Genomic DNA, 223,154 nt, shown 5'->3' on the forward strand with positions numbered 1-223,154 from the left:
GGGGGGAGTAGAGAGAGAGCTACAAGGGCAGGTAGTGGTTGAGCTATCTGCTCTACTGCTCACCTGCCGTAGGTGATAGGGACGGTAAGGGAAGTGATTAGAGGCATGAATAGTATGATAGAATGGATGCATATCCTCAGCTCTTACGAAGCGAGTGTAGCAACAACCCGATATCATCCAGTCCATGCATCAAGGGCGATGTGAAGATGATCATGACGACTCGCCATACCTCTAACAAGAAGAGACAGTTGTGGACGAGGAGAGGAAAGGCAGTCAACCATCTTACCCAACTTACCTGTAAGACGATGGAGCAAAGACTTGCATGCCTGGTTTCGTTCATCGTAAAGCAAAAAAGTTTTGACTTTTTCCATGTCAAGACTCAAGAGAGAAAAGCAGGTCTGCCAAGTAGTCCAATGCCAACGCGTGGAGGAGCCTTCATCTCGTCGCTCAGTCGCACCTTCTTCTTTTAGACAAAGCAAAGCCCTAAGTTAGCGTGTAGCTTGCAACTTCCTCGCATCAGCCCTCTCAGAGAAGCTCTGGTCTGTTGACCTAGCTCAATGGCATGTCACTCATGCAGTAATAGGGCGAGCGAGCGATGAGAAGAGGGCCCTGCTTTGCCCTGTTTGATAAACGGTGGAAGTTGGCTTGCGGAGGCAGAGCAGAAGAGAGAATGAACCACACGCGACACTGCAGAAGCGAACGAAGGTGAAGATTTTCAAAAGGGCCAACAAGGCGGTGAGGAAGGGACTCTGCTCAAGAAGCCGGTATCTTCCGTGGCTGCTTGACTTCTGTCCATTCGCTCTCTGGCGCGGAAGGTGCTCCGAGAACGACTTGCTAGAAAATGCATTGTTTTGCATGTAAACAAATACATAAATACACCATTTCTTGGGCCATCGAACCCTGCCGAGGCATCTGCATTGATATCCAGGGCAGAGTGGTGGTTGGTATTAAGTTAGGTCTCAGCGGTCACTGTTAAAGCGCTGTAGACACGTTACCTTTCCAAGATCTCGATGCTGGTGCACCTTCCACATACGACACTGACATTCTCCTTACTCGTCCACGCTCGAACCCTGTTATATCCGTCAAGAGTCAGAACGATGTCGGCATGCCAGTACATAGTTCACGTCGCAAAGTCTAAGTTATCGGTCAGTCCGAACAACTCTAAATATGTGCTGGTGTGAACCTTCTTCTTGTATTGATATTGCTATCACCACCGGTCATATCTCGCCCTTCTCAGACCTGGTGTCTCGAGACGAGCAGAGCGATCAAATGGACTAGGTAGGTAGAGAATAAGATCTACATATGAAGATCCGAACACGCAAGCGACAAAAACTCAAAATCTCGGCTTTTGAACATCCTGACTTGGGTCGCTCAACGAATATGCCGGCCGTACAGAAAAGGGAAGCTGAACAGAGATCGTCATATCGTTACGCCCAAAAACACGAAACGGCTTTACAGCATGAGGAAAGAGATGGACATTCAAAGCGACAACCGTGATCTTCGTAGTAGTGAACAATGCGTTTTAACCGGCAAGCCAATCAAGACAAGCTGAAGCAAATAAGAAAACTCCCGACCCATTCCCAGCCTCCTTTGGGATGTTTACCTTTCTCCTCGGGCTATGCATTCGCTTTGAAGAAAGAAATGACAAAATCATTAACGAGAAATGCGTGTATGTCATAAGCGTGCCTGGTCGTCTAAATAATATATTTTATGCTGATGCGAGAGCTGGTGCCTGGTGTTGGAGCAGTGGATGGCCCTGCATTGCCCGGCGCAGGGGTCATGAGCGGTGTAGGCGCTCGGGGTGATTGGAAGTATGGCGCGGATGGCGCTTGTTGTTGAGGCTGAGCATACTGTGGTGGCATGTGCTGTGCTGCATACTGCGATGGTGGTGGTGGTGGTGGTGGTGGTGGTGGTGGTGGTGGTGGTGGAGGATGTTGTTGTTGCGTCTGCTGCTGCGGCTGTTGCTGCTGCTGTGAGAGAGCCTGTGACTGTGGAGGCGGTGGGCCTTGTTGCTGCATACTGCGATGCTGCTCTTGTTCGAGTTGAGACAGAATATCCATCACGCGGTTCCATCCATTCCATTCCGGCTCTTCTCCTATAGATTGATCATATGCGCTGGTTGCTCCTTCTGCAGCAGTGGCAGTGTGATCCAATGTTCTTTGCAACACCTCGCCTCCAGTCCAAGCCCAAGCAGTCTCGTGTGAGCCTTGCATATCAGCGCTGGCGTAGGCTAGCATCTCTTCATCTACTTCCAACATCTCAAGACTGCCTTTGCCATTTTGAACGCGCTCCACCAGACAATCCAAGAAGAAAGAGATATAGCGTCCACAGGCCGAGTTGACTATGGCACGCGTGCCAATCGCGCTCAATGGCATTACGCAAACTATGGCAGTCGCATAATCTCCGCAGAGAGCAGCCACCAGAGTGCAACGCCAAAAGTGGAAGACGAGGAAGAAAGGTGAACTGTTGGCCATCCGTGCGTTCCACTCAGGACTTGGGCTTAAAGGTTGAGCTGAGTAGCGAGGTGGGCCCGGCGAGGTTTGGATCGAGCGTTGTAGGTAGACAGCTGTATCTTTGGCAACGGAAAGGCATCGGTAGAGGGCGTCCTTGCGCTCCTGGGGACGACAGGCAGGAGCCAAGTTGTGGCGGTAAAGGTGGAAGCGGGCGATTTGCAGTAGGAACACAGCACTGAAGTATACAGGATCGAGCGGGGCGTTCGAGTGGATCGGGTACGGATCGGGCCAAGAACCCATGATAGAGCGGAAGTGTTCGTCGTAGGCGTTCAAGGTCGAGGGCGTTATGGTTCGAGACTTCAATGTCTTCTTTAGTGGGTATATGATGCGTACAACAGGCACAAAGACTATTAGTGAGCTTGGACGAGCACCGGAATTGCCGAGTCCAGGTCCTATGCTTGAGTCGTCAATAGGTGTAGGTTCGCTGACATCAACATCAGAATCGTCGATGATGGGTACTTGGCCGAGTTCGAGAGAGAGGATTCTATCCCAATTGTAGACAGACCACCAAAGACGGGTTTGCATCTCGGCCTCGAATTGTGGTAGCTGACCGTGCTCTCGATGTAGGCCCAGTAACTGCGCAAATCTCACACCCGAGCCGAGCCAGAACCAACTTGCTGCTTTACGGTTCATGTTCGAGAAGCAAATACTTAGAAGCAGGGACGTGCGCACATGATCGGGCGAGATATCATCATCCACCGACTTCGTGCAGTACTTGGCCACCTCGGCGAACTTGATGCATTCAGACTCGGGATGCGTAGATCCTCTCGCATCTTGTATGCTACAGCCACACGCAAGAACTGCGAAGAAAAGAGCTTTCCAGATCTGGCGCAGCCCTTGGAAAGTTCCTCTTCTGTACAGCTGTTCGCATTCGTCGATGAAGGTGGGCCAATGGAGGAAGGGGCAGAGCGGCTGCAGTACCGTGTGGTAGTTCTGCAAGAGATTGTCTACCATCTGCTTGGGAGGCAGCGGCGTCGTCGAATCGGCGCACTGGACCTGTACGGTAGGCTTGCTGTAAGGATGCGGCGGTTTGAAGATACCCTGGCTGAACTTGCGAAGGTTTGCTCTAACCCCATCAAAACTGTTCATGGCAATTGGGCGTCCATTTCTTTGCTTGCTAGGAGTGAACTCGGGTGGACCCGAAACACTGGTCGATGGAGGCGCTGCAGATGCACCTGCAGCTGCGCCGCCTTGATCGCTGAGCATGTTGCGTAATTGTCGATTCTCCTGTCTGGTTTCCTCGAGCTGGCGTTCGAGATCTTGAGCATGCCTAGTGCTTGTTAGCTTCAGCTCAAATTGCCGAGAGCAATCATCTCACTTCATCGAGGACATGCGTCTGTTGGTTTCCTTGGTAAATTGACACTTGACGCTCCTGCTTGAGCATTCGGTGCAGCTGGAAGTGTCGGTAGCATCACACTGCGGTGGTGTTAGTGCTAGGTCCCCCGTGCCACGTGCTCCAGCTCTCGAGACCTACTTTAACTTTGCGTTCACGACACGCGTCGCAGCTGGGGTCTTTACGGCGCTGGCGATATGCTCTTTTGTGCGCGGAGAGCATAGCAGCCGAATGATGCCTGGGTGACATGCCAGGCGCACCCATGTTAGGATCATGCAACATCATGGCCTCAGGCATGCCGCCAGTCACGGGTGCGTTGGGAGCTGGGGGCATGGGGTAAGCAGAAGGATAGGGCGCTGGCGGAAGGGATGTCTGCATGGACATCTGCGGAGGTGGTCCAGAGGTTACAGCGGGGTGAAAAGGTCCAGGATTAGGGCCGGGACCAGAATGGGGAGGACCAGGCATGGCATAATTCATGGGAGATGGTTGCATGGGGCCATTGTGGTGGGCTACCGTCGGAGAGGCTCCATTGCCAACATACTGAGGTTGAGGTGGGTAATGCTCGGGTTGCTGGCTTACCGGCCTCCGCCCATCATTAGACATGGCAGCCTCGGGAGCCAGATGCTTCTGGTCGTTCATCGGGTTCGGCGACCAGTAGCAACGAGGTCAAGTGGGTTCCAAAAGTGCGTAAGAGGTCAAGGACAGGCCAATGTCATGCTCGACTCAAAGGTGGCCAAAAAGTGACGTGTGGCAGGAAGCCCGAATCTTGAGACGACGCAACACAGAAGGAGCGAACACGTCCAAATAGCACTATAATACACACCGCTACTCGCCGGACGAGACAATGAAAGGCGAGAGCAGGGCGGATTGCACGACGCGATGGGTTGCCGCGTTCGCGATTGACAAGGCGGGTGGAAGCTTTGATGAGGAAGGTGTCGGGGAAGGTGGAGGAGGGAAGTGCGCAAACACGCGGAACGCTGTAGGTAAAAAGAGAAGGAGGGTTCGCTCAAAAGAGATCCCACCAAGCCGTCGAACTGAAAAAGCCACACAGCGACAGACTCAAGACGTCAGCGCGACATCCGAACAAGGCATAAATGGAAGAATTGGGTTGCTCGACAAACCTCAAAAGATTATTATTATTATTCAGAGGCAGGTTCAGCACAGGCCCTCCCGCCGCGCTCCCTTTCGCATGGCCATGCGGCCGCCGTCAACGTGCACGGCGGCGGCTAATCTCGCCTTGCTGTAGTTCGCTCTGCATGCATAGTTCGGCTGCTTCAGCACTTGTGCACCTCGGTGGCCCAGCGTGAATTCTCTGCTCTTCTTACTTTGCTGCGCCCATGCCAGCGCACTCTCCCGACGCGATCTGACCGTCTCCAGGGCCGCGCATCACTGCTGTTGGTCTTCATCTGCTCTATGCGTGTCAGAGACTGTCTCTTGGGCTTACCGGCACAGTGGCACTGCTTCTACCACTAGAATCACTCAAAAGTCTAAACCCTAGATTTCGTACCGTTTGCTCAATGACAACTGCCGCTACCATGCTTCCCGCCTCGTAGTGTACACTTGGCGTGGGTGATGACATCCAACAAGAATCGACCATCGCGATGGAGCGAGGCTACGAGTACGCAGCTTCTCACAGTCCGGTGCGCCCTTGCAGCAGCTGCGAGTCTTGTGTGCATTGCAGATTATTGTTCAGCCCCCTTTTCGCTGACCTGACGGCGTCGAGTCAGCATCGACAAATCCTCCTGGCATGGCGCTATAAGATTGCTTGCGCTCCCCAAAACTCGACGGCATGGCGATACCTAGGTAGCGGCCACTTTTGGAACTTGCCTAGCGTTGCCGGATGGCACCTTGGCCGTCTCGTGGCCTATCCGACCATGTCGGGCCTTCATAGAAACCCTGCCTACCTATTTGCATAGCTGACCAATACAAGACCGAGCGCAGCAACAGCCATTTACCACGTTGCCGTGGACTTGACATGGCAGTGCCGACCGGTTCTGTGAGTTTTCAGGAGAATAATCCATTGTTTCACCAAGCAACGGCCTACTTTGCACGAGCGACTGATCGTCGCAAATTCGCTTTCTCAGTAAGCTTACTCTTCGCCTTTACGTTTTCGCTTCCTTCCGAAATCCTCTCGTTCCTTGCAGCCTTGTGTGTATTCGTCACTTGTTGCTTCGTCACCACTGGTCCGGTTCGCGCAGACTGCCGATTTGCTCTGTGACTGCAGTGGCTTTTTGCGAAGCCAAGTTTTTCAGCCGCCAATAGGTATATCCCAGCGCTTTGGCTCTGTCCCGTCTTGCGAGTCACTGCGAAGCCCTACCCACCGTGGAGATGACCGCGTGCGGCACCTTGCATCGGTACACACAGCCGTTCTTTGGGAGACTATGGATCTATCCGTTGTGATCGTCGTCATAGCCTGGGATCGGAACGCAACCTTTGTGTCCCGCTACCTCTGCACCTCATCTAAAAAGCGCAGTCCACCTCTCAACAGGAGGTCTCATCGTAATGGTCGGTAGTTCCAACCGAGCGTCACTGCCACATCTACTCGCTTGTGGATTTGGCCAGTCGGTTCACTCTGTTCTGTCTGAGCCGAAAGTGTGTGACAGCGCCTTCCATCCGTGAACCTAGCGGCCACCACACTAACCAAACCATCATTTCTCGCACACCGTGTCACCATCGGTCGGTTGTCCGAGCGAGAAAGTGTGGAGCGACAACCAGATTCCAGTTGTTTGACCTGAGAGTGAAGGCTGGGGCCCCCCGCAGCCGGACGTTTTCCACGGCACTTGTAGAAGCTTTCTTGCCGAATTGCGAAGCAACAACAGTGCTTCACGAAACACATGGCTGCCATCACTCTTGCTGGTCCCATGGTTCCATGCATAGTTCCAGAACACTACGCGTCTCGAGAGCTAGTCCATACCCCAAATCAATCACTGGCGAGTCTTGGGTTCTCGCGCCTGTATTGTGTTCTTGCATCAGATGCATGCTGCTGAGCAATCGCAGATTCGATGTTTGCACTTGTGCTCATCAAGCAAACCTTTCTATATGTGATAGCGCTATGGCCGGCTGTGAAGCTTCTGGCGCGGTCCAGAACTTTTGATCTTTGTTTCGCATTTGCGCTTTGATTATTCATCAAAGGAGGTGTGCGCATCCGTTCTTGTAAGCTTCGAATGTGGAATCATGGAACCATGACTTGAGCATTATTTTATTTGCATTGTCCTAGTCAAGTTGGCTGCACGATCCTTTCAGCTCAAACTCTGGTTCGCGCCGGGTACCGTTGCAGGTAAGGGTACTTTTGGCTTTGACAACCCTAGGAACTGCGACAAATGTAGCTGCTGGCGACAACTCGCTTGACAAACGATGGAGAGATCACCTCGGACTTGACAGCATCGAGTGCATGCATGGTAGAAGGATGCGGTCAATCACGGCTGACTGAGCCGAGCGAATCGGGCCTTCCGGAACCCTGGCAGTCTTTCCGAAGACCTCGCTTGTCGCTTGCATCGAGCGACATCGTGTCATCCACCCGCCGGCCCGTCGGACAGTAGGATTCGGGTATGGCCTCTCTCCGAAACATGCAAGTCTTGTCCGAAACGCTACAGATGAGCTGGTGAAATTCGTCCCACGATGATTCTGAGACGTTCGTGAAAATGCATATACGTGTGCATATACGTCGCTTTGTAAGCCGACAACTGTGTCTGAAGGACAAGCATATCTTTTCCGGTAGGCTCTCGCGTCCTCGCTTGCTGGAGTAGGAAGTTCAAGCCTCCAAGCCTTCTTATTTCGGGGACCCTGGTGGCATCATCGCACAGCTCCAGCCATTCGAGCTCACCGCTGACTTGCGACACCCTGAGCTGCCGTCAAACGGCTCGTAGAGTTCGTTCCGTCGTAGACCGACAACTGCTTAGAAGTTAGACGGTGCACTAGTCAGACCGCTCAAATCCACACTCTGTCCTCTGCCGTTTCGACAGCCAACAGTCTGACCTCACGTGTTCAATTCCGCAGTGCACCGCATAACCCAGGGCTCAGAGTGTCTCTCGGCACTTGAATGCCAGGCATATATACCAGCTTCCTACCAGCTCATAGTGTCTTGCTAGGAATGGTTTTGACAGATTGTTTGATGACTGACCGTGCTGCCCTCACAACAAACGCTGTCGGAGCCGGCCGAAACGTTCAAGCTCCAGGCCCTCTTGCTCGGCCGTGCTTCGCAACTGGTGAGAAAAAATCAGTAAAGATTTCTTCTAGTTACAAGCAAACATAGATACCGATTTCTGACAATAATAAAAGCCCATCTTTCTCGAATAGAGAAGCTTTCAAAACTTTTTACACACTTCTGATCTTTGTCTTTGTATCCTGGGTTTGCGGATCATAATACCATTCGACCATAATCACGACTTTCATACATCGACAGCAACATGTGCAAATCCACTTTCCACTCATTCCTTCAGGAGCTCCCCAAATGCGAGCATCACATGCACCTGGAAGGCTCCCTCTCTCCTGAGGTTCTGTTCACATTGGCTAAGCGTAACAACATCACTCTGCCCCAAGATGACGATGCTTTCAAGTCCCCGGAGACCCTCCTGGCACGTTATGACCGCTTTACCTCTCTTGACGATTTCTTGCACTACTACTACATCGGTATGTCCGTTTTGATCTCGGACTCGGACTTTGAGGATCTCGCTATGGACTACTTCCGCCACGCTGCAGCAGATGGTGTCGCTCACGCCGAAGTTTTCTTCGATCCCCAGGCACACCTTGAACGTGGCATCTCTTACAACACTGTTCTCAAGGGCTTTAGCGCGGCTCGTGCTCGTGCTCAGAAGGAGTTTGGCATTACCAGCGAGCTGATCTGCTGCTTCCTGCGTCACTTGCCTGTGCCTAACTGTGTCTCTATGTTCAAGGATGCCGATGTCCAGGCCAGCTTCAAGAACGGTTCCGTCACTGGTATTGGCCTTGATTCTAGCGAGAAACCTTTCCCACCTGCTCTGTTTGAGGAAATCTACGCTGGTGCCAAGGAGCTCGGTCTTCGTCGCACTGCCCACGCTGGTGAGGAAGGCCCATCCACCTTCATCTCTGACGCTCTGGACATTCTCAAGGTTGAGCGCATCGACCACGGTATCCGCCTGATCGAGGACGAGGCTTTGCTCCAGAGGATCGCCAAGGATGGCACTATGCTTTCCGTATGTCCACTCAGCAACGTGCTGCTACGCTGCGTCAAGGAGGTCAAGGAAGTCCCCATTCGCAAGTTCCTGGACGCTGGTGTCAAGTTCAGCATCAACAGTGATGACCCGGCTTACTTTGGCGGCTATATCCTGGACAACCACTGCGCTGTGCACGAGGCTTTCAACCTGTCGGTGGCCGAGTGGACAAGCATTTGCCGCGCTGGTATCGAGGGCAGCTGGTGCTCTCAGGCCAGAAAAGATGAGATGTTGGCTCGTCTTGATGAGGTCGTTCGTCTTTGGGCACCCAAGCTCTCTGCTTAAGTATCGACTTTCAACCTCGTCGGAACCTGGACCAAATTTTGGGGGTGACCCTGTCCTGAGGGCTATCTTGGTGTCTCAAACGACCATTGCCAGAGCGATTCGATACTAGCATGACCACAATCACATGCGACCTGTGTCGAGGGTCCAGGCCATTAGGACGGAACACTGCTGCCTACTCATCTGCAGTGTTACATTCGTCCTGCAGTCTTTCTGCAGACGCACCTCGCAAATCCGAGATTCCTTGCATGAACGCGCTCCTTTTGATCCAACCCACCGGACACGCAATCAGGCACGAAAATGGAAGCAATAGACGAGGCAATCAATCGTGCGACTGATGACCAAAAGTAGAAGGAGCACCTGACGGGGATTTTATCGCAAGAGGCTGTCGGCATCGTACCCGACTTGCTACTTTCCTACTACCATTTGACTCTTTTGGATGCATTGCTTGGATGTATGGGTGTTTTGTTACGTTTATATATACCCCGATAGAACCTGTTAATACAATACATTGGACAATTGATCTCACGACAGATCTACCCCCGTGCCTGTTGTCAAAAAATTTACGCTCTTGTGCAATAGGATTTTGCTGCTGTTTACTGCGCCCAATGATGCTTGGAGATTGCAACCTCACCATGTCATAGGCAACTTCATTTTGGCACAGTCTATACATCCAAGATGTGCTGTTCATCAGAACCAATGCCTTGAAATCTGATTCACTGTAGAAAGAATGTGGTTGACGTCGAACATGGTCAAGCGCTGAACTGCCAGGGTGGCCAGGCCAACGACCATTATTTTTTTTTTCGACTTTTGACCTCTTTCGTACACCACCACCATTCAATACTACTCTTCTTGTTGAAGCGACAACGTGTATATCGTCATAGATTGACGAAAAAATTTGACGACTCAGACTTGCCTGGTCAATTCTCCTTCGCTTGAATGTCTTCCTCGTCTAAGCAGCCAGCCCTAACAATATGTCAACAATGATATAAATGCTGCTATGTATAAAACAAAACAATGTAGCTATAAATACCAGCAGCTCGCTTGTTCGTCACTTTTCGAGGTCCCCTAAGTTCATCGTTCCTCGCCTCCTTGCTTCGATAGCTCGAGGTCTTATTTTTGTTTTCTTGCTTTGATTATTGACGTTATGGGAACCCGCTGAGCTGACGGTGCGCGCCGAACGCTGCCGCAACTTCCGGAAGGATTGAGAAATATCAAGCGCCGGCAATAACAACGATTGGCTTTTCTCTGATGTAAAAGGGCCTATACATGTACGCGCGTACAATCTCTTGACGTTGTCGATGATCTTGATTGTGGAAGGTGATTAGCGACGAGATGTTGGTTTTTCAGGAGATGTGATGCTTTGTCGGCGAGTGTCTCCTTTCGGATGTGGTCCCGCCTCGTCCGGCCCGGCGGACGTGGGCTCCACGGAAGGCGAGGTCGATGAGAAGTCGATGACCATGACTGGCATGACATGACTTAGAAATAAAAGGAAAAAAAAAAAAAATCAAGACAAAGGGTCGAAAGGTTGACGACGAGTCAATCCATAAAGCGGCTGTCTGGAAAGAGTCAAGTGTGGGATATTGCAGTAGTTGATAACTTCTGGTTTGTTTCAGTGTAGTATACGTGAAGAGAAGCTCTACAAGAAGCAGACAGAAACGAGAACGGCGAACGAAGGAGGGAGTCAAAATCCCTGTTCAAGATGAACCGAGGAAGCGAAGAAGAAAAGCGATGTATACATACACCGTACATTCGTTTGCCATCCCTTTCATGCCCAAAGTTGTAAACGCGATATGCGCAATGCATCAAAAACTCCTTTTTGGGATAACCGATGTATGCAATGTTCAGAAAAGAGGTATATGCTTCGTACAAGGAGTCGAGGAAAAACAAAATTCGTAACGATAGTGGGAAAATCGAGCGGTTGTGAGTTTTCTTGCGTAAAATGGGAAGGTTCGAATGTCGGTTGCTTTTTGTGCTCAGTGGACTGTCGATATCGAAAAAATGGAGGGTATCATGCGCGCTCATAGGTGCAACGGAAAGATCAAAGTCGAAGTGGGAAAAAGAAGACCGAGAAAGGTTGCCTGGGCTCAGACAATGCTCGCGTAGCGAAAACAGAACGAAAGGAAGAGGGCGTTTTGCTCGAAGGCTGGTGCAAGGCTCATTGGCTATAGCTCCGGGAGTCTGGTGTATGCCGAGTAGAAGGAGTCCTGGATCGCGCAGCGTATTTTAGTCTTGTTCTAATCCTTGGGATGTGTTGGTCATGCCCAGATGGTCGGGGGAACTACGAACCCGCCTCGGAAACCTCCATGAGGTGCTTCTAGTTGCTCAAATTCATATGAATCATATCCATGCTCGTGCCCGCCTCCCGTGTAATGGTTCGGATTGAAGGCAGGCGAATGTGCGGTACCCCAGCTACTGGTGCCATCGGTATAGCCACTATCGTAGGACGGTGTACGTGTGGGTACTCCAAGGTAGGGCGAGCCCGCTAGTGAGCTCGAAGACATGCGATTCTCCTCACGAACATGGTCGACTGACGAGGGGACAAAACCAGGGCTGAGATTCCCAAAACTCATGAAGGGGGTATTAACACCGTCCAGGTTGAAAACAGGGGTATACGGAGACTGCTGAGGTGTGTGTTGAAGTTGTATCTGTTCCAAGTGTTGTTTTGACCATGCCAGACGAGCGCGGTAGGTAGATGCTGCTTGCTGTGGGAAGTGCATGAGGGAGCTGATCTCCAGTGCGTGCTGACCAAATTGACCATCAGTTTGCATAGGAGCAGTCATTTGGATGATCCTTTCGAGCGGAGGTAAGCTGATCGCGGCGCAAAACGATGCGCCAAGAGATGGGAATAAAGGCTCTAATGCAAGGGCCGTGGCATAAAGATGGGCTACCACAAGTGTTGAGGGGCCATCAACCATCGGTTTATCCAGGAGCAGACTAGGAACAAAGAGAACCCACTTGCGAAGGCTATAAAGTTGCTCAAATTGCTCAGCAGCTGTTTGCGCGGGCGAAGTGTTCAGGAGATATGATATATAACCTAGTAGCTGCTCGATCCAGTAGGCTTCGGGACTGTGGGTGATCAAAACGGGCTGCAGGCGCTGGAGAGAGGCCAGGACATTCGAAAGGATACCGTGTCGTTCTTGCATGCTGGGAAGTGAGCGCGGGTCCTCTGAAGGCTTGTAGGGGCTCAAGTTGATCAGATCTGCGAAAATCGACTCATGGTTCCAACCAGCCATAGCACTGACAACGGTTCGGATGCCAGTCTCGAGAGAAGACCATGTGCGCCAGTCGTTTGCTTGGGTCATAAGAAGGAGGGAAGTTGCCAGGATAGCGTCTGCGTTGGACTTTGAAAATGAGTTAAGGGCATCATGAAGACCATGTAGTGCAACACCGCCATGCTGAATCTGAATCTTGCGCGTATCTGGAGAGGGAGACATCCATGCCAGATGGCTGGCAGAGAACGCCAAGAATGCCTGCATGACGTATGAATACGAGGTCGCTACACTGAGATACCTAAACGGGGTTAATTAGGGGTGGGTGATCACAATGAAGAGGGGTAACACGCACTTTGGGACCTTTGAAGCCCATACTGTCATGTCGCTGGTGCTGTTCAAGAGTAATGACCTCGAAATGGATGAGAGATGTTGGATCAGACGCAGCTCAACCCTAGAATGGCTTTGTGGTCTAGGCGAAGGGAAGACTTGGAGCTCTGGATAAGGAAAGTTGCCAGTCTGAAGCCAAATGTCGAGCATGTGCTCAACACCAGGTGACGAGGGCAACGGGAATTGATCTCGCGGTGCCTGTATATCTGCTTCAGGACGTTGCTGGTCCATGTAATCACAGCGAACCTGGTGCTTTGTGCAATTACGACTAACGAGAGCATTAGCAATCGACGCGGCGCGAGGTGACACGGGCGTGTCTGCTCACCATTGAGGGAACGTCTCATCACATCTGATATGTCTACGCTTGCATGTCTTGCATCCTGTTCTGCTCTTGGTGTGACTGCGCCTCGAGGGTCCAGCGCCTTGACCAGCCATAGTGTCTCGAACCGATTGACCGAGTGTGCAACAATTTCTGTATAGAAAGAGCCTTGCTCCTTGATAATAATTGAAATCCCAGATCGGTGGGAGATTTGGTTGATGATAAAGGAGAAGAAAGGAAAGAAAGTCTAGAAGGGCCAGCAGACGCGTGAGGTTCGCAAAAAGGCAAAATGCGGGAAATGGGAAAGTGGTAGGTAGGAAAGAACTAGGCAGCGAGCGTGCTTGATGATGTGCAGGGAAGCGAGTGAATGGGCCCGGTAATAAGTGGACCCCGAATGCTTTTCTCCTATGGTTCAGGACGAACTGGTCAAGAACGCAAAGGCGGTATACATAGTGTTCGACGGGAACCCGTCGAAGGTACTATTTTTACCGAAGGGACCTGCCAACTGGCAACGGGTCGAACCCGTCGCATGACATAGCTCTTCTGGGGACGAAGGAGAGTCTGCCCGAGCTGCTACCCAAACCGGAGGATGAGCTTGTTCAGGGCATGGCAACCACCAAAGCAGTTTAGGCCCCGGCAAAAACTCTCACAGATCTTTTTATTCTCATGACTCCCAGCACAGTCCAGTCTGATGTTCGGAGCCCTTGGCCCTCTGACAGGCGCACCCTTCCGCCCGGACTCACGGAGGTGGTCGTCCATACCATCACCTCGCTGTACGACGTTGACTGTGAGCCCACCTTGGGCATTGAGCCAGGTCGCCGCCTGAACCCTTTTTCTCCAGCTGATTCTGGAAGAGCCATCAAACTATGACTTGCTGATCACACGTGCTGAGGTTCCATCCGAGTGAGTAAAAGAATGGTAGCTATCGTCGGCTTGTGGCTATTTTTAGTAGCGACCAAAGTCACTCTCCACCAATCGTTCGAGGTTGCCACTTTAGAGTCTTTAGGCGTTGACTAGATTCAGTCTTGACCTCCTGCCAGAAACACTGCAATTCGCGCAAACAATAGAATTCTTATTTTGCGTTTGGTTCAATCGGAAGCCTGCGCTGCCGTTGCGCCCTACGGAATTAGTGCCATCGCCCACCGGTATTTCCTGTGCTCCAACCTCTCTTTAAGATAGTGAAGGAATTCACGTGGCGGGGAGCTACGATTTTCCGCCATCCGACATCCGACATTTCTTGTTTGTCATGAAATGAATGATGGTAGCTTTTTGGCCCTGCGATTTCTATGGCACGCACCGGCTACGCTAGCGATGCAGTAACATCGCTGCGATCAGGCTCTGCAGTTATACCAGGCTAGAAGAATGTGACGCTATCAGTGACCCTTCAATCTTTGAGGCATCATACAGGTGCCCTCTGCTTAGTCGAATGCTGCTTATCGCACAATCAATGCGTATGGCACTGTAGCGTTGCCTCTTCTAGGGTTGCTCTAATCTGCATCATGGTCCTCTGCCAACAAAATCCTCCAATGTCATGAACGGACCGAGTTGCCGCAGGATCTACAGTCGCATCCATCCCACCGGCGGTACTACTAAGCGTCGACCTCTCTTGCGCAAATCAGCCGGCAAGCCAATAATGTCAGACTGCGAGACAGGCTGACACTCTCAGTCACGAGCTTGCGGCTCTGACTATTCATGGAAGCATGTCTCTAACCTTGAGGCTGGCAGTTCCCTCCAGCCAGTCTGCAGACGAGGTTGGCAGCTCGACAGGGCGTCGGCGGTCCGCGCGCAGCGATTGAAGTCTATGCTTTTCAAGCAAGTAAACGGTCTCCAAGTTCAACGTGCACCATGCAGAATCGTCTGTATCAATGGCACCATTTGCCATGACCAGTCATCTGTGCTTCGATCCGTGCCCTGTCCTAAGGCATTGTAGATCACCAACCACTCAACAGCGCTGCATCCAGAAACCCTTGGCCCCTTCTCGAGATCAGTTAATCCTGCCGAAATATCTTGTACGTAGTATAGGATGCCGAAGGAGACCACGGGTCTGGCACGGGTCTGACTAGTCTTCCTGGGATTATCAACGCCTGCGAGACCAATTACTATTGCAATCTCGGCAGCTTGCGGTTTACCGGCTTGGGATTCATCATGGGAACTGGTCAGAATGGGAAGCGAGATTCCCAAGCCGATACAAAAATCGAGCCAAGGACCAATGTGAGTCGCTCCGGTCGACAGACCGGTTTGCTACGGCCAGTCTGCCCCTCGATCTCGTTCTTGATTGCAGAAAAAGAGGAAGCCGGACAGTGATGAGCGCATAATTAGGTAGCAGCTAAAAGAAGGTGCATCTATTCTGATTCTCTTAGCCTCGGCGCTGGCCATGTGTTCTCCCTTGGCGAGAGCTCGGAAGCGTGGGCGCATTCAAAGTTCAGACCAAACATATCCACATGAATTTTGGCTTCGCAACCTGCTCCCAATTGAACAACCTGCCCCTCGAAGGAAGCTGAACTTATGTTCGGTGTATATGCGCCTACACCTCGGTCCAATTTCTGAATCCTTTGCAAATCGCAGCAGGACCGGGGGCTTGCAAGTTGCAGCTTTATAACATGCACCTGCGCATCGGTTGCTCTTCCTCGCGTAACCCCGCAAGATTTCGGCGTGGACGGCATGATGTCTGTGATCGAACAAGGCAGGTCGAAAGAGACCTTCTTTTTCTTTTGCTTCCTTCGCTCTGGCTCCTCGCAGACCACACATCATTTAGTCATCGCTTCGAGTCGCATGAGTCGCTTGAGATCTCAGATTCACTTTTCACTTATTCTAGCAGGTCCAACCGGCGCCCCTGCTGCAAGTTGCTGCTCGCAGCTCTCTCCTCGCTCGATTCCGGTGGGGGCGTACTTTCGTGCCTCAAATGTCCAGGCTGTTTTGCTCCAGACTTTTTTGCTCGGCTGAATTGTCTGCTAAAGGTGTGTATTTCAGGCCGAGTCCTTTCGCAATTTTCCATTTCCCCCACGCATCTGTCACTTCCAATGGCCTTTTTCTGTTTTGTAGACATATGAAGATCAAACATCAAAAACGCCATCCGGCTGTTGGCGCTGAGGGGTTGCGTGGAAAGACCAGAAACTACACCACTGGTCGAAGCCAAAGTCGAACGTTGTCATGGCTCTGACTGAAGTCAAAATCACAAGTCTATTCATCCTCACACGCCTGCCTGCCCCTCTGAAGATCTATTTTTGGGAACGCCATTGGGATCGGTACAACAACGTTCTCATCGTCGTCCCTTTCGCGGCATGTCTCCCATTCTGGATGATGATCATCTACCACTCTTGAGTCTCTTGATCAGCCATACTTTGTGAATGCATCGACCGACATCAAAAACCCAAAAAAACACTGCGAGTCTGCGACATACTTCTGAGTCTATCGGGCTTTGAAGGGGTAAAAAGAAGTCGGCGTCATGGGACATTATGTTGTCGGCCCGCGATGGTAACCGTCACTTGACGATCTCATTTGGTCAATGCAACATAACGTGCACCGCACTCAAACACATCTAGGTTCGTTATTTCCATACATACCTAGAAAAACACGATTCACAACGCCGCTGGTCGGGCTTTGAAGGACCAGGAGAAGAGTTTCGGAGAGTCGTCCCTGCCTCCTGGAGGGGAAAACGCAACAATCAACCTTAAAAGCTACAGACCAGACCTGCCGAAACATGCCAATACGAATTGAAAAAACGTTCAGACATTGCCGTGAGGTCAAAGCATTCCTGGTGTCTTTCACGTGGCTCCAAGCAAACACGAGGTCTGTCCACACTAGGAAATCCGCAGCTGCTAAGTGGTTCAGGCTCTGCTAAGCTCCTTGTTCGCTCCTTCCTAAGGAACTTTACTTGTAGATGGCACGATGGCTTCCTCGATGCATGATATCTCCTTGACCCTGAGCGGCTTCTCAGACCACGATGAGCCGCGTCTCGAACCACGGGCAACTCTCACGGAAAACTAATTCATGCGTTTGCCGTGTGCCAAAGCGCAAAATCCACAATCTGGTGATCTCGTACTTCTTCTATATCAGGAAGATCTAGAATGGATACACGATGTCATTCAATATCGACGAACCTTGCTTGCCCTAAGTTGTGCTTTTGATGAACCCCTAAACCATGAACCAATGATGATTCGATTAAGAATATCATCCTAGTCGGCAGTTCTAAGATTTGAGTCCATCACCTCGTATTCGATTCTCGAACATGTCTCCAGTCTCGTCCAAGATCTTTCGCGTGGTCAATGACCACTGATTTCGTACCTTGACAGCAGGAAGACATGTCTTTCGGCAGCTGCAAGGTTCGCAAAGAAACGACCATCTCGCTACTTGATCCTCGAATGTCTTAATAGCTCAACCCAGTTTTCGCTCAATGAACCATCCCTCTCGTACTTCAACAGCAGGGAGATCTGGGCTTAGGAACGTAACACGATATCGTTCTACATTGATGAATATCGGCTTGCCCTAAGATCTTTGAGCCCTTGATGAGATCAATGACCATCATCAATTCATGGCCACGATGCCAATCCTCTCGGCAGATGCAAAATCTGTAGAGACATTGCCATTTCTCTTCTCGATCGCCGAACGTCTCCTAGCTCAAACCTATCTTTCTCTTGGTCAATGAAACAACGACTTGATAGCCCTTCCATGTACAACCATCTGCCGAACCATCGCCGCAAAGCCTTCTACTCCACAACTCTAGAACAACAATAGAAACAGTACGACAAGATCGCTATTTTATGCTCAGTACGTTGCGCATTGCCCTAAGTACGACACTTCTCCATCATAACGTTGTTCAAATCGACACCTTGCCCTAAAGCCCAGTCTATCCAATCAAAAGCCAAGAATGACCGACTACATCCAGAAAAAGGTCCACAAAAAGCAAAAGCATACATGCAAACAAGCTTAAAGCACGTTAGGGCAGAGAACTTCTCGATCTTTTGTCTTCTGTCGCTGTCAACGCCAATTATGACAAAGTCAACATTTGCCGAGAGGGGACCTGACGTAGAGAGACAAGCACTTTTAGGCCCCCCCAGCTTGTTGTGGAGAAAGGACATGGAACACGTCAAGAGAGCCGAACTGTTGATGAAACACGCTACATGTCGGATGCGAGAAGAGCCTCAAGTAGAAAGCATAGTTGGACTTCAGGTCATGGCTACTCGCAAGCGGAAGAAAGAGCGGTTGACATGCTGACCTTATTCGTCAGACCGCCGTGCGCCTTCTCACAGGACACTGCAAAAGTCAATGAAGAAGACACTCAGCTGAATCTGGATACGAGACCAGCATGATGAGCTACAGATCAAACGTCCGTCTTCGTGATCTCCTGCTATCTACCTTTCTCTTGAAATTCCTCATCTGGTATGCTCGCTCCGAATGCCTGTAAATGGACACATGCTACCATCTCCGGACGTCTCCGATATAGCTAGGTAACTATCGGTGTCAATGATGTTTGTACTTCTGTTTTCGTAAACCACGTTAGCATTTAGTACACACAATTCCGTTGTGGCGCGAAGACAATGTTGTGGGCAAGAAAGGAGGCTCAAGACAAACTTACATCTTCCGACTTCTTGATGTGGTCACGGTCGACTTGATTGCCAACACCTTTGAACGTCTGACCGACTGCCCGGCTGACTCCAATGACAGGTTGGAGCAAGATGGTTGGCGCATGTCGAGCCACCGCTTGAACAGCCCCTGCGGCAGTACCACTGGCTATGAAGTCTGCCTGAACAGCAATGATAGCATCCCGTGCAGTTGTCAGATCTCGCTCGAGATAGCGACGGGCAGAATGCAACCCTTGGAGCACACCCAAAGGTTGATCTGCATAGTTGCTGAACTGACGCGGTTCGAGCTGCTCGTATTCTTCCTCAACACTTGACAGCCCTTGGTTAGTGTGGGGGCGCTGACCCGGGGAGAGCATATCTTCGACCTCTTGCAATCTAGTCCCCGTACCGATTGCAACCTTGGCAATGAGGCGTGCAAACCCGGATGAAGTCGTGCTCAGTGCTTTGACGGCCCCTTTCTGCACGCTGCGAACCTTGAAACCGTCTTTCCTAATCTCAGCGACAGGGACTGCAACAATGTCACGAATACCCATGCCAAGTTCAACCAGGGGTCTCGTCATCCCAATACCAGCAAGCACTCCACGGAGCTGATTGTGTATCACATCGGGTGTCCAGATGTCGCTCAAAGTGTCATGCAGCGTGTCAAACCCTCTCAGACCGTAGATGATCGCATGCTTCAGCTTGATATCAGCCTTTTCGAGAGTCACGAAATTCTTGAACTCAGACATGCGACCACCTCGCAGACCGACATAATCGACTTTCTTCGGCTTGTAGTCGAGGCACAGATTGACAGTATTGACCTCCAGCCGCTGTATGAATGGTGGCTCGGCAGGAGCATCGGCAGGCCTTTGCGAGTCGTCTTTGAAATCGAAGAAGCGGGTCATAAACTCCAGTGCGTCTTGGTCGACATGCAGGCGTAGCGGTAGAACAGAAGCCTAAATTACTGTCAGCTTTAAGAACGGTCAATAGACGCACCGCTACTTACACGAATAGTCATCTCGGTGGCTACTAATTCTGGCACAGGTCGAACATTCAAGAGTTCCAGATGTATCATAGGCTTCATCATCTCGCGCATGTTTTTCTTATCGTTGTGGAGCGTTAAGAACTTCTTCCAGGTCGAGGTCGGTACATGATCAAAGATTTCGAAGTTTGTCACCCTGACATCAACAGAGCTTTGCGCTTCGCCGCTATCAGGTGGATGTATCAAGAAATCAAGGGAGACCCCTTTGAGCTCAAATCCGAGTTTGTGGGATGCACCACGTTGAAGACGAAGTCGCTTTTTTCGAAGCTTTTTCTGGCGGCTGATGTCGGCTTGGCTGGGCCTGGAAATGCCAGTAGTGGCATAACTCTCCGTCTCACTAGCAGCCTCATTTCCTTGATTTATCAGGTTGCTGATCGAATGGCGAAGGTCGGCTGGTTCGCGAGCCGACGGAACACCTATGTAGATTGAATTGAACAAGCAATCACCAATGACCGTCTCGGTGTCCTCCTCGAAGGTGTTGGATCTTCGTCTGTTCGACTTACGTTCTTCGAGCTTCATTTCCACAACTTCGACCGCCTGAGTGATCGTTTCGCGGGTACGTTGCCAATCGTAGCCATCGTACAGATTCCAGATGATGTTGACCTCTCGAACCCGGACTTGCACTGGGAACTGTTTCTGCTGCTCGTGGGCTTCACCAAGTGCTCTCGATCCACCGTAGATCTTGTCGAGCTGTCGATCGTCCTGGTAGAATGGCGTTAAAACCGCAGGAGTTGTTACGGTTGCCAGGTCCGAACTACCAAGCTCTTTTCGCAGATTACGCAACAAGGCGTCGTCGCCGAATTGCGGTGAGCTCGTAATTTCGAAAGGATCCTGCTCGAGAAGACTTTCGACAGTGTCTGATTGAAGGTTGCCTCCGCTGTAGAAGTCTGCATCTTCGAAATCCATGCCTTCATCCATCGAATCCAATGCCGTATCCGTGCCAACCATCAGACTGTCTTCGTCAGATAGTGGCAGGTCTATATCAGCATCAAACAACGCAGAGGGAGTAGGGCCAGGTTTGACGAACGCTTCACCCGAGAATGAATTTACCATATCGTCCAACGTCATGAGCCCAGTGTCAGGCTGAGGACGAAACTTGGGATTATTATTGGCGACTGCAGGGGGCGATAGACCATTAAGGACAGCAATCAAAGTCTGTGTAGAATCTGCGCACGTCTCCAACAAGAAGAATTCGTCGCGCAATTCGACATCTATGAATCTGTCGCGACTGGGCCCTTCTTCAAGAACGCACACAATGGCTTGAGCGGATCTGATTGAACTGACGGCAACATAGCCCTTATTGAGAAGATAAGTTTGGAGATGTAACGAGTGATTGGGCTGAGGAGATGAAGTAGGAGAGGCTGGTCCCTTGGCAGATGGCACGACTTCGTGGTCAACGACGTAAAGGGTTGCTTGTCGAATGTTGAGGACAGCCTCAAAGGACTCGTCCGGTGGAACCGAAGTGCCGAATTTTGTGTCATTCAGTAAGAGAAGGCCTTTTGACTCCAATTCTCTAGGTTGTAAACCAAAACCGCAACCATGTAGTAAGACGTCAATGGCGAGCTTTTTCTTAGTACTCTCGGATGGTCTTTTGGCTACGGGTGCAGACTGTGATGTCTTCTTAAGCTCTAGAGTGGATATGTCAAGAGCAGACGCGGCAAGATCTTGTACTTTCTGCTCTACCTCTGAAGCGGTCTCGGTGTTGGTGAGAGATAGGAGCGTGGGAACGTCGTACTCTATGCAGATGTTGAAAAGCTTTAACTTCACCACGGGTTCTACCTCGTCACCGACCATGCGCATCATAAGCATAGGATAATCCTCTGAGCAAGCTCCGGGAAGCATGTCATGGACAATCTCTTTGCCCCCTGCAGAAATCAAGCTGATGTTCCCCACAGAGAGGGCAGAGAGGGCGGGTAGACCGACATGAGCAATCTGTATGTTTATCAAAGAAACATGCAAAAGTCCGAATCTCTCATGGACAGGTACTGTGAGTTTTGTGTTGGCGAGCTTAACTAGGAACAGGATTCCAGGAGCGTCGTCCTCAGGCAAGTATTTCGTGACCGCCGATAGTTTAATGAGCTCTTCGCCGAGTGACTGGAGATGTGGTACAAAGTCCCACTGGTGAATACACGTCTGGAAAGACGATGCTTGTACGTTCAAAACTGACCCTTTCCTCCTCTGCCTGAGAAGCGTATCGATCAAGATATCATCATCGTTCTCGTACTTGTTCTTTGACGGAGTAACAAGAGATATAAGGCGACTCAGATCTTGTTGTGATGGCAAGAAGGTATAGACCATTTTAACCTGTCTCATAGCGATGTCGAGGTCGGAAGGAACAGCCGAAGTGTCTAATGCGGGTAAAGCGAGAGACAATTTGTCAATGCCAACAATGACACCACTTTGTCGATGTACAACTTTTGTCGAGGATGCTTGCAATTCCACAGCACATGACTTCGAGATCAACATTACATCGATCCTGGCCAGTCGTGCATTAAACTTTGTCTCAGGCGCAGTGCTCTCGTTGGTCATTGATTCTTGGAAACGGACCCCTCTGCGTGGCGGTGTGGAGGCTTCTTGCTTGTTGGAAAAGTATCCACTTGAGAACAAGGAGGAGCTCATCTCAACGATGCCAATCATACCACCTAGTGTGTTGAAGTCTTCGTCAAATTTCACCAGGTTCAAATTGATACGGAGTGGAAGTAGTTCGGCTTCTATCCTCCTCACGTTTTCCCCTGTGAGCGTTGTATTTGTGGTAGATGTAGCGGTGATCGCGTGTTGAGAACTCCTTGATTCTGATTGGGGCTTTGTAAGATCGAATGAGACAATGTCATTGGTACCAGCCGTGAACGTGAAATTGCCAATACTGAGCTTGACCTCTGCAGGAGGAGGATGATTGTCCATTTCGAGGTCAAATCGTTGTAGCTGAAGTTGCAGCAGCGCTCTCTTCTCATGTTCGGGATATGGTCTAGGTCGCCACGCAGACAGGTCGATGAACTCTGCCAATGACTCCGGGAGATTTTCGAATAAGGACACGCAGAACGATTCCAGGTGCAATGCAAGACCCGGTAAGTCCTGATCAACAGCCGCATCATTCTGGTCAGGACTGTCCCCCGTTGCTGAAGTTTGACCTGGGCCTTTCGCTATCTCTGCTACCGTGATCAAAGAACGGATAGTACCAGCATCCAACTGCAACGTAATCGGAGTCACGTCAATCTCGATCGTTGTGTCTATCGCCTCACCTTCGTCAGGCACCATGGCTACGTCAGGTGCAAGGGGCGGGTTGAACCGCACAGATGGACGGCCAGATCCAGCATAGATCGAGAATGCACCCGGGGCTTGCTGAAAGGCAGAAGTTGTCATCAAACTCTGCGAAATCGAGTCTTCTACCTGGTGCACCTGTTTGTTCTTGCGTGGAAATTGACAGATGCCAATTTTCAGCCCGCGCATAATTAGAATCTCTTTTGAGACATACGTGAGAGATGTCTCCTTTGAGTCCTGTCCTTCGATAGCAGACTGGCGCCCCAATTCAGGTGACTGGTTTCTCAAGGTTGGTGTAGGAGCTCTGTCTTCAAACTCATAGCCGGGTTGTTCATTTAAGTGCTGCGACAAGAATGGAGGATCCAAGTCTTCGTCTTCTATGACAGAGTTCCAGCCTCCTGGCAACGCTTTGATATCTGGAGATCCTGGCTCTTGGCCCACGGCACTCATGTACATGCTCTCCGCTTCAGCATGACTGTAGACCACAGATTCTGTCAAATCAGGTCCATCTTCTGGTTCGAGAGGAGACAAAAGCGGAGTAGTATCAGCGTCAAAGCTCTCGTTTTCGGTCTCGCGATTGGGGCCAAAGTCCGCATCGTGGTTTATGAGCCTCGAACTCGAAGCGGTCTGTGGCGCCTGTGCACTTGTGAATGACTGTCCAATGGTCGATTGTGACATGACGCTAGAAGATTCTCGAGCATCAATTGTACTCATGAAAACCGAAGACGACAAATCCTGGAGTAGTTCAGAGGCAGATCGATCATCTTCGGGGGCGAACGAAGACCATATTTGATCGTGATCGGAAGACCCTCGGCTACGTCTAGATGCCCAAGAAATGTTGTCTTCACCAGGACGAATGTCAAAAGATGCAGTGCTTTGCGTCATCTCATCTGGTAAGCTTTCGTGGTCCGAGTCGGATAGATATGCATGAGCTGGGAAATCGATTTGTGGCAAGACACCAGATTCTGCCAGAGCCGGCTCTTGTTCTGAGAAATCGTTACTCTTTCGTCTCTCATTTTTGCTTGTGCTACTCGAGGTATAAGATGCAAACAAATCAGCTACGGATGTATGCGTGTGAGCGTATCGTTCCTCGCGCACGAGGTGAATGCTGAGCCCATCCAGAGCGATCTGCCTTCGCTTTCCAGCAGGCAGTTGGTGACCCTTATCGTTTTCAGCACTAGATGGAACAGCAGCATTGACATGAATGTCTGCCAGATGAGCAATGAAGGTCATTGGCGATGCTTCAGGAGTCGAATCGTGGAGAGACAGCCTGATGCTGACGTCCTTGATTCTGACTTGTATACGATCCACAATTCCTTGCAGAAAAGTGGCAATGATACCTGGAAGACCCAGACTTGTGCCAGTGCCTAGATCATCGCTTGAATCGCTCATAGATGACTTGGCCATATAGCGAGCCTCCAACTCTTGTTTCTCTTCGGCCGGTTCTTCGAGCAAGATAGACTGAGCGAGTTTCTGGGCGGAAGGTAGACCGCCACTGTCATGGTAAGGAGGGCTTGGAGAGTGTATTCGTCGGTTCGTCTTGCGATGGTCTGGGACCTTTGCGTCGGCGACATTGTCGTCGGGACTAGCAGGCACGTCTGCCATAACTTGGATCTCGATACCATCTACTTCGGCGACGATGCTCTGTTGGAAGAAGTTGGCAGGGACAGTTAGGCGTAGCGACAAGACACGGGCGATCTGAAGGCGAAGGTTGGGTGGAAGTTGCAGCAGGGCAGAGAGTTCCTAAGGCGTGTTAGACAGTCTTGCAACGGAAGGCACGGTGAAAGGCGTGTATACCTGGACACGGAGACCGACATTCTTGAGCTCGACAGTGCTGGACCTGCCGATCTTCACGCCCAAGGAGTCGAGATCCAACGAGTCTACATCCAGCAAAGCGATACGCGATAGAGCAGTCCGGAGCAGACGCTTCTGGAAGTAGGCTGGCATCCACGAAGCCATGATGCCTGAGTGTGAAGAAGCAAAAGTCGCGCTCAGCCCAGCATGCTCGTTGTTCGTATATTCATGTTACGGTACACCAACGACAACTCGCGGGGTACATGAGGGAGAGCGTTGGGAGGAAAGGATTATGTGTCGCCTGGATACTGTTTCGTCTTTGGTCTGGCGCTGCTTCTCACACGGCTCACAGACGATGCTAGTGTCTTTGTCACCGCTTTATTTGCAGGGTAGCGTGCACCTGACTGTCAAAGACATCCACGTTAGAGTTGGGTCACTCTCCGCAACGTCACCCCCGTTATCACCGAGAGGCCTCCCTCATCAGACCCGTCGATCGTTACCTGTCTTGGCCTTCATTGTCTGTGCACACGGCCTCTGGCCAATCGCGCGTGGGCGGTCCCTTCTGTATTTCTCTCTCGATTGCTCGCGAAGCAACAGACGATACAGTGCAACATATCCACCTTATACCGTTCTCAAGAACGAAGATCCTTGAGTAATTCCATCTCATTCTTCATAGCGGCTTCTGCGTTGTTGTGGAAAGATTTAATTGTGCGGTAGTGGTTGAGAATATGGATCAACTCAGCATTCAAGACGATGCTGATGCTCAATGGCTTGCCGAGAGAGGTGTTCCGTCATTTGAAGAGCCTTTTCTCCAGAAATACCTCCAAGGCAGAGATGCTCTGATCAACCAAGAGAAGAAGCAACGCAGTGGTTCGTTACGCTTGTCAAAAATGAGTAAATGCACATCTAACTCTCCCAAGACCATGCTTTCCGGGAGACCCTGTCCCCAATGGCACGCGAGGCATGTGCCATTGTGTCCGCCATTAGGTTCGAGGAGCAGCAAACACTCTGGACCAAGGACTATGAGGACAGTCTAGCTTCAGACTCTAGAGACATATATCCTGGAATGATGTTTACTCTAGCTCGCCCCAAGATTGAACAGTCGAAGCTTTGGAAGATTGTCAAAAAGATGCCCAAGGGTGCCCTCTTGCACTGCCACCTGGAAGCCATGGTCAACATGGACTGGCTCATTGAGGAGGCGTTCAATGTAAAGGGCATGCATATCCAGGCTGGTCAACCTCTTGACTCTGAGGATGCTCAGTCCACAGTACCTTTCGTCTTCAAATGGCTCAAGAACCGCTCTGCCGAATCATCCTCGATATGGGACAAGTCTTACGCCGTTGGCCAATGGATTCCAATTGACACTGCAGCCGACGCCTTCCCGCATGGTGGACGCAAAGGCTTCGAAAAGTGGCTCAAGGAGCGCATCACCATTACCTTGGACGAATCTGTACAGCACATGCACGGTCCCAACGACATCTGGCGCAAGTTCCAGTCATGTTTCGGTATCATCTCCAGCTTACTTCACTATGAGCCAACATTCCGTACTTTCCTCCGCCGCATGTTTGAAGACCTGGTCGAGGACGGTGTCCAATACGTCGACATCCGCAGCACATTCCTCGACCCCTTCTACAAGGAAGGATCAGAAGAGCCCGAGCCAAACAACGAACTCATGATCGATATCCTAGACGAGGAAGTCGAGAATTTCAAAGCTTTGGGCAAGGGCTTCTGGGGCGCAAGACTGATCTACACCACTCTCCGTAGCTTTGACTCGCGCAAAATCATCGAGAGCATGCAAGAGTGTATCGATATGAAAATCCTCTACCCAGAGCTAATCTGCGGTTTCGACCTTGTAGGCCAAGAAGACTTGGGCCGCTCTCTAGCGGATCTAACACCCGAACTCTTCTGGTTCAAAAAAGCGTGCGCCCAAAACAAAGTCGACATACCCTTCTACTTCCACGCCGGCGAAACCCTGGGTGATGGCGACGAAACAGATGAAAACCTTTTCGATGCAATTCTTCTAGGTACCCGCCGTATCGGTCATGCCTTTTCACTCTACAAACACCCTTTACTTGTCGACATGGTCAAGGAGAAGAAGATACTCATCGAGAGTTGTCCGATTAGTAACGAGGTGCTTCGCCTCACTGGCAGCATCATGTCGCATCCTCTGCCAGCTCTGCTCGCTCGCGGCGTACCCGTCTCCCTCTGCAACGACGACCCTGCAATCCTTGGTCATGGACATAGCGGCATGACACACGACTTCTGGCAAGCACTGCAAGGATGGGAGAACTTAGGTTTGGAAGGGCTTGCCTCATTGGCAGAGAACAGTGTCAGATGGGCATCATTTGAAGATCTGAATACACAGCAATGGCAACAGGAACTCAAAGATGGTGCTTATGGTAAGGGCGAGAGGGCAAAGAGGATGCAGCAGTGGGCCAAGGACTTTGAAAAGTTCTGTCAGTGGGTCGTTATTGAGTTTGGCGAAGACCAGGACTTGAATCCTGAAGAATAGACTTGAAAGAGTAGATAATTGATCAAATCTTTGAACAAAGAAGATTCATTAATACCCAGTTGAAGTTATCAAACACCAGTCACAGCTCACAAGGCATACAGGAGGCCATCAAGATATTCGAAATCAAAGTCTTTCATTACACATCTAACAAAACTACTCAATAAATCTCATACAAACGATGATGAGATGTTAGGGGGTTCTCTTAGACATAGACCCACGGGATCGAGGCCAAATCTCTTCGTTCCCCTCCAGAAGAAAAAGATAAAAGCGACGTAAGGCACTCCTCTCTTTCTCAACCAGTGGTTCAATCTACCAACGCTCCGTTCCGAGCTTCTTGCGCTGAATAGCAAGTAGCTCGGGCAACTCCTACGAGCTGCATCGCTGGGGTGTGTATACACATTGAATACACAAGGTCACTAGTCAAGGGAATGGATGGGTGATAAAAAGAAGAGGGAGCAAGAGAAAAGGAAGACTGCAGAGTTAGGAGGAAGTCATGAATAATTGTCGTGAGAAAAAAGTAGACTTGCGAAAAAAAGTTCTTTTTGATTCTTTGGCCGGCGTAGGCTCTCTGCGAGCAAAAGAGGATTATTCTTTCCACGGTCAAAAAGCCCTCCATCCGTTTTCCACGCCAATTCCCAACCAGCAGTACGCAGCAACATACGGAAGCGACACGCTTAGAAGAAAGTGGCAGGGCGGTGGGCAGCGAAGACCTTCTTGCCAGCGGTCTTGGGGACACGGTGGGGAAGGGGGAACTTGAGGTTCTTGGTGAGGAGCTGCTTGATGTAAGGGCGGCGGATGTCATCGGCCTTCTCGACCTCGACGACCTTGATGATCTGCAGTGCTTGTTAGCAAGGGGCGGGCGACACGAGGCCAGCATTGAGATGGACGTACGTGGATCGATCGGAAGCGGGCACGGTGGCGGGCGGCCATGTCCTGGTAGAGGGCCTGGACAGCCTCGCAGCGGGACATCTCACGGTACTCCTTGTACATGTTGTGGGTACCAGAGCGAGAGTCGTAGCGGATCCAGATACCGAAGTTCTTGACCTTCTGGGGGCGCTTCTCATGAATCTGCAGGCGCGTGTTAATCGCGTCACTTAACGCCAATCGCTGCAGCCCATTTCCGGGAGATAGCATTGTAGAGGTTTGAGAATGGTCGTACCTGGTTGAGGGTGACGATCTCGCCGTTTGCCTTCTTGACCTTTCTCAGCTGAGACAAGAAGTACCAGAATCTGCTCTTGGCGACGACCTCGTTGGGAGCGAAGACGCGCATGCGGTAGAGCTTGGGGGTAGGGTTGGCATCGGTGGGCAACAGACGGCCAACGACCTGGTATTCTTGAAGGCGACCTGTACGGCAGTATGGTATTAGCCCAATGATCCTTGCTCTTTGATGCTGACAGTCGACGAAGCCAGCCGATTCGATCCTTCACATCCCTCCTCTTTCTTGCGCGTTTTTCGTTTCCTCCGTGACCCGAGTCAAACTCTTCGATAGTGTCGGAACATTTGCAAGCGGAACAGTCGTAGCCAAATTGGACCATATTCAGAATTGCAGACGATGCGATCGAAGATGCGGTTGCGCGCAGGGCGGATGGAGGAGGAAAATTGGCGGTGGATCGAACTCGGCGGTAGGAAGACGTGTTTGGAAGATAATTTGCTTACCCATCTTGGATGATTGTCAGTATTGAGATTGGAGACGGACAGATGGGATAGACTCACTGTTGCGTTTGCTGGAAGGTTAGTACAACGTAAATTGTCAAGTCGCTTGGGAGAGAGAAATTCCTGCGCGCTCGGTGGAGTTCAGACGCCAGACTCCTCGTTTAGCGGAACAAGCCGTCACTCGAGTGCGCCTTCTGCTTGGCAACAGAGTTGAGCTCGGATCGGCTTTACTTTTCGCCGTCACTTGGCCTCGAGTCGAGCTCAGACCATCTATCATCGACCATCATCGTCACATGCCAGAGTTGTTGTCGCTGGCTCCCTGTGTAGGTCTTTGCGTGAGACTCTCATTCTAAATCATCGATTACACTGTTCTGCGGCTGCGCAGACTTCGTCAGCAAGATGAACAACATAATGATTGACTTTGGGCGTGCCATGATGGCAAGGGATGGCTACGGGCTTGCAAGCACACTGTCGCCAGTTGCTCCCAAACATGATAGTGGACGCTTGTATGCTCTGCACAGAGAATCCAATGCTTTCAGCGTCCAGTCAGACTTCCGTCATGCTCTCTCACATAACCCTGCTTGCAAGTTGGAAAGAGAGGAAATCAATCCCTGGACCGACGTCTTTGTCGCGTACTGGAAGGCTGTTGGCGAGATTCTAATTGCTGAAGAATCACTTAACCTAGGGAAGAATGCCTCGAAACCTCAAAGCAAGGTCGCCAACTGGGACAAAGTCTACAATGCCTGGAAGGATCTCCTCAATGTACTCTTGAGAGGTTACCAGATCGAAGTTTTCGACGCCTGGACGATTCCTTGTCTTTATCTGGTGGGCAAGTTTCTGCGTGTTTTTGCTATCAAAGCCGACGATGCTGCTTTTCAAAAGGGTCAAACTTCCTTCAACGCTTTCGAGGAGGATGTCGGCGACGCAGCGGGAGGAAACGAGAAGCTTGAGGATGCTGCGCGTCAGATCAACAGAGTCTTCAGTCTTTGTATCGGTGACAGATCTCCTATCGAGACTTCTCGCAAATGGGGTGCTTACTATATTGCAAACCTGCAGTTCAAGACATACTTCAAGGTGATAATATGTTTCCTTCCACCAAACAACCCATACTAACACGACTTGACAGCTAAATTCGATTGCTCTTTCGCAAAATGTCATCAGATCACTCTCGGCGACGAATACCGACTTGCCTCCACTCGATCGCTTCCCTCGCTCGCAGCAAGTCACCTACAACTACTACCTTGGTGTTCTCAAATTCTTGCACGAGGATTACGCAAAGGCTGAGGAGCACCTAACCATTGCTTACAATAAAGCATTGGCGGGTTCTACTCGCAACATCAGACTGATCATGACGTATCTTATCCCGACCAGACTCATCACAGCGCACGTTCTACCAACCCAGGCAATGTTGGCACCATACCCTAGTCTGCAGCGTCTTTTTGCTCCGCTTTGTGCCTGCATCAAGAAGGGTGACCTGGCAGGTTTTGATGCTGCTCTCCAAGCCGGAGAAGATGAGTTTGTCAAGCGCAGAGTTTATCTCACCCTCGAACGTGGCCGAGATATCTGCCTTCGCAATCTTGTTCGAAAGGTCTATCTTGCTGGCGAATTCGAAGCACCAAAAGAGGGTCAAGATGGTGCAGAGGCAGTGCGGAGAAGCCGTATCCCTCTGAAAGAATTTGCGGCTGCCTTGAGACTCGGTGGGGAGACCGAGCTTGAGGGTGATGAGGTCGAGTGCCTGCTTGCCAACCTGATATACAAGGGCATGATGAAAGGATACATTTCAAGAGCCCACGGAATGGTCGTGCTCAACAAGAAGGGCGCGTTTCCTGGCACCGGTGTCTGAGTTTCGAGGCCATCGTACGATTCAAGGTCCAAGACTCGTCTTCCTATATCGACCATGGTTCACAAGCCGCGATGGCGACATCAGAGCAACATGCAGGCCGACGCATTTGCATGGTTCGAACCAGCCAGCTTATGTGTCAAGCATGGCATATATAAAGCATTTTTGTACGTGCACCTTCAAAGCACGGAGGAGCACGCACAACCAACACTCGTGGATGCAGCAAGCCAAATTCCAGTTGATGATGCGATAACGATGCATAAACACTGCATGGGCTTAGCTCAGGACATTTTACCGCAGATAAGCATAGCCATAGCTACGTACATGTGACTAGCAAGGCGTTCAACATGCTCGAGGTAGAAACCTCAAACAAACAATATAACCCCCGAACAATATTATCTTTACACCAAGCCTTGCCAGAAAAATACATGATGTATCTCGATAAACATTTATCTATACATAGTCCTCGGAGCTTATGTAGACTTGGCGTTGCGTCAGAGCATCATGATTTTCCTGAAATAGATGAGCTACCCTGCGGCTGCTCCCTTGACCATCATGCAACACCTCACACCATCATGTCAACTGTAGTCAACATCACCCCTCAGCCTAACAGTCAAAAGCGCAAGGGTGGCCGCGCACCATTACCAGAGGTAGAAGAGAATTTCACGCGATTGCCGCCAGGACCCGGCGACAGGACCGAACGCGCAGTATGCAAGCATTGCCAAAAAGAACGTAGCTGGCACACGACCGAGCTGGTCAAGCACCTCGACAAATGCGTTCAATACACGCCCTCCAAACGCGCAAAGTTCACGAGACCATGGCGCATTGAAAGGCCCGGTGACACCCGCTCTCCAAACCAGCCACAATCTCAGCAACCGTCACCACAACAATTGCAGAATGCAACCATCGATCTCTCCAACCCGAATGTGCGGGTCGGCTCAAATGCCATGTTCCAATGGGACGGCGGAGTGGTCGCTGGACGACTGCTGACTACCAGCAACGCCGATTCTAGGCCGGGAGAAGAGCAGCCTGATGGTTTACAAGACAGCGGCCGGCAACCAGGACCCGAGCCACGGCCACAACAACAACAACAACAACCCAACCATCACATCCTGCACACTCCCTCCCAATCTCTCGGCGGAAACACAGACTACACGAATACACCGAATTTTGCCCCAACAACCAACGGCCAACCACAACTCTCAACGAACAGGCCATCTGCACTCCCTCCACCAGTCAATGACCCGGACCAACGACTGCACAGCTTCATAGAGTACGAAAGAGGTGCCACGGCATGGCAAACTCGACCCGAAGACCTAGAGGCCATTGAGGCATGGTTACAACACCATCGGGTTGATATTGAAGACATCAAAGAAATCACCGACACTAGATGGGTAGACTCATGGCAGTTGAAGCTGGGTGACTTATACAGGATCAAGAGGGATGTGCAGACCTTCAAGGTCTTTTCTACACGCTAGAAGCCACCTCCCCATGTACTAAAGAGGAAAGCGTACAGCTATAGAAATGCATAATGGTAATGGGGGACAAGATGGTATCCACTGAGAGCCATTCAGTTGTCGACTCTCGGTGGACATGCCTCTGCTTCCGGAAAAAATTGTGCCTTTTGATAGTCGACATTTCGCTCTTAGCTGTAGATGGAGTACGGTGGAAGTCACGAACAGTCATCAACCTTCTCTCGAACAAGATAGTGATCTTTCCGTGCCCAAAGACCTGAAATTGGCAAGGCGGTTTGGGATTAGAAAGGCTGCTCTTGCCCGAAAGCTTCAAGCATTTTCTAAACCACCAAAGCTAGGAAAGCACCAACATCACCCCTCATCAACTATATCACCAAACAAACTTCTAGCACTTTCAATCCCAGCAGCTTTGGTCCAGTGGTCAAGACGCTACGCAGATAACACTTGCAAACACAAGCAAAGTAAGGCGCTTCGGACGAAGCGGATCGATCACGAGGACTGGAACAATATTTGGGTATCTATCTGATCTACTCGACAAATTTCTGTTTTGCCAAATCACATCCTATCTAGACTGTGCTCTTGGGAAGTATAGGTGCCTCATCATGAGAGACAGTATACTCAGTATGCCTAACGATAACCAGATCATCATGGCCACCATCACTGCTTATACTCCCCTCTTCACCCCAATATCTCTGTTCCCCTGCTTGCACAGTCGTCCTACTCTCCAATCCCTGACACGAAGGTCTCAATTGCATAGGTCCATCAATGTCATCTTCAAAACTAGGTGTCTTGACATGAAATCTGTGTCCACTGAGTTGTGTTCCGTGGTTTGTTCCTTTCATGGTAGACTTGTTGCTTTTGTAGCCAGCTCCGCCTCGATGTGTTCGTGGGTTGCTGGAAGATCCTACGGCGGAGAGATTGTAGGATTCTGCGGCACCGGGGATGTGGCCCATGCCAAAGCCTGTGCTGAAGCCATCGGTGAAGTTTTTTGAGGTTGTGAGGGTGCAGGATATCAAAGCGTAGGTGAGTTCGACGGCCATGAGGATGACTACTAGGGTGCTAGCAAGGGAGGTATCGGTAACAGACGAAGAGGCGAGCTTTGAAGTGTAGACTTGACGGATGACCGAGAGTGCTATCGTACTGCGTAAAGTTGTTTAGCTGGAGGATCGTGAAAACCTCGCGGACAGGAAGGTATGACTTACGGAGCTCGCGTCCAGAAGGTTACGACGACCATGATTTTGCGACTCCGAGGCATCTGTAATGACCATACGAGGTTGATTGGTAGTGCTAAAAGGATGATCTCAGAGACGATATCCAGAGCTGTCATGGCCTGCCATCTGCGATCTTCGCTAGGGCACGAGTCTTTGTTTCCCTCGAAGTTCCAGTAGTAGCCTGATTTTGATGGACACCCCGCTGTGACTGTGATTGCGCTTGCGACACCCAAGATGGTATATAAGAGGACGAGTATCGGATAAAAGAAGGTAGTGCGCGTCTTCGACTGAATACGCATGAGGAAGACCAAGGCAGCAATCTTTGCAACATAGAGAGCAAGGACAAAGGTCACAGCACTTGCGATCGTTCTCTGTTAAGCTGCTATCAGTTGGTGTTGAATCATGCTTCACGAGCTCGCCCAACTCACAGAACTCAGTCGGTCGATGTGCTCCTTGATCATCTCGTATGGCTTGCCCAGACCAGCTGTAAGACAAGCATACGAAGCTGCAAAATGCGCCATCGCAGCAAGAGTAGCGACGATCACGACAGCATCATCTGCACCGAAACTGCTTCGCCGAAGATGTATGCGGACGCATGTGAAGATCAATGTGTATGTTAAGCAGATGCTGATGGCGACATTCAAAGATTCTGCATATCCAAGATGATGGACCAACCCTGAATTGTCAGTGGCCATTGTTATGTTCTTTACTTCCGAAGCACTTGACAAGGATCCATAGGGCTGATGATGGGACAGAGAGCAGAAAGAAAGTACATGAATCAGGTCGGTAGTGCTGCAATATAGAAACAGTATGGCTCGAAAACGACCAGCGCTCAGGTAAGAAAAGTCCAAAGGAAGGAAGGATAGACTCGAAGCTATCGTTTTCCACTTTGTGTCTTTAGCAAATATGTGGCGACCTTCCAGCGATAGTGGGATTACAGTAACATGCACTCGGGTCCATAATCTTTCCGTCGACTGCCGGAGCCGAAGCAAGAAGAGGCAGGGTTCAACGCAGCAGAAAGACAAGCTGGTGTGAAGGCGACAAACTGATGAGACATAGCGTCTCCGCCTTGCCAGGGCGTGTGATTGCTGTCATTCTCTGCCGCAGAGGGCCAGAATCGTCAGATTGCTGTCCGGATAATATCTTGTCTAGGGCGATATTATAGGACGCTCGGACATCAAGGTGGATTCTGTAGAGTAAGCTGAGACCCGTTCCCTGAGGTTTCTATAGCTTGCATCTCGTGATTTTTTAAACGCCCTACAAGTGAATGATGCCGAGCTGTTTCTCGTACGAGGGACAGCTCGTTCATAGGCGGCATATTTTGGCTGATACTAGTAGGATGCCGAAACTTGCACGAGTTCTGTTGACCTGTGTGTGATCCACATGGCGAACAGCCGGCCGTGTGTGCGTTTCACCCATGTTGCTGGGCTGCAGGCTATCGACCTTCCAGCTTCAGTCATACAAATTGATCGACGGAGGCAGCTAGCGTGGACTTTGCTTTCGATCGAGCAGCTCTCGTGTAATGTTTCCAGAGTTGGGCTATCATGTGAAGCCTTGCACTTTCCTGGTTTTGAATCCATGTCGCACGGCCTCAGTAGTGTTAGAACGAAGAGGACAAGGAAGTAACGCTCATGGTCAAGCACTGTTGGGAAAGACAAGAAGACGCTTCGGACCTGGCCGGTCGGCACGAGCTTGGCGAACCCATCTCGCGACATTTGCTTGTTTTTGATAGCTTCATCTATTAAATCTCGCTTGCTAGAGGCTCAGTCGGACTACTAGGGCGCATTGTTCAGGTCGTCGAACGCTTCACTGGTCCTTAGCTTTCGGCACGGCGCTCGGAAGGATGCTTGTTTGAACCATGCAATCTGTCGTTTGGCGGCTCTCAGACTCCACCACGACTTCTCGTATAACCAAAAAAACTCAATTGTTCCTTCGAGCAATAATATCACCAGGTCGACCGTGTGTCGAGGGTTGGACACTGACCTTTGGTCCTTGCATTCGACCTTCTGTCGAGTCGCCACATTGCTGTCGCTGCCATATCGCGCAAAGTCAACACGCGGCCGAGACTCAATATGCGACAACAAGCCGATGGGAAAATCACTTTCGTAATCTGACGATCAACTCGACAGCTTATGACCGGGCCCCAGGTGACATGGAGTGGAAGGGTCTGCTCCGCTTGGTTGAGTAGCTAGTCTTGTGCGACAAGCCACAGGGTTAACGCAATGTCAAGACGACCCGATACTACCGAGAATTTGTTCGGTAATAGGTTCGAAGGTATCACTCCACCACTGTTCCAGATTGCCTTACTTTCTCTGGACCCCACAATTGTAATTGGAGGCACACCATCGCGCAAGATGTAGCGAACCGCTTACTTTGGCTGGTCGGTCTAGGACGCACGCCGGCTCAACATCGCGTTGCTCATTTGACGATAGCCCCGGGTGGAAAAAGTTCTCCAAAATGATCGTCTCTGATATCGTGGACCTGGATGGTTCGCAGCCGAGCACGTTGTCGTCGTCCATGCTTTATACTACCGAAAGAACCACTGCTCTGGAAACAGGCAGATTTCGAGACTAAAAGTCGTGGTCAAGCCACAACAGTCTCGTTTGCTTTCCTACTCTCTTGAAACTTCTTTGTTCTATACACCGCAAACTCAGAAGTCATGTCCGTGACTGGTAAGCCTGCTCACAGGCTCTCCTTTGAGGAGGTGCCTTCGGAGAATGGCTCTTTACCCGAAGTCAAGAAGGGCACCGATGCCGACGCTGCCGATATGTCAAGAATGGGCAAGAAGCAAGTCTTAAGAGTATGCAAACTTGAGTTGTTTGGATCTCCCGAGACAAGCTGCTAACAGGACACAACAGAGAGAATTTCGCTTCATCTCAGTTGTCGGATTCATTTGCATTCTTCAGTCGACTTGGGAAGGTGCCCTCCTGTCTAACAGCCAATCGTTGCATAATGGTGGTCTAGCGGGCACAGTATGGACTTTTATCATCACATGGCTCTTCACGCTATGTATGATCGCGTCAATGGCTGAGCTTGCTTCCATGGCACCGACTGCAGGCGGTCAGGTATGTCCTATGATCTCCTACGGTACTGAATTTCACGCTGACTTGATGACAGTACCACTGGGTCAGTGAGTTTGCTCCACCATCATTGGAGAAGCCTCTTTCATACATTGTCGGCTGGAGTTCATGGCTGGGTTGGGTGTCTGGTATCCCCTCTTGCGCACAATTCCTCGCCTATCAAGTCGAAGGTCTTGTTCTCGTCAACAACCCAAACGCGGATCTTGGAAGCCTGTGGCAGGTCGGCCTTTTGCTCTATGCCTTCCTCTTCATCACTTTTGGCTTCAACATCTTTCTCTCGCACAAATTGCCTCTTGCCGAAGGCATGATTCTTGTGCTTCACGTTCTGGCTTTCTTCGCCTACCTCATCGTCTTTTGGGTCATGGCTGACGTTGGCTCGGCCAAGACTGTTTTTACCGAGTTCACTAATGGTGGCGGTTGGAGCAGCCAAGGTGTTTCCTGTCTTGTCGGTCTTGTCACTCCTATCTGGTGTTTCATTGGTCCTGATGCAGGCGCACACATGAGCGAGGAGTTGCGCGATGCTTCTCGCGTGCTCCCCAAAGCCATGATGTGGGCGACTGTCATCAACGGTGCACTCGGTTGTGTCATGATTATCAGTTTCTGCTTTGCTGCTGGCGACAACCTGGACAACATCATGAACAGCAGCATTGGAATTCCTGTCGTGCAGCTGCTCTACAACGTCACAGGCTCCAAGGCTGGAACCTCTGTCATGACCGTCATCCTCTTGATTCTCCAATACTTCTCCGCCATCACCACTATCGCATCTTCATCTCGTCAAACTTGGGCTTTCGCAAGAGATCGAGGCTTCCCCTTCAGCGAATGGCTTAGCCGCGTGGACCCTCGCTGGGACGTCCCCGTCAATTCTCTGCTGCTCTGTCTCGCCGTCTCGCTCATCCTCGGCGCCATCAACTATGGCTCTGAAACTGCTCTCGACGCCATCATGTCAGTCTCCAACTCTGCACTGCTTTTCAGCTATATCGTTTGCATTGGCTGTGTGCGTCTGAAGCGTTGGCGTGGCCAACCTCTCCTGCCCCGTCGATTTGACCTGGGTAGATGGGGTGCCCCTCTCAATGATGCAGCATTAGCATTTTTGATTGTCGCTTTCATCTTTTCTTTCTTCCCTGAAGATGTCAATCCCGATGCACCGGATATGAATTGGGCGATTGTTATTTGGGGTGCTATGTGGGTGCTCGCGGGTGGATATTACTACTTTGGTGGTTCGAAGAAGTATGTTAGTCCTGGTAGTTTGGTTAAGGATCTGTAGATACAAGAAGTAGTTCTTATTTAAAAGGACACAAGTTAGATGATTAAAAGCACTATATCTTGTTATAAGATAACTTTATCCACCTGTGCTTCCGCGACACGTCCGTTGAGGTTCTGTGAGCAGACATTTGACATCATGACTTGAATCTTCGTACACATGCACTAGCCGTTCTCAGGCAAGGAACAGACACGCATCCTTCACCACCAAAGCCTTGGGTCATTTCTGGCTTTCTCTTCGAGCACAGCTTTAGCATTAAACATACCTCTGGGAGCTCGCTGAAAGCAAAGAAGCAACAAATCGAGTAGCTTTGAAGAAGGAAGTTGGTCAAAAGACAGAAAAACACATATCACCTACCACACCATAAAGTCTCTCAAAAGAGAGGAGAAGCAACCACATGAGCATGGAACCATGTGGTGTGCTCAGGGTGAGATATGACCTCTGATGACCGCCTCCCTCTTCTTAGATACCAGAAAGTGAAAAACACAAGCTTTTATCATTTACTAGAGCTTTTTTGTCAACTCTTTCTTCTGCCTCGATCACAAGTTCTGATCGCCACTTTAGATTTCCCCCTCGAAGTCCGCTCAAGCGAAGGAAGCAACAGAACCAGTCGGCCTGTCGCCAAGTAGTTTGTCAAATGACACAATTGAATGCATATTAATTGGGCGCACCATCAAATCAGGTTTGAAGAAGAGTATATACCGTATACTAAAAGAAATAAACCAAGTACCCTTAGGGGTAAGGTCTATTCTGGTGACTCTTTCCTCTCAGATACTACAAATTAGAAGACAGATATACGTCCTTCAGCACCAGAGTCTAGTCAAATTCCATCTTCTGCCTCGGCCACAGCTATGCATTTGAAACCTCATTACAGAAAAGTTGCGCGAACGACAGGAAAAATAGAGAGATGAAGTATATGATCGAATTTTTAGAAAAAAAAAAGACGTTCCGTGTGGGAAGAGACTTATTTCTTGAATGCCTCTCTCTCTTCGAAAAAAAAGTGAGGAATAGAGACACAAGTCTCGCATCCTCACCGTTTTTCGCTCAAAATCATTTTCTAAACCCCTCCTCCTTCGATCACGGCTGTGTGCCAGTTCTGTGCCAAACGTACTCTCAAAGGTCCATGAATGCAGAGAAACACCAAGACAGTCCTGCCACGCGATAGTGTTATTCACAAAATGGCAATCATACGAAAACATTGTATGCAGAGAAACGGAGTCATGCCCGAGGAAATATATATATGGACTAATTTCTTACCTTCTCTGACACCAAACATACTTTTGTCGTTTCTACAGGTTGGGAAAAATGCTCGTTATAGCGATAAGACAGTGATTCACTGTTTTCAACATACCCTTGGGCACATGCAAAGGCATCATCGATAGTGTTATCTTCACCTATATGCTCACGAGACCACCATCAAGGTCATTTAATATCAAGTCATAACAGAAAGATAAACCATAGACCAGAAAGAGTGCATTCTATTCCTCGATCTCTGTGTAACTTTTTGAGAGTATGCTTAGATGGTCGTCGACGTGAAGTATGTTTCTTTCGGGCAATGAGACTGCTGGTAGAGATGATGGAAGGACAGAAAAAAGAAAGCACAAACGCTGCAGATTCCAAATAAAAAATGCCAGGGTCTACTTTGGCTGCTCAAGGTGGTCCGCCGGAATGTGTGTGGTGTGGTTGTTTTTTTCATTGATGGAAGAAAGCAAAAACCCATTCCTTCTCCCCAGTGTCATTAAGTCAATATCAGCCATGGACGCGCAAAGATGCGGTCCGCCCTCGTGTTTCCGCCGCGAGTCAATTTCCTCCGCAAGTGCATTTTGATGACGGAAGAGCGTGCCGCTGGGTATCTAGAAGATGTGGAATTCGACTATTGAATGAGCGAATCCCGATTCCATGATGGCGAAATCGCTTAGAGGTCGGCATCGTCCTCGTCGGGGAGGGGCATGTTGGAGGCAGCCTCCATCTCCTGCTGGTACTGCTTGAGAACAGCCTCATCGACCTGGACCTCTGGGGGAGCAAGAGCGGGGGCAGCGACGAAGTCCTGGGACCGATGTTAGCAACACGCGACAGTCGTGAAGACTGCAGAAAAAGACGTACAAGAGTCTGGTTGCCGACAAGCTTTCTTGCGAGCCACAGGAAGGGCTTCTCGAAGTTGTAGTTGGACTTGGCGGAGATGTCGTAGTACTGGAGGTTCTTCTTGCGGTGGAAGGTGATGGTCTTGGCCTTGACCTTGCGCTCCTTGACATCGACCTTGTTACCGCAGAGAACGATGGGGATGTTCTCGCAGACACGGACGAGGTCACCTGTGGGTGGGGCATGTTAGCGGGGCTGGAAATCCTAGGCCCTTGAAAAGGCGGGGCTGGGAGGAGATTGGAGCTTACGGTGCCAGTTGGGGACGTTCTTGTAGGTGATACGCGAGGTAACATCGAACATGATGATACCGCACTGTCCGTTGATGTAGTAACCGTCACGGAGACCACCGAACTTCTCCTGACCTGCGGTGTCCCAGACATCGAACTGAATCTGGCCGAGGTTCTGTTGTCACAGGGGTTAGTGGTTGGCGCATTTTATCGAGCCAAGGAGGGAAATCGTACGGTGGTGAAGCCGAGAGGGTGAACTTCGACACCGAGAGTGGCGATGTACTTCTTCTCGAACTCTCCAGTCAAGTGACGCTTGACGAAAGTGGTCTGTTTTGCGGATATCCAGTCAGTTTTGGGTGACTCTTTCACTGTGAACGGATGGAAACGATGCGCAAGTCGTCGGACAAAGCGAGATCGAGACGGGGAGATAAACGTGCCTTGCCGGTACCGCCGTCGCCAACGAGGACGAGCTTGAAGGTGGGAACTTCAGCCATTGTTGTGATGTCGGTTTAGTGTGAAGTAAAGCGACAAAGCTGTGGACAAAGTCAGAGATGGATGCTACGCTAGCTTATAAAGGCTGGCAAGGGAACTGACGGGAGAGATGGGTATGGGTGAGTGGTGGATGAACAAGAGCAAGAGGTGTTGACGGTCGATGGCAATCATGTTTTTCGAGCCCATTTTGATGGTCCGAGCGTCTGCCCTTTCCCTTTCTCTCCTCTCACTCGCAAGGCCTTGGCGTCTGCGTTGGCCGCCGCTTCCCAGTCAACAACAAACACATCCGTTGCTTACCACACAATCTGTCTCTCTGTCCACCCTTTCAGCCAGCATCTTCTCACTTGGCCTTGTCTGCCTGTCTCAACGTCTTCTGTCTTAGTAATTCAGTCTGCAAACTGCTGGTCCGATCTCTATTGCTGCCTCACCGTTCGATCTCAGCAGACAAAAGCTGCATCGTGATGTCAGTGTTATGATCGTTCAATCCTGGCTTCTCATTGGGAAAAACTGTGCAAATTTGATTTCTAAGCATTAGGCTGTAATGCTGCAATTATGCCAACCCTATACCATTTCCCCAGAAATCAAACTCCATGGAATGCTGTCATGTGCTCTGCCTTGTCTTGTCCTGTCTTGGTATACAGCTTAGCTTGTTCTCATCGGCATCTGCTGTTTCGCTGACTGATGCCGTGCTGCTGCCTATCTCTCAGCTGAGGTATTGCTGTCTCATGCTATCTTGAGACGAAGGTTGGGTAGTATTGCCGCAGTTTCGTAGCGACCTGCGTCTTTCTTTCTGTTGAATCTCGGCCTGCTGTTGCCTAGCCTATCCTCACAGAGGCAACAGATGACAGCCCAACATGCCCCTGCCTCCCCAGTTGTGTCGTGGTGTAAGCTGCATTTCCAATCTCTGCTCGCCAGCACCTGCTGCTGCAGGCCTGATGACCTTGACGGTGATGGCAACACCCTCACTCTGCTGCACTGTCTGCGCTACCTTGCTCAACTTGTCGTGATTCATCCAATCCACATTTCCAAATCTTGTAATCTTGTCGCCAGGCTTGAGACCTGCTGTTGCGGCTGGTGATGATGCGACTACGCTGTTTACTTTGGCAAAAGGTGCTTCTAGTGCGATGCGCGAGCCTGGTGTTGCTTCGGCACTTTGAGATGAAAGTTGTGTTGCTGCCACTGGCGGAGGTGCTGCTGCGGCGTTCTCCCAGTGCGCATGCATGGCCTTCTCAATACGAGCCATCAGGTCTTTGTAGTCGTTTTTCAAGGGGATGATGCGGGCGCGTGTCGTGCGAATCTGGGCAATGTCGAGGTCAGGGCGAGGATAGCCGTCGAATGTGGTCAGTGGGGTGTTCATGTTGACTCCATGCTGCGCACAAACTCGTTAGCTCAGGCATACCACTTCTCCAGCGAGGCGAGACATACGCTGTCTAGGACGGAGCCCAGTGCAGTCAGCTCGCTCCAGACGCGATCCTTCTCTGCGATGAGCTCTGGCAGCGACAACTTCTCTCTTTCTGCTCCATTCGCTTGTGTGCTACTGGGCCCCGACGCCACAGTCGGCGCATGTATATCATCCATCCTAAGACCCATCGAATTTGCTTGCGATGAAATTGAATCGCGGTAGAAGATTGTTTGTTCGATGGTGGGGCAAACGTGAGAGTGTGGAGAAGAGTTGCCCTTTGCCCCTCACTTGCTTCAACTGCTCAAGAGCTTGGGCCAGTCACTCCATTGAGGGTTTCCTGTCGCATGCTCGACTTTTATACGCAGCATGAATTCTATATAGTAGACATTCTGTATGCTAAACAACCATATCCAAACGAGTCGAGCTTCTGCTTCACCAGGGCTCGACTTCTGCTCCCGCTTCACCAGTCCCGGCTTTTGCGTCCAGCATCTCGCCTTCTCTGCCCATGAGAACTGGTGCTGGTGCGACCGACGTTCGATAGCCGGGTCGATGTCGATACGGCTTTCTGTAGTGACGCTTGTGGTGTCAGTCAGGCGATAGAAGCTACGGATGGAAAGCACGAGCATTGTCTTCGAGAAAGAGTAAGGAGATTTGATACAATGCCACGGAACGTACGCTGGATTGACCGGGCAGATGTCGAGGCAGTTCTCGGTGACACGCTTGCCTTGTTGATAAGGGATCAAGTTGTATGGATTGTAACCACAGTAAAACCACTCAAATCTTGGAAGAGCTTCGGCCAGTCACTCCATTGAAGCTTGCATATCTACCAGAGCCCCTAACTCATGCCAAATGCCATGCCTAGGCCTCTCATGAACCTCACTTCGTCAGCCTGACTCTGTAACGCTCGTCCTAGCGTCTCTCGGTATTGCTTCTCAGCATCTCTTCTGACCCTCTCCTCAGTAGTCTCCACTATAACTTCCTCTTCTTCTCCAGCATATAGTGTCTTGTGGCCGTATCCGAGCACTCCTATCCGACCGTCGCCTGTCTTGAGTATCAGGTCTGATTGGTTGATATCTGGCCTCTTGCTGGACCACGAGCTTGTCGAAATCTGTAGAGGCATGATCTTTTGTACAATGTCTCCTTGGGATGGCTCGTCGTCTGGTCCTTGAGCTGCACTCTGTGCTTGGTTGAAAGAAGGCGTGTCATTGGCCTCATTTATGTTGTATGTTCGAATAGTCGTCATGCCATCTCGCTCGATCCATTTCAGGTTGCCGTCGCCATCACTGAATACTGTAGAACTTCCATGTGCTGTTACCGATAGTAGTCGAGTAGAAGCTGCTGTTTGCCGATTTCGATAGCTCTCTGTAACAATTGATCCTGAGCTTGACAGTGCCAATCCGTAGAATTCAAGACTGCCTTTGCCTTTGTATTCGCCCGCAGCCAAGATGGTTGAACCAGGAGCTGTTTTTGCAGCATGTACATCCAAGATTGATATTGTAGGATCTTGAAGTAAGTCCAAGGCGCGTGGGACATACGGTCGTGCCGTCTCTGTGATACATGATATGCGTCCTCCAGAGTGTACTGTGCCGCGTACTTTCGGAAAGAATCGACGGTCATAATTCAGCAAGTGGGTAAATCTGCCAGCGACCCAGATGGATTCGTCTTGTACTCGATCTAAAATCGAAAGAGGTCCAGGCTGTGAAAGAAGAGCATGGTTTGATGCAGGTCCGCCTATGATCTCGCACTGCAAAGAAGGATTCACAGCTGATCTTGATTTGTTGCGAGGGTCGTGAATGTGGATGGTCCAGTTGGTGCCTACAACGAGACTTGAATCGCGAGATTGCGACAGAGCAGCAACAGGGAAAGGGAACGTTTCCTCTGAGATAACTTGAAGTGTGGCAAGATCAACCTCGACGAGAGTACTATTCTGAGCGAAGTAGCCTCTTCCTTTATTGTTGTCGATGCTCACAGACTCAACCGCGCCTGTTTCTGTCATGATTGCTTTGACCTCCTCACGAGACTGACGCATATGAGAGCCACCTAGAAGCAATCCCGGAGAGCTCTTGCCTACAATGCGCCCCTGTGAATGATCCGAGTCTGTATATCTTGGTCGGACATCCCATATGCAAACACTGCCATCATCCAAAGATGCCGCAAGGTGTTGGGGGTTGTCGTCGGAATCTTGGATCAGACCAAGTCCAGTGGTTTCCAGAGGCTCGTCACCCGGCATGGACATCCAGCCAACATTGATGGGAGCATGGCGGTGAATGTACTCATCATAGAAGTTGACAGTTTCATTCCCATAAGAAGGATCCCAATTCGCGAAAGCACGTTGAGTCTGTGCAGCGGGCGATAGCTCAGGCGTAGCTTCTTGATCGGGGGCTTGCGATGGCTGTCCAGAGAATTCATTGAAAGCAGATCTTAAAGTATGAAGTTGGGTGTTTGTAGGATCAACTCTCTGGCGTCTGCGTCTTGACTCTGCTCGTGACGCATCAAAGCATTCTAGTTTCCAAAGATTGTCATCTCGACATAGGTCTAGCAAGCGACGAGATAGATACTGGCATCTGACAAGGTCTTTGACTTCCAAGACTAGAAGACGTTAGTATCTGAATTGCATGCTACGAAGCTTGTGCATTTACAGGAAAGTACTTGGAGTACTATCTCATCTGGAAGCTTGTCCATTGTTTCAGTGTGCTAGAACCGGTTCGAATACCTTGATCGACGCTATGTTCATTAGAAATGAGGAGAAATATAAGAATGGATGGGATAATTGTAAATAGTTACCTAGGTAGTTCATGTTGATGGCGGGGTGAAACGAATGGCGGGCGGGATGATGTCGATCGGCACAACGGGCCCGAGTCATCGACAGGAGCACAAGAAAGTTGAGATGCACCAGCATTTTACAACGACAGAACACAACATCCACAAGCACAATGTCAGACCAGAAGACTCCTCTCGAGCCGCCGCCGGCCTACGATGCCGACTCGGAACACACTCCTCTCGTCGCTGGCGCACCCGCTCCTGTCCGCCAACAAATTGCCCGCGCTCCTCTACCCCTCGAGCTTCCCGCCCTACGGGCTCTTCGTGGCAAGAGAGTCATTCTGGCATCCGCCTCGCCACGACGAAAGCAGCTTCTCAACCAAATTGGCCTGCGAGACCTGGAGATCATCCCCTGCACAGCTCCGGAAGACTTCAGCAAGACGCTTGCTCCTTTCGAATACGTCCTACAAACAGCAGAGCAAAAATGCACTTTGATCTACCGTCAAGAGATTGATTCTGAAAAAGGCGAACCCGCCCTGGTCATTGCTGCCGACACGGTTGTTGTGAGCCCCATGGGCGACATTCTGGAGAAGCCAAGAAGCGAGAGAGAGCACATTTCAGTCCTCAAGGCTTTGAGGAACAGCGGCTGGCACAAGGTTTACACAGCTGTCGTCTGTATGGCTCCCTTAGAAAGTGCCATGGACCCAGGCTATGCTTTGAAGAGACACGTCGAAGAGACCAACGTCAAGTTTGACTCTGCAGGTATATTCACCCCCGTCTCACTGTGCCATTCTCCTACACTTTACTGATCATGACCACAGTATCCGACGAACTCATTCTCGCGTACGTCAAGACTCGCGAAGGTGCCGACAAGGCAGGTGGCTATGGTATCCAGGGCATGGGCGCCATCCTTGTCGAGAAGATTGACGGTTCATACGACAACGTTGTCGGTCTACCACTTAATGCTACCATGAAGCTTATTGGTCAGGTCCTGAACCCAGACCTGCAAGCTGAGGAAGATGAAGAGGATGAGTGATTTATACCCCGTATCAAAGAGATATTTTTGGATGATATATTTGCTCATCCGCCGCCCCCACAACCTGCCACGCGAGAATGAACTCTCTCATGCTCCGCCTCGATATGTTCCTTGCAAGAAACACTCTCATGCTCCGCCTCGGTGTGACTGTTGCCTGAACTCTCAAGCTTAGGGCTCTTGCGCTCGGTCGCCTCGAGTATAAATACTTCGCGCACATGAACAACTTTTCACTTTCACCATCCATCCTCAACTTACCTGTTCCCGAAAAGTCAAGGTCAACTTCAAACAACTTCAACTTCAACTCCAAAGTTAACTTCAATTCCGAAAACAACATTACAAGATGCGTTTCACCACTGTTATCTTGTCCTGCTTCGCAAGCCAAATGGCTGTGCAGGCCACAAGCTTCGTAACTATCGTCAAGACTGTTGCAGCTGTGTCCAGTGTTGACGTTTCTACTCCAGCACTTGACCACACGCCCTTCCCCCAGCTGGCATCGATCAGCCGACGTGAAGAAGTCAACTTGACCGAGACCACTTCCATGACACGCATTTACCTCACATCGCCATACACTACTTACGTTGAAATCCCTTTGACACCACTCTCAGCTGGGAAGTCAATATCTGATGCCTCTGGTCACGTTGAGCCTACCGAGAGTACCAAGGTCAAGTCCACCAAAGTCAAGTCCACCAAAGTCAAGTCCACCAAGATCAAGTCCACAACCTCAACCGCCTCCATGACACGCATTCACCTTACATACCCATACACTACTGTTGTGGACATTCCCTTGACAGCACTACCATCTGGTTACGTTGAGCCTACCCACAAGTCAATCAAGTCGACAAACTCAACTGTTTCCATGACACGCTACCACTTCACATCACCATACACTACTGATGTTGACATCCCTGTGACAGCAGTACGAACTGAGAAGTCCGTCAAACCTGTCGGATTCACCACATCCACGACATCCACAACATCTACATCTACGAGCTCTACCAGCTCTAGCACAACTTCAACTCCACCCAGTGCTTGCGATATCTATCCTTATCCTGCAGAATATTGCGACGACTCGAGTTCAACTACCTCGAGTGCAACTGCCTCGAGTGCAACCGCCTCTAGTTCTACCAAGACACGTTGGTGAAGATGATCTTGATCATGACTGAGGCTGACGATTTGAGCGTATGGAAATTTAGACCATGCTTTCTGCTCCAATACAAAACCTGCTAGAGTGTTGTGCACTATCACACCCTGAAACAGGGGTAGAAAGGACAACACGAGTTTGATGGCAGAGAAAACGGGAATTAACAGTCATAACTTGTCATCTTTAAAGATGCTTGTGTTTCACGGTCTTCTTCGTAACTCTTTTCCCACTGGATGTTCGTCCTATTTTCCCAGTGGGTTTTTAATGAGGCAGGAAGAACCCTTCGGTCGAAGGTTTACGAATCTGGGGCATTTCGCGAAGGATAGAATAGGGTAGTAAGAGGGACTCAAGGAGAAAGTCCGAGCTTCGTCAAGAACAACAGAATTTAAGGAAGATTCCGGCAACGATTTGATTATGCTTTCCCATGTGTGTTTGTCTATGTATATGTTTATTGACCATCAACCTTTGGCTTTGCGAGCTTGTCAACCGAATCCTTGTTCTCGTTCCAATCCGGACGAGGGACCTCAAAGCCCTCTGTGATACGTGAGTAAGTGATACCACCAAGTCTGGCAATGGGCTTGAGTACGGCAGGATCAATCAAGTTCTGGTCGTCGTTGATTGCGTCCTCGCGAGCCCAGAATCTGACACCCTCGACAATAGCAAGCACACCAGTCTTCTTGCCAGGAGTGGCTCTGCTCTCAAATTCTTGCGTGTTCATCAACTTGCACTCTGCAGCGAAGATGGCCTCTTTGACACGACTGGCCTTGACTTGAGTGCAAGGTGCGGGGGTCAAGCCACTCAATGCCCATTCAGAGACACCATAGGGAGCATTGATAGAAGTGCTGTTGGCGGCCTCGATGAAGTGCTCAGAGATGATGTTGAGAACACACTCGCCAGTCTCTGTCAAGTTCTTCAACGAGTCCTTTGCTTGACTCATGCCACCCGCATATCCAATGACGAAAACAGGCGGGTCGTGGTTGACCAGTTGTGTGTATGAGAAAGGCGCCAAATTGGTACTGCTTCCATCTTTGCTTCTTGTCGACACGAAACCCACAGGTCTTGGGATGATGGCCGAGATCAAGAGCTTGTAGTTGAATACGGCGGGACGACCCTCGGCGTAAGGATCAATTTCGACGTGTTCCTTCATTAGACATTCACCGCCGTCGTTTGCGCCGTCGCCGAGCTTCCAGTCTGGGTTGCGAATCTTGGTATAGTGCCATTTGTTCTCTTCTGGCCAGTCTGGACGCGAGGCTTCGACTTTCTTGAAGTCGGGGTGGGGGTTGCGTTTGACTTCCTTCTCGGCATCGTATTTGGTGTGCTCCATCTCTTGCGCCGTGGGGTTGTTTTGGTGCTGCTCCTTGTCTGAACTCATCTTGGCGGTATGTGTGAATGACTTGAAGGACAAGAGGGCTCCACCGGTGGTTGTGAGTAGAACAATTGAGCTTCCAGACTGCAGGTAATTGTATTGATTAGAAATGTCAACTAAGTTCCGTCATCGTTGTCCAACGCGGCTGGGGAAGCGGCAGTGGGGACCTCGAGCATGGAATTGTTCCGCGTTTGCTTCGACCACACCTCTTCCACCTCGCACTCCCACTCCGTGCACAACAGCGACCATTGTTGGTCAAGAATAATTCCAGCTATATCTACGATCAGATGAGTGACCGAGCTTGCCCGACGATGGGGCTTACTTCTTTCGTTCCCAAGCCAAGCTTCTCGGGCAAAAGTGTTCGTTTGCGAATATGATTGCAGCATGAGCGAATTGTGACGCGCGACCTTTCAAGAGCTTTTTGGCTTTGTGTAACCACGAGAACGAGAGATAGGTAGGTAGGAGCGAACGTGACTTCCTTATCATTGAAACATCACACGACACCGTAGCACCTCATCGTACCCAGGTTCATCGCAAAGGACAATCTCCAAACTTCTCCATCAACCATCACCATGCCACCGTACGTGCGCTTCTCGCGATTCCTTCGTCCACTTGCCAGAGCTTCACAACTTCATCAACATGTGTTTCGTCAAAGAGAAACTTACCGTCGTGTCAGTACTTTACCGTGCTTCACTCTCGAAAACAAAGTCTGCGTCGTGACCGGGTAAATCATCTCCATCCAAGTAGTAGGTATAACAACGATCGATTGACACCAACTTCAGCGCGTCACAAGGTCTCGGCCAACAAATCTTAGCAGCCTTCTGCCTATCTGGCGGCCATGGCGCAGTCGTCGACCTTTCCCTCGACAGCGCAGCCAAGTCAATCCAAACAATCAATGCCGAAGTAAAAGAAAAAGGCCTCCCAGAAGCAAATCTGCGCCCCTATGAATGCAACACCGCCGACGAAGCTGCCGTCAAGAAAACCTGGGCTCAGATCGAAAAGGACTTCGGCAAAATTCATGTTATGTGCCTGAATGCTGGAATTACTGGTGGTGTTGCAGCTGAAGATTATGACTTTAACGATTGGAAGAGTATGCTGGATGTCAATGTTAATGGCACGTTTTTGTTTGCTAGAGAGGCTGGTCATCATATGATCAAGAATGGCATTAAGGGATCGATCATTATGGTCTCGAGTATGTCGGGTGTTATTGTCAATCGCCCTCAGAAGCAATCTGCCTATAACACTGTGAGTCCTTGATCTCCATTCTTGGCTGACATCTCTAACCTTCTTTATCAGTCAAAAGCAGCAGTGGTACAGATGATGAAGTCTTTCGCCAGCGAATGGGGCGAGCACGGCATCCGCGTCAATGCAATCTCACCAGGTTACATCCAGACCGCTGCCAACGAAGGCGAGGAGATGGAGAAACTCAGCAAAGGATGGATCAAAGACATTCCTCTGTACAGAATTGCCAAGCCGGAAGAGTTCAGAGGCACTGCTGTGTATATTGCTAGTGATGCCAGCAGCTATTTGACAGGTAGTCAGATTGTTGTAGATGGTGGATACACTGTTTGGTAGAGGGATTGCCTCGATGCATGGAGTGCTAGAAGATGCAACGGGCATCTGAATCGGCAGTCTCTAAGTTGTAAGCTATAGATCATGGTCATGTACCAAAAGTATCGATGTCGGGCTCGCATCTCCTCGTTGCTCCTTTCTCCCAGGGGTGCTATAAAAACACACAATGATGTTTGCCATTCCAGAGTCTCCCATAGAGAGTAGGAAAATTCTTGTACTCTCATTCGAGATAGTCCTAAGTCTGAAGATATCTGTGTATTTTTACAGTTCATGCATTGTCTGCGTATAGCAAAAGAGATGGTACCCAATATGGAAAGTGCACGGACTCTCCCTTTCAACCTCCTCTTCCAACGTCAGCTCCTGCTTTCTTGATCTCTTGACTTTTCCTCGGCAGCAGCCAACATGAATATCTTCACAAAGGTATCATAGCTGTATAGTTTCTTTGTCTGCTATCCTCGATATCATTCAGATCCTGGTATCCGGACCCAAGGCTCGATGTCGACCAACAGATTTCTCAGAGACCTTCAATGTTGGCGATATGACCCACCCGGATCCTTTTTCTCCCAGGAAGATGGCCAATCGAAGCCTGAATATTGATAGACTTCTGGACTGTGTCTATGTGTCGGTCATGAATAGTCTCAGGACTTGGACATCTTTAGCACGGCTTATGAGCACGGCACCTTGTCCAGGGGGAACACTCTCCTGGAAACAGCTCAGTGGAAGCAACGGCTGTATGGCAGCTGAACCTCAAGCTATTCGGTGACAAAGTAGGCTTCATATTGGAGACAAGATATGCCTTACATAACGCACCAATCAGAGGTCGCCGCTTCGATAGCTACACCTTGGTGTAGCGGTCAAGTGCACGAACGATTGATTGGAGCAATTTTTTTTGTCGTCTGAAGGTCCTCAGTTCGATCCAGGCTCTGTCGACCGTTACTCTTTTCGATCCCGTTTTCTTCCGCTGATGATTAGCATATGTTCTGAGCAGCGTCTAGCAATCATCAGAAGGCTGGACCAAAATCACACCAAGATCTTGGGACTCTGTATGGGAAAGTAAGCCCTATGTTCAAGCCAGATTGCCCCTTTCTCAACGGACTAGTCATGTCTCGCCGCTTCGGTAGCCACGCTTTGGTGTGGTGGTCAAGTGCACGAGTAATTGGCGGTCCTATCTTTTTTCTTCCTCACAAGGTCTCGAGTTCGATCCTCTTGACTCTCATGTTTCAATTTTTGTCCACTGCAGTGCAGGGCTAACAAGAAGAAGACTTCACCGATGGTATGCTAATGCCATGGATCTGACGTAAAATACACTAGGAGTATTGTAGAATATCTGTATCTTCGAGTATGCTGCACGTGGTATCTCAAAAACTATCAGTGGGTTCGTTTACACATCAATTGCTAACTAGGGTTGCATACACTGAACCATGATATGGTATCCGTAGGTGTCATTGGTCTTCCATACATGTTGGCTGACACAATCAGATGCCCTCACAATGCAGAAAGTATTGCTATTGCTTCAAGTAATTTCCATATCGAGAGTACAGCTTTGCAACTCTCAATCAACAGCTCGAGGTTTCTGCGAGAACTGGTTTCTACAGTCAGTCAATGAGCGAGATCGCCAACGGAAAATCTATCTGGTCAATCTCCCTATCGACGGAAGTGACATTTCAGCATAGACGACTCGATCAATTTTCCGCCTTCTTGTCTCTCACTCGCCGATTCACACCACCACGCTTGATTTAACCTTCCTGCGACAGATCCTTCTCCCTTCTGCAACAACAACAACTCCGCCCGCGCAAGCAGTGGTCAGAGATCTTCTGATCCAGGCCGCCACCACTAACACCACCACCAACAACAACAACAACAACCAGGTCGCTATCATCAAGATGTCTGGTGCTCGCCCTCCTCGTCGCCCTACTATGCATGCCGACCTTCCCCTGAAGTGGCTCAAGTGCGACAACCACTCCAAAGTCACTCAGTGGTACATGAGCTTGGCTAACCGTCGTCGTTACTCCCTGTTCTACTCCTCCTTTGTCAACACTGCCGCCAAAGCCTGGCAGAAGTCAACCGACCCCAAGGCCAAGCAGCTCAACCCCATGGAGGCCAGCATCGTTGACTGCCTGTTGATGGACCCCATTCCTGCTGAAGATCTCATCGAAGTGCTCAAGAACTACAACAAGCTCATCGGAGGATTGAAGGGTGACTTGAAGTCGACCGGTCTCATCAAGTGGGACGAGGAGCACCCCAGTAAGTTAACGGTTGACCCTGAACCCCTATTCTGTGCCTATACTGACCCTGTTGCCTCACAGAGGATGCTGAAATCGAGAAGGGAGTCGATGACCTGTACACTCTCATTGCCGCAACCAGACACTTGTGCTCTCGCGCCGACGCCAACGAAGCTGCTGAAGACGACGAAGATGAAGACATGGAGGACGTCGGCATGGAGGATGAAGAGCAGACCATGCTGTCGCTCAACGACATGGGTACTGAGCTCTCTGCTGCCGACAACGCCCCTGCCGCTGTCAAGGACAAGGGAAAGGGCAAGGAGCCTGTCAAGTTCGGTGACCTCCCCTACGTTGGAAGCAAGAAGGATGATGACGATGACGAGGAGTGGAAGGACTTCTTCCTCACCAAGAAGTAAATCCTGAACACTTACTGAAGTTGGTTGGTCATCGACGACAGGGACAAGAACAAGAACATGGAGCTGTATTATGACGATGATGAGGAAACAGAGTGCGCCAGGCACTGCAAGTCGCCACGAGGGCTCGCTTCTTCTGCTTTGCTTCTCTACCATGGCTGGTTGAGATGGTAGTCGCTCTCTTTTTCTCTTTTGCGGTAGCACTATACCCCTGATTTCTGCTTTTCAGCACTATACCAATTGCTTTGCTTTCCCAATACCTTTGTCTCCTTGATAACCTTTCTGCTCTGATCACGATTACACTCAAACCTTCGTTGTACTCGCCATCACCCTGCAACGAAATCGAGAGTGTTATAATAGTTGCAGATCCCCTCTCTCTCTCAAAGGGGCCAACCAAAGTCGCCGCTTTCGATAGCTACACCTTGGTGTAGTGGTCAAGCGCCCGACCACCAATCGGTCCCTTTTTTGTTTTCTCAAGGCTTGTGTTCGACTCAGGGGCTAATTGACTATTCTTTTGCGCCCCGTTCGTTTGTCTCAAGGTCATACATATATCCCTGAAGCAGCCATGTCATCTCATGAGGTATCATCAGTGGAAGCTCTGCAAGTGAAGTAAGAACAGACCTGGGTCATGCCATAGGTACCCGTCTTCATTCTTCCCTTCCATTGAAACACATCATGACACACTCTGTCTGCAGCATTGTCCGGATGTATGAGGTTGCTGCTGGCGTTACGCAAGCCGCAGCTGACGTGGCTGCTGTAAGCTACCTCCCTGTCCAGAAGCAGTCATGTGTGATGTTGAACCATATCTCGGCTTTAGGCAGTGGCACTTAGCGGTTGGAGTGGAAGCGTGGATGGCTGCTGCGTTCTCAACCTTGCATAACGCTTCCAACCGACCCCAAAGAGAGCCGAAGAGGAGTCCACATGCGCCACATGGGCACTGTCTAGCAGTATGCTGCTCTTCGTGTTTCAGAAGTTCTTTGGTATGATCGATCTCCTGACCATATCTGGGGGCATCACAGAGCTTTCTGAGAGCTTCTAGTCTCCTGTTATTCTTGCACTTAGTCCGTGAGTACCTGTTACCTGTATATCTACACAAATGCACGATGTTTTGTAGATGTGGAGTATAACCCATGATGAGATGTTATTATTGAGGCTCTTCTTGAGTCAGCCTCTGGTCTGGAAGAGATTGTGCATCTTCATAGCCTACATAGGTGCTCGCTATTGCTATGAGGGGAACAAGTCCCTGTGGATATGTTTAGAAACCACAACTTTTTGTAGAAGAAGTCCAAGCAGATATCATTGTAGGTTGTCGAAGAGCGTTAGGCAAGGAGCGGGCTGCACTGGCAACCTGAAGCATTTCCATCAAGGGTTCCACATATGACATTGGCTATACGCAGTGTATATTGTAGGAAAGTAGCCGCCCCCTCAGCAAACCAACCATTGTCGCCGTTTTCGATAGCTACACTTTAGTGTAGTGGTCAAGCGCACGCCAACTGGTTGATTGCATTTTCCGTTTTTGGCCGGAGGTTCTGGGTTCGATTCAGGGGCTTATGATACTTGTTTACATCTTCTGCACATCGATTGTGGCTTCATCTGCTGTACTCCGGAATGGATTATGCTGGAGCGGCGAAGTAAACTTCTTTTTGGAAGCCTTGTTGGCGTATACCATGAGCTATACGATATCAATGCCTTCAATGTGAGATTCTTCTTGGAACAAACATCCTAACAAGCATTAGTGAGAGCCTTGTCGGAATCTCGAGTTGTGAAGGACTCATACAACACTCTCGAAAAAAAAGATCACGGTTGACAGACGCAGGGATTTGTTTTCACTCTCAATAGCTAAGTTTCACTCTTTGGCTCCGTCCTTGGATAGTTTGTTTCCGCTCGACTGCCACCCACTTGACCTTCTTCCATTCAAACCACAACAACAGCAGCAGCAGCAGCAGCAGCAGCAGCAGCAGCAGCAGCAGCAGCAGCAGCAGCAGCAGCAGCAGCATGTCTTCTACTACGCTACAGTACAACTGGTTGTGGTGTGATGACAACCAGAAAGTCACCGAGTGGTTCTTGAGCGAGCCCGACATTCACGAATATGCACTCTTCTACTCTTCATTCATCAACCACGCCAACCGCACCTGGAGCATCTTCGCCGACAAGGCTCCCAGAGTCAAGAAACTGCAACGCCTCGAGCTCTTTATCATCGAGTGTCTCTGCAAGAATCCAATTCCCGCCGATATGCTCATCGAAGCATTCAAGAAATACAACAAGTACATTGGTGGAACCAGAGGAAATTTGAAGGGTAAAGGACTGATCAAATTCGGAGATGACACACCCGGTATGTTTTTTTGTCAGCTCTGATTCTTGGACGATGCTTACAGTTCTGGTATACAGAGATGCGCGCTATAAAGGATGGAAAGAAAGAGCTTCACCACCAGATCGCAACGTACCACAAGAAGCACGGCGACACTCGATTCGAAGATACGGAGAACGAAAACACGGAGGATGGAGAAATGAAGGATGTCGAGGCGCAACCTACTGAGATCGTTGATGAGAACGGTGAGAGACCAATCACATTCGAACTTGCTATCGTTGGAGGCAAGAAGAACGACGAGGATCAGGACATGGCTTAAGCAATGGTGGTGCGCACACTATTCGCTTCTCCGTTAGAAACATACCAGGTTATCCAGAATACAATCGTGGTCAGACATGGTTAAAGTGGACCAAAATGAAGATGTTGCATGACAGCAAGAGGAATGCTTGAACGAGAAAGGAAGTTGCGGGGAAAAGAGGTGGATGCGGGAAAGGGCGCGGAGGACGGGAGATGCCGCGGACCATGATGACCAGAAAAAGTGCAGTTGATTGAGCCGCCACGCCAAGCAGACATTCGTTTGGTAGGCCACTCTTGACACGATGAGGGTATACGGTGTTGCCAGAGCGCAGAGCAGCGCATTGCGATCGCTCGAGGTTGCTTCACGCAACGCTTGCCGCAGAAACTTTTCTGTTTCGCGCTGGGCCTCACCCGCTCTGTTGCGCTCCCAGACTGCTGCCAACACCGAGAGAACACCTGCATGGCAGCCCAGGAGACTGCAGAGCGGTACTGCCGCTGCTGTGTATGTATCATACAAGTGTCCTGCGAACCAGTGCTAACACCAATGGAGCCTCGAACATGCCATGCAGGACCCCAGCTCGCTCTCGCAGACCGACATTGTCAACAACCTGAACCCCAAGGAGGCCGCCCGTCTGGACAAGCTGAGAAACATTGGTATCGCTGCCCACATTGACAGTGGAAAGACGACCGCCACCGAGCGTGTCCTGTACTACACTGGTCGTATTAAGTCCATCCACGAAGTCCGTGGTAAGGACTCTGTTGGTGCAAAGATGGACAGTATGGACCTGGAGCGTGAAAAGGGTATCACCATCCAGTCGGCTGCCACCTTCTGTGACTGGATGAAGGTCGATCGCGAGAACGGCACCGAGGAGAAATACCACATCAACTTGATTGATACCCCTGGCCATATTGATTTCACCATTGAGGTCGAGCGTGCCCTGCGCGTTCTTGACGGTGCTGTCATGATTCTGTGTGCCGTCAGTGGTGTCCAATCCCAGACTCAGACTGTCGATCGTCAAATGCGTCGCTACAACGTCCCTCGTATCTCTTTCATCAACAAGATGGACCGCATGGGCGCCAACCCCTTCCGCGTCTGCGACATGATCAACAAGAAGCTTCGTATTCCCGCCGCCATGATCCAGGTCCCCATTGGTGCTGAGGACGACTTCAAGGGTGTTGTCGATATTATTCGCATGAAGGCCATCTACAACCAGGGCGACAAGGGAGAGGTCATCGTCGAGTCGGATGAGATCCCCACCGAGGTGAAGCAGGTCGCCGAGGAGAGACGCGCAATGCTCATCGAGACTCTTGCCGATGTCGACGATGAGATTGCTGAAATGTTCCTTGACGAGCAGGAGCCCTCTGTTGCTCAGATCAAGGCTGCCATCAGACGTGCCACCATCTCTCTCAAGTTCTCTCCCGTCATGATGGGCTCCGCTCTTGCCGACAAGTCTGTTCAGCCCATGCTTGATGCTGTCTGCGACTACCTTCCTAACCCCTCTGAGGTCGAGAACATTGCCCTCGACAAGAAGCGCAAGGAAGCTCCCGTTAAGATGGTCTCTTATCAAGAGCTGCCCTTCGTCGGTCTCGCCTTCAAGCTTGAAGAGAGCAACTTCGGCCAACTTACCTACATCCGTGTCTACCAAGGAACTATCAGAAAGGGCCAGGTCGTCTACAACGCCCGTACTGACAAGAAGGTCAAGATTCCCAGAATTGTGCGTATGCACTCCAACGAGATGGAGGAAGTCAACGAGATTCACGCTGGTGAAATCTGTGCTGTGTTCGGTGTCGACTGCGCTTCTGGTGATACCTTCACTGACGGCACTCTCGGCTACACCATGACTTCTATGTTCGTTCCCGATGCCGTCATTTCGCTCTCTATCAAGCCCAAGCAGACCAAGGATACTCCCAACTTCAGCAAGGCCATGTCGCGTTTCCAGCGTGAGGACCCTACTTTCCGTGTCCACGTTGATACCGAGTCACAGGAGACCATCATCTCCGGTATGGGTGAATTGCATCTCGACATTTACGTCGAGCGCATGCGCCGTGAGTACAACGTCGACTGCATCGTTGGTCAACCTCAAGTTGCCTACCGTGAGACTATCCAGTCAAAGGTTCCCTTCGACCATATTCTCAAGAAGCAGACTGGTGGTGCTGGTGATTACGCTCGTGTCGTTGGATGGATGGAACCCACTGGCCAAATTTCCGACAACCACTTCGAGCAGCAAATCACTGGTGGAACCATCAGTGAAAAGTACTTGCTTGCTTGCGAAAAGGGATTCTACGCCTCTTGCGAGAAGGGTCCTCTGCTCGGCCACCGCGTATTGGGTGCTAGCATGGTCATCAACGATGGTGCAACCCACATGACCGATTCCTCCGAAATGTCTTTCCGCAACGCTACCCAACAAGCCTTCCGCAAAGCCTTCCTTGCCGCCCAACCCCAAGTCCTTGAGCCTCTCATGAAGACTACCATCACCGCACCCAACGAGTTCCAAGGTAACATTGTTGGTCTGCTCAACAAGCGCAATGCAGTCATCTCTGATACCGAAATCGGCCCTGAAGACTTTACCCTCTATGCTGATTGCAGTCTGAACTCCATGTTTGGCTTCTCGACTCAGTTGAGAGCTGCTACACAGGGTAAGGGTGAATTCTCGATGGAGTTTAGCCATTACTCGCCTGCGCCCATGCAGTTGCAGAAGGAGCTTATTGCCAAGCATGAAAAGGCTCAGGCTGAGAGAAACAAGAAATAGAGAGCAAAATAATGAGACGGGAAAAGGCGAAATCTTTGTACGATAAGTGTTGTTTGATGGCTGGGCCAAACAAAAAGTCTTTAAATTTTTGTGTATCCCCGTTCTTCAGATCGTGGCATTTGGGTTGGCGTAGGAGTGGAAAAGGGGCATGTTTGGTTTGTATATATATTTGGTACTTATACGTGGGAGTTGTGTCTCGATAGACAGAGGAATAGAAACACTCTCGGCTTTTGTATAATATACCTCGTACCAATGCGTCCCAAGGGTCTTTGAACATTAGTGGTTCTCCAAGTGGAATTTGAGCAGAGGGCATCATGAGTGGAAGCGTCACGGGTCCTAGGTCTTGGGGTGAAGGACGAATTCATCGAAGCTGTTGCTTGAAGTCGTTAACAGGGAACCAAGTCGCCATCAGCGATAAAAAGCAGATGTTCGAACAACGCAACGTCAAAGCAGAGACACTCAAAATGCTGAGCAAAGAATGTACTTGATTGACGCCCTCATTGCATTTATTATGATTGTGAGCATACAAGGCCAGGGTGTTACGCGCGGCTCACGGACTTGGGGGTCATTTTTGAGACTTTGTTCTGTTTCTCATCTAAACGCTTTTGGGTATCTTGTAAAAGAGTAAGGCAATGCTCTGTTTTGTCATCGTCCGATCGCCTCTTTTATCGAACTGTTTCCCTAGTCCAGACCAGCGAAGGAGCCCATTCTATTTGCGCCTCCAGACTTGTCCTTGCCCTTTGCACGCTTTCTCTTCTTTCTGCGTTTACGACCAGTCTCCTCATCACTGCTGTCATCGCTATCCATGTCACTGTCATCATCACTGCCTGCATCGCTGTCCTCGACCTCTCTCTTGAGATCTCCGTCCACGTAGGCATGCTGGTCCTCTTCAACCATCTCATGCCAGACCTTGATGGTACTGCCACCAGCTGTGATCAGTCTGCCTGCAACGTCGAAGTCCAAGCTCACGACACCTTCCACCTCGTCGTGTGTGATCTCTGAGATGACCTTGTTGGGGCCGAGCTTGACGAAGCGGACCTTTCCATCGCCCATACCAACTGCGAGGACCTTGCCGCCAGGACCGACATCTTGAGGCAGTAGGCGTATAACATCCAAGCTCTCACCACCGCCAGGACTACGGTCAACGGTGATGCGCTCGTCTTGATCGTCCCAGACTCCACGCTCCCAGAGAGTAATCACACCATCTCCACCACCAACAACAAGTTTTTCTCCCTTTGATGAACTGCTCTTACGGGCGGGCAGGCCAGAAACGAAGCAGGATGAAAGTAGGATCTCTTCTTGGTCTTCACTGCGGACCAGAACGCCGCGACGCAAGTCAGTCACACTGAGGGTAGTGCCACCAGTTGTGACCCATTGTTTACTGTAGCCAGAGGTGCTGGTCTCGGACGCGGGAAGGGGTGTCAAGGAGGAGATGTAGTCTTCGTGGGGATGATGTGTTTGCGAAGGACGAGTGGAGGAGAAGGTAGAGAAGTTGGCTTCGCGAGTATCGTAGAGGTGGAGAGCAGAGCTGTCAGTTGCGAGGAGGAAGGTCTGGGGACTGAGAACGTGCAGGATTGAAGGCTCGTCGACGTCGTCGGTCGCGCTGAGGATCTTGTCAGTCGACGAAGGCTTGATTGTGATGCATTGAGTACTCACGGATCAAGAGGGACAGCGATCTTGGTAACAACCTTACCAGTCACACTGTCGGCGCCCTTGACGATGCCATCGGTACCAGCGCTGAAGAGAGTGGATCCGTCCAAACTGTAGCCGAGACTTCTGCAGCTGCCCTTGTGTCTGCGTGTACGCCATGCAGCCTCAATCTGGCCGCGTCCAGTTGCTGCAGCCTCAGCTTGAGCCTCATCCTCATCGTCGCCCTCGACTGCCGGCAGTCTCAGTGTTGCAACATGTCCGGAGCTAAGTCCCACAGCCACCAAAGGTGCGGTAGGGTGAAGTGCCTGGGAGAACAGCTCCGACGACAGCGGGAGCGTGCATATTGTGTCGAACATGGCGATCGGTCGTTCTTGCCAATGCTGGCAAGGTCAATTCGTTGTCGCGAACGCGCTTTTTGGGAAACTGCTATTTTTTCTCATCTCCTTCTGGTTAGTGTCGGATTTAGGATGGACTTACCCCAGGCTATGACATCGTCTCGGTCGTTCCTTCCCCTCAGCTCGACATCGGGGCACCTCTGGAAAGGCAGACCCTTCCTTGTCGAGATCCACTCTTGTGGTGAACTAGCTTCCTTTTAGACCCTCCGGTATGATGTCGACATATTCCTAGTCCTGCTCTTGTAACATCAGTCTTCCCTAGGTATCGTCTTTCTTTTTTCTCAACCATCAATGTCATTTCCCTAGATCCCATCTGTTTTCTCCTTGTTCCTAGAGTATACCCCTAGATCATTACTAGAACAACGCTCACTCATGAAGAAGAAACAGAACCAGATCACCTTTGGTTTCTGCGACGTCAACACTGGACAACGAGTCTATCCAGCCCTGACCGACTTGCCCGACAAGCTTCCTCCTGCTCAACAACTTTACGCCTCCGCCGACGACGAAATGTATGCCGCTATTACTTGCTCACCGCCAATTGGGCAGCCCACAACTGTCGCCAGAGACCAGAATGCTGTAAAGTTCTCTTCAATCAATATACAATCCTCTTATACTGAGTCTTCTCTAGGTCGCCTTCTCTGTCTTGTTAGAAGCATCTGCTTCGTCATTAGGTACATCTCTCCAATACTTTGTCTCTGAAGACGGGTACTGACTTAAACATTCCAGTGAATGATCAGCAAGCTAAAGTCTCTATCTGGCACAACCACAAAGGTCAGCATGATTGGTCAGAACTTCCGCTCAAACCATCTGTTGATCACGATGATGTTGTGAGTCGTTGAACAGAATGCTTGTGCGATATAAGCTTACGTTCCAGTTACTCGTTAATGCTAAAGCACAGATTGCTCGTAGATGGTATAGTGGTGAGCTCCCTGGCAGACCCGACGATGTTCGACCGGTATCTTTCACCGTGAAATTTCAGATCGGTGATGATTCAGGGTGGAAGTGGATCAAAGATCAAAGTGGATTAGATGATGGTCAACTTCATTATCAACAGTCACATGAAGAGCTAGGGTTTCCTGAGTACTTCCACGGCACAAGCTCCGATCTCAACATTCGTAAGATGACTGCCGACACTCCCGACACCAAGTTATACTCTATCACAGCCTCAACTAAGCCTGCCAAAGGCAAGGATTCTGGTTACAGCAAATACGTACTGGGCACACCAAAGGATTTTACTCGGTGGTTCTCGTTAGTGCGACTCTGGAGTCCCTGGCTTGCTCCACGTCAGGGCAAGGACAAGTTCCATCTGGACAAGGACGCCATTCTTGCGTCTTTCCTGCGACATGATGGAGCTCATGTCGTTTGTCTTGCGATTAGCGGTGTTGAGGATGTTCTTACTGTGTTCCAACATGACGACAGTGGTAATGTCATTATACAAGGTCGCAACGATCGCGAGAAAGAAGGAACGAGCCATGTACTTGTTGCTGTGGCCGATTCTTTCGAAGTAGCGAATGCTGCAGTCATGTATCATGCTAGAAAAATTGTCGGAGGTTACGAGTCAGCGACTGGTCAGATGGAAGCCGAGACCAAAACATTGATGGATAAGAATGTCAAGGCCGAATGGCTCGAGGAGTGGTATGATGGTTTCACCTACTGCACTTGGAACGGTCTGGGCCAAAAGCTCACCGTTGACAAAATCAATGAGGCCCTGGAGTCACTCAAGAAAGAGAACATCATAATCGAGAATCTCATCATCGACGACAACTGGCAGTCTTTGACAGAAGGTCGGACACAGATGGATCGTGCCTGGACCGACTTCGAGGCGAACAAGGAAGGCTTTCCACAGGGCCTCAAGCAAGCTGTTACAGACATCCGCAAGAACCACCCCAACATCAATCACATTGCAGTATGGCACGCGATTCTCGGTTACTGGGGCGGTGTAGCTAAGAACGGCAACATTGCAAAGAATTATAAGACAACGACCATCCAGAAAGAGCCAGGAGTGGCAGAAGGCGAAATGTCAGTTGTAGATGCTTCCGATGCACAACGCATGTACAACGACTTCTACTCTTTCCTGAGCGACTGCGGCATTACCGGAGTCAAGACAGACGCTCAATTCTTTTTGGATATGATTGTCGATGCACCCGATCGAAGAAGCTTGATAACCGAGTATCAAGATGCTTGGACAATTGCTCATCTTCGCCACTTTGGCTCACGAGCCATCTCTTGCATGTCTCAAGCACCGCAAATGCTCTTCCACTCGCAGTTACCAACTAACAAGCCTCGACTTCTTGTTCGTAACTCTGACGATTTCTTCCCAGAAGTACCTGCTTCTCATCCCTGGCATATCTTCTGCAATGCCCACAATTCTTTGCTCACACAGCATCTAAACGTGTTGCCTGACTGGGACATGTTCCAGACGTCACACGAATGGGCTTCCTTCCATGGCGCGGCTCGCTGTGTTTCTGGTGGACCAATTTACTTCACGGATTATCCTGGCAAGCATGACATCAAGTTGATCAATCAGATGACAGCCAGAACCACACGAGGAAAGACCGTCATTTTGCGTCCATACAATATTGGAAAGAGCACAAGTGCTTACATTGGCTACGAAGACAACGCTCTTTTGAAGGTGCATACTTACCACGGATATGCACGTACTGGTACTGCATATCTGGGAATTTTCAACTGTACTCACCGCCCATTATCTGAGCTCATCCCCCTCTCAACCTTCTCGGGTGCTGAAGAAGGCAAATACGTGATTCGTGCCTTCACAACTGGTGCAGTGAGCAAGCCCATGTCCTGTGGCGAAAAGAAAGCTCTGGCTGGCGTCGAGATTGATAATGGCGGCTGGGAAATTCTATCTGCTCATCCTGTCCATGAGCACAAGCTCCGTCGTAGCGGTCCTATTGAAGTGTCTTGCCTCGGCTTGATCGGCAAAATGACAGGCGCAGCTGCCATAATCAGCAGCGACAACTACACCGACAGTCAAGGAAAGCTGAGATACTCCGTCCTCATAAAAGCCCTGGGTGTCCTTGGTTTCTGGATCGGCGATCTCAGCAAGAGTTGGGATGTAGAGGAGAATATGCTGGTCTTGATCTTCGGCAAGCAGATTCCCAAACATTGTGTTAGTGTCAATAGGGATGTTTTGGAAATTGATGTGGATAGGGCTTGGAAGGAGACTGGACAACAGGCTGGGTGGTCGAACGAGATTGAGGTTGAATTGTTTGTGTCTTAGACGAGGTTCCTGTTGTGTTGATCTAGTCATGGCTATATTGAATCATGCTTTGCTCTCCTACGTCTTCAATCGAATATGATGTCTTCAGCAAGGCGACGAACGCGGTGAATATGGAGATGATACTTCTAGAGTGTTTATTGGGGGCACATGGGAACCGAGGCTATATTGATCAGTAGGTAAAGAAAGTGTTTCGGTCTGATTGTGGTTGTAATAAGTCGTTCTATCCTTCTGCATAAAACTTTCCCTTGAAAAACCGCGAATCTTTGATACATGACCCTACTCGACACTATCCACATCATCTTCCTTGACAACCTTTCTGCCTCCAACGAAGAGCAGGCCATCAGACTTGGCTGGAACCGACAAAGTTGAGGCCAGTGAGGGTGCCGTAAAGGCAGGCAGGGGTTGCTGATCAGCCATGGTGGCTCTTTCGGAAGCCTGGGGGTGGGCGACGCGAAGTTGTTTCTCAGTCTTGCGAAGGTATGCCGTAACCTTTTGTTGCAGCTTGGACTTGCCGTAGGTCAAGTCGTGGACATCTAAAATATGTAAGCAATAGACCTTAATTTTGTAGTGATGTTCTACTTACTGAGTCCAGGGTGAACTTTGACAAGACCTTTCTTCTCGTTCTGGCGCCTCTTCTTCCAAGGATCGACCGCGTATTCCTCCAGCGCAACCAGCATCTCATTGGCAGGGATTTGCTCCTTCTCGAGAAGCCCCACAACGAACTCTGCCAGCGCGTCCAATGGTGCACGGTCAGCGCGGTGTGAAGTCTCCCAGGCCGTGTTGGCGAAGTTGATGAATGAGACGTAAAACTCCTCGTATGTTGAGAGCGACTTGGTAAGGAACCACTGAGTAATCTTTGAATTGTCGTCGCACCACAACCATTCATAATCCTCTGGAGCCAATGGAGCGGCAGGGGTGGTCGAGCGTGGGATAGCGCGAGGACGAGGGCGGCGGCGAGAGCGAGACGAAGTGGGAGCGGAAGACATGATGTTGATGTTGTTATTGGTCAAAAAGTCGCGCGAGAAAAGAAGGAAGTTGTTGTTGCACAATGAAAAAGAACTGAAGGAAGCTGTTTTCAAATGCCGACCAACTCACTTACAGTGAGCTCTCTCGATAAGAAGTGTTACAACCATTCAAAAGTGAATCATCTCTTTCACTTGATGAGGGGATTTTCGGGAGTAATAGTGATACTTCCATTTCCGTCTGCCAAACGCTGCTAATCCCAGCTATAAAAATGCACAATATTTTACCAAAGCAAGTCATGGCTAGTGAGAGATAGTATCTCAGGACATCTCTGTGGCCATACTTCGAATCTCGAAAATCATTGTGCACTTTGATAGCTTATAATATCACCATGAGCTATTGTGAGAGAAAGATTAACGGCAAACCGGTAGCAATCTACCCGTACACAAAGCGAAATGCACAAAGGAGATTGTGGTATAAGTCATGTTCATGTTGCTAAAAGAAGAGAAGATGGAAACTGTACGAGCTGACGTTGAGAGCGCGGAAAGAGAGGCCCATGCTCAGCAGTCATGCAACCTCCCTTGGTCCATCGTCTTTTTACCTAATCCCTTCCTTCATACGAGCCGGTGTGCCCTGTTTGATGCATGCAATGTTGCAATCGCTTCCTGTTCGCTGCGTCCATCCATAGTGGCCCATGAAAAGGCACAAAGTTGTTCTAGATTGCTGCTCGTCCAAAGAAACATTTTGGGGGCTTAGTCCTCCTCCTCCTACCAATTGCCATCACTCCACCTGATTGTCATTCTCTGCCTTACGCTGGCCTCCTTCCTCCTTGCTGACCTTGAGATCGAGCATGAGGCGTGCAACATACTTGTTCGAGTTCTCTCCGTGAGGACCCATAGCGAAAATAGCAGGGTCGATGTCAGCATCAGTTATGCCAGCAGCTTTCATCTCGGCTTCCTGCGCATCACGCTTTGCCCAGCGTCTCTGGCTTTTCTCGCGGCTCTTCTGCTTCTTGGACAGAGGCTCGACTTCGTTCGAGTTGAGAAGGCCCTTCTCGCCACGCCAAACCCAGTGTTGGTGGCGGGTGTCGAAGTCGAAGACTTGCTTGTAGAGCAGGTCTCTGGCTTGTGCCAGGATCTGAGGGTCGCGGTCTGTCACACTGGTGTATCAGCAAGACATGTTTTGTATTGTCATGGGCATAATCTAGGAACGGGAGAGCTCCTGAGAGTAAGTACGTATGGACGGAGTGATGAAACATACTGTAGGTGAAGACATTGATCAATCCACCCTGGTGAGGGCCGATGGCCTCCAAGTCCTCCCCTTGCAGAACGTACGCTTTGTACCAGATAAACTCGTCGATAACATTGATGTAGGTCATAGGGTATTGTTGGAGGAACATGAGCATGCGCTGGTCACGCTCTTTTGAGTTTCCGACGCGCTTTCTATGAATGACTGGGTTGGCATCGTTGATGTAAGTGGCGTAGATATCAGGAAAGTCCTGAGCATTGGTGGATAGCCAGCTCTGAATGTGCTCGTTTCCTTCGTGACACCAGAAGTACTGCTCGCTCTGGAAGATCTCTTGCTGGGGCTCAATGGTGGCCATGGTGATGTCTGATATGTTTCTTGTTTTGGTGGTGCGTGATTGGAGACTGTGCCGAAGTCGACGATGTTGATAGATTTTGTGTGGGAGAAAGGAAGTTGGTGCGACGCGTCTTGTTGAAGATAACTAGGTCTTTCGGTGGACAGTGTTGAAAGAGTTCGCTTTCACTTATTTCACGACTGTTTGACTTCACAGATGCTTGTAATTGACCAAAAGTCTTTTGTATTATCTGTCTCTGGTTACCGGGTGGTAATGCGTAGCCTCAATACGAGAAGGAATCAGAAAGTGGAGTTCAAGTGTTCGTTTTATTCGATCCAGAAGAGTCGCAAGTGAAAGCATCTTGAGAAAGAGCAAAAGAAACGGAGTTTCAGCAGCAATTCGAACCCTCAATCTCCGCTTATACGCAATACAGTGTATTGAGACTTACATAAACCTCCGTACAGGATAGAGTAGCAATACACTCGTTCCTTCGCTGATGGCTGTTATACGAAGACAGTCTTACTACTAACATGGCTGGCAGGAAAAGAAAAACCAAAAAAAAAGAACCATTGGGTAGACAGCAGGGCTTATCCGCGACAGGGCACGCTCTGCCGGTCAGACCCTGCCCAATCTGATTATGTTGTAACTTACGGTGCCACCCTTGGGCCACAACCCCAATTTCTGGTTATAATATGAGGTCAACCAAAGCTCAATATAAACCCAGATCCACAAGAGCGGACCCACAGAGTTTCTGCCTCAATACTGTCATGGTGATCAAGGATGAGTTTCTTATCTACATAGACCACTCCCTCGGCCCTCTATTCTATCACGCAAACAATGTGCTGATGAATGTCATGATCACAGTCACTGCCGCCTCAAACCCCTGTCATTTCTCTGCTTCGGGAATCACGGCACCCACCATGGTGACACAACTGGATCAATTCTCGAAAAGTTCATTAGCCTGTACGAAGCCATCCAGGGCGCTGCTCCAGACTTCGACACCGTTATGCCGCGCGCTGAAGAGATGACCAACCTCTTTTCGAAACTGATATCATGGCTGCTGGTCTCCGCTGATGAGGATGCTCTGGAGGAGATCCAGAACTTGTCGCTTTGCGCCAGGAGACTCATCATCATATCTTTGTTTGGCCGCAAGATCACAACCGACAAGGAAGGCGAGATGCTCATCTTACGATCTCATCTCTCGTTCTGACTCAGTTCAGCCCACCTTGCACACTCTACCACTTCAGCCAAGCATCATCTCCCAACATCTCCTTTCGTTGTTCCTTACACATCAACTCATCATGCCCAAGGGAAAGATCGTAATTGATCCTGACAGCGAGGATGACCGAACCGCTGCTCTTACAGTACCACATCTCCCAACCCCCAATGCGGCCATCCAGCCAAGCTCAAACCCCCTTTCCTCCGTATCTATTTTGTTACGATCCGCACAATCAAGCTTAGCGCAAAACTTCCGTGGAAAGAAAGGCATTCCGTTTGCCCAAGACATCTGGAGCATCATTGAGCGAGATCCTGCCAGCTTCCATATCCCAGACAAAGCTCCAGCTCTTTCCGGTATCTGACCGCAACAAGCCTCTGCCGCCTCAGCCGAAGTCCAATGTCAATCCAGCCTTCTATGCAGGCAAGGGAACGACACAAGGATATGGAATCAAAGGTCGGGCCACAGACCATTTCCACGCCGACACCGACACCGACATGAAAGTCCACTGCCTCATCAGGGAGAACGACCTTGATGTGATCACACTCGTGCCTTAGAGGGGCACCGAGGAGATGTCACATGCAATGTACCACCTCGTTGAACTTTTCTGGAGTGTCGGTTTCGGTCTCTTCACCCCTGCCACCACATCGAAAAGGAGCCTCCGCAAGACGTTCATGGCGATGCCTAGTTATGGCATCCAGGATGTTCAGCAGTCGTACGAAGTCGCCAATGTGCAATGCTCAGTCAACGACGTGAACGTGATGGAATCGTACGACACTTACAAATTCCAGAGTTCGCGAGATTAACTACGCTCATACTCACGATGGCGAAAGTCGAGCACAAGAGGCGGAAGAACTGTACCAAGCTCGCAAAGTTGCTTTGGAAAAGCTGGTTGATGACACAAAATGCCCTGGTGATGGTTGCGAGACTATACCCACACCCGAAAACCGCATTTCAACAAGGGGTTGAAGCAGTTCCTTTGTGCCCCCTGCCTACCTACACAAAGACGGCAAGGATACAGCAAGGAAAGCCGCCCTCGAAAGCGCCACGGAGTCTGAGAAGTGTCCAGTCGAGCATTGCGACGCTCTCATCCATGTCAGGAACAGGACATGGAACAAGCGCTTGGAGCAGTGGATCTGCCTGGTCTGCAACGGCAGGGACGATTATTCTATCAAAGATCTTCAGAAAGGCGTCGACCTGCGTGTATCTCAGAAGGGAAAGGGTGCAGTGCCCGACACTTGCAGCGTTAGCTGGTGCACAATCAAGTACAAGGAAAGGACCCGGAGTGAGAACGACATTGCCTTGATACACCTTCTACTCTACACGGAAACAAAGAAAGCAGGTCTTCAAACCCACATAACCCAGTGCTCATCCCTCATACCTTCACGCCCCCATCCTCCTCATCCTGCACCTCGTTAGGAACCCCCTCCTTCTGACCACCAAGAAGCAAGAGAGTGCCATGCTCAAGAGCCTGCTGCCTGAAAGCAGGAGCAGGGCCAGGGGCAGACAGAGCGGGTAACGAAGCCTCCAGAGAAGCGACGGCGAGAGGCTGCTTGCGGATCGGCAGGGTGTTGAGGAGGGGGCTGTCCGGGAGAGACAGTTGACCCTGAAGGCCGGGCTGCTGAACCGAGCTGGGAGCGGGAAGGGTGGCCGAGGCGGGCGAGCTTGCAGAAGTACCATTGACGACAGCGAGGGTGTCGCCATAGTTGGCAGGGGGGTGGGTAGGAGTGGAGGAGGAGGTGAGTGCACGGCGAGGGAACACCTTGTTGTGGAGGTGGTTGTGAGCGGCATGAATGTGCTCCGGCTTTTTCACTATGATAGCATTCGTTAGTATCTGATATGATTATCGTATTGGGGAGCCGTGAGAAAAAGGGCCGTTCGTTATGAGAAAGACTTGAGTGTAGAAGCTATCTCAGGTTACATGAGTAGTCGGTGTATAGCTATCAAGAGGCACAAAAATATCGGCAACTGGACACATGTCCAATGAGAGCGTGAAAGACCACTTCTCTCACTGGACAATCATACCAAACCCAAATCTTTTGTGCCTTTTGATAGGCCCTTGAAAAAGCCCTATCGGTGATGGGATGGAATGATTTAAAGGCCCCAGGAACCAAACTTACAAAGTGCCTCAAGCGGAATGGCTCCTGACTTGACAGTACCAGTGTAGAAGAAGCGGTTGTGGTAGTACTTCATCTCGTAAAGGACAGCAGCACCAGTCAGTGGCTTTGTCGTGAGCGTCTTGCGGAGGTGAAACAGGTAATCCTTGAGCAGCCGGCTGTTGGTGCGCCTCAGTTTGTCCATCGTGCGCGCACAGTAGTTGATGAAAGAGCCACAAAACTCCAGGCCTAAGTCATTTCTGGCCAACCAAGCGGCGATCTCGGCGTGGTCCTCGCACCAGAGGAACTCGCTTGGAGGAGGGATGGCGGGAGTCATGGTATTGACGTGCTAGTGCTTGTATCCGATGAGGGCTTGTAGAAGAAGGTGCGCAGAGAGCTCAAGATGAAGTTCCAGTTTGGTCGTGAAGTGAAATGTTTACAAGTGCGCGCGTCATCCGCGGAATATTGACGCTGGTGGTTCGATTGAAGCAAAAGCGCAAGGCCGGTGGCAGGATCGAACCAAGCACCTTGTAATATACACAGACTCATTGAATTACGATCCAATCGGTACAAAAGATGATCATTCACAGTGGCAAGGTGAGCATCAGAGGATCGGTGAAATGGAAAGAGAGCAAAAAAAGGAGCTTCCGTCTCGACCGACGATTAATCCCAGACAACACCGATGGTTATAGTGCACAAGACGGGCGCCTACTTTCAGTCGAGTTCAGGGGGGAATCATTCCGCTACACCAAGTAACACGGAACTCCTCCTGCTCTCCCCGTCTGATAGGCCAGCGGAGATTTCTGAACATATACCCTCACCACGTCCACTGAGCCTTGGCAGTCACATGCAAAAACATTCCGTTGGCACCATCTCTTTCTTGATTCTGACCTTTACTGTGCAACGATATGAGATTGAACTACTTACATGACGCAGCTATCGTGTGCACACATATGTTCACTTTTTGCGCATATTTTGTCTACCTTTTGGAACAGCCTTTTGAGCCGGCACCTGCTTCTGCACAACAGGAGCAGATGATCGAGCTGGGCGCACCACACTTGCAGGCGACTGCAGCCGAGCTGAAGGAACTGCGCTCACAGGTGGTGGCAGGTTCTTCCCCGACATGTTGGCCACAGTGTTCCTAGTAATGGCCTCGAGGACCAGTGGCCAGACTTCGGGAGCACGGCTATTCTTCCAGCGAGAGGGGACTGGACGAGCGTAAAAACGCTGTAGCGACCACCTTGCCCACTTGGGAATCTTGGAGGTTTTGTCGATGGCATGGACCTGCTCGAGATTGGCCAAGCGACCCCAACCTTCGGGACGAACTCTCAATTCTCCAACGCGCAATGTCTTTGTCCTGGGCACAGAGAGAAGACCCAGCGTCTGGATCTCCAAAGCGGTGTCTAGAGGCACACGCTTGGCGAACGAAACCAGTGCTTCCTTGGATCGACGGGCTGAGGCAGGAGCGTCAATAAAGATGTTGGCTACGGAAGGCCTCGTCAAGACGTGAAAGAGAGGGACAAGAGTTGCGGATACGGCAATGACTGAGTGACTAGTCAGTAAGAGCATTGAGCGAGATTGAGGTATGTTACCTGCAGGGGCCATCCAAACAGGACTGGACTCGTCGAAGTAGACATTGGGAGCAATGACGAGACAAGCCATAGCGAAGGCGCCCAGGCCTGTGAGTTTAATGGTACCAATAGTGGCGAGCTCCAGAGTCGGTGCCCGGTATATCAACAACCGCCGAGGGTAAGCTGGTAGGGTCAGTACAGATCCAGGGACCAGAGATGTCGGTCAAGTCGTCGTACCGGTTTGCGAAGGAGCAGCATTGGAAGCAGATCTCAGGTATAGCCCGAGCCGAGTCTTTGGCAAAGCATGGCGAACATGTTGAGCAAGACGTGCAGAGGTTTGAGGTCTCACAGCACCGAACTGATAGAGGAGCCTTGACGGCTGGCGGCAGAAGAAGGTCATGTCATCGTGGTTAGCAACCGAAGAAAAGTGGCAGGCACGAGACGTCGTCGTCGGGAAGCAGCCAAAAGCGGGCCGTTCCTGTCTCCATCTGGGGAAAGCGCCGAGCCTCAACAGCAACGCGACACAAACGACTGGTGCTGCATCGTAGGCCACCTGTCATGCAGTCTTCTGTCGCAATGCGCCTTGATCAGAGTCGGTTGAGTGCGTTAACATGATTATCTCACGAGCAGCTGGCCTGCTTGGCCTGCTCTCTGGAGCCTTCGCATACAAGGCCCTCTCGGATGAAGGCCTTCGCAACATTGCCGACCCTGGCAACGACTTTGACATCAAACAAGGGGCCTTGCTGGCTCCTATTCTGCAGCCGCGTGTACCTGGCACGCCTGGCTCAACTGCTGTCCTCAATCACTTTGTCGACTTCTTTCGGAAGGAGCTACCCGCATGGGAGCTGAGCTTTCAGAACTCTTCATCAAAGACTCCCATCTCTGGCGACCAAGAAACTCCCTTTGTCAACCTGATCGCTACCAGAGATCCTCCATGGGCAGAACAGGGTCATGTCGGAAGACTCGCCTTGGTCGCCCACTATGACAGCAAGATCGATCCACCAGGCTTCATCGGAGCCATTGACAGCGCCGCTCCATGCGCTATGCTGATGCACGCTGCCAGGAGTCTGGACGACGCTTTGACCAAGAAGTGGGCTGCTATGGAGGCTGAAGGCGATAATGAGCTGGATGAAGCAAGCGGCATACAGATCCTATTGCTTGACGGAGAAGAAGCCTTCAAGGTTTGGACCCACGACGACTCAATTTACGGCGCAAGGTACCATCGCAAACAACTTTTCGCTTGACCGTCCTAACTGAATTCATCAGATCTTTGGCCGAAGAATGGGAGCAAACGATGCATCCTGCCACTTCCATCTACCGTACTCCGCTCGACGCCATCGACCTTTTCGTCCTACTCGATCTGCTGGGTTCTGCAAATCCTAGAGTTCCCTCTTTCTTCAGAACCACCCACTGGGCATATTTGAATATGGCAAATGCCGAGACTAGACTGCGGTCTCTGAAGCAGCTCCAAACCACACCCACCAGTCCTTTTCTGCGAGAAGCAAACAAGAAAGAGTCGGACAGATGGCTTGGCGGTGCCATCGAGGATGACCACATACCTTTCCAAGCCAGAGGTGTTGATATTCTACATATGATTCCTGCGCCATTCCCTGCAGTCTGGCATACAATGGCTGATGACGGAGAACATCTCGATATACCTACCGTCAAAGACTGGGCCAAAATTGTTACAGCCTTTGCTGCGGAGTGGATGGAACTAGACGGTTACCTGCTTCCTCCCAAGAAGAGGAGCCCATCTCCAGAAACGGAAAGGACTGAGTTGTGAGTAAGCCTTGCTCATGCACTACTTTACCACTATCGCCACTTGGATTAATGATGAAACAGGCAATGATCCGATCATTCTTACGTTGGATCGCTAAATCATCCGCTTTTGGATGTTCAGAAACATGTAAAATACATTCCAGACTGGTTGGTTACCACAACCCAACATTCCTCGCTTCGCCCAACCCGGCTTGATTCATCCACGCCAAGAACATGCAGCATATGCGACAGTTCGGGAACTACTCACGATCGCGTTCGAAATGGTCAAAGACACTCGTTCATCTGTGTTGTATAATTGTGTATATACTGAACCGGTAAGTGAAACTCCTACCAAGATGGTAAGACAAACTTCTTGCTTTCTTTCGTCCATTTTCTTTAATTCCGGCGAAACGTGTCGTGCTTCGTTTGTCAATGTCTTTGAGCTTTCCGCATGCGTACGCCTTCCGCTTTCGGACTCACTCTTCTCCAACACGCTGTCTATATCATCTTTGTCTCAATGGGACATGCTCCATGTTCTTTGGTCCACATTTTTCTGCATTCCCTGTCTTCTCTCTCTATTCGCCTCCAACTGCTATCATTCAACCTTTCGCCATTATGAATCGCCACTATGGTCGCTTTGCTTGGTCCTTCGCGACACAAAACCCAAAAGACGCCCGTGAAGTTAGATACAATGCAGAAGCCACCGCCGAGCTCAACTCTGGCGCAGCGCTTGCAATTGTTGACAAGAAGCCTTTCTTGACTGTTATCGATAACCTGAGAGACTGGGAGAAAGACGCCGTCTATGAGATCGTTACTCCCCACCAATTTGGACATGGTTTTTCACCTTCCAAGCTGAAGTTATCCTCGCCCGAGGAGCATATCGTCGGAAAGCCATCCACCGAAGAACAAACAGCCGCAATCAATTATGGTAAATTGATCGGTTCGTTGGAGGGCGGAAAGATATTGAGGATTCCTTGGGCGGAGGACTCTACTGGTGCTATCCCAGTCATGGATTCTGAGGTACCCGGAGAAATGTTCTATTACCTTCCTGCCCAATTCGAGCGGTTTGCGATGAGTCAGAAATCCTTCGAGACCATGCCTTCCTTTATCATCTTGAAGGATGGTGACATGCCTAGCTATGTTTTCTGGAAGCGCAAAGCAGAGTTTCCACCATCTTACACTGAGGCGGATCTGACGGAGCATCACCGAGCCATACGATCTGGTGCACCTACACCAGAGCCGCGCCCTGCTCCAGTTGCTGCCCCTACGTCAGAGACACGTCCTGCTCCGCTTGCTGTCGACATCGCCAAGGCCGCTGAGGAAAAGCATCCTCAACCAATGTGGGAAATCTTTGATCCTCGCCTCGAAGAAGACCCCATTGAGTTCTTGGATTTCTACAATGTTTGCTTGAACGGACGCAAAGGAATCAGAAACAAATTGATGCTTCGCGAGGCCGACATCGATCGCGTCAACTACATCAGCCCTTGTCTTGCCCACAACCACAAAGAGATCGACGAGGAGTCCGGAGCTGCTGTTGCCGAAGCTGAAGAAACTGCCATGGATGTCGACCCTGCGCCCGTGGTCCCTTCGTCGAAGCCCGCTGCAGCCTCTACTTCCAAGCCTACCAACCTTGTTGCATCCAAGCCATGGGTACAGCCTGGACCTATCCCCGACGATGATCCTTCGTGGCTACTTCTCCTTGCCAGACAAGACAGAGAGAGACAGATCAGAGGTGCACGCATCCGACCAAAGCCAGTTTTCACCAGCGAGTTCTGCAACGCACCTGGCAAAACATCTGATCCGAGGAAGGCAGTCCTTAGACGCGAGCTGTATGACAAGTACTACCACCGTGCAGTCACAGCTAACCGCGAGATCGAGAGCCGCTCCAAGTGCTGTCTTGCTTGCGGACTTCAGTGGACTCAGTGCCCCACAACTAGACACGCTCACTACAAGCAGCATCGCGACGAGCTCAAGCTTTATCGCCAACATTGCCAGAACCAGAATATCCTTCTCGAGGACCCATTGCGCGTGGAAAGCCTGGACCCAGCAAAGGCTCCCATGACCGACAACGTTCCCGCAATCAACTGGTTCAGAGACTTGGAACAAATCATTCTCAACATGGAGAACGAATTGCTCGAACGTGAACAGACTTGCCGTATCTGTGACGCTCATGTCGACTTTGCCGACGAAAGCATGTCTGATCATTACCAGAAGCATGCCATCGAGCGCAAGCAGTTGCGAACCATCGGTGAGATTGCCAATTCAGTGCCGACAACTCCTACTGTAATTGTCACGCCAGAGGGAGCTTCTTTCATCAATGGATCGGCAAAGAGCTCTCCTGCTCGTAGTTACCATGGTCCCTCCGCCACTCCAGAGTACATCAGACGTATCTATGAGAATCAAGATGAGGCAAGAGCCAAGAAGGCGCTTGAGGAGTCAGGCAAGATGGCCGACATCATGGTGAATGTTGCCGAGCGAATCAGAGAAACTGGTACTATTCAACAAGCTCAATTGTCGCCTCCAATCTCGCTCTCTTCGGGCTCCAAGTCAAGCGAGCCTGTCGTTGCGGCATCTGATGATGTGATGGACACCACTGAGGATGGCCCAATCCACTCGGATGTTGTTGGCAACACTACAGCTCAAGTTGTCTTTCCCCCTTTGATGACGCCTACAACACCATCACCTAAAGTCGCTAAGGACAACCTCGACTTCCTCTCCACGTACGATGCCCACACGGTCCCAAAGAGCAAAGTCCGTCTTGAACGCATTGTGATCCAAGATGACGATACTGATTTGTACGCTTCCGCTGCCCCTGTTCCTGTCGAGCCTGTCGAAGAGCAACACGCTGACAACGATCAAGCAGAGATCGTTCAAGCCATTCGGAGCAATTCGGGCGAGCTGCTCGCCTTGGACGACGCCGTGATCAACGACAGCGAAGACGTCGAGGAGGTGCTTGACGCTGAAGTAACCGAGAGCCAAGAGGCGGAGGAGCTGCCAGAAGAGTTTGAGGTTGATGATGAAGAAGTCGCTGAGGAAGTGCCTAAGGAGTCCGAGCGCATTGAAGTTGACGACGCCAAAATTTCTGACGGAAGTGCTAGAAGCCAGGTCTACTACCCACCCGATGATGGCTTGTTCGACAATCTAGAGCCGAACTCGGAGCTCCCTCTGGAAATTGGCATCTCCAAGTCTGAAACCGAGCTCGATGCTGCAAAACTCCTTGCTCTTGCTATCGGAGACAGATCCCTACGCAAGCTGAAGAAGACCCTCAACCTAGAACAAGCGTTCGTTGCTCTCGACATGACGAACGGGTTGATCTACGCTGTCGAGTGTGAATCGCCCAGGCATGAGCTTGTTTCAAAAGAGCAGGCGGTCTATGGTCACTTGATAGACCGTCTTTTCTTCTTAAGCAAAGACAGTCAGCACAAACGTTCTGATAAGGCGCCCGTCAATCCTGAACGAGCCAGCTTCAAGGATGCCTATCTTGAATCCGATGATCTGCTCAACGGTACCAGTCTTGAGTGGTATGATATCTGGAGGGTCGTCATGAAAGCTAAGCAGGCTTTCGAAGAGTGGGTTGCTCAGAATAGCAAAGACTCCATCTCGTCAATCAGGCAACGAATTGTGGAGCTTTTGAGAAGCGAGTTGATGAACACCTCACTTTATGGATACCAAGACGGGCCTTTGCCCATCGACACTATGGTACCTGTCAGACACGACCGCCTCGATCTTCGGCAAGGAGACCTTCGTATCGACTACATTTTGACCCGAGCACTCAATTGGGGATGCGGTTTCAACGATCTGAGAATTCTCGCACACCAAGCTTGGGAGATGGCCATAGACATGATCAAGACTGAACGTGCATCGCCCAGTGCAAAGGGACCTGAGGCAGCCAGACTTAGGATCATACATCAAGTCCAGGAGTGGGTTCGCTCTCAGATCAAGAAGGAGAAGCAGTGGAGGCGCGCAGAAGGTCAACGACTCAGACAGAACGAGCCTCGGGAGCAATGGGCAAACCAGGCTACTCCCATCGTCTCACCCGCGAGATGGTCTACCGAAGGTTTAGCCAGCGAGACTCCTCGTACTCCCTTCCACTCCCCTTGGACACCAATAGCGCCGTCAACGCCTCGCAAGACCAGCAGTGGCAAGGAAAGCGGCAAGCGTAAGCGTCCTGCACCATTGCCCACTCCCATCTCCTACCGCAAGCGCAAGGCCAGCGACGACAGTTTCCATCCCGGTCCTCCTAGTCCTTTCAATCCGGACGAAGTGTCGCCCAGAATCTCCAAGAAGGCCCGTAAGAGTTCTGACCCGCTGTACCGTCCTGGCTCTGCTCTTCTGGATCCTACCACACCTCCTGTGACTCCTAAGGCTCCCAAACGTGTCCTCAACCGCGAGGCTGATGGCCGCTTTGCCAAGAAGGTTGAGAAGAAGTCCAAGGCCAAGAAGGCCGAGAAGAAGCCAAAGAAAGTCACTTTCGACGCTTCTGTGAGATCAAAGTCTTCTTCTCGTGGACTGCCCTCTCCTCAGGTGGTGATCACAAAGAAGCCTGTCACCAAGAAATCTTCTTCCTCAACAACACCCGCCAAGAAGACTTCTGAGGCTCTGGCTCCCAAATCGACGAAGATTGGTGTCAAGAAGGTTTCAAACAAGGCCAAGAAGACCGAACCTGTCGCTTCTGCTACGAGGCCGAAGCGTCAAGCCGCTATTAAGGCTGAGAAGAGTTTTGGCAAGACCAAGATTGTTGGTTGAAGAAGATTACAGAGAAAAAAAAAAAAAAACATAAGCGATGATGAAGAAGAATCATAGATTGGTTCTGGGTTTAATGGATGTTTCTATTTTGTTTGTTTCTGTTGGTTTTGGAGCGTGGTTAGAACAGTAATTGCATGGTTTCAACTTATAACGGTTTTTGTTATCGCTTCCCTTGTGCCAATGTGTGGTGAAGTTCGTGGCTTCCTCCAGTAGAACCCGAAGTTGAAATAGAAATAGCACTTTGGATGCATCGTAGTTGCAGAATCATGGAAGAGCTCTTTCATCACATACGTGTCACTCCAAATCCGATCAATCTAATAGAAGTCCACAGCAAGACGCCTGTTTGCAGATGCGACATCAGGGAAACCAGTTCCTCCAGTGACATATACTTGAGTTCTGATACCTTGCTGAGCCCTTATCGCAGCCTCGTTTGGACCTCCCATCTAATTTTACATCGTACTAGCGATGACTTTCTTGCCATCTGCTCTCTTCTGATAAGCAGAGTCTTCTGCTTTGATTTTGACCCATCAGTAGCATGGATTGGTGCTGGGCCATCGTTATCCTGCTTAACACTGACATTGCCATGTGCTTTATAATCATTTGTCGGATCCATTCGGACAATTCTTCTAGTATGATCGAAGTGTGACGGTCTTCTTATGTTGTCTTTGGTCTTCTGGTCGGCACGGGCCTATACCTGGTTTAAGGCCTGCATGAGGAGAGGGTGGCCTTTGATCGTTGCAGGATCATTCTTCTGCTCAACCGTGATGATTTTGCCAGCACCAGTAATGTTGCTGACATCAAAGAAGTCGTTGCCGCCGAATCCTTTCTTCGTGATTTCAGCTTGTTCTCAGCTTGTTCTCCTTCGTGGCCATCGTGAAGAGCAATGATCGCCCCAGAAAATCCATCTTGCACATGGATATTGATGATCAAGCATCTAAAGTCGATTTATGCACAACAATCCAAGCACTCCATAGATGTCTCAGAGTAGGCATCTACCTCTCGGAATTATAGAGACGTGCTGCATCTTACTGTGCAGCTTGCAAACTCGATGGACGAGAATGGGTGGATAGCTGGATACGGTCTCTTCGGTTGTATGAAGCAGCTAGCTGACCGATATGTCTCCCCTGCAGCACAGCTGGTGAATCATGATGGAAGCTCCAGGGACTTGATGTGGAAGCATATGTCAGGCCAATCCATACACATCTAGAGGCTCTTGCCTCCATGCTTGTGTTTTATACTTATGTACTCCATGTTTCCCTTTTTGAAGTAGTACGAATCGTCGATTTTTGAGATGGGTTGTCGACGGATCTTCCGAGACCCATTTCACAACAGCCATGCTACTGCTTGAGTCGAGCTGTGTCATTCCAAAACACCTCTTTCATCTTTTCGTATCTTTCTTCCCAGGCAACCATGGTTAGACACTTCTCGCAGGCTCGAAGAAAACGCTTTTCCACAGTCCGTGGCCACTTCCAGAAGCACACTTGCCAAGTCCGGTCCTCTTCTATGAATTCCACTGCCCATTTCCAAGCCTTGTTTGTGGAGGGTCTGATGCAATAGCAGATACGGCAAGCGAAATGGTCTGCCAATCGTGGTCCATCGAGTTCTGTGTTTCTATTTTCGATTTTTGCGAGAGTATCAGTTGAGGCAGGCCTGTTTGACACCTCTATGGTCCTGTAGAAGTATCTGTTGGTATGACTGAGGTGCAGTGCAGCTTCGAAGTCAAGATTGTCGGTGATCTGGTCAAGGAGTTCAGCAGGTAGATTTTGAAAGGTCGAAAGAGTGGTTTGGGTTGACATGGTTGATGTCGCTACTGTCGCTCGATAGTTGAGGAGAGGAGATTGCATTCGGAGGGTCTACATACTTGTGAAGACTCATCACAACTATTCTGGTTGGATGAGTCAGGGCGTAATGAACGAACTCACGCAAATTTTTGGTTGCAGACAACGTTCTTGGCTGCATACATACAGATCAACTGAGGAAGTCTCTAGCAATCTTGAAACCACTCGTTGGCCAAGACTTCTGATACTGATGAACGCTCAGAGGGACACCACTGCAACAGCTCTCTAATCATTCTTGCAACCTGCTTGATGTCCTCTCTCGTGAAATCGATGCGTTTGCCATCATCGAAGTAAGTTAGATCCAGCCACTGTTCCAGATTGTAGACTGGATCTTCGTCATAGATTTGGTCTGTCCATGTTAGGTATTGCTCAGCGGTTTCGAATGATGTAGGATGTACTGACCCCACTTTGGCAGCACCTTCCACTTCGGTTGCCACTTTTCTGGCGGTTCTCCTATCATGTCGGCTATTTGTTGTAGTATATCTTCCTTTTTCGCCATGATGCCAGTAAAAGGCGGATAACCGACAATCAATTCGAATATCTAATATTTGTGTAAGTAAAGTATCAAGATGGCAAGATCGCGACCTACTGCGCAAGCAAAACCCCAGCAATCCACTCGAAAATCGTACTCCTCGTCGAACAATACTTCAGGCGCTCTTAGTGCCAATGGTGTGTGTAACGCTTTGGATTTTTCGTAGGAGAAAAACGATTCACCAAAGTCGATTAGTTTCACATAAGATTCTGCGAGATTGAGTCCGCTAGCAGGGCAGGAAGCAGACCATACTAGATAATCTGGGACTCCGGACCTTAGCGAGCCGCCATCAGCGCGAGTAACAGAGCCTGTCTTGGGCACACCGTAAATCTCGAATAGCTTGTCCTCTGAGATTGAGTCAAGGCCTGGCACACAGAACGCAAGGTTTCCTGTATGTATGTCTAGCAAAATATCAGGTCTTGCTTCTTCTTGAGTCCGACGATTTCGAGCAGATCCACTCACCACCATGGCCAACTTCTTGCCTGTGCAAGACTGCAAGTGCGAGACCTAACTCTTTGCACGCCTTCCTTGCAACATGCCCTGGAAGTCTGTCGCCGGTGCATTGTTTCTCCACCACGCTAGCGACACTTGGACCCAGTAATTCGAAGACAAGGCAATCATGAACGCCATTGGGCCCGTGGTGCTGAAAATCATCCAGCAGCTGCATGATGTGCATCCGATCCGACTGCAACGTGGTTTTGGGTTCCGACAGAGCCTGGAGAACTCGGCGCTCACGATTGTTTGGAGACGAGGCTTCTGCCACTGTAATTTTGAGAGCCACATTTCTGCTAAGCCTGAGAGGAGCTTTAGATCCCGAAGCATTTCTAGAGTTGACTGAGCTCACATAGAATCCCGTGCAATCCAGGTAGTCGAGTAGCTCCCGTGACCCAGCTTATGAATGACTTTATATCTTCCCCCTGCAAAGACGTCGTGCAGACGCACTGGATGATAACCTCCAGGTTCATATCGGTCCAATGGCTCTTCCGGGACTCCGCATTTATACTCAAACAGTCGCATCGTTGACAGATAGCGATGAGACCTGCTGGATCTTTGGATATATGGTGCACAATTGCTCGAAGAAGTTGGGAACGAGCATATTAGAGCTGAGCGGTGGATTGACAGTGCCCGGTAGCGTCTCATCTCGGACAGTCAAGAGTCGACACACTGTACTGATTGGATCTGAAGTTTTGGTACGTGCCTTGCAGAACCATTTCCATCGCCGTCAAGATAGGTGCGATCAAGACTAGACGCGCGCGTGTAATGTCGCGACGAGATGAGGCCACCGACCCCGCATCCAGACGCTCTCGTTCACGATGCACATCCATACCAACTCCAATCCACATCAAATCATTTGTCCACTGACTCGTCGTCTGAGCCACTGAACGTCAATTTTGAGCGCCGGTCTGATTGGTCCATGTTCCCATACGCTGTGATGCATCTGTCACTTCGTATCATATGGCGCTCTCGCGAAGATTGTGTGTCTCTGATTACAGCAGCCAAGATGGATAGCACTCTCTCGACAGGCTGGCCGGCGCTTCGATGTCAATGTAAGTCTCGCAATCCAATATAAAGATGTCAAGACGACTATCAACCACGTCTTGTCTCTTGGACAGGCTTGTAACCACTGATCAAACTTCACGGACGCACCTGTAAATCCCAAATGGCACCTATCGCAAAACAGGCTATAAAGCTGACCCAGAGACTCAATCGTGGCCCCGTTCGAACACTGTCTCTCAATCTCATCGAGGAAGCAACCAAGAAGCCTGACTTGGCTCATTTTACACGAGCAGAATTGAGGTAAGTAATTGTTCCGTTGCTTCCTCTGGTATCTGCTAAAGATACACTCGACAGGAGCCCAAGCCATACTAGCAAATCTGACCCTCGACCCCATGTCACTGCTAGCCTAGCCACCGAAGCACAAGCAGCTGCAGGCAAAGTTCAGGTTGTCCACATTTACCACGATTCAAACAACTATATCGGACACCAGTTATATGAGGAACAAGATGCGAAATGATCCAGAACAGAGATGGTCAGCATAGATCGGAGCTGTAGTATATCCGACCGCTAGTGTTTTATCTTTGACAGGACACATTATGTTTCTTTCTTTAAATGCTATGTAGTTCGAGTCTGAAATTGCGTGAGAATGCCATCTTTCTTTAGCGATCTTGTTTCGAAGTCAAAAAGAGCTTTGTCGGACGACTTATCGACGGACTCCGAACAAACATGATCTAATAGCTGACGAAGTTTCAAAAATCACATCACGCAAAACACTCGCAAAAGAACTCAGTCCGTGAGCCCCGTTAAAGCCACGTTGGTGAGGTATGGAACGCCTAGCCCCCAGATTGAGCACGTTTCCCCAGAAATTGAGCAAGTTTTCTACCTTGGTGGAACGGACAATGGGAAATCACGATGTTAATATGAGGATGAAACGTGGTGGTAGAGAGTATAAAGATGGAATGTGTGCTCTCGCTACCTTGATGGTTGGTTCCTAGCATTTTGCATTTTGTTTCGATCCCATCTTTTCAGCTATTGTACCAAGGCCAATCGAAACAGCAAAGTTGGCATCTCGGCGCGAACATAGGACAACCATCATAATGTGCGGCACCGAATCTTCTCGTCCAGTTCTCGGCGGCACAATCGCTATCCTGAAGTCAATTGGCGAATCGGCATTACCAGATGTATCACTGCTGTTCCATGAAGACGGAACCTCGACAACAACAGCAACATTCCAATCCTCTTCTGTGCCAGGGGCTACAGCAGAGACAGAGCTGAGCAGTTGTCAACTGGTAATCTTGTACGTTACAATTTCTGCCGAGAATTGCTAGAGCAATATGCTGACAGCCGCAATAGCCGCGATGGAGATCTGAGAGCTTCGGCGCCGATGACATCGGTATTACACGCTTTCCCATTGTCGACGTTTACAACGCAGTCGTTCAGTTTACCTCGGAAGCTCGATCTGGGGGTTGGCGGAGAAGGGATCATCGGGAGAAGAGTCGGGCTGGTCAGACACACGCAAGTGCTTAGACAAGGCATCATTGGATGGAACTGAGAGCATGAGGGAAAGAGCATAGGAGCGATGGCACATGGCGTTTTGGGTTTGGGTTTCGGAAGGCACGTTTCGGGTGTGGGGTTTTTGGTATGTCAGGGTGGGATCTTCAGCGAGTTTTGATGAGCACACGAGGCCGTACTCTAGTACTACGGTATGCACACGAGCATTTTCTTTGACATCTGAGCTTTCTGGGAGCTTCGCACAGCACATTGCTGAGATCAGTGGTGTTAGAAGATCGGGAACAAGGAAGAAGTTGAGTTTCCACAATTGATCATCTGCTCTCTCGTAATACCTGCTTACCGATGCGGGGTCACCTATCATGGCGGGGTATAGCAATAATTTATAGCTCACGCACGAGCTGCGGCTCCTTCTCGTATGCATGCAAGTTCTTCCCTCTTGCATATTCAATACTCAGTCTAGTACTTTGAACAACAATCAGATCACCAATCAATCATGGCAGGGATCCAATCTCAGCTGGACTCTGGAGCAGTTCCCGGTCTCATCTCAAATGTCTGCCCACAAGGCACAAAGCTCTGGCTCCTCGAATGCGGGTGGCTGGAGTGTGACGAAGGTTTTGTCATACGCGGCGGTAACACTTCTCTCGGTTCTACAGCTGGTAAATCATTCGAGAACAAGCGTCGTGCTCTTCCAGTATACTGCTGCTTGATTGCTCACCCACACGAAGGACTCATCCTCTGGGAGACAGGTTGTGGAAAGGACTATCCGGATATTTGGGGTCCGCAGGTGCACGATGTCTTCTGTAGGGTCAAGTACGAGGAGAGACATGAGCTTAGGAATGCGATTGCGGCCACTGGAAACAAAATTGAAGATGTCAAGAAGGTGATCATTGGCCATCTGCATCTTGATCATGCTGGAGGTCTCGATGAGTTCTTTGGCCGCACAGATGTTGAAATCTGGGTGCATGACAAGGAGTTGAGAGCCGCGTTTTGGAGCGTGGCCACCGGAGCAGACGCTGGTGTGTACTTGAAGCACTATCTCGATCTGGATCTGTGAGTACAAGGAACCCCTTGACAGATGGACTGCACTAACATTGTGCAGGAATTGGAAGACATTCGATGACCGGACCATTGACTTCTGTCAAGGAATCACTCTACACCATCTGCCTGGCCATACTGATGGTTTGATTGGTATGCAGATCAACTTGCCCGATAGCGGAACTTTCTTCTTCATCTCGGATCACTGCCATGTTATCGAAAACGTAGGTTTACCTGATGACTGCTGCAAACAAGCTGCTAATGCTTCTTAGTGGCGCGACGGTATTCCTCAAGGATGGCTTGCTCGTGATCACCCAGCCTGGTTCCAGAGCACACAGCGTTTGAAGCGTCTCGAGCGCACAACTCGAGGCAGAGTAATTCCAGGACATGATGAGGAGACGTTCCTCGCATTGCAGAAGGAGAAAGACGTGTTCACCTGAACTTATGACCTATGCCATCATCAATGTAATGATTAATGTTGTACGTATCTTGGGCAGACTGTTGGTATTTGGTCGATCGAGAAGTACTTTTTGACATTTGATATCGTCTCTAAATGTATGTTTTGATGAGCTTTCAGAAATTCCTGAATGTCCGAAGCTGTCAATCTAACAAGTGCAAGTTTATCTCAGACCAGCAAGTCTGCGCTGCTGAACTTCTCCCAGGGCCTTGCTGCCACTCAAGAATGCAACGGTGCCTACCAGACCAGCAGGAGGCAGGATCTGGAAGAGAGTCCAGGAAGAGTAGTACAGGAAGAAGATGAACTCCATTGCAACTATGCTGCCAAAGAACAGGGCGTGCGAGATGGGTGCAGCATTCATGGCTTTCGAGAGGTGGTTGAAATTGGCGCCCAGGAACAACCATCCACCAACAAGGGCGGGTAGACAAGCCAGGACGGCGAGAGTGAAGACGCTAGATAGGATGGTAGGAGGCGACTTGGGGTCGCTACGGAAGATGTGGTGAATCTCGGACAGCTTGCCGTAGCGAAGAGGGGGCTCGGGAGTGCTGAGAGGCACATTGGCGTCGCGGGTAATAGTCAAGTCGAAGGCATGTGTGTAGTAGGCATCAGAAGATCCGAACGAGGCGATCAGGAGCTTGGCCTGGAGAGGGTCGCTTGCGCTGAGTAACTGGAAGGGGAGGTCCTTTTGCGACTATGACGCGCGTCAGCTACTTTGCAAGAATTGTATGGCGGGAAGAGTCATGGCATACCAATTCGACCTTGGCCTTGCCGCTGTCCTTGACACTGAAGACGAAGGATTCCTCGAGGCCAGTCTTGGGCTCGTGAAGAGTGAGGAAGGCTTGGTGAGGCCTCTTTGCTGTCTTGTCCTCGGTGGTCGTCATGACCAGCTTGAGCGAGTCGGTGGGACCGAGCTTGACTTGCTTGCTGAGATGAGCTTCAGGAGACAGTCTATTCGGTAAGAATTAGTGTTGGGGTACGACAATGCCTGTACGAGAGCTACTCACTTCTCCTTGAGGGCACCACCTACACCAGCACCTTTGCTGGCGATGCTGAGAGTGGCATCCTCGAAACTCCACGAAGCAGCAGCAGCAAGGCCTGAGCCGAGCGACAGTAACGGCAGGACAATTGCACTCGAGAACTTCATGGTTGTTGTCTTGTCCTTGAACGTCGGGAGTGTTGGTGACGAAGCTCGAGAGGCTACCTGGCTGCTCCAGCTCTCGGCCGACTTGCCCGATCCGACGACGCGAGTCAGCCGTCTTTCGCGGCCTTCGACTGCTCGACCCGGACACACAAGATCACATGTCGCGACAGACCATATATATAATATGACCAAGTATGCATGATGAAGAATTGCAGAAGCAGAAGGACAGCCAATTGATAGGAATCACGATGCATCGTGACTGCCGTGGTGAATTGGCTGTTGCTATATCCCCAGGCATGATTACTTCTTTGGGAAGGAACATTGAATGCTGAGGCAGAAGCCCTCCTTCCTGTTGCTGAACGACTTCCCTCATAGTCTCAGATGATTTTCAGAAAGGAGCGACGTTTCGAGGGTTGCATACTACCTACTAGTCATCTACCAGGCATCAAACAATCACTATGTCTTGACCTTGTATTCGTTTGATGCGACAAGCCTTGGCCATCCGCGAGAGTTATAACACCCTCAAACCGTGACGCCCGACATCTTAAAGTTTGCCAATCGCTTACAAAGGCTCGTCGTTCGCCGTCTTCATTATCCAGATCCAGCGACAGTCAATCTGTCCAGAATCACTGTTCGCAGTCAGAGCACAGCTTCGGATCACTCACATTCCACATGCCCAGAAGGCACGCTGCTTCCGGCGATGCCTCGCCAGCTTCGCAGGACACCATCAATGTCGCTCAGCCGCGGCGATCTCGTCCGCCGCCTCGTCTCAAACTAAAATTACCACCTAAAGAACCAGTCTCTGAACCAGAGGAATCCTTTACTCGGCCCAAAAGGAAGATATCGAGACCTGCCAGATACCTGGACAATGTGTGCGAACCTCTGACCAAGAAGCGAAGGACCACCACAGCTTCCACCATGTCTCTACAGACAGCAACTTCTCCTCCTCCAACTTCCGAAGCACCGATCGGGAGCTCATCAGATCCTATCTTGCTGACCTCTTCAGAGCTTGTCGATAAGAGCGACTATGCTGACTCTAACGAAACTCAGCATGCTGGCTATGGTGCTGATTTCTTGAACAACTTTATCGATGATACTCCTCGTTCTTCCTTGTCTGCACTTGACTCGGTTATTGGTTCGGAGAAAGGTCATAAGTTGCATCCCGAGTATCTACCAGAGTCGGATGGTCTACCGGAAGCTGCTGCCGTGGTGTACGACACCTTTACTGAGCTCACCAGCGAATCACCGACTAAACAAGTTCAAAGTCCAATCGTCTTGTCAAGTTCATTCTCGTCGATCCCGCAACAGCTTGATAGTCCCGAAATCGTTATCGAGAAGCTCCAGAATGCTTGTCATGCTTTACAGGGATTGAACATGCCAAATGTCTCACCACAACATCAAATGCCATTGACTGGCCTCAAAGGTGAGTTTCAAACATTATTTACTCTCAAGTCATGTCATTGACGTTGCTTGAACAGATATTGGAGAACATGACAGTGTTGACGCCTTATTGGCCGCTGCCGCTGGATGCCAACAGGTCGAAGATAACCAAGAAACGGGTTTGACTGGATCGTATGCTGGGGAGCCAGATCAAGAAATCAGCCTTCTCATCAGCAAAGCTATCGAAATACTGCGTTACCACCTTGCCACCATTCGCAGACTTGCAGCAGATCAGAAACGATCACCTAGTCAGGGAAAGCACTCCAAGGACACCAATTGGAACACCAATACGGAACAATTAATTTTGTCTTCACTCGAGCCACTGTTGTATGGTGGGGCGACAAACATTGGCTGTATCATCCCAACCAAGCGTGCAAATTTGCTATCGCAACTGTACTCGCAGCTGATCCACTTCGTTACTGCACCTCACGTCGCCCTGTCTAGGACAGTTCAATTGATTCAGCACCACGAGAATGACTCGAGCGCTCAGCGGCGTGTCGTGGCTCCCTCAAAAGAGCGTTCACACAGCCAACTTAAGAAGACCAAGGCAGTCAAAGTTCCTGTCCCACACAAATTCCTGTCTCGCCAGAAGAACCCGAGTTAGAACTTCGGCTCAACTGTGCACGACTCCATTTCGCTCAGCTCGGATTCTGTATCACAAATGGTAGAGAGCCCGATAATGGTCGCAAGGTCGAACCCTGCTCCAACATCAGCTCCCATTCGTGCCTACAGAGCGGCTCCCATACTTCCAAGACCTATCTATGTCCCAGCGTCAAGTGGCTTCCAGGTACCGTACAACAATCTTGTACGTCCACAGCTTCAGCCAATGTTCTTTACACATCCTCCGGCGCTGCCTCCTGGGAACCACGGCGTGTTTCTGCCGGCTGAGTTTCATCCTCACAACAAAAGTCAGCCAGGTCCAGCAATCCTCGCGCAACCTGGTTTCAGCCATTACCCGCTTCCCGCAATGCCTATTTTCGCTCAGCCGGCTTACCATCCCTACCAGCGGATGATGCCACCATCACTCCCACCTGATAGCTGGATCCCCATGCCCAATTTTGGACTGCCTCCTGCTCAGAACAGTATGCGCAACCCATTCTGGCGTTGACGACCTGCTTGTACATGACGAAACTCATGTTCATGTTCTATTGATTGCCAATGGAGCATTTCTCTCGTTCTACTATCTTCTCAACTTCCTTACTTTCGGAATCCAAAGGTTTATTTCACCAAAGATTTATGCAAGTGGGAGTTCTTATGGAAAAGGCGTTCTCTGGGGTTCTGTTTCTTACCGTATACCCTTTTCTTTTCTCTCGTGTATTGCTTTTCCTTTGCTTGGAGATCGGGACAAGGTCACTCGCTTGCTGTTGTGGACTAATCCATGGATCCACTGTGGTGAAGATGTCAGGGCAAAGAAGATTGCCATGGCTATTGTTACAGTAGTATACAGTTTTATGCTTGCTTGCCGTAGGCAACATGTGTCCACAATCATATACAATACTTCGTCAGACGTCTGCTCAGTTGTCCTGAATACCCTCAACACCAACAACTCCCTTGGGACCCAGCTTTGCCACGGTGCCACTCCTCAAGCCTAGAGTTCTTTCGATCTCGGCAGCATCCATATTCCTCTGGTCCCTCAGAGTGATGATGTTTCTCAGAGTGCCCACATCCAAGAACCTCCTGCCAGCACTTCCTCTCTTTCCAGCCTCCAAGAACTCTCTTTCAGCTTCGCCTGCCAACTCAGCACGAGCTTGCAACACACGAAGCGCTGGGTTTAGTCGCTGTGGAGGCGCTGTTGTGTTTTTGCCTTGTTGGCCATATGGATTTGGGAAGTGAGAGCTTGGGTGTGCAGCAAAAGTCGATGAAGGCGAGAGGGTAGGATTAGGCTGTACGGCACCTAGTTGACGCAGCGAGCGGGCAAAGTCTGGATCCGAGGCATCGAGGTTGATTTCTGTTTGCACACAGCTTGTCAGTTCCCTGATTCATGACGCTGGTACGAGGGTGGAAGGCAAAGTAGAACAACTTACCTTCACTACGCTGACCACTCGCGCGGGCTTGTGGGTGGACTGTGGGACCTGGCTGGCGGTTCGCGGCCGGTGGCGGCGGGGGCTGGGATGGGGCGTTTGATGTGCGTGCGGGTGGTGCTTGTGTCGAGGTCGCTGGTGATGGGCGGGATGGGTATTGGCGGGTTGCTTTGGATGCAGCATTTGCAACGCGCGAGGCGGGTTTGGATGCTGATGAGCCCATTGTCGCTTGTGTCGACTATTCTTGGTATTGCTGGGCTTGTATGCGATAGTCTGCTGACTCTGAATGCTGCAAGGGCAATGTTCGGTCTGTTTGTCTTTGTTCTTGGAGCTCCCATGAAATCATGACGAAGAGATGCTAAAAATCTGGGGTCGATATTGTCTGTGCTTTCCATCATCTTTGCAGAGCCTCAATTCGCACACCAAACAATTGGTGCGAATGTCCCATTCAAATTGATTGTCGGAGCGACATGTCTTTCGGGTTCGTCTTCGTACAGCTAGCTGCACGCGGTATCGGTAAGACTGAGCATGTCACGAGAGGACCATTGGCATGGCTGCATACCTAGTGAACCCGACAAGTGGTCCAATTGTGCAGCTAACCGAGAACATGCCTTTGCCTCTTACCAGCCTCTCTACATGCTAAGAGTCTTTTCTATGCCGCCTTGACGTGGCAGCCTGCATCAACCTTCCGTATCCTTTGGCCGACATGCTTATGGCTGCTGTCAAGAGAAGGATGCCGACTGACTTCTCCGTTATTGCGGGCAGAAGCGGTGCTCCACATCTCACTAGCTGGCTAAATTGGCTAAAATGCTTGCACACGATCGATCAACATGATTCGACCTTAACCCCGTTACCACCTTTTACACTTTACCCTCCCCATGGCCGCCATGCCAGCCACGCTCCAATTGTGGCTAAATCTGCCATCTTTAATTCGTCCTGTCTCCAGCTAGCTCACGCAGGTACTTGTGCCAAATACCCATCGGTGCGGGACGGCATGCCGAAACAATATTTGAGAAGCCTCCAGGAATGACGTACTCTCCATCCAAAATCCTCCTGCAACCTGTATGCACCTGATGGACATGGATGACAAACACCTTCTCCAGTCTACGCATGACCGTAAGTGTGGAGTATCCCCATCTTCCCATTTACCCTGCGGAGAAGATGCGGAGTTTATCAGCTTCATCCTGGTAAGTGCATTCATGCCGAGCTATCCTCTTCACAGCCCGGTCGGGTGTGTTGATCTTGACCATAGCAAGCAATCGGCATTGATCCACCGCTTGGACCTTGGTGCCCGGCATACTTGGCTCAGCACGAGATGATGCTCCGCAATTGAGACCCCACTGAGCTAGAGACTTTATCCAAGCTCAAGGTTGGCAGATCCTATACTCGTTCATGGAATCATTCCACCTCGATGATTTTTGTTTGGTTGCCATGAATTGGTATATATAGCTGCTTCTCCCACCCATTGACTTTGACTTGAAGTATCCCAATTCCACCGGGCCACCCTTCTCCACCATGGCTGCTCTACTTTCTCTTTCCGCATTGGCACTGCTCGGAGCAGGTGCCTCTGCTCAGACTTTCACAGGCACTGCCCAAGGCGGTTTCCCTGACTGTGTCAATGGCCCTCTTTCAAACAACACTGTCTGTGACAAATCCGCAGGTATGCTTCACCACGGATAGAAACACCTTGTTACCATCCATTGACACCATTCAGACCCTGTTGCAAGAGCTAGAGCTCTGGTCGCTGCCTTCACCGTCGCCGAGAAGCTGAACCTTACTGGAAACAACAGTCCAGGTGTTCCTAGACTCGGCCTGCCTGTTTACCAATGGTGGCAGGAAGCCCTCCACGGTGTTGCCTCGTCTCCTGGTGTCACATTCAATGCCACTGGCCAATTCGACTCTGCAACTTCCTTCCCTCAGCCCATCTTGATGGGTGCCGCTTTCGACGACGCACTTATTCAATCCGTCGCCGAGGTTGTCAGTACTGAGGCTAGAGCCTTCAACAACTACGGACGTGCGGGTCTCGACTTCTGGACACCGAACATGTAGGCCCTCGTTTTGAACTGAACTGGAAGATCTCACACTAACCTGTTTATAGTAATCCTTACAGAGATCCCAGATGGGGCAGAGGTCAGGAGACTCCTGGTGAAGACCCCTACCATCTCTCTTCCTACGTCCACTCCCTCATTATGGGTCTTCAGGGTGGTGAGGATCCCGAGATCAGAAACATCACCGCTACTTGCAAGCACTTTGCTGGTTACGATATTGAGTCCTGGAACGGCAACCTTCGTTACCAGAACGATGTTCAAATCCCTCAGCGTGATCTGGTCGAGTACTACCTGCCTTCTTTCCGTTCTTGCGCCAGAGACTCCAACGTTGGAGCTTTCATGTGCACATACAGTGCTCTGAACGGTGTTCCTACCTGTGCCGACCCCTGGCTCCTGAACGACGTTCTCCGTGAGCACTGGGGCTGGACCAACGAGGAGCAGTGGGTTACCAGTGATTGTGATTCTATTCAAAACATTTTCCTGCCCCACAACTTCAGCGACACCCGCCAGGGAGCCGCCGCTGCTGCCCTGAACGCTGGTACTGATCTCGACTGCGGTACCTACTACCAGCACCACCTTCCTCTGGCCTACAGCCAGGGTCTTATCAACCAGACTACAGTTGATCAGGCTTTGGTCCGTCTGTACACTTCGCTTGTCCGCACTGGTTACTTCGACGGCCCCAACGCTATGTACAGAAACTTGACTTGGTCCGATGTTGGTACCACCCACGCTCAGCAGCTCGCTCTCCAGGCTGCTGAGGAGGGTATGGTTCTCCTCAAGAACGACGGTCTTCTTCCCCTTTCCATCTCCAATGGAACCAAGATCGCACTGATCGGAAGCTGGGCCAACGCTACCACTCAGATGCAGGGTAACTACTACGGCGTCCCAACTTACCTTCACAGCCCTCTGTACGCTGCCCAGCAGACCGGTGCTCAGGTCTTCTATGCTCAGGGACCTGGTGGCCAAGGCGACCCTACCACTGATCACTGGCTCCCTGTCTGGACCGCTGCTGAGAAGGCCGATATCATCATCTACATCGGTGGTGTTGACATCAGCGTCGAGGCTGAGGGTATGGACCGTGAGGACATCAACTGGACTGGTGCTCAGCTCGACATCATTGGCGAACTTGCCATGTACGGCAAGCCTATGGTTTTGGCCCAGATGGGTGACCAGCTCGACAACACTCCTATCGTCAACAACCCCAACATCTCTTCTCTGATCTGGGGTGGTTACCCTGGTCAGGATGGTGGTGTCGCTCTCTTCAACATCATCACCGGAAAGACCGCACCTGCTGGTCGTCTTCCCGTCACCCAGTACCCTGCTCACTACATTGCTGATATCCCCATGACTGACATGACTCTCCGCCCCAACGCCACCACTGGCTCGCCCGGCAGAACCTACAAGTGGTACAACGGCACCGCCGTCTTTGAGTTTGGTTACGGTATGCACTACACCAAGTTCTCTGCCGACATTTCTCCTCTGTCCAAGTCTTCTTACGACATCTCCTCCCTTCTTTCTGGCTGCAACGAGACCTACAAGGACCGCTGCGCCTTTGAGAGCATCGCTGTCAACGTCCACAACACTGGTAACGTCACCTCCGACTATGCCGCCCTTGGTTTCATCGCTGGTCAATTCGGACCTTCTCCTTACCCCAAGAAGTCTCTTGTCAACTACCAGCGTCTCCACAGCATTGCCGGTGGTTCTTCCCAGACCGCCACTCTGAACTTGACTCTTGGCTCCCTCTCTCGTGTCGACGACCACGGCAACACTTACCTCTACCCCGGTGACTACGCTTTGATGATCGACACCATGCCCGAGCTGACCATGGTCAACTTCACCTTGACCGGTCAGCCCGCTTGTCTCGATGAGTGGCCTCAGCCTCCATCGGGCGGACCTACCATTCCTCCTTCTGACTACTTCTACGGTGGTTACGGAAGCAGAGGCGAGTTCCCCGTTCTTGCTGCTTCTGAGGTCCTTGCTCCTGGATCTTAGAGAGCGTGGTCGTTGAAAATGCAAAGTTCTCTGAGAGTTCGGTAATTTACCTAGTTTAGTGACGAATAATCATGTAATGACAAAATGAACTCCTTTTACGTATCTATACTTGCTTTATCACTGGTGTATTGTTATGATTGTAGTTAAGATGTTTCATTGGTAGCAAATGGTGGGTGCTGCTGTATGAAGGGGTTTTAATACTTGAGTGGGGGCTTCAATGATCGCGGGAAGCTACATCCACACCTTCTCGGCGTAACGTTCTTTCTTCTTTGACATTTGCCCTCCTCTCACTCTTGACTACCTCGTGCCTATCAAAGATGATTCCAATAGATATGGGTCAATCACATTCCAAACTACTCTTTTGAACCTTCACGATGTACATTGAGTGATTGCTGGACGAAGCACCCAGAGACGGAAGTGTTCATCGGGACTGTACCAATATGCCCAAACTTTTCATGAATATGTTTCAGACCACTCGCAAAGGGCTGGTCAATGAGATGACCTGGCTGCACTGGGTTCCGGTGAACATGTCAGTATCCAAATCTTGCACCAGAGATGACCATCTCAGGCATTCGCCATCAGATAAGTATCAGGAGCAAATTGTGCGCAAGAGCTTGTTGTACGTTATTGAAAATTTTGGCAAAGCAATGAGGGTTGTGACAGATTTCGAAGTGACACGTTTGATGACAAGTACGTGCTGGAAAGCAGAAAGGCAAGGTTGAGAGCATATAATGCAGATGCGAATAGCCGCATGATTGTACGTGACAACCGCAAAGAGAAGCAAGCGACGACCCGAAAGCTGGCGGTTTCACACATTGTTTGACGCAGTTTGTTTTGAATAAGTTCTTTGGGTCTCTGTTTCTTTCACATCGCCTTGGCTTTCAAAGCGCAAACAGCAGCAGCAGAGTCGCAAACGATCTGAACTTCACGTCTGAGAAGGTAAACACATCTGCTTTCCTTCCTTCCTCGCTCCCTCCTCCCACCTCCCTTCCTCTTCCTTCTAAAAACTAATTCGACTCAGCCTACGATCTCGACAATGCAGCTACCCATACGAGATTCACAGGGGCCTCAAGTCGCTCCCACCCATCAAAAACCCACCCTAACGACATTGCCAATCGACATCAAGCATGAGATCTTCTCCTACCTCTTGCTCGGAAAGAATGTCAAATACTCAACCGGCGGTCATGCTCCAGGACACAGCTACACATTCCATACGCGCATCATGCGCACTAACAAGCAGTTGTACAAGGAGACCTACGACTACCTGCGCTCACACAACGAGTTTGCTCTCGCCCACTTCAAGTATCCACGCCTTCTGAGTGGCTTTTCTCCTTACATCGCCGCTGGAAAGAAGGTCAAAAACTTCCGGGACCCTGCCATCGAGATAACCGTCGAGGACCTGGAACCCAAGGCCCGATGGCCTGACCACAACCCTTCCCTCAATCGCCCGTCAGATCGGGTCTATGTACAACGCGTGCTCTTCCTGGCTCAAGACCTACCACACTTCACCCGTCAGCTGCAGCTGGAGATCCACGTCTGGCCATCTTCTCAGATCTACGTCCATCCACCGCGCGCGACGAGCCTGCTCCAATACACTCCAACCGTCGTCAAGAACGATCGCAAGATCGCTTGGAAGGTCAACCCTAGCCATCGTACAGATCTCACTACTGAAGAACGCCGAGCACGTCAAGAAAGATTGATCGCCCCTATGGCTGCTGTATTTGGACACGGACAAACGATTCGCTTCCCTGGTGTTGATGCAGACATTGCTACTCGTGTCATACAATCCATGACGCCTCGTTTGATCTCGGTTGATGCGGTTGGATGGAACCTCTTGGAGAATATGCAAGCCCAGAAACGCCGCTTAGACGAATGTCTGGTCAACGGCTTCGGTGAGCCACATGACCTGATGCAGGCATACGTCTTGACAGCTCAGTTGGTGTATCATGCGGGTACATGGTCTCAATATTCTCCTCATTACAACACTGCACTTCTGCTCAATACTCCTTACAGAACGAGCATCCAAGCCTTGCAGCCATTGGCGCACTTGTCATTCAAATCCCTGCCTCAGCGCGATACTTCAAGTGACATTTGGCTGCATGGTGTTGCAACCATGGGTCTGGAATGCCTTCTTAACGCCATGGGTCTGGCTCTCGACACTGGCAACTGGATGCCCTTACTCGGTCCGATGATAACCATGACTCTGTTGTGCATGGCCAACAATCCCTTTTGTTCCAAACCAATTCGACAAGAGCTCTTGGACACCATTCACCACTACAAAGCTTGGTCTCTAGTCTTCTCAGATGTCATGCAGAAGATCCTCGACGACAGTCACTTAAGATCAGCCGTCTTCGATCTGGAGCATCGTGCTTCCGAGGGCCGAGGCAAGGAATTTTTACTTGAAGACATCCAGCGTCTCAAAGAGATCATGAAGGTATGTGGTTTGAAGCATCGTCCCTGTGGGCTGAAGATCGTCATAATGTAGCTGTCAAGATTCACCATACATGCGTGCAGAACACGATCTCAGTAGAGAGAGCTCTCGTGAAGACTGGCATAATGGATAGGCCTATATTCAAATCGAAACTGCGCATTTTGACAGCTACACTGTGTCTGTCTTTAGCCTATGGGGAGGACTTAGTATAAATTCAAGTATACTGACTCATTCTTGATTGCATAGACTGACCCGACGCCTGGAAACACGGACGAGTACTTCGCTCCTGGACTCAGACGACGCAAACGCCAATTCACCGAGCCACTCAACCTTGTGCGTCCCAAGGATCTTCATGGATGGACGTCCGACGCGATTGACAGCTTGGACGACGAAGTCAGAAAGAGCATCTTCAAGCACTCGGATGCTGCAATCAAGAGCAAGATACCTGTGCCTGCTGGAAAGACTCGTGCGGAGGGACATGTGATGTTGAAGATCATCAACGGCACCCCTAGTACCGGTTGAGGTTGGAGCAGTATGGTTCAGTCTCAGCGTTGGACAATTTTGCCGGGGCTCATCGATTGGATGGGATGTGCTCAAGTAGAAGAGAAGACATGCCTTTGATTCCAGGCTTGGTAGGAAGGAGCAATGCTCATCATCTAGATAATCGGCTTGGTTGACATTCTTCACCATCTGTCATCATCATGGATACAAACTGCTTCTCCCATCACCGCGTCATCAATGGAACATACCTACTAATCGGATTGCCCTTCCTCGTGAACAATACTTCAAGATTTTTGCTAATTGAGTTAATTTGAGAGCTTTCTCTTCCGCCCCGATCTGTTACAGAAGGGCACGCAAACATTTGAAAGTGAGAATTCTCATGTTAATCGGTCTTTTGAGCGTGACTAACAAAGACTTGATTGATCATTGCTCTATTGAGGGATTTGATGGTGCTTACTTTGAACATCACTCAAATTCCGACATTGACATTTATATTTGCGAACCTATTGCGGGTTGCAATGCATTTCGCGCTCATCATCGCTGGATTCATCGGGCGTCAACTCAGCTTGCTCCTGAGGTTTAGGTGGGCTCAGTAACTCCAACATCGAGAATCGTCCCCTCTGTTCGACCTTCATTTCTTGCGCACGTATGACGATCTTGGGCATGTTAGCAATGTGATTTCTGTCTTTGACATACTTGACAGACGCTCCCGCCATTTGTGCTATCTCGCGCAGCTCGGGTTCTTCTGCCGCAAGCTTCTCAAGCAAGGGCTTCACAGTCGTGTCTGAGACCTGAGGAAGTGCGGATAGCCAAGGAGACTTCGACATCAGCAGCAAACAGCCCTCGTCAAAGCAATCAACGAACGCCTTTACGTTATTGGCCGTCATTCTCTGCGACTTGAGCATTCGTTTCTTCTCCTTCACCTCCGCGTCGGAGTGTCCGCTTTCTTTTCCGTAGCCCAGAACCTCCAGCAAATGTTGAGGAACAAACCTTGCTCGTGAGTTTTCTGTATCGCGAAGGCGGGTACTCTGGCCACGCCTTCCAAGATATTTGCGAGCGAAATCGCTGAGTTGGTCGGTGGGTACATGATCGATTTGATCGAGCTCTGCTTCTAATTTGCAGAGAGCCATGCCGAGCTTATGGTAGGCAAAGAGCTCGTTGTGTTGTGACAAAGCTGCGGACTCTGATATACTCCACAGGGCTTTGTATTTCAATGCAACCTCTTGAGCCTGGTCGTTCTCCTTTCTCAGATCCTCTACTTCTCTGCTTCCATCATTGATGGCAATGATATCTTTGGTGCGGTAGAGATCTTCAAGAAATTGGACGAGATTGTTTACACTGTCGTGGGAGAAGGTGCGAGTTACCACGCCAGTCAAGCCGGCCGCCCATTTAGTGCTATTGTGGGGTCGCATCACAAGAGACCATATGCTGTGCCAGTTTCGGACTTCCTTTTGAGAGACCAGAGTTACAGCTCGCTTCTTGATCGATTTCTTAGCTTGGGCCGCAGGCATCTGTGGTGACTTGCCAGATGCGTGAAGTCTGACACCCTGGCGGGATACCTTCGAAGTGTGTTCATCATAACCAGAGTCTAGATGTTCTTCTGCTTCATTCTGATTGTCCTGAACATTCTGGTCTGCATGCAATTCGTTGGCCATGATTGCGGAACGCTCTGGTGACATTTCCTTCCGGCGGTATGGAGGGGCTACGGAAACAGAATATAGCATGTTGAGCGTTGATTGAGCAATCTGGCCATCGACATCATGATTCTTGTCCTTCTGAGCAACACCAATCTCCCAGAGGTCTCTGGCAATGTGCAGCCATCTGATTGTTTGAGCCTCAACGGTTGCACCACTCTGAATGAAGGCGGACATGGTCGAACGTAACTGCAAAGCGTCAGCCCGGAGTGAAGAGACTGAACATCGGTAGGACGAACGTTCGGACTCACGTAACCCGCGGATACATCTGCATCTGATGGAAGACTTTCCGGTCGGATGTGCTGTCTTGTATTGGTATGATTGTGCTTGCTCCTTTTGGTTGCTGGTCTCTCGGAATCTTCGCTGGACCCCTCTCCTCTGTCTCTCACACGTGCCATGATGATACCAATCAACAATTAAACACAAGTCGCTTCATACAGGACTTTTTGTCACGGAGTGTTCGAAATATCGTGCAGAGTGATTTGTGGTGTGTGGTTGTGAATTTCGCGGAGAATTGACGACTGGAATAGAAAACACAAGTCGCGACTGCCACACACGGAAAATCTCCACTGCAGATGGTCGTGAATCATTGATGGGGCAACGGAGAATGGACCCAATACAGGCGAGACCAGTTCTCTCAGACCGAGTCTTCAGTAATTTCCTCTCCCTCCGGAGACAGTAGAGTCAACAAGTCTTTGTTGCCACGATCGCTGATGTCCCGTAGCTCTGCATCCAGCTTTGGTCCGTAAAGCTGCTCATTATTTACCACTTTGCTCCAGATGTTTTTGTTTGCGAGGTTGCAAACACGGCGCCGCATAGGACAGCTGTTAGGCAGAGTCTTCAAGATAGCCTCTGTTCCTTCGTTCCAGGCCTTCTCTGTACTATAATACGATGTTAGCATACTAGCAGGACAGATGTACCCATTCACATACCGGAGCTTCCAGTAAAGCCCAAGAGGAGGACGAAGACACCCGGGCCGAAGGCCAACTCCAAGGCACGAAGGACTTCTGCACGGCGAACCAGCGAGTTGACCAGCTTGAGGTTTACGGCAGTTGATTCAGGTTCATGACCGAAGAGAGTCGTCACGGCTTGGTGTATGATAAATTTGCGGAATGACCCGTAAGAGTCAAGGCTGCCGCCACGTCTTTCTTGCTGTCGGCGCCATGCCACATAGGTCTGGTAGTTGTCTCCATGCGTGTTTGAAATGGTTGAGAGCGCTTTGCTGAGCTCGTTCGCCAGGCCGACGTGCTCGATCAAATTGAAGACTTGAGACATGTTGTCGGTAGCTTCAGCCTTAAGACAGATGACCATCTGTTTGGTAAAGCCGGGAAACATGCTGTCTCTTGTGGTGGGGCCGTTGATGGAAGCTCTCCATGCTGCAATGTACTGCTGAGTGGTCCTCCACTGCTCTGCGAGGACAACAACACCCTGTGCGCGTGAGCGCGAGAACAAGTCTAGCAGTAAGTACTGCGGGACCTCCATGCCTTCAGGCGCGATGCCCCTCGAGCGCAACTAACACCAGTACAAGCTGTATTGTCCACTTCGGTTCGTCCGACCTCGAATGGCGCACGATCCATAGCAATAGCGATCTCGACCCAAGGTGGGCTCGGGGTATCTGCGGACGCGCAGGTGAACGGGCACCACAGATTCCTCATTTCCTTCATTGCCTTCGTCTCCCTCAGCCTCCTTCTCCATCGGTGCTCTCGCTGTTTCAATCTTGGTCCTGATCGAGGGCTGCAAGCATGGCCTGCATGCTGCGGTGGAATCTGAGGTCAAGGATTCCAAGTTCGATCATGCCAGCGACGGCTTTGGATTGTTGAACCATTGCTTCTGTCATCAGCGCGTCTACCTCCTCGGACGAGCCAGCATTGGCTGCGCTGCTGATCACCAGCCAGAGTCTTGATTACACGAGCTTACTGTAGAGTGGCAGCCTTCATGATGATGTCGGTCTCGAGGCGGCGCTGGTGATCTGTTGTATCAGGGCAATGAGTAACTGTAGAACGCGCTCAGTATGTAGTTGTCGCTGTGCGACGATAGACTAACCGCAATGGTATGTTTTTCAAGATCGGTGATGTCTGTCATGTTGTCTGCCATTTTTGCGGTGCTGCAACAGTCGTCGAGTATGGTTGGAGAAAAACAATGTGCAGATTTAGATTGAGTGCATGAGACCTCAGGCAACAATCCAAGCGGCTTGTAACCAATGTGCAAAATACGAGGTAAGTAGTTGCTGGGCTGTTGACAAAGCAATTGACACACTGATTCAAAGGCAGAGATCCGCCCCACTGAGCACGGGAAGCAATATCCAAGCTTTGAGCGCCGAACAGCTGTTATGCGAAAATTGGAGATATCATTGCGACTTACGTACATAGCGATCGTCTTCTAGGCTTTACAGACTGATACTCTTCGTATCCTCCTTGAATTCTCTCTCCTCGCCCTTGCCCATTCCACCGACCTTTTCTGTCGGCGTAGGCTCCTCATCTCCGTACAGAAGAGCGGTAAGACCAATGTCTCTCTCGATCTTGGCCTTGAGTGCCAGATCAGCCTCAGCGAAGCCAGCATCTCCAAACAATTCATCCATCTCTTCAAGAGTCAGGCCCTTGGTCTCAGGAAGCAGGAAGAAGACCCAGAGCGCAGCAACGACGGTAATACAACCGAAGAAGATGAAGGCGCCAAATTGAGATGCTTCGATGAATGGTGAGGTGGAGAGTCCGACAGCGAAGTTGTTGAGCCAGTTGGCACTGCCACCGAGAGAAACGCCCTTGGCGCGCATGCTGAGGGGGAAGACTTCGGACACGACGATCCATGATACAGGACCCCAACTAAGAATCTTGGTCAGCCCGAACACAAAAAATGGAGTTTGTGGATAGCTTACCTGTACGCAAAATTACCGATGAAGATCTATTGGAAACATCAGCATTGCGTCGACAAAATAGATGGGTATGAACATAAAACTTACCCACACAAAGACGATACAAACCCAGCCAGCTGCGGCATGGCTTGCCCAAGAACCTTCGTAGGATCCAATGAGACCAGCAACGATGAAATGGCATGTAGCCATTCCAATTGCTCCAGCGAGAAGAATCGACTTGCGACCGAACTTGTCGACATACAAAACAGCAGGGATGGTAAGAAGGAATTCAATCACACCAACAACACCCGTGGCCAGCAAAGAAGTTGTGTTTCCGCCGAATCCGAAGTTATCGAAAATGAACGGAGCACTGAAGGACTGACGTTAGTGAGGATCTAGAACTATCCAGATTCTGAATCTTACTAGTAGTTAATGGCGTTGATTCCGTTCCATTGCTGGAAAGTCATTGTCAAGCATGCGGTTATGGTTCTTCTTCGCAGAGACGGATCGGTGATCAACGAAGCATAGTCGTGGAAGCCAATGAGGAAGTTGCTCTTACGGCTTCCATCCTGGTATTGAGGGTACTTCTTGCGGGCAGTCTCAACCTCGAACTCACGGAGAGCTTTGATCTCGAGATACTCGACACGAACACCCATGTCTTCGGTGGTCTTGTTTCGCAGGCGGGCCAATGTTGTAAGTGCTTCTTCCTCGCGACCTATGTTCATCAAATGACGAGGTGACTCCGGCATGAACATCGTCATGCCTGCACCGAGGATCAGGGCAGGAAGAATTTGGATGCAAATCGGGATCAGCCAAGCTGCATCTGACTGAGAATCACCAGTGCCGCCGATAAAATTTGTTCCTACGATCTGTCAATTTCTAAGCTGCAAGTACGTCATAAGCCTTTGCTCACCATATCCGATCCAAAACGAGATCATGATACCGAAAGTGATGGCAAGCTGTTGTACTGCTACCAGAGATCCTCTGATTTCAGGGGGGGAGAGCTCGGCATTGTATAATGGGACGACCATGGACAGAGATCCAACACCTAGACCAGTGACGAAACGACCGGCAAGAACATAATCCTTATTGACAGTGCAGGCCTGAACGATGACACCGATGGTGAAAACGCAGCAGGCAATCAGGGCGCACCAACGTCGTCCAACAGCGTCAGCAAGGTAGCCATTGAAGAGGGTTCCCACCCAAGCACCGAGTTCCAGGATCGAAGTCAGTAAACCCTGGGCAGTACCAGTGCCCTTAGCATAGCCATTTGTCTGGATTGCATTAGAGCGGGTTGGAAGTCTGCGAGCGAGACCGTGCCTACCGCTTTTACGAAGGAGCTCATGGTCAAGACCTGAGCGAACATGCCCTGGTTGTAGCCATAGACGAAGCCACCAAGCGAAGCGAAGAATGCAATACCGGTGGTCTTTCCAGATGCTATGATACCCTTGATTCCAGGGGGTCCGGAGAGGCGAGCTCTCACGGCGGAGACAGGCGCTGCTCCTACTGCTGGTGCGGGCATGGTTGAAGATGTGTGGAGGAGGTATGGGGTTGTGGTTCTCCCCATGTGGAGAGGGATGTCAACCCTTTTAATACATGGTGACAGTGGGGCCCTCTGGGCAGAATCGATCAGCAACCTTGTCCCAGAGGTAACTAGAGACGTTCTTGCATTTTGCCTGAAGGCGATAGACCCTCCACGGGATGTGTCTTGACAGGGTTGCGATCAACAGTACACTCGCGAAACGACTTGAATGCTAAGGCCACCGACGTGTCGTCAGTGCTTCGAGCAGAGGCTGGGTAAATCATCTGAGTCCGCGATTGTCTATTTAGCCAGAAGCCGAAGCCCCGAATCTCCACCATGGCCTCCAGTGGAGAGCACGTATTGAATGGAGGGCGACCCACACGTATCGAACCCTCCGCAAAAGAGTGAAGATGTTTACTCTTCAAAGTCAGTCTTCCGAACTTGCCGGAGGATGCGGTCAGATTGTAAACTGATATCTTGGCAAAGAGTTCCATTAATGTGGTTGCAACGCTTCATGCAGCCTGAAAGCCACCCAACGCCTCCCGCACCTCTGCTATTCGCTCATCTGCGCGGCTGGCGTTGCTTGGTAGTGTACAAGACAGTGTACAAGGCGGCTGGCTTTGCGGCGAACTATTGCTTGCAGTCAGCGGCGTTGTCCTTGTTTCAAGGCCTCGCGGTTGTTCGGCAGTGCCCTTTCTCGGCGTGGTTACCATCTCACAACATCAGCTCTCGATTTTGCAGATGTGCATGGAATATACTTCGATTGTTTCTGAGATGTACTCGAATGTACATACCGGAAGAAGAGTTCTGAGTCTACGGAAGGTAGAAGCGGTCTGGTAGGTTTGATCCTTTGATGATCCATACTACACGTGGTGTGCCGCATGCGAAATCTTGACAAGATCCACAAACATCCCCTCGGAGGGCGTCGTATCCGTGCATCATTTGTTGCGGTCTCGAGACCGCAACTTTGGCAGCGGTGGCAGTGTTCGCTAACTTCGCTTCACCCTGCAACTTTGGGATTGTTATCGGCAAGTTCGGAGTGCTCATTCAAGCGTGATTTATCCTCCCGATCTGCCGTAACATAATAAATAGACGGAACTAGGTGAAACCGAAGCTTAACTCCGCATCTCAATGACACCCAACCGCAGGTGACTAGTTGAACCAATTCTTGAACACTGGTACTGTATGGTTGCGACGCCAATTACTTCAGCAGGCTCCCGAGATGCTTGACAACCACGGCAGTTGGTAATTACAAGGCTCTATCTTGGACTACATTGCTAAGCTTGTTGGCGTATCGTTTATTGCTCCACTTCCAAGATTGAAGGCGGTGTTTGCAGATTACGGCCAGCCATGCAGCTCGACGCGACAGTCAAGTCTTGACTCTGCGTCTTCAGGAGCGTGTTTAGGTCGCAAGAGCCCCTTCGAGGTATGCTAGTCTATGTATTCGATCTTAGTTGAGGTTATGCATGCACACCGACCTCAAAACAAGCGTTGGTGGGAGCACCCTGACTAAAATTTGGTGACGTCAATGCATAAGTTTATGCACACTATCCACCGAACAAGATCGCATGTACTCTCGCGTTCTTGCTGCAACTTTCGGAGAGTGCCAATAAATTGAGACCATGTCACGATGCTTGACAACATATCTCGCCAGATTCCGTGCGAGGGAGAAAGTTGACAGGTTGGCGTAAAGCGGGGATGTCGAGAGCTTCCTTCCTTCCGCGTGAGTCTTACGTGAGAGCACCTTCTGGAGCTGCACTACAACTACCTTTCTCTCTTTCAGCTCGCAGACTCGCGCGAATGTCAACAGCTTCATTGCATCGAACACACATATCGCTGTCCTGCGAATATGGCTTTCTACCAAGCCTTGGAGTTTCACGAAGGCGAGAGAATGATGCAGAAGAAATTACGGGTACCTGAGATGGATAATCCTACCATCCCCATGCTTTCACCACAAGCATCTGGTATGCTTCAGAGGGCTCCACTGTTGGCCTTTGGCACTCTAGACTCTGAAGGACGACCATGGACGACAGTCTGGGGTGGCCGAAAGGGGTTCTCTCAGCCCCTTGGAAACAGCATGATCGGCATCAGAACTTCAGTGGCTTCCATACTTGACCCAGTGGTAGAGACGTTGGTCGGCCGAGACGCTAAGGGTGAGATCGTGAATGAAGAGGGAGAAGGCAGGTTGCTCAGCGGATTAGCCATCGATCTTGACACCAGAAAGCGGGTCAAGCTTGCCGGACGAATGATTGCAGGCACACTTGGTGGTACCAATGGAGCGAACGACACAGATGATCATGGACAGCAAGGTATACTGCAACTTGTTGCACGTATTGACGAAAGCTTAGGTGTGCTCAAGTCAACCCATATGTGCTAACCACGATGGACTGACGCAGATCAAGGAAACTGTCCAAAGTATCTCAACCGACGCGAGATATCACCAGCAATCCCAAACCCTGAACTCATCTCGGACTCTGTACCGTTAGAGAGGAGAGCTGTTGAGCTCATCAACAAAGGCGATCTCATGTTTCTCAGCACAAGTAGTGGGTGGAGCATGGATACCAACCATAGAGGTGGTCCTCCGGGCTTTGTACGGTGTCTTTCACAGGAGGGCGGCTGCACACAATTCGTCTATCCTGAGTATTCTGGCAATAGGTTGTACCAAAGCCTGGGCAATATGAATCTGAATCCCAAAGCTGGCTTCTGCTTCCCGGATTTCGATACTGGCACTTGTCTTTTCATCACTGGGCGCACAGAGATTCTCTTTGGAAGAGAGGCGGCAGAAGTCATGCCTCGCTCAAATTTGGCGGTTCGAGTCACGATTACAGCCGCTCGTCTAGTAGCATCAGTACTCCCATTCCGTGGCAACACTGGCGAGTTCTCACCATACAACCCAGTCGTAAGATATCTGGCTAGTGAGAAAGCGACAACAAGGATAGAAGCCGAGAATGCAAGCCAGAACACCGCAAAGCTACTTTCTCAAACACTACTTACTCCAACAATTTCGCGCTTCAAGTTTAGCTTGTCCAATGCAGCTACCTATACTGCTGGTCAGTATGTCACCATCGATGTTTCGGACCACCTGGATGTCGGATATAGCCACATGCGAGATGACGACCCCAGAAGCCTAAATGATGATTTTGTCCGCACCTTTACTGTTTCTTCTCCGCCTGGTCTGCCACCTCATCCAAGCAAACGACTTGCAGATGACGAGTTCGAAATCACAATACGCAAAGTTGGCGTAGTGACTGACTTCCTGTTCAAACATGGTTTGGGCAATACAGCAAGTCGCTCTGAGTTGGAGATCGGGATTAAAGGCTTTGGAGGATCATTTGTGGTAGAACAGACTGAGGTGAAATCTTCTATCGCTTTTGTTGCTGCTGGTGTAGGCATCACGCCATTGATGCCGTGCTTACACTCGCTCAAGCTTGATGACCTTCAATTGTTCTGGACGTTGCGAGTAGCCGATCTGGGTCTTGCCATCGATCTACTTGACGGATTCCCAAATCAGGCTGCGAGTCTTACTTTGTTTATCACAGGCGTCTCTCTGGAAAACAAAGAGCAAAAGGCTTGCATAAAGAAACTCACTGAATACGGCGTGCGGATTGTGTACCGTCGCATGGACAAGACCGATCTGGAGCCGCTGACACCAAGGATCAAGAGGTGGTATGTTTGCACAGGTGCCAGTCAAAGGAGTACCATCTTGCAGTGGTTGAGTGGGCAGGAAGTGTTATACGAGGACTACAACTTCTGAGGTATGTCTTTTTTTTTGACGATGTTGTCTGGCTTTGATGACTGTTGATGCTGGAATACTGCGGTCTTTTGAAACCAGCGCACAATGATAACATTGCCGTGAGACGCAATAGCACATTCTTGCGTGCCAGTACCACGACCCACCACCAGACAAATACAGTGAACGTATTGAGTCCTTGAAGCCAGCACATCATAGATCAACAATGTAGGTGCTGGGAGCAAGATGCATTCGGCGAGCATACCAGTACCATGTCCGCCGCCAAAAGCTGGGCATGCATGGTAAGGTAGTATTCGCCAACACTTCGTTCTCAGAAACGAGTCAGGTTACAATGACACAGCTAGATGCGGAATCAAATAGGTTGTAGCGGAGAATTGACGGTGAAGGACAAGCTCCTAGCTCTGCGTCCAAGAGGTTAGGGGTCTGTTGGGTGGATACCAGCAGTGCCCCACTGTAGCTACTTCGCTGGCTGTATGGTGCGACCATCGCGGTATGTGTCTCGTTCTGGACGAGTAGGATCAACAAGAAGGGTCACAGGCAGTCAGATCTTTCGAGAACCCTTCTTTGCTTGCGCAATAATGAGATTGCGACAAGTAGAAAGATCCATGGCGCGGTGGGACTGGAGAAGTCGGATCGGTTTCGGTCCGCAAAGTGCCAATGGATATGATACCAAACGTGCTGACTATTCTTACAGAACAGGCAAATTTTGAGCTCGGGCGATTCTTCGAGGCGCGAACGAAGTCACAACGTTCGTTAGGGACTACTTAAGGTAGCCAAGGCTCTAACCTCAACAAGAAGCATTCCCCGACAACCACACTCCTTGCCATGTATAAGGACCCGATTTGTTACCATTCTGCGACCGTTTAGATTACTTGTGCGCTCATCAGAATTCTCTCGTACGGAAAAACCCCAGGAAAACATCGCGAATGTAACATTGCAATGCGCTGGCTGGCTGAAAGCACGTTGTATGACCCGAGACGGGGTTTCTTTCGTACGTAGGACGAGCAGAGTTCATGATGATTGCTGTAGGGCTGTGATCTTCAGCTCGTTGTCACAGGTGTGAGCTGTGGAGCTGCCGCGTGGTATCTACTAGCCTTCGCTCCTTCTTTGACTTCACTTCTCTTGCCGTGCTGTTCTCTTTCTCAATACTGCAAACTTCCACAACGCCTACATGAGTACTCTTTCTCACCTACCAGAAGCTATACGTGTCCCTCGCATCCCGCCTTCTGCCTCGATAGAAGTCAATACCACAGCCGTTATGACGAGAGACAGCCCTGAATATGGCACAAGATTGCTTCCCACCCTCATTGACGAGATTGCCACGACTACTCCAAATCACGTCTATGCATCAGTCCCAAAAGACGATGCAGACTTATCCAAAGGCTTCAGAAATGTCACGTACGTCGAGTTTGCACGAGCAATAGATGCACTGTCCTGGTGGCTGGACAAAACCCTCGGCAAAGCTGACGGCACATTTCCTACTTTCGCATACTTTGGACCTAGAGATCTCGGATATGCTATTGTGGTTGTAGCAGCAGCTAAAGTAGGCAGAAAGGTGCTGCTGGCTTCTCACCTTGCATCACCGGATGCGCACCTTTTCCTTCTGAACTCGCTCGCATGTACGGCTGTGATATATGCTTCTGAGATGACTGCGTTGGCAGAATCTCTGCAAAAGAGGTTTGCAAGTGCGAAGTATATTGGCACCACATCTTTTGGCGTATTCTTGACCCAACCAAATCTCTCAGCCAAGTCAGAGCGATATGTATACTCAAAGCCATACTCTAAAGCACATTCAGACCCTGTGATGGTAGTGCATACATCTGGAACAACAGGATTGCCAAAACCCGTGATCTGGACAAACGATATGCTGTGTTCAGTCGACAGATTACATACTCTACCAGGAAGTACGGCAACACAAATGGCAGGACAGAGCATCTATTGCGCATTACCTACATTTCACACCTCTGGCATTACAGCTAGTCTTCTCACACCGGTCTATCTCAGCACGATAATCATTCTTGGACCTGCTGGGGTTCGACCTGATAAACAGACTGTTCTTGGGGTGTTGCGAAGCGCACCTGTCAGCGCAGCTTCTTTTCCTCCAAGTTTACTAGAAGAACTCATTGCAGACCCTGTTTGTCGAAAAGCACTCAAGCAGCTCAAAAAGATTGTGTACGGTGGAGCACCACTAGCTGCATGGGCAACCCGCATCATAGCCTCTGACTTTAACGGCACAGTCTCCTCAGCCCTCGGCAGCACAGAAGGAGGACTCTGGCTTACAGGCTCGTCACCCGATCCAGCAGATCAAGGCTACTTCCTGATCCACCCATTCATGGCACCAGATTTTCAGCACACAGGTGCAGATCTGTATGAACTGGTGATCAAACGCACTGCACAATCAGAAGCATACACGAACTTTTTCCGCTGCATAGATAGTACGCCATCACATCTAGCGACACATTTTGGCTTCAACAATGGAGAAAAAGCTTCAGAGTTTAGGACGAAAGATCTCTTCTCACCGCATCCTACGAAGCCAGGACTTTGGAAGTACAGGTGTCGAAAGGATGATCTGGTGCTGCTGAGTGGCGAGGTCAAGATGTATGCTGGTGCCATCGAGGAGGCTCTTTCTGCACATCCAGCAATTGGTGCTGTTTTAGTAGGTGGCCAGTACCGCAGCAGACCTTTCTTGCTGGTCGAACCTGCTTCGCCAATCATCACGAATGATCAAAAAGCAGAGTTCGTGGATGAGATATGGCCAGCAGTGCAAGCCGAGAACGAGAAACATCATGAATCTGCGAGATTGGCAAAAGAGCTGGTGATAATCGTAGGGTCTGAGAAGAACATGGTGCGAACGCCAAAGGGAACTGTAGATCGCAAAGCGACATTGTCAGCGTTTGAAGTCGAGATTGATGATTTGTACAAATCTTGGTCAAAACTGTAGATAATCACAAATTGATAGACGACCAACACTGCTACCTTCTTGATTAGTCAAGAAAGCTGATGAGATGTTCCTGAAATGGTGGAATGGTTTTTGATTCTCCATTGGTTCCTTCCATCTTGTAAGCCAACGCCGCGCGCCATGCATAAAAGCCGTGCCTGATATGATTAGAATACACCCGTCTTCTTTCCCCCTCCCTCAGTGAGAGGGCGGTAGAGATATCCTTCGTCGTAAACACATGTAAAATCGCAAAAGAACAGACGAAGATTTTAATCCTTCTTGAGAGGAACAAATCTCTCCTCAATGCCGTTCTTTGTGATGATCATCATTTGCAGACCGTCACCAACCTCGATATGTCTCTCAACAGCACTGGTGAAGGCATCCATGACCACCTCTTCAACATCCTTTTGAGGCAGAGGCTCGGGAACACGAGCTTGCAGAGCGTGACCCTCTCCTGAGCCGGGGATGTACTGGTTCTTGAAGTTGACCTGGTTGTCGAGGAAAGGCATGATCAAACTCGAGGCGGCACCAGCAGCACGGCACTGCTCTCTCTCGTAACTGCCTACAGGGTCGTACGAGTACAGAGCACCCTTGCCATCTTCATCGATTCCACCAAGAATAGCGTGAACGTAGTAGGGGAAGAAACGCTTGTTGTAGAGGATGTGAGAAAGACGCTGGGCGCAGGCGGCGACGGTCATGGGCTTGTTGTGGCGGTAGCGGTACATTTTGACGATGGTGTCGAGTTGCTCAGCTAGGGCGTTGCCATCTGCGGCGAAACCGACGACGGACAAGACGATGCGGGCGCCTTCCTTCTCGGGGCCTTCGCCACCGATGCGGAAGAGCTTGGGGGCGTAGCGGGTGTTGATGTTGTAGCCGGAGGTGTGGCGGGTGTCACCTGCCATGATGGTGAAGTCGGCACCTGAGATACCGAGGGTGCTACCACCATTGTCGGTGTATCTGAGACGAACGTTAGAAGAGGGCTAGATGGCGTAGGTAGATGGCATGCGTACGGGTAGAAACCAGCATGTTGGCGAGGCGCTGAGTTGACGGTGACTTGAGGGGCCTGAGAGAAGGAGTAGCCAGGTTGGCCGTTGGGGATGGCGACTGTCACTGAGGATGCCATGGTTGTTGATGTGATGGAGTGAGTGTGTGGTTGATGTCGTGTCAAGCTAGCGGTATAGCTGTAGCTGCCTTCAGCGCCGGAGCTTGGAGTGACGATGCAGTCGGCGTCCTGGCCATCGGCTGAAGTTGCCAAGACTCCCGAAGAGCCGCGACCCGCCATCCGTCATCGCTGCCGTAAAACATGCACAAAATTTGGTTGACCATCTGCAATCACCGCTGAATACCATCGCAGTCTCGCATCAATCATGATTGTGTAAATATTGTAGACCTGCGTGCCATAGCAGTAGACTCAGATCTTCAAATTCGATATAAAATAGATTTGGTCTGTGTTTGCGTGACTGAAAACAATCAATCGAGTGTCAAGCATCCACTGCCCCACGTGTAAATGCGATCCGATTCTCATCAGTCATAATACCGGCAGTCCTCAATAGCGCCCTTCTACATACCACCCATTCTTCTTGTTACCACTACCTCATCACCCAAGTCTCTCGTTCGCCATGGATCTCGTCAACCAGTATGTCAATGCGACTCTGCTAGCTCTCTGATCTCCGTCCTGACGCGACTTTCTCAGCCTCACCGACCGTCTCTTGTTTGCCGTTCCCAAGAGTAATTGACCCCTCACTGCCCCTCCATGCGTCTTCACACGCCATTCTAACACTGAGTCGCAGAGGGACGTCTTCACCAAGCATGTATCGAGCTTCTCCACGGCTCCGACATTCAGTTCCACAGACACTCGCGTCTCGACATTGCCCTCGTCAAGAACTTCCCCATCGCTCTCGTCTTCCTGCCCGCCTCCGATATCCCTACCTTCGTCTCTGAGGGTCGTTGCGACCTTGGTATCACCGGTCGCGATCAAGTCGCAGAATACGAAGTCACCGAGCCCCCGACTGAGTCTACTGGTGTCGAAGAGGTCCTTGACCTTGACTTCGGTCGCTGCAAGCTTCAGATCCAGGTCCCTGAGAAGGGTCAGTTCGAAGACGCAAAGTCATTGGTTGGAAAGAGCATTTGCACTAGTTTCACCAACCTCGCCGAGGTTTACTTCAGAGAGCTCGAGGGCAAGAAGGCAGGAGAGAAGCTTGACACTCACATCAAGTATGTTGGTGGCAGTGTAGAGGCTGCATGCGCGCTGGGCGTTGCGGACGGTATTGTCGATCTCGTTGGTGAGTTTGGTCTTCATCTCCATGTATGCGACTGGTTTGTGCTGACATGAAGTAGAATCTGGTGAGACTATGCGCGCAGCAGGCCTCAAGGCCATCTCTACTGTCCTCGAGACCACCGCCATCTTGATTCGCTCCAAGAACCCCACCAACCCCGACCTCGTCAACTTGATCGCAACCAGAATCCGTGGTGTCATTAGTATGCTCTTCTACATCCCCACCCTACTAAAGCCTAGGAATGCTAACATTGCTTGACAGCCGCCCAAAAATACGTCCTCTGCACATACAACGTCGAGCGCAGCAACCTCGACAAGGCCGCCAAGATCACTCCTGGCAAGCGAGCACCTACTGTCAACAGCCTGGAAGAGAATGGCTGGGTCGCCGTTTCGGCCATGGTTGAGCGCAAGAACGTCTCCAACGCCATGGACGAGCTGACCGCAATTGGCGCCACCGACATTCTCGTCACCAAGATCGAGAACTCGAGAACCATCTAAACGAATAATAGATTGTTAGGGATTTCATGCATGCAAGATTAGGAAAGGGTAAACCTCTAGTCAAAAAGTCACGTAGGAATACATACATGGTGCCAAGGATAAGGCACTGGTGGTACTGGAATGAAATCAGTTTACGAACATGTCTTGGATCGCCCTTGTCGAGCTTGAATGTGGTAGACTGGCACAGGAAATTGTTGAAGGTTCACACGAGTAGGTCGAAATTGTGACATGTCGAGAGAAACAAGGATACGATTTTTGGGAAGACACAAAAGCCCCTAACGCTGAACGCAGCAGTAAAAACACCAAAACTATGCCAGACGTGGATATTGTAGAAAGAGAGAACCAAAAAGAACAGAAGTCAACCTCAAAAAGAACGAATAAATCACTCGCTCTCCTCGGCAACCTCCTCCTTGTGCTTCTTTGACTTTTTCTTCTTCTTTTCCGAAACCTCGTCGTCGCCATCCTCGTCCTTGTGCTTTCTCTTCTTCTTTTCCTTCTTCTCTTTCTTCTCTGCCTTTTCCTCGCCAGGCTCGTCGGGAGCAATGTAATCTTGTTGTCTGGCCAATCTCTTTTCCTCCATCTTTTCGCGCATGGCATCTTCTCTCCTTTGCTTTTCTTGTCTTTCCTTTGCTTGCTTGGATAAGAAGTACTCTCCAGACTCGATCTGCAAGTCGACCTTGCTCTTTTCTTGAGCGGGAGGGAAAGGTGTGTATGTCTTTTTGGACTTGTCGGTGACGATGTGGGGAACCCTTCTCTTGCTCAGGTTACGCTTCTTGAAGTGCGGCAAAAAGCGATCCCAGTTTTCGTTTGCGAGTTCGGGGTCTTTGGCGAGTTCGCGCTTGATCATGAGTTCTTTGATGTGGTAGATGGGGTGGATGTTGTTCATGCAGTCCATGATTACACGACGCACTTCCTTGAGGCCTTTGTAGTTTCCCATGCAGGAGACGGTGTTTCCTTGCACGAGGATATAGCAAGATGTCAACAGTTCCAGGGCTTTGAGGGTGCTGCCGTTGGGACCGAGGATGCGTTGTCTGCGCTTGACGAAGCGCTCTTTGTTGCGTACCAGACCTCTGATCTTGATGACATCGCAAGCCATGTCGTCCTGGAGAATCTTGACGGCTTGGGGTGCAGGCACACTACGCGACAATAGCTTAATAAGATCGCGAGCTTTGAGTACAGCAGCGGGATCGTATGTCTTTCGTGTCGTCTTGACGGTCATGCTACCCTCGACCAAATCCAGCGTACAGGCGATTCCAATCTTTTCCAGCGAGCGAGTAATCAGCGGCCATGATGCCTTGAGGTATGTTTCGCGGTATTTGGGGAAGAGAACGGAGAAGGAGGATTCTTCGCTGAAGGTGCCGCCCAAGTTGTCTTCGGGCTTGAACTCGTCGATCTGCGCGGAGAAGAAGAAAGTCAGCTTTGATGTTTTCTTGATGAGAAGAGATTACAGCAGGGCGCATGACATACCTTCCACTTGTCAATATCGTCCGTGTCCCACGGCTTGTCTACGTTATGTGTTGAGGGCATATCTGCGGTTGTGTGTGATGAATGGCGTGAAGAGAAAGGACGATCTTAGAATATTTTGTCGCCGCAAATTCCAGAAGCCAAACCATTGACCCTGCGCTCGGCCTTGGCGCATCACATGCGGAGAAACCACTTTCACCTCCGAAGCCTCAATGATCATCGCCGCATCTTCTCTCAATCATCATTGAACATGGAACAGAGTCAAGAAACGTGAGACGAAGCAAAAAACTCGACTTGATGATTCACAAAAAAACTCTGCATAGGTATCTCTATGGCCTCAACACCTCTTTTCCTATCATCCGAAATACTCCATGCTCCCTGTATTCTTTACAAGATACCCTTTTTCCAGCCTCCTTTATGCTTTTACTTGCCTTCTCTCCAACCTTCACAATCGAGCTCTTCGAATCATGTGTGGTGTTGTTCAAAGGTCAAACAGCTTCTTCAGCTCGGCAGCAGTGTCCTCGGGGGTCTTGACACTGTGACCGATGGTGCGAGGGTCCTCGTAGATCTCGTAGTCGTTACCGCCCTTGTATGTCTTGTCGCCGAAGAAGTGGATGGTGGTGTACTCGTTTCCGTATTGCTTCTCGGCCTCGACGTGCTGCAAGCAGTATGTCTTGTCCCAGCCTCTGGGGAAAACGTCGAATGAGATTTGTCCACCAATCGAGTAGCTGCAGATCATGTTAGCCCCATGTAGTACTTTGAAAGATATGCAACAATGAACTCACGTCAAGCCAAGGTCGGGGAAAGCGGCCTTGATGTCCTCGACAAACTTCTTGCGAATGCCGTGCTCGAGATCGTACTTCTCATACTCGTTACGCTCCTCAATGCTGGCGTTACGACCGATGGGGCTGACGTTAATCATGCCATTGCGGAACTCGATGAAGGTACCGCGCTTCTTGGGGATCTCGAGGTCGGCAATGTAGTGCAGGATGAACTTGACGAGCTTCTGGTAGGGCTCCTCGCCGATCCACTTGATGAATGATGAGGACGCAAGGGGAACGCCCATGCGGTATGCGGTCAGACCGTTCTCGGCGAAGCAGAAGTCGAAGAGGCTGGTAACGGGGACGGAAGCAGTGCCGAGCTGCTCTTGTTGCTTGACGAGATCGCTGCCACCGACGAAGCCAATGGCGACCTTGTGACGGAGCTGCGACAGGAGAGCGAGCATCTCGGGGGAGACCGTCTGTATTTATGTTAGTCTCTTTGCTCCTCGTGTATTTGTATGGATAGAAACACACTCTACGGGCAGGAGTGAGGGTGCCATCGACATCGAAGAGACAGATGGTGTTCTTGACCGGGCGCTGGTCGAGCGCCGGGATAACTGATGCTGCTACGGCTGCCATTGTGTTTGAAGTGATTGTGAGGGTTGTCAAGAGAACAACGAGCGATGGGAGAAGTGCTTTTTTGATTGCGATTCAGGGGTAAAGCTCCTTGAACTCGTCGAGGCTCGATCAAGATTCACAAAGGGTCTGCTTGAACACGTTGCGGGGTGTGTGGAGAGGGGCCGTCCGGTCGCGCACTGACAATTCAAAGTCAATTCAACCTCTTGTCTTCTTATTTCTCTTCTTCTCTTATACGCTGCTATACCAATGAGGACAGGTGGTTGGAGTTGTTCTTCTTGACGTATTCTACATAGCGCGCGTCATTCGACCTTGGCGACTCAGCCTCCATCGCAACGGCATGCGTCCTACTTTCGACAACGTCCAGTCACCATCAACCACCTGTTCTCTTCATGTTTCAATTTCTACCAAGTGACTCACGTATACGCGTCCATATCAAACTCGTCACATGAGAGGACACTTGTTAGTGGGATTCGACTCAGGTTCATCGCAGAGACATCGTATTCTTCCTCAAGTCTCAGAAGAGCAGGCTCTCACCGCAGAACATCCTCTCGTCGCGACCCGAATGCTATACAACTTTGAGCTTCTTATGTTGTGCTTGGCGAGGATTTCAGTAAGGGTAGACAAAGCAATGAGCGATGCTACAGGTAGAGAACATAATAGGTAGGTGCGACGCTGCCGAAGAGTGACAACTTGGAAGTCATTACCAGAGTTTTCGTAGGTGGTCTTCAACTTTAGATCTCAACTCTCTCCAAGTCCTTGGTCTCCAATTTGGCAGAAATTGTGCATTCTCACGATTATCTGAAGATTCTCCGTCACATGAAAGAGCTGCTTCTCACTTCATCGTCACAACAACGCGCTTTTCCGGCGCGCAAACAAGACACCAAAACGCAGACAGCGCATCTTCCCACTCTAAAATTCAGACTTTCTTCCACACCCCTCATTACTTTCTCAGTCCATCATCCCCTTCCTGCCGTCATCTTCAGCCATGTCGGACAGAGCCGATTTTCTTGCTGGCATCGCCGCCAGTGGTTGCGGTCCTCAGTTTGGCATCTACGGCGACTTTGGAACTTTCAGTGGCCCTTACCCGGATCCATCTCCTCCCGGCGGAGTCTTCGGTATCTCTGACTACGACATGTCTGACGACTCACGTCCTTCCGGCGATGAAGAATCCTCCGATGCCGACGATTCCACCTCAGAAGCTTCCGAGACAGACGAAACAAGCAAATCCGCGCTCAAGAAGAAAAAGAAACTTGATGCACACGCTAAGAAGCAGCTCAAGCTCAAGGAAATTCAGGATCGCAAGCTCAAGAGACAGATGTTCCATCTCCATCTTGACAAAAGCCCCAGCAAAGCCTTCACTTCGATATCTGGCGTTGCGAGACAAAATCTTGCTCGCATTTCGAGGGAGGCACGCGCTGGGTTCGGCAATTCCAAGATGAAGAAGCTCAAGCATCTCAGATGGGCATTCCAAACCTTTACCCCTGCTGGTTATGCCAACTATGTTCACATCCTTGGTGTTGACAAGGAGATGCAGACACGATTGAGTCACCCGGAACTCGACGAAGAGCCATTCGAGGAAGATTCGCTTGGACAAGAGGACCTTACCTACCCTATGAAAAGAATCAGACGCAGCGACATCAAGAAGATCAAGAGAGAGAGTAATCTCAGCCACAAAGAGCAGAGAGCTGCTAAAGCTGCCAGGAAACGTGAGAGGTTCGCAGCTCAGGCCCGTCCGTCACGTAAGGAAGCTTCGACTGCTCAGTTGAGGGCTTCGTGGGCCAGAAAGGAAAAATTCCAAGAAATGGTCAAGCTGAGCAAGGGAAAGGCTCACGAAGACCCCAAGACTCAGAAGCGCTTCTACGCATGGGCCAGAAGACAATTGGGCAAGAAGTGGGTTCCCAAGTTCAACAAGATCTTCGGACCTGCATGAAAGACACAGCAGCCATAAGCCAGACTCACGCTTCGAGGATCTGGTCGGAGAGATCTGCTGTAACGACCACAAGCTCTTGCGCACTACCCACGCCCAACAACATCATGTTTTCAAAACATTATCCGGATTATCAATAATACATATCTCGTAGAAAGTTGGTCTTCATATGACGCCCACGGCACCATGCCGGACCAGCTTTTGGAAGAGTTCGAAGACCACCTTCACATGATAGATGTCTACGACGACTGGCGAGCTACTAATCTCATTGACTCGGATTGCCTCTCGGACTTCCTCATGGAGCATTTCGAACGAACACACCGCAGAGCAAAACATGCCTAGAAAACAACTTAATCTTCACCGAACATTCCTGGTTCTGCGTCAACGAGTTACATCACTCGCTTTTTCACAGAAGCAACGAAACGATCAAGAAGACACCCCATCACAATCACGTCTTTCGCTGCCCAGACAAGTAAGCAGATTGAGTTCCGAGCAACATGTCTCTTGCATTCGATGCGACACCAATTCAAACCACAATAAGAAGAAACAAGATATTTCCTTTGTACAACGCCTAATATCCAAGATGCAAGGCAGTTCTATGCCCTAGACAATACACAACCACTTTGGCTGGCAGGGCTTTGCGGAGGTTGATCATACAAATGCACACGAACGTTCGCCATGGCCGACAATTAGTTTCCATAGAAAGTGTGATAGTGTTCGATCAATAAAATGAGTCTTCTCAATCGTGGTCCTCTTTGATTTCGTGTATGGGTATCTCTGTCTATGTCACTTTTCGTCTACCTTCAATGACCTCAAGCCTGCCGACATGCAGAGGTACTTGCAGCATGGATTGTGCTGCATATCATTCAAAACCAACTCCAGCGATTATGTCTTGGATGCTGATCAATGTCTTGACTACAACTTGCTTCTTCGCGAAACCCAGTACATGATTAATGAGGACTATAAACAATGCAGATATACCCCCATGTTGATTCTATCTACATAAGTCTTGTACATGGCACTCCACCGACAATCTCTGTCCGCTCATCAATCCTGTTTACCAATAGAAGAAGGCCGTAAGGGTCTTGATCCGTAGGCATTCAAATTGCTCGTATCAGGTTCGCTGCCAATCAGCTCTGCTGGATTCTTCAACGAGTCGAGCTCATACGATCTAGCTTCAGCGGCTCTTCGATCGATGTTGTCGGCGTATTCCTCATGACCATGCTCCTGGAAGGGTAGTGGTGTTTGTTGGTTCGAGTCTGTGAAGCGCGATAATCCAACAGATGCGTTCTGGTGGCGGTGACGACGTCGCCGACGCCAAATTAGACCTACGCCAGCAATGGATATTAGCGGAACTGAAACACCTATGCCGATGCCGATTCCTATATCCTTGTAACGCGTGCTTGAAGAGGATTCTTTGTCGTTTGTTGCAGTCGAGGATGCGGCTGCGGTTGGGGAAGAGGCGGTTGTTGGAGTTGAGGTAGCAGAGGATAAAAGAGACATCGTCGATGTGGTGTCGAAATCCCATGGGCCTAACGTGAAGAATGAGGCGGCCTGAAAGCAGCAGTCTTTATCTTGCAAGCAGCAGAACTGCACCTGCCCACTGCTGTCCGTTTTGTTCAGTTCAGCGGTACAGTTGTGCACTGGCCCGCCTTGTTCGGCTACTTGACGTTAGCTAGATCTATCGTCCAGCAAGAGGGATACCTCTAACCCTGAGGGCACATCTGGGGACAGTTGACAGATTGCCAGCTCCAGTCGGTACAACTGCCGCTGCTCAGATTCTGATCACCATCCATACACAACCTGTTATCCAAGCATGAACTTCCTGATGCACAACATGGGACCGCCGCACCAGGTAAATCAGCTAGACCACTACATGGTATGTCGTTCCGAGCAGGATCACCACTGCGAAAATAGTAACTCTGCCCCTGTCCATGCACAAGTATCGAGAATGCTAGCGCCAGCAGATAGGCCCATCTGTTAAATAAAGAATTGGAAGTCTGCATCTGACAAGCGTCTGTGCAAAGAGAAAGGGAGAAAAGCAGTGCGATCACTGGAATGCTTATGACATGGGTATCTCGAGCATTGCCGACTTATCTTCTCTTGTTTCCACGAGAAGCTCACCTGACCCACAAGCCACAAAGGATCTGGAGGCACCTTGCAAGGCTGTGATATGCATGGTATCGGTATAGTTCACACGAAAGAGGCGTTCAAGCCACTTCTTAGTGCTGATGAGTCTGCAGCGCGCAGTCGCGATATAGATATTAAGCCTTTGTCATGACTGAGCTTCGCTGCCAGGGTATGTACAGCATGTTGGGGATGGAGCCGCCGCCTTTGTTGGAAAGTATACATGTCAACCATTTGCCACTTGATGGCTGTTTGAATCGGGTTGACTGCTTCGAAGGATGGCATCTCGGATGTCTGCACTGGTTTAACAATGGATCGTTATCAGGTCGGGGATTCAAAATAAATAGTGCTGCGCCTTGCCTGCACATGTCTACAAATCATAGCTCCAGAACCGCATGCACATTTCCTCATCTGTTCAGATGATTTGAGTGTTTTACGCCGTGAGAGGCCTGATCGCTGTGGCTAGGAAGCTGCTTTCGTTGCTCGACATCCATTTGGAGCATTTGGCTGAAAGTGGCATATACTTGGAGTTATCACGCAACGTTTGCCACAATATCTGGTTTGAATACCTGGGCTTATGCTATACAGACAGTCTTGCGAAATGAGTTGGCGGGACCAAATCTAGGTCGTTAACTTCGTATTGGTCGAGTAGTGCTGCTGACCACAAAGTAAGGTTCTTGGAACCAACGAGACCTAGAGTCAAACTGGAAGTCACAGACCGGGAGATGTATCTGTCTCTGCAGATTGGAGCCGCAAAAAGTGTTGTGATTCGAAGGTGGCGTTCCGAGAGATTGTTTCTGTCGATCTAGCTTCTCAGCCTGACCTTTGTATTATCGATCTCTTTCTTTGCTATGTGGCTAGACCCCTTCTTCCTTGGTTATCGGAATGCGCGGTCCTTCTCTCGGGACTCACTATGATACATAAACGTATTATTGTTGGCGTTAGTTGCTTGTAAATCTCCAGCTTTGTCGCAACGCCACAGCAGCCTTGTCGTGTGCCACAATACCTCGTCTCAGGAGCCTAGCGATGACTTGTCCAATTGGGTGCGGTCTGTCTGTATCAATGGGCTCAGCCATGAACGAAATCTGTCATGTTGCATCTCGGATATATAGAGCCCTTCATGCGGCCCCTGATTAGCTAAAACGCAACCTCAGAAATGTGCGATCTGTTCTGATGGAATAACATCTGCTTGATTCTCTTTCAGTACTTCCATGAAGAACAACTAGAAACGGTTCTGCCTTAACAGCCAGTCTACAGCCCGATCCACTCTCAAGCCACTACCCATGTCCGTGATCCGTAGTGCTTCCCTTGCCTGTGCATTCGAGAACCCTATATCCATGATCTTATTGATGGCCAATGTACTTGTGTCTTCGGCTAACCCCTCAAAGCTCAGCATGCTCAATCTGTTGAATGTGTCAACCCTGTCTTCGATGACTGGGCTCACTTTTCTTGGCGACCAAGACCCAGGCTGCCTTTTGCGATTATCTGTAAGATTTGAGGAAGGAGATCTGGGAGAAGCTGGTGACGAAGATCTTCTTGTGGCCGGTCTCTTGTGTACTTCTGGTGCGAGTGCACTGTCGTGACGACGTAACGCACATGGTGTCTGTCCAGCCTTTCTGCTCAGAGACATCTGTCGGTAAACAAGATTCATCTCTGCTGTTTGACGCTTTCGGAGTAACGTCTTGGTGACATCCTTGGTCTGCGTACCAGCAGTGGAAGCAAGGAGTCGTTCTTCGTAAAGCTGTGAAACAGGTTCTCGGAAGAACATTCGACGAGTCATACCAGACTGTGGAGGAATCCAGTTAGTCCAGTCGTTCAACTGAGCAAAGTCCAGGCCGGCACTCGTGTCATCAAATCTTGTGAGTTCTAGAACAACAGATGGTCCGAGAGATAGAACGTAAGCTACCCATTCTTCAATGACACGGCCTTGCAGGATTGGATCTGTCAAGCCTGCGCCTGTACGACGGAAGATGCCACAGCTTTGTGCTTTACCCGTGACCTCTTCGTAAGGTCGGATCAGAGCGTGAAGGCACTGCCACATCTCTGACATGTCATACAGCTGTTCGGCAGACAATCCGCAGCCATTTCCAGCAGCGAAGTGATCTGGAGCGTTGAGCAAGATCCCATCGATCTCAAATTCAGGGCTGAAACTCAGATTTGCAGCACAGCCTTTTTGATGTGCCAGTTTCCCGCCTTTGAGCCAGTCGACCTGACCTTTAAGATCATTCTCCCGGCCTCTATCACAACCGAACATCTTGCAGAAAGACCATATACGGTACAGCGCATCTTCAAATCTTGTAGAACCTGCAGTCATAAGACTAGAAATGGTCTCAGGACGAATGAATGATTGACACTTGGTAGCAATAACAGACTTGAGTTCCTGGACGATCGCGCGATCATGTTTGACACATGACATGTAGGCAGAAGGGGAGATCTCTGTATTCTCGAGGAAGTCTGTCGGCATGAAGTTGCCGAAAGGAAAGGGCGAGAGCTCCCGCAACTCCCAGGCTGGCGGCGACACGTTGAAGAGCACTGACTTCAAGAGTCTAAGTTTGTTGTCTTCAGAGTATCTTTTCGTGGTCTTGTTGACCGTCGATAAAGACCTCAGATCATCGAAAGACGCCGCATGGCTCATGATCCTCAGACACACAGCCTCTTGATCGAATGCCAAAGCTGGAGATCTTGAGGATGACGCACTCCATGACAGCCACATAGATTCGATATCAGCCGACAGTGAGCATCGGACACTCGAGGCTCTGCGAATATCGTCTCCGTTGTTGTCAAGATCTTGTTGCTTCCTGTATTGTACTGACTGGCAACGTACGGGCACGTCTGTTCCTGTGGGTATGGATTGGGTCAAAGTCGGCTGAGCCGGTTGGAGCCACTGGCGTTTACGAGACTTCTTGGGCAAGGTAGGTGCTCGAGTGACGTTGTTGGTGGCAGTGTCGTGGTCAGTCGTTTTGTGAACAGCACCACTATCTGTTGGTGTTGCTGAGAGTCCTTCAGTGATCGTACTTAGCTGTTTCTGCAGATCATAAACAGCTTCGCTCAATGTAGGGCTTGGAGCTCGATGAGTCAGATGACTGGCGACCTGGAGGTACTGGGACCCAGAAGTAGAACGAGGGGCACAGCCATCTCCTGTGGCATCATCAAATATGCCTGCCTTGACAGGATCAGTGATCGAGAAAGCGGCACTTGCAGATCGCTTGGGCACATCCAAGTAATTCCAGTGTGGGTTTTGTACAGCCCCGTTTGGGGACTCTGCTTCTACACTTGTCATCGACGAATGTCTGGTGTAGCAGGAAACGATGTCGAAAAGGTCATCCTGGAAGACTGTATTGCTCGAGACAGAAGACCTACTATTGTCGTGACCTGACACAGATCTGACCTCGCCGTTCTGTGTTTCTGCCGCAGAGCTCGGCGTGCGGAAAGCTGGATGGATGGAGCCTCGATCAAAGCTCGTGGTTTGCGATGTCGATGTGGTTGGGCTGATGCGGACACGCTTAAACGGCTGAGGCGGTATATGTGCTTCCTCTCCCAATATTTGTCGTAATTTACTGCCTGGGATCCTTACGGATAGTCGAGGTCGGGATGCTTTGTCTGCCTTGGGTGGCAATGACTTGGTAGGCGTGATCTGATGTGTTGACTCTGACTTCCGCTTGGCTCTCGTATCCACGTCCCAAAGAGCTACGCCGTCACGCCAGACTCCAATTCTGCTATCAAATGCTCCATGAATTGGACTGCCAGACCCTAGCATGCAGTTGTTAAACGGAGAGACAGGAGAGCCTGAGTCGAATGGACTCTGTTTTCCAATAGCTTGAAGGATCTCCTCGTTAGGAGAGACAGCCATGGCAATGTCCAGAGCTGAAATGGTGCGCGCAGACACACAAGATGGCACTGCGTGCAAGACAGTACCCTCTTCGTTTCTTGATGGATGTCTCAATTTTTTCAGCCAGGAAGTCTTCTTCGGGCTGGTCGGGGATGCCATCTTCATCGGGCTGGTCGGGGATACTGTCTTCTTAGATTCGAGGTGTAGGTTTGCCATGGCTTCATGGAGGGATGATGCTGTAGGTGCAGGAGTGCTTGTTCCTCTCCTAGAAAAGATGGACACACTTCTCCGACATTTGTTTTCAATCTGACAAGAAGTGCGGGGATTTGATTGACACTCCATGGCGAGGCTGACGAAGGATGATATCCAATCGAGTAGATAGGCAGCTTACTCAAGTTGACATCAAAGTCGTCAGACTGAGTTCAGGCACGGGATTGGAGGTCCTTGTGAGACTCTCAGTCTTATGGTCGGAGCGAGAGGAAGGACATGACATGACAGAAAAGCAAGATGACACTGGGGAATACGGCAAGATAATGGAGGAGGCGGGTGCGAATATGGAATGCTAAGCCGCCAATACATGGACGAGCATCCTACAGAGTGTACCATCCCGGCAGCCGAAGCAATCAAGTACCAACTAGGTTGACAGACATTGGACGATTGGCAGGGTCGACAAACATGGAGTCTTGGGGTACACAAGAGTAAGCTGAGAGAATGGGCCGGCGGAGAGAATGGCCCGGTCGAGGCCGATCTCCCGCTGTTGGCATTCCGAAAATAGTGTTGTTACATCGGACTCCCCACTCGCTTGTCCATATTGCACCAATTGGTGCGCCGATCTTCAGAAACAAAACTCCTGCTGTTAATTGTGGACCTTATACCCAAGTATGGCATCTCTGCTCTATTCATATCCAAAGCGAAAAAGATACGTAGTCCTTACCGTGAAGTGCAATAGCAAGCCAGAGATCGCGTGGTGATATTATAAGCGCGAGATTACACTTCTGATTCGGGTCGTGCATGGAACATCTGCAGCTAACGGAAACCTTCAACAAGCTCACATCCATAAGGCGAAGGTTCGAATATTGATCAACGTATGGAGGTGTCGAAAGCTGTATGTGGAAATAGCACCGGGACTTCGAACGTGCATCCTTACTCCTTATTGTTGTTCCTGTTCTTGTTGGTGTTGGTTAAATCCTCTGATCACAAGGCTACCAAGTTTCGTTGGACAAGCAATTCCTCGGCGAATTGAGGCGTATGTACCGCGGGAGAACCGACAGCTGATTTGCTGATTTGTAGGCTGCTGACCATAGCCTGTCGCTCTGACACCTTGCGCAGAGTCCACGAATACCGTTCGTCATTCGTGCTCTGAAGAGTATTTCGGTTATTTGAAAAGAAGCATGCAGTCAGAGTGACACTTTAAAGCAGCCTTATTGGTGTTGAATGGTCGCGAGTCACTGTAGTTATTGCTTCGATTATCATACCAGGGCTACAGAATTATGCTTGACCTCTTTGCTCATCCCCTCAATCCTCTCCCAGGTCTCATCTCTCATCTCCAGTGAGGTAGTGCGACAATTTTTCCCGCTTGTGACATTCTCGACAAATTTTCCAAGCTGGATATTGCATCCTCATCATCGCTATCGCTGTCTTCGCTAGTTGAAGAATCATCGTCATCGCTCTGCTTGGGGACTTGCATGACTGGCTGCGTCGCTGGTCTGGGCATCGCGTTGTTCATTACTGGCGATGCCACAGAATGTTGAGCTGGCTGTGTTGCAGACACATCAGTGACATAGTCGTCGAGCACCCGGCCTGCTGCAATTGGGTGTTCTCTCTCCCACTTGCGTCTGTCGAATGAACGTTTGATGCCTTGCTCGATCATATGGCTCAAGACTTGTTCTTCGTTCATGTTCACCAGATTTGATTGTTGCCAAAAGTCTTCAGGGGCCATATTCGCGGCATCACGCAATTTCTGATCGGCCTGCCGCTTGAGCTCGGCCACATCCTGCGCATTGTCCCAATCGAACGCATGCGGATTGATGGTGCGGCCTGCATTTACATTGCTGGCTGGCTGACTTGAGATCACATTGGTAGGTTTGGCGATAGGGGTAGCTTTTTTGACAGGCTGGGTCGACGCCGACTGTTGACCTTTGCCTCCCTTTGAAGGCGTGGCCTGAGAGTGTGCTCCCAAGGCTTGACCTTTCTCCACCATGTTCTTGAACGACTCATCGAACCCTAGGGATGTTCTCTTTGCCTTGGAATGCTTCTTGGTTTGTTTGCTGTGGACTTCGCTCTGAAAGCTTGAGAGTGCATCCTTACTGTTATGGTCTTTCAGGACACCAGCTCCATTAATGTGTTGAGCTCTGGCTTCATGATCATGCTCTACCAGCTGCTTAGACGGCTTTCTCAAGCCTGAACCATTCAAGATATCAGGTGGTGCAGTCGATGGTGGTGGCCTGAACAAATGTGCGTCACCCAGAATGCGACTTCCCTTGTTGCGCCCTTGCCCTCTACGTGCCTTTTTGCCGCTTGATACAACGCCTGAGGACTCTTCGGAAGGTTGGGCCATAGGAGAGCCGTTTTGAATATCCTCCGATTGAGTTGACGATGGATGGACGGTTTGTTTCGTGGTCGAGGGAGGAGGCATCACCTTCGGAGCTGGAGAGTTGATGGCATCTATTGCCTGTTCTCCAACACTCTTTTCCTTCGAAGCTGGAGCAGGTTTGTCGGTCGCCGGCTGAGGGTGGCTCCTTGGTTGGGTAGCAGAATTCGGGGGTGTGGTACGCTTGTTGTTGTATACTTTGAAAGGGCCAAAGGTTCCAGTCGAGCGATCCGGGAACGGCATTTCTCGGTCGGATTTCTCACTAGGCCAATCCTCTGACTCGACCTCTTTAGAATCGCTACGATAACAGTCAATCTCCTCAACATCATCCGTCTCCAAATGTATGTGTGATTGATTTTTCTTTCCGTTGGATAAATCATGGTGATTGTTCTTTGTGGCTGCTGTGGGAGTCAATATGACTTCAGTTTCTTCCATCGTGGGCACTTCGGGAACGTCGCTGGCCGTACTAATTTCGTCCTGGGCTCCGGCTCGCGCGCTCGAGCTAGGGAATACCGGTGTAGAATTGGTTGCATGCTCGATCTGATACTCGTCCAGCATGGAAGCATCTTCTTCATGATCGCTGAGCACATTTTCCGCCGTGCTCATCTCAAATTCAGGCATTTCGTCCTCTTTGGTTGCGGCCGGATCAGTACGTTCTGCAGGTGCATCAAACGTTTCTTCCTGCTCTCGTTCTGTATCCAGAGTTGTCTCAGGGATCGCAGTGGGAGGTATAGCTGGGGAAAGAGGAGGTCGTGTTTTGGTGGCAGATTTGAGAGCCGCGCTCCCGTAAAGAACCTTGGCTTTTGGTGTCGGCATTGAAGCAACAGGTGGACTACTTCTCAAAGCGCTTGCACCAGGGGAGACCAAGTTCTGGTGTTCGTGCTGCACGCTAGCGTGTTCATTGCTCATCTGCGGACTTTTGACAGGACTACTACTGTACATTGCTTCAGAGCGCTCGGCTACCGCGTTAAGCTCTTGATCCGTAATTTCATTGTCATCATATGACGATTCCTCATCAGAAGAGATGAATATGCTGTCGGACACTGCAAGACGCGGGCGCGGAGTGACAGAAGCAGCTGGCAATTTTCGGGCAGAGGCAGGTGTTGATTTTTTTGCAGAAGGTGTTGGCAACTGCTGACCATTTCGTAGGAAGGGTAGCTTCGATTGGCGTAAGCTCTTAGCTGTGGGGATGCCTGGCGAAGACAGATTTTGAATGGTGTCACTCTTTGCAGATCTTCCTGATGCATTTGTTGCGACCGGCTGTGTAGCAGAGACTGAGGCGAAAGCGACGACTGGTCTCTTGTGAGCAGACTTAAGATCAGCACCAGTCTTTTGAGGCTGCATTGTGCGACCGAGTTTTGCCATAGCAGATCTTGCCACTACAGGAGCACTTCGTTTCGGAGTTGAAATTGCCGGGGCTTTCGAAGCGCTGGCTGCCTTTGCATCGGACAATTGGGTTTGAGGAGTGGCTTCTGCTACTGCAACTCCAGACGTCTTTTGTTTCTTGGACGAGGTGATGACCACCTGAACCTCAACATCTGAAGATCTGCGTTTCTGTGGGCCTCGCTCGCTAGATGATCTCGAACGCGGGCCTTCAGCAGGGGTCTTCTTCTTCCCATGGGTTGAACGAGGAGTCTGAGTTGTAGGGGTTACTTCAGTGCCAATGCTGCTGCCCAGTGGACGCTCAGGACGTGGCTGAGTTGGACGACCGGCCTTTTCATCAATTGCTGCTTGCTTCTCCCAGGCGATGACCTGCTGGTTGTAGTCGTTCGCGCGCTTGATATCGTCATTTAGGCGGCGTCGCTTGACACGTTCGTCTTGCTTTTTGGCCTCCTCGGAAGCTTCGAGGGCTTTCTTCTGTCGGTCCTCTTGTTCCCTTCGTTCCTCTGTGCGCTTTTTATCGCTGTCAAGCATAGACTTTTGGTGTGAGAGCTGTTGAACCTCTTTTGCTCTGGCGCTGCTCGATTTCTTTTTGAACTGCCGGGCTTTCTGGCGCTGCAACTCGATTCTATCGCGAGTCTCCGGAGTATGCTCAAATAAGAACTCGACAGAAGGGGACCTCCCGGTGTTGAGGGGGTTGAACTTGGCCGCTGCTCGCTTTGCATTATGAAACAAGCTACCAGCTCTATTGGTAACTTGTTCTACAGGACGACGGGGAAAGAATTCTTTGGCGACACGCTTCATCTCAACATTCTCGACACGACAAGCCAGAAGAAGGTCATCTTCTTCTTGCGTAAACTTCTCGTTGGGGCCAGTCGAGGGATTGCCATCTTTCAGCTGCTTTTGGTATTGGTCGCGTGCAGATTTTGCTGAGTCTTCCTCTTGCAGCCGCTTGCGAACCTCAACAAAGTGAACTTTGACGCTATCGTCAGACCGGTCACGGAAGCGATGGTCGTGGAGAGTCTTCCAGGTCTGATTGTTACGTATGGCGCGGACAAAGTGAGCATCTTCATCTTCGGTCCAGAGAGCGGCCAGACTGGCTTGTCGTTGTTTGACAGCCAAGGGATTGAGATTCGTGTATGCAACTGCTTTCTTCCTGATACCTTCAACACTTCTGTTTGGAAGTAGTTGCTTCATCTCTTCATAAGAAAGTTCTTTAGCCAATCCCTCGACCAACATATCTATCTCGTATTCTGTCCAGTGGTTTGAGAGCCTTTGTGAATTGGTCTTGCGAAGCTCGTTGGCGTCCGAGCTTTTTCTCTTGTTCGATTTGGTTGAGCGAGCTGGTGTTCGAGTCGTGGAGCTGCTGAGGCGTGGTTGGGAGTCCTCTGATATGGGATCGGCCAAGTCGAGTCTTGCTTCATCATCTGCATGTGCGTCCATAGGAGATCTGCTATTCTGTTCAAAGAGTACAGGTGGTTTCTGGGCACTCGGCACAGCATCAAGCGTGGAATACTGGGTGGCTGTGTTGACTGCTGCAGGTGGGGTTGCGAGACGTGTGATGGCTGCGGGAGCTCTTTGTGGCGAGCCGAGCTCAGGAGATCGAACGAGATGTTCTTCGTACGAGTCCTGCGAATTCGGAATAGTCTGAGTGACCGGTGGTGGGAGGTGGGGGTGAGGTGGACGATTGATCCTTGCTGGAATGGCGAAGCCATCTTGATCTATGCGCCTCTCAGCTGCGTCTTCATGAGATTCGACTGGGTGATCTGGATCGAGGTTGTCAAGCGTGGCACCGTAGCGATCGTATTCCAAACGCAGCCTGTCGATTTCTTCTTGTTCTTGAGGCGTGGGAGGTTTGATTGGAGGATGAAGGTACGAGTCGAAGGGTACGGTATCGTCTCTACCAAGAGGTAATTGTCGGATCTGCACAATGCGCTCGTTGGGGTCTTGAATTTCTCCAAAGATGTCGATAACGGTATCGCGCATATCAATATCGGCTCCGCTACTGTCCTGTAGTTTTTTGAAGTATGTGTCACTATTGAGCTATGTTAGCTTGTTCTGATGATTTGTCGTCCTTCTCCTACTCACTTTCTGCGGCCAGCGCTATAATTCTCTCTGTAGCGTTGCTGGACGAGGGTCCAGACACGCAAGAAGGTCGCATCGGGTTCAACCGAGAGAAAGAACTTGACATCCTCCGCTGGAGGCCTGAGCACCCGAGCCGTGATGCGCATGGCTGCGGGTTTGTGGAAGGATAAGATGAGCCGAACGTAAGATTGTACAGAAAGGTCGAAGGAATGGAAGGAGTGACGGAGCTTTCGGCTGAGTGACGCGCGCGCGACTTCCTTTGCGGAGAGACGCGTTTAATTAATGGTCCAAGCACCTTCCTTTCACTTCTCATCCATCACCACAGTGAGCTTGATACACGGCAACACCGGGTTAAACTTGATGAGCTTTTGTTCGGTAGGTGGTTTTTTAATTCGGTAGTGAGTGTTCTGACGCAGTGGTCTATGACAAGGCACGACGCATTTTGAGTTCATCAGGTAAACAAGATACTAGTTGAGGGGAAGCTTCTGAAGTTCCGACGCAGCAAATGTGCTCTAATTTCCTCTCGATCAGATTTAGCAAGATGCTTGAAGGCTCTTCACGCTATATACTATATGCCCAATCTCTTGACTGACTGTCATGAAGCACTCGGATCGTGAAGTGTAGAGTCCGATGCACACATATCTATTCTAACTTCACAACCTCGAGCAAACGTAGCTAGCCCACCGTTTCGCTAGCTTAAGTGACCCTGGCCGGCCCGTTGATCAACGCCTTGACCAGCTGTTCACGGCTCCTCGAAGTGTACCGTCCCGCATACCGCTCCGAAGGGAGATGTGGGTGAAACTACTGAAGCGGACTCTTTAGACTCTACATGCTAATTACTTACTTTTTGCGGTTCAGTACGCGGTCAGTCACGGCTTTGGGCATACAGTAGATAGGGTCAATCTCTTGCAGCCCTGGATATTGCAGTAGACTGAGACCTGCAATACCGAAATGTGTGTGAAACACATCAACCATATCGCCAGCTCTGTCTGAAATACCGCCCATATTAGGATCCTGGCATTTCAGAATGAACTCTGCCAGCTTGGCCTGGTCGATCCAGTGGGTCCTATCGATCATTGCCAGACTACTCACGACCCACCAGCTATAGCACACATCTTCGAGCTTCTCTGGTCTGCCGTTGAGGCCGCCGTTAGGCAGTTGCCTTTCGCTGAGCCAGCCACCAAGCTTGTCGATGTCGACAAGGTCGAGGCGATTCGCGATAGCAAGCGTTGCAACGCATGTGAAGACTTGACCAGAATGAGACTCTGCTCCTGGACCCGTTCCGTAGCCACCGTCGAAGTTTGCGCAGGATTGTACATGTTTTACGGCCTTGTCGACATCGACCAGGTGCATCAGACCGAGCAGGGAGAGGGCATTAAACGCACCGTAAAGAAATCGAGTGTCGGTCTCGCCCCATTGGTCACCAGCAAAGGTGCCGTTCTCAGGCTTTTGTAGACTGGCGATAACTAGAGGTTGTCAGCTATGTAAGCGAAGCATTTATCTATAGATACTGACATTGACCTATGCGATGCTTGCCCCCAGGCACTCTTTGCTCTAGCTCGGTGAAGGCATCGAGGATTGCAAGTATCTGGACAGCACTGACGGTGTACAACATGTGTGGATCGTGGCCTGGCGCAGCACCGAAGCCGCCATTTTCGTGTAGGCAGGAGAAAACGAAGTCTAGCAAGCCAGATCTGGGCAAGGCATCAGGTTGGCCGAGCAGGTATAGTGGAGTGACGCCCCAGTAGATGCCGCTCATGCGCAGGTGCTCGGTGAGCCAGTATTCGAGTTCATCCTTGCGCTGTTTCGGGCGTCAGTAAGAAGCGCGGGTGGTCGGGGAAGATTGGCGGCGGACCGTATCGAGGGACTGGATGTAATCGACGTGCTTTTGGACGTAGAGTTGAAGATCGGTGGGGAGTGTAGAGAGGACGCCGCCGCGTCCAGGACCAGCGACGAGAGACATGGCGGGCTCAGGGATGAAGGATGAGGTGGATCGACGGTGGACGGTAGTATGGATACGAAGCAGGCCAGCGGTGGAACATGGAAAGTGCGAATTGGAAGTTGCGGTTGCGGGGTTCATTCCTCGAGCAACCCCTGACGCGCAAGTTGAAGGCTCCTTCGAGTCGTCGAAACAGCCCACACACTTTGCCTTGCCTGACAAGGTTGAATGCTCATCTCATCAACCAAAATCATCACGCTCCTTTTCCCCATTCTTGTCGACCATCGGCCACTTCGCTCTTTCGTGGAAGCAGCAACAGCAATTTTTGCCGAGGCGCATATATTGGTGCATTCAAGTGCATCGCTAGACAAAGGCGCGTCGGACAGTGCAGCCGAGCCCCCCTGTTGAAAGCGTCTGGTCGACAAGAAAGACTACAGCCCACCTTGTTCGCTCTTACCCAAGACGCTCCGTTGATGGGTCGTGTATTCGCACACGCCGGCAAGCAGCAGCAGTAGCAGCAATCCGAGACACGCCTCTGAACAGCCTGCCGTCTGCGCACACTCGAGGAGACAATGGCCAACAAATCCCCCTCGACCCTGGCCGACGCTCGCCCAAAACATATGAGCAGCCCTATTTCTCTCCATGGCATCGACATTTCTTCTCTGGATGCTCGCGATGTCTTCGGTTTGACCATGGGCAGTGATCTGTCCGCCCTACCCTCGGCCTCACCCGACCTCTCGCGCGCGCGTGAAGACACCGACCGCCAGAGCTCCCGTTCCGCTCATAGTCCTTCTCTCTCCGCTGGCCGCATTACCGACGACGGCCCTGTCTCTCACTTTGATCCTCCTCCTGAGTCTCGCTCTCGCTCAGTTTCTACCTGGATCTATCCCTACCGTCGACCCCCAGGTTCCTCGCCAGCCTTGTCCATCCGTGCCAAAGACGGCGACGACACCTCCGGTCAGTTTATTGCTGCCTATTGTTACATGCTGTAACTGACGCTGATGCCTAGCAGCTACCCCTGTACCAGCTATTCCTCCGCTAGATTCAAGTCAGCGCCCTTTCACCGCCGTTTCTCCCCAACCTTCGCCAGCTATCCCTTCCACTTCCTCCTCAAATCTTAATTCGAACAACACAAAACCCAAGCCAACCAAGAAGCGTATGCCTGTGTTGGGTCGGTCGAAGTCACTGCGCGCTGAGGATCAGCTCAACGACCTGCTCGACAAATCCAAGACAAAATCGCCTGTGATCAAGCAATCCAAGCACGGTGTCCACAGTAAATCAACGCCAGCTATCGAAATGCCGCCCATGCAAAAGCCTCTTCCTGATAACAGCCGCAAGTTCATGGGCATCATGCGCGACCGTTCGCAGGACAGGGCTGACCCTGAGCCGGGAAACAAAACAAGGACCAGGAAGGATAAGGGTCAGGACCGTGATGGTCACATGTACAAGAACAACAACACATCAGCCTTTTTTGACTTTCGTCAGAGTTCGTCACGCGCAACCGACGGTATCACCAAGGCTAGTAAAGGCTTCCTCAGCAAGATCACTCGTGGTGGGAGCAACCACGGCAAGCCCCAACCTGTCACTGACGATGGAGACTATGTTGTGCAGGTCCTTAACAAGGGCCTTGTTGAGCAGACGCGTCTGACACGGATAGCACAATCGTACGACGACTGCAAGGATAAGACCGAGTTCTGGATGCCCGCCTTGCCGTGGCGCGCCATCGAGTATGTCATCAAATCCCTGACTACTTACTTCGCTGACCTCAAATGTAGCTACTTGAACGGCAAATGTGAAGAAGAAGGCCTATACAGAGTCTCCGGTGGTGTAGCCAACGTCAGAAAGTGGAGGAGACGCTTCGACACTGGTGAACACTTCCGCTTCTCATTCCCACTGAACTTACGCTGATCCTCACATAGAGCTTGATATCAACCTCCTGGATGAGTCTGATCTGTATGACGCCAGCATCATTGCCTCTCTCTTCAAGGAATGGATTCGTGAACTTCCCGAGGACATCTTCCCTAAGGATGCTCAGCATCGTATCACATCCCAGCTACCTAGTGAGGTCCCCGACAAAGGCTTCGTCCCAGAGATTCTACGCCGCGAACTCCAGCACCTTCCGCCCTTCAACTACTATCTTCTTTTCGCCATCACCTGCCATCTCAGCCTGTTGCTCGAGTATCAGCACAAGAACAAGATGACTCTGGACAACCTGTACCGTTGTTTCAACCAATCGCTTAAACTCGATGGCCGCATCTTCTATACTCTTGTTGGAAACTGGCGATTGTGCTGGGCTGGTTGTGTCACCGAAAATGATTACCTTGTCAAGGAGTATGACTACCTCAAGCATCCTTACCCTCAGTTTATCCAGGACAGTCTGGCAGCCAATGAGCGTGCCATCTCTTCTTCTGAAAGCAGCGCTCCTCCTCCCAATGGAACCTTCACCCCCGAAGTCCAGCGTCCTGCGACGTCGCACACTCTTCTTTCGCAGTCTAGTGAAAGCGACGAACCCTTCATCACTCCCGTCAAGAAGAATGCGCGCAGCTCTTCCGACGTTACTGGTCTCTCGCCAATGCGCTTCAACTCTAGTCCTCTTTACCGAGGACCACCATCCGACTCGTAAAGAGATTTGTTGCACACTGACATCACGTCGTCGTCTCCTTTGGGAGCGCTCGTGTGCAGGTAATGCAGTCCTTTTGCCACGAGACGAGATACCTAACCAGGCTGGACCTTGTTCTGTTTCTCAACGGAGATGACGATTTCTTGCTAACCCCATGCATCAAACTACCTGGTTTTCCTTCTTTTTCTTTTGCTCCTTTTCCCAATTCTGTATGTACGAGTTGATATACCCCTCAATGTTTTTTGTGCTTTTCTTTCTTTCCTTTTGCTGGGCGTTCTTTGGGTTGGCAATTTGGGAGGTGTTCGAAGATGAAAGAGTGGACCAAAGAAAAAAAAGGAGAAAGTGGAAGGAAGGTTAAAGTTGGACCTTCGTGTACGATCAAGTGGCTTTTTTTTGCAAGACGAGGAAAAGGAGATAGGAACTAATGCATGTTAGCAGTCCAAACGAGTGACTGCTCTGCTTTTCATGCAAAATGAGATATGAAACTTCTTCCGATATAACTTGTTCCTTGCGTTGTGCTTGCCTTGCCCAGCTACCCCTGAAATAGGTAGTTGGTAGTATGCGTCACCCTGTCTCTATCATTGGTCTCTTAGCAAGCCATTGCTTTGATGGTCATAAGCTGACAGACATCGTGAAAGCATCGATATTTCCTGTGAGACGTCAACTGTGGTTCAAGCGAATCTTGATAGTTTGGATAATGCGGTATTGGCAGACAGTATAAAGGACGTGTTGTACGAGCCTGACAAGACGTCGAGAGCAGGGCTTGCCTCGTTCATTTACATGTCAATGTGCACCCATCCCGATCAAATTCCGCATCTTGAAAGATAGAGAAAGTCGCGCGCAAGTCGTTTTCAATGTACTACTTAGAAATGTGAACAATGTGGTAATTGGGACGACACAGATTGAACGAGAGGATAAATCAGAGCAATTTGGCGTGACTTCACCATATTGACTGCGAGTAGAACATGAATTTTGAAAGGTTGATGAATGGAAATACTTCTTTTTACAACATCCGTGACTTTTTGCGCCTTATGCCCTTTCCCAAGAGCAAGGGAGCTGCCCTGACCACTCGACAGTGCGCATGTGTCTACTCTGGCTGTCTTCGCCATGTTCGCTTGTCTCCAAGCGCTGCTATATCTGCGCCCTAGTTCGTGATGTTTGTGTCGTTCCCGAGTACTTTCGACAGGGACGTTTGGGTTGGTATGTGAGAGATCGAACTTCGTCAAAGAAATTCTCAGCGACCACCGAATCCTGGTGGGGGGAAACCTCTGCCCTGTCCTGGAGGAGGCTGGAAGCCGGGAGGTGCACCGAAGCCAGCTGCGTAAAGTTCAGTAAGATTGCAAAGACAAATATTCGATTGTGCGAGTTGACTTACGAGGAGCACCGCCAGGAGCACCAGGGAAACCAGGTGGAGGGCCTTGGAAACCGGCTAGAGAAAGATGTTAGCAAATATCCAGAAATAGGAACAATCTAGAACATACGAGGAGCACCTCTTCCAGCAAATCCTGGTGGAGGAGCGCCAGGGAAGCCTCCAGGAGCACCAGGGAAACCGAAGCCTGGAGCGGGACCACCAACACCTGCAGCGGGACCAGTGAGACCGGTAGGAGGCATGCCTCTACCTGCAGGACGAGAGATACCAGGACCAGCGGTCATGGTAGGAGCACCAGGGCCTGCGGGACCATCCTTGGCCAATCTTGCTGAGGGATCTGCGGGCGGAGGACCTTCGACAGTCGAAGCGACGATGTGGGCACCGCGGACAATGGTAAGACCAAGAGTACGCTTCTCCTCTGTCTCGACGAATTGAGGCTCTGCCTGTCCAGGAGCTGCCGACTTATTGGGCTTGCGCTTCACTCGACGGAACTCTTCTGTGTCGGCGAGGACGAGGTTCATGTGCTTGTCGAAGGCGAGCATCTGGCCAGCCATCTGACGACCGTCCATCATGGTGACGCGCAGGCGGTAGTTGATCAGGCCCTGCATCTTGCCCTGCTTGTTTGCGGCGGCCATACTGAAGGTCGATGCGCGCGGACGCGACTGGTGCGAAAGAGAGGGTGGAGGGTCCTGAAAGTATGCGCGGGTGCTGCGACGAGACCGAGAGGAGCAGCGGAAGAATGCGACGGGGATTGCGAATTGATGGATGGATGGCAAGAATTACAGAGTTGGTCGGCTCTTGCTCTTTCCAGACGGGGGCAGCTTGCGCTTGCCGTTCTGTGTCTGGCAAGTCTTCGCCAAGAGTCGTGCCTGCCTTCTCCGCATCCACCACCGAAGAGAAGTTGGAAGCTCTCGTGCTCGCTGCCATCCTCCATTCCGTTCACATTCCAATCACACACACATACAGCCATGGCTGCCACAAAGATGCAAACGCCGCTGAGTCTTCTCAGAGTATCTGCTCCTCTCGGTCGCTCCGTCCACACCTCTGTCTTCCACGGCGCACAACGATCGCAAGCCCTGTCCTCGGCCCTTGTTCTCTCGCGCCATGCGTCATCCGCTGCTTCGACCTCGACCACATCAACACAATCGCAAACACCACAGCTCACATGGGATGAGTTCCTCAAGCTCCGTCGCACTCGTCGCTTTATCAATCTGGGCTCGTCTGCTCTCAGTGGTGCTGCCAGTATTGCCGTCGCCGTCCCTGCCTTTGCTGAGTTCGAGATTGAGAACATTGGCGCTCAGATGACTGGCTTGGATCCCATGTTCATCATCGGCGGTAGTTTAATGGGTGTCGGTGCTGTTGGTTGGTTGTTGGGTCCCTTCTTGGGAACTGCCTTCTTCAACGTCTGGAAGGGAAGCGTGAGGAAAGAGTTCGCTAGGGTACGCCATGGTCCTGCTCGTTTCTTGGTGGAGCCTCATGTACTAACGAAATCTCATCACAGAAAGACAAGGACTTCTACTCGCACATCAAGAGATTCCGCGCCGATCCTGCCAGCTCATCCGTCAACAACCCGGTTCCAGACTACTACGGCGAAAAGATCAACAGTGTCGCCGATTACAGGCGATGGCTCAAGGACCAAAGAGCCTTCACCAGAAAGAAGAACAAGAACCTGCTTTGAGCAAGCAAACCTTATACCTTACACATCTGTATTAACACCATTTTGTTCAGCGCAGGAAGCTCGAGCCATTAGCGATTTCATTCCAACATATGCATTGACTTGTCCGTGTCCTGTGAGTAGTTTCATAAAGCCCACCAATGTATCCAAACCTTGTATTTCCACGTTCAAATCCCACAGACAGGTCACTCTGTCCAAATTATAATGCTCAGTCCTTGATCTCATCAGAACTTAGCTCCCAATTCTTTTTCCTTCTTGATCTGTTCTTCATCAACCACAATGATCGCTTTACCCTGGATCTTCCCTCCGTGAACCAGGTCAACCAGATCTCCAATCTTATCGAGACCATGGAAGGGATTGGTCTTCACTTTGATTCCGTGCTCCGCGACGAACTTGAGCATGCTTACACTCTGCTCAGGGGAACACAGCAAAGAGCCTTTGACTCTGATGTCACGGAAGACAAACTCCGCAAAGGGGATAGTGACGTTGTCTGGCTGTGCAATCTGCACCATGGTGGCATGCATTTTCGTTATAGCACAGGCCATTCCAGCAGCGTCATCAGCGTCGCTGAGAGTAATCGATGCATCAACGCCAGCACCTCCAGTTACCTGTTGTTGACAGTATGTGAGAACAAGACCCGATCTGTATGCAGTAGACAGAGCTTACCTTTTGTACTTCTGCAACCACACTGTCTTTACCTTTGCGTGCATCAACGACTACGTCGGCACCATTCTCCTTGGACATGGCAAGTCCTTCATCCCTAGCATCGATACCAATCACATTGAGGCCAAGCGCCTTTGCAAACTGGATGCCTAGGTGGCCGAGACCACCTCCAGAACCGACCAGGGCAAGCCACTCGCCGGCTTTGAGGTTGGCCTCTAAGACGCCCCTCCAGATTGTTCTTCCTGCACATGCAAGTGGTGCCGCACTTTCCAGTGTCACCTCATCTGGGATTGGGGTTGAGCTTCTAGAATCCACAAGGGCATACTCAGCAAAGAAACCGTTTCTGTGCACTCCTGAGTGTCCTGCAATGTTGGTGCAGTACTGACGCCATGTCTCCGGACCGTAGCAATCCTGGCAGTGACCACAAGGGTGGTAGGGAAGTCCACACATAACGCGGTCTCCAACTTTGAAGTTCTTGACAGAGCTTCCGACTGCGACAACTGTGCCAGCACCCTCGTGGGAAGCTGTCACAGGGAGCTTTGTTCCAAATGTGCCATGTTGTACCATGGAATCAGTATGACAGTTCGATGCAACACCGATCTTGACCAGAATATCCTCTGGAGCGAGATCTTTGGGCACAGGAACAGTGTTGATCTTGTACGGTTTGTCAAACTAGTTAATTGCTTTAGTTTAGAATGCCACCTGGACAGACGTGAACTGAATAATACCTCGACCACTTGGATGGCCTTCATCTCCTCGGGAATGTTTTTGAAATCCATGTTTGATACTGTGTTTCAGTACAATGACTTACAGGGCGTAGATGGTATTGTCGAGAAGCAGCAGAGCGAGTCATTGATCAATGGTAGAGAACAATACGTCATCATGCGGGGAAGCCGTAGATTAACGTCGGCGTCGGCGATAGCGAGGTAAACGCCGAGATAGTAACGATAAATTGAAGCCTTCTGAAGCCTCTCCTCGTCCACGATTCTTTCATGTCGACGACGCATAACTGGATGTTGAGGGTCCACCTCATGATAGCTCTGTCATGAGATCTCAGTCAATGTTCAGCCAAAGGTCTCGATGAAGAACGTGAGATCAACGCAGTCTGCTATACAGAGGCATGACTCCAACGTATCTTGCCTGGTGGTTTGCCAGGCTGTTGCTCGCAGAGGGCCACAATCTCGAGCCATGAGTTTGAAACCGGTGCATCGTGGTTTCTGCCTGGGCAAGTATGGTACAGGTGATAGCGTAGAGCCGAAACTCGAGGTTCAGCCTTCGGTATCCGTAACAACTATCAGATGAACCGCTCGCTTCGGACCATTACAATAAGCAGTCTTCTAACACTTGAAAAGTTAGGGGCAAATCAAGACGAAGGTATCGTCGGCGTCGAGTGTTCCTGTCGCCGGTAGTTCACCGAGTGTCTAGAGGTGCGGGCGGGTCGTCGGGTGGCTCTTTCCGTGCGAGACGAAGTCCACCTTCCACACCTGAGAAGGCAGGCGACGCCTTGACAACACAATCAACACTGATACTCTGTGTCAACCCACTCCTTCCTTTGACTTTCCGTTTCCGCTTCCTTACTCTCTCCTCTTGCCAGCATCGATGGACTTGCTAGTTCCTGCATCCAGTCAGGCGCAGACCAGAAAAATCCCTCTCGTCTGCGGAATATGTCCACACCAGCCCACCTTCTGTGACTTGTCTCATCTGCTCACCCACATCAGCAGCAAGGCTCATTTATCAACCTACTACAAACTCAAAGTCCGTTCAGGTTCTGATAATGCTGCTCGTCAGTCCGTCGAGGGCTACGACATATGGTACGCCGAGAATGACATCGAGTCTTTCATGTCCGAACGTATGAAGCACAAGGAAGAACGCAAGAAGATCAAGACTGGTACTTACCTCATTGTTTCCAATCCTGAACTGCCTTTACTGATAAGACGTTTTCATCAGAGGCTCTGTCCAATGTCAAGACCATCAAACAGGAGGTTCACTCACCCACGGTCACTCCTTCATCAGCATCCTACGACGACACCGCATCGGTCTACCCTCACCCGTACGCTGCATTTGCACCGATGTATAGCTGGGCAGCACACCCTTACCTCTACCCCAGACAGGACTCAGCATTCGTCGAGGCATACGATCAAGAAGCCCCGAGTGATGTCTCACTCATTCCCCGAAAGCGCAAGATCAAGGCTGAGGCACCCCACACTGGAGAGGATGATGAGCACGACGACGACGATACTAGCAAGCTCAAGGGTATTGTCTGGCCTGGCATGGGTCTCTTTGATGCAGCCACTCCAGAGTTGAAGAAGAAGCGTAACCAGAAGAAAGACATTTCTGTCAGCGATCGTCTTGCTACCATGTCCGAAGGAATTCAGAAAGAAGAGCTGATCTTCAGCCCATCTGGTAGCCTTTGCAAGAAAAGAGTCATTTCTGGCCAACCACAAGCCGAGGACGATCTGCTACCAGGCGAAGAGTTGCCTGTCCGCGCAGCCAAAGCCAAGAAGGCTCCCAGAAAGAAGCCTCTCGAAGGCAAGAAGCCTCGTGATGACAAGAATTCCTCGAAGGACAAAGACCCCAACGCCCTCATGAAGCCCACTCTTCGCCTCAAGGGCAAGAAGAAAGCCGGTAAGCAGCCCACTGCTACCACTGATGGCGATGAGCAAGAAGAAAGCCGCCCTGATGAGGAGGTGCCCCGCAAGACTAGAGTCAACAAGCGCAAGAAGGCACCCCTCGACAAAGCCGAAGAGGAGGAGGAAGGCGACACTCAGATGGACATGAACGAGGCTACACTCGAGCAGCCTGCTGTGATCACACAGCTTACCTCTGGATATCAGCAGGCCCCCATGTACGTCGCAGCAGCACCCATGGGGTTCAGAGCAGCCGAACCTACCTACATGAACATGACGGGCCAGAGCTACTACCAGTTCCCGGCTGGACAAAACCATTCATTCTCGTACGACCCATCTCCCTTGACGACCTGGGACTACTTCGGATACGGCATGGGAAGCAGCCTGACCAACCCTCTATTCTCTGGCATGTTCGGAGGCAGCTTTGGAGATGATGATGACGACGACGAGGACAATGAGGGTACCATCTCGGCACCAATCTCAGAGTCGTGAAAGTGAGAGAGAGAAAAATTGCACTAACCGAGGGGCATTACACCAGCCGAGAGCGAGGGATTGTGAATATATATGGAGCATTTGCTTTTTACCAACGATAATGGCGGAGACAATGGCAGGTTGCAAACTGGAACGGACAAAAGTACTTGATTCTCTTTTCTATCTTAGCTAGGGCAGCATATGGAGCATGGAACGTACGATATCAGATAGCTGCAGCAGAGTTGCTTGCAAGTAATGCTAATTTTTGCACTTCTTACAATGATTTTCTCTCTTGCTCGCCTGTTGACGGAGAGACGAAGAAGGAGCGATGAGCACCGGCGCGGAGTGAAGTGAAGCTTCACCAACGGAGTTTGCGGAGTTTGAGTGGCGCGCGAGCAACGGGGTCCAAAATTTCTTGAACTTGTCAACCAAGAAAAACACACAACACACCAAGACAAGAAATCGTTATGGCGACACAACTACCTCCTCCGTCGAAGCGACAAAAGACAGCGGCCGCCGCGCGGGCCCGCGAGCAGGTCGAGCCCGAGCAGATGCCCGATGGCATTCAGCGCATCCAATTTATCGACGCCGACTCTGGCGAGTCCCAAGGACCTGTCGTGACAGTACCCTTGTCAGAACTGTCGCCTAAGAATCTGTCTCTGCTATTGAACACCCTCCTCGGCCGCGAAGATCCCAGCGAGCGCCTCCCCTACCGTTTCTACGATCCCCTCGGCACTGGCGACTTCGACCAAAAAGCCATCATCTCAGCCTTCCTGTCCGGCGACTCGACTACCGAAGTCCAACTCAATATCCCTTGCCGCGCAGAAGCAGTTTTCCGTGTAAAAGCAGTCACAAGATGTTCCGCTGCCATCAGTGGACATGGCGAAGCTATCCTCGCAGCACAATTCTCCCCAGCCTCGTCTTCGCGTTTGGCTACTGGTAGTGGTGACAAGACTGCTCGGATTTGGGATTGCGATACTGGAACTCCTATGCACACACTTACTGGTCACACTGGATGGGTTCTTACGGTCAGCTACTCGCCCAACGGCGACATTCTGGCTACAGGAAGCATGGACAACACGATACGCTTGTGGGATGCTCAGACAGGCAAACCCCTGGGTGGTCCCATGAAGGGTCATACCAAGTGGGTGACATCGATGTCTTGGGAGCCCTACCACATGCAGCAAGTTGGAAGACCTCGAATCGCATCTGCCTCCAAGGACGCTACTGTTCGTATCTGGGATGTCACAAGCAAGCGCGCCGATCTAGCCTTGACTGGCCATAAGGGTAATGTGTCTTGCGTGCGTTGGGGAGGTGCTGGCTTCATCTATACCGCCTCACACGACAAGACCATCAAGGTCTGGTCTGCCGAAACTGGCTCTCTTGTTCACACCCTCAACTCACACGCCCATTGGGTCAACCACCTTGCTCTTTCCACCGACTTCGCCCTTCGCACGGCCTTCTACGATCACACTGGCAAAAAGGGTGTCCCAGCTACTCCCGAAGAGAAGCGCGCAAAGGCAAAAGACCGCTATGAGGCTGCTGCCGGTGTCAACAACCAAAAGAACGGAGGAAAGGCTGTCGAGAGACTAGTGTCAGCTAGTGATGACTGCACAATCTACCTCTGGACCCCCATGACCTCAACGAAACCAGTCACTCGCTTGTTAGGTCACCAAAAACAAGTCAACCATGTCACATTCTCGCCTGATGGTACCCTCCTCGCCTCTGCCGGTTTCGACAATCTGATCAAGTTGTGGAATGCTGCTGACGGAACTTTCCTCTTCACACTCAAGGGTCACGTTGGACCTGTGTATCAGGTTGCCTTCAGTGCTGACAGCAGACTGCTTGTTAGTGGTAGCAAAGACACTACTCTCAAAGTCTGGGATGTCAAGACCGGAAAGCTCAAGGAAGATCTGCCCGGTCACAAGGATCAAGTCTTCGCCGTAGATTGGAGCCCCGATGGTGACAGAGTAGGCAGTGGAGGTCAGGACAAGCAAGTCCGTGTCTGGAGAAACTGATGTTCGAGTTTTGATACCCCATATATACGAATTGACCTGTTTCAAATTTCGCATCCCTTATCAATCAGCTTCAGTCATGTCCGCCTCTTGTCCGAATCCGAAAGCTTTTCTGCTTAGGTGACATAAAGGAAGTCTGGCCTCTTGTCTCCCAACATCTTGATCTCAGATTCGTCCTTGCCCTCGATCCAGTGGTCGCGCTTGCCAGCTTGTCTCTTCTTGTTCTCGGCCTTCAGCAAAAGGTGTGTTGCCAGACTTCCGCAGAACAAGAAGAGCGTCAGATACGCCAACACAACTCCGTGTCCCAAATAATACTTGGGCTTGTCCTTGGCTCTGTAGATGTTTGAGCTAACCTTGGGAGAGGGTCAGTTTTGCTTGCTTCACTCTCTTTGCTGGATGTCAAAACTTACCACGCCCTGAAGATTTCCCCAGCCAATGACAATTCCGATTGTCACACCTCTCTTGTAGGCGCCTTCTACGTTGTTTGAACACCAGGTGACGCTGTTACTGATGAGACTAGAGCACAGCTCGGTCAGCGGTCAAAGTTGCAAATGGACATATCTTCTGGTACTTACGGATAAATTCCTAGAGCTCCGAGGAAAGTACCGGCATATTTGACATGAGGATTTTGCGATCCGATAAGCATGCAGAAGCCTGCAATGCCAAGGAGAGAAACACAGACGTTGATGATACCTCTCTTCTGTGTTCTGTCGGCAATATATCCGATCACAATCGTGAAAACGGCAGCACAGGCGTATGGCGGAACGGACAGCAGATTTGCTGTAGTGCCGCTGTATCCAAGTGCGTTGATGATGGTGGGCAGAAACAGCGAGAAGGCGTACAATGCACCGTCTGCTCCCATGTAGATGACGGCAAAGCACCAGGTCTTCCAGTCTGACACACTTTGCCAGAAGTAGGTCATCTTGAACTCCTGCAAATTTGTATGTCAGCACAGAACGATACTATACTCAGCATCTGTTCTCTGGACGTACCTCATGCTCAGCGCTTGCTTGCTGGTCTTCCTTAAGCCTCTTGATCACTCTAGCACGGTCGTCGACAGATAAGAACGTGGCCTCGTCAGGGAAATCATGGACCATCCAGTACGAAAGGATGCCAACCACAACGGTAACAAGCCCTTCGAGGATGAAAATCCATGCCTGCTCGAGATATTAGTGTCATCTAGCAGTGCAAGTCGCATCGCTCTTACCCAACCAGGTTTGCCACCAACTCCCTTCATCTGTGCAATACCTGCTGCCAAAAGTCCTCCAAACGAACCTGCCAGGGCTGCAGCAGAGAAAAAAACGGCTGCTCGGATACCCAGCTCCTTGCGCTTGTACCTAAAAACCAGTCAGTTTGTGCCTTACAACAACGTCATGGGTCAACGTGCCAGCATGAGAGATCTATCTCTAGTCAGCGCATCTGTATCGAGTTTTGCGCCTTATCTGTTACTCACAGTAGTTCACACCAGGGAACAATCCTGCTTCAGCAAAACCCAACCACCAACGTGCAGTCGCAAGACCAGCAAAATTATGACAAAGCCCCATAGTAACCATCACGATTCCCCAGAGCGTCATAATGATGGGAAGAAAAACGCTAGGCCGCCATTTCTTGAGGAGGACGTTTGTCAAAGGCTCAAAGACCGAGTATGAGACGAAGAAGATGGAGAGTGTTGCGTTGTATTGGCCAGACGTCATGTGCAGGTCTTTTTGCAACCCGTCTACTTTGGCGTTACCGATGTTTGTTCGATCGAGGAAGGAGATGAGGTATAGGAACGAGAGCTGTGGAGGTTATGAGCTGTGGTCTCTCTTTTGTGATGGGTGAGGACACTGACCCATGGGATGAGTTTGAAGTCTAGTTTTCGAACGAGGGCTTTGTCCTAGCAACAGCACTTGGTCAGTCGATACACCTCACTGGACTTGATGGCAGGGGAGGTATTACTATTCTTGCTCTTTCCTCATCGCTGAGTCCAGCATCAGGGTCATAGAGGCCCGTGTCGATGGTCTCCAGCTTGGAGACCCCAGCTTTTTCATCCATTGGGGAATGCGACATTGTTACAACGACTCTCACAGCAATGAATAAACAGTAACGCAGAGAAACAGAAACCAAGAGGAACCAGCGCTGCGGACGATCGTGGCTATGTACCCAGAGGACGGCTTGATCTGCTCGAAAGATAACCCGACGATCCTTCCAACCGGATCATGCTTTCATGTGACGATCCGTTATATACGTTCCTTCTATTTGCCTTTTATCCAACCAAGTCCCCTTGCCCTCGTTCTCGCCAATCAGACGCTACGAGTTGCACCAGAAAAACGTGCCGTGGCTGCAGCAAAACGGCATGACGTTGAGTTTATCTATTGCTCGGGCCTCTTTTCTCCGCACCTTTTGGCAAGCGCTCTTCTCGTTGTGCTTGTTCACGCTTGGAAGAAGGTTCAAGGTTCTGGCAGGGATGGACTGTGTGAGTGGGGAAATGCTGGGGGTGCGGGGTATGGAGCCGAAATCGGTGCGCTTTCCGTTTACATGCAAGGGTATTTGATATCCAATCACTCTTTCCTCAGGTGTCGAGAAGTTAATTGTCGACAGGAGAGGCTTTGCTTTGGGTGATTTCCGTGCTCTGGTCATGTAAACAACCTTGCGAAGACCTGCGCATCTGGAACGTCGAGAACCGAGAGTATACCGACACTTCTAGGACTACTTCTCGTCGCAGCTTTAGGGCCTTTACTTGAGTACGATAGAGTCGCTCGGAGAGAACTGCGGAATAAGTACATTCGCAGGCTTGCTAAAAATCCTTATCTTCTCGTAAAGGTATTCGTGTTACAGGATATGATATGCCGAGGAGAATTACTGTTTCTTAATGCATTTAACCAGCCACCCAATACTACTGAGAGAAGGTTCTTATCAAGCTCATTCGTTAAGCTCATTCCCAAGACCTAAAGTAACACTCCACGGAGAACGATACTTTGTGGCTTTTGTGTAGAATCATGCAGCTCCTAACTTTGGAGCATTCCTCCTATATTAGGCGCCGGCAAGCATACGATTAGCATACCGTGTATCGTTCGTGCTTAGTTAATCACAATGCTTCCTGCTCCGAGAAAACACAATCATATTCCAGGACTGGTCAAACATGAATGATTTTCATCTCAATCCTCAAGAGTACTGAAGTCTGTCAAAAGCACACGAGGGACTGTCGTTCTCCTCTCGCTCAAGCAGCAGGTTCACGCGAGATATTTGCCTTTCCTCAAAAGTAAATCTGCGCCGATCTAGACACGAGACACCCACGTGAAGAAGTTTATACATGTTAGAGTGTGCGAACTTCGGTCGAAGACCGGTGTTTTCTTCAACTTCCTTGTCTGTTTGTAGTTGTCTGGGTTTTTGCAGATCTGTTCTCCCTGAGTTTCGAGAAGATACAACAGATTGGTGACCTAAGTAAATGCTTTCATGGTATGTCAGTTTTGTAGTGTTGTCTTATGCTTGGAGGATGTGGTTGCTCTTGAGATGAGATGTTCATATCATGATAACAGAATATGAAGCCGCCAGCATCAGGGCCAAAAGTCCTGGGCTGTGGTATTGCTAAGCAATAATATCTCTGGCGATTGAGACTACAAGTCCTGGGAGTTATTGATGCTCACTGGACTCGTTCATGAGCTCAAGGACTGCTTGATATCCTGGTCCAGTGCCTCGAGCGTCCATGATATGGCAAGATATTATATGAAGTGCCACTGCATTCTCACCTCAGGCTCAACTGTTCGTCGTAGCAGCTTGGATCAGTATCCTGCTTGGATGCGACTTGAAATTGAGGCTCACTGCGTAGGACTTGGTTCCATCAGCACACCATCACTTCAGTCGCTGAGCAGCTAGTAATGACTTCGTAGGATTACTCTCAGTGCCAGCATCACACTTCACCTGTTCGGGATCGCATATCTCGTACCGTCCTACTGAACCTCATACCAGTTCTCTCACATATCGCCATCGAAGCTATCTTTCCGTATCACTCGCAGCCTTTTCTCCGGTATATATGACCAATATGTGGCAGTTACCAGCCTCTGCTTTCTCCACTCAACACACTTCCCTCCCGCAATATCCAACCTTCTCTTCCCTTCCTCGACAGACTCTTCCTCAACCTCATATCCTTCCACACCCTCATCCCAGCGACATGACCTACACGACCAAAGATACCCACATGGCCGACAAGATGGAGATGATCAGAAGACTGGCAACACTGGAGACAGAGTTGAGAATCGAAAGAGAGCAGCATGCATTGGCTCAGCAGTGCATCAGTTATATGGCACGCCAGCTCGTCGCACAAAACCAAAGATCTGCTACGCCATACCCGAGAGAAGAAACCAACTTCCACAGCATAAGACTCGAGAGATATGATTGTGCAGCTGAGCCCAGAATCCAACCCGAAATCGAGCAGAGAGCAGAACTGAGAAGTGATGGACAAACAGGAGATGTTGGAAAGCAAAAGGCCGATACCGAGGATCTGCTCACTCAGACTGACGAGGAAATGCCAGTGGACTCTGTCCATTCGCCCAGCCTGGTTCCTTTCAAGACACGTCCTGTGCCTGCCGGCCCCAGAACCGAACAGACGTTCAGGACCAAATGCCTTGCGTTTCTGAAGCGAGATGAAGTGACTCAAAAGCCAGTCGATGTCAGCAAGGACACGGATACAGAAGGTACACTTTTCACATTCGAGAACAGTGGCGATCTCTGCAGCGAAGATCCTCGTCCGAGCGACGGCAGAAATGCACAACCGCTTCCGGTCCTCGGTGCGCAGGATGGGAGGAGACATGAACAATTTCTCACGCTCAAGAGCCTCTCGAACCGCTATCAGGACAGCAAAATCGCCGACAATGGCATCTTCGCATCTAATTGGGCTACGGCAGAGAAGAAAATCATCGAGCCAGAGGTGCAAGAAGACTTGATGCAGTTTCCTGAAGCTGATGAAGAATTCGAGAACACTGTGGTCGAGGAGCCTGAAGTCTTGATGAAGGAGCAGCTAGAAGAGGCGAACCAAAAGCACGCAGCAGAGCTTCGCAAGAACCAAGCACTGGTCATGTACGATCCAGCTCCCAGCGATGACGCCTTCCGCACTGTACTCGTCACAGACATACCCAAGGACGTACTGGAGGCAGATGTGATGCGTATGGTCTCGGGAGGCATCATTGTCAAGGTGCAGTCGATGGACACGACCTGGATAACAAAGGGCAAGACGATGATGATCACATTCCTGGACGGCAAAGACGCCAGCAACTTCTTGAGATCTGTGAAAGACAAAGTCGAGCCGAGGTTCAGTCTTCTCAAGAGCCCAAGCTATCCCGTGCATGGCTGGGTATTCGACGACATTGTTTACAACGGCGTCACACGTTGCTTGGCCATCCACGGTCTGGGAGGAGACATTACAATGGCAGCACTCTGTGCGGCGACACGTCAGCGTGGGCTCAAATGCGACAGCGTGCTCAATGCTAGCAGAGACGAGCAGGGAGTGTGCCACCTGGAGTTTACGTCGGTAGCAGCAGCTCTGTCAGGTGTTTGGATGCTCCAAGACAACCTGTTCAGACGCTTCACAAGGATCATACATGAAGCAGATCCGTGTGATTGCAAAATTCCCGACATGAAAGCCGAAGAAGGGATGGAGGAAGAGCGTGAGGTCGATATTTCCGAGGACGGCGAGGTCGAAGAATTGGGAGATGAAACCGAGGTCGAGAGTGAAACACAGGCAGGAGCAGAATCGGAGTCGAAGACGTTGGATGCAGATGAAAGAGACGCAGATGGCTGGCCTGTCGGAGGCTTGGATTACGATTAGGCCGGAAGATATGGGTAGGAGAGGGAAGAGGTTGATAGAGAGGAAACAGCTCGGGGGCCATGGTTCCAAGGGAAGCTGGAGCTTGGGCATTATATTCTTCTTTGGCTCGACGACAATACTTGTTATCTAGCCAGCAGCGAACACAATACTATGCAGAACTTTTGAGCACGTAATGATACCGCGCTGTCTCTGCTCATCCGAGTTCTAGGTGTGTTGTTCAAGCTCGGTGCTATATGAGAGCAGGTTTCTGGTTAGTCGAGCAGCTGTTGTGGAGATCGCTCCAGGGCTGTGATGGGGAGGGAGCGAATATCTTAGATACGGCATACATGGCGCTTCGGGAGACCATGGTAGTGGTTTATTGGTGTAGGCATGACGGTCAGGTCAACCGATTTGTTCTCTGGGGAAAGCGAGTTAGCAAGACGTGTGAGATGGGTGGTGGATAGGGATAGAGATACCCATAAGCTTGTTTCAGCTCCTTGATGGAAGCAAGACTCAAATAGGTGGTCATTGTTGGTACATTTCTGACGGTAGATCTCTGGTCGACCTTCTCGAAAGCGGGCTCCTCATCGCTCATAGCATCTTGATTGGTCGCGTCCTGGGTGGCAGGTGTGGTTTCGATCAACTCGGAGCCAAGGGCATTGTATTGGTATACCTTGATCCCGTTCTCTTTCAGCTCTCTCTTTGCAATTTCAACAATGCTGATGAGCTTGTTGGCGACGGGAGCTTTGGCGTGGAGAGCGACAATGGCAGGTTTGCTGTCGGCTGGTGTCGACTTGACATGGGCGATCAGAGAGGTTGTTCGGTTGGATATGCTGCTTGACGAATTGACACTCAATTGCAGGAGCGTGTACTTGGCCGACAGATCTGGAGTAGCAGGAGCCATGACTGACATGACTTGACGATGGGGTTTCGGGTCAAAAAGTCGCGAAGCTCAAAACTCCGCAATCACCTTGATGATGCCCTGCCAAGCCATCAACTTTTTGCGATCATAAAGTATTCCTCCTTCTCTCTACACACTCTCTAGCTAGTCATGGCGCCAGCAGAAAAGGAGCATCCTGCTCAATCGCTCCTCGCCCGCGCCCACGAGCCCACCACCTCCTCCCAGATCTTCCGCGAAAAGGTCCAGAACCGCCCTCTTCTCCTCCGACCCTCATCTCCCGATCCTCGCGAAAATGTCCGCTCCCAACGACAGAAAGCAAGATTAGAAAAACAAAAGGCCAGTCGCAAGTCAAAGAAGCCTCGTCCTCTGACTGCAAAGCAAAAGAGACTCCTCGGTGTCTACGACATTCCCAAGGACCAGCGCAAGTACGACATCTACCTACCCATCTGGAAGCTATGGTGTGCCTACATGCGCGAAATCCTGGCAATGGACAAGTCTCGCTACGTAAATGCTGCTGCTGTTGGTCCTTTGTTGGCTAGTGCAGACTATCATGGTGCCATGGTCGACGTTGTAAGATGTCGCTGCGTGGGAAGAGTGGGAATCAAGGGGATTGTCGTCAAGGATACAAAGTTCACTATGGAAATCATCACTCAGAAGAATGAGCTGAAGAGTATCTTGTTCCACCATACCACCAAACGTGTCGCCATACTGACAGCATAATAGCCGTTCCCAAGGAGTACACCGTCTTTAGATTCGAGATACCCTTTGCCGAAGAAGATAGTGATGGTGACAACAACATGGCCGAGCCACGCAAACTATTCGTTTTCGAACTTCATGGTTCACAATTCGAGAACCGACCTGCCGATCGGGCAAACAGAAAGTTCAAACAGCACATCGATCCCGATCTGTGAGGAAAGTACTGGTCACCGAAAGTTTCACCAAACTCGTCTGCTTTCGAGACTGGAAGTGAATATACTCCAAGGCTGGAAACCTATATCTCACTCGGCTCATGATGCGAAACCGCCGCAGATTGCTCGCGACTAGTGCCCATGCTGTCTACTACAAGCATTACCATAGTGCTTTGACCTGGCTCGAATGGCTCGATAGAGAAACATGGATGATCCCAGGTGCTGCTGTATCGGAGCCCAAAGCTGAAGCTGATCGTAAAAGATGATCAGATGCTAGGAAAGCGCATAGCACCTCAATTACTGCCATAAAACAGAAGCGGCTAACCACGCTAGATGGGAACTTGCAAAATGACAGGCTCATCACTACAATTCACATGCCGCAGCAAGCAGCAAGACATGCAAGCAGCTAGGCCCGCTGCTTCGACCAGGAGAGAATCGAGGACGGATCATGCTATGATGAACATAGCCATTATATAGCACACGAACAATGCTTACGAAACCATACTTCTATCCCACATCTAAATACATAAATTTTCCGCTCCAACTCAATATGCTTACTCTACAAGAATATTCTCGACGAAATCTAGTATGATAAAGATGCAAAGACAGGGTCACCAAAAAACAAGAGTTGCAAGCCAGCATCAACCCGCCAAGCCTCGACTTTCTTCTCCGCTTTCCTTCCTTCTCTCTCTCCCGCTTCCGCCGCTCTTTCAACTTTCCAGACCCAGAACTTTTTTTTTGTTACGACCATCAACCACTTTTCTCTCGCAACACAACCTTCCACATTGCGAATAACACCTGTTCCGCCTTCTTACAGCCACCTGAGTCATTAGAAGAACGCCGACACCGCGCATCGCAGCAGATAATAAGAGAAACCACCACTCGCCATCATGTCGTCCATGCGCAACGCAGTCCAAAGGCGCAACCACAAAGAGCGCGCCCAACCACTCGAACGTCAAAAATGGGGTCTTTTGGAAAAGCACAAGGTACATCTCAATCAAGAGTTTGATACTCAAATATTCTACAGAAAGCGAAAGAGAAACTCCTCTAACAATAGAAAATAACAGGACTACTCCCTCCGTGCAAAAGACCACAATGAAAAGAAACGCCGTCTCAAAGTCCTGCGCGAAAAGGCCGCCCAGCGCAACCCAGATGAATTCGCTTTCGGCATGATTACAAGAACCACAAAAAAGGGCGTTCAACAATCCACAAGAGGAAAAGACAATGGCTCCCAGGCGCCCATGAACATGGACATTGTCAAGTTGCTCAAGACTCAGGATGCTGGTTACCTGCAGACCGTTCTACAACAGACCCGTCGTGCCAGAGAAAAGATTGAGAAGCAGGCTGTCCTAATGACTACTGGAGTCGATGCCTCTAGCATAAGCAAGAGAAAGGTGTTTGACGACAACGGCGAGCTGATTGAGGAGACAAAGAAGCAATCCGCATTTGGTGACGACGACGATATGGATCTGGATCTCGACGACCTTGCAGACCTGGGCGACCTTGATGGACTCGATGATCTTGATGGCCTGGATGGAGATGCCAGTGGTAGCGAAGGTGGCAAGAGCGAGGGTGAGGATAGTGACACAGAGGGCCTCTCAAAAGAAGAAATCAGGCAGCGACGGAAGAAGAGACGTGCTCAGGAAGTGCTGCAGAATCATTTGGAAGCGCTCAAAGATCGCGAGCGTGACCTGTCTCTTGCTTTGAGCCAACTCCAGCATCAACGGGCACGCATGAACAACACCGTCGGAGGTGTCAACAAAGAGGGCGTTAAATTCAAGGTCAGGGAGAGAAAGCGTTGAAAGTGTGTTGTTGAGTCTTCATAAGGACACCCAGCCAAGATATTACATGTTTTGCGATGGAGCGCCCGCGCTCTCGCCAGGTTTCTTTGAGTTTTGTGCCTCGTGTGTGCTGCTGGCACCATCCTCGTCGTACAGCCCTTGCTCCTCGATGTATTTTACGACGGGCTCAGGAACTAAGTAACGGATGCTCATGTCGCGTTTGCGGAACAGGCGGATCTTTGTGCTAGAAATGTCGTTTTGCACCAACTGCTGTACAACGTGGATGTTTTCTTTCCATTGTTGTAATGTTGACAAGGCTTCATCGATATCAGTACCCGCTCTCTGTCTTGTGTTAGCATTCGACCCTTGAGGTTGGATATCTGGACGGAGTAGCAACATACCTCGATAATAAAGGCGCCAAAGTTGCTCAGAATGTAATCGATATCCTTGGGAGCCCAAACACCGGGTGCTGACATTGTTTGAATCAGATCTGCACCAGCAAGCAGGGCAATTCTGGCCTTCTTGGGACCTTGCGGAGTATTGAAAGGTCCACGGGATGTGTTAATTTCGTGCTCAAAGTGATCAAGCACCTTTGCCGTCTCAAGGTAGTCCTCATGAAGAGCCTCCCATGGGTCCACTGTAGAATAAAAAGTCAGGGATACGATAAGCGAATTGCATCCAAAGAACAAAACATACCACTGATCCAGCTGCTTTGCTCAACTGCAAGACTGCACATGTTAATTCGATGTTCGGCCTTAACAAGACCACTCTTCTTGTATGCATCACCAACAGCACTGATGTAGGCACCAACGACCTCGTAATTTGTGTTGAAGCGTGCGTAATCGGCGGCCATTTCGAACATTCTCAGATGCAGGAAGGTGATGGGGCTAAAGGAACCGCAAGCCACGAGTACTAGTGGTGTCCTTGAAGGGTCCCTCAGTTCTGATTGCAGGCGCTCGGTAGGGAATGTGTAGTTGTCCATTGTCATGGTTCCAGCAGGTGCAGAAGACATAGCGACAAGATTCGAGAGTGTGTGGTATTGACGATGGGTTCGGAAGACGCGGGACGTTTGGGACTGGGTGGAACAGGCGATCGAGAGGTGGTGATAGAGTGGGCGACGGCTGCTGAGAGAAACCCTCTTGGATACGAAAAGCGGTAGTTGCGACAGTCGCGGCTTTGCGCCGGGCAGACAGCAGGGTGGTGGCGTGGTGGGCGAGCGACGGGCGATGAAGTCGAGCCTTGTTTGCCTGAGAGACGCCGTTATGATGGCACGAGTATCGGAGTGGTCGAGGGTTGAAAAGCAAAAATGCGATGGCAGAGATTGGTCGTCGGTGGGTGGGAAATGACTTGGAACGTGGGTGAATGGATGCGATCGAGACTCGGGATGAGGGGTTGCTGCCGTTCGTATCTTTTGCTGAAAAATCACGTGAAGCACGATGCCTTCAACTCCGGTGTCGCTGTCTTGAGGGTGAGAGCTTGCAGTTGGAGCCTGTTGTTCAGTCGAGTCGACGTGAGTTTATAGATAGATAGAAAGTGGTTGTTGGTCAATTGACTAGAGTCCAGGCAGTCGCGGTGCAATGAAATGATTCAGTGTGACAAAGAGGAAATCTCAAAAGTCGCTTCTGCCTCGGCCCTCAGCTCCATATTATTATCGTCAAAGACAACCGATGACATCGCAGCCTGCCGTCTCACGCGTATGCCCGTCATACAAGCTGTCTATCAACTATCTCAAGGCACGTGTGTAATTCGACCGATAAGACTGGCAATCAATTGCTTGCGTAACTACGTCCATGTGAGTAATCGTCTCGGTTGCGTGCGGACTGTGAAGCCTGTCTCTGGATTTGATGCACGTCAGAGACTTTGGCCCAACACCAAATGTAGCTTTGACACCCATAGACTGTCTGACTGAGACAAACACTCGAGTTCAGGGGCACAATTGAATCTACCTTTCTGACCAGCGGTGCAAAACAAGATCCACTGTGATATTCAATCACGATGATGCGGTCCGATGCACAAAATTGCAAAAAAGTATCCCTAGCGAGATTCGAACTCGCGACTTTCGCATTGCATAATCTGCTCCACTGGAGCAATTATAAGAACGACACGCTAGCCGCTGCGTCACAGGGATTAGTAGCAACGGTGCAATTTTCATGCAATATGATCCTCAGCTACGACGACGCCCTCCTTCGGAGCACGACTTGCCTTGCTGCCGCGCTCTGCTTCGAAATCTCGATGACCGCAGAGCTCTGGAAGTGATAAAGATCACACGAATTCAGGGCAGTCGTTAAGCTGAAGCCAAAGCCCGATTCCAAAGGTTCAATCGCAAGGTCTGGTTGAAGTTGACGAGAGAAAAAACTTCCATCGTTGCAGCAAATTGGACAAAACTTTTGCGGTTCGCCTAAATCCGAGGCTCCTAAGCAAGCTTTTTTCCTCCTCCTTCACGGCAAACTCAACAAAGACAGGCATCGGCAATTCCCAGCCATAGTAAGACCAAGCAACCTAGATATCAAAGAGGAAGAGAAATTGATCATAAGCAATTTTGAAAGAATTTGAATTAACAATGCGTTAGGCGCAAAATGCACACTGGGGGATATCAAAACATTGTCCTCTATCACCATGCCATGAATTACAAAGCTGTACAAATCTGTGACGATCTATCTCGTCTATGCTTTCTCGTTGATTCTTTTCTCGTAATGAATTGAGGCCGGTGTCAGAGGGCGCGAGAACAGAGACTGTGAACACAAGTCAGTATAAGGGTCAGAGAAGAAGTGAACAGCAGATCAGGACATACCGAATAGTCAGTGTCAACAACACCCTCGCGACCGTTAAGGTTGCGGAACTTGAAAGATTGAACCATGGTCACAAGGATGGTTTGCAGCTGCACATAGGCGAACTGCTCACCAATGCAACGATGTCTACCAGCACCGAAAGGAAGATATGGTGAGCTGGCACCCTTGGATACCAAGCCGTAACCGTAATCGGTCTTCTCGTCGTCTTCGATGTTTGCAGCAATGACAGGCTTGAGATCTGCGTATTTTCCAGTGGCCTCAGCGTCCCAGCGATGCGGCTCCCAAAGGTCAGGTTCAGGGAAGTACTCAGAACACTTAGATGTAACACCAGGGGCGGCAAGCAGAACGTGAGTGGTGGGAATAACGTAGGGTGTACCCTCGACAGGCATGGGCGACTTGACAGCACGCATGATACTGTGAATAGGGCTGTGAAGACGTAGAGTCTCCTTGACGACCTGAGAGTGCAGAGGCAGGCGAGAGAGGTCTTCGAAAGTCAGATCGGGCAGGTCAGCACCAAGAACAGCCTTCTGTTCGGCAAGCAATTCCTCAACAATGTCAGGGCGAGAGGCCAGGCGAAGCAGAATCCAAGAGATGGAGGCTGAAGAACTGTGTTGGCCAGCCATGAGCAGAGCAATCATCATGTGAGCAATCTCCTTGTCGGGGATCATCTGGCCAGTCTTGTACTCGCAATTCATCAGGTTCCAAATCATGTCCGTCTCGCCGTCTTCAGGCTTCGTCTTGCCGCTATCGCGTCTAGCCTTGATGATCTCCATGTAAGTCTCGGTCATCTTGCGTTGAGCAGCATCGCGCTTGCGGTTCTGAGGGAGGGGAGCCCAGGGAAGCATGAAGTTGATGGGAGTGAAGCCCATGTCGAGATCGTGGTACAAGTCGGCGAAGGTGCTGTCGAACTTTGCGCGGACTTCCTTGCCCTGCAGCGAACGACTGGCAGTGTAGATTGTCAACTCGGCCATGGCCTTGGGAACGTTGAGTTCGCCGGCATTGCCCTTGAACCAGTTGGAGTTTGCGAAAAAGTCCTTTGTCTCGGCGGAGATGACGGAAACGTAGGAACGGAGGGCCTCGGTGGTCAAGCCGAACTTCACAAACTTCTTCTGCTCCATGAGCTTGGAGTTGGGGCAATCGTAGACAACATCGGTGCCGAAGACGGGAGTGGTCAGGGGGCTGTAGATTTCTTCGGCGTTGACGTCCTTGAGCTTGCCGTTGAGGATGAAGTCGTTGCCCTTGGTACCTAAGCAGACAGTGGTCTTCTTGCCGAGCAGGATGAAGGTGAAGACATCACCGTACTGCGATGACGAAAGTCAGATGGGGTGGTTTTGGAGTTGAGTTGTTGGGTACGGCAACAGACCTGTTCGCGGCACTTGAAGAAGAACTTGTAGGGGTCAATGCCGTAGGTGATGGTGCTGCCAATGAAGGGGACCCAGTGGAAGACGAGTGGCGGCTCGGAGCCCTTGCGACGGACAGGCAGCAGTTGCGAGAGTACATTGAGGACGATGGCGAGAACGAAAGTCGCGCCGCCAACGATCGAGACGGCGAGCCAGAGAGGCTTGTCGCCCAAATGCGCCGAAACGGTGTCGGTAACAGTGGCCAGGAGTCCCATTGTTGGTTGACTGAGGTTCGAGGAAGAGGAACAAGTCGCCGTGAAGGGCGTCTCGAACTCTGGTAATTAGCTAGCTATTATTGTTGTCCCTAAAATTATGGCCTGACTTGCCGATCCGCCGCCCCTGCCCAGCAAAGCCACTCAACTCAAGCCACTCCGCTCACGTACCACTCAACTCACGTACGATTACCCGCATTCTCAAAGGTCGTCCATCATGCCATTGCTTCATCTTACAGGAACATGCGACTTTTCAATTTCGACTTGTTGATGATTATCGTACCATTTTGCCTTCTATGCATTATGCTTTTGTCTCTCCTGCCTTCGCCTTCTCCTTCGCAACCTCTTCCTCGCCGTAAAGCGTTTCATCTCCCTTGCCTCCCATCTTGACAAACTCGTCCGGGTTCCTATCATGTGCCGGCACCGCCTCTTTAACATTAGTTCTCTTGACTTGATCCTTGTTCTGTTCCCAGATCTTGATGTCTCGATCGTCCTTCTGAGTAGCCTGTGTCTTGAAGAATGTTGCGTCGTTGATGGAGCTTAGGAGTGTCCTCTCGCGCACTGGCTTTCGCTTAGAGAAGTCCAACTTGTCCATTGCCCCTGTCAGGCCATCTGTGCTCTCCATGCTTGCTCCGAAGCTCATCTGTCCATCTGCACGTCCTGTAGTCCATGGGTGTTCCAGACATTCATCTATCGTAATCCTCTTTTCAACATCGACTGTGAGCATCTTGTCGATCAGATCGAGTGCAGGATCACCGACGCTGTCCCAATAGGGGCTGGGGTAGTCGAATCGACCCATCCTGATTTGCTGGCTGAGCGTGTATGGATTCTCTGGAGAGTAGAGCTCATCGCTGAAAGGTGGGAATCCGCACAGGCAGATGTACAAGACAACACCCAGCGACCATACATCAACAGCCCGTGTGTACCTGCGGCGGTTGCCTTGCTCTAATATTTCGGGTGCAACATACGATGGTGTACCGCAAAGCGTGGAAGTGAACGATTCTTCTCCAATAATCTTGGCCAGTCCAAAGTCAGCGATCTTTATGTTCAGATCACGGTCGATGAGAAGGATGTTTTCAGGTTTGATGTCGCGATGGACAATGTTGCGTTCATGCTGTGAAAACGTGTTAGGAAAATAATTTCAAGAATCACAAAGGACACAACATACCAGATATTTAATGCCTTGGAACAGTTGAACAAAGATCTTTCTCGTTTCAGCCTCGCTCAGCTTGTGTTTTGCTACGATCCAGTTGAACAGTTCGCCTTCGGGGGCAAGCTCGAGGACTAGGTAAACGCCGTCGCTCTCATCGAAAGTGTCCTTGAGGCAGAGGACATTAGGGTGCGAGACTCCCATCAAAACGCCAATTTCTTGTTGTAGCCCATCCACTCTGCTCCTCTCCTCGGCGGCTTGCGAGTGGGTGGTCGTTCGACGCTTTCCAAACTTTTTGACAGCAAAGCGAGCACCAGTGCACTTTTCGGTACACAGGTAGACTGTCGCGAAGTGGCCTTTTCCAAGCTGTCCTTGAATCGAATATTGTTGGCGGAAGCCGTTGGTGTCGCGTATACTAGGGTATCGGAAGATGAAGCGAGCCACATCTAGAATGGACAATTCATCGCCGTCGTAAAGGTCGCGACGCTTGTTCCGACCCACGATAGCATTGTTGACATATGTGCCGTTGCCTGAAAGATCCTCGACAACAGCAATCTGGTCACTGTTCTTGTTTTCACAGAACAGCAGACAATGACGGTTGCTGACGGTGGGCGTCTTGATGATACGATCTGGTTGTTGGCTGGTCAGCTTGACACCTTGTCTGAGCCGAAATCACACTCACCACACTCGGGATGCCTTCCTATCAAATAACCACCAGCGGGAATGCCTTTGTCTGCCTTCTCCTTCTCATATGACTCCTCTTGGTTAAGATACTCGTCGCGCGACACTGTACTCTTACCATCGGTGCGACCAACTTTGGATTGAGGTACGGGGCATGCTGCTCGGCGTCTCAAGACCAGAGGTTCCGAAACTCCGTCGAGTGGTACGAGATAACCCCAGACTCCTTCGGCTTCCTCGTCCTCAACCTCGTAGCTGATGGGTGGTGGCGGCAAGAACTGACTGTAAGGCTGCGTGTCGGACGGAGGCGAGTGCAGGCCGGCGGCAAAGGGAGGAGAAGACTCGGGCTTTTCGGATAGCTGAGAGGCGCCGTTCGAGGTGGACAATTGGCCCTCGGTCGAGTTTGAGGCTTTGCGCGTGTCGGGAGATGGCAGATGGGTGGGTTGGACGAAGCGAGGCTTCTTCTGCGAGTCATTTTCAATCTCGTCGGTTGAAGCCTAGTGGATGTCAGTACGGGAGGTTGATGGTATAGACAAGACATGGTAAGCCAACATACCCTCGCTCTCTTCAGTGGAGTCTGGTTTTCCTCTGCAGGGGCCATGGCGAGATCGCAACTGATGCGGGATGCGATGCGGCGCGAGAAGACGGGACAGGTGGACTAGCTGCAGGAAAGAAAGGCAGATGGTTATATCAATAAAAGCATGGAGTAATACAAGTAGAGCGGCCTTCGAGAGGGAAGCTTGCTCAGAGTCTGACCAATGCAAGCCGTACCTGCTGGCTACTGCAGTCCGCTCCAACTATGATGGAATCGCCAAGGAAGCCCCGGATAACTCTATCGAGAGTCTCGATCTCGCTCAGTTTTGGGCTCGTTCATGCCACTGAATAACCATCTGGCATCTGCCCTGTCTTGCATTGGAGACACACATCCGCAATGGAAAGCGTATCTGCTTTCCCCTACCTCACAACCGACGAGTTTAGCAAGGCTTGCGCGCACATTCAACCTCTGCTCTCCGATAGCGCCCTGCTCGCTGATGAGTCCGCATGTTTGCGCGTTACCCGGCGCTTGGCTGCGGCTTTGGTCGTTAACGCCGATGCTCAGGAACATGTTGATTCGCATTTCGACACACCAGAGGATCATGACGAAGAAGCCATAGTTAAACATCCTGAAAACAATTCGTTTGTCACTGTACATTATGACATCTTGCTCTCTCCCAGCTACAGAGTACCTGTCGTATACATGACCGCCAGCCCTCCGCTCCCCGTCTCGAACTTCTTTGACCTTGTTGTACCGCACCACTTCCGAGACGCGATGCGTGAAACTGGAGTCATGGGCGCCATTTCTATGACGGTAATCGTTGACCCTGTAGAACTGATTTCTCCCGCTGATCTTGTACTGGCAGGACCATCCTTTGACAGGGATGCCGGCGTACTTTGTCCACCCTTGCCGCACTGCAGACACCATGTGCGCCACGAGGTCTGGAGACATTCATGTTCAAGATTATATGCTTCTCTGGCTGGGAATTGTTGGAGCAAGCGTGGGCTTGAATGTGTCGAGCACAGATTTGCGCCGTGCTGATTGAGGTCGTCTATTCTTCGTCACTCTCTTCCATGGCTTCATCGTCCATATCCATAGGAGCTTCTTGCTCTTTCTCGTCATCGCTTTCGTCTCTGGGTCGTTTTACACCAGCAGTTTGAGCAGGTGCACTGGCGGTCGAGTCGAGTGTAGGAGGCGGAGCTAACGGAGCGGTGGATCCAGGAGCAGTAGAGGCGCCCGGAGCACCCGAGAAGATTGACTGCTGAAGACTGTTTGGCTGGGCGGCGGCAGGTGCTTCAGGGGGAGGAGGCTGTTTGTAAGTGCCGTCGAGTTTGGCAAGTGTGTCAGATTTTGTCGTCGCATATGTGATTTTCTGATGCGCGAATTAGCTCGATGGGAACAGCAGAAGGACGGCGGCGGAATCAAACGTACCATCTCCTTGCCGAAGAACTCGAAGCCTTGTAGAGATCTCATGGCTTGTGTGCTGGATGAGACGTCGCGGAACAAGATATGGGCTTGACCGCGCATTTTGGCGGTCTTTAAGGCGACGATGTCAAGGATAGAGCCGTAGACAGAGAACAGCATGTACAAAGCACGCTTCAAATCATCCTTCTGGAGCTTGTCGGGCAAGTTGGAGCAGTAGAGGGTGTGGCTGGGGCGGGCGCCGGTCGGTGGAGCGGCCTTGGAAGCCATTTGAAATGATGCGACGAGGAAATTGAGGCGATTGATGCTGGTAGAGCAAGGCGAGAGGTGGTGACTGGCACAAAAATGTACAGCGCAGACGTCTGTCGGCGTCGCAAAGCGCAGCAGAGCAGGAGCAACCGAATCTGGAAAGCGTAAGCGTCCGGCAACTTCCCCACCATCGTCGTCACTGCCTTACCTTGGCCGAGCTCTCCCTTAGCCTTCCCAAACACATCGCTCTATACCATACAACACAGACAGTAGAGAGATACTCCTGTCTTTCCATCCGCCATGGCCGCCCCTCAAGTTCACCACCTCTTCCACCACCCAATCGCCGATCACTCCTTCTCTGCCGATCGCAAGACGCTCGCTGTTGCTAGAGATAACACGGTCGAGCTGTACTCTTCCAATGGCTCCCGCTTCGCCTTGAACGACGAGCTGCGTGGCCACGACAAGCTCATCACCGGTGTCGACATTGCTCCCAACTCGGGCAAGATTGTCACTTGCTCTCAAGACCGCAACGCATACGTCTGGGAGCCATCCAACGGCTCCTGGAGACCCACCCTGGTCCTTCTCCGTATCAACAGAGCTGCCACATGCGTGCGCTGGTCGCCCAACGAGACCAAGTTTGCCGTCGGTAGTGGTGCCAGAGTTGCTGCCATCTGCTACTTTGAAGAAGAGAACGATTGGTGGGTGTCCAAGCACCTCAAGAAGCCCCTTCGCAGCACTGTTACCAGCGTCGCCTGGCACCCCAACAGTGTTTTGGTTGCTTTGGGTAGCACCGACGGCCATGCTCGTGTCCTCAGTGCCTTCATCAAGGGTGTCGACGAGAGACCGGCACCCTCAGTTTGGGGCGAGCGTCTGCCCTTCAACACCATTTGTGGAGAGTTCTTGAACCAGACCGCCGGTATGTTATTTCCCCTCGTCGATCTAGTGTATCGAGAGCAAACAGCTAACCTGTGGTTTTTGCAGGCTGGGTCAAGAGCGTTGCCTTCAGCCCCTCTGGAGATGCTGTTGCCTTTGTCAGTCACGACTCGACCATGACTGTTGCTTACCCTGCCGGAGAAGGACAGCCTCCACATGCAGTCATCAACATCAGCACCCAGGTCCTTCCCTTCGCTGATCTTCTATGGATCTCCGAGGGCGAGATCGTTTGTGCCGGCTACGTAAGGAAACACATCTGTGATTTTTATGATTTTGTTTGCTAACCTCTTTCAGGACTGCGAACCCTTCCGTTTCTCAGGCTCAGCATCTGGGTGGTCGCTTGTCGGCTCTCTTGACAGCACCTCAAAGTCTGGCGCAGCGAACCAACGCGACGAGTCTGCTCTCAATATGTTCAGGCAGATGGACCTCCGTGGCAAAGTCATTGATGACACACAACTCAAGACTGTCCACCAGAATTCTATTAGCACTGTCCGCGCATATGCTGGTTCCCCCGATGCCGTCCGCCAGATAAGTACCAGCGGTGTCGACGGCCGTGTTGTCGTCTGGAACCTGTAAATACAACTATAAAAACAATACAAGAAACCCCTCTATGCACATGCTGCGTCTTTTCTTCTGCCGTTCTTGTCAACCCTCAAATTCTGCCTTTACGTTTCCTTCTCTTGCCTTCTGGAACTGTTCGCTGCGGATCGGGACTGAGGCCTCGTCTACGTTGAGTGTCCTCTCTACGACGCTTGCAAACCTCATTGAATTTGGCTCGCCTTTCCAACCGTCGGCATCGGCTCTGCCAATCATCTCCCTCTTTCTCATCTTCGTCTGTGTCTTCTTCATCGTTCTCCTTTTCATTCTCTTCTCCCTCCTCTTCCTCTTCCTCTTCCTCCTCCTGGTCCTCTTTCTCATCATCTTGTATCTGCGAGCTGGACTGCTGCTTCTGTGCACCCTCGCTCCTCGCAGGGCCAGTTGTAGGGTGCAAAGGATTGCGAGCTGTCTCGCCGCCGGTCTTCAAGACGTACTCATCGCTGTGAGCTGCGACCACGTCTTTACGTTGCTCCGCATAGACTGTCAGAGCTTTCTCATATTCGGATGTTGGCGTGCCGTCCGGGTTGAATGCGTAGGCGGCTCGAGAGTGACGGTGTCGGGGACTGTCTACACACCACATCTTCAAGAGTATTTGAAAGTCCTGGCGCTCCCACGACGGGTAAGTAATCAGGCCATTTCGAATGGGCTTGAAATGGGCAGCCCCTGAGCAGTAGTCGATTCGAGGTTCGACATAACCTTTGAGCCCTCTGAGCTGCGCAGTACCTTTCTCCACCTTTCTTGCAAGTCGCAAAGCTGTTTGAACGCTTTCTGTAGAAGCAAAAGCGGGATCCTTTTGCTTGATCTGTGCAAGGTGTTCGGCTGGCGTAAGAAAAGGAGTCACAGCCCTATTCCAGTCGGGGTGCAGGTCGCGTTCTGGATTTTTGCACGTAAGCCGGCCATCACGTATTGCAAGAACACAAACCATGGCAGTACTGGCCGCCCTGCTTAAGCATTCAAGTCTCTGCTCCGATCTTCAGACAATGATAGGTATGTTGCAAAGGCTAGGTTGCAGTGGACGATATTCGCATGTCTTCGCATTCACAAATGACGCAGCAGGTGGGGTCATGTTGCGTCTTTTCGACAAGGAGGTTGGGCCTCCCCCTCTACGGTGGCTGGGTGATAGACGTCGTTTGTCACTGGCCCATAAGTTCAATATATTTTACGAGCCCCAAGGGAGTTCTTGCTCTGAGGCTTGAGCACGGACGCGTGAGCTTCACGGCGCCAGCGAAATTCGAGAGCTTGATGACCGGGAGACAAGTCTTTAATCACTTGCTTTTTGTACCCCAAGTCAACAAAGCATCAATCGCTGATGTCGCGCGAGGGTTTGCAGAGCAAAGATGGAATCCAAGACCCTGGAACTGGAAGCTTGTGCTCCGTTCGGCACGCGGGAACTGGTGTCAAAAAACGGCCCGGCTCATGTGCCGATCCAACGTCCGTCTGTAATTCACTTCATCCTATAGCGGATCTCTTTGTTCTACACTAACCCCTGGCCATTTCACATCGACAAGGATGCGATCAACCATTGCTAAATGTCGTGACTCGCCGATATATCCTATGCTCAAACTGGCTGGGCAAAGCCTCCCGAGTCCCGCATCTGTCTGTCCTTTTTCCAGGTCCGACAAAGTCGCTTGCGCAAATCTATCAAGCCGTCACGGTACCAATTTGCAGGAAGAGATCGTAGAAGACATCGTCCCAAACATCATGGCAATCCTTGAGTCCCGAATGAACGCTATTGTATGACACGACACCTCAAATCACAGCAGCAGCGAGGCAGGCTCTCAGCGATCGAGACCGTGCCCTGTCACGGCCCTCTTCCAATGCTGATGGTCCCGCCCATGGTGGAGAGTCAGAACACACCGCCTGCTACAGGCGATGACATACCACAGACTTGGCTCGTATCAGAGAACAAGCCTGAGCGGTTGCAATTGCTGTTGTTTGTTCGCTGGAGACGCGACGTTCGGCTAGCCATTCCCCAGCTTGCAGGATCTCTTACAGAACAAGATCGCACACCTAGACGCTTTGACGGCTCGACTACGGCCGCCAGTCCAAACGATATCAGTCCTCAGTGTTCTTGGAACTCTGATGGAGATGACGATTTCGAGAGGAAACACTGCCAAGATATTGCCAGAGCATCCAGATCGGGGATGGAGCCCGGTAGTAATGAAGTTTAGGTGCAGGCTAACACAAATCCATCACAGCATAGCAAACCTGCTCGTTCTTCTCCATCTACTGCTTGATACGAAGGTCGCCCCGCAAGAGTCGAGAAAGATTGCAAAGACTTGCCCATCGAGCGCCAGCAGTGGCAGAAAGCGTACGCATGAGAACAAAGAGACTACTTTCATACATCCCAGCGAATGTCCACTGCGAAAGAAACCACTGCTAGGAAGGGGAAAGTATTTGAATTCAGATAAATATCCTCTCGGTATAAGGATGGCCACGCAGTGTGGTACAACTTTCATGCTTCGGTTTGTGTATGTATTAGCACAGTGGTAGTCAGGGCGACGATGCATGTGCAAAATGGAGGGACCTCCATGAGCCCAGGCCATAGTAATTAATCCCCTGCCACGAGATTGACGCGCTGGCTGGGTAGAACGCGATGCAACTGCCCGATGCTCCAGAATGACGCTCCCATAAGTAGGTAGGTACAGTCACTCGCTCGCTCATCGTTTTGCGAACACTTTACTTCCCTCGTCTTTCGAGAAGCCGCAGCGCTTCCAAATTTCCGTCTCTGCGCCTGCCGCAAGTCTTCTCCGCGCCTGAAACGCTCCTCATTCTACGCTTACCCATTCTACATTCAACACAGGTTCTTCGCCAATCCGCAACCATTACCTCGACTTCGTATTCGCCAGTTCCCTGTGTCAAGTCATGGATCAAGTGCCTCCTTGGCAACGCATAGCCGAAGGTTATGAGAGCCCGACGGAAGAGGTATGTCCCTCTTGGCCTGCAGCTGGTGCGCATCGAAGCTGATCGTTATAGACTGCCGTGAGCATCAAAAGGGTGGAGTCTCTGGAGGAATGGAAGAGATGAAATCCTCAACCTGCCCTCGAGGTCCTGGGCAAGAAAAACACCAAACTCCGACAACCCGAGGTTCGCATTATCATCTGGCCGGCCAAGGACAGGCACACAGATGCTCAATTACGAGCCATCTGGAAGTACTACTACAAACGCTGTTGGTTCTATGCTCCATATGGTAACACCCTCTTCCTTGCCAGGCCGCGCTTTCATAAGAATTCCGCTAATAACAGCAGCCTTCAACTCTGAGCTCAAGCCATACGCAGAGTTTGAATGGGTCAGTTCTCCTACGTCTCGTCGACATCTCGCTCGTAATTCATCCCAAACGATTGTATGGCCACCAGCAACAGCGACAACTTCTGTCGTCGGCGCTTTTCAGCACACAGATCCACCGCAAGGCAATCGTCGCTCGGGACCTGCTACAACAAAGTCAATCAAAGCAGAGCCACCGCCCAACGCTCCTCGTGGACCCAGAAACAACATTCCTTCTCAAGCACCTCGATTCCCTCGCATACACCCAGACAGTCCAAAGGGCCCGTTTCGAAACTTTCGAAAATGCCCGGTGCCTTGTGGAGATGCGCCTCTTGGTCCGTCATCCCGACCATCATCAATGCAGCCACAAAGATTTGCAGACTTCCGCGCATCTAGCACTACTTCGTCATCTGTTTCGAGTTCATGGGACCCTCCTGAACTGGTACATCCATCGCGGAGACCTCTTGTCGACAGCACCGGCCCCCTCAATGCTGCAGCTCGGGATCAGTCGTCCGCTCGGACTTTCGATAATCCGGAACGTGCACACCTTTCTCCTGAATCAAATCGATACAGCGGAACGCCTTCACAACATGAAGCTGGACAGGCCAAATCGCCATACTCGCCAACTCCTGGCCCGTCTTCATATGGCCCTCGCCAATCCGCCAAGCCTACCACCAATATCAGATCTCCGAGCAAAGAGGGTACTAAGACTCCAGGGCCACTTGATGGCAAGAAGGGGATGGCCTCAGCCGAACTTGGTACGCCTCGTTTGTATTCCACCTACAAGGACCTGCCTTCGACTTCAGCGCAGGAACCTGTGGCCCTACAACTTTCGAAAGCAGCAGGAAAGCAGCCGGTGAGATCTGCATCAAGCTCTGTAGCTGCCTCTACGCCAGCTGCATCGCAAACTCATTCTATAAATGAAAGCCAAGTATGTAAGTCATGCACCAGGAAGCACGCTGGCGATTGTATCCCTTTCTGCGGCAACTGCGGCAAGAGACACTCAGATCCCTGCCATCTCTGCGGTGTCTGCTCTAAGTGGCACCGGGGTGGTGATTGTCGTTACTGCGAGAAGTGCAACTCGTGGCATTGGGCGGATTGTCGTGAGTGTACAAGATGCAATACATGGCATGTCGGCCCTTGTAAAGTCTGCACAACATGTGGGAAGAGACACGGAGGTGTGTGTCCCTCCTCCAAACCATCACCAGAATCACAGCTATCCAGCAGCGGTCCTGGCGAGAGAGTTACTTCTTCCGCCACAGAATCATTGGAGCCCAGGAAGAAGACGACGCCGCTACCAGATATTGCCGCAACACGAGTCGAAACACCACTAAGAGCCAGAACGAGGGACGCAACTACATCAACTATGCCAGGGACTGCAGCCAGCACGAGATCGGCTGAGACGTCCGACGACGAGAGTGAAGCTTGCAAGCATCGTCAGAAGGGCAAAGAGTGTTTGCAATGTGGATGTGGATGCGGGAGTTGTCATCGCCCAGACAGATTATGCTCGAAACAGAGGGCTGAAGCGCGCGCCGGGAAGCGTAAGGCAGACGATCCTGATGTGAAGGTTGAGCCATCTGCCAGCGATGCGCAGCTCAGCCTGATTCCAAGGCAGAAGAAGGCAAGGGTTCAAGAGTCAGTCGATCCTGTTGTGAAGGTTGAAGAACCTGCTATGCAGCTCAGAGAGTTGCCTAAGAAGAAGAAAAAGCCCAGGAAACGAGAGTCAGTGGGATCGTGGTATGACCCGATTGATGTGGATTAGGTGGTGAAGATCAGAAAGTATGCTGAAGACCAAGATGGAGTGGATGAGCTGCTTGCTGGGACATGTTTCGCTGTTGAGGGTTTTCTTGAGGGTTTCTACTGTGTTCGGACGTCTAGCCACAGACAAGTGGCTACAAAGGAGCGAAGAACGTGGTGTTCAGAGAGCTGTACAGAAGATGGCTTGATACTATGCAATAGCTACTCACACAATGCGCAATGCCAGTACTGGCCTCCCACTCTTTGAGAGAATTCTTTGAGAGATCATGATGCGAACAAAATACTAGAATAATCGCTGTGTTCCAAAGCTGCTGTCGCTGATAGTCGCTTGTGACAAAGTTTTCATTTGAGAACCGGATAGGACTGTCCAAGTCACTCAGTTGTTTTTGCAGCTAATCACTTCCAAAGGGTTTGCCAATGGCTCTTGGGACAGACCGAGATTTCGTCGTTTCGTAGAAGAACAGTCTATATTTGCGATGTCTGGCTACTGTCTATGCGTTCAGCATTGCCTTTTGTCTAGCCCACTTGAATCTTTGCGGTTGCGCTCCAACAACGGGAGAGTCACAGGGCGCGTTGATCCGATATATGGCTTTCTAATCTGATTCAACGATTGTTGCCGCTTTGACGAGTCATATATGACTCTGATCCTCACGTTTCCGCCGTCACGCCGCAATTGTATCTCGCTTGCGGCCGACTGCGTGACCTGCTTCTCCACATTGACGCCTGTTGGGCTAGCGAATGCCAGTCAGTCAGTAGGGGCGACTAAATCGGAGCGGGCGAGCTGTGATGGGCGACATAGTGCTCAGTCACTGACGCAGAACACAGCCCGCAGAAATGGCGTGCGCATCGGCATGATGCATCTTTGGCATTGTAGGCAGTATGGTGAATCGTGAATTCAGAGAAGCAATGTTTTGTTGCTTGACCGAATTCATGAGATTCAGTCCTCGTTGTACGAAGTGTCGACGCCCATCTCCTCGCCAACTCTGCGAACGACGTGACGAAGAGCATTGCATGCTGGACTGTCGGGGAAGTTGTCAAAGAAGCTCTCGCCAAAGTCGCAAGCCATACCAATGCGAGGGTCAAGAGGGACTGCACCGAGGAAGGGAATGGACATGTCCTTAGCCAAGCCTCTAGCACCACCGGTAGTAGCCTTGAAGATCTGGCTCTCGTGGGTGCACTTGGGACAGACAAAGCCTGACATGTTCTCCACAATGCCGAGCACCTTGATTCCAGCCTTGCGGCAGAAGTCGATTTCCTTTCGTACATCCAGGAGACTGACTTCTTGCGGAGTTGTGACAACAACAGCACCGTCGACACCAGACTCTTTGAGGAAGCTGTTGACACTGAGATGCTCATCACTAGTACCAGGAGGGGTGTCAACAACGAGGTAGTCCAACTCGCCCCACTCTACATCCTTGAGGAACTGTTTGATGAGGCCGTTCTTCTTGGGACCGCGCCAGATGACAGCGTCGTCGCGGTTTGGCAGCATGAATTGGACACTCATAACTCCCAAGTTTTCGGTAACCCAGACCGGGCTCCATCCAGCGTTGCTCACATGAATCGTCTCTTGCTCTACGCCCATCATCTTGGGTATACTGGGACCACAAATGTCGGTGTCCATAATTCCAACTTGGGCGTCAGGGTTTGCAGCAAATGCATGTCCTAGCATAGTTGTGAAGGTAGATTTGCCGACACCACCTTTACCGCTGAGGACGAGAATCTTGTGCTTGACAGAGGCGAGACGGGCGGTGATGAGAGGGATATCGGGATCGGGGCCTTTGGGGGCGGTGGCGCAAATCTGCTGGTTCGGACAGCCGGCGCAGGCATCACCTTTGCCTGCACTCTGCGATTCGGGACCGGGACAGTGTTCTATGACAGATCGTTAGCCACAGTAGGCGACAGACGGCGGATCAGAAATACCAGGTTCGGGCGCAACCAGTTTCGGGGCGGCCTTGAGCGGAGCGTTGATGTCGGTACTGTCGTTCTCCTCGACCGAAGCGGCCCTTGAATCGACACGGGCATCCATCTTCTACGTGTTGTGCGACTTTGACCAGTCAAGAATATGCGACTTGATCAGTAAAAGATGGCAATGACTTGGTTGCTTCCGCTCTTTCTGCTGCTGACCAATGCCCGCCCCCGCCATCGGCCAAGCATGACGCCAGCCCGCCTTTGACTCCTCCGACACGCCTTCTTGTCACAAACCTCCGAAACACTTCACATTGGCAATCGAGTCGAAGAGAAATTCCACAACTTTTATTCCCTGCTACACACCGTCCTACTAGTAGATACTCTTACTGTTCAGCAGCTTTTTCAATGCCATCTCGAGTCCGACAAGAACCTTGTCTTTCTCATCCTTGATACGCGCAGTGCCTCTACACTATCCATGCGTAGCTGCTTCTCTCCCTCTTTGCTAAGCGTCTCGAGATGGACTTCACCGAACCCAACCAGCAATGAAGTTTTGAGATCCTTGGACAGCCGATTCTTCACTGGATCAGGGTGCGAAAGCCCTACATCGATCAACTGAGACGTCGTGAGTCTCGGTCTGCGACCGGGAATTGGCCTGCTTGATGGAACCGCACTGCTCGTTGCCGGTGAATTACTTGTTGCCGTTGAACTGCTCGATGCACATGGACTGCTCGATGCACATGGACTGCTCGATGCACATGGACTGCTCGATGCACCTGGACTGCTCGAGGCATCTGAACTCCCACCTGGCCTCGGGTGTCGATAACGACGCTTGGGGAAATTCAGCGTCACTGGTGTTGGACACTTCGAATTACTCGCTTCCACTGAAGGGATAGCCCGCGTAAACATGTCGTACTCATAACTCCACCATGATCCCCACACTCTGTCGCACGTCTTCTCATATGGCCTGCCCCGCTTACGACCAAATGCATCAGGCAACCACGTATGACGCTCCTTGGGATCGATGTACCTCCATGCGACCAAGATATGAACGAGCGACGACGTCCCATACAGCTGAGTCCGCCGCTTCTCAGTGAGTCTTTCCTCTGCCAGTTGAAAAGGTTCCGACTGTTTGCAGTAGCGCTTCAGCTTCTGTTGAACATTAGCTTCGATTGATTACATCTGTCAGATTCTTGCTGACTGTACTTGCCATCAAGTCCACTTCGGCTGGGAACTGTTCGGGCCAGATATCCTCATTCGCAGCATCAACCAAGCCCGCTCCATCATCAATAGGACCACAATCTTCGTCTGGCTGGTAATCGAGGTCGCTTTCGTTATCATCTGATACGGTGTTGATCTCGTACTCGCTTTCGTCATCGTCTGTCACGCTGTTGATCTCGTGCTCACTCTCGCTGTCGTCTGGTAAGGTGATGACCACGAAGCCCCTGTGGCTGCCTTTGGCACGATTGTCTTCGGAACTCTTGCCGGTCTTGCTAGTCTCGCTGGACCTCGACCTGGTGGTGGGATACGGTTCGGGTCTGCGCCTGGAGCCGCCATCGATGACTTTGCCATGCATTTTGAGCCAAGAAATATCACCGCGACTGATACGTGCTTTTCCCATCAGCAGATGGAGTAAGCACACAGTCTCAGCGAAGCCAAGGTCAACAATAGAAGTAAAGGACAAGGACACAGTAGGTGATTTGGCTATCTGAAGCTCGCACGAGCGAGCACCTCCAATTTGAACTTGATTCTATGATCGATTGATAGCCAAGAGGAGGCTGGGAGTCGAGATTGACTGCTTCGTGGGGAGGTTGGTGGTATAGCATGCAATGACTGCTCGCGGACGTACTGTGACGCCGGTCATGCTGATCATCGTATAGGCACAACAACCAATTATCATTCTGCCTGCAAAGGCAAACCAGCACAAGAGATAGGATTTGAGCGACCTTGAATGCAAGGCAGAGTCACATGTTCGTACTTGTCTCAAGCTGGATGCTTGTTATATGCATCCAAGAGGCACCTACATGTCAACAGTCTAAAACTCAGTCTTCGGCATGGTTGACCGCACCGCTCGATTACATCTACCTCGAGGATGGTGCTCTTGTAAGGCGCAGTGTTGATATGCCAGCAGAAAACAATTTTTGTACTAGCTACTTAGCTGTGCCACAGATATATTGCCTTCAATGCCGAGTTATCCCGCGTCGACAAAGGGCCGACTGTAAGTGCTTGATGAGACCGTTGTTTCTCACCTCGTGTTCTGATCCACGAACTACAAAAAGACTCTGCAACCTTCAGCTGGTAGCTGTATACAAAGATGATAGATAGATATCTCAACCTCTATCGATAGGAAGTGCGATGCCTGAAACGTCAATGTCATGTTTGACGTCTCAGGCCCGAGCTTTGTCGTGGAGCTCCGCTAAGACCCTGCTTACCGAAGTTGACATTTTAGACTGCCGTTGTCCATGCTCCCATTTCGAGTCTGGACCGTCTCAACATCCAATCTCGAGTGACATACTCTGACGCACAGAGAAGATTGAAAAGCACAGCTATGATCCGAGATTCGCTTGTTTGTCGGAAACAGACTCTCCAGCCGAGTGTCTCTCGCTGATCGATATAACAAGCAATGCCGAGATACTCTGTAGAACATTCAAGAAGCAAGTCGTCATGGGAGGCTGGAGATTCTCGTGTACCGGAAACCTGTGAGTCGTAGCAAGGCCGACCATGGTCTGCTGCGTGTCATGTTACAACCCTTGAACAGGCCGGCTTGGATACTCGCTGCAAACGACAAATCCCATCATCAACTGAGACGACTGGCAGTGCCTTGATATTCTACAACATCGTGCAGACTTGCTTGACATGAGAACACGTGAAGACTCGTGCGATCTTCGGATCAAGATCGAACCTAGTCAAGTGTCTCAGATATGGGTAAGGCTGCACCCATGAGTATCTCTTCTTCCTGGCAGATGTACTGACATTAGTGTCCTCTCAGTCGGAGAAGGGTCGGCGCTGTGCTGAGAAAAAGTACTGGAAACCATGTCTTTGCCACAAACCTGCAAAGATTGCGGAGATGATCTGCGCGACAGGCGAGGTGTTTGTGAAATGCGACAAGTATGGTTGGCCAGAGATGACGTGGGGAAGGAGGCAGTTGTGGTATGGGCATCTGATGGAGAGAACATCAGACGAGGCACTGGTCAGAATCCTGCTTATGGTGGAGCCTCGTGAAGGGAGGCACGAGAAGGCGCCGTGGGCCTTCGATTACGATGGACACGTATATGAGGAATACCAACACATCGAAATCCTTGCGAGACAAAGAGGGTTTGGGACTGGGACAGTGATACTTCGAGTCGATGACTCGTGGTGGGATAAGAAGCCTTTGGAGTGATGGGACAACATATCGAGCACTGTTTCACAACAAAAGATGGTAGTGTTTGCGATATCTTGACGATAGCGGGAGAATAATAGCACTGAAGACAGCAGCTGAAGTGAACAGAAGCAGCATGAAGTGAGTGGCTTGTGAAGCGGGCGGCACCGTTTGAACCCTCTCGAGGTGCAGCACGTGAGTGAGCGATAAGCTATGAATGACGGTGTCTTGACCGTCGAATTGCGGGGTTCCGCCGGCGCGTCTTCTCCAAAGGTTTGCGACGCGACTTTATTCTCTTCTCTTATTCTCTCCGGGCAATTCGTCAAGATTGTTCCCGGCCATGTCTATTCCTTCGTCGCCGCCGGTCCTTCCGGATGAGGTCTTCAACGAGCCGCCGAGCTCACCGCCGCTGCCGCCGGCCGCGTTCCCATCGCGTAAGCGGCATGCGGGATGGGACTACGATAGCAGCATGTCCAGCGATCCAATCTTCAGCGAAGATGCCTCTGAAGAGTCTGAAGTCACCGGCATCAAGCGCAAGCGATTTGTGCGCGGCCCTTGGTACCAGCATGCTCATTCTCCAGCTATGGCACGCGTCAAGGGAGACACCCACAAGCCCGACAGTGGTGTCTGGCTGGGCTCTGATAGTTCGACTGACAGCATTGGAGGCAGCAATCGTCGCATGCAGAGTCTGACTTTTAATGAATACATGCAGAAGGGCGCTCCTCTCACTCAGCGTCAAACTCCTACGAAGCCGAAAGACTCGATTCAGGAACGCGCTGCGAGCATTGTCTTTAACTCGGTCGACGCTTGCAAGGACTCGATTGATCTCTCGTGAGTGCTTGAATGACTGGCATTTGTTTCGCTCACTCTAACGGCAATCCTCACAGTGACATGCACCTCGGCTGCATCGAAAACGAAACCCTCAAGCCGCTCCACCAACTCATCCGCCTTCCTGTTCCCATCAACGACGACCAGAAGATCACCGTCGACCATTTCGCTCCACTCACTCCCAACATCAAGTTGTTCCTCTCCAAAAACGATCTGCAGCAGCTGCCGTCTGAGCTATGGAATCTGGGCAATTTGGCTGTCCTCAGTCTGCGCTCGAATTGCCTGACCGAAATCTCGCCCTCGATTGGCCGTCTCCGCAATCTCCATGAGCTCAACGTCGCCGGCAACCAGCTTTCCTTCCTTCCCTTCGAGCTCCTCGCTCTAGTCGAGAACAAGCTTGTTCAGCTTTCCTTAAGCCCGAATCCTTTTGTACAGCCTTTACCCCTACCGACCTCGACCATGCTCAGAAACGTTCCTTCCAGACCCGACGATTGTTTGCGCGAATTGCATCGCTTGCGTGTTCGCTGTCCTGACATCGACATGAGGGCACCGTCACACGAAGCTTTACTTCATCGTCTTTATGCCTCTCGATTATATACCGCTTCTGAGGGGCCTAAGTCCAAATCCACTTATGTGGCTTCATCATCCACGACTTTCTTCGAGATCGATGGTTCGGTCGTGCGTCCACGATTCCGCGCGTATACCGCATATTCCGCGCCAGATTATTCCGCCTCATTCGAACGTCCCTCACCACCTGGATCCGTACGATCTGCAGCACCATCTCTCTTTGAACTGAGTGCGCGCGCTTGTGCTCGTTCCCAGTACGTTGGACAGTTGTCCACGCTCCTCCCAGAAGACGCGTCGCCACCCGTCAATACGGCCATCAGCAAGGTCATTGAAAGCAAGCAATTGGGTATGCAACACTGTTCTGTTTGCAACAAGCAGTTCCTTGTGCCGAGGGCGCAATGGGTTGACTATTATTACGTCGGACCCGGGAGTGAGATGTGCTCCCCCAGTGAGTTATTCAGACCATTCTTGCGCAAGTCCTGCTCTTGGGTATGCGTCGGTCGATTGAATGAGCAAAGAGAGAAATATTGGGAAGACTGCGAGAAACACATCTTGAATCTACCGAGGCCCTTGTGAATCATCTGGCCATGGCAGCAGGCCTGCTCCGTAGCTTCTTGGACACGTACATATTCCAATTAATACCTATGAGCTCATTTATCTTGTCTGTTTTATAGATTTATGCCAGCGACTTTGAATGCAACGATCTCACGCTGATCGAAAAACTAATCTGAATCTCGAGATATGTATTTTCTCGTTAGGATGGATCTTATCTTTGCCCGGCTGGCACAATTGGTCAGCGCGTGAGACTTTTAATTCTAGAGATCTCAAGGTTCAGAGTTCGAGCCTCTGGTCGGGCGATGTATTTTTGTTTTTGATAACACATATCTTGTCTTTCTTTTGCTGATCTTTTGTATGCATCAACGAGTCTTGCCCCAGACGATGGTCATGTATGTTTCTCTTCTCCTTTTTTTGCACTTCGGACACCAACAGATTCTTCGCAGAAATTGTGTCTTGGCAGGTATGAGCCAGGGTCATACCAGAAGCATCCAAATGCTGATCAGGAAAATAGCAATAGTCGAACAGCTCTTCGTGTGTGCGTCTATTTGGCACAGGCTATCTGGTGGAGCTTTTTGATATGCTAGAGTGTGTAATGTGAGACCTTCAGGGGTTGGCTACTTCATATACGCTGGTCTCGTGTCAGAATGTGTTTTACTCGAGGCTTCAACTTGAACAGCAATCCGAAAGCCAAGATTTCGAGTCTGCTGCAGTTCGTCTGTGGTTTTTTGGTCAAACATAGTAATGGCTATAAACAGCTGCTCAATGCTATACTGAAGTACTCAAGTTATGAGGATAGTCTCATATGAGTATAGAATCGACCATAAAGAATCGTCGTCGCCCATCTGGGAGGACACTAGAGAAGAGAGCAGGGTCGTGATTTCTTCAACAGGTTGAGCGTGTTCCCAACACTCGATGCATCAGACGCAGTCAGCATAAAATATTTGTGCTCAAGACTGTGCTAGGAATATCGTGGTTCGCAGTCTAGACCAGCCAAAGCTTGTTGGGAAATCGACCGAGTCTCATGTTCCAAGCTTGGGTGTCGGCTACGTTATCGACGGGATCGCCTTCGTTACGTTGCCAACGTAGGTCAAGGGGCCGCGTAGCTCAAAAGCTCCCTGCCCTCGCTAGCAGAGTCATGCGTGATGATGATCGAAGCCCGGCATTTCAACAACGCTGCGCATACTATCTTGTGCATTCATTCATGTTTGGACCGATACAGACGAGCCAACCCGGCAAGCATACACGCGGCTGAGGCATCGATCTCCATTAACACTGCGGCATATTGCTATAAGGGTATCGATAGGTGCATATCGGTCCCCTAATCTTATCCGAGCGGCAAGATCAGCGGGCGTCTGGAGATTGCAACGAGATTGCGACGTCCAAAAGAAGAGAATATCGATCTCTACGGCAGAGACGGTTTCGAGGACCAAATTCCAATTGTTTTGGTAGTCCTCACATACCTTCTGTAGAGGTCTTGCATTCCTCGAGGTCGCTCAACAAATATCCCAAACCTTGGGCGCCAAGTCTCCATTATGGCAGTGCACTTGGCTGGTTTGCTGTCCTGACATGCGTGGTTTCTGACTCCCGCCGTGTGCGTGGCGGCAAGCTCGGCAGCAGTGTGACTGTCAAAAGCGATGAGCATGGTTCGCATAGAAGCTGCAGGGCCTGCAGGAGCTCGGGGGGTTTATTGTGAGTGAGGATCCTGTGATTCGTACGGGGGTCTGTGCGTTGACGGTCGATCAATTGACTTTGGCACCATCAACGGCCGGGATCAACAAGCACGCATGGGGAAATTTGATGATATCGGTTGTCCTTCCATGTTAGGATTTCCCTGGCCAACACACTGCGACTGACTTGATTGAGCTGACAGAGCAGCTGCCTTACAGTTCGACAGTCGCTAGAAGTGTGAGTGCTCGAATGTCGAATTGCAAGTGATCCGGTCAGACATCTGGTGCAAGAAGGGTTCAAGCAAGAGACAGCGAATATCAACACTCTAGACTTCCGGCAGCAGTTAATAACACACGCCACGCGCGGAGTAGTATGCGAAGTAGGCTCATTGGCGCGAGATTACCTTGGCAGGCACGCGAACTTGCCTCCTTTGCGACAAGCAACGGGTAGATCATTTTACATAGTTCGTTGAAGGTCGTCCCTTCCACATCCTCCTTTCCTTCCTCTTCGACCTTTGCGCCGCCCATCTGCATGTTATAGCGACAGACACTCTTTTCCCCGGACATCACTAACGACCCAGCGGAGGCATTTGCTTCTATCCACTCTTTTGGAACCTTACGACAGTCACTCGTTTGCACCACCAACTCGACCACCGCATCCCTGCCTCGACAAGAAACCGCAACCAACAGGTTCGACTCACATTCTTAACTGGACCATAACAATGAAGTCTTCGCTCGTCATGCTCTCGGCCGCCTTCGGCCTGGCCGCCGCCGCTGTGCCTCGCCATAACCACCACGCTCACCACCAGCACATGAAGCGTGACGCTACCGCCACCGAAAATGTCGACGTCTACGTTCCTGGACCCACCGTCATCATGTACTCGCTCAATGGAAACATCGTCTCCGAGGCCGAGGTCCTCGAGGGCATCAAGAACGGTACCCTGGTCTGGGCCGACGGCGCTCCGTCCCTGGCCTCTTCATCCTCAGCTGCACCCTCGACCTCTTCTGCTGTCGCCTCTCCCAGCACCACCTTCTTGACCTCAACCTCGTCCAGCTCTGCACCAGCTTCCAGCTCGACCAGCGTTTCGGTCAGCTCCAGTGTTGCTTCTTCTGCCCAGAGCGCAGCAACATCCTCAGCCGCTTCATCTTCGTCCACTGGCCTTGACACTTCTTTCCCCGATGGAGAGATTGACTGCTCTGATTTCCCCTCCGACTACGGTGCCGTCTCTCTCGACTACCTGGGTCTTGGTGGCTGGACTGGAATCCAATCGCCCGGTTTCGGAAGCTCCCTCCTTGGAATGCTTAACATCAAGACCGTGACCCACTCGACCTGCGGAGGCAGCGACTGCTGCTCCGAAGGCATGTACTGCTCTTACGCCTGCCCTGCTGGTTACCAAAAGGCTCACTGGCCCACTACTCAGGGTTTGACTGGTCAGTCTGTCGGCGGCCTTCTCTGCAAGAATGGCAAGCTCTACAAGACCAACCCTAACCACGACACTCTTTGCATTACTGGCACTTCCGAGGTCACTGTCCTTGTTCGCAATGAGATGTCCTCAAGCGCTGCTGTCTGCCGCACTGATTACCCTGGTACTGAGAGTGAGACTGTGCCTCTCACTGCCAATCCTGGCAGTGTCGCAAACCTGACTTGCCCTGATGCCACTTACTACGAATGGACTGGCAAGACCACGTCTGCTCAGTACTATGTCAACCCTGCTGGAGTCTCGGCCGAGGACGGCTGCCAATGGGGATCTTCCTCCAACCCTTGGGGTAACTATGCTCCTCTCAACCTTGGTGTTGGTTACTCGAACGGTGCTGCATGGCTCGCAATTTTCCAAAACGCCCCCACTACCGATGAAAAGCTCGACTTCACCATCACCATTGAGGGTGACAACATGAGTGGATACTGCAGATACCAGAATGGGCAATACTGCAGTGGCAAGAACTACGACTCATGCAGCTCCACCACTGGTTGCACCGTAAGTTTTGTTTCTCCTGTTGAAAAAGTGCTTTGATACTAACTGTGTGAAAGGTTTCCGTGACCTCTGGAACCGCCTACTTTGTGTTCTCCGACTAAGGCTTCCACTCTGACCATGTATATGGCGAAAACGGACCCTTTATGTTCTGTCGATTCGGAGCCCCTTACTTTTGACTGCTGAGCCGTGCTCATGCAAGCTGTATCTATTACATGTGGACGCCGCCCAGATCTGTCGTCGCCATCCCAGGAAGCTCTTGATGAACCCAACCCGACAGAACTCACCAATTTTTGCCATCGTTCCCTGACTTTGTGTTGCAGCATGCCTGTCACTTGTTGATATATGGTAGCTTGTATGGCCGACGAGATATGTTGGTTTCTATTCTTTAGCAATGCCAGGCCAAGATCTCGGTCATCTCGCCTGGCATTGTTACCTTTTGTTCTCTTCTCACTCTCTTTTGTTGCTATTAACTTTTTCCAGAGATGACACTTCTCATGGGCTCTTTTGTGTATATAATGTACCTTCTACCACTTTTTGTTAATGTCAAGTTTTTAAGTGTTCAAACATGCACGCTTCTGATGATGGTACTAAAGATCAATGGTCATATTACTCCCGGTATTGATGAATTCTATAATGCGATACGGAGCAACGAAGAGCCCAAACAATGGAGTGAAAGAAGCTCAAGGGACAATTTACCAAGCTTTGAACCATAACAGCAAGTAGAGAAAGCAGTAAACGCAAGGATAAACCGCGTTACGTTGCCTGGGAAGATCCTACGATCCTTGTATCGACCGTTTGCATATTCAAATCTTTTCCAAAACAAATTGTAATTCAGCTCGGAAGAGCTTCGAGCATTTCTCTCCCGCCAAACTTTTCGAACAACCAACTCCAAAACTTAACAAAACAGCTATCTATACATACACTTTGGCAACCCTTCCTCCTCTTCTTTCTCTTCCGTTTCTGATGGGCAAAAGCAATGGCATAGCATGCAAAAGATGGGTCTCGCCGGGAATCGAACCCGGGACCACTCGCAATTGGCTTAGAGTTTTCAAGACGCCGAAGCATCTCCCTAAGCGAGTATCATACCGCTAGACCACGAGACCTGATCAGAAGGACTGATGTTGTTGAAGTGTGCGCTGTTCTGGTCACATATGTTCTTTCGCACTAGCATTTTTCTCGAAGCTCTCGAAGACGTACAGCACATCCTCAGTAAACATGGGGGGGAACAGGTAGTACTGTGTCGCCCTGCCCATAGCATGTGATTACGCCAAAACTCACGTCACCTCATAAGTCCTGCACCCGGAAATCCGATCCTGCCTCGTGCAAGTCGTGCAGGGTGTTGAGGCATTGTCCACATGGTCCTGCGGCCTACTACAGTCCGCTGCAGGTATGCGAATTGTACTTGGATCTTGTTTTGGTGCACTATGGATGTTGCACTGTGAGCACAGCTTGAATTGCACAACATATCGGTATATCACGAGTTCCTGGTCTCCACGTTGGTCGTACTTGATCGTAGTAGAACGAGCTCGAGATGTGGTTCTTCTGAAGCCTCGAAGGATCTTGGCCGTTTCACCTTGCCTTTCGATTCTCCTGATCCCTGAGCCAAGACCCGCACGAGCTCAGAAGTTTGCCTATTTTTAACCAAACACTCAATTTGCACTTTACATCCTGTTTAGAACAGACTTGCACATCTTGTTTCTCGCACTTGACCAACACGATCGAGATGCAAAAAAATAAAATAAAAAAAGTTCAAGGCAGATGCCCGTCGGACTTGCGATACCCATCTTCATGACGTGCTGCGGCGATGACAGATGGTAAGCTGAGCTGCTGAAGCAGTGAGCACCGCCGTCAGAACTCGGCATCTCATCCTCGCCCCAACTCTTTGCGTTTGTTTCAGAAAAACAGGCCATGTCGACATTGCGGTATCTGCGACAACGGATCTTCATGCCGGAATTGCAATAGGATGGCCCTCGACCGCATTAGGATATCTTCGAATGCACTGACACCGCAACGAGATCCTCTTCGCTTCGAGTTTGGCTCTTCGGCTGATGGCCGCTTCCAGCTTTTAGACGATCGACCGGTCCCTTCGGCACGCTGTAGCAGAATCAAAGCGTTCCTGTTGTATGATCAAAATCTGAAAGCACAGCATACAGATAGGTCAGGAGGAAGTAACAAGGCTAACTGTACCATGGCGCCTGCAGTTCAGGCGACCGGAGGTCTGCTGTATCGGATTGTCTCTTGAAGACTTGAACGATGACCCTCGCATATGCCGAGCTTAGAGTCCGCCTGGAACAACTAGATCTCTGCCTTGTCCCTCAGATTCCGCTAGCCTGCTGTCACGGTCTCACATGAGCGGAGCCGTTCAGAATCAGGCATGCTGTAACAGCCAAGGCGAACGATCTCTGTGAAGCACCGCCAAACCTTGCTACAGCTTCTTTATTTTTGGTTGACCAATATAGCTTTTATCGCCAAACTGACCATGTAGGACTAGCTATGTGGTTGGGTCGAAACCACTCGCCCATGCCAGTGGTTTGAAACAGGTTATAAGATCTTTCCAGGCGCAGGTTCGTCCGTCACACACATTCGTTTTTCTTTTCTTTCTGTTTCTGTTCTATCAAATCCCATTCGATTCTTCAACAATGGCCCGGTTGTCAAATTATCTTCTCACACTCGTTGGGGCCTTTGCCTTCTCACAAGGCACCCATGCTTACGACTATCTCTCTCCTGCCCGTTCCTCTTCCGATGCATTGATGCACTGGTATAATCAGGGCACTGGAGTGTTCAATGGCACGGGCTGGTGGAACAGTGCAGAATGTATCACTGCACTCGCCGACATGCAAGGTCTTGACCCAACACACAACTTCAACGACACCCTTTCCAACACTTTTGAGATCAACAAAGATGTCTGGACAACGAAAAGCGACTTCTATGACGACGAAGGCTGGTGGGCTTTGGCATGGATCAAAGTTTACGATTTGACACATGATCAGAAATACCTCAGTGCTGCAGAGCAGCTATTTGACGACATGTCCAAAGGCTGGACTACTAATTGCAACGGCGGAATCTGGTGGGACAAGGACAAGACATATGTCAATGCTATCGCCAATGAACTCTTCCTGAGTGTCGCTGCTCACCTTGCAACCCGCACATGGAACATCAAGTACCTCAACTGGGCAGTAAAAGAATGGCAATGGTTCGAGCAGTCCGGAATGATCAGCAAGAACAACACAATTAACGATGGGCTCGATGGTTCCTGTAAGAATAACGGGTATACCGTCTGGACTTACAATCAGGGCGTCATTCTGGGGGCTCTGATCGAGCTGTCGAAGGCTAGTTTCGACGACTCATACATCGTCACTGCTAGAGATATCGCATGGGCTGCTATCGAGACTCTTACCGATAGCCACGGTGTCTTGCACGATAGCTGCGAAAAAGGTTGCGGAGGCGATGTTTCTCAGTTCAAAGGCATCTTCACCCGCAACGTCGCTCAGCTATATACAGCGACTTCGGATCCTGACCTGAAGAAATTCTTGGAGACCAATGCTCAGAGCATTTGGAAGAACGATCGCGACTCGCAAAACCGTCTGGGACTCTCCTGGGCTGGACCATATGACACGGCAGATGCGTCAACTCAAAGTTCCGCCCTGATGGCATTGATTGCCGCAGCATCTGTGCAAGGCAGCTGAACAACAAGACCGACACAAAAACAGGAGTTTGAAGCTTGGAGCAGGGCAGGTCACCACCATGAGCTCGGCGTCTTCTTGATATAATGACATTCTTTTCTATTCGACTTTTTTTTGTTTGAATGATACCAAGCACCAGAGGTGCGGCTTGCGTCTTGTATAGTATATCTATCTACTCACTTAGCAGTGACCCCAATCTCTAATTCGATGTTTGATTGTATATTCTTCCTGAACGGGCTAGTGAGGGGTGCTTGATGCTTGTCTTGGCTTTCGCAGACGAGCTCCGGCCGCGACACTGACAGTGTTTCAGATCGCATCCAAAGTCTCTCAACTTGACTGATAAGTGTAACCTGTTTACAAGAGGCTGCGCAGGATGCCTAGATCCGTTCCTTGGATGGCGCCTAACGGTGGGAAGCAAAGTGCGGCGTCCGATGCTTCGAAGCGCAAACGTTCAAGTGATGTGATTGACCTCACCGGCGACTCCGCCGAGACGCGTCCACCCAAAACGCCGCGCTCTTCGGCAGGCACACCTTCTCAATCGCGATCGCGAAGCTCTGCCGGACCAAGTTCTTCTGCTGCTGGAGGAAGATCATTTGCCCGCACTCCTTCATGGACTCAACCAAGTCCTTCATCGCAAAGAAGTCGCACAGCCTACGTCCCACCATGGACTCCATCTCAACAGCACAGCCAGGCTGAACGCGACGCCTGGCTTCAGGAAGAAGACAGTGGCATTTTTGAAAATGTCGCATCTTCACAGAACCCTCCTGTAGCCTATGATCAGTACCAGAAGTATGGCTCTTTGGACACCAAAATTGTCGGCGTGCGCTATTACACTGGCTTTGCAACTATCGGAGAGAGAATTACCATCAAGCGAGAACCGAGCAACCCTTATGATCCCAATGCCAGTAAGTCATGTAAGTAACAGCTTTATGAGTAATCCGCTGATTGCAGAAGTTCGAATTGACAACATGATCAATGAACAAATTGGTCATATCGGAAGGTAAAGTCCATTGACACAATCAATATTTCTCAAGAGCAACAAACTTACCCATAATTTACAGAAACGTGGCAGCCAAGCTTGCAAAATATATTGACAAAGGTTGGCTTCTTATGGAAGGCTCGCTCGCTGGAGAGATTGGCCAATTCGACTGCCCCATTGCTCTGAATCTCTTCGGACCTCCTTTGAATTCAGCCTTGAGCGAAGAAGTCCGCGAACGTATGATGATGGATAGATTGCCCACTCAAGACATTAGTAGGTATGAGCGCGATCAAAAGAAGAGGCAGCAGACCGCCGAGCGAAAGGTAGCTGCAAACTCCCAATTCAAAGCTTCGCAGGGACCTGGGCTTGGTGACAGCACCCAGGAACAGACTATGCAAGACATCATCAGTGGTAGTGAACGCTTCAATCCGAGAGACGTCAGCAGAGCTGCAGAAGAGTATGGTACCTCCGAGGATGACCTCGCTGCTATGGTCAAGGCTAAGCAACCTATGCGCCTTGCTACAACCATGCTCCCGTACCAGCTACAAGCATTGGCCTGGATGCTCGACAAGGAGAATCCCAAGGCTCCTTCCAAGGGCTCCAAAGATTTCGTACAGCTTTGGCGCAGACACGAGCGTTACCCCAACGCGTTTACGAATATTGCTACCAACTTCTCCATCAAAGACAGAGAGCCGACTCTGGCAAGCGGAGGGATCCTCGCTGACGATATGGGTCTTGGAAAAACATTGGAGATGATCTCTTTGGTGGTATCTGACCTTGAGGATTGGACGCCAAGTCAGGAAGGCGAGCTGGGTGCTACGTTGATTGTCTCGCCTCTGTCTGTGATGTCGAACTGGAGCGACCAGGTATGCAACTCGCAGACTGTATTGAAGTACACATTGCTGACTTTCTCCAGATTGCAAGACACGTTCGTAAAGATCAGCCATTGCGCGTGTACACCTACCATGGAGCTGGAAAGAAGTCGATGGGCCCTCAGGATTTTTCTCAGTACGATGTTGTCATCACCACTTACCAGACTCTTGCAAGCGACTGGGCCACTGGAGGACAACCACCTAAACCAAAAGGCTTGTATTCAGCACGCTGGCGACGTATCATTCTTGACGAAGGACACAATATTCGTAACCCAAGCAGCAAAGGTGCAAGTGCTGTCAACGCCGTGCTTGCACGCTCACGCTGGGCATTGACTGGTACGCCTATCATCAATTCGCTCAAGGATCTTTACTCATTGCTTCGCTTCATCGGCATTACTGGAGGCTTGGAGAAGCTAGAGGTCTTCAACAGTGTTCTTGATCGCCCAGTCAGGGCCAACGATCCGAGCGCACAAGCTCTGCTGCAGGCTATCATGTCGGCATTCTGCTTGCGCCGCCGCAAAGAGATGAAGTTTGTTGATCTCAAGCTACCAGAACTGTCCGAGTTTGTACATCGTATCGACTTCGCAGACAAAGAAAGGGAAAGATACATGGCACTATTTCAGGAAGCTCAAGGTACCCTGTCATCCTACCGCAAGGTTGAGGGTCAGAAGGCTGTCGAGACGTATCGGTACTTGCTGGAGGTAAGACGATGTGCTTTGTATGATCAACAAGGCATTTCTAACATGTTATCCAGATCCTTCTTCGTCTGCGTCAAGTCTGCAACCACTGGCAGATGTGCTCCGAGCGCGTGACCAATCTGATGGAACAAATTCAGAAGCAGAAAGTCGTCGAACTGACTCCAGAAAACCTGAAGGCTCTACAAGACATGCTCTCGTTAAGCATTCAATCACAGGAAGAATGTGCCATTTGTCTCGACGACTTACACACTCCTGTAATCACACCTTGCGCTCATGTGTTCGGCAGAGAATGTATTGAGCGTGTCATCGAAACACAGAAAAAGTGTCCAATGTGTCGTGCGGAACTCAAGGACAACTCGGTCCTCGTTCAGCCTGCCAATGATTTTGGCGATGAGGTCAAGGATGAGTCAATCGATTTTGATGCTAGCAGCACCAAACTTGAAGCACTCATCGATATTCTCAAGGCGTCCAAGGGTACAGGCAACAAGACTGTTGTCTTCTCCCAGTGGGTACGTTATTTCTGCAAGATTTTTGTCAACGTACAGTCACTGACTCTAAGTGCGACAGACCAAATTCCTCGACATCGTGCAGGCCAGACTCGACCGCGAAGGCTTCAAATACTGCAGACTTGACGGTACCATGTCCGCAAGACTTCGCGACCAAGCATTGCATGCTCTCGAGGATGACCCAGATTGTACAATCATGCTGGCGAGCTTGGGCGTATGCAGTGTTGGTCTGAACCTTGTCGCTGCCAACCAAGTCATTCTTTCGGACAGTTGGTGGGCTCCTGCTATCGAAGACCAGGCTGTTGACCGCGTTCATCGCCTAGGACAGACGAAGAAGACCAGCGTCTTCCGTCTCGTCATGGAAGGCAGTATCGAGGAACGTACGCTGGATATCCAAGCTGAAAAGCGTAAGCTCATGATGATGGCTTTCCAAGAGAAAGACAACAAGAGAGGCAAGAGCAAGTCTTCAAGATTGGGTGATGTGGAGAAATTGCTTAGATGAGTAGAGAGTGAATGGCCAGAGCAAAAAGACGAGGTGTCTCACGACTGATATGAAATTGCTTTCCTAGATATTATTGCTTGTACCACGCACATGGAACGTATGTAGATCATACATCCACTGCTGTCCTTGCTTCCAGCCTCTTCGCAGCTACCTTAATCCTCGCTAACGTATTGTAATGTGCTCCTCACAGACGTGAGATGACATATTTCCGTTCAAGTGTTCTTGGCGAAGCGCCGACCCTGTTCTTTAAGACCAAAAAGCGATCCCGCTGTCATCGTTAGCTGACTTTTCTCCTTCAGCTATCACGATATCGATACCGAGTCTGGCTTGCTCTCATTTGTTTACAATGGAGTTCATGAGGGGTTATCTGGCTTCTGTGATCTGAAGGGATGATTCTAATGGTGGTCTCATCGTGACCTAGAAGTGCATCGCACAACATTGCAGATCTTTACACCTTCGTTCTAGAGGACTGTATACCGTATAAGTGTGTCGTGCTTGAAGCAACTCTGCTTGAAAGCTTGTGTACCTGCATCTGGACACTACACCCGCCGTCCAATATCTGCAGAGGCCTCAACCAATAAGCCTTGCCAAACTTTGCTCAAGATTAGATGTTTGAATTCGTTCATTGATTCGAGACAGTCACAGCGGCCAAGTACGAACTTGAAGACAAAATAAGCAACAAAGCAGCATAAGGATATTCCTGTGCCATCGTGTTGGTCGTTGGAAGTTTTATTTGCGAAGTATATATACCAAATAGCCCAACCTGCTTCCATCAGTCAGCAGCCAGTTCACACAGTGAACTAGATCAATCAGACCTGCCGGGGTAGCTCAATCGGTAGAGCGTGTGGCTCTTATCATTCGATAAAGTACAACCTCAAGGTCGCGGGTTCGAGCCCCGCCTTCGGCTATTCCTAAATAAACGCTGTCAGATATCTTTTTTTGCACTATCTCGTTTTGTTGGGAGAGGCGTGAAGGAGTGTGGTGGGAAATTTAGAAAATTTTGCGTGGTGAAGCCTGGCTTGGCGGGCAGGGTTGGCGTTGAACTTGGGAAATCCGCCGATGCACCTCTTTTTGTTGAGGATGTGGATTGTGATTATTCGTGCTTGGGCTTATTGTAAGTGCTTCTTTCTCAGGGCAAGAATCTGCGTTTGATGAAGCAGAGAAGATACCGATCTGAAATGCAAGATGTTTTGTAGAATAACTTGAGGCAGCCGAAGGCGCGGCCTAAACACGTTTGGTGATCTCACGAGTACAGGCTCCGCCTACAGCATGGCATGAATAAATGCACTGCATTGCAGGTATACTAGGTTGTCAGGTTACAGTCGTTGGCGCAAATCATCGGCGACTGTGGTAGTAAGTTCTTAATGACTAGACAGTAATCGTGTAGGAGCCACATGGCAGAAAGTAGCAATATCCCACTTAACATGTTAGACATTCTGCAATAATGGAAAAGCGAACTCACAAATATCCCGAAATGAATGTTAGCCGTAGTGATATACTAACCCGTCATGGAGAACCGAATGATAGCCACCCGCTTGCGAGCAAATAAGGCTCGTAAGGATGATCTCGTAAGGAGGAAAACATCTCGAGATGCTTCGTCCTAGAGTTCCTCGAGCCAAATATGCCACCGAACTGTATGGCGTGGAAAAGCAACTTGCCATGATTCTTCGACCAGGTATTCCAAGTACGATAGACGTGTGTTTCCATCGTGAATGAGAGGAAGGGATGTCAAATGGCTTTCAATAGGTGATATACATCACGAAATAATATGCCCGCGTCGCACGCGCATAGCCAGACGGTTCTCGCAGTCGCTGATTGGACACATCTTCTTCAAGGTCATGGCGGTCAAACACAGAAGCGGTCCAAACAACAATCCTCACTGGAGAACGCGAACATTCACTCGTTCTTGAAGCAGTATCTTGCAGTGTTGCTGAGCAGGACGCGGCGGCAAGACGGAAGAGAGGCCCGCCAAGCAACCGACCCCGAAGACTTCGCCGAGAATTTTTCTCGCATCTCCTCTTTATCACTTTTTTTTTTTTCTTCTTTTTCTTTTTCCTCGCCGACCCGTGATTGCGTTTAATTCATACGTTTAGTCGAGTGTGAGATCTTCTCGCCCTGACGAAACCTGGTCCGGGACTATTTCGAAGCACATGAGAGATCTCGTGCTAAGTGGGCAGACTAAGCGCCAAGACTTGTCAGAAATGTCTGAAAGATTGTATATGCTGTTCATGAGTTCAGCCTTTGAATTTGGCCTAATGGTCTAGTCGTATGATTGTTGCTTCGGGTCAAACCCACTTGCAAAAGCAAGTGCCAAATGTGACAGGTCCCGGGTTCAAATCCCGGTTGGGCCCTTCTTTTTGCACTTTTTGCGTCCACCCGCATATGGAGTCCCTAAGGTAGATCTCGTTCGGGGACATTCCTCTTTTATACTTGTGGATGTCCTTGAGACCCGCCGCATTCAGCGCTAGCGCATGGAACCGGGCCACGAGAACAAAGAAATCAACCCCTCTTTGTTCATGTAAGGAGTATATAAAGATTGATTTTTCCACCTGATGATGACGATATACCTGCCACTGTCGTCAAGCTACTGTCAGCCAGCTCTACACATCATCATCTGTGTTGTTGTACTAGGCGCAAAAGTTCACTGCCACATTCTGACTGGTAGCTTCGAATGGACATAGCCATTAGTGGCAGCAATCTTAGGATCCCTTATGGGACGTATGGAATAATAGTGCAACTAAGAATTCTTGGGGCAGTTGTCAAGAAAATCGACTCCACCAGTATGCAGGATATGGTTTGCAGAGAGTATCTCCGTGACTGGAGATACATCTTTGGCGTAGTCTGTTGGGGCTCCCCTTCAGTTCTCGTGCACAATCAGTTCTCCCCTCTCATCGTCTTAGGCTTCTTGATAAATATATCGTTGACCGTCTTCTTCTCACATCTTCTGCCACTCGTTCTCGGTGCCACCAACCGTGAATTAAGACATTCCAACCTGCAAAGTACAGCGATTCTGTCGTCTGAATTCTCCGGACAGAGCATGCCTGGGCAAACAGCTTCAATCGTGCTGCAAAATCGAAAGGTAATTGACTTCATGTTCGTGCAGCACTCAAAGATTGTCAGCACTACTACTTACCGTATGTAAAATAAGTGACGATCAACAGCTGCCGAGGTCTCAATCTGGGCAACTGCACAATATACAAGATGCTATCGAGTCCGTCAGTCGACGATCGGACGCTGCAAGCTGAGCTTGATGGTTAAAAGCCGACAGTATGACGCTGTCAACGTCAGCCAGCAGACTGAAGTCTTATGAAAGCTCAAGAGTAGGCAATGCCCATGGCGGTCAAGCAGGAAAGCCTACATACACAATCACTTCGTGCATCACAACATGGAAGAAGTCCAATAGACAGAAAGGAAAAGAAATTTTTGATCATGGCTAGGGTTGTTGACCGTACCTACAAGGCGGAGATCTCAGACGGTGGCAACCTTGGGCTCAGCCAAAGGTGTTTCCGACCTATCAGCGTGGATTGACTTGACCGAAGTGGTAGCCTTTGCTCTGAGAGCCTCGCGAATCTCTTCGAGACTTCTGTGTTCCCAACCCGCGAAACCAGTAGCACTGAGGGGATGCAGCACACGGTTGTTGGGAGCATATGCCCAGTCTTCGATACGGGGAGCGGGTGTGCTGGTCAAAACATCGATATCGGCAGCCAGTTCGCGGCAGTAATCGTCGAGGGGAAGATCGTTGACGTCGTTGCCAAAGGGATTCTCAATCTCGGTGCCGCTAAACGGGAGTCAGTTTGGAAAATGGGAAGAGTTATAAAAATTGGAAAACGCACATCTTAGAGAGACCGAGGATGATGTAGGCCGCCAGCATGGTGCCGGGAATGGTGACCCAGTCCAGGTACTTGTACAATTGGAACGGCAAGACTAGGACGTAGGCCCAGGTGATCTGAGAGATGGAGATAGTGTATGCAATCGGCAAGGGAGTGTTCAGCACACGTTCGCAGCCAGTGAGGACGTCCGCCAGCGATCCAATCGATTGGAATCCCCAAGTTTGGTGTATGGGAACAGTCATAGTCTTCTCCTGAATAACATGTTCCATGTACGAAGAGAGGTATGTCAAGATTTCTGCAGGAGGATTGCCCAAATTATCGTTGGCGCGCTTGATCAGCTTGCGGGGGTTGGACTCTGCGAATGAGACGCCTAGGTACTCGCCGGCAGACTTCCATGGTGTTTGCTTCTTCTTGCGAAGCGCGACTTGATCGGCCGTACTGGCCATCAGATCGAGGTGGGCGACCAATGGCTCGAGATCCGGGTACTCGATGGCGGGTTCGAAGCGCAGACGGTGCTTGAGAGCGACGGCAAAAGCATTGAGTAGATTGAGAGCACTCAGCTTTGCCAGCAGGTCGCGCTTGCCCAGCTCCTCAGACTCACTATGTCTTTCTTCGACGTGTACCCAAATCAGACGTGCCAAATTGCGTGAAGACAGCGTCAGTTGGGACCAGTATTTACGGCCGTCGTTGTAGCGCTCATAGGCGGTCGACGAGCGGAAGGACAAAGCCAAACCGACCACGAAACCCAGTACTGTCAACAAGAGCGAGTTGATACCCAGGTTGGCGCGAGTAAATTTTGAGATCAAAGTGATTGCAGTTGCCCAGCCGCCGATGAAGAGAAGTGGCAGAAGCATCTTGGGCAGGACGCTGCCGTGCAGGCGCATGAAGAAGGGCAATTTGGAGTGTCGAGCCATATCTCTAGGACCGGCGAAATAGTCCTCCATCTCGAGGTGGTGAGGTTGTGGTTTGCGGGCGTGGTAACCGTGTGCCTTCCATGTTGCTTCGCGAGAGATGTTAACTGACGGAGTTCCGGTAGACATGGTTGCGGTAGTGCTTGTTGCAAAGTCAGACGAAGCCATGGTGTTTGATGCTCGAGTTGGCTGCACTGGATTGACTCGAACGAACGAGTGTGTTTGCGGGTGCGCAGAGAAGAAAGCGTCAAGCAGATGAACAAAGAAGCAGACGAGAAAGGAATGTAAGTCAGTCAGAGTGAGTGAGTGGGCTCAGTCAATTGATGAAAGAGCAAAATGCGTGGGCGAGGACAAAGAAAACGGACGTGTTTCATCATGTATCGGCATGCAGCAATCACGGCGCTAGGATCAGGGCACTCTTGGAATACGAATAGCTGCGCAAACATTCGACAAATCAATCGGAGGCAGCGTGATACGGTGCATCACATCTCGTTTGAGGCTGTGCAAATGCAAGAAAAGAAAAGTTCATCAAAAAAAGTCGCTCCCCTGAAGAGTGACAGCGCAGATCTCTCTTTCTCCACTCACTCGAATCTGGGGATCTTGACACGCGACACTGCGGCTGCAACCGCTCAACCAAGAACCCAATGTTTCATGCCCAAGCGACCAGCCCAGCACAGAGACACTTGAGTCTGACTTCCTTCGTGTCCAGATCACTTACCCTAGATCCTGCGCACAGGCCCAATCTATGTAGTGCTATAGTGCATATCGGACGGTGTCGGACCATACTGACCGCCAATTTACGAAACCGAATCTCCGCTCCTTCTTCTCAGCCTCAACGACCCCCCCTGACTCGCTCACGACGCTTCTCTTGGCCATCGATTGTTTCGTCTTCGTCATCGCTTACCAAGACATGTCGTGGCCTCTGTCACCTTGCGATTTTCTCTGCACATGGCGAACCACCCTCTCGATCGTGGCAGTCGACTAATCCGATATGGCACCGCCGAACTGTTCGATCATGCCCACAGCCGCTTCGACGTCCGCGCATGTCCAACGATCTATGTCCTGCCATGACACGCTGCTCTCCTCTTTGACGGCATGGAATGCCTTCCTGCTCTGACCCTCGTTCTCGCGAACGTGACAAGCTTTCAAGAGAAGGATACAGGAGCATGAACACATACGATGACGACGCATGCTTGTCTCGTGCGTGTCGATTCAACAGTATATTTTCTATCGTCGGCTCCCAACGACTGCCTACAAAAGGAGGATCGCGGAGTATATACATGCGAGAGCCTCAGTGACTAGTACTACCTATTTTGAACAGGCTTCAGTTCTATACAAGGTCTCTGTAGCTCTCAAATGACTCCAAGCCAATTGCGAGTAGTCCCGGGTTCGATTTCCGGCGAGACCCATCTTTTGCATGCTATGCTGAAGGGTTGCCCAGTTTTATGTATAGCTGTTTTGGTAAGTTTTCGAGTTGGTTGTTCGGGAAGTCAGCGGTGTAGAAATTCTCGAAGCTCTTCCGAGCTGGCGTACGTTGGCAAAGCGGCATCTCCCTAAAGTGCAAAACCGACAACATGCTTACTATATTGAACCAATCTATTGAGAATGCCTCTACGGGTTTGCTTCCGTGGCCGTGGCTGAAATGAAATTCGTGCTCTCTAATTTGACGAGTATAAATAGACTTCCTATTTCAAAGTTCGCCACTTCGGATACAGTTACGAATGCCTACGTTGCCCTCGTGGGTTAATGTCTCCCCACTACTGGTCACAACAAAGCACTCAAATATAACTCTAGCAAGTTCCTACTATGTTCAAGGATGAGTGAATGGTCCAGAGTTCGCAAACTCATGTTTTCTCCAAGAACCCTCAAAGAGGACCCTGATTGGGCAAACCTTGGCGATTTCCGGCAAAAGCTTCCCGAACATCCGCTCCCTTTTTCCCCAGTCCCATCAAATCCACCATTAAGGTCTCGACCAAACTTTTTAACTCCTATTGCCAGTGCACTCCCGTCAAGCATTGGTTTGATTAGATCTGAAAATCATGGAATATTCTATCTTGTCCTTCCTTCTTCACCTGCATTGGCACTTTTCTCTTATATTTGCGTGGCTGGCATCCAGCCGTTGAGCTTATAATTCTTGCTTTGACTTGTGTGTAACCTATAATCATTGATCCTGCTTTGGCTTCGTTTACTCGCCTATCAATTGTGAGTGATGGCGTGTTCCTTATAACTTCCGCTCTGGCATTGAGATTCGTTCCTGACCAAATCTCAATGGCAGAACCCACAAGCTCATTTCATCATGTTGCTCGAAGACAAATCAAGACCTTTCTCCCAAGACCCGCGAGAAGTTTATGATATCGTTGAGCTCTCCGACTCCGAGGAACAAAATCCTATATGGCACTGGTGCACAACGACTTTACCTCATCTGATCGGAACACCACTTTCCATCTTGTCATGGGCTTTCTCGCTTCGCTTCTTACTGTTGCTCTGGCGATCTCTCTGGAGTGGTAACGGCAAGCCGGGAATTGTTGCTGCATGCTATTTCGGCACGCAATTATCACTACTGAGTATGGATGAGTATCAGTCCTCTTTACCTAGCCAATACTGACAGACAGGCAGTTGCACGAGTGGCTGATGACGGATGGCGATTCCTTTGCACCAATCCTCGCTTGCGACCCCGACTTCGACTTGTTGGTCCACAAGTGCCGCATGCCGACGTTATCATCACAACCTGCGGAGAAGAAATTGACGTTGTCATGGACACTGTCCGAGCAACATGCGATCTCGACTATCCCGCAGACAGGTACAGGATTCTGGTTGCCGACGATGCTGCGAATCCAGATCTGGAGATGCAGATAGCAGCAATGGCAACCAGGACTCCAGTCACACTCTTGTACTATGCGAGACCGACCAAAGGTGGAATGAAAGCGGGCAATATGAACGCCGCGCTCAATTATCTGCACAGTCTTGGAGGAGCTGAGTATTGCACCTTCTGTGATGTTGATATGATTTTCGAACCAGAATTTCTTCGCGCTACGCTGGCTCTTCTCGTTAACGACGATCAAGTTGGCGTCGCTGTCGTCCCGCAAGTAAGATGGAAGCAGATATCTTCACACCCTTCAATCAAAGCTGACGTACTCTTACTCCAGAGGTTCTACAATGTGCCGACCAATGATCCACTCTACCAGAGTCTGAACGTGGATGGCAAGTTCGACGAGATTCAACGTGACAGCATGAACTGTGCATGGGTCACCGGTCCTGGCGTCGTGTTTCGCTGCAGGGCGATCAGGGACATTGGAGGCTTCCCTGAAAACGCCCTGGCCGAAGATATCTTGACTGGCTTCACACTCCAGGGACGAGGTTGGAAGGTCGTGTATTGTCGCGAGGAGCTACAATTTGGTCTTGTGCCGGACACATTCAAGGCTCATGTCACACAACGCATGAAATGGGTAAGCGACTCGACAGGTGACCCTATGTATGAGATACACTGACCATGCTTAGTTCGTCGGACGGCTACGTAACTCTCGCAGGTTGGACTGCGCTATATTCTCGCCCAAGGTGAAAGGAATGACCTGGAAGCAGCGAATTAGCGCGATATGTCATTGCGCCTCTCCCATTGCATCCATGATGAACAGACCGCTTTGTTCCTGGATCATTCTTCTGCTTGTTGCTTCTGGACAACCACTCATTACTGCAAAGTCAAGCGATTTGCAGAACATACTGTTTGTATACCTCCTGGCCAGAATCACAGCTTTCGTCGAAGAATTGCTTGCAAGCAACGGCTGTGGTTATCGAGCGCTTCGCCGGAGGATCGAAGGTATGCACTGGCTACACACCCACTTATTTTTTGCACTTGCCAAAGACCTGTGCCCGAAATTCGTGGCCGGAAAGCGTATCGGGTTCATCCCGACTGCACTGGCTGAGTCCAAGATTCAGGAACGTCACCCTGATCGAAGGCCTGGACTTTACCAACGTTTGCGTGTGATGTTCCTCCACCAACATTTGTGGTATCATGTCGTTGTTGCTACACTCGCAGCAGCAGTCTTCACAGTGGGGCTCGTGAAAGCAAGCAATCACGGCACTTTGCATTACGTCCTGACACATGTGCTGGTTCCTGGCACCGCATGGAGCAGTCACTTCGCCTCACTCAGACCAATTGCATATGCCGTTTCGCCTCCAACTATGCCAGAACGACGGGAGCTCATGTACCGGGACTTTGCTCGCCCAAGACCAGAAGTAAAGGAGAACGAAGACTATCTTCAATTGCATTTGGAGGACGAATCTCAAGGTCAGACGTTCGAAGTCTGGCGTCCAAAACCCGAACAGAAGCTGGAGACATGGGATGCCTGGGCTATCTTGCCAGATATTCCACGTAGCATTGGTCTCGTTTTCTGGGTTGTCGTTGGTTTGGGTATGTGCCAGTGATTGTTACCATAATGACAGACATAAATAGACGGTAGATTAGGCTGCTCGGAAATATGGATTGCTTTTTCGCTGTAAAAATCAGCTAAAATTAGACCTGGCAAGTTGATTGATGTGGTCGAAAGGCTCAAACGTGTAGTGATGTTGATGGCTTCTAGTAAGGCCTGTGCATCAGTGAGCATTTAGAATCAGCAAAAGCAACAAGATTATCCCCATTCCACTTTGCAAGATGTTTAGCCGTCCTTCGAAAAAGATCGTGGCCGAGCAAAAGCACGAATACAATCATGAGCACAAAACAATTGTCGCAGCCGTGAATCGAACACGGGGCTCGTGCATGGCAAGCACGAATTTTACCACTAAACCACTGCGACTTTGATGAAGCTGGCTGGGCCTTGATAGTATAAGTACAAATGACCTTAAACTTTTCCAGTCTGCTTCACGTTCTGCCATCGAAGGCGTCATCTTCTCGCAGCAGAGAACTAGCGAGTTGTGCTTGTTCGGAAGGGGCTTGTGCCCTGTACGCAGAAAATCACCTGGCTGGCCAGAGGCGTTTTGGACCGAGGTGTCGGACCTTCCGGGAGCTGAATATCAAAATAGAGCTGAGAGAGAGCAAACGGGAAACGGTACGCGCGGGAGCCGAAAAGCATGGCGAATATTGCCGTTGACCCCGCATGAATGTGGCAGGCGCGCGTTCTGGACCAGAGGTTTCGCGAGTCGCTCGAGTATCAGAATAGCGATGAATGGCATGAACGAGCAGTGTGCGAGGACAAAACCTCCATGTAATGCCTGGGAAGAAAGGTCTGGAATGAGTGCACCAGTTGCAAGCACTTGGTCAGCAGATTAGAGTGGCAGACGATTGGACGGCCAGGCAGTGCATAGTTCAGAGTGACGTTGAGCTGAGAAGAGCGAGAGCGCGGGCCTCAGCCTCTGTTCGCGTGCTTTGACGACGTTTGGAATCCACTTTCCACAGGCAGTCAGCCCATGACCTGCCTCTTCTCAAATATAAATCTCCATCACTTCACGACCCTCAGGATCTCGTAAACGCACGCCATTCGAAGAGCGAGAGTCCTCATTGCTTGCCAACCGCGAGATCGCTCAGCACAACCCTGTCGACGAGCTCGTACCCCGCACTCGCGCCATCCAGCGGCCAGCAACGACGGCTCCGATAGGGCAATTATCGCGCAAGAGAGTCTCATCGAGCACGCCATCATTCGACCTGCCATTATCAGCCATTATCTACCTCCACCACGGCCAACACGCCCGCATCGGGGTCCACCGCCGTCATGAACTATATACTCGTCTACTCGCTGTCTCTGTTGTTGTATCACGGCCTCTGCACCGCCGAAGAGCACCGCCTGCGACACTACCTTGACCTGCTCTCCAAGCCCATCAATCGTCTTGATCTCTCCCAAAACACTGCCCGTCGCGCCCGCAACAATCAACCACACCATGGCTCCGACCGCCGTCCAATCCCCGCTTGAACCATCTCAATTCCCCTCCTACACATACCACAACCCTTCGCCCAAGGTCTTCCCTGACGGTGTCAAGACTGCCGGCCAATTCGATCCTGTCTACAACCAGCTTGCCCCATACTCGGCTTTCCCCAAGGAGATTACCGGCCCTACAGTATGGCATGCTGAGGAGTACAAGAACAACCCAGAGCGCTGGACACACCCTTTCAGCGACGACGAGATTGCCGAAATCAGCAAGGCTGCCGACGACTTCATCGCCTCGGCCACCCCGCTGACTGGCATCACCAAGGAGAAGTTCCCCCTGCCCTCTGCCACCGGCCGCCTGCTGCACTCGCTGCGTCACGAGCTGCTCAACGGCAAAGGCTTCATCCTCTTCAAGGGCTTCCCTGTCGAGAAATGGGGCCTGCACAAGTCCGCCGTCGCTTACATGGGCCTGGGCACATACCTTGGCTATTTTGTCAGTCAGAATAGCCGTGGTCACGTCTTGGGTCACGTCAAGGACGTCGGTGAGGACAGCAGCCAGATTGACAAGGTCCGCATCTACCGCACCAACGCCCGCCAATTTTTCCATGCCGACGACAGCGACATTGTCGGTCTTCTCTGCATAGCTCGTGCTCTTGAGGGCGGTGAGTCTGATCTCGTGTCAAGCCACGCTGTATGGAACGCACTGCAGAAGGAGAACCCTGATGTCGCCGAGTTGCTCACCCAGCCCATCTGGTACTTTGACCGCAAGGGTGAAAAGTCTGTTGGCCAGCAAGACTGGATCCGCACATCCGTCTTCTACCTCGAGCCTAAGCCCAATGGTCGTGTCTACTCCAAATGGGACCCTTACTATGTCAAGTCCCTTACACGTTTCAGCGATGCGGGCATCATCCCAGCCCTCTCGGCTGAACAACTCCGCGCTGCTCAGATCCTCGAAGACACATGCGTGCGTCTATCTCTGCACATGATTCTCGAAGTCGGTGACATCCAGTTCTTGAGTAATGAACATGTCCTGCACGCTCGCACAGCCTACAAAGACCACGCCCCTCCACTTCCGAGACGTCATCTTATGAGACTCTGGCTCGCTACCCCAGATACTGAAGGTGGTTGGACCTTGCCCTTCGAGGACTCTTCCCACAGAAAGCGTGGTGGCATCCAAGTTAACGACAACCCTCCTGTCGCCCCCCTCGACGCCGAATAATGACCTTTACGAACTCATCATGTCACCAAGTGTGTAAACCATCTATTGTGTAGACCAAAATCAATCAATCGGATAATTCAAACTTAACTTGCTTTCATCAAATTGATCACTGTGCACCGCAGTTTTGCTCGCAACAAGGAGAAACCACATTGCCATGCGTCAATTGGTTCCCCGGCCACTCATCCGCTTCATTCTTACGACATTCCCATCATCTGTCATCTTCAGTTATTTCGGTGTTTACATTCTTCGCTACCGATGAGAATAGCCAATCGAGTGCGACATGAGGAATGCAATGTGAGTTCATTCCAAATCCATTCCCCATACCCCGTGTTTTGATCGCACTCCATCACAGGAATGTCACTATCGCCCGTGAGAAAAGACAAGATGTGGCTTGCTGCATCCTTCAGACGGCTTGTCGTCCTTTGACCACACACCTTTTCGCCACCATGTTCGGACGCTCATCTGCATGTTGCTTTTTACCACTGTCGGCCATCCTGGGTGATGCAGCCGCAGCCCTCCATCCATTCAGGCACGAAGCTATCGAGGTTCGCCGCAGGCAAGCCGCCGCCCGCAGCGATGTTCAGCTTCAATCCAGCACCGCAGGCTCGGTGTTGACATACGTTACACCTTCTCCAGGTGCTTCTCCTATTCCTGTCACAGAGCAAAGCCAGCTAGTATCATCAGACGTGCCTTTGTTCACGCTTTGTGCATTACCACCAGAAGCTTTCTCCTCCGTCACGGCCACACCTACACAAACGACAGCCCCTTATCAAAACTACTCTATATCAATTCCTCCTGGACCTGGAACATGCACTACAATCTACAGTCCAACAGTAACAATGGTATGCGCTACTACTTTGACTGGCATCGACCGTGTGTATCCCGTGACTGCTTGCAATCAAGATATCACCTTTTCAAGCGACTTCGGGTATGTGTTGGAAACACCCAGTGCAACCTTGAGCAATGCGACGGATGCCAATGGCACAGGTGCCATGATCACTCCGCCTCCCACTGTACAGCCTCTGACCACGTACTATGTCGCCCCCTGGAACGAGCTCACAAGTGCCGGTCCTCCTTCAGACATAGACAAGAAGGTCTGTGCAACGTTTCTCAATGGAACAGAGGAGTGTGTCGTAGAATACTACGTCTGGGAGACTAGTCTCGTGACAATTCCAACAAGCACCGTTACATCGATCAACTTGACCACGACCGTGGCTGGACCTTCACAGATCATTGTGGAAACTTTCGTGGCCAACGTGACAGAGATGCTCACTACCTTCTCCATGTCCACAACTATGGAATTGACTTACTCCGTCGAAACGGTGACGACGAACATCGCTACAAGGCCAACCGTTTCCACTGGACCTACTGTGACACAAACGTACACTCTAAGCCAATATTCGCTTCCTACAGTGTAAGTCATCTACATACATGAACGCCGAGTTGATCTGACATATATAGCAGTCGCACGACCAGCACTTCAACACGCCTTATAACGAGAACCATTTACATCTCAGGCGGAACCATAACAACAACGGTGCCCAATACTCAGATTACGACTGATGCAGCTGCTGAGTAAGTCATCTACCTGTAGAGTTTTTAGCATGTATTGACATGTGTTCCAGACCTTCATCATCTGCAGCTCCTTCTGCCTCGCTTGATGTAGCCAGTATTCTGGGCATTGGTAATTGAGTATCGTACGGCCGCATCTGTCAATTGGTGATCGTTTATTGTGAAGATGGGTCATGGCCGCTGTTGCCAATTTCTGTTTCATGCTCTTGGATCCCCAGAGTCCAGCTCCCAGAGTCGAGTGACTCATGCCGCCCCTATGTAAGCTCTGATGCCATATTATCTCGCGGTTCCTCTTGTACTCGATAGCTGCCCATGCCAGAGACAAATATAACAAACCATTTTCTAGATACCACGCAATGTTTCCCCCAACATGATGACCACCAGCTGTAGAGTCGAGTACCGGGACGGGGGTTGAGGCTTCCATTTCCACTACAATCAAATCGAACAAAACCTCTGGAATAATGTGGCCTCAAATTTACAACGAACCGTTGACACCAGCAAGACAACACTGCAGCGCTTGGCTGCTCTGACTGAGACACACAATGCATTGTCTCAAAAGCGTCTGGCACTGGAACAGAAGTTCAAAGGATCTGTGAAACAATTACCCGGTGTCTTCTTTGTTTCAGAACCGAGTGTGGAGTACATACAAAGAAGGAATAAAGACAAGTCTTTGTTTCTTGTTTGATCCTTTGCCTAGTGAAAGCACCGCTTGTTCACGAAACAATAGAGATATAAGTTCCTCTGCTTCCGAGCAATGCTTACCCTTCCCAGAAGCCTTCAAAACTCGTCTATCACTGACAAGTCTATCTCACAACAAAAGAATGTCAGCACAATCGAATCTCACTGGCGGGCAGGCACCGTCGGAGAACTCGGCCGTTGGAACTCCCACCAAGTATTCTGCAGGACAGACTCGATCAAGCGTTGCTGGCAGACGTCGCGTGCCTCGTCCTAGGTTGGACCTTGACATACAAGCTACTCATAGTGTTCGATGTGAAGAACTGTCATACAGATACATCCGCGACACTTTGCGCAACCAACCAGACATCAACAAACCTCTTCCTCCTTTACCTGACCAGAAGCCCCTGTCACGCCCAGCTAGTCCTATTGATAGAGCTGCTCATTGGGTCAACAAGAAAGTCGTTACTCCTGTCAAAGAGTTCTTTAGGACGCCCGAGGTGGAAGAGATGATCAAACAGAATCAGGAGGGTTACATCAATGAGCCACACCCATCCTTCGCCGAGTTGAGATCTCAGCCTGTCACCCCTAGACACTCAAGAGGTAGATCCAGCATTGACCGCCGTTTTACCTCTTCAAGACGATCCGACAGTATCAGCAGCATCTTATCGCGTGAGACTTTCCAGAGTACTCCAACCACACCCAGATCTCGTATGTCAGATGTCTCGATGTCAAGCAGTGTTCGACACGCGCTTGATAGTGCCCAGCAGGTTGGTAGTCGTCTCGGACTGAACCATGAAGCTGGAAGACTGTTCTTTGCTGACGCTGCACCAGCTGGAATGATGGATCCTTGCAGTGTTTGCCACAAGGAGCCTAGAGGTGTCTTGTATCATGGTCGTTGTCGTGACTGTAGATGAATGTTTTTGCTATTTGTTCCTGGAGTTAATAAAACATGTTTGATTCACGTTGAAATTTCCCATGTGTCTCTTTTTCCTTGCCACAATCAATGCGTCCTCGGTAGACAACTGGCTTGCCAATCGTTGATTGCTATTGCACCACATATAGCATAACGTATTTTGTTCACAGTTCTGTTTGCCAAAATAATAGGGCTCTCGATCACAGATCCCGATGAACGATAGTCTTTGACGTGTAAAATATGGCAATCTGCAGCCATGAAACTTCCGTGTATCTGTGTCTCATTCATGCAGACCATGTTCTTTGATCGCAGAAACAAATCTGTTTCTATAGTACAGGGTTGCTTTGCCAGCATGATAGGATGGTCCGTGCAGAGGAGTTTCCCCTTTGCAGACAAAGGCGCGTCTCACCCACGACGCCTTTGACAGACGCACGACTTCGCAGGACCGCTCGTGCTTGCTTCTTCGTTTTCGAGACCCGTACACGGCGCACAAGCTCCTTGCTTTTCAGATGAATGAAGACCTTGCAACTAAGAGCGCAGGCATCAGTAAGAATCGGTTAGGCATCCGAGGTCGGCGCGGTGTGAAGTGAGACGGCGCGTCGAAGAAGTTGAACAAGTCGAAGGCATGTTCAGGACGAAGGTATAGGATTACTACTTTTACGATTGAATTGTGGGTTCCTCGTGGCGGGTGGGAATCTTCAATCGCGCCGCTCTAGACTGTTGCCTGTCGTGCCTTCTTCATGCCCAAATCGTCGTTGACCTACCCGCTTCGCTCCAGCGAGCTGATTAGCCCTCGTTGGGGCACATTAGACGGTAACAGTGGCAATGCACGCCCAGGACGTGGAAGCAATGCACTTGCAGAGGCGCGGCGTCGTCGCGAAGAAATCATAGCAGATATCCAGCCTCAGGACTATATGCTAAGCGACATTGATGAGGAGGACATTAATTCCGAAATTCATGTGTTTGGATTGTCAAGCAACAGTCCTAGCAAACCCCCAGCTCGTGGAATGTCGGCATCGGCAGTCGGCGGCCACATCCCATCGTCACCTCCAGTGAAAGACACCCGCGTCGAGGAGCCAATTAGAGGTAGGACTTCGCACGACAACACGATGCCGAATTTGGAATAACACGCGGGCAGAAACGATCGAGTTGAACCCAGAGACGTTGCCGTCGCCAGACCTGTCGCCTACTCTCCGCTTCTCTAAGCCTGTTCCTTCTAGACACGCCTTCCTTCGTGCTGCTAGTGATGCCCAGTCCGGTGGAGGAGAGTCTGACGACGAAGAACTCGTCATAGAAGATTCTGTCGAGGAAGACTCTAGTGACGTTGATTCTAGTGACAGCGAGGAACATTCCAGTGAAGACGACTCTAGTGAAGAAGAATCCAGCGAAGGAGATCTTTCCGAAGGCGAGGGTAAGCAATGCAGGCCGTTTCACTAGTCAACTACTAATTTTACGTTACAGAACTACCATCTTGGATCAATCGATCGCCTTCCATCGAGCTATCCTTATCACCTAAAGCCAAGCAACCTACACCACACGAGCCATCCATCTCTCCCAAGGCAGAACCATCCTCTTCCCCGGAGCCATCCTCCTCCCCGGAGCCGTCCTCTTCCCTGGCGCCACCTTTATTTATAGAAAACTCTTCTGATCCGGCTGCCATGATCTCGGCTTCTGATTCTTCTTCCATGGAGCCATCCTCTCCGTCCCCTTTCAACTACGCAGAACATGAAGTGCTTGGGGACGAAGACGATGTCAAGATCTATTCAATTTGTCTTGAGAAGTATCTTGACGAAATGGACGACGATCACGAAGCATTGACAGAGACATGGCTTGCAAAAGCTAGAATATACCAGCGACCGACTCTATTTCCACGCGCTCAAGACAGATTTCCAACAAGGAATCGAGCAGCAAACAAACCGAGATCAGACCCTTTCGCGAACATTAAACATTCGAAAGATGCCCGAACAATAACTCTTACCGGAAAGGCCTTCTCTCAGCTCAAACCTAGAGGCGAAACAATTACAAGCTCAGCTCGTATCTTATCAACAAAGGCTATCTCGACCGAAGTCCCGAACTACACTCATTACACCAGAATTAGTGGCAACGTTCTAGGAACGAACACTCGACAGTTACAAGTTTGGCCATACTTCGGAGAAGATGTTGACGATGACGGAACCATACGTGAGAGGTTCGATGTCATTGTAGAAGATCGGCCACGTAAGGTCCTCATCTCGCAGCAAGTCAGTACCTACGGCCCCTACTTTGAAGCATTTCTCGAAGAGATTGATTGCCCCATGGACACGATTCTGAAGTATCTCCTCGAGGCATCAGAAGGACCAGACGGCTTGTTGTCCAGGTTGACAGACTTTGCATATGATGTCAAATTCGCACGAACCATCATACGCGCTAAAGACAAATACTGCAAAGATGACTTTGACCGAACAAGTCAAAGATGGGTCTCAGTAGCATCAAGTCTACCAGAGATTGATGATGAGACTTTATGGAAAGCTGCTGTAGTTTGTCATACGTTCTGGATTCGCACAAACTTCAGTCCCTGGCAGATTGCACGAAAATACGCCACCTTCCCTGATCACAACAAGATCGAAGGTCTTGTGACCTACGAGGCTGCTAAGAACTACGCTAGTGTGGCCTGTAGTATCTGTCAGCTCCACGACTGCCCTTTCCATGGCACTATCCTCGAAAGACCAGACGCCAAAGACTTAAGCGATGAGGAAGACGACGCCAACTCTGTTGACGCTCTAGATGTTGACTATCCACCTAGAGTTAATTACAAAGAACTTGCTACAGCTCCGCTAGAGAGGGAACCGCCAGGAGGGACCTCTCCCGCGCAACCTAAAAAACCTCTTAATTGGTGGATGAACGAGGCCAACAGCGTAACATGGGACCACAGCCAACGTGGTCCTTTCTTTCCGTGCAACCACCCTGGATCCTCGTGCGAGGATGCGCGTTGTTCATGCTTCGAAGCAAGGGTCTGCTGTGAGAAAACTTGTGGTTGTTCGAAGAATTGTAGTCGACGCTTCCAGGGATGCTCTTGCGCTAGACGAACAAGATGTTGCGCCCAGGATGACTCCTGCGAATGTTTCAGAATGAATCGAGAGTGCGACCCAGATCTCTGCGATTCATGCGAGGCTCATGTCATCCTAGATCCAGTCAACAGGTTCGACGATGAGTATCTTGATCGAAGATGCCGCAATGTCGCTATCCAACGCGGCGTGCCAAAACGAACACTTCTCGGGCGTAGTCTCGTTCATGGTTTCGGTCTGTACGCTGGAGAGCCTATTGCAAAAGGCGAATTCGTTGGCGAATATCAAGGAGAAATTATCACCAGAGACGAGACCGAGCGACGAGGTGCCATTTACGACTTTCAGAAGTTGAGTTACATCTTCGATCTGAACAGAGGTAAGAAGTTCGGGATTTCAGTACGCTGCGCAGCTAACAGCAGATACGCAAACAGACCAGACTATCGATTCCCAACGCATGGGTAACAAGATTCGCTTCATCAACCATGCCGCAAACTCCCATCTTCGAAACATTCGTCCAAAGATCATGCTATGCAATTTAGCCCACCGAATTGGCATGTTTGCTCACAGAGATATCAAAGTCGGCGAAGAATTGTTCTTCGATTATGGAAACAGCTACCACGAGAAATTGTACGGCGAGGAAGAGCAAGCCCAAAAAGCAAAGAACAAAGGAAAGGGCAAAGCTGCGGTGTCACACATTCGACCATCGAGAAAGAGCTACCAAGCACAGCCAGAGGTCGTAGTTGCTTTGCCACGCAAAGAACCCAAGGACATCTTCGAAGTCGCATCAGACGAAGATAGCGACGAAAGTGAAGATGAACGTCCGACCAAGCGGAGAAGACGATCGAGGATTCCATCGCCCAAGAGACCAAGACCTTCACCACCCAAGCAGCAGACCACTGAGACCAGCGCGAAATCCTCTGCTAGAAAGACTGAGGATCGATCGCGTGCGCGCAGAAGCGACACAGCTTCAACAGTCGGAAGCAAGGCATCAAGTTTGAAGGCCGCTATCAAGTCTGCTCCCCAACCCAAAACACTGAGCCGTAGACCCCGCGTCGTGGTAGATGAGTCTGAAGACGATTCGGACGATGACTCAGATGAAGAATCGGAAGACGAGACGGAAGTACCGAGACGTAGCAGTCGGCCGCGCATGGTATCTAGAAAGCTCAGAGACGAGTGAGCACTTTACGGCGTGGGCTGGGGAGTGGATATTCGTGTAATCCTAATGTAACAATATCAATCTTACATTCGTTCATTCCTCGCAGTTCATACATAGTAGCTGACCGCCGGAGCACCGACGGCGAAATCGAGAGACAATCACGACTCACGCGCGGGCCACTGATTATGCTGCGAGTACTCCTTCAAGGAGGATGTAGATCATGATTGCATCTACGGGGGAGGCTCTTTGTTTCCTCAACCAAGTCAAGGTAGCAAAGAACATTCTCCCACCGTGGTGGTCGAGCAAGAACACAAAGGCACGTGTAGCGTTTGGTTTGGACAGAGGTAGCGAGGAATCGTCTTCGTTGGTGTGCTGCAGCGAGAAGCACGTTATCCAAGATCACTACGACAGCCAGGACATACCTATGCAGTTGAGAATGCTTGCCGATCAGATTTACGGTTCCAGTCCAACAGGGCAAATCGGTTCGGGTATGTTGGATTTGAGGATGATGATGGAAGGTGCAATAGGCGGACCATTTGAACAGTACAGGGGAGGATCTGTACCAACATGGGTCTGTAAGCGTGTATCTATATATGCAAGCAGCCGCTCCTTACGCGATAGGGTGGATATTCACGAAGAAAACATGCTTCGTGACGATGGCAATCGAAAACAGGCTGCCACATTTCATGTGGTCGCACACTACCAACATCATACAGGATTGACCGTGCTACTGAACGATTTGGCAACCGACCACATGATGTCAGAAACCACAAGAGACAAAGTCATGTCCGTGGTTTCTTGTCGAGAAGGGGAGCCTCTGCGATCCGGAGGTCGAGATCAATATCGTTGACGTTCAGCGGAAGCTTGACCCTGATATATGCCAGAAAAGATGGTACAAAGCCATACTTTCCTGCGCTACAAGAGTCCAGCCTCTAGGGGGTCTCCATCGCGAATGCGTTCATAGCTGTGTCTTGAGTGGCGATAGCTTGAACCGCCGCAGCTCTACAGCATGGTTTTTGAGCTGTGCAAGGTGCACAGGAAGTCCGGTGAGCGTCCATATTGTATTATGATCATCATGGCGCCGGAGACACATCTATAAAGATCAACATCAGTGATCGCAGATCCATCGGCGAGCTAGCAAGCCATCTTACATAGTATACGACAATGGTCCGAAGCATTTCCATGTGTCGAGAAGCTATGATATCGGTTTTGAAAATTGTATGCTATCTCGAACCTCCTGAGAAGATCGTCTTGAGTCGAAGTGACTTTGAGCCTTACGTCTGCCTACCCTTTCAAGTGATAGCAGCATAGTAGATGCCGAACATCAGTGCTTGCATGACGCGAAGAACAAGGCTCACAGCTTCAGTGGTAGCCAGAAATGTTGAGAAGAACGACTAAGGGTACAAGAGGTAAGTCACAGGTTCATTCGTACGATGTAGATGTGCCAGTACTGGGGCATATCAGCCTGGAACAGATACAGTTCTGCCCAATGTGCCATCGACAGCAAGCATCTGAGCAGAACAGACTGGCGAGCATCCGCTTGTTTTGGTGCGGTCGAAGAAGCGAAAGGCGCGGCTGATGGCTTATGAAATGTCGGTGCCTACGGTTGCTCGACTTGTGAGAATTGACCAAGTGACAGTGATACGCCATCAGATCTTGATTGCAATTCACCTGAGCCTTTGAAGCAGCGCGCACATATTGGTGCTAATCATCTGCAAGCTCTGAAAACGTGGTGTCCAAACTTCTGCCACAGGATACTAGAGCTAGACATTGCGCATGATTGTCTGGACCTGTGAGGCCGAAGGAACGCAGTTGGAATATGATAGCATATTGTACCTGCAATGAACTGGTTCGCGCGCCGTCGTGTCTGTGATTGTTCCTGTAATTCTGTCTACATGGAATTGAAGGATGATGTGAGATATGTTTGGTATCATGAAATGTATACATTTATGCTTGAATGCCATCAGAGCCGTACAACACGGGCAAGACTGCCACCTGCCAGCCCATCAAAATCTGCAGACTCTCGGGTAGCTTGGCGTTCTCCTGTTCCAAGACCCGATAAAACAACTCCTCCAAAGATGGTGACAAGGTCAGCGTCTCTATCAACAGGTTGCCTGCTCGAAGCGTCTCAACATCCTGACCGCCTTCTCTTGCCTTGAACAAGACCTTCATGGCTTGCTTGGGCTCAGGACACTCAAGCGATGAGTAGGCTAGGTTCGTCGAGAACACCCAGATCTCGTGTGGCAGGGTTGGAAAGACAAATTTACGCACGCCCTGAGTCTCTATCGCTTGATGGAGGTAGCAGGAGAACCAATGTGCTGCGTCGTAAGAGCGTAAGGCGCCATTTTTCTGAGAGGATAGCGCAAGGTAGGGCTTCTGCAGGCGGATGCCTTCCGTTTGAGGGTCGCGATATCCCAGAATCGTATCACACTTCTTGCAATTGACTTGGTGGATGTCGTCGTTGTCCTTGAGTGACCGACCCTGCAAGACCCGTTAGTCCAGTCAAGACAAGTATGCGGTGGAGGCTGAAATGTGCCAATCTGATGTATCTAATCATGGCCAACGGCTCTGAGCTGAGACTTCGATACAGAGAGGTAAGTTGACATCAACACAGTGAGCGACCCGTCTAGCTAAGCCGAGGGTCTGCTCACCAGTCAAGTATCGGGCTTGATCTTGGGTTTTTGTATCGGAGCGGTATCTCATTGAGATGACGCAGAGTTCACAGAGCACTCCTTCTTGAAACCCGACGAGGAGAGGGGTAAAATAGACGGCGACAGGAAAAAAGAGAAATCCGTGACTTACCTCAACCGTACAATCGCCTTCAGACAGAAGGAAACTCATCACGTCAACAAGACCGACACCGGCCTGAGCTCTGAGCTTGTTACCAGCAGCATAACCCTTCTTAGCTGGAGCATCTTCGTGGCCATGGTCGGGTTCGTCAGGTTTATGGCAGTGCCATAGGTCCATCATTTCGGCCCAAGCTTCAGATGGCAAGTTCTTCCAGTCACGAATCTTGTCGCTTGATACAAGCGCATTGCAATGTTTGCAATGCACCCTCGTCTGTGAGTTGAGATACGTTGCGGACCAGAGAGCAATGGGTTCTTCTTCGCCGAAGAAGGGCTCAGCTGGTATGCGGTTTGCGCATTGCGATTCGCCTGTGTTTGGGAGCTGCAGATTTTGAGGCCCTTGGCCAGATATTCTGGCTGGCAGCGTAACATCGTGGGTGCGATTGTTGTGCTCGAGGATGAGTTTTGTGCGGTCGCTCGACAATGACAGGGCAGTGGTGTCATTTCTAGGGGTGTCCAGCACCGTAGTGACGGTCAGGGTTTTGATGTTTGGCAGAAATTCGGTATAAAGATTGGCCATGGCAGACGAATTGGACTCGTCTGACTTGGTCATGACAACATCCAGAGCCCTTCTTCCCAGCTCGACGGTATGTTCCAATGCGGCCAACTTTGCCATAGCGCTAATCAGGCTTGGATCCTGGCTTTCGACTCTAACCTTCTCTTTGACTCGTACTTGGGCGCCGCGATATGTGAAAACGTCTTCGGCCTCGTCGTGGGCAGGGGGTCGTGGACCAGCACCTAGTGCATGTGCAAGCCTGTCGCGAAGGCCAAAGCCAGTGAACGAGGGACCACCCCCACCCAACGGTGTTGAGGATCCGGTGCTGGAGGCAGGTTCGAGGGTGCGGACGTGGAGAAGCAGAGCAGCGTCTGAAATGCTCAGATGAAAGGAGAGGTTCGGTGGAGGTGGGGGATCAAAGATCTGTGAATTGCGTTAGCTCAAGGCGACGTGTACTGTCAGACATGTCGATGACCTTGTCGTCGAGTGGATCAGATGCCCAAGTCTTGTCAGCTTCAGAGGCAGCAGGATCAGCTTTGAGGACAGCTTTGGCGTCGCGGATGTTTTCGTGCAGCAAGGTCAATTGGCCCGAGATGAAATTTGCGTCGCGCTTGTCGCCAGTCCATGTAGTAGCATCGACGACATCCAAACTCGAATTGATCAAAGTCCTGACTTCAGCGATTTGTTTCAGTCTCAAAGCAGGGGCCGAGGGCGAAGTGGAGATGGAGAGCTTGTAGCTCGTCTGGCCGCGCGGAGGGGGTAACGAGGCGAGGCGTAGCTGGACGTCACCTTTGGTGATGTTGGAGCCATTGCGGGTGATGAAACCTTTGACGGCCTCGCTTCGGTGTGAAGAGACGACTAAAGTGCTGCCTTGATCTCGTGGTGCCAGTAGGGCGCTACAATCTTCAAGGCCGGATTTCAAGCTCGACAGAGTTTCTTGGAGAGCGTCGAGCAGCCACGACAGCTCACGTTGTCGCGTTTCGTCTGCTCGTCGAGCGAGGCTTCGCGTCGAGACGTCTGGCAACGGCGGCCATAATATTGTTGACATGATGGCATTCACAGCATCGTCGCTCTCGTTGCTGGTCGAGCTTCGGCGTGTGCCCCAGAATCACGTGTGAACGATCTGCCAAACCAAGTTCCGACTCATCAAGGTGTTCCCCTACAAACTGACAAACTTTAAGATCAGACTTTCACGTAGCTCATGGCCGTATGTGTCACTGCAAGGAACAGGCTCAACGCAACATACTTTTCTCGTAAATATTCAGTTCTATGCGCCATTCTAATCATCATCAAAAACATGCTTATTGCTGCTGAGCAAACTCCTCCAACCACTTTGCAAGCTTCTCCACCTTTTCCACGCTGACGGCGTTGTAGTTGCTGATTCTGCAACCACCAACACTGCGGTGACCCTTGCAGCCAAGCAGCAGCCTGTCGTTAGCTCCAGCCAGGAACTTCTTTTCCTTGTCGTCTCTGTCCTCCTCGCTGCCGATGCGGAAGCAGATGTTCATCTTGCTGCGAACTGTCTTGTCCGGCACTACATGATATACTGGGTATTTGTCGAGAATACCGTACAGTAATGAAGCCTTGTGCTCCGACTCGGTTTGTTGTGTAGCGATCTTGGGTCCAGAGGTCGAGGCCTTGGAGATCAGAGACTGCATCACCTGCCCGGCAATCCAAACGTCGAAGATGGGAAGTGTGTTGTAGAGGGAGTTGTTCTTTGCGATTGTGGGCCAGTCAAGAACCACGGGTCCAACAGGCAAGTTGAGTTTGCGGAGGAGATCGGGCTTAGCGAGCTGAGTGAGGAGAGAGTTCTTGATGATGGCAATGGTGATTCCTGTTGTGCCGACGTTCTTTTGTGCACCACCGAAGATGGCAGAGTATCTCTTGACGTCAACCTTGCGGCTGAGGAAGTTGGACGACATGTCGGCAATGACTTGGTACTTGTCCGAGTCGATATTGGGGAAGGCAGGGAACTCAACACCGTCGACCGTCTCATTATCACAGAAGTAGACCATACCGCTGTGGGCGGGGTTGGAGGTCAATGACCACGAGGACTCGCTGGGAATGGTGCCAAATTTGCCATTGTTTGCCTTGCGGCTGTCAACAGCGACATTGACGTGGTTTGCGCCGACGAGTCTGGCAGCTTCTTGACTGGCCTTCAATGACCAGCTACCAGTGACCAGATAGTCCAGCTTGAACTCGTCGTCGACAGCCTTTCTCAAAGCCTCGAAAACCTTTGTCTCATCCTCCTCTCCAAGCTCTTTCACAATCTGCTGTCTTCTCTTCTCCACCCAGAGGGCAGTCATGTGGTACACAGAGGCACTGAACTCGCCTGAACCTCCGCCCTGTAGGAAAATGATCTGGTAGCCATCAGGGCCTTCTTGGGTGGGAATATCGAGCAACTGGGCCAGTGCCGACTTTGTGTCTTCGAGGATCTTTGCTGCGTCGCCTGAACGGTGTGAGATTTCTGTGATGCCGATGCCGGAGTCGTTGTAGTTGAGGAGGACTTGGGAGGCCTTTTCCAATACCGCTGTGGGCAGAGGAGCAGGACCGGCGCCGAAATATGCTGTTGCTTCGCGGGAAGGCATGTTGCGTGTACTGGGACGGAAGGGACGTGCAAGGAGAGAATTGAAGAGCTAGAGCTGTTTCCAATTGACTCACTCGGCGGCTTGAGTCATGGTCAAATTTCTGGAACACGATGACGAACTGACGCCAAGCGATTAGATGCCCCATCAAAGATTCAACTTTTTGGCTTCACCGCCTTCATACCGATACACGATGCATGGTATTGCTTGGGAAGCACATTGATAGTTGATCGATCGGAGCTTGTCATTACGGCCACGATCAATCGATAGGAGTGCAAATGAATTCTTCATGGCATGTGAAGCAGCAGCACTCAGCAGACAGCTCATATTGAACCCCGAGCTGTAGGAAGCGGCATCCAACCCTCGAGCAATGGCATGTATCCTCGCAATCGTGTTCTTCTTCAGTGCCCGGCCGAAAACAACCAGCAAACACCAATGAAGAATGACAATGTTCTAGCTTTTTAAGACCAGAGGGCGGAGTTATCGCTGTCCGTCTCACATCTTGTAGTTCTGGCATCTCTTCTAACGATGTGATTCCCGAAGATCTAACAGCCCAGCCGACCTGCGAAGAAACGACAAGGCCTTGGACCATGTTCGTGTCTTGGACACCGGAGCAGTCGATTCTTCCTGACAGGCAGACCTCTAGACTTGAGTAAGGAGAAGGGACGAGCGAAAGGCCCACACGCTTCGTTTATGCAAGAGAGTGTTGTGATAATGGATGATGCAGCAAGAGCGAAGACCTAAACGTGTCTTTGGTCGCCGTCAATGGATCTGGCCAGGCACAAGAAAAAAAGTTGTGTATGGTCTTCTCAAACGGGCAGAGACCGGGCAAGACAGCCCAAGAAGGCGGCGGAGCGAGCTCCAAAGAGCGCTGGTGTCTGGTCAAAATTGAGAAAGTTCAGCCGTTGACCATCTCGACTTCAGCGGTCTGTTTCTCTTTCTCCGCAAGTGCAGCTTTGCGTTCTGCCTTTCTCTTTTGACGTGTGGCGCCAACCGGGAACCTCTTTTCGGCATGACAGTTTTGGCACTGGATGACCAGGACGTCGGCGCAAGACTTCTTTCCAGCCCTGCTCTTGTTCTCGATGTGCGCCTTCGAAGTCGTGTCTGGCGCAAGAGGAGTGCTGCAAACTTTGCAGATCGAGCGCTTCATGTCATGAGACAGACGAATCTGAGCTTTTTGAGAAACGGCCTGGAGTTGGGCGGCGAGCAGAAGGGGCAGACCGTGCTGCTGCAATTTTGATTCGGCGCCTGATGAATCGCTCTTCGTCACGGGCTGTTGTTTAAGAGCAAGATGGGTCGCAGCTTGGTGCAAGTATGCGATGCGCGCGTGCAAGTGCTTGTTGGGCACGCTCCTCGTCTGATTGGCAGAACCCTTGGCCATTATGGTTGAGAGGGCATGTAGTGACCAACTGACTCTTTGTGGACGCTGCTTTGGGACAGAGCGACGAGACAGATGGTATGTGGATGGTAGCTCAAGGATGCGAGGCGTGAAATTGTGGAGAGTCGATGAGCGAGGATCGGAGGCGCTAAGGCCGAGGACAAGATCCAAATGTGGTGCAGCTCGGCAGTGTTATAGTCGGTGGGTGGGTTACGAGTTGCTCTGTTGAGTCGCAGACTCCGCGCGCTCGTTGATAGCAGCTGTAGAAGGGTGGGCGGTGAACGGCGTTCGTCGCTGTCAGTTTCGACGGTCGAGTGAGCGTGTCGCAGTGGTCTTGGAGGTAGCTGGCGTCGAGTCTACTCTCTGTGCGCTATTTTGGACCGGCTCGAGCTTGCGATGCGCGCTTCGCTTCTGAGGCTTGATGTCTGTCTGTTGGTATAGCTCACGATATTGCGCCGACTCTCTTTCGCAAGATTTGGTCGATGATCACGTGCGCGAAAGCACAGTTTCTGACGCCGAGAACTTTTACCCCCGATCACACAGCGACCGCCAACATGGCCAACAGCGAGTAAGTTTGCACTCTGCTGAGCGTGGCATATCTATACTTTTTGTAAGGAGCAAGACTGAAAAGGCAGGTTTGAATATGTGCGCAAGTTCGAAGAATGGGATGCCCTCGCCCCTAGTAATTGGATCGTCGTAAGAATCGATGGAAGAGGTTTCAGCAAGTAAGTCTTCTTTCGTGCTTCGTTTCTTCTTGTCCAGTTGCTTGAACGTTTCGGAAGAGTTGGGGCTGGTTCAATGCGGAAAAGGCTGAAGAGGAGGGTACGAAGGGGAGGGTAGAACGACACAGACGACAGAAGTCGTGTGTGGACGAGGTGAACGCAGCCTCGATATGAGGGCATGCCCTACCTTGTAACCAGAGACGACTTCTTTCTTGCATTGGGACAAATCATTGATGTCTTTTGCCAGATTCTCCAAACGACAAAGTTTCGCTAAGCCAAATGACCGTCGCGCCATAGACCTGATGAATGCCGCCGCTGTCGAAGTCGTCAAGCAATTTACCGACATTGTTATTGCCTACGGCCAATCAGACGAATACAGCTTTGTGCTTCATGAGGACTGCCAACTTTTCGAACGGCGAGCAGCAAAACTTGCAACGAGTATTTCGACAGCATTCTCTGTCGAATATTGTATGCAATGGGACAAGTATTTCCCGGGGCAAGCTCTGGAAAGGCCATTCCCGACATTCGACGGAAGATGTGTCTTGTATCCCAAAAAGAAAATTTTGAGGGATTACTTGAGTTGGCGGCAAGCTGATTGTGAGTCGTACTTCCTCAAGAAGCCGGCAAAGATGGGAGTTTGCTGATCAAGGGCGATAGGTCATGTTAACAACCTCTACAATACAACATTCTGGAATATGGTCAAGGGAAATCCGGCCACGGAGACACCACCCATGACTACCACAGAAGCCGAGCTAGCATTGAAGGCAAGCCTGACTGTAATGTCTGATCCGTCTCCTGCTTATACGAGACATACAGGGTACCTTTTCAGCAGACAAGAACGAGATTCTTTTCAAGAAATTCAACATCAACTACAATGCAGAAGATGAGATATGGAAGAAGGGCAGTGTCGTGTACAGAAAAGTATGGCTTTTCTTCCTCCATTCAGATTCGTGCTGACAAGCATTGCAGTTTGAAGACAAGCAAACGACCGAAGCAGCAACGTCGGGCAACCAAATCGTTAAGCCTGCGGATGATCATGAAAAGAAGAAGCCAAAGTCTAAAACACAATTGGAAAAAGAAAGGAAGAGGAAGCAAAAGGCTAGGGTTGTGGTTGAGCACGTCGACATTATCAAGGATAAATTCTGGCAGGAGAACCCATGGATTCTGGAGTAGAAAGAGTTCGCCATCTGAAGAGAAGGCACCAGGAAGAGCCAAGAAGCATCACATCTCAGCAGAATTCCTCACGCGCAGTGACCACGGTCCGAGCGTTCTGCTGCGATTGGACTGTCACTCTGTCTATTTCTGAGTCACGCAAGACCTGCTCGATTTGTTTTGCGGCATTATCGAGACCAGATGACGCTCTGGAGTTTGAAGCTGGCCATGAGGTGGCTCTGTTGATCGCAGGTGTAGCAGCACTGACAAAGCAAGCGTTAGGCCCGAGGCGATGTCAGAGACAAGCCGGGCTGGAGAACAATACTAAGCTGCAGCCAATTCAGCACCACTCGGAACCGACGCGCCCGCCCAATATCTGCATGTCGCAATAACTCGTCTCAAACACAAATCAACACTCTGCTAAAATCGAAACGATGTGTTCTGCTCGCACTTTCAAAGGCTATCGCCGCTTCAGGGTAAGCTCTGGTCGAGGTTCAAGACAGCCTGTCTAGGTTGCCCACCATTCTCTCTTTCTGCATTTGTCGCCGTTTCTTTGTATTGTTCTCCTCTAATGCTCTTGTCATCTGTTTCTGATTTTTCTCCTATCACCCTCTTGAGTATTGTTCAGGAACAATCATTTGCTAGCATCTTCTCGGAATCTCGTTGTTATTCTCTCTCATATTCTTTCTCGTTGAATCGTTGCTTGTAAGCTGTACCGACCGACTGTCAATCGTCTTTGGCCAGAACAACTCCCATCCATCTCCTTGCTCGATCCACTGCTCGTACAAGTCTTTCACGATCGCTCTTCCCATTTATACTTGATCCCTCAAATCGCCAGCCTCGTCACCGATGGATTTCTCTTCGGCAGAGCAGTTCTTCAACAAGTCCGCCGTCTACAACCAGCTTATCTCTGTCACAGATCGCCATGGCCAACAGAGCCAGTTCCCGTTGTGGTACGTCGACAATCTGATCGTGGATGCTGTCATTCATGGCATCATACCAGGAGTCCAGTTTGGTGCCAGCTTGATCCTCTTCCTCGTACTGGTCCTCCTCTCAAAGCACGACAAGCGACGCTCGCCAGTCTTCATCTTCAACACCACTGCCTTGTTCTTCAACATGATCTACGCCATTTTGCAATGTTGCATTGTTACCAGCAGTTGGTGGGACATCTATCCCATCTTGGTGGGTGACTACGGTGTGGTGACACCAGCAGCTCAGCGCTTGACGGTGGCTGTCGCGATCTTCGTCACGCTTGTCTCCTTGTGTATCGAGGTTTCTTTGGTCCTCCAGGTCCATGTGGTCAGCGTTACGCTACAAACATGGCAGAAGATGTCTATTCTGGCCATCTCTTCATTCGTGGCAGTCATATCCATGGGATTTCGTATCGCACAGTCAGTCGTGTCAGTGAGATGCAACAACAAAGCAGATGCTTTTTGCAGCGACACGACCTGGCTAGCCAAGGCGAAAGACATCAGCTTGACAGTGAGCATCTGTTTCTTCAGCGCAATTTTCTGTGCCAAGTTGGGTTGGTCTCTTCGCGAACGTCGCAAGCTAGGCATGAAGCAATTTGGCAGTATGCAAATCATCTGGATCGGTGGGTTTCAAACAATGTTCATTCCAGGTACGTTTGATCTTGATATTCAGATTTTTGCATCACAGCTGACACTCCGCAAGCAATCTTCTCGCTCATTCAGTTCATCAAGGCTGAGAACATTCCTAACATCGGCACAAACATACTCACGGCAACTTGCATCTCACTGCCATTGACATCAATCTGGGCTGCTGCCCACGCTTCATCGCCAACCAAGGCCGCCCGTGGGCCTGACTTCCACCGCAAGTTCCTCGTCGACTCGAGCACCAACGGCTCTACCCTTCGAAAGCCCAGCGAGACGGCTCAATGGTCGCCATCTCAGACGGCAACACAACCGACCGCAAGAGAAAGGCTAGGTGTGCTGAACAGTGTTGACAGCAAATCTGATGTCAGCAGCTGGACCAAGTTCAGCCCAGGCATCAGACAAAGCATTGGGGTCAGAGACGTGGATCGCGATTTGGAGATGCAGGAACTGAAAGAGAGGGACTGAGATCAGTAGCAAGCGACGTATGGGGACAACAGGCAATCACCAACTACCCGGCCATCGGCTGCACGTTCCAAGCAAGAATTCCTTGAAGAAGAAGAAAAAACATTTTGCAATAGATTAACAATGATATTAATTTTGTGTTGTGCAAAAATTAATTTATTCTTTTCCTTTGTCGCCTGGACCATGGACCATGCTGAACACGAGCTGTCGCGCAGAAGATGGTGAGCACGAGACTGTGCATAAATGCATAAACTATGTCAGAGGTGCATGTGAAAGTTGGTGGGAAAAAAGCCATTGTGACGTCAAGCTCGTGGGGTTGGCAGGGAACGGCGGCAGGGATCATAATTGCCTTTTCGTCATGCTGGCGCGTCCTCGATATTAATCAGAGCCTCTCCGCAAATCTGGTCTTGTGTTGATTCCCAGCAATCAATTGCAACCTTGCAATCATCATGTCAGAGTCAACGACAGGTACCGGGGTCGTCTACCGGGACCTGCACCCCATCAATCACCCTGTAGTGCAAGAAGAGATCCGCGAAACGTCCGCGACAACAGCGCCGACCACAAAACCGTCTACGACTACGTCCGCACCCGCAGCGTCCGAGGCCACCGTCACCGATGCCGCCCAGAACTTGACCGAAGAGCCCACGGCCAGTCACGCCCTTGCCCAAGCTGAAGTCGACGAGAAGGGTGTTGCACAACTCGACCATGGTGGAGACGTCAAGGACCTGGGTTGGAACGAACCTCCCTCCAAGATCCCTGCGCCTTTGGTCGGTGGTATGGACAATGAGGAGCTCTGGGTCTTAGTCCGTCGCTTCAACAAGGTGAGTACACAGCAGCTCTCGTATAGTAGTGGCGTTCGAGCTGACAAGAACAGCAAATGTACCACGTCAAGGAATATCCCTATCCCGTGCCTGGTAACCTCGACCTCAACATCGCCGACGAAGATGAGTTCTCGCCTGATAAGCTACGTGCCACCATTGAGCGCCTGTACATGACGGTCGGTCTGGGCATGATGGGCTTCGTCAAGCAGATCGGCCGTCTGAGATCATGGCGTGAACGCAACCGCACCGCCTACTTCTGCGCCGCATACTTTGTCGCCTGGCTACTCGACATGCTTGTCCCACTGTTCTCCATTACCCTCGTCGTTTTGATCGTCTACCCGCCCTCACGCGACGTCATGTTTCCTCCCGCCCCACTCGCTCTGGTTGATGCAAGTACCGGTGGAGTTCAAAAGCCAAAGGCCGGCGTGCTAGGCAGCACAGATACAGCAACAGGAGCCCCAGAACACTACAAGGGTGAGGCTGCCGAAGCAGAGGCCAGCAACTTTGTCAACAGCATCGCTTCGGTCGCTCTTGCGAGTGCCAGCGGTAAACACCCACAGACAGAACCTCCACCAGGACAAGCAGGCGTCGCGGACAGCATCCCTGATCCTACTTCGGTTGCCATTGGTGCCAGTTCTGCAAAGACCTCGGCCGAAGGAAAAGGAGTTGCGCCATCACACGACAAGACCAAGGTGCCCATGGAGACTGCCATGTGGAGCAAGATGAGGCCCGTCATGCATGGTCTTGCCGATGTGGCCGACACGTGGGAGCGTTTTGCCAATGCCCTTTCTCCTACACCACCTTTTCCCCGAGATCTCTACCGTCTGCGCCTGGCTGCTGTTGTCGTGCCCCTTGTCGCTGTCTCTCTTTTCACATCGGCCTACATGTTCACCAAGGGCGTGACTTTCGGCATTGGCTTTGGTTTCTTTGGCGATCCGGTTATTCAGCCTGGTTTGCGCTGGCTTAACCGCACCTTCCCTCACTGGCAGAAGTTGCTCGAGATCCGTAACACCTTGCTCAAGGGTGTTCCCACCAATGCTCAGCTTACTATCACTCTTCTCCGCATCGGCGAAGCCAACAAAGCTCCTCTCCCACCTCCACCTCACAACAAGGAACCCACACCAGAGGAGCCAGCTGAGATCACAGACGAGCACCTGCGCGCGGCTGGTTCCGACTGGCCTCTTAATGCGACCCAGGAAGAACTCGACGAAGCCATGGCTCACGACCCTACCACTGCTCACGAGACCTCCGGTGCCGATATCGATCACAGCAAGGATAGCAAGCATGGCAAAAAGGGCCACAAACTACTGGCGTTCTTCAAGGGCACTGTCAAAGGTACTGTTGAGACCGCACTTGGTGCTGACAAGCTCAAGGCAAAGGCAGGAAGCGAGCCTTCCAAGCAACGTCTCGGTGCTGTGCCGAAGACGAAGGACTACAGCGTTGATGGTCCAGTCGATTTTGCTTGCCGATACCACGGAAAGAAGGGTCACACCGTCATCTCAACCAGAACTACCATTCCTTCTGTGTCTTTTACACTGGACAAGAAGGTTGCTGAGATGGGATCGCTTGGGCGCGAGGAAGAATTGCATCCCATCTGGACCATTCCTATCGCTGACATCAAAGAATTGAAGAAGGTCGGCGGCCTCGGATGGAAGGCCAAGTTGGTTGTAGGCTGGGCGCTCGACCGTGAAGTTGCTGATGGTATGGAGATTGTGAGCAAGACTGGCGAAGCTTTCACCGTCACTGCGATGCCTTTGAGAGACGAGCTGTTTAACAGACTGGTCGCAATGGGCGGCCAAAAGTGGGAAGCTTGGTGAGAACGATATACGATGAATATATACCCATTAGAAGGAATGAAATTGCACGACATCAATGACACAAACCCGCGATTGAACTTGTATCTGAGCCAAGCTTGTGTGCAGTATCTGTGATGTGCCGGCATGTGCTGGACCGTGAGTCTAGTTTGAGTGAACATGATAACCTCCGTGTCATCTGAAGATCCGCAGTCTAGTGGAAACTTTCGTCCGTTCATACCTCGAGTCAAAAAGCATATTCAGGCACGCGGTGTAAGCCCCAGAATGGACGCCTGATGTATTAGTCAGCCGTCATGGCTCACACCATGATCTTCTGCATCTAGTAGATCTCTATACCTCACCTTTGTTTGTAAACAGAGCCAGCAGGGCAGAATGGCGCGTCACAGAAGAGCGACCTGTCAGAAAGCTTGAGACTCTCGATCATGAACGCTGCACAGCCCTACATAATCTGATCGTTGAGCTTGGCTGGACACAGCGAGGCTTCAAACTGAACGACCTCGACAAACGAACATGGTGGCAACGCTACGAGAGCGATGCGGCTCTCGCAAGCATATCTGCTCGTCTGCACCCCTCGGTCGTCTCATTCCTGAAAGCGGCATGGCATGGGTTCGCATTGGATGGATCGGAGCCAAATCACGATTTTCATCGATACGTCGTTGCTCTGGCTTCACCAGAACAGCTGTGGCAGAACGTCAACTATGCTGAAGATGAAGATGATTCGAACAAGCAGCGCTATCTTACCCTCTACATGGCAAATTGGGCTCTAGGGGCGAGCCATCCTCTGGGCCTTGTACTGGACCAAGAGAACGGCACATCCATGCAGCATATGTCGATTCATGATTCAGATGTCACAATGAACGGCCGTCAGTCCTGGCTTCCACTTGAACTCATTCTTGACGGTTTCATTGATATGATAGAACAAGGCAAGATCGTTGCTGTCGACGATGATTATGATGGCGAGCAAGAGCGTACGGAACCATGGATCATGCCTTCCTACTCAGAACGAGGCCTCAACGATACTCTTCAGGCATTTCGGTCCCTGGTCGATGCGATATGCGCTAGAATGCCAAATCAAACTCAGCACACGGAGAACGGCCTGATTGAACTTGTCACCGGTGGTAATCCAGAGAGTCTGCCCTCTAACAGTTTTGCGTACCGTTTCCTATCTCGAGCGAAAGTTCCTCCATTCATATACATCGCGCCAGGCCTGCGTATTGCAAACCATCAACCCTTCGCAGAAGTGCCGCTAGCAGAAACCTCGGCCGAACTGTTCCCACTACTACTCTTCACAAGCACTGAGCCTGCCCATCGAGAGACTCGCCGTGCGCCGTGGGGCCAAGACATATTCGAATCACCATTTCCGTACGAGTTTCATTCCATCTCGTCCTACCCAGCCGGTCTATACTTGACAGAAACAGAGCCTCAAAGCACGCATCCTTTCGAAGATGGTTGCAAACTAGTCCTGCCGTACACTCTGGGAAACAACATGTGTGCGCGAACCAGCGATGGGGCATTCATAGGAGAGAAAGTGCATTCTCGTGGGGACGTCAGTACAGCCGACATCGAGCCGAAGAGTACCGAGCTGTATCAGCTTGGGTACAATCATTTCATCGAGATGCACGATGTTCAACTCAAACATGTACTTTGGAAGTGGGTAAACATGATTGAATCAGGAAAGTGGAAAGTTGACGCGGGTGGAGTCGTGGGAGATATAGAGAAATGGAGGGAGGCAGATACAGAAGATGCATGGCAGGACTGTCAACTGCCATTGAGCTGGTAAATGTGCTCTGGCTGGCACGATCGAAGGTGGCAGGGCTACAAGCTAAGCACAACGAAATGCCTTCCCTGCTCCAGGCATTGACTGGAAGACATTTGTCGGCAAGAATTGTTCAAAACGGTATGTTAGGAAATTCCTTCAGTCTCTTCTAGAAAATGCCCATACGCTGGCCCCAGCCGTCGTTCTTAGGGTTGACAAGGATATGGTACGGGAAAGTGTTTGTGTCTTGAGTGGTGATGGGCGGGACGTGGTCTTTGTTCTGTTGGACGATATCGGTGATTTTCAGGACGGCGTTGCTCAGGGATCTTTCTATGGCTCTCCGGGAGGTAGTTGCTTCTAGATCAAGATGTCAGCTGTGGATGGAGGTCTTCAGACGAAGCGACCAACCTTGATGCGTGCGTGGAGAGGCGAGGGCAATGTTCAGCGTCCACGTCTCCCAGATCAAGTCCTCATCTTTGCCTCCGAACCAACCTTTCCTCCTTTTGCGTTCTCGTTCGCTGAACTGGACGACAATCTGGCCGCGGGTGTTCTGGTTCTGGTCGTTGGAATCGGCGTCGACCTGACGCACGAATTGGTCGACACGTTGTTCGACAAGAGTTTGGAGGTCGACGTCTTGGATCCAGGGTATAGGGATGTCCAGCACATCGTGCGACGAGGGCTCGAGGTTGGCAAAAATGCGATACCAAAAGATTGTGTGAAGAATGGCAGTGACGACGTCTTTGGCGTTGGCCTTGTCGGCAAAGACGTCGATGCTGAACGAAGCGACTCGGCGTTCTTCCATGCTGCTGCTGAAGGTATCGGATACTGCCTAGTTCATGTCGCGAGAAAGTCTGCTGGGTGGAACTTGTCCATGTCTTTATCGCAAAGACACAGTCCTGCTGTTGACGATGACTGGTTGCTGTGAGTGCAAGGAAGCTCCTGCTGATAACGCGCGCGATCGGGTGCAGACTGTGGGGAAGACGGGCCCGAGCTTACCGCGCACGTGCCCGACCAAAGACCCTTGGCCCCGAGTCTGCCACCACGACAATCCCGATCGAACAGAACGTCGGTCGACACAGATCGTCGGCGCATCTTCCGTCATATCAGCCGCTGAAGACATCTCCCAGTCCGTCTGACGTTCGCATCCCACTGCCGAAGGCCCTTTCTTGGCCAGTCTTCGCGGACAATCACTGTGACTGAGCTGTATGAAGAGGACCGGCTTGCGCAGTTGGCAGATGGGATACACGAACTGTGGAGAACCTCCCTCGCGTCCGTTTGTGTAAGCAATGATGGCCAGATTTGAATATGCTCTGAGAACAACAATGCCAAATCTTTCCGGCATCAACTGGCTCAATCATTTCGTGCAGCAAGTTTTCTTGATTCAGATCATTTGGAACTGCGAGGCACATTCCGAAATATAGATCGCTCGTCTTGAGCTTTTCCATGACACGAAGGTCGCGTGTAAGATTGCTCAGGCCAATTGCTCGAGTGGAAATGAACGTGACATCGCAATGGGCATTTGTCCAGACTTCGAGAGTGCTGTCGACCACGAACGATAAGCGTACATGTATAATTCAGAACACCAGGTTAGTTCAGTCAAGTCGCCGTTTCAAAAAACATTGCGTGAGAATCATCCGTTGGCAAGTGTGTGTCAAGCTGAGAGCATCACTTTCGTACGGCTCCTGATGCAAATCCTCTCTTGAAATTTGTGCATCAGATTCGAGGGATAGTGATATGGTGCAATCATTATTTCCATGGATATCCGATTACAGCTGGTGGTCGTCGATAGCTGATGGTATACCCATTGGAGTCTTGGAACAGCATGTAGTACTCGGTCATGACGCTGGGAAATGGACATTTGACCCAACCAACATTGTGTTTCGTCAAACCGTCAATCTCCTCATACACATTGGGATCCGGCTTTCGTCCTGCGAAGCGCGGATCCTCGTTGCGAGGCAGCCAGTTCTTGTCAATTACCTTGGCCCAGCCCTGGTTGTCCTTGTCGAAGTCAGGCGGTGGAGGGGCATCGTAAACGGCAGATTTGAGCGCTTCTGCATCCACTTGTACACAGTATCTGTATCGTGGAGAGCGCCCCATGCTCACGGGAGCTTCGTCGACTTGCCCAGGTTCTTGCTGTTCATGTCGGACTGCAGTCTCTGCCCAATCTCGAAAGTGTTGACGGATCGTTGCCGTGTTTACACCATCGAAGCGCTCCTTGTTATCGAAGACTGTCCAGGTCATCTTGTCAAGCACATCCTGGCCATTGCAGAACTCCATACTGTCTGTGGCCCAGAAGCGTAAGCGACGCATGAACTCGGTCCATGCGGCCTCGTCTTTGTAAGTCGTGCGATAGATTACATAGCCCCAGGTCCTGTGTCTATCAGCTTGGTATTGGGCCTCGATCCTGTCAGCAAAACTGGAGTTTGTGCTGATACGAGGATTTCGAGGTGAAGGATCTTGTGCCACAAAATTCCTCATGCGCTCCAGAAACGCCTCATGGCTCTTCGTGTCTTCAGCCATTGGTGTTGTATGCACAACGAAAGATTTGTGCTTTGAAAAAGCGATTCAACTTCTTGAGCGACACTCGATGACCGCGCCCCTTGACGCGATCCGTTGGCGAAAGATTCCCGACTACAGATGCTTTGACCATCTATGGTTGAGCGACACCAGGAATTCAAGGTTGGATGGAGATTGTCGTGAGTCGAAGTGGCTGACCGTGCCCGTGAGCAATTTGGAAAATGCCGTGTAGAGCAGAGAACCCCTGCCTTGCCAAGCTCTTGCAGCACCGCGTGCAGTCTAATCTATGTGCAACCACATTTTGGTTCATGACCACCAGATCTTCCTGCCCTGCCATTTGCGTCTGTCTGAACGCTACTGCATCAATGGTTTCTGTTTGTAATGTTGGATGTGGTACCAATTCTTGAGTGACGCAGTGTACCTAATCTTGTCGACAGTCAATCAAATGCCTCAGAGAAGAAGAACAGCGACATTCCAAGAGCTTCTGATCATGGAGCCAACCGGACCTCAAGGAAGCATGAGCGCTTCGTCATTCTTGCCATGTTTCTTCCGATCTTATCCTTGTTCGCCTGTTCAGATCACTTTTTTCGCTACCGATGATGTTTCCCGCAGTGCTTCTGGGGCGTGAATCGTTGAGATAGATGGCATCTGTCTGTATCTGCAGCCTGGCAGCACACGATATTCCTTGTCTAGTTCCTTCGAATGCTGCACACATCACACGGGGTGGAATAAATTCCCTATGGCAACATGCGGTCCACAACCACCATATCTCCCTGCCAGATAGTTGTGCGTATGTTTGCATCCTTCTTGACCACCCGTTTGTGGATCTTGCTGTTCATGATTCAGAAGGGGGCATCGGCTCTTGAGTGATGTGACATGCTCATTCTTGTAGACAAAATCTTCTGACCATTGATGCAAATGCCAGGAAACATGGACAATCCGTCATCTTCGTCGTGTCTTACCTTGAGCTTTTATCTATTCGTTTGTTTGAACCACTCCTTTGGTTGACAAGAACTTTGTCAACTAGTGCCAGATTTCGGCAGGTGAAGCATCGATGTAGGTAATATTTCTTCGTCTCTTCAGTCTAGTAGCACATAATTGCCCTTGTCCAGTATCTTTGGATAGAAATTCTCCAGAATCATTGGACGTTCTAAGCTTTGCGAACTTTTTAGTTAGCCAACAAACTTGACCGATGTGTCTGATTTTGGCAGAACAACACTATGGAGATTTGATCTAGGAGGCAAAATAATGCTGGAACTGGGATATTTTGACAGTGAAATTTTGACCACATCTAGTGCATTCGTTCTTGTCTCCGGCTGTCCTCAAGTCCTTCTCCAGATCTTCCGATGCCTTGCGTTCAATTTCACAGTTTTTCTTGCATTCTGCCGTCTACCTGATGTATCCACTTGCTTCCACAAAAAGTTCATATTAATATAGCAACGAACTGCATGCTAATGAGTATAGACCACGATGGCAAATTGGGGAAGTCTAGATGCGCTGGTGAAGATGTAAGATCTCTATTTCATGCGGTGTAGCAGAAGTCTGGGTTTTTGTTGTACCGACACTACTACATTTGTGTTAGAAAAAAGTGTTCCTAGAGTTAGCTAAGTCGTCCGTTATGCATTAAGTGCCTATGGTGGATATAGAGGGCAGAGGTGTTATCCTCCTAATCTGACCTGATTTTTATGCATCCGGGTGATGATTAATGCAGAAGATTGTTTTAATCGAACGTCCAACTTAATATTATGTAAGCAGATACTTATAACTGTTAAGATTTCTTAGAGATGAACAAGAGATTGAAGAATCGGCTGCTAAGTAGAATATACAAGCCCTAAACATCTACGCACTAAGGCAAGAAAAACTTAGAGAACAGTTAGATTGGGGCATGAGATTTATAAAACATGTTAATAATAGGAGGTGGTCCATACAGCAAGGGGTC

The 223,154-nt window shown here is 50.5% G+C and overlaps 91 protein-coding genes across 91 annotated transcripts; 49 read left to right on the forward strand and 42 right to left on the reverse strand.

Moving 5' to 3' along the window:
• Nucleotides 1-1,694: 1,694 nt before the first annotated feature.
• M437DRAFT_59322 (uncharacterized protein) lies at nucleotides 1,695-4,095 on the reverse strand (the record flags this gene model as incomplete). The annotated part of the gene is made up of 3 exons (XM_041023557.1): nucleotides 1,695-3,783; nucleotides 3,832-3,929; nucleotides 3,988-4,095. The coding sequence occupies 3 exons, from the start codon at nucleotides 4,093-4,095 to the stop codon at nucleotides 1,695-1,697; spliced, it is 2,295 nt and encodes a 764-aa protein (XP_040875420.1).
• Nucleotides 4,096-8,252: 4,157 nt separating this feature from the next.
• Nucleotides 8,253-9,320, forward strand: M437DRAFT_69924 (adenosine deaminase; the record flags this gene model as incomplete). Its single annotated transcript, XM_041025374.1, has 1 exon — nucleotides 8,253-9,320. One exon carries the CDS (start codon nucleotides 8,253-8,255, stop codon nucleotides 9,318-9,320), a length of 1,068 nt encoding a protein of 355 aa, XP_040875421.1.
• A 2,255-nt stretch (nucleotides 9,321-11,575) lies between these two features.
• On the reverse strand, nucleotides 11,576-13,354 carry M437DRAFT_69925 (uncharacterized protein; the record flags this gene model as incomplete). Its single annotated transcript, XM_041025375.1, has 3 exons — nucleotides 11,576-12,830; nucleotides 12,885-13,187; nucleotides 13,245-13,354. 3 exons carry the CDS (start codon nucleotides 13,352-13,354, stop codon nucleotides 11,576-11,578), a joined length of 1,668 nt encoding a protein of 555 aa, XP_040875422.1.
• A 5,444-nt stretch (nucleotides 13,355-18,798) lies between these two features.
• Nucleotides 18,799-25,058, reverse strand: M437DRAFT_59312 (uncharacterized protein; the record flags this gene model as incomplete). Its single annotated transcript, XM_041023554.1, has 7 exons — nucleotides 18,799-19,755; nucleotides 19,806-20,491; nucleotides 20,687-22,715; nucleotides 22,995-23,791; nucleotides 24,131-24,532; nucleotides 24,596-24,842; nucleotides 24,897-25,058. 7 exons carry the CDS (start codon nucleotides 25,056-25,058, stop codon nucleotides 18,799-18,801), a joined length of 5,280 nt encoding a protein of 1,759 aa, XP_040875423.1.
• A 563-nt stretch (nucleotides 25,059-25,621) lies between these two features.
• On the forward strand, nucleotides 25,622-27,405 carry M437DRAFT_78964 (Metallo-dependent hydrolase; the record flags this gene model as incomplete). Its single annotated transcript, XM_041027080.1, has 2 exons — nucleotides 25,622-25,763; nucleotides 25,814-27,405. The coding sequence occupies 2 exons, from the start codon at nucleotides 25,622-25,624 to the stop codon at nucleotides 27,403-27,405; spliced, it is 1,734 nt and encodes a 577-aa protein (XP_040875424.1).
• A 674-nt stretch (nucleotides 27,406-28,079) lies between these two features.
• Nucleotides 28,080-29,065, reverse strand: M437DRAFT_78965 (ribosomal L18ae protein family; the record flags this gene model as incomplete). Its single annotated transcript, XM_041027081.1, has 4 exons — nucleotides 28,080-28,238; nucleotides 28,297-28,473; nucleotides 28,565-28,749; nucleotides 29,062-29,065. 4 exons carry the CDS (start codon nucleotides 29,063-29,065, stop codon nucleotides 28,080-28,082), a joined length of 525 nt encoding a protein of 174 aa, XP_040875425.1.
• A 392-nt stretch (nucleotides 29,066-29,457) lies between these two features.
• On the forward strand, nucleotides 29,458-30,901 carry M437DRAFT_78966 (uncharacterized protein; the record flags this gene model as incomplete). The annotated part of the gene is made up of 2 exons (XM_041027082.1): nucleotides 29,458-30,132; nucleotides 30,185-30,901. 2 exons carry the CDS (start codon nucleotides 29,458-29,460, stop codon nucleotides 30,899-30,901), a joined length of 1,392 nt encoding a protein of 463 aa, XP_040875426.1.
• A 572-nt stretch (nucleotides 30,902-31,473) lies between these two features.
• Nucleotides 31,474-32,376, forward strand: M437DRAFT_88553 (uncharacterized protein; the record flags this gene model as incomplete). Its single annotated transcript, XM_041028856.1, has 1 exon — nucleotides 31,474-32,376. The coding sequence occupies one exon, from the start codon at nucleotides 31,474-31,476 to the stop codon at nucleotides 32,374-32,376; it is 903 nt and encodes a 300-aa protein (XP_040875427.1).
• A 563-nt stretch (nucleotides 32,377-32,939) lies between these two features.
• Nucleotides 32,940-34,279, reverse strand: M437DRAFT_59417 (uncharacterized protein; the record flags this gene model as incomplete). The annotated part of the gene is made up of 3 exons (XM_041023573.1): nucleotides 32,940-33,513; nucleotides 33,576-33,955; nucleotides 34,013-34,279. The coding sequence occupies 3 exons, from the start codon at nucleotides 34,277-34,279 to the stop codon at nucleotides 32,940-32,942; spliced, it is 1,221 nt and encodes a 406-aa protein (XP_040875428.1).
• A 1,964-nt stretch (nucleotides 34,280-36,243) lies between these two features.
• Nucleotides 36,244-37,928, forward strand: M437DRAFT_78969 (amino acid transporter; the record flags this gene model as incomplete). Its single annotated transcript, XM_041027083.1, has 3 exons — nucleotides 36,244-36,384; nucleotides 36,443-36,649; nucleotides 36,702-37,928. The coding sequence occupies 3 exons, from the start codon at nucleotides 36,244-36,246 to the stop codon at nucleotides 37,926-37,928; spliced, it is 1,575 nt and encodes a 524-aa protein (XP_040875429.1).
• Nucleotides 37,929-39,840: 1,912 nt separating this feature from the next.
• Nucleotides 39,841-40,785, reverse strand: M437DRAFT_59252 (ras-domain-containing protein; the record flags this gene model as incomplete). The annotated part of the gene is made up of 5 exons (XM_041023548.1): nucleotides 39,841-39,972; nucleotides 40,029-40,234; nucleotides 40,313-40,466; nucleotides 40,526-40,653; nucleotides 40,725-40,785. The coding sequence occupies 5 exons, from the start codon at nucleotides 40,783-40,785 to the stop codon at nucleotides 39,841-39,843; spliced, it is 681 nt and encodes a 226-aa protein (XP_040875430.1).
• An 824-nt stretch (nucleotides 40,786-41,609) lies between these two features.
• On the reverse strand, nucleotides 41,610-42,373 carry M437DRAFT_78971 (putative 26S proteasome non-ATPase regulatory subunit 9; the record flags this gene model as incomplete). Its single annotated transcript, XM_041027084.1, has 2 exons — nucleotides 41,610-42,152; nucleotides 42,209-42,373. The coding sequence occupies 2 exons, from the start codon at nucleotides 42,371-42,373 to the stop codon at nucleotides 41,610-41,612; spliced, it is 708 nt and encodes a 235-aa protein (XP_040875431.1).
• Nucleotides 42,374-43,020: 647 nt separating this feature from the next.
• On the reverse strand, nucleotides 43,021-44,867 carry M437DRAFT_69935 (uncharacterized protein; the record flags this gene model as incomplete). Its single annotated transcript, XM_041025376.1, has 2 exons — nucleotides 43,021-44,774; nucleotides 44,825-44,867. 2 exons carry the CDS (start codon nucleotides 44,865-44,867, stop codon nucleotides 43,021-43,023), a joined length of 1,797 nt encoding a protein of 598 aa, XP_040875432.1.
• A 251-nt stretch (nucleotides 44,868-45,118) lies between these two features.
• On the forward strand, nucleotides 45,119-45,981 carry M437DRAFT_88559 (maf-like protein; the record flags this gene model as incomplete). Its single annotated transcript, XM_041028857.1, has 2 exons — nucleotides 45,119-45,707; nucleotides 45,767-45,981. 2 exons carry the CDS (start codon nucleotides 45,119-45,121, stop codon nucleotides 45,979-45,981), a joined length of 804 nt encoding a protein of 267 aa, XP_040875433.1.
• Nucleotides 45,982-46,321: 340 nt separating this feature from the next.
• Nucleotides 46,322-47,122, forward strand: M437DRAFT_69937 (uncharacterized protein; the record flags this gene model as incomplete). Its single annotated transcript, XM_041025377.1, has 1 exon — nucleotides 46,322-47,122. The coding sequence occupies one exon, from the start codon at nucleotides 46,322-46,324 to the stop codon at nucleotides 47,120-47,122; it is 801 nt and encodes a 266-aa protein (XP_040875434.1).
• Nucleotides 47,123-47,570: 448 nt separating this feature from the next.
• Nucleotides 47,571-48,446, reverse strand: M437DRAFT_59233 (uncharacterized protein; the record flags this gene model as incomplete). The annotated part of the gene is made up of 1 exon (XM_041023543.1): nucleotides 47,571-48,446. The coding sequence occupies one exon, from the start codon at nucleotides 48,444-48,446 to the stop codon at nucleotides 47,571-47,573; it is 876 nt and encodes a 291-aa protein (XP_040875435.1).
• A 614-nt stretch (nucleotides 48,447-49,060) lies between these two features.
• On the forward strand, nucleotides 49,061-50,063 carry M437DRAFT_88562 (NAD(P)-binding protein; the record flags this gene model as incomplete). Its single annotated transcript, XM_041028858.1, has 3 exons — nucleotides 49,061-49,212; nucleotides 49,271-49,733; nucleotides 49,785-50,063. The coding sequence occupies 3 exons, from the start codon at nucleotides 49,061-49,063 to the stop codon at nucleotides 50,061-50,063; spliced, it is 894 nt and encodes a 297-aa protein (XP_040875436.1).
• A 1,880-nt stretch (nucleotides 50,064-51,943) lies between these two features.
• M437DRAFT_69940 (uncharacterized protein) lies at nucleotides 51,944-52,698 on the forward strand (the record flags this gene model as incomplete). Its single annotated transcript, XM_041025378.1, has 2 exons — nucleotides 51,944-52,304; nucleotides 52,367-52,698. The coding sequence occupies 2 exons, from the start codon at nucleotides 51,944-51,946 to the stop codon at nucleotides 52,696-52,698; spliced, it is 693 nt and encodes a 230-aa protein (XP_040875437.1).
• A 1,992-nt stretch (nucleotides 52,699-54,690) lies between these two features.
• On the forward strand, nucleotides 54,691-55,322 carry M437DRAFT_88564 (uncharacterized protein; the record flags this gene model as incomplete). Its single annotated transcript, XM_041028859.1, has 2 exons — nucleotides 54,691-55,027; nucleotides 55,084-55,322. The coding sequence occupies 2 exons, from the start codon at nucleotides 54,691-54,693 to the stop codon at nucleotides 55,320-55,322; spliced, it is 576 nt and encodes a 191-aa protein (XP_040875438.1).
• Nucleotides 55,323-55,602: 280 nt separating this feature from the next.
• On the forward strand, nucleotides 55,603-58,050 carry M437DRAFT_59379 (elongation factor G, mitochondrial; the record flags this gene model as incomplete). The annotated part of the gene is made up of 2 exons (XM_041023567.1): nucleotides 55,603-55,802; nucleotides 55,851-58,050. The coding sequence occupies 2 exons, from the start codon at nucleotides 55,603-55,605 to the stop codon at nucleotides 58,048-58,050; spliced, it is 2,400 nt and encodes a 799-aa protein (XP_040875439.1).
• Nucleotides 58,051-58,731: 681 nt separating this feature from the next.
• On the reverse strand, nucleotides 58,732-60,056 carry M437DRAFT_69943 (WD40 domain-containing protein; the record flags this gene model as incomplete). Its single annotated transcript, XM_041025379.1, has 2 exons — nucleotides 58,732-59,653; nucleotides 59,707-60,056. The coding sequence occupies 2 exons, from the start codon at nucleotides 60,054-60,056 to the stop codon at nucleotides 58,732-58,734; spliced, it is 1,272 nt and encodes a 423-aa protein (XP_040875440.1).
• Nucleotides 60,057-60,602: 546 nt separating this feature from the next.
• Nucleotides 60,603-63,333, forward strand: M437DRAFT_59320 (glycoside hydrolase; the record flags this gene model as incomplete). Its single annotated transcript, XM_041023556.1, has 3 exons — nucleotides 60,603-60,671; nucleotides 60,767-60,922; nucleotides 61,075-63,333. The coding sequence occupies 3 exons, from the start codon at nucleotides 60,603-60,605 to the stop codon at nucleotides 63,331-63,333; spliced, it is 2,484 nt and encodes an 827-aa protein (XP_040875441.1).
• A 276-nt stretch (nucleotides 63,334-63,609) lies between these two features.
• On the reverse strand, nucleotides 63,610-64,319 carry M437DRAFT_88568 (uncharacterized protein; the record flags this gene model as incomplete). The annotated part of the gene is made up of 2 exons (XM_041028860.1): nucleotides 63,610-63,866; nucleotides 63,917-64,319. The coding sequence occupies 2 exons, from the start codon at nucleotides 64,317-64,319 to the stop codon at nucleotides 63,610-63,612; spliced, it is 660 nt and encodes a 219-aa protein (XP_040875442.1).
• Nucleotides 64,320-65,076: 757 nt separating this feature from the next.
• Nucleotides 65,077-65,899, reverse strand: M437DRAFT_59296 (uncharacterized protein; the record flags this gene model as incomplete). The annotated part of the gene is made up of 2 exons (XM_041023553.1): nucleotides 65,077-65,455; nucleotides 65,532-65,899. 2 exons carry the CDS (start codon nucleotides 65,897-65,899, stop codon nucleotides 65,077-65,079), a joined length of 747 nt encoding a protein of 248 aa, XP_040875443.1.
• Nucleotides 65,900-67,176: 1,277 nt separating this feature from the next.
• Nucleotides 67,177-67,648, forward strand: M437DRAFT_88570 (uncharacterized protein; the record flags this gene model as incomplete). The annotated part of the gene is made up of 2 exons (XM_041028861.1): nucleotides 67,177-67,447; nucleotides 67,503-67,648. 2 exons carry the CDS (start codon nucleotides 67,177-67,179, stop codon nucleotides 67,646-67,648), a joined length of 417 nt encoding a protein of 138 aa, XP_040875444.1.
• A 651-nt stretch (nucleotides 67,649-68,299) lies between these two features.
• On the reverse strand, nucleotides 68,300-69,524 carry M437DRAFT_69947 (uncharacterized protein; the record flags this gene model as incomplete). The annotated part of the gene is made up of 3 exons (XM_041025380.1): nucleotides 68,300-68,341; nucleotides 68,473-68,903; nucleotides 69,212-69,524. The coding sequence occupies 3 exons, from the start codon at nucleotides 69,522-69,524 to the stop codon at nucleotides 68,300-68,302; spliced, it is 786 nt and encodes a 261-aa protein (XP_040875445.1).
• Nucleotides 69,525-70,144: 620 nt separating this feature from the next.
• On the reverse strand, nucleotides 70,145-70,939 carry M437DRAFT_59290 (uncharacterized protein; the record flags this gene model as incomplete). Its single annotated transcript, XM_041023552.1, has 2 exons — nucleotides 70,145-70,731; nucleotides 70,780-70,939. Coding segments are annotated over 2 exons (747 nt in total), but the record flags the coding sequence as incomplete, so codon positions are not given.
• Nucleotides 70,940-71,369: 430 nt separating this feature from the next.
• Nucleotides 71,370-72,541, forward strand: M437DRAFT_59334 (glutaminyl-peptide cyclotransferase; the record flags this gene model as incomplete). Its single annotated transcript, XM_041023561.1, has 2 exons — nucleotides 71,370-71,974; nucleotides 72,025-72,541. 2 exons carry the CDS (start codon nucleotides 71,370-71,372, stop codon nucleotides 72,539-72,541), a joined length of 1,122 nt encoding a protein of 373 aa, XP_040875447.1.
• Nucleotides 72,542-73,131: 590 nt separating this feature from the next.
• M437DRAFT_88574 (uncharacterized protein) lies at nucleotides 73,132-77,262 on the forward strand (the record flags this gene model as incomplete). Its single annotated transcript, XM_041028862.1, has 1 exon — nucleotides 73,132-77,262. The coding sequence occupies one exon, from the start codon at nucleotides 73,132-73,134 to the stop codon at nucleotides 77,260-77,262; it is 4,131 nt and encodes a 1,376-aa protein (XP_040875448.1).
• A 1,984-nt stretch (nucleotides 77,263-79,246) lies between these two features.
• Nucleotides 79,247-80,649, reverse strand: M437DRAFT_59272 (kinase-like protein; the record flags this gene model as incomplete). Its single annotated transcript, XM_041023550.1, has 5 exons — nucleotides 79,247-79,449; nucleotides 79,503-79,641; nucleotides 79,690-80,033; nucleotides 80,095-80,426; nucleotides 80,477-80,649. 5 exons carry the CDS (start codon nucleotides 80,647-80,649, stop codon nucleotides 79,247-79,249), a joined length of 1,191 nt encoding a protein of 396 aa, XP_040875449.1.
• A 643-nt stretch (nucleotides 80,650-81,292) lies between these two features.
• M437DRAFT_88576 (uncharacterized protein) lies at nucleotides 81,293-81,646 on the forward strand (the record flags this gene model as incomplete). The annotated part of the gene is made up of 2 exons (XM_041028863.1): nucleotides 81,293-81,429; nucleotides 81,484-81,646. The coding sequence occupies 2 exons, from the start codon at nucleotides 81,293-81,295 to the stop codon at nucleotides 81,644-81,646; spliced, it is 300 nt and encodes a 99-aa protein (XP_040875450.1).
• Nucleotides 81,647-82,226: 580 nt separating this feature from the next.
• On the forward strand, nucleotides 82,227-82,681 carry M437DRAFT_59331 (uncharacterized protein; the record flags this gene model as incomplete). Its single annotated transcript, XM_041023560.1, has 2 exons — nucleotides 82,227-82,426; nucleotides 82,483-82,681. 2 exons carry the CDS (start codon nucleotides 82,227-82,229, stop codon nucleotides 82,679-82,681), a joined length of 399 nt encoding a protein of 132 aa, XP_040875451.1.
• Nucleotides 82,682-83,134: 453 nt separating this feature from the next.
• M437DRAFT_88577 (Metallo-hydrolase/oxidoreductase) lies at nucleotides 83,135-84,116 on the forward strand (the record flags this gene model as incomplete). The annotated part of the gene is made up of 3 exons (XM_041028864.1): nucleotides 83,135-83,691; nucleotides 83,741-83,900; nucleotides 83,949-84,116. 3 exons carry the CDS (start codon nucleotides 83,135-83,137, stop codon nucleotides 84,114-84,116), a joined length of 885 nt encoding a protein of 294 aa, XP_040875452.1.
• A 180-nt stretch (nucleotides 84,117-84,296) lies between these two features.
• M437DRAFT_88578 (uncharacterized protein) lies at nucleotides 84,297-85,277 on the reverse strand (the record flags this gene model as incomplete). Its single annotated transcript, XM_041028865.1, has 3 exons — nucleotides 84,297-84,824; nucleotides 84,883-85,081; nucleotides 85,138-85,277. 3 exons carry the CDS (start codon nucleotides 85,275-85,277, stop codon nucleotides 84,297-84,299), a joined length of 867 nt encoding a protein of 288 aa, XP_040875453.1.
• A 669-nt stretch (nucleotides 85,278-85,946) lies between these two features.
• Nucleotides 85,947-87,318, forward strand: M437DRAFT_59325 (uncharacterized protein; the record flags this gene model as incomplete). Its single annotated transcript, XM_041023558.1, has 2 exons — nucleotides 85,947-86,697; nucleotides 86,753-87,318. 2 exons carry the CDS (start codon nucleotides 85,947-85,949, stop codon nucleotides 87,316-87,318), a joined length of 1,317 nt encoding a protein of 438 aa, XP_040875454.1.
• A 207-nt stretch (nucleotides 87,319-87,525) lies between these two features.
• On the forward strand, nucleotides 87,526-87,822 carry M437DRAFT_22314 (uncharacterized protein; the record flags this gene model as incomplete). The annotated part of the gene is made up of 1 exon (XM_041019038.1): nucleotides 87,526-87,822. A coding segment is annotated over one exon (297 nt), but the record flags the coding sequence as incomplete, so codon positions are not given.
• A 406-nt stretch (nucleotides 87,823-88,228) lies between these two features.
• On the reverse strand, nucleotides 88,229-88,958 carry M437DRAFT_59260 (uncharacterized protein; the record flags this gene model as incomplete). The annotated part of the gene is made up of 2 exons (XM_041023549.1): nucleotides 88,229-88,662; nucleotides 88,739-88,958. 2 exons carry the CDS (start codon nucleotides 88,956-88,958, stop codon nucleotides 88,229-88,231), a joined length of 654 nt encoding a protein of 217 aa, XP_040875456.1.
• A 1,292-nt stretch (nucleotides 88,959-90,250) lies between these two features.
• On the forward strand, nucleotides 90,251-92,775 carry M437DRAFT_88582 (1,4-beta-D-xylosidase; the record flags this gene model as incomplete). Its single annotated transcript, XM_041028866.1, has 3 exons — nucleotides 90,251-90,395; nucleotides 90,450-90,780; nucleotides 90,834-92,775. The coding sequence occupies 3 exons, from the start codon at nucleotides 90,251-90,253 to the stop codon at nucleotides 92,773-92,775; spliced, it is 2,418 nt and encodes an 805-aa protein (XP_040875457.1).
• A 440-nt stretch (nucleotides 92,776-93,215) lies between these two features.
• On the forward strand, nucleotides 93,216-95,728 carry M437DRAFT_69957 (uncharacterized protein; the record flags this gene model as incomplete). The annotated part of the gene is made up of 4 exons (XM_041025381.1): nucleotides 93,216-93,394; nucleotides 93,439-93,532; nucleotides 93,797-95,209; nucleotides 95,453-95,728. The coding sequence occupies 4 exons, from the start codon at nucleotides 93,216-93,218 to the stop codon at nucleotides 95,726-95,728; spliced, it is 1,962 nt and encodes a 653-aa protein (XP_040875458.1).
• A 482-nt stretch (nucleotides 95,729-96,210) lies between these two features.
• Nucleotides 96,211-97,799, reverse strand: M437DRAFT_69958 (uncharacterized protein; the record flags this gene model as incomplete). The annotated part of the gene is made up of 2 exons (XM_041025382.1): nucleotides 96,211-97,590; nucleotides 97,653-97,799. 2 exons carry the CDS (start codon nucleotides 97,797-97,799, stop codon nucleotides 96,211-96,213), a joined length of 1,527 nt encoding a protein of 508 aa, XP_040875459.1.
• Nucleotides 97,800-98,038: 239 nt separating this feature from the next.
• Nucleotides 98,039-98,883, reverse strand: M437DRAFT_88585 (uncharacterized protein; the record flags this gene model as incomplete). The annotated part of the gene is made up of 2 exons (XM_041028867.1): nucleotides 98,039-98,277; nucleotides 98,334-98,883. 2 exons carry the CDS (start codon nucleotides 98,881-98,883, stop codon nucleotides 98,039-98,041), a joined length of 789 nt encoding a protein of 262 aa, XP_040875460.1.
• Nucleotides 98,884-99,787: 904 nt separating this feature from the next.
• On the reverse strand, nucleotides 99,788-101,771 carry M437DRAFT_59239 (putative MFS monosaccharide transporter; the record flags this gene model as incomplete). Its single annotated transcript, XM_041023546.1, has 6 exons — nucleotides 99,788-100,220; nucleotides 100,274-100,299; nucleotides 100,358-100,619; nucleotides 100,673-101,111; nucleotides 101,163-101,523; nucleotides 101,574-101,771. The coding sequence occupies 6 exons, from the start codon at nucleotides 101,769-101,771 to the stop codon at nucleotides 99,788-99,790; spliced, it is 1,719 nt and encodes a 572-aa protein (XP_040875461.1).
• Nucleotides 101,772-103,620: 1,849 nt separating this feature from the next.
• M437DRAFT_59358 (putative oxidoreductase) lies at nucleotides 103,621-105,525 on the forward strand (the record flags this gene model as incomplete). Its single annotated transcript, XM_041023564.1, has 2 exons — nucleotides 103,621-104,119; nucleotides 104,174-105,525. The coding sequence occupies 2 exons, from the start codon at nucleotides 103,621-103,623 to the stop codon at nucleotides 105,523-105,525; spliced, it is 1,851 nt and encodes a 616-aa protein (XP_040875462.1).
• A 1,255-nt stretch (nucleotides 105,526-106,780) lies between these two features.
• M437DRAFT_59318 (acetyl-CoA synthetase-like protein) lies at nucleotides 106,781-108,463 on the forward strand (the record flags this gene model as incomplete). Its single annotated transcript, XM_041023555.1, has 2 exons — nucleotides 106,781-107,957; nucleotides 108,003-108,463. The coding sequence occupies 2 exons, from the start codon at nucleotides 106,781-106,783 to the stop codon at nucleotides 108,461-108,463; spliced, it is 1,638 nt and encodes a 545-aa protein (XP_040875463.1).
• A 266-nt stretch (nucleotides 108,464-108,729) lies between these two features.
• M437DRAFT_59384 (proteasome subunit beta type-1 precursor) lies at nucleotides 108,730-109,583 on the reverse strand (the record flags this gene model as incomplete). Its single annotated transcript, XM_041023570.1, has 2 exons — nucleotides 108,730-109,417; nucleotides 109,471-109,583. 2 exons carry the CDS (start codon nucleotides 109,581-109,583, stop codon nucleotides 108,730-108,732), a joined length of 801 nt encoding a protein of 266 aa, XP_040875464.1.
• Nucleotides 109,584-110,079: 496 nt separating this feature from the next.
• On the forward strand, nucleotides 110,080-111,233 carry M437DRAFT_78993 (ATP phosphoribosyltransferase; the record flags this gene model as incomplete). Its single annotated transcript, XM_041027085.1, has 5 exons — nucleotides 110,080-110,096; nucleotides 110,154-110,188; nucleotides 110,251-110,742; nucleotides 110,798-110,938; nucleotides 110,998-111,233. The coding sequence occupies 5 exons, from the start codon at nucleotides 110,080-110,082 to the stop codon at nucleotides 111,231-111,233; spliced, it is 921 nt and encodes a 306-aa protein (XP_040875465.1).
• A 382-nt stretch (nucleotides 111,234-111,615) lies between these two features.
• M437DRAFT_88591 (eukaryotic type KH-domain (KH-domain type I)) lies at nucleotides 111,616-112,760 on the reverse strand (the record flags this gene model as incomplete). The annotated part of the gene is made up of 2 exons (XM_041028868.1): nucleotides 111,616-112,626; nucleotides 112,701-112,760. 2 exons carry the CDS (start codon nucleotides 112,758-112,760, stop codon nucleotides 111,616-111,618), a joined length of 1,071 nt encoding a protein of 356 aa, XP_040875466.1.
• Nucleotides 112,761-113,178: 418 nt separating this feature from the next.
• M437DRAFT_69966 (eukaryotic phosphomannomutase) lies at nucleotides 113,179-114,097 on the reverse strand (the record flags this gene model as incomplete). The annotated part of the gene is made up of 3 exons (XM_041025383.1): nucleotides 113,179-113,425; nucleotides 113,483-113,937; nucleotides 113,993-114,097. The coding sequence occupies 3 exons, from the start codon at nucleotides 114,095-114,097 to the stop codon at nucleotides 113,179-113,181; spliced, it is 807 nt and encodes a 268-aa protein (XP_040875467.1).
• A 985-nt stretch (nucleotides 114,098-115,082) lies between these two features.
• On the forward strand, nucleotides 115,083-116,027 carry M437DRAFT_88593 (uncharacterized protein; the record flags this gene model as incomplete). The annotated part of the gene is made up of 1 exon (XM_041028869.1): nucleotides 115,083-116,027. One exon carries the CDS (start codon nucleotides 115,083-115,085, stop codon nucleotides 116,025-116,027), a length of 945 nt encoding a protein of 314 aa, XP_040875468.1.
• Nucleotides 116,028-117,071: 1,044 nt separating this feature from the next.
• M437DRAFT_69968 (uncharacterized protein) lies at nucleotides 117,072-117,527 on the reverse strand (the record flags this gene model as incomplete). The annotated part of the gene is made up of 1 exon (XM_041025384.1): nucleotides 117,072-117,527. One exon carries the CDS (start codon nucleotides 117,525-117,527, stop codon nucleotides 117,072-117,074), a length of 456 nt encoding a protein of 151 aa, XP_040875469.1.
• A 1,846-nt stretch (nucleotides 117,528-119,373) lies between these two features.
• Nucleotides 119,374-122,196, reverse strand: M437DRAFT_59344 (uncharacterized protein; the record flags this gene model as incomplete). The annotated part of the gene is made up of 1 exon (XM_041023562.1): nucleotides 119,374-122,196. One exon carries the CDS (start codon nucleotides 122,194-122,196, stop codon nucleotides 119,374-119,376), a length of 2,823 nt encoding a protein of 940 aa, XP_040875470.1.
• A 1,253-nt stretch (nucleotides 122,197-123,449) lies between these two features.
• On the reverse strand, nucleotides 123,450-128,181 carry M437DRAFT_78998 (uncharacterized protein; the record flags this gene model as incomplete). The annotated part of the gene is made up of 3 exons (XM_041027086.1): nucleotides 123,450-123,519; nucleotides 123,564-127,985; nucleotides 128,039-128,181. 3 exons carry the CDS (start codon nucleotides 128,179-128,181, stop codon nucleotides 123,450-123,452), a joined length of 4,635 nt encoding a protein of 1,544 aa, XP_040875471.1.
• A 694-nt stretch (nucleotides 128,182-128,875) lies between these two features.
• Nucleotides 128,876-129,998, reverse strand: M437DRAFT_88596 (geranylgeranyl transferas-like protein type II beta subunit; the record flags this gene model as incomplete). The annotated part of the gene is made up of 3 exons (XM_041028870.1): nucleotides 128,876-129,501; nucleotides 129,551-129,836; nucleotides 129,891-129,998. 3 exons carry the CDS (start codon nucleotides 129,996-129,998, stop codon nucleotides 128,876-128,878), a joined length of 1,020 nt encoding a protein of 339 aa, XP_040875472.1.
• Nucleotides 129,999-131,327: 1,329 nt separating this feature from the next.
• M437DRAFT_29680 (Rho GTPase activation protein) lies at nucleotides 131,328-132,351 on the forward strand (the record flags this gene model as incomplete). Its single annotated transcript, XM_041019166.1, has 3 exons — nucleotides 131,328-131,701; nucleotides 131,750-131,841; nucleotides 131,894-132,351. Coding segments are annotated over 3 exons (924 nt in total), but the record flags the coding sequence as incomplete, so codon positions are not given.
• Nucleotides 132,352-133,828: 1,477 nt separating this feature from the next.
• Nucleotides 133,829-134,598, reverse strand: M437DRAFT_59234 (Sm-like ribonucleoprotein; the record flags this gene model as incomplete). The annotated part of the gene is made up of 3 exons (XM_041023544.1): nucleotides 133,829-133,911; nucleotides 133,991-134,011; nucleotides 134,076-134,598. 3 exons carry the CDS (start codon nucleotides 134,596-134,598, stop codon nucleotides 133,829-133,831), a joined length of 627 nt encoding a protein of 208 aa, XP_040875474.1.
• A 462-nt stretch (nucleotides 134,599-135,060) lies between these two features.
• M437DRAFT_9492 (mitochondrial import protein Pam17) lies at nucleotides 135,061-135,641 on the forward strand (the record flags this gene model as incomplete). Its single annotated transcript, XM_041029090.1, has 2 exons — nucleotides 135,061-135,402; nucleotides 135,465-135,641. Coding segments are annotated over 2 exons (519 nt in total), but the record flags the coding sequence as incomplete, so codon positions are not given.
• Nucleotides 135,642-135,862: 221 nt separating this feature from the next.
• On the reverse strand, nucleotides 135,863-137,080 carry M437DRAFT_59238 (GroES-like protein; the record flags this gene model as incomplete). The annotated part of the gene is made up of 3 exons (XM_041023545.1): nucleotides 135,863-136,246; nucleotides 136,305-136,973; nucleotides 137,030-137,080. The coding sequence occupies 3 exons, from the start codon at nucleotides 137,078-137,080 to the stop codon at nucleotides 135,863-135,865; spliced, it is 1,104 nt and encodes a 367-aa protein (XP_040875476.1).
• Nucleotides 137,081-137,900: 820 nt separating this feature from the next.
• Nucleotides 137,901-139,420, forward strand: M437DRAFT_59382 (uncharacterized protein; the record flags this gene model as incomplete). The annotated part of the gene is made up of 2 exons (XM_041023569.1): nucleotides 137,901-138,189; nucleotides 138,249-139,420. 2 exons carry the CDS (start codon nucleotides 137,901-137,903, stop codon nucleotides 139,418-139,420), a joined length of 1,461 nt encoding a protein of 486 aa, XP_040875477.1.
• A 446-nt stretch (nucleotides 139,421-139,866) lies between these two features.
• M437DRAFT_69976 (WD40 repeat-like protein) lies at nucleotides 139,867-141,417 on the forward strand (the record flags this gene model as incomplete). Its single annotated transcript, XM_041025385.1, has 1 exon — nucleotides 139,867-141,417. One exon carries the CDS (start codon nucleotides 139,867-139,869, stop codon nucleotides 141,415-141,417), a length of 1,551 nt encoding a protein of 516 aa, XP_040875478.1.
• Nucleotides 141,418-141,530: 113 nt separating this feature from the next.
• Nucleotides 141,531-143,448, reverse strand: M437DRAFT_59404 (MFS general substrate transporter; the record flags this gene model as incomplete). The annotated part of the gene is made up of 8 exons (XM_041023571.1): nucleotides 141,531-141,767; nucleotides 141,825-141,930; nucleotides 141,990-142,345; nucleotides 142,407-142,571; nucleotides 142,622-142,751; nucleotides 142,864-143,192; nucleotides 143,246-143,290; nucleotides 143,353-143,448. The coding sequence occupies 8 exons, from the start codon at nucleotides 143,446-143,448 to the stop codon at nucleotides 141,531-141,533; spliced, it is 1,464 nt and encodes a 487-aa protein (XP_040875479.1).
• Nucleotides 143,449-145,435: 1,987 nt separating this feature from the next.
• M437DRAFT_88604 (uncharacterized protein) lies at nucleotides 145,436-147,217 on the forward strand (the record flags this gene model as incomplete). The annotated part of the gene is made up of 1 exon (XM_041028872.1): nucleotides 145,436-147,217. One exon carries the CDS (start codon nucleotides 145,436-145,438, stop codon nucleotides 147,215-147,217), a length of 1,782 nt encoding a protein of 593 aa, XP_040875480.1.
• Nucleotides 147,218-147,598: 381 nt separating this feature from the next.
• On the reverse strand, nucleotides 147,599-148,100 carry M437DRAFT_88605 (uncharacterized protein; the record flags this gene model as incomplete). Its single annotated transcript, XM_041028873.1, has 2 exons — nucleotides 147,599-147,614; nucleotides 147,673-148,100. The coding sequence occupies 2 exons, from the start codon at nucleotides 148,098-148,100 to the stop codon at nucleotides 147,599-147,601; spliced, it is 444 nt and encodes a 147-aa protein (XP_040875481.1).
• Nucleotides 148,101-148,247: 147 nt separating this feature from the next.
• Nucleotides 148,248-149,008, forward strand: M437DRAFT_59375 (ribonuclease p complex subunit; the record flags this gene model as incomplete). Its single annotated transcript, XM_041023565.1, has 2 exons — nucleotides 148,248-148,767; nucleotides 148,821-149,008. The coding sequence occupies 2 exons, from the start codon at nucleotides 148,248-148,250 to the stop codon at nucleotides 149,006-149,008; spliced, it is 708 nt and encodes a 235-aa protein (XP_040875482.1).
• Nucleotides 149,009-149,895: 887 nt separating this feature from the next.
• On the forward strand, nucleotides 149,896-150,807 carry M437DRAFT_79010 (U3 small nucleolar RNA-associated protein 11; the record flags this gene model as incomplete). The annotated part of the gene is made up of 2 exons (XM_041027087.1): nucleotides 149,896-149,991; nucleotides 150,073-150,807. The coding sequence occupies 2 exons, from the start codon at nucleotides 149,896-149,898 to the stop codon at nucleotides 150,805-150,807; spliced, it is 831 nt and encodes a 276-aa protein (XP_040875483.1).
• Nucleotides 150,808-150,849: 42 nt separating this feature from the next.
• Nucleotides 150,850-151,798, reverse strand: M437DRAFT_88608 (Nucleotidylyl transferase; the record flags this gene model as incomplete). Its single annotated transcript, XM_041028874.1, has 3 exons — nucleotides 150,850-151,128; nucleotides 151,188-151,423; nucleotides 151,483-151,798. 3 exons carry the CDS (start codon nucleotides 151,796-151,798, stop codon nucleotides 150,850-150,852), a joined length of 831 nt encoding a protein of 276 aa, XP_040875484.1.
• Nucleotides 151,799-153,449: 1,651 nt separating this feature from the next.
• Nucleotides 153,450-157,616, reverse strand: M437DRAFT_79012 (lanosterol 14-alpha-demethylase; the record flags this gene model as incomplete). Its single annotated transcript, XM_041027088.1, has 7 exons — nucleotides 153,450-153,518; nucleotides 153,578-154,876; nucleotides 154,939-155,247; nucleotides 155,531-156,301; nucleotides 156,356-156,966; nucleotides 157,020-157,512; nucleotides 157,572-157,616. 7 exons carry the CDS (start codon nucleotides 157,614-157,616, stop codon nucleotides 153,450-153,452), a joined length of 3,597 nt encoding a protein of 1,198 aa, XP_040875485.1.
• Nucleotides 157,617-157,946: 330 nt separating this feature from the next.
• On the forward strand, nucleotides 157,947-158,595 carry M437DRAFT_59230 (uncharacterized protein; the record flags this gene model as incomplete). The annotated part of the gene is made up of 2 exons (XM_041023542.1): nucleotides 157,947-158,363; nucleotides 158,416-158,595. 2 exons carry the CDS (start codon nucleotides 157,947-157,949, stop codon nucleotides 158,593-158,595), a joined length of 597 nt encoding a protein of 198 aa, XP_040875486.1.
• Nucleotides 158,596-158,601: 6 nt separating this feature from the next.
• Nucleotides 158,602-159,242, reverse strand: M437DRAFT_59414 (RNA binding domain-containing protein; the record flags this gene model as incomplete). Its single annotated transcript, XM_041023572.1, has 2 exons — nucleotides 158,602-158,922; nucleotides 158,982-159,242. The coding sequence occupies 2 exons, from the start codon at nucleotides 159,240-159,242 to the stop codon at nucleotides 158,602-158,604; spliced, it is 582 nt and encodes a 193-aa protein (XP_040875487.1).
• A 279-nt stretch (nucleotides 159,243-159,521) lies between these two features.
• Nucleotides 159,522-160,730, forward strand: M437DRAFT_59420 (actin-related protein 2/3 complex, subunit 1; the record flags this gene model as incomplete). Its single annotated transcript, XM_041023575.1, has 3 exons — nucleotides 159,522-160,137; nucleotides 160,203-160,396; nucleotides 160,449-160,730. The coding sequence occupies 3 exons, from the start codon at nucleotides 159,522-159,524 to the stop codon at nucleotides 160,728-160,730; spliced, it is 1,092 nt and encodes a 363-aa protein (XP_040875488.1).
• A 76-nt stretch (nucleotides 160,731-160,806) lies between these two features.
• On the reverse strand, nucleotides 160,807-161,676 carry M437DRAFT_69986 (uncharacterized protein; the record flags this gene model as incomplete). The annotated part of the gene is made up of 1 exon (XM_041025386.1): nucleotides 160,807-161,676. One exon carries the CDS (start codon nucleotides 161,674-161,676, stop codon nucleotides 160,807-160,809), a length of 870 nt encoding a protein of 289 aa, XP_040875489.1.
• A 1,940-nt stretch (nucleotides 161,677-163,616) lies between these two features.
• Nucleotides 163,617-165,777, forward strand: M437DRAFT_69987 (uncharacterized protein; the record flags this gene model as incomplete). Its single annotated transcript, XM_041025387.1, has 3 exons — nucleotides 163,617-163,676; nucleotides 164,020-164,950; nucleotides 165,023-165,777. 3 exons carry the CDS (start codon nucleotides 163,617-163,619, stop codon nucleotides 165,775-165,777), a joined length of 1,746 nt encoding a protein of 581 aa, XP_040875490.1.
• A 933-nt stretch (nucleotides 165,778-166,710) lies between these two features.
• Nucleotides 166,711-167,799, reverse strand: M437DRAFT_88615 (cytosolic Fe-S cluster assembly factor NBP35; the record flags this gene model as incomplete). The annotated part of the gene is made up of 2 exons (XM_041028875.1): nucleotides 166,711-167,642; nucleotides 167,694-167,799. 2 exons carry the CDS (start codon nucleotides 167,797-167,799, stop codon nucleotides 166,711-166,713), a joined length of 1,038 nt encoding a protein of 345 aa, XP_040875491.1.
• Nucleotides 167,800-168,369: 570 nt separating this feature from the next.
• Nucleotides 168,370-169,254, reverse strand: M437DRAFT_88616 (uncharacterized protein; the record flags this gene model as incomplete). Its single annotated transcript, XM_041028876.1, has 3 exons — nucleotides 168,370-168,509; nucleotides 168,659-168,830; nucleotides 168,880-169,254. 3 exons carry the CDS (start codon nucleotides 169,252-169,254, stop codon nucleotides 168,370-168,372), a joined length of 687 nt encoding a protein of 228 aa, XP_040875492.1.
• A 1,345-nt stretch (nucleotides 169,255-170,599) lies between these two features.
• Nucleotides 170,600-171,060, forward strand: M437DRAFT_69990 (uncharacterized protein; the record flags this gene model as incomplete). Its single annotated transcript, XM_041025388.1, has 2 exons — nucleotides 170,600-170,603; nucleotides 170,657-171,060. The coding sequence occupies 2 exons, from the start codon at nucleotides 170,600-170,602 to the stop codon at nucleotides 171,058-171,060; spliced, it is 408 nt and encodes a 135-aa protein (XP_040875493.1).
• Nucleotides 171,061-171,379: 319 nt separating this feature from the next.
• On the forward strand, nucleotides 171,380-173,010 carry M437DRAFT_79018 (uncharacterized protein; the record flags this gene model as incomplete). Its single annotated transcript, XM_041027089.1, has 2 exons — nucleotides 171,380-171,870; nucleotides 171,927-173,010. 2 exons carry the CDS (start codon nucleotides 171,380-171,382, stop codon nucleotides 173,008-173,010), a joined length of 1,575 nt encoding a protein of 524 aa, XP_040875494.1.
• Nucleotides 173,011-175,381: 2,371 nt separating this feature from the next.
• M437DRAFT_69992 (SUN-domain-containing protein) lies at nucleotides 175,382-176,733 on the forward strand (the record flags this gene model as incomplete). The annotated part of the gene is made up of 2 exons (XM_041025389.1): nucleotides 175,382-176,635; nucleotides 176,689-176,733. 2 exons carry the CDS (start codon nucleotides 175,382-175,384, stop codon nucleotides 176,731-176,733), a joined length of 1,299 nt encoding a protein of 432 aa, XP_040875495.1.
• A 2,538-nt stretch (nucleotides 176,734-179,271) lies between these two features.
• On the forward strand, nucleotides 179,272-180,318 carry M437DRAFT_59245 (Six-hairpin glycosidase; the record flags this gene model as incomplete). Its single annotated transcript, XM_041023547.1, has 1 exon — nucleotides 179,272-180,318. One exon carries the CDS (start codon nucleotides 179,272-179,274, stop codon nucleotides 180,316-180,318), a length of 1,047 nt encoding a protein of 348 aa, XP_040875496.1.
• Nucleotides 180,319-180,688: 370 nt separating this feature from the next.
• M437DRAFT_88619 (uncharacterized protein) lies at nucleotides 180,689-183,872 on the forward strand (the record flags this gene model as incomplete). The annotated part of the gene is made up of 6 exons (XM_041028877.1): nucleotides 180,689-181,220; nucleotides 181,270-181,315; nucleotides 181,377-182,160; nucleotides 182,211-182,867; nucleotides 182,921-183,373; nucleotides 183,432-183,872. The coding sequence occupies 6 exons, from the start codon at nucleotides 180,689-180,691 to the stop codon at nucleotides 183,870-183,872; spliced, it is 2,913 nt and encodes a 970-aa protein (XP_040875497.1).
• A 3,468-nt stretch (nucleotides 183,873-187,340) lies between these two features.
• Nucleotides 187,341-188,742, reverse strand: M437DRAFT_59287 (uncharacterized protein; the record flags this gene model as incomplete). The annotated part of the gene is made up of 2 exons (XM_041023551.1): nucleotides 187,341-187,650; nucleotides 187,706-188,742. The coding sequence occupies 2 exons, from the start codon at nucleotides 188,740-188,742 to the stop codon at nucleotides 187,341-187,343; spliced, it is 1,347 nt and encodes a 448-aa protein (XP_040875498.1).
• A 2,441-nt stretch (nucleotides 188,743-191,183) lies between these two features.
• Nucleotides 191,184-193,035, forward strand: M437DRAFT_59419 (nucleotide-diphospho-sugar transferase; the record flags this gene model as incomplete). The annotated part of the gene is made up of 3 exons (XM_041023574.1): nucleotides 191,184-191,699; nucleotides 191,760-192,059; nucleotides 192,112-193,035. 3 exons carry the CDS (start codon nucleotides 191,184-191,186, stop codon nucleotides 193,033-193,035), a joined length of 1,740 nt encoding a protein of 579 aa, XP_040875499.1.
• Nucleotides 193,036-194,481: 1,446 nt separating this feature from the next.
• Nucleotides 194,482-195,687, forward strand: M437DRAFT_88622 (Clavaminate synthase-like protein; the record flags this gene model as incomplete). Its single annotated transcript, XM_041028878.1, has 1 exon — nucleotides 194,482-195,687. The coding sequence occupies one exon, from the start codon at nucleotides 194,482-194,484 to the stop codon at nucleotides 195,685-195,687; it is 1,206 nt and encodes a 401-aa protein (XP_040875500.1).
• Nucleotides 195,688-198,080: 2,393 nt separating this feature from the next.
• Nucleotides 198,081-198,851, forward strand: M437DRAFT_88624 (uncharacterized protein; the record flags this gene model as incomplete). The annotated part of the gene is made up of 1 exon (XM_041028879.1): nucleotides 198,081-198,851. One exon carries the CDS (start codon nucleotides 198,081-198,083, stop codon nucleotides 198,849-198,851), a length of 771 nt encoding a protein of 256 aa, XP_040875501.1.
• Nucleotides 198,852-201,144: 2,293 nt separating this feature from the next.
• M437DRAFT_59348 (SET domain-containing protein) lies at nucleotides 201,145-202,501 on the forward strand (the record flags this gene model as incomplete). Its single annotated transcript, XM_041023563.1, has 2 exons — nucleotides 201,145-202,270; nucleotides 202,326-202,501. Coding segments are annotated over 2 exons (1,302 nt in total), but the record flags the coding sequence as incomplete, so codon positions are not given.
• A 2,496-nt stretch (nucleotides 202,502-204,997) lies between these two features.
• On the reverse strand, nucleotides 204,998-208,980 carry M437DRAFT_70000 (uncharacterized protein; the record flags this gene model as incomplete). Its single annotated transcript, XM_041025390.1, has 5 exons — nucleotides 204,998-205,531; nucleotides 205,853-206,815; nucleotides 206,868-207,288; nucleotides 207,362-207,558; nucleotides 207,742-208,980. 5 exons carry the CDS (start codon nucleotides 208,978-208,980, stop codon nucleotides 204,998-205,000), a joined length of 3,354 nt encoding a protein of 1,117 aa, XP_040875510.1.
• Nucleotides 208,981-209,932: 952 nt separating this feature from the next.
• Nucleotides 209,933-210,358, reverse strand: M437DRAFT_17374 (RNAse P Rpr2/Rpp21 subunit domain protein; the record flags this gene model as incomplete). The annotated part of the gene is made up of 1 exon (XM_041018901.1): nucleotides 209,933-210,358. A coding segment is annotated over one exon (426 nt), but the record flags the coding sequence as incomplete, so codon positions are not given.
• Nucleotides 210,359-210,909: 551 nt separating this feature from the next.
• Nucleotides 210,910-212,250, forward strand: M437DRAFT_79030 (tRNAHis guanylyltransferase; the record flags this gene model as incomplete). Its single annotated transcript, XM_041027090.1, has 6 exons — nucleotides 210,910-210,923; nucleotides 210,991-211,080; nucleotides 211,325-211,674; nucleotides 211,735-211,841; nucleotides 211,894-211,998; nucleotides 212,047-212,250. The coding sequence occupies 6 exons, from the start codon at nucleotides 210,910-210,912 to the stop codon at nucleotides 212,248-212,250; spliced, it is 870 nt and encodes a 289-aa protein (XP_040875504.1).
• Nucleotides 212,251-213,123: 873 nt separating this feature from the next.
• Nucleotides 213,124-214,016, forward strand: M437DRAFT_21830 (uncharacterized protein; the record flags this gene model as incomplete). Its single annotated transcript, XM_041019027.1, has 2 exons — nucleotides 213,124-213,850; nucleotides 213,904-214,016. Coding segments are annotated over 2 exons (840 nt in total), but the record flags the coding sequence as incomplete, so codon positions are not given.
• Nucleotides 214,017-214,756: 740 nt separating this feature from the next.
• M437DRAFT_59380 (uncharacterized protein) lies at nucleotides 214,757-216,945 on the forward strand (the record flags this gene model as incomplete). The annotated part of the gene is made up of 2 exons (XM_041023568.1): nucleotides 214,757-215,128; nucleotides 215,182-216,945. The coding sequence occupies 2 exons, from the start codon at nucleotides 214,757-214,759 to the stop codon at nucleotides 216,943-216,945; spliced, it is 2,136 nt and encodes a 711-aa protein (XP_040875506.1).
• Nucleotides 216,946-217,058: 113 nt separating this feature from the next.
• M437DRAFT_79033 (uncharacterized protein) lies at nucleotides 217,059-218,722 on the forward strand (the record flags this gene model as incomplete). The annotated part of the gene is made up of 2 exons (XM_041027091.1): nucleotides 217,059-217,080; nucleotides 217,314-218,722. The coding sequence occupies 2 exons, from the start codon at nucleotides 217,059-217,061 to the stop codon at nucleotides 218,720-218,722; spliced, it is 1,431 nt and encodes a 476-aa protein (XP_040875507.1).
• A 145-nt stretch (nucleotides 218,723-218,867) lies between these two features.
• Nucleotides 218,868-219,500, reverse strand: M437DRAFT_59328 (DUF1649-domain-containing protein; the record flags this gene model as incomplete). The annotated part of the gene is made up of 2 exons (XM_041023559.1): nucleotides 218,868-219,055; nucleotides 219,107-219,500. The coding sequence occupies 2 exons, from the start codon at nucleotides 219,498-219,500 to the stop codon at nucleotides 218,868-218,870; spliced, it is 582 nt and encodes a 193-aa protein (XP_040875508.1).
• Nucleotides 219,501-220,444: 944 nt separating this feature from the next.
• Nucleotides 220,445-221,176, reverse strand: M437DRAFT_59377 (uncharacterized protein; the record flags this gene model as incomplete). Its single annotated transcript, XM_041023566.1, has 1 exon — nucleotides 220,445-221,176. One exon carries the CDS (start codon nucleotides 221,174-221,176, stop codon nucleotides 220,445-220,447), a length of 732 nt encoding a protein of 243 aa, XP_040875509.1.
• Between the last annotated feature and the right edge of the window lie 1,978 nt (nucleotides 221,177-223,154).

This window comes from Aureobasidium melanogenum (assembly GCF_000721775.1).
Source record: "Aureobasidium melanogenum CBS 110374 unplaced genomic scaffold scaffold_32, whole genome shotgun sequence".
Taxonomy (NCBI): domain Eukaryota; kingdom Fungi; phylum Ascomycota; class Dothideomycetes; order Dothideales; family Saccotheciaceae; genus Aureobasidium; species Aureobasidium melanogenum.